General features: G+C 41.0%; 13 protein-coding genes across 18 annotated transcripts; 5 read left to right on the plus strand and 8 right to left on the minus strand.

The window, feature by feature from the left end:
- Positions 1-8,052: 8,052 nt before the first annotated feature.
- slc35g2a (solute carrier family 35 member G2a) lies at positions 8,053-9,675 on the plus strand. Its single transcript, XM_061063284.1, has one exon. The coding sequence runs from the start codon at positions 8,104-8,106 to the stop codon at positions 9,463-9,465; it is 1,362 nt and encodes a 453-aa protein (XP_060919267.1). The 5' UTR covers positions 8,053-8,103; the 3' UTR covers positions 9,466-9,675.
- A 1,369-nt stretch (positions 9,676-11,044) lies between these two features.
- On the minus strand, positions 11,045-14,099 carry LOC132992761 (pentraxin-related protein PTX3-like). The gene is made up of 2 exons (XM_061062250.1): positions 13,399-14,099; positions 11,045-11,945 (listed from the first exon to the last, which is right to left on the minus strand). The coding sequence occupies exons 1-2, from the start codon at positions 13,532-13,534 to the stop codon at positions 11,305-11,307; spliced, it is 777 nt and encodes a 258-aa protein (XP_060918233.1). The 5' UTR covers positions 13,535-14,099; the 3' UTR covers positions 11,045-11,304.
- A 2,976-nt stretch (positions 14,100-17,075) lies between these two features.
- On the minus strand, positions 17,076-25,153 carry LOC132992762 (endophilin-B1-like). The gene is made up of 10 exons (XM_061062251.1): positions 23,930-25,153; positions 22,716-22,857; positions 21,504-21,632; positions 21,280-21,413; positions 20,461-20,553; positions 20,221-20,304; positions 20,099-20,122; positions 19,743-19,832; positions 19,509-19,609; positions 17,076-18,853 (listed from the first exon to the last, which is right to left on the minus strand). Exons 1-10 carry the CDS (start codon positions 23,984-23,986, stop codon positions 18,217-18,219), a joined length of 1,491 nt encoding a protein of 496 aa, XP_060918234.1. The 5' UTR covers positions 23,987-25,153; the 3' UTR covers positions 17,076-18,216.
- A 119-nt stretch (positions 25,154-25,272) lies between these two features.
- Positions 25,273-49,848, minus strand: atr (ATR serine/threonine kinase). The gene is made up of 48 exons (XM_061062252.1): positions 49,669-49,848; positions 49,435-49,526; positions 47,270-47,422; positions 46,249-47,153; positions 46,033-46,163; positions 45,176-45,346; positions 44,849-45,012; positions 43,893-44,045; positions 43,321-43,516; positions 42,956-43,212; positions 42,621-42,817; positions 42,351-42,451; positions 41,160-41,331; positions 40,828-40,983; positions 40,494-40,688; positions 40,127-40,222; positions 39,575-39,664; positions 39,095-39,190; positions 38,786-38,916; positions 37,884-38,027; positions 37,556-37,649; positions 37,281-37,406; positions 36,742-36,948; positions 36,384-36,497; positions 36,150-36,265; positions 35,827-35,947; positions 34,850-34,987; positions 34,579-34,744; positions 34,233-34,399; positions 33,727-33,891; positions 33,241-33,332; positions 32,925-33,016; positions 32,126-32,303; positions 31,825-32,010; positions 31,510-31,669; positions 31,078-31,257; positions 30,662-30,804; positions 30,421-30,518; positions 29,643-29,872; positions 29,261-29,395; positions 28,279-28,479; positions 27,944-28,087; positions 27,182-27,332; positions 26,920-27,076; positions 26,521-26,674; positions 26,246-26,397; positions 25,908-26,013; positions 25,273-25,770 (listed from the first exon to the last, which is right to left on the minus strand). Exons 1-48 carry the CDS (start codon positions 49,719-49,721, stop codon positions 25,597-25,599), a joined length of 7,800 nt encoding a protein of 2,599 aa, XP_060918235.1. The 5' UTR covers positions 49,722-49,848; the 3' UTR covers positions 25,273-25,596.
- Positions 49,849-50,855: 1,007 nt separating this feature from the next.
- LOC132992799 (plastin-1-like) lies at positions 50,856-60,663 on the minus strand. Its single transcript, XM_061062299.1, has 16 exons — positions 60,494-60,663; positions 60,019-60,109; positions 57,806-57,966; positions 57,587-57,716; positions 56,905-57,037; positions 56,256-56,337; positions 55,054-55,219; positions 54,740-54,882; positions 54,543-54,638; positions 53,557-53,755; positions 53,137-53,215; positions 51,978-52,092; positions 51,747-51,880; positions 51,486-51,609; positions 51,274-51,407; positions 50,856-51,188 (listed from the first exon to the last, which is right to left on the minus strand). Exons 2-16 carry the CDS (start codon positions 60,086-60,088, stop codon positions 51,044-51,046), a joined length of 1,911 nt encoding a protein of 636 aa, XP_060918282.1. The 5' UTR covers positions 60,089-60,109; positions 60,494-60,663; the 3' UTR covers positions 50,856-51,043.
- Positions 60,664-64,794: 4,131 nt separating this feature from the next.
- LOC132993535 (glycogenin-1-like) lies at positions 64,795-77,037 on the plus strand. The gene is made up of 7 exons (XM_061063414.1): positions 64,795-64,936; positions 68,061-68,196; positions 68,288-68,462; positions 68,759-68,921; positions 70,172-70,298; positions 72,412-72,649; positions 74,153-77,037. The coding sequence occupies exons 1-7, from the start codon at positions 64,795-64,797 to the stop codon at positions 74,315-74,317; spliced, it is 1,146 nt and encodes a 381-aa protein (XP_060919397.1). The 3' UTR covers positions 74,318-77,037.
- A 1,481-nt stretch (positions 77,038-78,518) lies between these two features.
- On the minus strand, positions 78,519-90,935 carry hltf (helicase-like transcription factor). Its single transcript, XM_061063413.1, has 25 exons — positions 90,852-90,935; positions 89,623-89,825; positions 89,338-89,504; positions 89,017-89,159; positions 88,789-88,874; positions 88,425-88,496; positions 87,446-87,637; positions 87,043-87,117; positions 86,892-86,952; positions 86,707-86,773; positions 86,066-86,133; positions 85,896-85,943; positions 85,619-85,729; positions 85,407-85,498; positions 85,019-85,162; positions 84,646-84,778; positions 84,327-84,462; positions 83,598-83,777; positions 83,321-83,436; positions 83,022-83,203; positions 82,570-82,692; positions 81,986-82,098; positions 80,397-80,577; positions 79,942-80,022; positions 78,519-79,275 (listed from the first exon to the last, which is right to left on the minus strand). Exons 2-25 carry the CDS (start codon positions 89,818-89,820, stop codon positions 79,132-79,134), a joined length of 2,913 nt encoding a protein of 970 aa, XP_060919396.1. The 5' UTR covers positions 89,821-89,825; positions 90,852-90,935; the 3' UTR covers positions 78,519-79,131.
- A 1,038-nt stretch (positions 90,936-91,973) lies between these two features.
- LOC132992876 (serine/threonine-protein kinase PAK 2-like) lies at positions 91,974-109,654 on the plus strand. Of its 3 annotated transcripts, none has more exons than XM_061062431.1 (15): positions 91,974-92,226; positions 100,587-100,780; positions 100,890-100,996; positions 101,937-102,084; positions 102,390-102,406; positions 102,515-102,628; positions 102,878-103,001; positions 103,114-103,177; positions 103,367-103,415; positions 104,783-104,895; positions 105,000-105,117; positions 105,536-105,635; positions 105,752-105,948; positions 106,484-106,621; positions 107,410-109,654. In XM_061062431.1, the coding sequence occupies exons 2-15, from the start codon at positions 100,603-100,605 to the stop codon at positions 107,494-107,496; spliced, it is 1,554 nt and encodes a 517-aa protein (XP_060918414.1). In that variant the 5' UTR covers positions 91,974-92,226; positions 100,587-100,602; the 3' UTR covers positions 107,497-109,654. The 3 variants fall into 3 exon arrangements, with proteins under 3 accessions (XP_060918414.1, XP_060918415.1, XP_060918417.1); XM_061062432.1 differs by lacking the exon at positions 91,974-92,226 and adding an exon at positions 97,019-97,419; XM_061062434.1 differs by lacking the exon at positions 91,974-92,226 and adding an exon at positions 100,155-100,361.
- An 8,878-nt stretch (positions 109,655-118,532) lies between these two features.
- On the minus strand, positions 118,533-137,456 carry kcnk10b (potassium channel, subfamily K, member 10b). 2 transcript variants are annotated; one of them, XM_061062482.1, is made up of 7 exons: positions 137,342-137,456; positions 132,654-133,069; positions 122,948-123,065; positions 121,292-121,452; positions 120,924-121,116; positions 120,674-120,816; positions 118,533-119,989 (listed from the first exon to the last, which is right to left on the minus strand). In XM_061062482.1, coding segments are annotated over exons 1-7 (1,680 nt in total). In that variant the 5' UTR covers positions 137,343-137,456; the 3' UTR covers positions 118,533-119,341. The 2 variants fall into 2 exon arrangements, with proteins under 2 accessions (XP_060918465.1, XP_060918464.1); XM_061062481.1 differs by lacking the exon at positions 137,342-137,456 and adding an exon at positions 136,717-136,919.
- Positions 137,457-139,643: 2,187 nt separating this feature from the next.
- On the plus strand, positions 139,644-146,643 carry spata7 (spermatogenesis associated 7). The gene is made up of 12 exons (XM_061062245.1): positions 139,644-139,895; positions 142,302-142,364; positions 142,453-142,542; positions 142,695-142,742; positions 143,355-143,458; positions 143,628-144,094; positions 144,196-144,241; positions 144,715-144,836; positions 144,913-144,963; positions 145,078-145,155; positions 145,313-145,370; positions 145,480-146,643. The coding sequence occupies exons 1-12, from the start codon at positions 139,853-139,855 to the stop codon at positions 146,122-146,124; spliced, it is 1,815 nt and encodes a 604-aa protein (XP_060918228.1). The 5' UTR covers positions 139,644-139,852; the 3' UTR covers positions 146,125-146,643.
- Positions 146,644-147,624: 981 nt separating this feature from the next.
- On the plus strand, positions 147,625-164,911 carry ptpn21 (protein tyrosine phosphatase non-receptor type 21). Of its 2 annotated transcripts, XM_061062243.1 has the most exons (20): positions 147,625-147,828; positions 149,632-149,930; positions 151,140-151,309; positions 151,751-151,848; positions 153,492-153,559; positions 153,659-153,729; positions 154,176-154,263; positions 154,483-154,571; positions 155,067-155,154; positions 155,398-155,477; positions 155,596-155,703; positions 156,353-156,413; positions 156,561-156,642; positions 156,905-158,430; positions 159,662-159,802; positions 160,796-161,014; positions 161,671-161,799; positions 161,904-162,138; positions 162,551-162,711; positions 162,813-164,911. In XM_061062243.1, the coding sequence occupies exons 2-20, from the start codon at positions 149,751-149,753 to the stop codon at positions 162,939-162,941; spliced, it is 3,723 nt and encodes a 1,240-aa protein (XP_060918226.1). In that variant the 5' UTR covers positions 147,625-147,828; positions 149,632-149,750; the 3' UTR covers positions 162,942-164,911. The 2 variants fall into 2 exon arrangements, with proteins under 2 accessions (XP_060918226.1, XP_060918227.1); XM_061062244.1 differs by lacking the exon at positions 155,596-155,703 and having other exon boundaries at positions 147,626-147,828.
- Positions 164,912-165,830: 919 nt separating this feature from the next.
- Positions 165,831-169,184, minus strand: fam98b (family with sequence similarity 98 member B). Its single transcript, XM_061063259.1, has 8 exons — positions 169,047-169,184; positions 168,705-168,853; positions 168,486-168,614; positions 168,184-168,359; positions 167,315-167,395; positions 167,091-167,207; positions 166,792-166,959; positions 165,831-166,706 (listed from the first exon to the last, which is right to left on the minus strand). The coding sequence occupies exons 1-8, from the start codon at positions 169,082-169,084 to the stop codon at positions 166,437-166,439; spliced, it is 1,128 nt and encodes a 375-aa protein (XP_060919242.1). The 5' UTR covers positions 169,085-169,184; the 3' UTR covers positions 165,831-166,436.
- A 1,675-nt stretch (positions 169,185-170,859) lies between these two features.
- On the minus strand, positions 170,860-203,999 carry spred1 (sprouty related EVH1 domain containing 1). 2 transcript variants are annotated; one of them, XR_009676510.1, is made up of 7 exons: positions 203,134-203,999; positions 190,482-190,752; positions 185,948-186,116; positions 182,158-182,204; positions 176,207-176,362; positions 173,687-176,053; positions 170,860-173,606 (listed from the first exon to the last, which is right to left on the minus strand). XR_009676510.1 is itself a non-coding variant. In XM_061063718.1 (6 exons), exons 1-6 carry the CDS (start codon positions 203,163-203,165, stop codon positions 175,355-175,357), a joined length of 1,374 nt encoding a protein of 457 aa, XP_060919701.1. In that variant the 5' UTR covers positions 203,166-203,999; the 3' UTR covers positions 170,860-175,354. The 2 variants fall into 2 exon arrangements, 1 of the variants encoding a protein (XP_060919701.1); XM_061063718.1 differs by having other exon boundaries at positions 170,860-176,053.
- Positions 204,000-288,358: the final 84,359 nt, after the last annotated feature.

Consider the following 288,358-nt stretch of genomic DNA (forward strand, 5'->3'; position numbering starts at 1 on the left):
AGAATACAAGGAAACCATCATTTATAGCAATGCTCTATTTGTTCATTATGAACTCATTTAAGCAGACAATTTAGGCTTTTTTTCCAGACCAATTATGCAAAAGCACCACCCTGCTTGTGTTCAATAAGTAAATAGCACAAGTTGAAAGTATGGCACAACTCATTTTTTCACACAGCTGATGTTCATTTTAAGAACAGCAGACCGCCTGAGGGGAAATTCTGTCCCCGGAAAGAAATGAAAAAAGTTTGTTTTTGTGCTGTGTGCCTCAAAAGTCGTGAAAATAAAGGTCAATAACTAGAGTTATATGCCTGCCTGTTCACCAGAGTGTGAGGATTACATTATTTAGATGAGAGGTTTTGTATTTTGTATAAAGTTGCAGTACATTTGAACAAGTTTTAGAGCTGCTGTGCAACAAGACTTACATTTTGCAATCACATGAAACTAATTCATAGAAGACCCTTTACCACTTATTGCTAATTCTATATTTTTCATAGTTCAAGCTACAGTTTGTAACATGAAATAAGTCGATTTTAATGACTAACTTTGGATGGTTTTCACCAGATTTTGCGTTTGTCCTAAGCTCTATACAGAGAAATTTGGCATCTTTAACATCAGCTCATTGTTTGAGTTTTATGGCTGACTCCGTAGGTTCACTCTAAGCACTCTCGCCAAATTCTTTGTAAGTAGTATAGGGTGAAAAGGTTTTTATTTATTTAATACCTAACTCTGTTTAACACATGCTCAACACTGAACAGCACATGGATAAAGTTAATGTTAAGTGTATTGAAGCATTTAGCAGCAAGACGGTAACACACAGCTAGAGCTAAAAAGTGAACTGATATTTGACTTAAACTTGTTGCAAGCAGAGCGTTGGACTTACGGGAAGAGGGGACTGAACTCAGTATTTTTTATTTTTTAAAAGAGAAGATGACGTGTAATGATTGACAGCTGTTCTGACAAGTGCTGCTCCTGCAACGTTAATTAACAGACTAACAGAGTCAAGGATGAACGTTGAGAGAAAACATGACAAACAGTAACACAAATCTCATTAAACTTTCCACAATTGTTAGTGTCTTTTTCAAAACTGTACCAACCTGAGGCTTTTTGTTACATTTTGGCGGTATGTTACATGTCTGTTTTGCTTAGTGGAAGGCATCAATTCTGCAGATCCATCAGCCAGATCCCTTCTGTCAAAGACTCCAAATGACGTCACTAGAGCAAAATGTCAGCGCCCGTCACAAGGCTACTTTGGCAATGGAAAAAGATGAAGACACATTGTCCATATTTATATAATGTCTATGGTATGGATCCATCGCTTGTTTGCAGGGCCTGTAGTTTTGTAGATGGATTTAATTGGTGACCAGAAACACGACTCCAAATGAATTTTTATATCGCTCTGTCTGCTTAAAACTAGAATACACGACTTTCAGAGTACATGTCCAGATGTTGCACATCCCTTCCCCTCCTCCTCCAACACCCCTCCCTAAGTGTTTCGACTGAGTGTTCTATCGGTTTCTGAAGTCTTTTGGTTACCCTTGAATTGTACTCTTTCGACTAATCTCCACCATTACACCGCTACATGCAGCGGGGGCGGGGCTATCTTCCACCACGTGGTGGCACTCTTTATTAGAAAGGCATTACTCACCGATATATTCGGTTAGGATACATCTGATATGTGCTATATTAATGTTGTAAATGTCACGCATCATACCTTAAATTAATAAGTCTGAGCTCCTTCAGTTGCCTAATCAGAGATATAGTCTTAAGCAGACAATAGACTAAAGAAAATCTATCTACACTGACATCACAAAGTGAAGAGCTAATTAGTGGAATCTGCTGTAATTGGTTGGCAAGGAAACCTGCACACTATCCATTGCAGTCCTAAGCACCACATGTACAGAAGAAGCTAAACACTCCTTTCATCTTGTTCTGCTGATATGGCTTTTTTTCCTTCCAAATATCTGGGGCAATTAGTGACCATGGGGTGACATCTTCTTCTTCTTCTTCTCATCATTATGCTCGTGCACATATTGTGTTTGATCTTGATATTGACCGGTGTGCTTCTCCCTATGGGGCCACTTGAGAAACCGCTCTCCTGTTCTAAACAGCGTACCGTAGCAGCAGCAGCCCAAGGCTCCTTTTCAAACTGTAAGATGGTCAATTCTAACAACAGTGAGTCCAGCAGCAATTGGCAAAGGTTAATACAGCCTGAAAACCGAGCAGAGCACACCAGTGTTACAGTGGCAAAATGTCAAGGCAATTACTGTCAGGTTGCAGAAAGGTGAAAGAGTGAGAGATTGTGCAGCGTTTGAAAATCAGTGAAGAAGAAAAGAAACTGCAGCAAGCTCCTTCAAAGGCGGCTTTGTCTTTATTAAATCTCTTCTACTACATGTCAGAAGGCAAAAGGAGTGTGAACAGGCACCAAAACATCTATATTTTTCACATATAAATACAAAACCTAGGAATTTGCCTTTGTGAAAACCTCAAATCTCAAGAGAATTTGTGTTCATACAAGACTCTGAAACATGGCAGCATGGATTTTCTACAATTCAGAAACACAAACTTACAGTCGTAGTTCATGTTCATCCCCCAGGTGTTGGATTAGGTTGAGGTTGGGACTCAGGATAGGGCGGTGGAAATCTCTTTATAAGAGTCAAAATACAAAGATCTGTCTTCCCTCAAATTTATGCAAAGTATATGCAAGATTCAAACAAACTTTCTGTTACACAAAGAAGTGTAAAGAAGGGGCTCCACATCTTGGTTGCATAATCTCACCTCTTGATACCCAATTAATAGAAAACAGTCCATGCAGAACTAATGAGAGAGACCTGCCAGTATTATCAAACTATCCAGGGTCCTTCTCATGCACAGAAAGTTAAAACATAGATCAAGCAAATGATTATAGCTGTTAGGTCACGCCCTATGTATGGAGGCTGTCGTCCTCCAAACAGGGGGCCCGGGTTCAAGTCGGGTTTTCTACACTACCCACTGTCCTAAGGGAATAAGAGCCCGGAAATAAATCTAAAGAAATGGAAAGGAATTTGCACCACAATCACACACAAAATGAAGACAGTTAAATCAGTGTTTTTCACAGATCCTTAAAAAAAATAATAATCAGTGCCTCAAAAATGAATAATGCAGAACCTTCCTAAATGACCCAACATCATAATTTCTTCCTAACAATTTTGCAATCAATAAAATTAGCATATTGTCTACAAAATTAAAATTGGGACTTTGTAAGAGCTTTGAAGATATGGGCTGCAAGTCATGATGCAGGAAACAAGGAATCTGAATAAGGAGAGATAGACACTGCAAACACATTGATGCACACACAAGTCATTAAGTGCACACGCGCGCGCGCGCACACACACACACACATCCACAGTGTGATGACTGATAACATACTATGATCAGGGGGATAGAGTGCCAGTGTTCAGTGGATGTCACGCATGCTCAGATGTTATGATTAGTTTTTACCTCCCCCCCTCCTTCCCCCCTCTCTCTCTCCCTCTCTCCCTCTCGCCCTCTCTCCCTCTCTCTCTCTCTCTCTCTCGACAAACTGAGGAGGAGCGTCTGTGTCAGTGCTCAAAGGGAGATGGATGGTTCAGCAGGTCGCCATAAAACACACATCTCGTCCCCGTAAAAGAGAGCTGAGGTGAGGTGACTGCTGCAGGTGTCGGGAGTGTGGCCGGGCGGAGGCGCGCCGAGGTGTCCTTGAGGAGAGAAACTGTCGCAGGAGAAAGAGGAGGAGAGCTTAGCGGCACAAAAGGAGAAGAAGGAGGAGAAGAAGAAATGGCCAAAAAGGGGTGATGGAGCTTGGGAGATGCTCGGTTAAAAACTGAGGCTGAGAGAGAGAGAGAGAAGTTGAACCATCCACTCTCTTGAAGGAAAGCGCAGGTGAGTTCAGACGGAGAATCATTTTCACGTGTAGGAATATAAATAACACACCTGGTGGTTTATTGATTAGACCACGTGAAGTAATAACACAGGTAATTGCTAAACCGTCTGTGTTGGGATTCATTGATTGAGCTGCCGCGTGCTGATGTGCAAGCGCGTGTGGAGTGTAGGTCAGCGAGCGCGCGCTTGTCTACCATTCAAGGAAGTCGTCATGGGCTGTCAGTGTACATTACAACATCATAATACACATACGTATGCTGTTGTGGTGGATACTAGAGAGAGAGAGAGAGAGAGAGAGACAAAAAAAAACATCACAGGGTGTCAGGGGCGGGGATCGAACCTGCTTTCTGTGTAAAGGTGCAGCAGCCGTTCAGTGTCCGGACAGGCGGAGACGTAATGTAAAAAACGAGCATTTAATTGAATTTGAATGCAGCGCAGCCCTTCTGTTTCCCTCAGTGTGCGCGTGTGTGCGCGTGTGTGTGCGTGCATGTGTGTCATCATGCTGGCGTCACATGGTTCGCATCACCAACGAACCTAGATAACCTTGAGAATAACATCTTCCATCACAGACAGACACACACGCCCACTTCACCAAAACTCAAATACACGTGATTTTACACAGTAACATGTAAAACCTTTGAGCAGAGAACACACACCTACACGTGCAGACTAGCCTATTACACGTCCACCTTTACCTTTAAAACTATAATGTAATATATCAGCTGTTATCGCTCTACTCTGAACAAATCAGCTTTACAGGAGCATTACTCGCAGTGTCTGCCCTAGTCAAATATGCTGTTGGTTTTTAACAGCAATTAAGTCTTTAAAGGTTATTAATCAATCACAAAGGATGTATTCTAATACACCAGGTCAATAGAATCAATCATTTGTGCAAGATTTCACAAGAGAAGCATTCTGGGAATAATCCGATCTCTTTTCTGCCGCTGCTCTCCCTTTGTGCCGATTTGGGGTTGGCTAGTAGTAGCAGCTCACTTTAGGGTTGTGTAAGGTGTGAAAGAGCGTTTTCGAGCAGCAGCAGCAGCAGCAGCAGCAGCAGCATTGCAGATGTAGGCTGCATCACTCAGATCAGTAAATATTAACTGGCCTCAAGAAGAACAGAGAGGAGGCGGTCGTGAGGATCCCGATCTCTTTCTGCTCTCTGTGGTGTCACAAAATCAGCAGATCAAGTTTCGTCTAACCTTCTATAAGAGAGTAAATGACCAGTTCTTCTCAGATGTCATGTAGTGAGTTGTGAAGTTTTTAAATCAAGACAGAGGGCTGTTTAACTATAGGATGGATGCCTTATCATTAATAGACAAATGTTCAAATTGGGTTGCTTTGAGAAGGGGTTCATTGAGATTAAACAGCGAGAAGATTATCTTGAATTCACGGAGGTAGTAAAACATCCTGAAAACCCCATGCATGTCTTCTAAGAAGTATATGTATAGCCTATTTTAAATGAAATGACCTCGAAGCACTTTGCAATCACTGAGCTCCTGGCTGAAAAAGGCATTCACACCAAGAGCCTTCGAGGTGTTATGATTTGTAAAAGGGCGATTCAGGCTGATCCATTGGAATACTCCACAGCTTCAGGGAGGATAAAGGCCACGTATGCAGCCACAAATTCACCCCCCCCACCCTTTCTTCTTCCAAATCAAAACGACTGCACCACCAAAGATGAGCGAAACAGCACAGAGCTGAAAAAAGAGACCGACTTCTGAATGGTCAGGTGATTCATCCAGACCTTATTACTGATCAGGAAAACATAATGGAATTGAAATGTGCTGATTATCGAGTGTCTTGTCATGCATTAACATTGACTTGTCAGGCATTTAAGTGCAGGATCATTTAGAAACAGATCTTTCTTTGTAGTTATTCCAATGACTCTTTAGGCTTTTTGTTGATTTTTCCTGCTTGCCTCTTTGGAAAAGTCAGTGGAAAAGACTTGTGTAAATCAGTGTACTTCTTGTCATGAAACATACAACAGAAAACTCAAAGTACTTGGTCTTTTTCGATTCTCTGATTTTTTTTTAAATTTTCAAAATCCAAAACAAAAAACGGCAACCAGAATTTACATTTTTAGACACTTCAAATCCATTATTACAAGTCAGTGTCGGGTTTTCAATCCATTACTATGGGCCAGTCTAAAATCTCCCAAACATATTTACAAAAAAAAAATCACCTTAGAAACATTTATTGTAACTTAAAAAACGTATAATGATGTTGATCTTTTTTTTCCTAATACCACATAGAGGTTGACATTTGTGGTTTAGAGAAAAATGTCTCGACTGACTGGAGTCGCCATGTAGAATCTTTGATGATCCCTTTTTGTTTTCAGGTTACCATACCTGGTATATAACGTTTGTTCAACGCTACATTCTCAACCAAATATACCTGCAAAACAAATGCCACTATCTTGTTCCTCAGCTGTGAGTTGTGTGAAGTGATTTTTGGCTAATGTCAGCGTGCCAGAATATGAAAGTAAGACAGTGAACAAAGTAAATGTTAGCATTCACACATTAAAACTTCACACAAACCACCTCTGTGCCTAAGTTTAGCCTCGCATAGCATGTGGGTAGAGTGTTAGACGTGTTTCTGGTTTAAACTTTTGTGGGATTTTGTGACTAAAGTGTCAAATCCCTCTTAAGTGTGTAGCTAAGAAAGAAAGCCAAAAAACTTTAGGTCTACTTTTTGTTGTGCAACATTTAGTGTAAGGTTGACAGATTATTGTAAATCTCTGCATAACTTTGATATTTTTTATTTAAAAGATAAGTCTAATAAATATTCACCTTTCTTTATACTGCTCTCCTCATCCCAAAATAGTTTGTATTATTTAAAGTTCTACAGATTGCAAGGATTGTCAGTGTGTACTAGAGGTGGGAAACAAAACTCGATCTATGTATTCTTCTCTTCTAAGATTTAAAATCGATTCATAACTTCCAAAAATCAGTCACTCCCTGCTAACTTTTAACTCAGTAGAATGACAAATAGAGCAACAATAAATTCAGCCAGTTGCACAGATGACTGGAGTAGATCCTGAAGTATGTACTAATTCAAAAATAGATTTTGAATCCATGGATCAATGAATCCAGAATAGTTTTGAATCAAAAATCGTTTCTGAATAGAGTCGTGACCCCAAGAATCGAAATTGAATCAAATCGTGAGACACCCAAAGATGCCCAGCCCTAGTGTATACCGTATAGTGTGTGTTTATGCTCTTGCACATACTGTCTTTTAGGTTCTATTGCATACAACGAAGACATGATTCAGGGGACAAATCCAGTGGTAGGAAGCCAAATTACTGTTGAGTTTATACTTTGCAACACCTGGGAAATAGCTGAGCGCCATGCTCTTACTGCCTTTGCATGAATACACATTATGTCAGGTTTAAGTATTCCCATTGACCAGAGGAATCATCAACCGCTGAGTGTTTAACAACCTGAAATGCAGCAGTGGATATGTGCTGTCCATATGTATAAAGACCTGCAGGACCAGATTATTCTGCTGCAGAGTTGTTCGTCATCCGTGGAGCTGGACCTTGAAGGGAAAAGTTAAAGAGATGGAGTAATGAAAGGAGAAGCGGAGGGAGACGGTTGAGATGGATTTAAAGGAGACAACTGTTACCTATGTAAGAGCTGATTTATCCAACATCTGAACAATCTGCAACTCATTCAAACAATTCTTTTATAGCTTTTATTTTCCCTTGGTGAGGGATAGAGACACATGAAGAAAACATAGTTCCAGATATAGAGAGAGGGGCTCAAGGCAAATCAGGCAGGAAGCACTCACTTATGTAATTGTCATTGTGAGCTTTGAAGGTCGTGTTAGCTAAAGAGACTAAAAGCCGTGATGATTGCTAATCTACCAGCAGGTCTCCTGTAATTCTGCCAATATGAACTTAATGTGAACTCTTATCACTCAGAAAAATCAAACAATTAAACCCATGGTTGCTCAGATAGGAAGAGCTTACGTGGATTCCCTGCCAAAGACACGGGGCACATGGGAAGCTGTGAGTCACTGCTATTATTATCTGGGATATAAAAGATATATGAGATACCCGGCAGTACCCCGGAGAGCGAGGGAGAGGAAGAAGCAGGGAGGGGGATTTTGCTTGAATATGTGTGTGTTAAATATGCATTGAATGTCGATCCTAAAGTGTCCCGTCTTTTCCCTTCCAGGTGTTTGTGTGTCCGCTGAGGTTTTAAAATGGAGTCCACTCACCTCCTGAGCGGCTCCAAGAAGAGAGTCAAGATCCACCCTCACACTGTAACGGCCAAATATGCCACGCAAACCCCCTACTCCCCCCAGCCTGGAGTGCACACACACTTCCCCCAGCCGGGGGACGAAGGCTACGACGATGCGCCATCCTTCGAGGACTTTGGCTCCTTCCTAGAGGAGACATCGGACAGGAAAAACCTGACGGAGACCAAGAAGTGGCCTTTGACTCTGTTTGGCTCCAAAGACAAGGACAAGGACTCAACCAACAGACCTCAGGCTGCTGGGGGACTAGAAATGAGCGAAGGGGGAGTAAGAGGAGCAAAGGGGTCTGGGAAGGGAGTTGGGGAACAGCTCGCAAGTTTCGGGGAGGCGTCGGTGTCTGCGTCTCGGCTGACGTGGGTTGGCTTGCTCGGCGCGGCATTGGCCCATGGGTGCTTGATCGTTTTGACCCGCCTTGCCTCTGAACGCTTCAGCCTGGGCCCCCTGTTCCTGCTCATGGTTCGGTCCATCGTGCAGCTCGGCTCCTTGGCCGTGCCCCTGCACAGGGGGGAGAATCCTTTCGGACCAGATGGCTATCGTATACGTCTGCTCTGTTACGGCTTGGCCTACTCTCTCTCCCTCTGTTGTGCCTACTCATCTCTGAGCTTCGTCTCTTCCGGGGACGGCACAACGACCTGGCGCCTGGCAACCACGGCGCTGTCGGCCGTCTTGGCCTTCCTGCTCCTGGAGGAGAGGCTGGGATTGGCCGATGGGATCACCATCGCCGCAGGACTTTGCGGTTTGGGGCTGGTGCTGCTTCCCACAGCAGACGAAAGCAATTCAGATTCACTGACTGATCCCGTCGTGTTCTGGAGGGGCGCTTTCGGGTGGTCGCTCTCCGCTCTTGCAGGGCTGTGGATGGCTCTGGCACTAGTTGGGTATCGCTCCCTGAAGGAGAGGGTAGGAGTGGGCACAGCTTTATTCACGGTCAGTTGGACCGGCTGCCTGCTCGCCCCAGCCTCCTTGATTCTTCTTCAGGAGGGCTGGTCCTGGCCAGTGAGCGCACCAGCTTGGGGCCTTGTCCTGGGCCTGGTCGCCTGCTCGGTAGCAGCCTTTCTGGGGATGATGCACGCCCTCACCCGGCTCCACCCGGCTCTGGTCTCGGCCTCCCAGAGCTTGGAAATACCCGTCGCCTTGCTGCTGCATCTGGCCGTGCTGCCATTGGCTCCCACTGCACCCGAGGTCGTCGGGAACGTGATGGTCATACTGAGCGTGGGCTGGCTGGTGGCGATGAAGCTGCTTCCCTCTCGTGGGGCAGGACGCCGCCCAAGGGAGGAGTATGAGGAGATTTTGGACTCGCCGATCAAATAGACTTCTCTTCTCTTTACACCTCCCCCTGTCCTCCTCTTCTTTCCTTCACTCCCTCCTTCATGAGATTGTTTCCAGTGTACATAAGAGACTGCTAAATGTTTATCGAAGCCTGATCTATTTTGTATTGTCCTCTTTGCTTTTGGGAAAGTGCCAATAATGTGTTGTGTGTTATGTGATATTGTAATGTGACATTAAAATCTCTGTGACGAATGCTTGTGGCCACTTGTAATCAGTATATCACCGAGATTGTTTGCATATATAAGCTTCAATTTATACAAGTGTATTGTCAGACACTTGGCTGAGGATTAGCCAAGGACTGGTTCCCTCTACTTTGCCGCAGGCTGCTAATGAGGGAAAGGTAAAAAATAGAAGTTGGAAGGCGAGAGAGAGAGAGAGATCGGAGAAGTGGAAGATAAACTGGAGCAGCAAGAGAAGATGACTGGATTGGCACACGGATAAGAAGCCAGAGAGAAAGAAGAGTGATGGAAGACGAGGTAACAGATGAAAGAGAAGGAAGCCAGGGAAGAAAGCAAGGCTAATGTGGGTTATTATTTCTGATGCGTCTGGCCAGCTGGCTGATGAAAACACTGTTCAGTGTGCCGGGGGACAAGTCATTAAATCTAATAACTACCTGTCAGACACGTAACCACCGCTGCTTTATTTTTCTGGGTATCTCGTTCTAGATTTTTCTCATCAGTCGCTTCAAGCTTTTATTTTTCTCCGTCTCTTTAAAAAAAAAGAAGAATGAGCAGCCAACATGACATGAAAAGCTTCCATTCACTAAAATGTACACACACAAACTGCACAGATGGAGACTTTTCATGAAAACAGGTGCTGAACACATTGAACAGACCAGTGTGTGAATGTGCTCATGTATTTGTTACTACATGACGATGCTTCTCTGCACGTTGTTAGTTGTGACATTTAAAATAGGCAGGGGAAGAAAACCCCTGGGTTTCTGCTGATAACTCATAACAGAGTATTATTAAATTGAGGTATTGCTATAATAAGTATAAGTAAGAAGATCTGAATGGTTCTTTCATCCCTATTTCACCTTTCCATCTTCCTTATATTTGCTTCTTTTTTTTTATCTCTTTCAGTTTTCATTTTCCTCTCTTGTAACCTTTTCTGCTTTCTCACCAGCTTTATTTCCTCTATCTCTAATAAAACTGAACCAAACGAGAGCATAAGGGTACAAGACCAGCGTGGAAAAAAATATGAGGAAAGTACCTCCAGTAAACACCGTCCTCTGTGTGGTTCATAACAATGAAGGCGAGTGTGCGGCTGCAGGACTGACGGGCGGCAGTGTAATAGCTCTGGCAGGGTTTCATTAATCATAAACACCCTGAGCATCGTAAGTCCTAGCCTCTTAGCAGCTAATGAGAGGGTGGGGCCTGCCCACAATTAAACACGGTCATAAACCTCTGACACACGTTCTTGCGGTTGTGGTAATTTGCGGACATCTCCGCAACTACACGAACATTAAAGTTTAAACTCTGGCACATGCAGGAAAAGGAGAGAGGACACACTGAGTCAGACATATGAAAGTGTAGGCATGTGCACAGACTTATGTGTTGGTGTGTGGGTTTGTTTAGCTGTGAAAATTAGCTGATTGCTGTGTGGGAGGAGGGCGGAAACCTTTCCACGAGGCCGATTCCTTTTTTTTATTATGATTTTATTATTTATAGTAAAACCAGTACATGTATGGTACATCTACATTAATTGTCACCAGACATAAACAAGCTGAAATATAAAAAAAATCCCTTAAAACCAACATAAAAAAAAGTGCAAAGTCATTGTCACTAGAGTGTCCTCTGTCGATCTTTTGGTTTTTTTCCCTCATGTGTCTCCTCTGTTCTTCCTCAACGTTCCCGCCTGCTCTATCACTCTGCTCAGCTGCAGGTGAACTCTCTGCAGCTCTGTTGCTATGGAAACCAGGGCCTTTTCCATTGCGACCATGTCGAATGGTGAAGTCACTTCCTGCTCCTTGAGGCCAGATGGGAACGGCTTCACCCCCAAGCCAAACGCTGCACCAAATCCTCCTGGTCTCTGTGTAGGTTGGTGTCCCACCCTGCTGTCTGCTGCTCCTGACGGAACCGCTCTGAGGCCGCTCACTTCCTCCAGACGTTTCAATCTGGTGTTGCCCTCACTGCTACTGTGTAGGAGCTGCTGCAAAGTAGCATTTAGCCTTCTCTCCCTCTCTGCTTCCTCCTCTTGCAACTCCGCCAAGCCTCTTTGCAGCCTGAGACTCGACTGCTCCACCTGTGCCCTGCATGCTGACTCAAGGCTGAATAGATACTCCTGGGATGTCCCTTTAACCAGCTTGTCCACCTGGTTCCTGACTGTGTGCATTCCTCCACAGCATTGTCCAAGAGACTCCAGGAGCATGTTCTGCCTCATGTGAGAGTTCTCCAGAGCAATGAAAAGCTTATCCCAGCGGGAGAAATCTGCAGCCTGGCATGGTGGGGTTGTAGCTTCTCCTGTTGACAAAAAACAGGAATGCATACATTACAGCACCACAGTCAGGTCGGAAGTTATTAACATTAATTAAAATAACAATGTTTTATTCAACTTTGTAACAATTTACGCTAAAGTGCAACGTCATTTTCTTTTCTTTTTTTCCCAGTTCCTGCAGTTACCTAAATAAACTATAGAATTGTGGACATCAGAGTAACAAAAAATGAAAGAGAAATGGAGAAATACATTGCCATTGTTGTAAGTACTAAGTAACAGATTATAACTGGAAAACTAAAATAAATCATGGAAGATATGTTTTTGAAACACAATATTCTGCAGAGCCAATTGAGTAATAAAGGGGCCCATTTTTAGCTATGCTATGTAACCAAAACTTTTGTACCAAGACCTTAGGGTCAGGTGACAAATTAAAAAAAAGCTGTTTGCAAATCTGTGCGCAAAACTTAATTTCATTCTGGGGGCACAGTTCCTTAATCTTTGCTGATTTGTAAACCGTGCACGCTCAGTTCCAAAAACTGTCCAAATTTGTGCGCACAGTTATAGTTATTGTATAAATCTTACAAAGCAGAACCCTGACCAGCTTTTATTTCCTTTCACACTTTACAAACACAAATATGCATTGTCTTTTGCTCTTCTACTACAGTATATGGAAACTCCTTTGTCCTCTTCGAACTTGATGTCTCCCTTTATACCTACACTTACGTACCAGTTAAATATTTAACCAGTACATAAGTCATACAACAAAGTTACCCTAAAATTCCAAGAACTTTATACTTACATGTTTAGTTCTGCAAAAAAACAAAACTATGTTTTACTGTTAAAGCAAAAATGCAATTGCAAGACCTAAAACTATTACTGCTCCCATTTATTGTCCCATAAAACATCCCAACCTCTGTAGTCCACTTGTCAACAACTCCTTTTTTCAAACATTTAAAAGTATGTTTTATGTTGTGTAGGACAAATGTGAAAATCTCTAAAACCTCGTTTCAATAATTTAACCAACAGACCCCCAAAAAACCCTCAGTCACTTGAGACTGAAGTGTAAAATTGCAGACTTATTTATGTTTAAGGTTACATTTCTGCAGCATTATTTTCAATGTCGTCAGACAGATGAGCGATTAACAGTTTTGTTTGGGCTAAGAAGCATAAAACACATCTTCTGCCTGTGGTTTATTAAGATGGCATCTGCATAAAAAAGTACATCAGATTGATTGTTGACTGGTATTGGTGTTGTTCTATATGTATTTCCAGAACAGAAGTGGTCCAAGAATAGACCCTTGGGGAATACCTTTTTAACCCCCCAGAACTAAACATTCCATTTGTATTGATGACATTTAATCAAACTGTATAAGATGGTTAAGATGCACTTTATTGGACTTAATAATCAGGCATTACAAACAAACAAAAAAGTTTCTCAATGAGCCATCTGTTCACAATAGGGAACAAAACAAAACTCACCCTCCTGCCGGTCCTGAGAAATCTCATTGTCGTAGTTGTCTGCGTAGTTTCCTTCGTATTCAACTTCATTCACACACAGGGATGCACACACAAAGCCCAGCACACACAGCACACGCCAGATCCTGAGCGTATGCATGCTGTAGCTCTGAATGTTTTCCCTTAAAAATATCAGATTTGCTTGTAACTCAGTTTCCCAGTTGCTCCTTTCTCTTTCTGTACTGTTTGCAAAGCCCTTCACACTGAGCCAACTGTTGAGGGTGCTGAGTTTATAACGATGGAAGAAGGAGGGAAGTCAAGGAGGGTGGGATGGAGGTGGGGGTGCTGTGTGAGTAATGCTTCGGTGGAGGTAATGTGTCAAAAGTCAAACTGAGTCGGAAATTGGGGCATTAAGGGGAAAGAGAGTTATAGGGGTACAGGGGAAAGCTGAGGTGACAAGAAATGGATGGAGGGTGAAGAAAATAACTGGAGAGGAGTAAAACCTACACAAAAGTATGTGTGTTACTCAAAATAACTTTGAACAAAGCCATGTCATACTGGAGAAATAAAAGCCTTACAATGCCCATTCTATTTAAATGACTGTTTGCAAAAAGTAGCTAAATTTAGATACATATGTATTTGAGTTTAAGTTTAAAAATCATTCCACATTTGTGTTACTGTCACAGTAGGATTTTGCTCATAGCATTATCTGTAATTGTCTCTCTTGGCTGCTTTTCAGCAGATAATCTATGAAAACAATATTTGATCATTTTGCAGTCTGCATGAGCCCAAAAGTGTTTAAAATATAAACCAGAAAAAAGGCACATTAAAGCGTCACATACAAGTTGATATGATCCTGATGTTTGAGCTTTAAAATCAGTTAAAGGTCAGCTTTATTCACTGGAGGGCAGCAAATGAAATTCACATAGCCTCCATACATGGGGTGCACACGCTTACCACCGGGATATCAGCGCCCCCCATAAATACAGATTTGCACAATATTCATAGTACAAACTGATTTTGAATTTGCCTTCTGGCAGTGATTGTCCTTTGGAGCCCATGGTTAGCATGTCAATTGAACATTCTTAGGGAAAGAAAATAAGGAGTTATTGGACCCTTGGCGAGACCAAGTGACCTGATTCTTTAGGAAGAGTGTTCTGGTCAACAGGTGTTGGGGTTAAGCAGCAGAAGTAGGACATGTCAATGTCAAAGGAAAAGCCTTGACTTTTCTACTCTCTGTCGATCTCCAGCTTGAACCCCTCTCTGCAGATGTCAGCATGTCTGCTATCAAGGATGCTCTTCTCTGTTTGGCAAGCTATAATTATAGCACAGGGACTAATCGCTGTGGTAGCTGGCAGTTTTATATCAGGAAAAGAGAGAACCTGCAGAGGAAGATACAACCCAGGGGGAGGTGGAGACAGGAATGGACAGTTGGTGAGGAAAGATACAGTGGTACAGTTTTTCCTTTCCTCTAAGCAGAAAAAAATGACACAGTTTGGGAATAAGTGCAACATTTCTTTGGTCCATTTCCAAAATATATGAATTCGTAATTTTGTGCAGTAAAGCAATAAATGTATTAATCCCAACTACCAGGTGGGATATAAAATGTGGTGCTCTCATCCTGTCCTTATTAGTGTCCATACCATTTCCGCCTCTCCATAGATCATTTTTCTATTTATGTCATCATCTAAAAGGACCTACATTTATCAGCAAGCACCAGACGCTGTTCACCACCCCCACCTGCACACCACACCTACAGTTAATCTGTCACACAAAACACTCCCAGCTGGCAGTGAGGGGGCAGGAGTGACGAGAGATGACAGATTGGCAAAATAAATATCTGAGAAAGACAGAAAGCAAGAATGAAAGTTGGATTTAAGGAGAGTAGACAAGAGATCCTGTTGTCTAGTTTTTTTTTTGTTTTTTTTTACCATACCAGGGATAGGAGGGACAATGGGACAATGGGTGTTGTCAGCAGAATTTAAAAACAGACGGTTTAAAAACAGCAACAGGACTTTCCATATGAAGAAACCACGCAATAACACTAACACAGCAAAATCAGCCAACACAGGCCGGTTTTATGAGAACTGGGTGTATCCCTTTTTTATCCCCAAGATGGAAGTAAGGAAAGGGTGGATACTATGGATATATTATTGAATTATAGTACACTGTAAATAAAAAAAACCATTATAAGTACATATCAGCTGTATTTGAATGTCTAACGGTTTCAAAATTAGTTAAATAATTCAACATAATAGATATCTGAGCCAAGAAAAGCATACCACTTTGGAACATCGTTTTCTTAAGCAAATCTTGCTTCATACAGGGTTGTCTGATTGGGGGACAGCCAGGTAAGTTTAGTAATTGCACTTTCTCTCGGGTAGCCCTTGATGTGTCCAAGTCAATCATCATTGTTACAACTGGTTTAACTGTATTTAAAGAAGTACCTCAGGGCATGTGGTAGGCCCACTTTTCTTTTCTTTGCTTGGGGTAACACGTCAGAAATTCAAAATTAGAGAAACTGGCTTTCATCAACTTCAAAGCGCATTAAGATTTGTCCTTAAATCAATTTTCAACGTTTGATTCAAGCACATTTGAAATGGCCATCATAAGTATATCTCCAGGCCAGGATTCCCTTACAAAAGAGGTATCAAACCTTGTTGCAATTTACCATGAATAAATATTAAATTGAGCAATTAACAGTATCTATCCAAAGACATGTTGTCTATACATTTCAGGTATAAGAAAAGAAGCCAACTGTAATTAGAAGCACTTCCCTTTATCTGCTCTCATAATTCCCCCATGTCTGCCAGACCTGCAAAACATTATTTCAGCTTCTGCTTCCTTCCTGTATCACACAACCAGAACATCACATGAAGACCAGAGAGAACTACTATCTCTGTTGATGGACAGGATACAATGCCGGAAATTATAAAAAATAAGCATGAGACATTGCAGGGACTTGCTGTATCAGTGCAGCGGACAGGCACTCATGAGCAGCGAGGGACAGATTGAGGAGAGTCTATTCTTGTTTGACTGAGTCATAGGAAATCTACAGGAATGAAAACACTATTTAATCTTTCTTTGAGCACTGGCTGTGCATCCTGTGAGGCCCCTCTGAAATGTAGAGCTGAAATAGTGGTGTGATAGAAGTCTTTATGGTGTTATTGGCGTTAAGGGCCTCCTGACTGAACTAAGATCAATATCACATAACCAGCGCTTGATCAATCTAATCTGTTTGTAGAGCGCCAGGCTGGAAAGAGGTGGGTGCAAAATACAGGAGAACACACACACACACACACACACCCACACACACTAAACAACTGTAGTCAGTGTTTTTGTAGTAGTAACTGAGTGTGTGTGTGTGTGTGTATATGGTGAGCTATATGGTGTGATATATGGTAATGTCACACACTACCAGACCTCATTATCCTGCAAATAGAAGTAATACAGTGACGCAAGCCAAGCTTAACCACTAGCTTCAGTGTGTCAGGGCTGCTTTAATTTATACTAGACTTGGCCTGGGAAGACCGATCAAGACCTTAATGTCAAAGACTGTACATGTTAATGTAGTTTACATGTTAAACTGGGCCATTAGGTTTGGCTGGTAATAAAAAAGGATGCACAGCGAGCAGCCAATTTTAACGAGGAAATCAAATAAACAACTCTACAGGAAGTACAAAGTGAGAACGTACACTTAATTCAAAGTGACATGACATCAATGTTTGCATATTTATTTCCACATCTTCACATGAATAATAAAAAAAAAAGTCCAACCTCTGGCACCCACTCAGTGTACAATATTTGACTCAGTTATAACTGCTTTACAGTATAAACCTGGCAGCAGCTACAATTATGAAGTGTTTCTATCCATATACACACACACACACACACACATCTCTATGTGTGTAGCATAGAGCTGGTGGATGATTACATCAGTAGGGTTAGTGCTATATTAATGCTTGTTTCCATCAAGGGTCCCCAGAGTGGACCCACAGCACAGTAGAGCAGCGCTGCCCTAACACAGAAAATGAACAACATCTGGACGTGGAAACTTCTATCCATTTCACCTAACGGGGGCTTTAAGGGGGTAAAAGGGTAAAAGTGAGTTTGCGATTCGACTGTGTATAGGAAGAAACACCCAGAGCACGTATGAGGAAACTTTCTTTTTTTTTTTTTACCATGCTAAAGAAAAGAGATTCTGTTCAGGTTGGTGTTTTTGTCACCTCACAGGGCTCCCAAACACACGTAAGTGACACGTTTCATATGGAAAATGACCTCAACTTCAAGCAGGGGCAGAGTCACACACACACACACACACACACACTTCTTTTTCAAGGTGTGGACGAGCTGTAAACACAGGTAAGAGACAGTGACGCAAAGACATACACAGACGTGACTTTATATTCTCATAACAACAAACATACAGTACACTTGGCACATAGCTTCATTAGCTTGATTTAGCTAATTGAAAAAAATAAAAAAATGAAGAAGTCAGCCAGGCCTCATCTTCTTGTCAGAGGCTATGATATATTACAGTGTCACATTACATCCAGAGCAACAAGTAGGGACTAATACTGATAATAGTCAACATGACCACAAACTATTACTAACAGCTTAGGCTAAGATTCTTGTGGCACTATAGTCAATTTAGCACTTTCAAAACCACTTCACATACGGTATATATCCCTATGGCATTAAATTAAACTCTATTTCTGTATCACTTTATCCGTTCTCTTCTATTACAGTCTCTATTCTCAGATGTAAATGGCCAGATTTGACTTGTCTAAATCATCCAAAGCTCTGTTCCAGCCTTTACTAAACCACAGCCTGGCTGGATAATTACGTCTCTTGCACATCTTCTCCACTGGTGGGTAGCTGGCTTGCGGTTTCATTGGTTGTTTCAGGCTCTGCAGCAACGCCACTGGCTGCTAAGGTTTGGATAGCGTTGTCATGGGTTGTAATGGTTCCTAATGCGTTTGTTGTCCGAGACTCGTTTGAGACATCACAGATCTCTGAAGGTGTGGAAACATCAGTTTGGCGGACACCACCAGCACAATTTGTTGTTTCAAGCGTTGCTCCATTGGTCTTGTGAGTGGGGAGTTCTGGGATCTGATCTGCTGGTAGACTTTGTGGATTTGTTGTACAGACATGGTCAGATGCTTGGTTGGCAGCTGCACACTGGCTTGTCGCCTGGTCATTAGCAGAGAAGATTTTGTTGTTGTTATTGTTCTTGTTTGCGTGACCAGGTGGCTTGGTGGTCACAGAGGAGTCGGCCGTTCTTTCTTCCCTTCTTGGCTGTGAATTAACTGTCCATGAGTCCTGGTCAAAGTCTGGAATTTGGTGTAAGTCTACGGGAATCGGAGTGATGTGATTCGACCCGATGGGCTCATTAGCTACATGGTTGCTTGTCGATGGATGACTGCCTGCATTACTAATTTCTGACTGCCAGTTATTGGAGCAGAGGACTACTGGAATGCTGCAAAGAGAAGAAAAAAAAACCCTCATAACCAAGTCGTTTATATGAAAAATGAATTTACTTTGAAAACTATGCTCAGTAGTGTTGTGTTTTATGTGGGACCAGATGTCCTGGCAGCTACAGATATATCATTGTGGTAAAATGTTGTGTCTTTTGCCAGTGGGGAAACAGAAATTCATTTAAAACAGACTTTGTCCCATTTTGAAGTGCATACATTTTGGAGTGGTATTTGGCTTCTAAATATATTTTTTTCTTTGAAAGAGATTTAGGTAAATTTAAAAAAGTCTGTCCACTCCATAAAAGCTCTTCAACACTTAATTGTGTCATTAGAGTGTGAAAAACACAATACCTGCAATATGCTAACAACAACCTGATTTCAGTTTTTTATTTCAATGAAATAATTTCGTTGCATAACCTATGAGGACACATTTGATTAAATTGTTTTTTATAAAAGTGGTTTTCACAATTTTGTCAACAGAATGTTGTGTGATTTTTTTTTTTTGTGTAATGTTGTGTGAGAAAACTTTGAGTTAACTTCATTCTCAATTCATCATTAAGGCATGCAGTACACACATTTAAAGGGGGACTTGGATGCCTTTTGTTTATCTTTTTTTTTTTTTTAACAAATATAGATTTAATAAAAAAACCAACTGACCTGGCAAGTTGTTTGTGAAGCTCCTGAGCATGCTGGTTACACTGGTCAAAATAAGAGGCCTGAACCTCCACAAAGTCAGTCAGGCTCCGCATATGATTGGTCTGGAAACAAAAACATTTGTCACAAGAAAGTTGGAACAACAAAATGAGATTTAAATTCAAACAAAGTACAAACAAATTAAAAGAAAATCTCATTTGTATTTTTTATTTGTGTGTGTTTTTTGTCTACACATACGTGAGTGTTGTCGAGTCCTTCCACAACTCGTCTCGTCATTTCTGACTGTCGATCAAACAGACTCTGACAGATCCTCAGCTCCATCTCTGCCTTCACAGACACACACACACACAAAAATCATTTCTCATATTCTTTTTTAATTATGCTTAGCTTTTCTCGGAAAATGTCTCATTAGCAAAAAAACTAAATCCAGCTTAAGTCTTAATAAGCTTAACAGTGGAAAGAAAAAATATATTGCAACTAGCAGGACCATACACAATCCTATAACTGCTGGCTGTGTTAAAATAATGTCCTTCTTTTACAGCATGATGATGCAGAGTTTTAACAGCTCTGTATGCATGCAAAGATAAACTCACCTGAGCGATTTCCTGAGCCCACATCTGATTGGATAAGAGAGACAAAGAAGGACATGTGACTTACTCTATGACCAAACAGCTACTTTGTCTGTCAATGTTCATGTCCCCTCAGAGTCACTGACCTTGAGCCATTTAACACGCAGGAAGCTGAACATGTAGGAGACATGAGCCAAGTAGTCATCATCCAGTGGGTTTGCGTTCAGGTTCTGACAGAGAGAGGAGGGAGCAGGAGGTTGGTACCCTGTAGGTACTGTTTGATAGTAAAAAGGGATGTTGCTTTGTTTGATACAGGTATGATGAATGTATTAAGGAAAGTCGTATGTGTTTTAAAGTTATAATGTTTCTGAATCAGTGTTTCTTACTCTGGCCTCTCGATCAGCTTCATGGGCTTTCCTCAGTCTGGTGTTCGCTATGTCCAAGTCCAAACGTTTATTTACCAACATCCTGCGCTCCGCCTATGAACAATCACGCATTGCTTAGAAATCATGTTAAGAAAACACACTAGCCGTTTTCACATATGCACTCCTGAAAATGTCTAGAGAATTTCAGGCCGAATGCCCCGGAAATCTTTCCTGAGTTGGTTGTCCACATGTCTCTACCAGTGGGAGACTATTCCTGTTGGACAGTCCTTGAGGTCTCAGGAGGCAAAACATGACGTAAAAAGGAGTGGCAGAAGTTACAGAGCCCGCTATACGACGCTATAATGAGAATGTTTGCCTTTATATCAATGCTCCTTATAGTTCAACACAGTCACAATATCAACAAAAGAGTGAACAGATATCATAATGAAATACTTAAATTACATGCATAGAGATGTAGTTGTGCACACACATCCGGGCATGTCAGAGGATAGAAATGTCACCACCCCCCTACCCGTCGCTTGCTTTGAAATTTTCAGAATATTTCCTGCTGCGTTCTCACATCAGCCCCCCCCGACTTCAAAAGGAAAATTGACTAGGGGGCTGGCAGGACAAGTGTTAAAGTGAAAGACTCAGCTGTTTATGTTCACACAACTCAGAAGTTTAGGGCAAACGGGAAAGCACCAATTGAGTGATAACAACAGTAGGATGGAAGAGAGTGGAAAAGAAGATACTGGAAATTCAATATCCAAAAAAACACCCAATTACATGAAACAGTCATAATGATTTACATGTGTGTATTTGTGTGTATTTGTGTGGTACCTGTATGGATTTGTATTCCCCTTCAGAGAAACTCCTCAGAGGGGTAAGAAAGTGGATGTTGGCGCTTTGGACTAATTGTCGCTCCGCCTCGCCAAGTTGCTTCTGAGTCTCACCACACCTGAGCAGAGCTGTTCCTGAACACAAAAATGATGCGGCTGTCTAAAAAGTATACAGGCTTACTTACAATATATAGATCAACCGGATCCTCATTAATATATTCTCACCATAGGGAGTGTTGGACCCTAGCTCCAGCCCAGCCTGGATCATTTGGTCTCCTAGTACCTCATGTGCACGAGGCCGTGGCGGGACGCTCCAATCCAGATGCTCGTACAGCCGGTCCTCTAAGCGTGCTCCTGTTCATCAGGGATCACACAGCTCATCTCATTTTACAATCTACTACCAATTTATTATGACATTTTGTATTTGTTGAGGTGATACTTGTACAAAAAACACAATAACTTTCTGAGCTGAACACACAGACAAGCAGCTCACACAGCGCTCTTATATGGCTCTCAATATGGACGTAAAAAAAGACATAAGGACACTGCAGATTAAAAGGACATAACTTAATAGTTAAAGCATGTCACTAAGATGTTGCTGAACAGTATAATTACATTCTTATATTGCAACTAGCTGTGTATCCTTCCAAGACAAACACTGAAAACTAAAGTTTCAGAAGATAATGTGAACCCAAACATTAGGCAGCAGCTTGCACACAGCTGCTATTTGATAGGAGCCCTTGAGGTTAACCTAAAGTAAGCAATAATTATTCTTCAGAGAGACTAATAGCCCTTGCTCGTATATAAACAAGACAAGATCTGCAAATATACCCCCCTCGGCGTTGAATAAATGTATGAGGTTATTATTTCTGGCAGCAAAATGCTCCCTTTATTTTATAGGTACGGAGACCACTCATTATTCCATTAGCTGAGGTAATTGAATATAAACAGCCGAAGAAATAACCGTCTCTTTTCATCTGAACACGGCATTACAGTTAATACAAACAGAGCTGAGTAGGTCCCGGAGGAAAAGATGCACAGTCACTGACTGAGCAGTTTAAACAGACCATAATGGTCACGGCCCACCTGTTAGTGATGATGCATAATGCATGTCTGAAAAGTGTTTTGGTTTGGAGCAGGCTAGAGGATGGTGATGTTTTGTTTATCAGGAGAAATGTTTGGAATAACATACAAGCCTATATTTTGTTGTTTTATTTACAGTCTGCAGGGACTTGGGTAGGGAACCAGAGGGTCGCCGGTTAAAGTCCTGGTGCGGACAAAAGTATGGAAATGTTGTCTTGGTAGCTAGAGAGTTGCCAGTTCACTTCCTGAGCACTGATGCCCTTGAGCAAAGCACTGAATTCAAGACATCTTTTCAGCACCTGCACACACTACGTAGGCTATACTTGAATAAATAAACAACGTCCAGTCTCTCACCGGGGTTGGGCTGAAGTAAAACCTCAGTTTGGGATATTATCTGGTCGGTCCAGGTCTTTGTGGCGTCTGCCCTGGCCAGAAGCTCCTCCAGCCCGGAATCCAACTGAGTCTTGTCTGCCTGGCCAAGACTCTCCCCCGTGTACTGAAGCGAAACAACAAAGCAACATAAACTCAAGTTCAAGTTATCTTTATTAGTCAAATGCACAACATAACAGGCAAAGCAGTCATAGCTGGCAATGACATTTTTGTGTTCCAAGCTCTCCTTAACAATGCAAAAATAAAAAATAAAAATAAAAAATTGTATAGAAGACAGAGCAACAACGTACAGTGCAATTAGGAGCCAAAAGTTTAAATAAATAAATAAATAAATAATAATAATAAATAAAATACTATGAAGTCATTAAAGTGAAATATTTGTATTTAGGCTAACTAACCATTCCGCTCTATCTACAACCTTCAGTTTCTATTATTTAATTCATGTAGATTACATGACAGTTAGGTGAAATTAACGTTTTTAGGACTATTCTAGTTGGTAACAAAACCGCAACAACAAGCAGTATATGTCACAGTTAATGTTAAATGATCTAATGTAGATTAATGCTCTATTTTTTTTTTGTGATTAACAATTTTTATTGTTTTTCCTTTTTTTTTCAAAACATGACATGACAAAATAGGCATACAATGCCCACCAAACATACACTTAAAACAAACAGACAAGAAAACAAAACAAAGTGTCATCACCCTGCACCCATCTGTCCTTGGTTGGTAATGTACAATAACGGTCCTTGATCTTTAGTGGACATAGCCTTAATTACTGCAGTCATAACATCATTACCAGCGACAATAATAATAAGCCAACCACATTACTTATAAAACAGGTTTAGTCAGCATTAGTAAAAAAAATACAAAGATAAATAAAATAATATATATCTTTATATTATATATAAGTAACAAGTACAATAAAAAAGGAGAGAATAAACAAATAGATGAATAAAACTTAAATTAAATACTTGTTCCCATATACATAACAGATGTAGCCATCGCATGAACAGCTTAAGATATACATTAGCAAATATGCATAACCATAAAAAAGTAGAATCTGCAGGCAAACCTTTCAGAGAGAAGAAAATAAAAATAAAATAAAATAAACTGTACTGGTACGAGTGCTGTATATATATATATATATTTTTTTTTAATTCTGTGGGTTATTTTACCTGAACAGCTCGGTTGATGAACTGTCCAGCATCTACAGCCAGGCGAGTCAAATCCATGGCAACGTCCTCAAGGTCGCGCGCTGTCCTCGGTGGTCCAGAACAGGACGTCAACGGTCCAGGACAGCACGTCAACGGTCCAGGACAGGACGTCAACGGTCCAGGACAGGACGTTAGCGCTATAAAAAGCCCAGAGACCAGCAACGATTCCTAGCAACCGTAGCCATGACTGCCACCACTAACCACCACTCTGACTGTCGGTAAACACCGAGCAGCGGAGCACAGTCGTTACTGTGACGACGCAAGTGCGAGCACAAGCACCTGTCTTCATCAAAGTGACCCCCGGTTTGAAGCCTCGGTTTTGGGCGTGACTGTCACCACAACAACAACGGGTCTGGTCCTCGACAGTCGGACCACGAATGTCCCCTAGCTCTTTTATTTTTGCACCATTATGTGATCTTTTTAGGTCTTAACATTTGCTGCCCTAAGCTCTAGCTCGACCAGGACACACATTTATGTTCAATACAAGCAATAAAAATAAAATGTTTAAAATGTTATGTTTTTAGACTGGATGGATGGAAATGATGAGCTGACAAAACACATATAACAGTGATAGTGTCCCGCACTTCCGGTTCGGCTTTACGAAGTGAAAGTGTAATCTCTTCCAAATACGTCTACGCCACTAAATCATTTAACTGTAAAATGCCACTAACGAATTATTTTCTTTGAAAGCTACTATTCATCAAATGTATCTGTAGCTTCGTTGTCAGCCAAAATCCGACGGTCTGACAGTAGAAGACAAATTGTTACATCCACGTGGAAATCCATCAGTTCTGCAGATAATCCTTACATTCTGTCAAAAAATACACGAGTCCACCATTGTAGTCTTCCAACGCATCCTGTGGTGTGCAGGATTGGAAAGCTCCGTCTGATTGAATGAGCTACCTGTCGTTTAAGGATCATCCGAAAGAAAGCTGCAGCAGCAGCCACGCATTAACGACCAGGAGAAAAGTAATGACGAAAAACACAGTGACCTTCTGAGAGTCTGAACTCATGACTGCATTGCAAATAAAAAAAATCTCGCTCACGTTAAGAATTTCTGCGTCACTTATTTAAAACTACTATCGCTGCTTCAGTCTCCATTCGGCGTTCAGGCACAACACTTTGCTGTTACTGGTGCACTGTGAGCAAAAGGTGAGCTGATTGGACCACTGGGTGTGTGTGTGCAAGAGGAGGGAGAACACAGAGGGGATTAAAACAATCTTGCTGCTAAAGAGAGGCTAAGGAGGGTTAAGAGATTAGAAGACCCACTGATTCTGCCAGACACATTTACCTACAAAAGGAAATCTGCAAAACATCCTTTATTACAAGAGACTGTAGAGAAATTAAACAAATATAGTTTATTTCCACAAAACGAGAAACTGTAAACAAAGGAAAAAGTGCTACTGTAGAACAAAAAACAGGATTTTAAGGACCTTTTTCCCCTTCTCATTCATTGGTACGGTCTACCTTTTTGTGTTGCAATTACTTCTTTATGTACACATATTTATTTGCATTTGATACCCTGGTCCACATCAGGGCAACTGAGGTTTTTATTGTGAATGTATTATTTGGCAGAACAGGGTCTGAAATAAATTAAAGGCAAATTTTGTTCAACTGAGTTGTTGGTTTTACAGGTAGGGCCCCCAACCTAGATACATCTGACAGAGCAGTTTGTCGTCTGTGGCTTCCTGTATGAGGTAATGGACGTGTCCCTCTATAGATAGAGGTAGACCCAGCACTTTATTCCTGCTCTTGATGACTCCTTGCAGACGCTGTTCGATGTCACACACGTGGGTTTTAGCCTGGCAGTGAAGGAGAGGAGACAGACAGTAAATATTACAATATGTATACCAAAAAAATTAGATGATGTATTAGAAATGCACCATCTCTACAAGCATGTAAAAATACTTCCAATGACAGGTCCAAGAAATGCACACACCTTCTCGTTGACGATCTCTCCTGTCTCGTTGGCCTGAGTTTTGGATAGCCCTTTGGCTTGTTTGCTCCACTCCACCAGCGGGTCATGAAGGAAGGTTTTAAGAACGCTTAGAGAGAACATTAAAACAGATTATTTAAATCTAGATTTTAAAAAAAAGATATAGTGTGTAAGTTTGTGACAGAAAAATATACAATTTACAAGTTTTTCATCGAGTATTGTCATTAAAAACGTACACGAGTGTAAGGGGTATTGAAATCCACTGGGTTCAAATGTGAAGGCTCAAGTTTTGCAACAAACATTTAAGAAATATTTGAGTCGTTAAGTTAATATGTGTGCACCTGGTGAGTGGTTCCCTCTGGTCTCTCATTAGTCTCAGAGTGACCTCACAGGCCTGTCTGAAGAGACCCTCAGTGCCCATGGGTCCCATAGCGTGGACCATGTTTTGGGTCAGACGGAAAGGAACCACCTCTGGCACGTCAAACGTCTCCCCCTAGTGGAGAGATGCAAAAAGAGAAAAAATTAAGAAGGTGATGATTAAAAAAAAAAAAAAAAAGGTAGTACAGATTAATCCCAATCAAAAAATAGTTTCAGATAATTAGACACAAACACAAACCTTGTTGAAGAGGCAGTTGAAGTCAACGTGAACACACTCCCCAGTGAAAGAATCAAAGAGGATGTTTTCTCCGTGGCGATCCCCAAGACCCAGGATGTAGCCCACCATGGACATCACAGCAGTGGAGCGACAGTATGCAGAGCGACTGCTATACCTGTACACACATGAACAATAAGGAGTTTTACTTATTATCTATTCAACCTGATCCCAAATGTAAATTAAATCTGAACTGTTTTAAACCTTTCAGACCTAGAAAACATCCAAAAAGTGTTGAATTGAAACTTTTCTTCTTAAATGTAAAAAAAAAAAAAAAAAAAAAAAATGTCACACAACAAAATTAGATTTCATGTGAAAGTGTCTCTCAGAGATATAATCGATTGGAGTTGTATGTAGTTGTACCATGATGTTGGGTCGGAGAAGGTGCGGAGGAACCACTCGTGGAACATAGGGATGTGTCGAGCACACAGCACCTCCCTGTGAATTCTTAGCTTCTCCTCAAAGGGAGCCGTCTTTGGTAAAATAAGCTTCCTGAGCTCTTTACCTGTTATGTAAATACCTAAAAGAAACACACACATTTGACAAAATCAAACAACTTAAGACATATTTGTTAGCAGTTGTATCTCTCTACTTTTATTCATAGGCTCTCTATGTGTGACGATACCTCTCTCCTTGTACAGCTTGGTGAGAATGTGTCGAAGTCCGGCGGTGTTATTGACCCATTCTATGATGCCGCACTCCTCATTGAGAGGAATCACAGCGTAGGTACGGATATGCAGCTCCCTCCGTCTCGACTCAGCATCTTTACGTAGGCACTACACGCATAATAAAAACTTAATTTCAAGCAACTTTGAAATAGTCTAAAAAACATTATTTTTCGAAGTTATATTTTTGGGCCATTTATGCCTTTTATTGGATAGGACAGCTGAAGAGAGACAGGAAATGTTGGGAGGAGAGAGAGGGGGATGACATGCAGCAAAGGGCAGAGGTGTGAGATGAACCCACGGCCTCTGTGAAGAGGACCACAGCCTCTATCCAGGACCCCTTCTTTGATGATTTGAAAATGACAACTTTATGTTCAAACTGTGTAAAAGAAGTAAATAATACATCATCTTTGTCATCATTAGTAAAGATGAAACCAAACATAAAATCATGCAACCCAGGAAAAGCTGGGCTTATTACTGATGATGTATATATACATAAAGAGAGAAGTTACAAGCCAACTTTGTCTCCTTTTTCCTGTTATTGTGAAGTATGGACATCTCAGACTTAAAAAAATAAAATAAACATTCAATAATAATGATTTTCTATTATTTGTTTTGCAATATTTCTTTCTTGGCTATTTTTTTTGTTATAATCAGACAAATTGTGATCACTGATTTAGTAAACAGATGAATTAATGACATGTTATCTCACACACACACACCTTGTTAATCAGGCAGTTGAACTCCATGAGTCTGCAGTCCTTTCTCAGGTCATCTTTGGGTTTACACATCATGGTGTAGCTCCGCCCATCTGACCCCTTCAGACTTATCTTCTTAGGCTTCTGTAAGGAAGCCAAGATCTCCACCTATAAAGAGACACATAAAGACACACGGAAGGTATCATAGGCAGGCCAAGATGATTTTTATGAGCACACATTTGGATTTTACGATGAAACTGTATGACAGTGTCATTGTATTCTTGGTTTGTAAAAACAAACCACTTTCCTTCCAGGAGAGAAAAAGAAGAAGCTATAACACCCTCTTTGCCTTCTCTTACACTGTCTTCAAAGCCATCCAGGTATGCCCAGTGTCCAGGAAAGGCGTCGTGCTGTGTGTTTGCCCCGCCAGTAGAGGGCAGTGTAGGAATGAGGACCGACTGCAGCGGGATCAGGATCTGGCTGAAGGTCGGCTCCTCCACCAGACGTTTCAGCAGCTTGAAGTGAACGCTCATGCTGAGGGCGCTGCAGTTACCATCCACCTGAGAGACACATTCACACAGAAATGAATAAGCCGTCTTTATAGACGTATTTTCTTTTCATGTGTCCCTCTTCTACTGGCTGCTGTAAGCGATCCTGCTCCTGTGGAAGGTTCAGTAACTATTGATTTGATCTTATCTAATCATGTCTACAGATTGAATGAGCCGGTCCAGATTGACTTGGGAAGGATACTGGTCTTTTGTATCATGAGAACAACTAGATTTTTTTTTGGCTTAACAGTCAACTGAATTGGACACATGCATCCTTAATTTCTAAGAAAACAAGAATGATGTACAGTGATCTATGTGGACAGTTGTTACAGATTTGTCATCTTGAAATAAAACATGGATCTTTTACAGATTAAGAATCTAAAAACAATCGTTTAAAAAGACTTCATAAAGGTGAAATAGTGTGTAAAACTGAGGTCAGGGGAGAGTGACTTGTCAACCAAGTGTAGCATATTTTCCTGAATTTGTCTTCACAGATAGAGATCTTGCAGGGAATGGGGGCCGGGGGTACTGGGGTCAGGGAGGGATTATGACAATGTGCAGCAATACACAAATATACTCCCATGATGACTGATGTCAGACATTGTTTTGCCTATTAATGATGTGATTGAAGATTTCATAATGATGATGTATGACCTCAAAAATGTGTTATATAAATGTATACTGCCTAAACATGAAAAGACAAAAAAAAAAAAAAAAAAGATCACAAAAAACTTGTGGTGTGTGTTGGTGTGTGTGTGTGTGTGTGTGTGTGTGTGTGTGTGTGTGTGTGTACCGGCTTGTTGCAGAGCTCCAGCAGCTTGTCAGTCAGTCTGTTTGCGTCTCCGATGAATTTCTCCAGAGACTGCTTGAGACTGATGGCTTTCTTTAGGATCTGATTACAGCGATTCATACGCATGGGGTAGGAAGACTGAAATAATAATAAACAAAGTCACGATCGGTACGGTCATACATTTTTAGAAAAAGTTGAGTTCTGAGTTTATGTATGTCCTATGTATAGGAACTGATGTTTTATATGACACAACCTGACATAATTAACACTTATTTGTTAGTTGCTATTTATAGCAAACATGCTTCATTCATTTTTCACAAGCCTTAAATAGAAAAGGCACCTCTTGTTTTCCTGTTGAGATTTACACACACATACACACACCTACCTTGGAGACAGCTGTCATTAGCCACATAGCCTGTTGGGGATACGCTAGGAAGACTTTGGCCACGATGGTCATGAGGACGTTGAAGACCTCGTCGCTGGAGTGACACACTCTGGAGATGAGCTGGGAGAAGGCGGTGAGGAACTGGTACGGTGCCAAGTTATCACAGTTCTCGCTCACCTGCGCGTTGATTCTCCCCAGCTCCTGTCGCATCTGCCTGTCTGCCCGTCCAGCTGTTTTGGAGATGGTTTAAGGATGTGTTAACAATTTGTCTGCAGCTTACAAAGAGTTAATGAATAGGAAATAACACTCAGAGTGTGTCACTGCTCTGTCACTGCTCTGTGTAACTGTATCTCACACTTAGGGCACACTCTAACTAGGCAAGCCGTAAGGTGCCTAAGCACTCTTCACCCCCAAAGTCCAGTTTGTTAGACTTGTGTGAGTCCACCGATCTGTGGAATTGGCCCTGGCACGCTTGAAAGAGGTGTGCTTCGGCACGGTACAATTTATAAATGAGCACAGGCACGGGTACACAACGTGGACCGCCTTCTATTATCGAGAAAACCCGGGGTATTATGGCTGTATCTGACTAAAATGACTCAAAATAAGCCACAAAGTCAATAAAGTTGCTGTCTTGTTCTCTGTTTTTTTACATTTTATTTTCTAGTTAGTCCTGGAGCAGTGTGAGGGCAGGCCAGTGGGGGAATGGGGAGGGGACAATCGTTCTTAAGCACGGTATGGGACAACAGTGTGAGTGCACCCTTAGAGTCACTTCACCCACCTTTCTCACACTCACACACTTTGGCTCCAAAATCCAGCCAGAGAGACAGCATGCGAGGCATGGCTTGATAGATGTACTGGTTTCCGTACTGCAAAGCTCTGGAGGGAAAACAGCCAAAATGAGAGAGTAGATAAATGAATCAAACTGAGTCTACAGTGGAGTAAAGTAAGTGTTAACAGCTTTATCTTACCATTGATCTCAGACTGAAGGACAAGAATCTACAGTAAGAACAACGACTTACTTTCCAAAGTACATGACGATGTATCGGATGAGGTTCCCCTGTTTCTCCAGCTTGTTATCAGTCACCATCGGCATCACTTTGTCGTAGTACTTGGCCAGGTAGAAGTTTCCATCTTCCCACTCGGGGAGGAGGTTGGTCACATCCTACAACACACGACACACACACACTCAGGACAGGGCAGTAACAGACATTCTTTTCCTAGTATGTTGGGACTTTCGACATTTCTTATTACCCCCGGAAGAATCAATCAATCACTCAGTATCAGTTCAGTTTTTTTCCCCCACAAATGGAAAGTGAATCTCAAAACGGAGCTATGTATGAAGCTGATTATGTGTTTATCTTCTACTGCGAGGTCAATGTCAAGTTTTAATCACAGCCTTTCTTGACTTCCTGCACAGCGCTCCACTGCTTCTCACCTTGTACGCCTTCATGATGGCGTTGGACTCAAAGTTCGCCGTCTCCTCCATGAAGCGCCCCACCAGCAGCATGGCCTTGCCTTTGGTCTGCAGACCGCGAGGGTCCGTCAGCGGCTGATCGTCGGGGAAACACTGGGCCACGCCCTTCTGCAGGACGATCAGGGCCTGGTGCACATCGCCCTGACGACCAAAGAAAGCGGAAGGTGTTAAATTAAATAGTATGTGTGGACACTTTTTATTGTTTAATTTAGATTATTTATCAGTGCATTTCATATCAGTATGAACTTTGGATCTTACTCCCTTTACTGATATTTTATTATAGTGTTATAATGTTTTTCAATGTATAAACTGCTCTAAACCAGCTGCTCCTGGTGGGATAACTAAACCAGTTTGAATTGAATGTTTCTACAAAGATTAACAGCTTGGTTATACCTTAGACCAAAGCCACTTGGCCTTCTCGGTGACCAGCTCAGCCAGGTGTGTGTTCTCCGCGTTCAGCAGTGCATTAAAGGCAGTCTGATGGTGTCCCGCCTTTCTGGCCACACGAGCACTTTGCAGCCAGCACTCGCCTACCAGCTCGGTGCTCAAAGGCCTGCAGAGCAAACACACAGAATAAGTCCATTCACCGTGATGTATTTCAGTTTTGTATCTTAGTCAGAAGCTTTATAATATTTAGCGAGAACATCTGGAGAAACAGAGATATGATAAAGTGTTCATGTTTGTCTGCACATGTTGCTCCATCCTTACTGTGTTCCCAGGCTGAACAGGGCACGTCGGAGGGCAAGGATGGGCTCCTTGGCCCTGAAGGAATTCTGGGTCATCTCTAGTCGATCTGACCAATGAGGAGGCAGCTGACTGAGGCTGGGGGCGGAGCATTCTCTCTGTTTCTGCAGCTCAGTGAATGTGTGCTCCAACTCGCTGAGCATATGAAGCCTAACCAGAAAAAAATAAACCCCCACATATTTTGGATTTACAAAATATTTCTAACACAACAACCTGAAAATATGAGTTAAAAAAAAAAAGATAAAGATTGCCATAACACACACACCTGACGATGTACTCGTATCCTCTCTGGTAGGTTCCACACTCATAACTGGCTGCAGAGAGAGGGACGATCTGTTCCTTCCTCACTACCTTCAGCTTCTCGTAGAAAGTTTCAGCATCCTGTTTCTTCGCTGAAAGCAGCAGCTGGCCGAGCCGCACACCCCAGGTACTGGACTGACTGTCTGGAGACGCGATGATAGTGAAACACGTAAGTTTATCTTTTATTAAAGCTCCTGTGTTTTGTGTGTGTGGCCTTGTTACCATTAGATAGAGTGGCTAAAGAGAGACAGGAAAAGTTTGGAGGAGAGGGAGTGGGGCAAAGAGCCGAAGTCGGATTCGAACCCACGGCAGCTGCATGAGGACTAGAACCTCTATACATGATCTAGAGGGGGTCTCCAACATAAACACAATATGAATGTCCCTCATAAAAATAAGTGCTGTTAGCATTAACTAGTTCATCACGATATAATTAAGGTCTTAAATTAATGCATTCATTTTTTTAAAATTGGGATTAATTGCTTGCTATTTTGTCTCTTCAGGCGCACCATGGATAAGCATCTTCAGTGAATTCCTTTTTCGCGTGGTTAAGCTAATGTCGTAAACCTTCAATCTACCACAAGGTCCTCACTATATTTCAAAATAAAAGTAGGGTTGAATTCTAACAGCAAGTAAAGTACTCTCAGCTTAAGACAGTACAAACATTCAAAACAAAAGCCTCACTATTTTAGATTTTAGATGCGGAATAAAATTTCAAACATGCGTTTAAAAATGTAATCGTTGGACAGCCTTACTAAAAATATTACCTGATGTCAAATAATCATCCAGCAGGTCCCATTGCCCAAGCTTCCAGGCTGCCTCCACTCTGTACGTATTCAGCTCGGATTTCCACTGGAGCCTAAATGTTTAAGAATATAGATACAGTCACTTGACTTTTAAACTGACTTACATACTAAGTATAGAACACAAAAGTCTGTTACTTAAAGAAGCCATCAGAGGTCAAGGCACAAGAGAACATGAACATTGAGAAATGTATAACGATGTATAAAAGTTTAAGTGGGTGTAGATGAATCTTAAAAGCAGCTTCAGTGAGAATGAGCAGGGTTATAATGTGTGTCTCACTTGTTGGCCAGGACTCCATTGACCTGAGTGATGACTGTTGACAGCTGTCCCAGGCCCAGCATGGACGTCATGACACCATGATAGTGACCAATCTGTGGACAGAGGGAACAAGAAAGTCATTAATACCGGTACAACTTATAAATACTCGCAGTGTTAATGAGCGGAGAACTAAAATGCATTCAACTGTGGCAAGGATAAAGAAAGCACATTTGGAACTTTTCAAGAACTTTTCCCTGCCTGTGCAATCTTTGAACTCCATCGTCAGATTTATGCCTCTGAGAAAGATGTCACATTTTTTTTTGCATTCTGGTGTAGTCAGCTGTCAGCGATAAACAACTTTGTGTACTGCTGCATATTGATCTACACAAAGTAAAGTCTGCAGGTTACAGATGTATTTATGGAAGGCATTACAGAAATATATTTCAGAATGTTTTTAGAAGCCTGGTGTGCGTTTTTTTCTGTGTGTGTGTGTTAATTTGTGTGTACCTGGTCTGACTCCAGCTGTATGGCCCGGTCGTAGCAGGCGGTCGCGTCTCGGAGAAGGCCGATGCTCTCATGCTCCAGTATCTGTTCCCGTAGCGACGGCTCCTCTCTCCTCAGCGCGTTCACCCCCCTCACCCCATCAGGTTCGTGCATCGCAGCGTACAACGTCTGTAACATCGGAACAAAAAAGCTGAGAGAGCAGCCAATAGGCCAGAATTCACATCATACATTATTGTGTTCTCTCTTAAAACATCACTATGTAAGAGAGGTATCATTTTATGTTCTACAAATACCTGTTTTAGAGGTCCTGAGTGCATATTTGTGACACATGTGTAATTGCTTTAGACATCTATCTGGTTCTTCTCTTACTTTTTCACAAGTTGTAAAAATGATAAACATCCAAATCAACCTGTCTTCTACTGTCAAAACCTCTGATCACTGTTATTTCTCTATTCATCATTTAATTGGCTGTCACTACACTTGGTGAAGACAGAGGACTTTTCTCTGACCTGCAGGAATGTAAGATGGTCCTGGATGTTTTCTTTGTTTTCTAATATGTGTGCTTCAAAGTGCATGAGAGCACGGGTGTACGCTTTGGATCGCAGAGAGGCCTTGGCCAGAGCGTCCTGTGGGATACCCTTCAAGAAAGCCACCACACGCTGGTAATCCCCGCTCTCTGCAAAACACATCTCTACTTTTCAATATCAAATATGAGTTTATCATGCAAGTTGATGAATATAACAACTGTAAAACATTGCTGAGGTTATTTTAAAAGTCTCACATCTCTTGGAATAATGTGAAAGATTTGATGAAAATTATGTTTTTGTTAGATTGAAATGAAAACAGGTCACTCACCATGTTTGGGTTTGGAGTAGAGGATGTGGCGGCTCCACTGTGTGAGGTGAGACAACATGCTGAACACAGTCTGAATGCTGAGCTGTGATAGGCTGGAGGCTGTTCCCTGACAATGCGCCCCCTCCTGGTCCCCCTCTGTCAGCACAGCCAGCATCTCCTCCGTGACCTGGCAGGAGGCGGGGAGAGGGAGGGGGGGGTTTATGATTCACAACGTTACTATAAAAAATAAAAAAATCTTCTGGAAGCCGCACTGATGCAGATGTTTGTTCACCTCCTGTTGCTCTGCAGGCGTGCAGCCCAGCAGCATGTAGAGCAGAATGTGAGGCAGCAGGTAGATGGTCACCTTGTAGTCGTGTTTGATGATGAAACTACAGCAGCTGAACACTCTGCTGGCCAGCTCATGTCTCACCTAGAGCACAATAAGACTTCTTTCATACACAATGTTGACAACAAACACGTGAGGGGTTAAAAAGCTCCAGCGACTCTTGATGAATGAAGACAAACTTTAGATCGACGTGTTTCGGCTTGTGGCCTTCATCAGGGTCATCCAACAACAAACACATTGAAATGTTTGTATCATTTGCCTAAATGTTTGTCATTTTGGAGCACGTCTTCATCATCATATTGTCTCACTGTAAGTATTGTGCATGCGATAGGAATTGGCATATTGTCCAGTGTTTTCATCAGTACCTACCTCCATCCAAATTTGTGAATGTTTCTGGAGGCTGTATGAGTTGTGCAATAGCATCATAGTGATCTTATCTTTTTATCTTAATTATGTTGCATATTTTACGCAGATCTTGTACAGTATAGATAATGTAATGTGTGGTATGTGCTCACCTTTTTCATGCAGATTTTTGTTTGTGTCATTTGTTTTTATTTATTCATTCTACTGTAGAGGCAGCTCAATGTGAGCAGCACCAGAGTGTGAAACAAATTTCTCCAAGGGGGCAAAATAGTGTTAACGTATCGCAACGTATCGCAACGTATGGTATGGTATCATATCTGTTGACATGTAACCCTTATTCAAGAAAAGACTCAGAAAATATTTTGACAGAGTTTTTGACGCCCCATTGTCATCATGTTTCTATTTATGTGTAATTTTGAAAGTCCCTTTGAATGAAAGTGTTAAATCTAACATCTTACACACACAAGTTTAAAAAAAATCACAGACTGAAAGAAATGCACAGATGATCCAATAATGTCTCTATGTGTGGCTTCTGCAGTAAAAAAAATAAGAAAGCTTACCTTGCTGATAAGGTATCCAGCCCAGGTGGCTGACCAATCAGAGAATTTGCTGCCTCTCTTGCTTAAGTACACTGGCTTCTTCAGTTTAGACCAGTTTACCTCTTTCTGACTGCTCTTATACCTGCAGAGAGAGAGAGGGGGGGGGGGTAGAATGAGAAAAAGAGAGAGTCAAAGAGAGTGATGAATGATGTTTCGGAGGTCAATAATGAAGGAAAGAGAGTAAATAAAGGAGGTAAAAAGAGAACAAAGCTTAAACAAAACAGCGTAATAAATTCCACTTCAGTGGTTTGACCTCCTGTGTTAGAAGTCTGTGCGTGTGATACCTGCTGTTGAGGTGTGGTTCTAGTATTTCCTGAATCTGCTCGGGGAATCTCCTCCACAGACGCCGCCCTGATGAGTCTGTTCGACCCTCGCGACACTCAAAGATGGACAGCAGCTCCTGCAGTGTAAATAACAAAAGTGTAAACCAAAAAAGAGAGGCAGAAAGGCACCAATTTCAGATGCTGGACTTACAAAGATATTGCCTTTGCGAGTGTGACTTAAGTAAGTATGTGCACCTGAATTGCGTAAGCAGCAGAGTCCTGTGCTCTGACGTCATCAGCGTAAGCCAGAAACGTTCTGATCAGTTCGGTCAGCAGGTCGTAGGCAAAGTTTGGATCATCAACTCCACTCTGTTTAGAGGAACATTTAGCTTTGAGTATTCACTAAATGACTTTCTCTGACATATATATATAATATATTGTACGGTACTGTAAATATAAACGATCCAGTGTGGTCTGTTGCATCACTAGAATACTACATATACGTCTATAATAGAAATTTTCTGCTTAAACGAAGCAGTATATATATTCCTAAAACACTCTGTTTTTTTTGTTTTTTTTTGTTAATGCACAGGTTTTGTCTTTTTATTCTTACCACAAAGGTGTTTCGGTCCCCATGGGTGTGAGTGTGTGACAGGTCCAGACGTCCGGGGTCCACAGCACCCAGCTCCCCGAGACACTCCCCGCAGAGCAGCCTGGCCTCGGGGGACGAGTCCTGGCAGCCCTTCAGCAGGACGGACACCAGGTTGGAGATGACCGGCTCCACCGCCTCACTCGCACAAACCTGTCGCAGCAGCCACTCCTGCAGTCCACAACACAAATCAAAAATTGCTGATTTCTGGTTTGGAACATTTGGATTATAAGCAACAACCAATTATAAAAATGTCAATTCAGTAGCCATATCAGTAATCTTACAACCTGTGACATTTCTAAACAGCATGTTAAATACTGAAGCTGAAGAAATCAATAATCATGTTGCCATTGGGAAAAGAGCAGAGAACAAGTTTCCTTTATTGATTCTCTTCAGGAAATTGGATCTGAACTTGCACACAAGGCGGAAAGCAAGCCTGCTCCTAATAGAGGACATAGACTGACAATTTGTGTGTGTGTGTGTGTGTGTGTGTGTGTGTGTACCTGCTTGTTGTGCATCATGTCTCTAAGGCTCGTCAGTGCATGAATCCTGACATCCACGTTTTCATGTTGACCTGCTCTCATGGAGAGCTGCAGAGCTGCAGCCAGGTCACTGCTGCTGGCTGCCAACTGTAAGCCGTATCATTTTACCATTAATTATTTATTTTCTTATCTTAAACAGCATATTAAATACATCACCAGTTAACTGCCACCATGTTATTAACTGGATCCACCGTTTACTTCTTCATCACGGTCATTCTGTTGTCCTCCATACTGACCTTCTTGTAGTTCTGCAGCACGGTGTGGATGTCCTTCAGCTCAGGGTGGTCAGGCAGGAAGTAGATCTCATGGAGGTAGTCTTTGACCTCTTCCCTGAAGGGAAATTCAACACTTTTGATTGGAAATTGTTGATTTTTTTTCACATTTATTGTAGAAATACACAGGAAAATAGGAAGAGGAAAGGTTATGACATACAAAAAGGGTTCCACGGACGTAAAACAAAGAAATAGATTAAAAATGTTTTTTTTGGTTTTGCAGTTGACAGATCCTGACGTATAACCTCCTGCAGAGGTCCAAGTTGTTGATTTTTAAATGTGTTGTTCTTACCTGTTGTCCAGTATCAAGAAGCGGATGATAGCAGCAGTTTCTTTGGGCTGAAGTGGGATAAGTGGAAGCAGTGCAACAATAACATGACTCAGCAGAGGGCCCAAGTGTGCCGGCTCCACGCTCCTCACAAAACACTCCCACGTCCTGAAACAGCAGGAAGAAACAGTTAAAGGTCACATATTATACTCAATTTCTACACGTTTAAAATCAGTCTCAGAGCTTCACAAAACATGTCTGTGAAGTTTCTTGTTCTAAATTCACTCTGATCCTGTATTTGATCATGCCTATAAACCCCTCTATTTCAGCCCTGCTCAGAACAGGCTGTTTCTGTGTCTGTACCTTTAAATGTAAATGAGCTGTGTCTGACCACGCCCCCTCTCTGGAAGGACATGTGGCTCTGGCTTTCTCACTCCATGCCTGATTGTTTACGGTGAGAAGGCAGGTTCAGAGGGCAGAACAAAAAACTAGCTGTGGGAGTGTCACCCACCTGGGGGAGGAGTTACTGACCTTTGTGATGTCACAAAGGGGAAATATCCAAACAGCCTATCAGAGCACACATTTTCTGAAAAGTGAAGGCGGCAAAAGATAAAGAAGATGGACTTTTGTCATAATTGGGGGGTTTGTAGACAGACTAAAGGGTATTTTCTATAATATGTGACCTTTAAAACACAGAATTAGAAACAGATCGTGGCCAAGTTTGATCAAATAAGTCATCTACAGTTACAAACTGTCTAGAAACTAACATCTGCCGGCCACTGGGCTTTTTCTAACAACCGTTAAAAAAAGGTTTGTACACCTAACCAGTTAGGTGTCAATTCGACCATTACAGAGGCAACATTCACAATGTATGTAAATGCCATGTAGTCTCCCTGTGACCTTATTGTGTTAGTGTGTGTACTGACTGGCAGCAGAGCAGAGGGAAGTCCTCTCTGTATCGGAGACCCGTACGGAGTGTCGTCATCATCTTAACTCTCACAGAGCTGATGTGTTTGGGGCCCATCAGCCTCATTAGAGCCATCACACTTGTCAAAGCCTGCACAGAAAACAACAGGCAGACACTTTAATAAACCGGGCAGAGTGATTAAAAATGTTTTCAAAAGCATCGAGAAAACACACTGAACTCTACACTTCAAACAGAATCTCTCTCACAGAAAGAAAACATTCTCAAAGAACAGTTAATAATCATTCTGTCTTAGAGGTGGATCACTCACCAGCTTCTTGCGGTCCTTCTCTCCTGCGCTGGAGCTGAGCAGCTGCATGTTGAAGAAGGCAAGAATTCCCAGGAGCTTCGGCTGGAGGTAGTCGGCCTGTAAGAGAAAGATCAAAAGACGACATGGCAGGAAAAATGTGGATTCTTGTAAAAAAAAAAAGAAAAGAAAAAAAAAAGTCAATGTGAATGTATTTATCATTTGTGTTAAGATGAAATATGAATACAAATGACTTCTCTTAGCAGTATGCATTGATTTAATTAATTGATTTAACTATCTAAAAATCAGATTTTTCCCATTATTAAAAATTGACATTCTTCTTTCAGCTGTAATACTATTTACAAACATATGGAGTCAATGCACTGTGGTATTTAAAAGCCTTGTTGTGCCTAGTGTTCATTTTACAGTTCAACATAAAATACAACATTTAATAATTCACTAAAAATTCCAGTCAGTAACACCATCTTTAACTTCGACACACACCATGCGTTCTGGAGTGGTGATGTCTCTTGGACCTTGGTACGGGTCGTCGTTGGAAGCAAAGGACGCCAGGATTGCCAAACCGTTAAACACCTTCATAGAAATACAAAACACTGTGAACCAACACATATTGAAATAAAAACTGATGTGTTTGCATGCAAGCCGTGAAGAAATCTTTATGTAAAAGGGAATTTATTTTTATTTTTTATGTGCGAGCAATGTGAATTTTGAGCAGCTTTTTTGATTTAGTCTTTTTTTTTTTTAGAAGAAAATTCATTATTTTAGTTATTTTACCATTTATAGATTTAGTCCAGTTTTCGTTGACAAGAAGTCTTTTTTTTTTCAGAAGAGCTTAAAATATTAAACAATAATTTATCCCTCTTTATAACGCTCAGCTCATGCACACACTTTCCAACAGCGTGCTGTCAGAGAACGTCTAAAAGATCCATCATCAAAGATGCTCATCATGTGGTGTTTGTCATGGTACGAGAGTCGTCGTTAAACATTTGTGATCATGTTTTTGGTTCGTGAAATGAACACTGTGTTTGTGTCGACCTGTTCGTAGTGTTCTCCCAGGCGCAGCAGCAGCTCGTTGTGAAGACCCTGGAAGTCCTGCCTGAGCAGAGAGCCCAGTTCAATCTCTGTCTCGCTCTTGGAAAACATAAGGGAAAAAATAAATAAATACAAATGATTTAATTTGGAAGTTAAACTTTAAAGGATGTTGTTGTTTTTTATCCCCCTTTGTCAGACAAAGCCTTGCTTTATAGCTAAATCTGCCATATTTGATTAATTTGATTAAAACTCTTAACTTTAGGCCAATCATTTCATTCAGTTTCATTCAATGTTACTGAAGATATTGGGTAAATATGGCTAACAGACAAAAATTGCTTGTGACTCCTGGTTGTAATAATGTGATTTCTACCTGCAGGTAGTGGAAAGCCCTCTCTAGCTCCTCCTTTGTGCAGGAACAAACCAGGTGGCTGAAGATGTATTTGAAGTTGTTGATCAGGATCTCTCTCCGGTTTGCTTTCAGCTCATTGGCCAGGGTACGGATGAGGGCGGAGCCAGTGGAGCTGGCTTTGGCCGCCAGGTAGGGCAGAAGAACTTGGAGAGTCCTCTGCATAGACAAGTATGCATTACACATCAACACATATTTACAAAGACATCATACAATCTCAATAGATCCATTCAACCGTATTACCACTATGCATACAACATGCACCCATAGCTTGAATGTAATTTTGTGTTTGACGTACAGTGAGGAAGCGGTGGAGGTCGGGGAAATCAAAAGCGTGTGCGATCTGAGCCAGGATGTCCAGAGCCAGCTCTCTCTGATTGGCCGACTCGCTGCCCTGATCTGGGGTGCTCCGCAGGGCCGACGCATGACGTGAATGTAGTGACTCCACCAGGAACTAAATGCGAGGAAGAAAGAAGTGATGAAAGTAAGTTTGTCTTATTTCCTAAAATCTACAAACTAATTTATCTCAATGTGACGATCGTCCATGATATTTACAATCTCCTGTTCAGATTTTAAAAAACATTTACAAGCTGTATCTTATTCACTCACTGAGCTATAAAGATGGTATACCTGGCAAATAGGGTTCTTGTACTGGCTGAAGAGGGTCTGCAGTTTCAGACCTTTGGCAGTGGCCAGGGCTCTGATCTGAGTGTACGCAGCTACAGACACCTGGGACGACTTGGACAGCAGACAGTGAAGCAGCCGCAGCAGAGAGAACGACACCAAAGTGCCCTGAGACGCTCTGACGGAAGAGGACGGATAGAGATATGAATTCAACCAAACCACTGTTTCAATATAAACGCTTTCAAAGTTTAAATCTCTTTAACAACTATAACAAAATCAGAGACAGGCAAAAAAAAAGTCATGACAAGAAGAAGAAAACAGATTACACTAAAAAAAATAAATGACATGCTGTAGAAGAAGTTTACTAAACAACTGTAGAAGTCTCTAAGAGATGTCATTTTGAGATCCAAGATGCTGAAACTGTTTGGGTATTTTTTAGGAACAGTCCATCAGGTAATCACTACTTGCCTCTGTTATGTACTAACATGTGGCTTTAGCTAAAAGTTAAATCTTGTTTAAAGATAGAGTCAGTAGCTTTTTTCTAAAGAATAAAATACAGACTTATAGAAAAGTCATGCCACTTAATCATCATCCATGGGCCTCCATCCACCCTGTCCTCCAGCCAATGACAGCGCGCAAGGGAGTTTAGGAGTGGATAAATTTCAGTGATTGGACACAATTCAAACCGGCGAATATGACGGATGTGGACTTAGCGGAAAAGAAGAGAAAATATATGGTAATCATAGTGAGGCGAATAAAGCTTGTTCCAAAACGAGGGTGAACCTTGAGTTGATTTTTACCTGCAGGTGCAGACTTGGCCTGCTGACTGTTGGACAGGCAGGTGGCAAGCTAATAACGGTGGTTAGTTTGTGCTAGCGTGCGGTAGCTTGCAGTGTAGGTACAAGCAGTAAACATACACACTATGTCCTGCAGTGAGTGTGCACTTCTGGTTGGCAATGACCCAAGAAGAAGGGGACCAGTTTGACTAAATTTCTGATATTTTATATGTTAACTCATATTTTGGGGGTTAGGGTGTTTTTTGTCTGCTTTTATAACTTATCTTCTCGGTGTGGTTTTATCACTTACTAGTCATTTACGGGTTTCAACCACACTCCCACTCATGCTTTTGTGTTTTCTCTGTAGGCTATGTAATTCTTTACATAATAAAACGAACACACAAACATAGGTTTTCTGTACCTGCCGATTTCTCCAGTGGTGAGGATGAGCGTGTTGCGCAGGTCGTCGTCTCTGCTGAGTTTAGCGTTGTTGAATGCTTCTTTAAGACGAGCAACTAGGAGCTTGGATTACAAAAAATTAGAAGTTAATACGCATACATTTGGCTCAGTAAAAAGCTACATTAATACTGGATTTCATTTCGCTGTTGTGGTTGAACAAGCATATAACACAATAATAAAAATGACAACTTTGAGGGTATTTTTTTTTAGTCTTACTACTAGAATTGCTCACCTCATTTAGAGAGCTCTGTTCAGAGTTTCTAACGGTCTCTGTTAGAAGAAAACGCACTGATTGACTGAAGCGAATTCGTACTACTGGATCTGAGTCCTCCATTAGACCAATCAGAGCGCAGAGAACTGCTCTGGAGTCGGTGTCTCCACCAACCAGATTCACATGCTGGCAGAGATGAGGCAGAGCTTCAAGGAAGGCTGAAAGATGAAATGAATAGGTAAAGAAATAAACACTACAATGTATAGATAATATTAAATATATAAAATGCTGTGTCTTTAAGGCTTTAAGCATTTTTGTTAAAAGCTCATTATTGAGGTAAACGTCACATCAAGTACCTTGTTTGACACTACTGGGAGCTTGTTGTCTGAGCAGTGGCAGAAAGGCTCTCACAACGCTCGCCCTGAGAGATGGACAAGTGTTCCCAGCATGCTCTGTTGCCAGGGTGAGTCGGCTGCAGAGGATTTCAGTGAGATGAGCGGCGTCTGCGTGGGAAACACTGAGCTGGGAGAGCTCTGATTGGATACAGCTCAGCTGACCGATGGTCCTGGCTAACTCCTTCATCACCTGCTCTGAACTGTCCTCCAGCCTGGAACTGCAAGTGATTATATGTAAACCAAAAATTATTTAAAAAAAATAGAGCAATAAAGGAGAACATTAACATGGCTGCACACTGTTTATAGATACATAAATATGTGCTTACAGCAAAGTGCTGATGAGGTTGTGGTGTGTGTTTCCCAGGTGGTGAAGCAGGAAGGGAAAGGCCCTGACTGCCGCCGCTCTCACCACCTCCTCTGGACTCTGCAACAGCTTGGAAAACACACACACTCGCCAAGTCTCACACACACCACGCCGCAGAAGAGCCAGCAGCGACACACAGTTTGCTTGGAGCTCAGGTGCTGAAAAAAACCACACACACACACACACACACACACACACACACACACACACACACACACACACACACACACACACACACACACACACACACACACACACACACACACACACACACACACACACACACACACACACACACACACACACACACACACACACACACACACACACACACACACACACACACACACACACACACACACACACACACACACACACACACACACACACACACACACACACACACACAATATCTAAAATCAAACCAGAGTTTACACAATGCAGATTATTTACAGCAACATTGAGTGTGCATTCAAAATATTTAGGTACGGATTTTTACAAAAAAGATGGTAGCTTTAGGGGAGCAGTACTCACAGTAACAGAAGCCGAGTCTATCGGCTAAAGCAGGCAGCCAGGACGGGAAACCGGAGCTCCTATAGGCTGAGACAGACTTGTTCTCACACACCCAGGGAAGAGACAGAAGAGCACAAACCCTCCGCTGGAGCCCGTCCTCACTTTGGCTGCTCACTGCACATACACAAACACAGAAACACACAACGTGACGAGAACAGGTGGTTGTTATATATATGTTGAGGATGTTCAATTATATACGTCAAAGTAAATCTTGTTTTCGTACAGCAAATAGTGGAAAATGATGTAAAACCTATGACAACAGCTTATAGCTGAAAAACACAATTAGCAGTTATTAAAAAAAAAAAGAATGAAAATCAAATAATTGTAGGAAAAATGTATACATGGTATTAGGGCTGAACAATTTATAGCAAATCAGATGAACACATGCACAATAGTCACATCCCAGTACTTGAGTAACCTGAAACATACATATTTGATGCAAAATCAGAACTCTCCAGCTTCTCGTCTCTGATGTATTATAATCAATAAAAGTGGGACTGATATCACATTAGTGCAGCAAACAGAGATTGGACTGAACCATGTGCGTTCAGAGTCTGTGTGTTCCCTCCTGCCTGTAAGATGTAAACAAGAACACAATGCCGTTGCCCTAAATGGCAGGTGCTCAAATATGCAAGGGGGATTCTAACTGAGGATATTCGCGTTATCATCGACACCCCATTAACGCTGGGCTTGTGATATGATGACCCCCTCCCTGCTTGCTCCCATTCTGCCTGCCTGTTTGCATGTTTGCTTGTCTCTCAGTCCTGTCTCACTCTTTCAGGTTTCAACACACTGCATTTATCTTTCAGAAAGAATTGTATTTATTCAATCTAAATATTCATCGCAGAGAAAAAATATCCCAATGTCTATTCTTTCCAAATACCGTGAAGCCCTACATTGTGTGTTCTTGTGCTCACTTGTCAGGTAGAGGATCGAGTCCAGAACCCCAACAGTAGTTTGGACAGCAGACTTAAAGTAGTTCTGATTTGAGCTGGGTTGAGGGCCTCCTTCTAATACTGACTGACAGCTCTTCAGCACCCTGCCCAAAGTCTCAGTGGGCACCCAGAGGAGAGGAGAAGGACTGTAAAAAATAAAAACCAAGACAGTGAGAGAATGCAACAAATATTAGTGGAAGTAAGCAACAGAGATAATTCATATCAGTGGTTCTTATTAGTAAGTTATTAGTTAGTTTATGCAAAGAGAGCTAGGGTGGCATGGCAGCATGTGTGAGTCTTGAGTGTTACCTGGTGGGAGAGGAGCAGCAGGCGACCAGGTGTAAGATGAGGCCCAGACCCTCCAGAGCAGAGAGAGTCTGTGTGGATTCAGGTCCGACAGAGATCAACATGGTCAGCAGCTCCTCCAGCCGACTGTGCACCACCGCCCAAACTTCACTGCCAACACGCATGTCCACCTCCCTTAAGACACAAAGACACATGAATTCAAACAACTGGAAATCTGTTAACTGCATTCAATCCTGGAAAACACCCCCCCCCACCACCCTCTGCACAGCCAGTCACCAGGCAGAGGAACGTGTTCAGTGGCAGACTGCTGTCCCAGTCCTGCTCCACAAACAGACTGAGGTACACTTTTGTCCCCTGGTGATACAAATGTACATCACCTTTCAGTTAGGGCAGGGGGGGAGAGGGGCCCAAACAGACTGACGAGTAAATTGCTCTTGGAATAAAAGCATTTCAATTTTGATTGATTTTTGATGTTCTAACAGCTCTGTTTGTTGGACTCTTCAATGTTTACTTACCTGTTATTACATATGCTCAATAGCACCTTGACGTTTTTGCTTATTAGCTTATCATATTTAAATGTGCACTACCTCCATACAGAGAGTTATGTGGGTATCCAGAACAATGCTACTGTGCAGCTTTAGAGCATGAGTCCTGTTTGAATCACCAGGAGGCTAAAGACCTGCCTCATCTCCACCTCTTTTCCTGTTTCCTGACTGATTGAAAGTTTGGTTAAGATAGCATTTCCAATATGTCGACCACCATCAAAATTCCCGGGGCCTTCATAATGCCTCTTCAGATATCAATGGATGACATCACTGAGACTACGTCCATATTAATACAGATCTTTAAAATGAACTCACTCTGCTTTTGTTCTTTGTTTTTTGGTTGTAGACTTGCAGGATTTCTTGGCAGCAGTCTCTCCATCTTCTGACTTCTGCATCACCAAAGCAGTCTCAGCCTTGAGCGCTGCTTGGAGAAACCCCTTTGCACACTAGGAAACAAACGCACAACAGACAGCATGAAGGGGATGAAGATAAAATAACACTTGCTATAAAAGATAAAGAACAGGAGCATACTTCTGCTTGATTTTCTGTTCCCACGGTGTTTGCCAGCGTCCTGCAGACATCTGTGACCTTCTGCCTTCTTAACGACGCAGCACTTTCATAAACTACCGCAACCGATAGCATGAAGCTGAACAGAAAACAGAGGGATTCTGTAACCTCTGTCCCCAACTTGACCCCTGACCCTCCAAGAGCGCAGACACACTCAAACATCTGTGAGAGGTGGATGGGCTCAAAGTGTGAGCGAGAAGACTGAAACACACGGCGAGTCAGGAGAAGCAGCTCTCCATCGTAAGCAGCTGTCTCATCTGAGTTTGCGTTTGCCGAGTGTGTGACGGAGTGTGTTTCCAGCGAATGAAGGTAAGCTGCAAAGAACTCGTGGCCCTGGATTTCGGGAAACCCTGCCAGCTCCACCAGTCGCCTCAGCATCACCATGGAGAGCTTCCTCAGCCTGGCGTTTCCGTTTGCCAAGAAGGAGCAGGCCGTCTCCCATGCAGCGCTCAGATCGCGGCGGGAGACGACTCCTCTCAGGGAGTCAGTTAAGACGCTGATTGTTACTGCAGTTAGCGACTCAAGAGCGGCGGGTGAGGAGAGACTAAGAGGAGAGGGGGTGAGGTACGAGGGGCCACGTCCGGGGGGTACGCTGAAGCATCCGAGCGTAACAGGCCACTGGTTTTGTGTGTGAACTTGTGAAGTGTTTCCTGCGACCGACAGTGTTGCGATGTGATTGTACAGGGTGTCGCCGAGGTCCTGCGCCAAATGAATGAACTCCTGAGTGAGGCTGCTTGAGATGAACGGCACCCTGGCTCGCAAGGTGTGAAGTAAAGAGCCCAACACAGCAGAGGCCCGCCCGTGGATGACGTCACAGTCTGGAGCTGCTGCCACACGAAGCAAACGCACCGCCACCCACTTACCGAAGTCTGAATAAAGAGAGGAATAAGAGGACGTCAGAAAAGCGCAAAATACTAAAACACTTTTTTTTTCAATCTAAAAAAAGACACTTTTGATGATGCAGCTTTTAAAAAGCATCTCATACCAGTACAGCTCTGAGTAGTGTCCGGGTACTCGGCAGGCTGGCAGGAGGGATTGGCAAACATCAGAGAGGAGGATTTGATAATATGCTGCACAAAATCCAGAAGCATCACACAAGCTGGCTCTGAGCTGGACTTCTTATTCAGCCCTAGAGCAACTGGAGAAACACAAAAAAAGAAAATCGATTTTCAAAAGCCCTTCACAACCAGGGGATCCGAAAACTTCTCAAGCCTAAAAGTGATGTATTAGACATTTTAGAGAATAATTATTTGACATGACTGTAGTGGCGATATCTATAGTCTATAAATAACTAAAATTCCAAACAAATTATAAACTTAACACAAACTCATAATAAAGCCACTGAGGCACCTAGAGGGCGAATCTCACGCAGGATATATTAATAAGTCCATTGTCCAGGTCAGGGGTGGGCAACTGGCGGCCCAGGGGCCACATGCGGCCCCCATCAACCCTCAATGTGGCCCTCAGGTCAATTTTTACATATCAATGAATTGGAAACATGAAGAAAATGTGACAAAATCTGCCATGAAATCATGAAAACCAGAAATACGTCCATAATAATATTTGATCATATGTTGAGTTAAATTTGAGACATAATTTTTTTTTTTTATAATTGATTCATAATTGATCGTTTTTGTATACTACAATTTGGCCCTTTGGCAGGGAGAATTCATTGAATGTGGCCCTTGCCGTGACCAAAGTTGCCCATCCCTGGTCCAGATGATGCTTGAAGGTTTTAGGGTGGTTTATTTATTTTACCCAGAGACATCAAGCAGGCAACAAACAACAAAAAAACGCTGCTGTCTCTCTTGCCCTGTCATCCTGCCATTGCGTCCTGGCTTCCTGGTAAAAAATCCATTAACCCATTAGGTGCCTACCTGAGTCTCACCTGGCTACCTGGCTATATAGACACACCCATGTACGACAGACTCCACCCTTATGCCCCAAGTAGCAAAAATAAACGAATGGAAATAACTCGTAAACAATAATAATCAACATAATCTAATATTCAAATGTATCCCCAAAAATAAGAATATAGACTTTCACTTAATTTAGGAACAGTGAATAGCTGTAATAATGACAATATAATATTTTTTTAATGGTAAAATTAAAGCAATAAAGTAAACGTCAACCTTTTCACACACAGAATATAAATATATATGTATACACTGAACACTGAATAGATAAGAGGAGGAATGGATACAAAACAATATTATGACAAAATCATGTTTTCATTTATCTGATCTGACGATGAAAATAAACCCCACATGGATGTGACAGCAGCCACAAACTTTAACAAATGCAGTTTGAGTCATTGGCTGTATCCGAATTGCCAAGTACCGACTCAATCTGTCAGTAGTCAGTACCTACTATCCGTGCTGCATACTGTTTAGTACCTACTATTCAGTATGCACACACAGTAGGCAGATATTTGTCCCTACTTCATCTGATTCATTCAGTATGGAAGTGACGTCATTTACGTTTCCCGAACCGGCCGCATCCACCCGTTTTTCTTTCTTTCTTTTTTGTTTAGCTTTATTCAAGAGGAGTAATGCGCATATACAGTCAGGTAAAAAAATAAAAATAAAAAAATATCACAATGTAAATCAAGTAAAAGACAGATTAAATAACTAAATAACATACAGAACATAAAGAAAAGTACAAATGAAAGACAGTAATATACAGAATATAAAGTAAAATAAACAAATAAAGACGCATTTAAATAGTGAAATCATTATTTAAATAGAGGGGGAAAGGTTTTATAATAATGCAGATATTTGTTTTATTTTCTGTTGTTAATTAAAAGTAGTGATTTCAGTCGGGACTTTAACTCTAGATTAAAAATTGATTAAATTAACCCACGCTGGTTTGTTTTGATTTGGAGGCAGATGTGACGTGACGATTTACGTTTAATTGCACAGCATTGTAGGTGGTAAAACACAATTAATTTCCTGAAAGCACGCATCTGATCCATGCTGCATGAAACCAGGAAGTTAGTATCCATGCTGAAATGTTCTGAGGTGGACCCAAAAGATGACCACTGAATGACCACGAAAGTTCAGTATACTGAATAGTACGTACTGCCTACTGAACTGTGACTATTCGGAAAGGGTCCTCAGTGTCCACCTTGTGAATGTGTTCCTGACTTACCGACATCCACATCAGTCAGTATCCTGTCAATGAACTGACACAGGATCTGTCGAGGTTTCTGCACCGCCTGCTCGTACTCAGCAGCGCTGGCACTGCAAAAACCAACACAGTTTAATGTTATTTATGAACACATATATATCCATATAGCTAACCAAGTGGTTTGTGCATACAGAGAGAAAGTTAAGCAGTTTTTCTGAGTTATGCTTGCTGCTAAAAACATAGCATGTTACTCACCTCGCTAGCTCCTGGAGAGCTGGTATCATCGCAGACATTTCAAGTCCTTCCATTTTTTTTTTTTTTTTTGACTGCAGCTCCTTTGTGTCGATATGGGAATAACTTCTTCAACACACAAAATGAATGACAATTCTCGCTGTTTTAATTAGCACACTTCTACCGAGTCGTATCCCATCCTGGCTGTCAAGCGTTTCGAAAACTTTCGCTCCAAAATGACGTTTTTTGTTTTCATACGGCAACAACAGAGGGTCATAATACCTACAGGGAAACGCGAACTGCGAACTGCTCCCCCTGGCTGAGTATTAGCTAAATACTTAGTTAAAACAGTTAAACTGTGGCTCAGGAAGTTAAGTAAAAGTCTAAATACTATTATATATTATTCAATTCAAGTATTTGGAACAGTTTGTTTATCCAAATATGCTTATTTTCTCTGTAAGTACATGTCACAAGTGGAAGTGTAAATACCTTGTATTATTCTATTATTGTATTTTTTCACCCCTTATTTAACGGATGCAAATATGTTTGATTTTTAACTTCTTATTTTTAATAATTATATTCCTGCTTCCTGTTTTCTAGAGCTGTTGTAACACAAAAATTTCCCCCATGGGGAATCAATAAAGTTTATCTTTATCTTTATCTTTGTCCTCACCGTGCAGAAAAAAAGGTATTCTATTAGTCATAAGCCTATTAATGATAGAAAGTATAGCTTTCATGCTGTATTTGGTTGTGACAATTTAATGTAGGATTGATCATCTTAATCTAAAAATATAATAAAGTCACTAAAAATAAATATTTAAGATAAATGTCTTGGATTGAAAGTATAAAATTGTCCTCATTAATACACGAGGAGTGAAATAATACTCTCTATATGTGAGGGTTTCTAACTTCATTGATGCAGTCCCTTCAAAGAACAGATTTTTACAGTTTACTCTTTACATTAATGACACACTGTTTCACTTAAAGATGTTTTAATTAACACTTTCTCAAAGAGAGACAATATACACACAAGGCAATACTTTTAATGCATTCTTTTTTTAATAATCAAAAAGCAACATTCAATGCAAAACATTTACACTCATAAGGTATTTTGTTTTTTCTTCTGCTGTGTCGCCTTTTCTGGTCATACGGCACAACAAGTCAACATATCAATATATTTTATGCGTCAAAGTTGTTAGGCAGGCTAATTGTTTTCATGAAAAAAAAGAAAAGAAAATTAGAGTGAACAAAGGATTGTCCTGCTCTGCTCTGTGATCAAAGCAAGGTTTAAGGTCAAAGAAAAGAAAATACAGTGTTGAGAAAAAGAGGAGGGGAAACCGGGATTGGAAACAAGATGTTTATTGGTTGTTGGTTCCTGCTGGTTTGTTGATCTTTGTTTTTAGCGTTTAGCGTTGACCTTTTTCAAACCGTGGCCCATGAGAGCGGCGAACAGCGTCAGCACCATCTTGGGATTCACCTCCACCAAATCGTCTGGCTGGGCGTAGACACGAGCTCCAATCTTACGGGCCAATGAGATTGCATACCTGAGTGAGGAACGAGAGGGGGGAAGATTTAGAAAATAATGATCTAGTGACAAAATCCAAACACATGTGAAGTGTGGTTTCTTACTTGGCGTTCTCGAGTTTATCGGCTGGCTTCAGCATCCCTCGCTCTCCTCTGTTCACCATGTCCCACCTGACGTTGCCGGGGGCGATGACGTCGATCAGGTCAATCACTGGCAGACTGGTGCTGATCCGAAGGTCCTGCAGCAAACAGCGGAATAGGGTCAGATACAGATTCCGTCTTGTGTTTACTTAAATAAAACATGCTCTCACACACACCTTGAAGCTGCTGATCTGTGTGTCCTTGTGTTTCTGGCCCAAGGTGGTGTTGACCCAATTGATGATGATCTCATCTTTAACCTTCTCTCCGTCACCCAGATCTGATAAGACACGCACTGTGTACCTGCGGGAGAGCATCCAAGAAAGAAAGCTAAGACTGCTCAAGCTGAACTCAAGATCTAAAACATAACTATAGTAAATCAAAAGTAGACAGACTGTCTTTCAGAAACAATAAACAACATCAAGAGTCACATTATGTACCTCCTCATCAGCTGCCATAGCAGCGCCAGAGTGTGCATCGGACTCCCCTCATTCAGGTTTTGTCCTCCGATGCCGACCAGAGAGAAGTGAGCCACATCCCTCCCCAGATTCACAGCGTAGTTACAGTTCTCCAACTAAGATGTAAAAAAGAAAAACAGCGTTACAACTCTTTTATTTACCAACTCTTTTTTTTTTTCTGTGCTCACCAGCTGTGCACACATTCACACACACCTTCTTCATATTGGCCCCCAGGTAAGGATAGGGTGGCATGTTGACTTTCTTCCAGTTTACAGGCACATTAACCTTCTCATAGAGCTGCAGGATTATCAAACCATCAATCAGGTCACTGTTGAAGAGAAAATAGAGAGGAATAAGGGACATTCAACCCCTACTGCAAAAACCTTTTGTAAGAGGAGAACATAAAAAACATACAATTCAAATGATAAGTCTGTAAAAATAGGACATATTTACCAAGATGTCTCTCCGTAAGTTTAATTTAATTTGTTACAAATCAAAATGAAGAAAGAATGAACTAATTCTGTGAAACCTAAATATTCAGGCAGGTGCAACGAATAAAGATTTTTGTTATGGCTTCTTAATCCACTTTTTGACAGGGCTGATTCAACCGGAGCACCGAATAGCAATTATTTAGCCTTTCTATCTCCCCAACAAATCTACTTTAACTGCAAACATTGAAGTACCCAAAATATATGTTTTATACTTTTGAGTATATATTTTTTTAAATCTTTAAAAAAGTAACACTGCAGAGTATCAACTCTAAAAACACTTTTAAATCTTCCAAACTTCATTCTTAAAGGACTCAAAAAGCCAAAGTCAGAATTGACAATACTAAATGGAAACATGCAACATCAAAACACAAAGAAAGCTTCTAGCAGCCTGTTGCAACACAGCCAACACATTTATATGAACGTAAGTCCCACCTCTGACAGGGCAATTAGCCAATCACAGATCAGAAATTTGGGGCGGTGCCAATCAGAATACAAGGGGGGCCCAAACCACCCCCTGAATGTGCACAAGTAGAGTAGTGTGTAGCCTATTAGTTATTCCACTGATATGAAAGAAAAACTTAATATTTATTCCAGCTGTAGAAACATTTGAAAAAACACGAGCATAAAAATAAAAAACAAAGTGATTGTATGTGTTTTTACATCGCATACACAGTGTCATAAAATACATCATTAATAAAAGTTATGTTTTAGTAGAGAATTAAAAATCAGACACTTGTGTTGCTTTTCAAACAACACATGTCCTGTTTATATACGGGGCAGCCATAAGTATTGAAAAGGTAACTGACACTGTAGGAATATAAAGCATCTGTCCCCTCCCATGACAAGGCTCATTCACACTGATGTCTTAACTCATGGTTTACCTGTACAGGTAGTTGACGTATGGAGAAACGCCCAGAGAGTTCATCCAGTTCCTGAATGTTTTCTCTTCTTTGGTCTCAGCTGTAACGAAATGAAATGATGAACATAACAACAACACGTTGTCTGACAGCTGTTCCCACGGTTACGGCCACCTGATAGGAATGTTTTAAGTTAATCATACAGTAAAGATTTATGGCTACCATAATGTGTCCCACACTGAAACATTTATATCTTGCACTGTTTATTGGGCTACGACCTCTATCTTCACAATTCTACATAATGTGGATTGAGTGTTGTGCATACATGTCTGAATACTATTACTGAATTTTACTCTTGAGTTGATGCAGAAGCCATAAACAACCTTAAGACCCATGCGAGTATGCAAATGAAGCCTTATGCAATGTGTTGTGTTCAGGCCTCACCCTCTAAGTGTGCATTCTCCAGGCCGTTGTGCATATGAACCTTCTGCAGAGCCGGATGCATGTTGTACAGGTTGGCTACAAAAGCCATGTTGAGTTTGCTGTTTCCAGATGTGACGTCATGTGGGGAGACAAACTGTCTGCAGTCCAGCCGCGCCGCCTGCTGCAGCATCAGCTCCGCCCTTTTGTCCAAATCACGCACCTTCAAATACATATGAATGAGACTCAAATGTACATGCCCAGTGCAGTCACCACATGCTTGAAAATGTATTTACTCTTACACAATAGGTACATCAATTAGTATGATTATATATCTTTACAGAAGCCCTGAACAGTCATGCATCCGTGCATTTTATTTATTTCAGTTTTAGCTGAAAACCAGCTCATTTCAGTGGTTCGTCAAAAAGTCTCAGCTTATTTTTATCTAATTTTCTAGAAAATGAAACAATAGTCTGGCCACTGTGATAGACCCGATTCATGTCATGCTGCATTGCCCACACTAATGAGGTAAGTTAAGCGCATTTCTCTGTTTGTTTTCTTTTTCTTTTAAGTCTGTGGATACGAGATAAATATGTTGACATCTCCAGGATACAGCCTGACTTTACTCGTTATTACAGCAAAAGAGAGTAAATAAAATGTATGGATGCATGTCCACTTCCGTACACCGGAATGTAAAGTTTGAAAAGGAAAAAATTCACATCCTGTCACATTTCTCACTTTTCGTTTTTAAAACCTCTACTGTGAGTGTTTAGTCTTTATTTGATAGGAGAGTGGATTGAGTAGGAAAGTGGGGCGAGAGAGTGGTGAAGATATGCTAGAAAGGAGCCACAGGTCAGACTTGAACCCGGGCCGCCCGCTTAGAGGACTATATCCTCTGTAAATGAGGTGGGACCTAAGCGCTAGGCAATCTGCGCCCTGATACCTTCATAGATAGATTTTTTACAAATCTCACAGTGACTTAAAAAAAATACACAAAAAAACAAACTCACATTGAGGCCGCTCATATCAATTTTGACGCGCCTTTTCATTTCAAGCTCTTCATGTTTTGCAATCTGGTCCATCAGGTAGAAGTAGGCCCTGGAGTCCTACAGGGGTACAATTCAGGAGAAGGGGTTACACTCATTTAAACGTGTAGCTGTGTGGGCGATTGTGTGTGTGTGTGTGTGTGTGGTGTTCTGAAGAGGACCTTAATATCTTCGCTGAAGTTATTGATGGTTTTTGTTCCTGCATTGCGCAGGTGATAGTTGACCCAGCGAAGCAACAGCTCCTCGGGGGAAAGAGACATGAGACGTTCCAGCTGTTCCCCATCTGCCAGGAGGCTGATCAGACCTGAAGAACAAGTTAGTAATTAAACTGTTGTTTAGTACAAACACATTTTTACAGATTCAGGTCTAAACTTCTTCATTAGCTTCAGATAAATCTAACTAAATTAATGGAGTATCTCTGAAGTTACTGTGTGTGTTTGTGCATGCACGTGTATGTGTGTGTATGTGTCCTGACCTTCGTTCCTGCTGATTTCTATATCAGCAAAAAGACCAGCTTTGATAATCTGCCAGAAGAGTCCAAGGACCAGATGGGGTTTTCCAGCCATCAGACCAAGGGCGTCAATGCTCACCACGGTGCAGCCGATTGCAGAGGCAGAGTTTAAAGCCAGGACCAGATTCTCCTACAAATGCAGACAAAGTGCTTATCATAACATATTTTTTGTAACTCAAAGCCACAATTTATAAAGATAAACAACATCGATCAAATGCTCTGTTCTGTCGGTTATTAGCATCAAATGTCATGTCAAATATGAATGGCTGGATGGATAAAAAATGCTCCAAATCATAAGGATATGCTTTCAACAGAGGCAATTAAAAAATTCACATGTGATATGAAACTTCACAAAGAGGAAGTATGCACAAAGTTAATATATGACATGTTTTTCAAACATTATTTTACGACCTATCTTTTGTTTTACAGATATTTTTTTACATCACCTTTACACAGTATAATTCATTATGTGTAAGCATCTAGTGGGTTACTCCTCCCTTTTTTATTGTGACAAAAGTGTTTTTAGGACTAGGACTTCAGACGAGATTTATGCTTTTATGCTCTTACGTAGATTTGTTGAGATGAAAGCTGATACAACTTGCATTCCTTTAGCACAGCTTAGCGTAAAGAGTGGGAACAAAGGGAAACAGCTAGCCTAGCTACGTCCAAAGGGCAAAAAAATGTACCTATTTACCTAGCTACTTTATTTCTTAGGAGGACTCGCTAGAACTAAGTCTTGTCTTGTTATCAAACCAATGCAAGAAGTATTACAATGTCAATTTCTGGATGTAGCACTTGTTGCCAAGCAACCTCACAGTGACAACAAGACTGCAAAAGTCGCTCCCCATAAAACTATGATGTGTTTTCTGTGAGGTCGAGGGTGGGCTGTACGTCTCTGGACATAACAAGGCTAGCTGTTTCCATTTGTTAACAGCCCTTATGCTAAGCTACAACAACACAGCTTAATGGTTTAATGAGAGAGGTGGCGATCCATCGTCTCATCTTAAGAAAGAAACCAAACAAATTTCCAAAACTGATCTTCCACTTGCTGATACACTCTTAACAGGTGCTTATTTCCTTGAATCATAATGAACTGTCTGTGAGGGGTTAAAATGTCACAACAAATGTCTTATATATTTAGGGTTGAGAGAAACCATCCAACTCACTGTCATCTTGAAGGTAGTGAGCTTCTTAATGTTGATTACTCTTTCATCAATGGTGTCAGGCGTTGACAGGTTGATCATTTTGCTGAAAGACAACATTGTGAGTGTGAGCTTAAAGAAAACTGAGCGCTGAGTGTGTAATGTCATTTCAGTATGTGTATAATCTTAGATTAGTCAGTGCAACAGCCATTGTGAAATGTGCACTGTCACGTGGTGAAACCCTCAGTGAGATTAAAAGTGAGTAAGGAGGCGGAGTGAACTACTATAAAAACTACTATAAAAACTACAATAAAACAGGATCACGCCATTCCTGCTTTAACCTGTTGCAGCAGAAAAGAGATCTCGCTTATCATTGTCATTTCTTGTGTAAGCGCAGGCCAACATTGTGATTTAAAAAAAGAAGGAAACTCATTTACATTTGTGAGAGATGTAGGTTTGATTCTTCAAAGTTACAAAAAACAGTACTATGTGATGTTTAAGGTGCAGAAACTTGATCAGAAAAATTATTAATAAACATAAACACACTGTGGGTATACTGTATGAATGCTTGAATTAGTGTGTGTGTGCTTGTGTATGTGTGTGTGTGTGTGTGTGTGTGTGTGTGTGTGTGTGTGTGTGTGTGTGTGTGTGTGTGTGTGTGTGTGTGTGTTACCATAACAGGATGCCATCACGGACAGAGGCAAAGAGGCTCCCATCGTCAGGGTTCATGGGCAGTAGATGTTGGCAGTCTGGATCTTTTGCCAAAGCTTTGTTTATCCAGTTCACAAATGCCACTTTCTCCTCATCTACACAAACACACACATTTTGTGAAGAAGCAGATTAAGAGCCAAATAACAAGCAAAAAGGTTAATCTGTTAAGTCGAGAAATGATCAATGAATAGAAAGTAAACAATATATGAATAAAAAAACTGTAAGTTGTGCAAAATGCGTCTCCCAAAGTCCCTCAAACCTGTAATAAATAAGACACTGTAAGAATGGTTGGTTCAACTTTTTGGGTACATTTAGCTGTTTGCTTGTTTTTTTTGTTCGCTATAATAGCTTGCTAGTTGCCATTGCACATGAATGAATTAGACATGAAGAAAGAGGTACTTTCTTGATCAAACCTGTGCTAGCTGATAACTTATTTTCTAACCTGCACTTCCCTCCAGCTTCAAACATTTATCCAACTATTGTCACTTCTGACTCCAAGAAAACAAGATGTGGATGGACAAAATGCCAAACCCCAAATGGCAGTCCATAAACTAATGGGTGACACTGGTCACTGTTGCTATGTGGGCTTTTTATAAACAGTCAATGGACAGACCTTAACAAACACAGTGAATACTGTCCCTCACCAGCATAGGAGTGCTGCGTTCCCTCGCTGGAGATTCGTGAAGTTCCTCCAAAGGAGCGGATCCCATCCTTTCTAGAGACGGTTTTCCTGAACGACTCACTTAACTCCTTGCTCTTCAGCTCTTGATAGACCTGAGCATGGACAAGCTGTGTTACTTTGTGTCAACTGAAGAAGCACATCCAGCCCATAAAATTAACTGATATTTTTTAATAGGGCTCACAGAAACAAATTCCTCAAAGCTGATCTTCCCGTCCTTGTTGGTGTCTCCGGCAATGAAGGTCTCAATGAGCTCTCGCACCTTGTACCCCGGCAGGGAGAAGCTTGCCTCTCTGAACAGCTCCTGAAGCTCAAAGTCACTCACAAAGCCGCTGTTATCAATATCTGAACCCAAATAGACACACAAAGAAATGCACACAAAGATGTTAAGAGTCAATTTGCTTCACAAATATAATCTGAAACCAATGAGCCCAGTAAATATTGGTTAATAAAGAACAAAAGTGATAAAAGCATGCACAGAACAGAATCCTGGTAATGCTTTTTTAACCGTTTTGTTATCGTCTAATGATTTATTTTTTTATCTCCAGGAAGCAACTGAGTCATTTGGTCCAGATATATAGGGAATGTTGACCACGTTTATTAGAGTAGTGCTTTAATTACAGCAGAGTCCAGTTAATAAGTTATTGTATATCGGGTTTATTACGTTATGTTTCATTATATTATGTTACATTACGTTATGTTTCTTTACGTTCTTTACGTTTTGTTACGTTATGTTTCGTTACGTTATGTTACATGACATTATGTTTTGTTACGTTATGTTTAGTTACGTTATGTTTTGTTACGGTATGTTTTGTTACGTTATGTTTCGTTGTATTATGTTACATTACGTTATGTTTCGTTGTATTATGTTACATTACGTTATGTTTCGTTGCGTTATGTTTCGTTACGTTATGTTTAGTTACGTTATGTTTAGTTACGTTATGTTTTGTTACGTTATGTTTCGTTGTATTATGTTACATTACGTTATGTTTCGTTGTATTATGTTACATTACGTTATGTTTCGTTGTATTATGTTACATTACGTTATGTTTCGTTACGTTATGTTTAGTTACGTTATGTTTAGTTACGTTATGTTTAGTTACGTTATGTTTTGTTACGTTATGTTTTGTTACGTTATGTTTTGTTACGTTATGTTTCGTTGTATTATGTTACATTACGTTATGTTTCGTTACGTTACGTTTAGTTACGTTATGTTTAGTTACGTTATGTTTTGTTACGTTATGTTTTGTTACGTTATGTTTTGTTACGTTATGTTTCATTATATTATGTTACATTACGTTATGTTACATTACGTTATGTTACATTACGTTATGTTTCGTTACGTTATGTTTAGTTACGTTATGTTTAGTTACGTTATGTTTAGTTACGTTATGTTTTGTTACGTTATGTTTCATTATATTATGTTACATTACGTTATGTTTTGTTACGTTATGTTTAGTTACGTTATGTTTAGTTACGTTATGTTTAGTTACGTTATGTTTTGTTACATTATGTTTCATTATATTATGTTACATTACGTTATGTTTTGTTACGTTACGTTTAGTTACGTTATGTTACATTACGTTATGTTTCGTTACGTTATATTTTACGTTACAATACAACAATTCTGCAGTAATTGATATCTTGCAGTATAATCTTGTAATGATACACCATATCTGATTGACTAAAAAATATAAAATCCCCCTAAAAAGGTAAAGTGCAGGTTTAATGTATTTATTCAAAGCATTTTAGTGTCAGTTTCACCTCTCATCATCCTTTAACTTATTTTCACATCTCTCCTACATAATCCTGTCTTTTTCTCTCTTCTTTGGCCAATTAACTTCCATACATGTTACCCTCCTTCATGTCATGTGAAGATGTGACATGGTGAGTCAAATTGCCGAGAAAATCTGTTTAGAGTGCTGTATTTCTTTATCAAAATATTGATATTTGGCAGCAGTGATTTGATAATTGTATGAAACCAGTCCCGATAACGATATAAGCCTTTGTATCCAGTAAAATTCATGTTACAAGTAAAACCAGTAAAATTAAGTGTTAACATGTGACTTTCTTACATAACACAGTTACTCTCTCTCCTACTTTCCCTCTTTATCTTTGGTACCTGTTATCTCGATTTATTTGCTTTCAGCATCTTGTTATTATACCCTTATGATTATGAACTGATAAAATCGGGCAACGTCTTAGTGTATTTTTCCATTTGAAAACACCTCAGACACAAAGTACTCGACAACCCAAGTTATAAAAATACCTTACATAAGAGCCAAACTATATGGACAGATATAAAACTCATACTTATGTCAAAAGGTCCATCAATACAACTGCAGGGTCATGTTAGTGTGTGTGTGTGTGTGTGTGTGTGTGTGTATGAAAACTGACCTATTTTATTAAAGGCATCTCTGAGATCCTCCAGGTGCTCTCGGGAGATCTGTGTGATGTGGTTCTGCATAGCGGCTAGTGCTTAGTGTACCTGAAACGTCCACACAAATACAAGATGGTTTGGCAAGACTGAACAATAAAACAATACACATTAGCAACCACGGCATAGGTTTACCACGCAATGAGTAGAATAAATTACATCTTGCCTCAGGCACATAAATAATGAAAACAAGGTTTTGTAGATAGAGGTGCGATAAAAACAGAAGAACAATTAGGAAGTGTCAGGTTATTTGCTGGAATCAGTCCAGGGAAGCCTTGTGACTTGTCTTGTACCAGGTATTCACACACGTAAGCACTTTCACACACCTTAGGTTCCTCATTGGAAAAACAAAGTCTCTGCCCTTAACAAATAGAAATCCCTGTGTGTCTTTACTTGAGATGATGACAAAGAAGGGAACGAAACGGAGACAAGTACCTTCATAAGATCCTGTGTGTACCCCTGTAAGCCCTGTCTTGAGATAAAAGCCTCTTCGGTGTGGATCCCTCTGCACTGGCTGCCGAAGTCTAGTCTTCCAGGCTTGAGACCAGGGCTGTGCGGAGGCAGGATCCCGGAGAGTCGAGAGAGCTGGTTATCTCTTCAAGGAGGAGTCAGTCGAGAGTGGCACAGAGAGGACCTTTGGCCTGCCTGGACCCTGGGACAGGCGTAATCTGACAGTTAACATTTAACACCTCAGCTGTGTCATCATGTTATTGTCTGTAGTCATAGGTTTGTCTCTTCTGCACAACTGATTTAAATTTAAGCACATATCTGACTAACAATGCACCTGTAGTGGAAATAGCATAAAAAATGGATATAAAATATTTTTTGGCAAGCATCCCCTTTAATATCCACATTTTGGCAGCAGGTGATGCTCTAGTGTTATTTTTTGCCCTGGGTTAAACCTACCAGACGGAGAGGGCCTTTAAACTGTGGACATGACTTTTTTATGAGCACTGACCTCTTATCAAGCACAAAGCACTGTTGAACTTAGTCCTATCTATTTACAGTTAAAGGGACTATCTGCTTTCCTGTCAAGAGTTAAATGAGAAGACTGTAACCACTTTCAGATGTGTGTGTGCAAAATATTAAATAACAACCTGGAGATAGTTAGCTGAGCTTAGCACAAATATTCTAATATCACCATGGAAGGCCTAAGATTAAACCTTAGCCATGGGCTACTTTTTATTCTATTTGGATAAGTTTGAGTTCCAAATAACCTTTTGTGTAAGGTTAAGAAAATTATTGTGGTTTTGGCTGAACTGAAAGACAAACTTGTACTTCAAGTTACTCACACACAGTGCTATAGCCTATCTAGTGAAAAAACTATCTTCTTGCTGCCTGGCAAATTATCCTGCCAAGGACATAACCCTACCCACAGCTCCGTGAAAACCACAACCTGTCACTGGTTGGCAGATTTTGGAACACAGTGGCTATCTTTCCCAGTGGTTTCTTCATGCAAAGCCATGCTTACCATGTGAATGTATGCATATCAGATGTAGATGGGGTAACTTTTTTTTAGTTAACATTGCCTTGTTGCTAAAATGTGATGTATAAATAAACTTGCCTTTCCTTGTGATGCTAGTAACAATTGTAGTTGGCTTATTTATGGCAGCTTTGGCTTGAGCTGCTTCACACTCTTAATTCATTTGCTGCCTGGCAAGTGTTCCTGCCAAGGATCTAACTCTGCACAGCGCCCCTAAAACAACAACCTGTCATTTTTATTACATTAAATATAATGTGCAATAACTTTTGAGCTTTTTAAGGTTCTCTTTGGCAGATAACAGAGTGGCTTGCCACTGTCTTCTTCATGCTAAGCTAACCTCACCAAATATACAAATCTAGATGCATGATTGTGATGCTAGTAACAGTTGTTGTTAGCTTATTTCCAGCTGCTTTAGCTGGCTTACTTATTATTATTCACTCACTTAGAGTCAGGCAGGTGGTTCAACACTGTACTTATTGTTCCAGTTCTACAATTAGATAACTACAATCCCTTCTTTGACATAGCCTAGCTGTTAAGTGTAGGCTACCTATCAGGTAAAACTACAATAATATAGTCTTTGAGTAAATAATTGCTCACAAATGAGATTTTACATTCACCATTTGGATTTTAAAATATTCAATGAATTAATATGAAGCCTGCAACAAATAAAACAAGAGCATTGTCCCTTTCCCTTTCATATACTGACAGAAGTAAATGTTGCATTTAAAGTTCAGCTCAGGGGAAATATAGTTGGCTAATAATTAGACTAAATGTGTATATGGATATAAATGTTTTAACTAAATGTAAATGAAAAACTTAACCTACACTGTCTCATCCTGTTAAATATTGAAGAAACAATTTAGAGTAGTCGTGAAATAACTTTTTGTAGTGTCACATTGCCATTCCTCACGTTTAGTTTTTTTTTAAACTGGCCCTAATCGTACTTTGCATGTCTTTCAAACATGTTTAAAACATGAGGCTAGTGTTTGCCTGCATGGTGTGCCTCACTGCCACACAATGCCCTGTAACCTGAGGCACAAAGCCAACTGCATCACTTTAGAGTAAACTGCATTACTTCACAGCAACAACGACACTTTACCACTGCGTTCACTCATATTCCAACACATGATTCTGTTTTATTTGTCCTCCTGTGTGTTTGTGCCAGGCAACCTCGAGGTAACACTTTTCATAGCTACAGTTATATTGGAGATAGCAAGCTTTACATTTAGCAGGAAAGTTATTATGTAAGGAAACAACAGAAGTAAGGAGCTTACATTCAGTCCCAGGCAGGCTGAAGTGCTCAGAGTCCAGAGCTGGGCCAGTCCAAAGAAGAAAATCAGCTTGTTGCAGAGTAGTTTTGGGCCTCTTTCTTCCTTATTCACGTTTTCAGCCACTCCTTTTCACTTCTCTCATTTTATATTAACCCTTTTCCCTCTCTTCTAAACCCTTTCTTTTCCTCGCCGCTCCTTTCACTTCCAACTCTGCTCAAGAGGACAGGCCCATCTGACGAAAATCAGCCAAATCCAAAACACAGGACTTCTCAAATGTTTTTTTTCTCTTCACCTAGACAAATAAACTTGAGACATTTTGTTCCACCTGATCTTCATTTTGCCTCTGAATCAACACAAGTTCAGCCTCCATCGTCCTCTGTCCCCATCAGGTCTTCTTCCTCAGACACCTGATCAGCCCAGTTTCACTCAGGGACTCTGAGCGGCTCTCAGGTTACCCTCTCCTTTTCATAGCTGATCTCAGGCAAGCGCTCCACCTCCAACTATTGATGTCCACCAGCTACATGTTTTGATGATGGACCCTGAGCCTGGATCAGTTGTTGGTGTACTGTAAAACTGAAACAGCTGGCCAAAAGACTTTCTCATAAGCCTCCTGCATAATTCACTGGAAGCTTATGGGCACATGCGCAGGACAGAGAACTAAAAGAAAACCAGATAAACAGAAAAGCATTCTTGTTCTCTGTTCATCAGCAACAGGTAAAGGTTGCACAGCTCATTCATCCTTTCTACAGAACAGTAAACATAGTCTGTCTAGGGACAAAAGAAGAAGAAATTGTCAGCCTCTCCGCAGTGAATTTGAATCTGGCAGGAGATATAGATCCAAAAAGATGAAACATTATTTTAACACTTGTGTCATCACCCCACTAAATTTTAATAAGGACCCAGTATGAAGCATTTTCCTCTCCTCTATGTCTGACTTTTTTACTTTCACTTTTCCCTTAACATACTTCTGTATTTTAATGTTTTATGTGCCTATTACATTTTACAGTTTTACCTGACTGCAAAGCACATTTTCCTTTGGGGACAATAAAGTTGAAAGTTTTTTTTTACTTTCCTTTCAAACTTTATCAGAATCAGATTTATTGGGCAGGTATGCTTACACACACTTTATGTTAATCTCTACTTGTTTATATTGTGTGCAGCAACAGCTGGTTGAAGGCACATTCGTCCTTATAGCCCACACCAGTGAGCACGTCTGTGATTGGTGCGGCTTTAATGCTTCTTTCAGCTTGTGATGTGAAGCCATGACCACTCAGAGGCAGCATTGTGTCAAGCTGCTAAGGGCTGCAGGCGATCTTATTTTCTCTGGGAAAGCACACCAGTGTGACATGTTGCAATATGTTCCATAAACTAAAGCAAACAACACACACACAGATTATATTTAGCACTGTACCTTGGCTTAAGTTGTTGTAAAAACCGAGACCACGCTTGTCTCATTTTATCAAGTTAATCTTAGTTTATGATGCAATGTTACATGTTTCGCATTTCAGATTTAAAATGTTAAACACAGACATATTCATCACCTTGTATTCAATACTTGTAACTTGCATTTGGGCAAGTGCCACTTTTTACTGTACTCAAACTACCTGAAAGCCATGCTAATCATGAAAATATATAACATCAAGTATCTTTGTTCAATTTTTATAGATTTTTAGTTTAAATCTTTAAGCCCCATGCCAATAGGCCTACTTTAACTTAGCATGATTTAAGGTGCAACGTTAATGTGATGCTTGTTCATTAATCAGTATACTGCATCCACAATTTGACCACATCTCGAGACATTCAAGCCTTAAAGACCTATATACTTTCACTTTTGATTCCCAGTAAAGCTAATACTTAGTAAAGTAGAGTAGAGTAAGTTACAGTATTATGGTGAACATTTTTTATTTCACCCATCAAAAAATAATGACGTTAAATTTGAGCTACAACGCAGGGGGGGGGGCGTGTCAGTCATCACTGGTCACATGACCCGGAAAATGTGGGGCTTGATTCCTGTGTTGGACTGCTCCCAGCTGCTGAAGCTCTGCTCTACGCAGTGCAAGCTCTCCGTCTGCCCCATCACGACCCCCGCTTCCCGGGTGGACTCTACTCAGCGCGACATGTCGGGTAAGAAACACCGGGGCTTCTGTGACACTCACAGCCCGTCGCACTGACACCGGGACACGCCTGCTGCGGACCGGACCGGGGCTGCGCGAACCCGCCCCGTTCTCACGGAATATCGCGAATTCAGCTTTATGATTGTGAACGCTGCAGAACAGTTTTCTTCTAGAGAGATTTGAGTCAATGCGTTGTAATGTTTGTATATTTATGTACGCGCTGTGCTTATTTAAGGATTCTGATGGGGTTGATTTGATGGGTTGCTGCAGCGGTTTGGACCGTAAAGCTGTCTTAGAATAAAAGAGGACATCCGGTTAAAATTTTCAAAGTTGGACAAAGTTGTACCAAGAGTACACAAAAAAAATTCCAAGAGGTAAATTACTCAAAAAGTTACATTAAACCTGTAGGCCTACTCCACTCAAATAGCCTATAGGCCTTAATGTTTACACTGATCTTGGATTTAAATGCAAATAATTTGAGAAAAATCATTATCTGCCCATAAAAACATAATACTTTGGGTATTAAAAAAAACTATTTGTTTTGCTATGTAACACATCTGACTGGCAGAGGTGACGGTGAGAAATTGTGCCTGGTAAATCTCTGCTGCAATTTCTTGTAATTTGTTTGCCAACACCATGATGTTGGTAGATTGTGGTCCAGCCTGTTTCTTAAAGTTAAAGGTTTGTTAAGTGTGCACAATGCCAGAGTTACGTCAGAGTAAGATTGTAAGTTGCGTCACTGTGCAAGAGAAATTACTACTGTCTCTGCCTCCTCAACTTGTATCTACTTGTCCAGTAAGTTTATCAAAAAAAATAAAGTAATCTGAAGGTTGTAGTTTATTAATAATAGAGACATGCAGGTACAGAAGGGTATCAATATTCTTAACCAACTTTTGGTAAATAGTCTCTGAAATGTCAAACTAGTCCATGAAGGTCACATTTGTACTATTACATAATTGAGGGCCATGCTGAACAACACTTTTGATTAGTTGTTGTTTTTTAACTGGTAGGATATATTTGCTGTATTCTTATTCTTACTATGTAGGCTACAGGAAAGTGAGTATAAATAGATTTATTCAGGACATTATTTGGGTTGCATTATTTAGCTTTTAAAACTAGAGGAAGTTATAGCTCCAACGCAGTCAGTGCAGAAATACTGGTCATGTAGGATTTACCTGTTGAGGAAAACACAGCTGGATTTTCTCCACAATCTCAAACACTTTCCCCCCCCGGTTCTAATTCGACTTTACTTTACAACCAATAATCGGTTTTATTTTGTAAGGAAGATGCTTTTCACTTCCTGGGTTACTGAAGGGTCTGTGGTTAACTTGACGATTTTTATACAGTGCGGACGTGCGCCACAGTGTGTAGCCTACAAGTTTTTTATTTTTTTATTATTCCAGTACTGTCAAAGGCCTGTAGTGTTGCACCTTTTATAGTGTAATACCATCTGTTTAATGTGAAAGGAGGAAATGAAGAGAAATGTTACAGTTTAAAAATAATGTATTACATCAAATACCGGCCAATGACAAATAGCAGGGTTTAAAATCATCCAAAATATATGTACAAGAAACAATGATTACTCCTTTTAGAAGAGTTTTTACATTCATCTATGTGCATTTTATTTTACATTGAACACAGCTGACATTCAAATCCATAATAAGCGGATATGTTTCCAGATTGATCATGACTTATTAACTACATCATATTGTAAAATCTGTGATCTCTTTCTAAGCCATTACCACAATAAACTATTTATAAATTTAGATCGAGGTATTGTAATAACAAGCGTCAGACCTTGAGGTGTATAGCTCATATGACTAAATGTACTGTAGCCGCAGATAGCTGTGGGAACACAGCACATGCTTGCTGTAAGGCCTCGTAGGCCAAACAGGCCTCACACTCTTTTGATAGTCACTTTATAATTCCTCGACACAGACCCTAGCAACCGTATAACACTGCCTCTCTGATCAGCTTTCCCAGAAGCCCCTTCAACACAACACACACTAAAGCTTGAGGAATTCTGTCTGCTGGCTCTGGGCCTACTTTCACTCATGCAGAAACACAGTGTGTCCCCCCTGCTGTTGTTAATTTATGCATGATTGTGAGTGGGAGGATCACATGAGACACTAAACGTCTCGCAATAGAGCCTGTAGATGAATTTAACCAACTGCTTCTGGTTCATTGGGTTAAATTTGTATTCATGTGCTCCGTCGAGGCGACCAGTTTGTGATTGACGATGCTGTTGCGGCAATTCTTAATCCCTCTCTGTCAAAGGAGATCAGAATCTGTCCCTCGATTTCTCCCAACACGGTACTGAAGCTGAACATGGAAACCTTTAGACATTGGCTCCCCCCCCCCTCCCTCAGGTTGAGGTTGCTTATTTTAGCAAGCATCTTGCATACCTTTATTTGTAAGCGATAGAGCTTTTGTGACATCCGGTGAGCAACAAAACCTGATTTTAGTCATTTAGGCTAAGAGTCATAGAGTCACAAGACTTAACATGATCAGACAGAAAGGAATTAAGCATGACTACAGCACATTGTTGATTTAAAAAAATACTGTATTGATTTAACTTGAACTTACATGCAATGATGATATGCAAATGTGTTTCCTCTGTGCAGTATGAATTCGTAAGGATGCATTAATAAACATCGGTATTGGCCGATATTGTCCCCATTATCAAACATCGGTTTCTTGGTAAATAATGTGGCATGCACCGATGTCAGTTGTCGATATTTATCCGTGTTGTTGCGACAATTAAATGTTGGCAAGAAGTCACCAACTCTGATTTTGTTTTCCTGGTCAAACGTGAAAGAAAATGTCGGCAGTGTTGGAGTCCTCCACAGTCTCAGATCATTTGGATCGTGCAGTTTGTTCCAGTGACTTCTCAAAAGGAGGGAGGGACCACTCACAATAATTCAAATACATTCAATCACGTAGCTCATTTGAAAAACGCCAAAACAAAGAATTAAAATGAAGTGGCAAAAAAAAAAGAACACCACTGCTGTTATTGGTTTCAGAATCGGCCCTGAATTTCACAACCGCTGCTTCTTTAAAAAAAAAAAAAAAAAAAAAACTGTATACTAACATGCTTGTCACTTTGGTTGATGAATGTCTGTGTCTCCACTCAGACCAAGCTTTTGTGACGTTGGCCACAAACGACAGCTACGCCAAGGGAGCGATGGTTCTCGGCCAGTCGTTACGAAACCACAACACAACCAAGAAACTGGTTGCACTCATTGGACCTCACGTTGCGGAGCCTTGCAGGTAGCCCACATTGTAATAACTGATCACTAAGACGGTGATTATAACCAATAAGCAGTAAACGCTGACTTCGATTCGACCTCCCGTGTTGTAGAGAAGCACTAAGCTCCATTTATGACGAGGTGTGTGTGGTGGACGTCATGGACTCGGGCGACGCAGCTCACCTGTCCCTGATGAAGCGACCAGACCTGGGAGTGACATTCACCAAACTGCACTGCTGGACTCTCACGCAATACAGCAAGTGTGTGTTCATGGACGCTGACACACTGGTGAGAAAGAAAAAAAAAACCCCACCTGACAACGCTGCACAAAGTATGACACAGTGTCACAGAAAATCACCTTAATGGTTAAAAAGAAGAGCGTTAGATGATATTTTCTTTCTTTTCTTTCTTTCTCAAAATTCTCTTTTCATGTATTAACTTAAATGTTCTTAATAAATATTATTGATATTCAATACCAGAAACCATGTATAGGCCACACACTCGTGCCTTTTGTCATTACTACTGTTGAATAACTGATAAATGTCACAAAGTGTACCTTAATGTAATATTTAAAATGCATTCAGGTGCTATCGAATATCGACGAGCTCTTTGAGAGAGAGGAGCTATCTGCAGCGCCCGATCCTGGCTGGCCGGACTGTTTCAACTCGGGGGTTTTCGTCTTCAGGCCGTCCAATGAGACGCACGAGAAGCTGCTCGCGTTCTGCAGTGAAAACGGCAGCTTCGATGGTGAGTCGTGTCAGGAGTCAGATGGCTACGGCATACGCATCAGTTGTTCAGGCGCTGTAATCTACAACACAAAGGCAGAGTGAGAGTGATCATAGATTTTTTTAAATGTGTTTCAGAGGCATTGATGTTCAGTTTAACACTCTCACGCTAATTTTTTTTTAAAGCATTAAGAGTCAGAATTTCAATTACATTACAGTTAAGTTCAAGAGTTGATGCTTTAGTAGCTTATGCTGGCTGCCTCATCTCCAAACTACATACTAATACGCTTTGTAAACTGTAATGTAAAAAACCCTTGAAGGTAAGGTTAACTATATAAAGCGATGAGAAACATCCATGCTAGCGTCTCAAAAGCGACACTAAGACACTGTGTGAAGTTTTCGCATGTTCTGCCGTGCACCACAAGGTGAACCATCGGTTTCTGTTGGAGCTTTTCATCATTAAATCTCTAAGAACAGACCTGCCGACGAATTCACATGACAAGACTTTGTAGATGTGTCCTCTCAAAGCCAACTTCGCTCTCGTGTCTCACACTGCCAGCCAGATTGTAGACAATGACCATTGCACGGAAGGGGAAGGCTTTGGCCCCCGGATATCTGTTATCAGTTATCCGGATATCTTGCTGGATGCACTGGGGAGCAGCTGAAATTTTGGCCTCGGCCCCAAGAGCCTAATCGTCATCAGATGATACGATTGAAGATGAACAAATTCTAGAGTATACAACTCTATTCCATGTTTATCAGCTGTTGGGTTTATAATAACAATAATAATAATAATAATAATAATAATAATGATGATAATAAGCTCCACAAGTTCTTCACAATCTACGTTTCTCTCATTACACACACACTCATACTTGTGTCCTAACTTCAACCCTGACTGGGTCTAACCTTGTCCTCACACTGCCTGCTCACCCCTGCCCTTTATCTGCCATTTAACACTATGTCACTACATGTGCCATCTGTTTGTGGGTCTATGACTGGATGTGGCAGTCTGTGGCAATGTTTGGTATGTGTGTGCGTGAATGTGTGCGTGTGTGTGTGTGTACTGCAGTGTGACTGTATGAACTTGAGGGATTAGGTATCGGAGCTCGTGGCTATCACTAACTCTGCTCTTCTTAGACAGAGACTTTGTCTGAAAGTATTTTGGTTGATTGTTGTTACTGTTTAATGAAGCTCTTTTTGTTGTTTTGTTTGTTTGTTTGTTTGTTTGTGTGTGTGTGTGTGTGTGTGTGTGTCTCTCTGTTCCCGCAGGTGGAGATCAGGGGGTTCTCAACAGCTTCTTTAACACTTGGGCAACCGCAGATATTTCCAAACACCTTCCCTTCATCTACAACCTCAGCAGTATCGCCATCTACTCCTACCTGCCAGCTTTCAAACAGTCAGTACCTGCACACACACACACACACACACACACACACACACACAAGACGAATTACAAGACGCTGCTGAAACTTTACAGCAAGAGCAACACACATTCAGCCACAACCTGAACGAGAAGAATCTAGAGACACGCACTGTGGTGACACATGAACACTTTTGTTTTTAATGTAAATCTGGTGCATTGTGTGTGTGTTTTTTTTTTTTTTGTAAAGGAGCTTGGTCCAGTGCCTAATGAAGGAAACTACTTTGTTAACAGTTTGGAAAATGGCACGTTTTATGAGTGAGAATGGGAGTAGGCAGAGTAACACACAGGTTTTAAAGTAAACACAGTTAGGAAAACTTTTTTTAAAGGATTATTCTGGGGCTTTTTATGCTTTTTTTTATAGATATGATCTGGGATAGAGTCAGGAATCAGAGAGAGAGAGAGGGGGGGGGGGGTGACATGTGGGAAGGAGCCACAGGTCAGATTGAACTTGGGCTTGTATGGAGGAGTTCAGCGTCATAGAAAAACAGAGAAACTCGTTGAAATTAGCACCCAAACCTGAGTCGTTTTTAAACTTTCTGGTTGTGTTCTCCTGTGCATTGAAGGATCAAGACAGGCATTTGGATGCATACACACAGCATGATCAAATTGACGTTCAGTTGATAGTACGAGTAGGGACCGCAGGGTGACTCGACGGTAAAATGTGATATGTGGCCCTCAATAATAATATCCAGATACACCCATTTTGTCATTTTGACATTGCTGTGTTGCTGTGGCCCGTGTCACAAGAGCCACCCACAAGCACCGCTTAGGGGCAGATCGCAAAAGATGGCAGCAACCCATTTTCCAAACCATTGCCACCCGTCCTTGTTCAGGTTTTATTGAGAACGTTTTGTTCATGGTGTTGTAATAATCAATTTAAATGTCAAAAAGATAGATCCAAATTAGAAGAGTCAGCCTATACGGAACCAGGCTTGGCCAGTCATCTGGAACACACGTTTTCTTTGTTGATTTATTTGTAATTATTTTTTTACTTTTCTGTATCCTTTACATGTAGGAATCATTAATACCTTGTTGCTGTTTGCTAGGAGGCTAAAGGCCCGGGTGAAGACGCTGAAGTTGTTTGCTAGGAGGCTAAAGGCCCACTTTGCTAGGAGGCTAAAAGTCCGAGTGAAGACGTTGAAGTTGTTTGCTAGGAGGCTAAAGGCCCACTTTGCTAGGAGGCTAAAAGTCCGAGTGAAGACGTTGAAGTTGTTTGCTAGGAGGCTAAAGGCCCACTTTGCTAGGAGGCTAAAAGTCCGAATGAAGACGTTGAAGTTGTTTGTTAGGAGGCTAAAGGTGAAGACGTTGAAGTTGTTTGCTAGGAGGCTAAAGGCCCGGGTGAAGACGTTGAAGTTGTTTGCTAGGAGGCTAAAGGCCCACTTTGCTAGGAGGCTAAAAGTCCGAGTGAAGACGTTGAAGTTGTTTGCTAGGAGGCTAAAGGCCCACTTTGCTAGGAGGCTAAAAGTCCGAGTGAAGACGTTGAAGTTGTTTGTTAGGAGGCTAAAGGCCCAGGTGAAGACGTTGAAGTTGTTTGTTAGGAGGCTAAAGGCCCACTTTTCTAGGAGGCTAAAGGCCCGGGTGAAGACGTTGTAGCTGTTTGTTAGGAGGCTAAAGCCCACTTTGCTAGGAGGCTAAAGGCCCGGGTGAACACGTTGTAGCTGTTTGTTAGGAGGCTAAAGGTGAACACGTTGAAGTTGTTTGCTAGGAGGCTAAAGGCCCGCTTAAGATCCAGCTCTTTGCCTGTTTTTAGATTTATTCAAAAGCTAGGTGCAGAAAACATTTCCAACATGGTTACCACCATTGTTGGGCTTGAAGCGCCTCTTCAGAGACCAATGGGTGACATCACTGAGATGTTACGTCTTTTTTTTGACGCAAGAAAGAATGATTTTATACTTAATGTCAAATTGGGTACATTGAATTAATAAAACGCCCTCCAGAGAGCAATGTTGACTTCAACATCATTCAGCAATTAGTTTTGAAGTAGACAAATTAGTTGTTAGACCACCAGAGTGGATTTGCCTGTTTCAGCCTCTAACTCAGCCTGTTCTCTTTTTTTTTTTTTTTCTCTAATCTGGTGTCTTCACAGGTACGGACGTAATGCCAAGGTGGTGCACTTCCTGGGTAAGGTGAAGCCATGGAGCCACTCCTACGACGCTCAGAGGGGAGTTGTGAAAGGTCACTCCCAGTCCCCTGAACTGTGTCAACTGCACCCCGACTATCTGCTCATGTGGTGGCAGCTGTACGCCCAATCCGTAGTGCCTTTACTGCAGCAGGCGTACGGGGAGACTCCCTTCAACAGCGGCTTCTTCGATTCGAGCGAGGACGTACGTAATCATTCGTAGTGGTTGACTGAAAGTGGCAGAAAAGTGTTTGGCTCTAGGTGTGGTGGCGACGGTGGTGTGATGTTCAGCCCGTTGCGTAATCCTCATGTCCTGCCTGTGTTGAAACCTCTTGTGTACTTTCCTCTCTCTTGTCTTTCTTCTAAATGTTAAAATCTTTCATGGTGCGATATTACAAAATGCTGAAAATGCCTCTGAACCTGAGGATAAAAAAAAAAAAGCGTTTAGCTCACATGGTGACTCTGAAAAGTGGACGGTTCCACATTCCTCTCCACCAGTCGGTTGCCAAACGTTGTGTTGTTACTTGTTTCCAGTCCCCTCAGTGGTTTAATGATTGTTCAACGTGCTTTGCCTTGTTAATGACACAACCAGCGTGCCAGGCCTCCCGACAGTTTCACATTACAGACGGAAGTTATGTGTTGCAACAAGGCGTGAAATACTAACCTGTGGTCATGAAAAGGATGACTGGCAAAACCTGAAACTTCATCCAACTGCCTGAGACTGTGCCACCTTGTGTCACACTGACAAGTGGCTTCACGGTGATCGTTTTCCTGCACTGGCTCTGCCTTGTCTCACAGAACCACGTTAATTTGAAAATGTTGGTTCTTGCAAGTTATTCATTTTTGTTTTTAAATAACTCTAGTTATGGGATGCTGTAAAGCCCAGCTGTTATGTTGGGCGCCCCGTGTACAGAGGTTATCCGACCCTGGCCCTTTGCTGCATGTCATCCCAACATTTCCTGTCTCTCGTCGGCTGTCCTATCCATTAAAGGCAAAAGTGGCCCACATTAAGTTGTCCTTACTTTTCCAATGAGAGAGCATCAGCCTGTTACGTTAGGTTGATTATTAATTAAGCAACCTAATACAGAGTGAGTAAAAGACAAAGAACCTAACTCAGTAATGTTACAAGTTAAGTCTCACACCCTGCAGTGCTCTGGGTTTGGACTTTTCCTTTTCATCTTTTGTCTGTCAGTTCAACTTTAAAACTCCAAATTGAATGTTTTTTGGATCTGGATTTTTCAAAGGAAAAAGAGGTAGAAGTGGACATATTAATAAGGAGACCAATCCAGAGTATTCTGTCTTTAAATGAGATCTTTCCTCATTATTTAGTTCCTTTAAACCCTGTTGTTATTTCACGTCTTGGAATTGACCGAGTGTATGTTTGCTGTAGGGAGCCAAACTTTCTTTTTTTTTCTTCATGAGAGCTGGGCATGTTATCTTGTAAACATACATCGGCTCTTATCTGCTAAATGTGTGTTGCACAATGTCGCGTCTGTTCCTTGAGTCTTGTGAGGAAATGTCGGCAGGTACTCGCTGTGTCTTTTTTTTTAAGAATAGAGTTCAGCTCAGCATGGCTGAACTTGAGGGAAACCTGTCCTTATAAAGTATTGCTCTTGTCCCATGTGATGAATCATTCATCCTCTCTCTCTCTCTCCCTCTCTCTCTCTCTCTCTCTCTCTCTCTCTCTCTCTCTCTCTCTGTCACGCAGGGCAATCATGAGGACGCGAGCGAGCAGGCAGCTCCCTTTGCTTCCCCTCCCCAGAAAGTTTCATCAGAGGAAAGGAAGCAGCGCTGGGAGGCAGGCCAGATCGACTACATGGGAGACGACTCCTTCGCCAACATCGAGCGAAAGCTAGACTCCTTCTTAAAGTAGCATTCAGGAGAGGGCGTGTGTGACGGACATAGATACAACCAATTGAAGCTCCGTGTGGGCGGGGATTTTAGCACTGCTCAGCCAATCGCAGGGGCTTTATTAGCAGGTGACTGTGTGAAAGCATCTGTGCAACTTTCAACCTCACTCTCTGCGTCCTGTCGACGTGTGTGTATGAATGACAGAGAGCATACGTTTGACACAGTCCCCATGCACTCAGGCCTTTTGTGTTATTTCTTTTTAAGGAGTTTGACTTTTCAGTATATACACTTTCAATTTCTTTCAAGAGTCAGGACAGAGGCAGCAGCTGGCTAACTTAGCTTAGCATTGGAAATGGCACTACGGACATTACTCAGTGACTTGCTCACATAGCGTTCTGTACACAGACCCAGGGGGAAAAGTAAAATACTTTTTATAATCCCACAGATGTTAACTGTCTGAATGCTAAAATGTTTGCCTTGGGCAAATCTAATGTTTAAATCCAATCTTCCCTGTGAGTGCAGCGCTCCGCTGTTTTCCCCGCAGTGTTGGATGTAAACTTTGGTTTTGACCCGGACAAACCTTTCTGTTGTTCAGGAAATACCTTTGTAGATTCAATATGCTGCTGTAGTAAAAAAAAAAAAAAGAAATATGTACGATGAAATGTACGCCAATGTTTTGATTTTCCCTTCCAACATTTGCTTGTACTATGCTATATGACGAAACACAGAGTAATGTTCAAAGTGCTGAGAGGCTACCATCAGCTAGTCTTGCTTTGTCCAGAGGTAACAAAATCAGCTTGCTAGCCCTTTAGAGCTAACTAGTTACCCGGGTATACCATGTTAGAGGGGGTGCATGTATTATTAGCAGACTCTTTCTTGACCAAGACCAGGCACTTTTCTGAAAGAGCAGCTAGTTGCCTCGCATTTAGAAATGGTTTGGCACATAACCTCCCGAAAACATCAGTTTCTTAGACAAAACAATCAAATTTGCAAAAGACTTTCATTTTGTTTGAACCAGAGACTCTACATGATAATGAGTGAGATTAGAAAGTGCTGATGTGTGGATTGTTTTTTTGTGTTTGGCTGATGATAACCTGCACCCCCCCCCCCCCCCCTTTATGATAGGTTGTGCTCAGTGATAGTTTAACCACATATGAAGTCGTACTGCTGTACTTGTTATCAGTCTTTGTCTTGTTTTTTTTTTTAAAGCTCACCGTCGTATCTAATCTTTGACAAAGACTCTTGTGGATTTATTTTGAAGACCAGTCATGACCAGAGCTAAAGGGATTGCCCACACGTCCTTTGTTATGTAACGTAACTAGGACTGGTTGCAGAACATCATGCATTTGAAAAGTTTCCCACCTTTGACGACTGCAGTGGCAAGCTACTTAAAAGGATCTCGTGTTAAATCGAAGGTAGATTTTGGGTGCAGGGCATGTGGCGACAAGTTTTTGTTTCTTAATTATTTTGCGTGTGATGAACGATAATTTAACAGGCCGAGCAACATAGTTACCCAACCCTAAGCTAATGTCGTCTCTGGAATCATGGTTAAGTGACCTAAATCTCTCTTACTCCGGGTGAAGGCTGATGGAGAAATAAAAACGGAAGTGGAGAATGAGTAATGCCATTTGACTTCGGTGAAAATATTTTGCATTTCAATACACTTAAGCACATGGCATGGTACCGTTAGTGCTAATGAACCGGTCCCTGATGAGTGTAGGTAGTAAAACACAGCAAAGGAGAGTTGATTAAAAACGGTTAAACGGATTGAGGCAAGTTTTTGTATTTTTTTGCTCATTAGAAAACCAATGTATAATCCCCACTCCTAAATTTGACCACATTACCATTTAGATAATCATCATTTGGCTCACATGTTAACAAAGGACAACGACGCCTATATAGCAATGAAAGAGATGAATGTAGAGGGATTATAATTTGTATCTGGGGAGGAGTTTTTGGGAAAAAACCTCCGATTTTTTTAGATGAGTTGTCAGTGGTTTGTGTGGAAGCGTATTGTATTCACTTTTGAAAATACAACAAATTGGCTCTTTCTATTCCCAATTAAAGTGATATTTATCTTGTTATACAAGAAACAGCTTTTGTTTTTTTTTTAAATTACGAGTTAAGTCGTTAAGAAAACATTCAGTTTTTTCCAGCAATGAAACAATTTTATTATTTTATTAATCCCGAATGAAAGAGCTCATTTTTTATTTTCTTCAGTGAATGAAATATGCTTCTGTTGGTTTGCATGTTCTTAATGTCATTCCAAGTGTGCTTTGCCAACCTGGACCCATACTGGTCTAGTTTTAAAATCCACTCGATATGGGGCTTTCCTCGGTCCTGGTCTTGACGCAGTCTTAATCCATCAGAGTCTTGGTCTAGATACTCTCTGGTTTCGGTCATGTCTTTGTCTTTGTTCAGATGTTTTTTTTTTTTTTTTTACCAGGAGGCTGACGTGCAGAAGTTGTTTTTAAATTTCCCTTCCGTAGCTGGAAGGAAGAGAATAAGTGTACTTCCCAAAATGTCAGACTACTCCTTTAAGTGTTCTCCTGCATCTGATCGGGATGGGCTCAGTCTTCCAAACCTGTGGAAACTTTCAGCTACAACAATGACTTGCAAAAAATTACCAGAGGCATGCAAAGCCTTTTCCTGAACAGAAGTCAAGATTCTTGAATTTTTCCCACAACTCCTCTCCTGCAGTAAATCACTGCATCTAATCCACTTTGAAGTAGATGTTCCACAGCTGTCTTACGTCCCTCATTAATTCCCTTATTTCTTTTATCAGCCATTTACGAAGGTCCCGCTTTTATCAGACTGTGTTTATCTCACCAGAGTTCAAAAATAAACATCCCTAACTGGTGCCTCGGACACTCACCAGCTCCCTGTGACTTCAGCCTTCTAACGTCCGGCCAGTTGTGTTGCATTTGCATGGCACAGTTTAAAAAAAGAGAGTCAGTAATGAAGTGCTTCCAGCCACATCCTTAAGTGATGTTGATAGTCTTGTATGTATTTATGTGCTAACCAGACATATCTTTGTGTACGCGTGTGCCCTGCATGTCGAGTTCCTGGCAGACCCACATCAGTATATCTCCGTGTTTCAGCAGTTCCCGTCCGTAGTCTTACCAGCTGCCTTATAGCCGTTCACTGTTTACAAAACCTCAGTTACTGTAACTGCTGCAAGTAGCACAACAACTTCTCTGATTTCCCTCCTTTTCCTGTTGCCTATTCCTCCTTTACTTCACTCCAGCTGTGTGCCCTTAAACCGAACTTTAACCTCTAACTAACAGTGATAATGATATTCCCCTTACTTCATTAGACACACTCCTACTAGAAAAACTGGTTTAAGATAGATGAAAAGTCCATATGTCGTTCTTTTTAACCTGCTTAATCTGGAAAATACACAAGTGTGAAAGTATTTTATCATAATTTAATGTTTGGCCATCTTGTTCCCCCAGCTGTGAACTGTACATCTCTGTTGAAGCGCTAATAAAGAAGGAGTGAAAACACCCTCCATCCCTCTGATCCCTCGTGAGTGTCAGTGTCTATTTCCTCTATTCTGTAATGATTGGATAAAGTGCAGTAATTAATCATTTGAGTTATGTACTGTGACTTAATAAAAATAAAGAAAGAGACTCTCATTCTGGGAGCCCAAGGTGATGTCTTGGAAATTATTTCTTCCAGCCATGACTTGAAACCAAGCGGCAACCTCCAGGGTTAAAAAATGAAGTCAATGCCGAAGTGTTAAATTCTGCAGTTTGTCGAGTGTCGGCTTGAGGCTGGCTCCAAGAGCACCGGAAGTCACATACACACCACAACCAAACATGCTAATTTAACAGCAGAAATGAACATGTTTACAGCCTGGTACAAAAAACTAAATAGGTCTCATTAGTTATTGTCGTCATGGGTTTACATCGAAGGGGATAATTTATTTTTTATAACGCCTCCGTTGTGATTTTATGAACGATACTTGTTATCCATAGTTAGGCGCTGTTACCTGACACGATTGACAGGTGGACGCGATGCAGCGGTTTGTCATAAGGTGTAAAAACCCACCTAAACGACCAGCTCTGAGCCTGTCCTTAGGTTGACTGAAAGTTAGACCAAGACAGGATTTCCAGCATGGCGGCTGCTGCAGATGAGCCTCCAGAGGCCCCTGCAGGAACAGATTGCTGACATCACTGAGGCTTCATCCATTAATACTTGAAACAGAACAGAACAAGTCCTCACATTTGAAAACAATGTTTGTTTTAATTATCATCCAAATGGATTAATTGTAGCTGAAGCTCTAATTTCACGCACTCATTTAGTGACAAACTTTTCCTTTAATGCCATGTTTGTATTTAACATATCACTGATGTTCTGAATGCTGCTCTGTGATTGGTTAGAAACAACTCCAAACAAACATTTTTTTTAAATGCAGAGATTTCAGATGAAAAAAACAGAACGTTAGATCTTCACGGCTGTTTGTCTTCATAACTTAACAAACGCTGCCTCTTTGATTGATGTATGTAGATATAAACCAAGACCAACAGGTTAAACGCATTACAACTAAACAAGGATGAGAGTTGGACATGTGGTTGCATCCTGAACTGAACTGTATCATGACATTTATCCGGTAACCAGAAACTAAAGATCCTCTAGTCAACTTGAACTTGTCAAAAACACAAATTAAACAATGACAACATGTGCAGAAAATCTCAGCAGTCATTCTGATATGAGCTGATGGATGCCAGAAAAAGAAAACAGTTAACGTGTAAGCTCAGACACCGATCGAAGCCTTTGGGGTCGTCATCATGTAAATCGGTCAGTTCAGCTCCCTTTGGGGAAAAAAACACTTTACAGCTCCATCAGAGATTTAATGTCATCAATGCGAGATGTTTTTCTGTCAGTGTTTGTGGAGCCAAACGCCTTCTCCACCAGGTCCTGCTTCTGTCTCTGGATCGTCACCATTCTCTCCTCCACTGAATCTTTCACGATGAACTGCCGCAACACAAACAAAAACAACATATAAAGATTCAAGCTAAAACATGTGTCCTCTCTTTCTTTCTTTCTTTAGTAGGAAACTTCAGAATGAAAATTTTAAGCCATATAGAGAGGTGCTGCTTGTCAACAGGCAAGGCAGGCAACTGCTTGGGGCCCCAGGCTAGTAGGCGCCCCCCCCAAAGGACTGACACATTTAAACAGCAGCAGTGGCCCAAAATATGCAAATTTTGCAATGACAGTAGGACCCCTCCCTAAGGGGGGCCCCTTCTGACAGCGCTCACTCTCACTGCCCGGCTCAGCATCGCTTGCATTTTTTGCTGTGAAAACCAAAGTTTGTCAATGAATGTCTCTGAAGGAAAATGAAAATGAATTATCTGTCTGGGAGTTAAAAAGAAGAGGAAGAGTCCATCGGACACTGGGCGATATAATGGTGGTTGGAGGGGCTCCCAGTTCATTTTGGCCTCGGGGACCCAACAGACTTGAATCGCCCCTGGCCAGAAAAAATAAGAAAATCTTTGCCTTGAAAAAGTGATTTTTCTTGGTGACAAGACACTTGCACACATTTTTTCAGTCTCTCCAGTGTGGAATGGACTATATTGAGCCTGATGCCATGACACCAACAAAAAAAACCTTTCAGAGCAAACACATATCATGTTTACTGACCTTGGTCACAACCACTTTCCTCTCTTGTCCCAAACGGTGGCAGCGATCGATACACTGCTCCTCAGTCGCAGGATTCCAGGCCTTAAACACACAAAGTCAAATGTATCAAACATTGTATTTACTGTGGGAGCCCGTGCTTCTACCTATCTCTCTGATTCCATCGGCTCCCTCTTTATCCGTGAGAGTAGGTGAAACAAAGTTCTGTTAGGTGATTTTGTTTTCAGCCCTGTCGTCAACATATAGGTTTACAGTGCATGAAAGGAACTGACCTGACGGACAAAAATGGTTTTAATCCCTGCTAGGTTAAAAGGCAGAGGTGAACTTGAGCTTTCTTTTGTTCAAATCTAAAACACTGAACGACTATCCTATTGTAAGTGCATCAGCTATCATTTTGTGATGAACACAGAAGAGAGAGTAATGAAGGTGCGTCGTTCCTGATCAGATTCAGGACTCACCGGGTCCATGAGGAAAACACGGGAGGCGGCCGTCAAGTTAAGCCCCACCCCTCCGGCTTTGAGTGACAGAAGTATGATGGAAGGGCTGTCGGCGGCAGAGCTCTGAAACTCCCGGATGACCTGAGTCCTCTTCTTTTGGCTCATGGTGCCGTCCAGACGCACAAAACTGAAACCATGCTCTCTGGTGAAGGGGGGGTGAAGGGGGTGAGGGAGGACAATAACGCCAAGAGACAAGTCATAAATCATGGAGCTTTGAGGTTCATCGTTCATTTTAAAGCCCTCATTCATCCCTGTTTGTAGTGAGCACATGTTTGTTGACCTTTGTCTACAAGGTGAATTCTTATCCCTATTTTAGGACTGCTTCCTTCATACCTTCTTTAGTCCCCAGAGTTTTTCTTGCCATCTGTTCTAAATGTTTGAAATGAACTTGGGGAAAAGGTGTTTAAGTACGCTGCTCCCTGTGTTTAGAACAAAGTACAAAAAGACCTGAAACTTCATGAGCCAGACTCGTTGGATGCTTTGAAGGTGATTTTTTAAAGACTTGGAGTCAGGTGCATCAGGCTGTAGATGTTCTACTTAATATGTTTGGGTTTTTTTTGACAAATTTGTGCTGTATTGGTTTTTATTTCATGTCTTTTAAAGGAGCAATATGTAACTCTGACACCTAGTGTTTAAAATGACTACTGCAGTCCAAAGTCAAAACATTGGACAGAGCTGTCTCGCCCCCCGCCCCCCTCCTCCCTAGAGTCAAGGCGCACACAAGCTGCCATATCGTGGACACGGAAGCTTCAGTGTGTAGCCAGCTCTGTATCGTTTTTTTTCAAAAGCATCTCTAATATTTATCCTAGCTTCACCATGCTTCCGGATGTGGAGCTTATTAGAAAATGTAGAGGCCTTTAAGGTCGAGTAGAATTAGTTATATCTTGTCCGCTTCCATCACTGCAGCACCTGCTGGTTTGCCGTTTGAATAGCAAACTGAGGGGCATCCAAAACGGCCGTGTGGGGGTGCCTTAAAACCGCCTACTTCTATGGTCAAACAAATACAGATCAATCCGTACCATGTCTGATGATATAGTATGGTCATTTGATTAATTCAGTATATATCCTACATATTGCTCCTTTAACATATTCATGTATCTTGTGTTTTTTGTCAGACACTTTAGTAATTGTGCTGCAGCCTCTCTTGGCCAAGACACTCTTTGAAAGAGATTTTCAAATAAAAAAAGAAATCATAAGGAAACAGAAAATAATATACAATAAATATAGAACATGTAAACTCAAGACTAAGAGGTGTACTTCAAACTGAGCAAAGGGACAAAGCGGGAGAGAATTTTACAAACAAAATCAAAGCTAACAAACCAACAAGAACAAACTACTTAACAGAAAAGAGCTGTAGGGACCAGAACTCTTTCTGCATCAGGATGTAAACATGTGCTGTTTAAGATGCCTGCTGTTTATGGGACCCAGTGGAGATACCTGTTTTTGGAGCCAGCCTCAAGTGGACATTCAAAGAACTGATTTTTTTTTTTTTGTTGCAATACAGAATTAGTTTAATTCTTCAGCACGAGGTTGCTGCTGCTTGGTGTTACCTGAGTGGAGTCTCCAGTATGGTGAGGAAGCGTGTAAACTGGGAGACAACCAAACTCTTTATGCTGCTGTCTTCACATCGCAGCCTGAGCAGGTTTCCCATCAGTGCCTGCACCTGGTGGAACCAAACGCAGGATTGAAAAAGGTGGAACAGCGTGGCTTTTACAAGGAGGCACAGAGGCCCTTTGTGTATAAAGGTCACACTATCGCGCTGAAGTGGACTCTTTGAGTTAAGAATTATGCAAAAGAGTCACAAACAGCAGGATCGGACGAGCTCAAACAGGTGAGAGGTCAAAACTCCAAAAGTTATTCCACTACAACTAATGAATGAAGTATTCTGTTTGATGAAAATCTAATTTCTCATTAAGAAAAGTAAAATAAAATAGGAGTGTAAATGGTATAAATGGGAATTAAAAAAATGATTTAAGCCAGTGATAAATACTTCATAGCACCAGAACATCTTGAAAAACCAAACTAACCCGCATTTCCTCAAAAGGTCAAATGTCAAACAGTGATGTTTTGTTTTATTTAGATTTTTATCTTCCAGTGTAGTCAGCAGCCCCCCCCCCCCCCCCCTGCAGTTTACCTTCGAGCTTGTCCTCCACTTCTCTGAGTTTACATTTTTCTCTTCCTCCATTTCCTCTTGGGGAAATTCCACCAGTTCAGTGGCCTTGATCTCACTACGACAGAGAGGACAGCGCGCCGCTTCCTATAGCAGACACACACACACACACACACACACAGACAGAGTAAAGGATAAACATTTGAGTGATTATCTGCTGAATTAATGCTGAAATAGAGTGAAATCTTATCTCCCTTTTTAAAGATTTATTTCAGAGATAGGACAGTGGATAGAGTCGGTAATTGGGGAGCTAAAGAGAGAGAGGGGGAGTGACTAAGCAGCTAAGGGTCGGAATCGAACCCGAGCCCCCCGCTTGGACGACTACAGCCTCCATATATGGGCCACTGGCACAAACCACTAGACTACCCCTTGAAATCTAATCTTTCAGTTGACCGTCACCAGCCCAGCATACTAACCTGCTCGCTGCTGATAACCTGGGCGATGCAGGGCCGGCAGTAGACGTGGGCACAGTGCGTAATGACCGGCAGGCGGACCGAGTCCAGACACACAGAGCACTCCTCGTCAGAGCCGCTGGCCAACACCAACCGCAGCTTCTCGATGAGACGCTGCCGCATCTCTGCAGGCGTTGCTGAAGCACCTACAGAAACATATTTGATAGATTTGCTTGTGAGATGAGGAAGAGGAGGATCAAAAAATAAACTACAATTGGTGACAGGCATGTGTTTGACTTTTGATCAGACTCAATTTTTTTTACCCAGTTCTGAGGATATTTTTGCCAGCAGATCAGGGTGGCAGCAGTGCTGTCGGAGCCTCATCAGGATAGCCAACACGTCCGCATAGTTCCTCAAGACGGTCCCCTCAGCCACATATCTTCACAAACAAACACGGGTGAGACGACTTGAAGAGAATCCAGAATGCGATAATTTAAATAAAAAATACAGCGAGAACCTGGAACATCTTCAGTCCATCAGTCAACAGCGACAGGTTGAGTGAAATGAGATCATCTTTAAACTACATGCACGCACACGTACTTGCTGATGGTGCTCCTTCCCTCGTTGCGTGCCAGCTCGTACTCCTCTCTCTCAGACTGGCTCATCTCGACCTGCTCCACAGACACCGTCTTCTCAGGCAGAAACACCAGAGGGCGCCCATTCACTTCACTGCTTTTGGTCCGCCGCAGGGTGATGCACTTCACCAGAGTCTGAAGATTCCTGGATGAAGTATCAGTTGATCAATATTTGAGGCCTGATTGTTCTTGTTGGAATATGCCAAATAGCTTGTGAACACATGTACTCCTTGAAATTAAAAACTGGTCTTATCATCTGAAAAGTAACTGGTAGGAATGTCACAGATAGATGCTTTATGCATTATTAATATTAGTTTGAAACCAGACTAGAAAATAATTATTAGTATCTAATAAGATTATAAGAATCTTGAAATCAAGTACAATTCCAAGCTCAACACAAATTTGCCGTAAATGGCGCTGCAAGATATCACACCCTCGATCTGTAGAGCGGTGAGAAAAAGAGCATTTCTAGGAAGAGCAGCAGAGGAGAGATTCCTTCTTCAGGGTAAAAAATACAAACTATAAAAGATGTTAACAGAGTAAATTACAACCATATGAAGACTATAGTGTGAATTAAAATTGACTTCAGTCAGACTGAACCTGTGCCTTTACTGACAGTACCTTTAATCTCTTACAGTAAATAGCGCCCTCTGGTGTATGTTACTGCATACTGCAGTGTTATAAATGCACTCACTGCAGACCGGCTCTGTCTCCTTGAGTAACAGGCCTCTGTATCACTCTGTTCCACCACTCTCTCACATCGAAGGGCTTCAGACGCAGGAAGGCCAGCAGCATCCACAGGTCCTTCACACTGTTCTGGATGGGAGTACCTGGAGGGATGGGAGCGCAGCACACACACACACACACACACACACACACACACACACACACACAGAATTTAAGTCTGTTTAACAGTCACTCAAAATGAGCATTAATGGTTGATGCCAGAGGAAAATAACTTTTACGATATTATGTCATTATCTTGAAATTAATTACAATATATACATGTATACCTGACAAAATCCAGCGCCGTTGAGCTTTTAAGTCCAACACAGCCTTACTCATCTGTGCATTTGGGTTTCTTATGATGTGTCCTTCATCCAGTACAACCCTCAGCCAATTGATACCATGCAGGGGACTCTTATTCTGAAAGGGAAACAAACAAATCATACATACAAGGAGGAGAAACTGTCCCTGCAGACCGATAAAGAGCAACAAAACACACAGTCCAAAGAACAGCGATACATTTTGAGGCATAAGAGGATCGTGCTATTTTTAGAAAAAAGTCAGTCTGTCCCCATATTAAGATTAACGCAGACATGTTTTAATTTCTGTGTGAACACCTCGACTCAGCATCGGTTGTAAATGTGACCTCAGCGCGCTCACCCCAAAGTCAGCAGAGAGGACGTTGTAGGTGGTGATCACCACGTCCTGAGAGGACAGAAACTTCTTGCTCCTGTTGCGCTCCGAGCCGTAATACAGGTACACGTTTAGCTTCACGTTGGCACGCACATGCTGCTCAAACTGGTCCTGCACAAACACACACACACACACACACACACACACACACACACACAAACACATATATAAACACAAATAAAATAGGAAGAAACATGATGCATGCTAACAGCAGTGATGGAAAGGTTTTAATTAATGTAGAATTGTCATACCTTACTTTTCTCTTTTGCGAAAGTATCTTACATATGTATGTGTGTGTGTGTGTGTGTGTGTGTGTGTGTGTGTGTCTTGTTGTGTATTCCTGCTGTGTCCTTACCAGCCAGTTGCTGAGCACAGAGAGCGGGGCGATGATGAGAGTCGCTCTTGCTGATAAGTCATCTGCACTCTCGGGGATGGAGGATTCCACACCTGCATGTGCAAAAGGAACACTAGCACATCTCATATCCCTCATTTATGTTTGTTTTTTTTCACAAGTAAATTTAAATCCCTCTCATGAAGATTAAAACACCAGGTGAAGTTAGAACTGACTCATTGTAGGATTGGATTTCTTAGAAGGTCTCTTCTTCTTTGAGCCCGTGTCTGAAACTGAACCTCCCAGTGCTGCAGCAAAGTCCAGATCCTCCAGGAATACTGGGGCCTCTGAGTAGTTAGAGTACAGAATGATGATTAAAAGCCAAAATTCAACGACTATTTAGAAATAAAAACCAACAAACTAAATACTGAAAATATCTCTGAGTTTACTTCGAGTTCTATAACGCCTTAATAAGCACATATGATCAATACAAACAGTAAACTGGGCTTGTACCTCGACTTGGCTTCCGCTTGGTGGCTTGTATCTTCCCTTTGCTTGTAGCTGTGAATAAAACGTCTCGTAAAGAATTATGTAAGCAACAAAAAACACAGAAGAAGAAAAGACAAATGGCTTGATCAGACATTTGAAATTGAAAAAGGGATATACGGACAATTAGTTCTTACTTTTGTCTGACTCGAGCACTTCATCTGCAACGTCTGGTGATTTATCAGAGATCGACTCCACCTGAGGACTGACACACACAAACACAAACACAACACACACACACACACACACACACACACACACACACACACACACACACACACACACACACACACACACACACACACACACACACACACACACACACACACACACACACACACACAAACACACACACACACGCACAAACGCACACCAGGTGATGTGAGAAGAAACTTCATATTTGTGAGTAGAAATTTGAGCAAATTCAATTCAAATAACTTGCTTTATCCCTCTTGGGGCAATTGGTTTGGAGCAGCTTGTAAATAGAAAAATATAAATAAAGACACAGTGACGTACAGATAACAAAATATATACAAAAAAAACTCAAATGTAGAATAAGACCTCCGAGGAGATACCGATGTTAAGCAGACTAATTAGTAATCAACCAGACAGGATTAAAAAAATAAAAATAAAAGTATAATTTATCTGCAAAATAAATAATACCACGAAAGCTCTAGTGGTTTAGATTTAGTCTTTTACATTCCTCATTTCCATGTTTTTGTGACTAAAAAAAGTGTTGACAATATAATCTGTGCAGATTCAATAAAACCCCCCTTACAGATTTGAGCAGACAGAACCAGCTGCTGCTTCATCCACTCCTTCTCTGTCCCCAGCATGGCTTCTTCCTGAAAACAAACACACAGTAGCTCCTGTTAGTGCTCTCTCTCTCTCTCTCTCTCGCTCTCTCTGCTTCCAGTAAATCATCGGATCTTCTGCGTCTTATTCATAACAAGTTGAGAAAACCTTTGGGTTTGGAGGCCATCTGTGGTTTACTTTTGGCTTTAAAAGGTGACGATTGATCCTCCTGCAAACATGTAAACAAACACTTAATAGGTGTTGAACTCGCGTCAATCCGTATGCGTTGAAAAGAATGCATTACGATCACGACACTCACACATTTCTCCACGGGCAGAGGCTTCCCACCGTGGAAGTTTGTGAGGATCAGAGCGATGGTCGTCAGAGTTTTTCCCTGGAGCAAACACAAACAGAGGTTTAGTCTTTATTCATGTCTGCTAAGAACATCTCTGTCAGGTGTTTGAGAATAAATCCCTTTAAAATGCTAAAATCTAGAGAAGTTATTCAACTATACACAACAACCACTAGATTTAAAGACCTGATATTGCCCATGAAGATAATATTTAATTCACCAAAAGACATTTCTTTGAAACAGTTATGATGACGATATGGACATGTTTACAGTCCATATCGTCTGTTTACATGTGTGAAATATGCATGTGTGTCTTTGTGTGTGTGTGTGTGTGTGTGTGTGTGTCTTTGTGTGTGTGTGTGTGACTCACAAGTCCCATGTCATCTGCCAGGATTCCCCCACGAACTCTGTCTGGTATTTCTTTGGCAGAGAAACACGTCAGGCTGTTGTAGTACAGCTCCCCTCTCTTCTCCCAGAAGGGCGGAAGCACAGACTTGTTCTCCCGCGCGCACATCCAGGACAGCGCCTGCTTCTGGTGAAGCAGGAGAGGAGTGCCCACAGACTGCAGAGGAAAAAGAGGAGGAAGATCACAACGCTGAGACACGGACAGAAATACACAACAACTATTGTTAAAGGTCACATATTATCCTCCCTTTCAACAAGTTGAAAGAAGTCTCTGAGCTTCTCAAAACACGTGTGTGAAGTTTCTCGTCTCTGATCCTGTATTTGATCACGCCTACAAACCCCTCTTTTTAAACCCTGCTCAGAACAGGCTGTTTCTGTGTCTGTAGCTTTAAATGTAAATGAGCTGTGTCTGACCACGCCCCTCCGAAAGGGCTTGGGTGGCTTGGGCTTTCTTACACCATGTCCAATTGTTTAAGGTGAGAAGGCAGACTCAGAGGGCAGAACAAACAGCTAACTGTGGGAGTGTCCCCCATCTTGGGGAGGGGCTACCCCCCTTTGTGATGTCACAAGACGGAGAGGATGGACTTTTCTCATAATTTCATAATATGTGACCTTTAAGACAATTATTGTGGGATGCAATAAGGTGACCGCTCCGAGGTGGGAAGCAGATTGTCCAAAAACTGCAGCAAGAAACTCAAAGTAAAAAGATGCTGTTTTCTACAGTGACCTACAAAATGTACAGTATCAGAATAAACTTCACTTTTTCTAAATCAGTGGGATTACAAACAGCCAGAAGACTCTTAATGAAGACTTGTTAAAGACAAATAAAACAGACTGCATGCTAAAGAAACATGACGTCTACACTCATTTCCATACAAACAAAAACAATCAAATCATCACTTATTGCCAAAATGATGATAACCACAAACCCATCCAATAATCACCTTGGCTGCTTCTTTTTCTCCATCTTTACTCTCCATCAAGCCGTCGAACAGGTTGTCGAATGCATTCTTCAGCTAAAAGAAAAGAGAGCGTGTGTGTGTGTGAGACAAGACAACAACGTCACACCTGCTGCTTGATTTCATTTGATTACTTTTTTTTATAATGTTTACAGTTTGACACCTATGTTTACCCATTCAACTTAATTTAATCATTATAATTATGAGACAGCAGATTTGCCAGGTAAGTCAGATTGTACAGTCACTTGTTGACTTGAGAGGATTTCCCTCAGAAGACCAAAACTAAAATGTATTTATGCCAAATAGATGTCATATCAACAGCAGAGTCAACATCAACTAAGTGGATTACCTCCTCTGCCGTTAGAGCGATGGTCAAACCTTTTTTCGATGCCAATGCACGAGCAGCTTGACTATTATATGACTTCGGATTTGCACCTGAAATCAAACACATATGGAGATACACACACACACACTAAACCGTGACATTTCTGACAATGACAGATGACGCATCAATGTGGGCTATAGGGCAAAGAATCCAGATTAAAAAGGCTAAGTAAGCACGTTTCCCATTTTTTACCTGTCGATTTGCTCCCACTTGTGTTCAGTTTATATCCGCGACGTGCCATGCTTTCAACCACGGCATTTTTGCTCTCTTCTTTCCCCCAGAAGGAGAGCATCACTGGCATGGTGAATGAGTTTTTGGTCCCTGAATGCACCACCCTGGTGCATCGGAAACAATACATGTAATGTTTTAATCGCAACGCAATCACATTGGACTAAAAGCTCATTGTCTTAGAACAAGAAGAGAAAACCTGTAAAGGGAACATTTTCCTCTCTCACTTTCAACATGCCAGCAGGTAAATGAAACTCAAGAGGATATTATCACACTACTACTCACCCCTCTACTTTTGCCAAATTGTTGTCCATGACGTGGGCCATAGCCGCTGCCAGCTCTCGCTTCATGTGACCCACCTGGTTGCCATAAATGTTGGCGACCATCACTGCATTGCGGTCGTATTGATTCTGAGGCTCCCTCACTAAACCGACCATTTCCCCTTGATTCACCTGTGCAGAGAGGCGAACACAGATCATTTCAAGTGTATCAAAAAAAAGAGCTTCACTTTGTGGCATTCTTGTGTGTCACTGCGTTTGAGGAATAAAGGTGACCCCGATCGAGTCTCACCACTCCAGTGTAGTATCTGAGGCCGACCACAGTGCCCTGCAGGTTGCCAAACAGCACGCTGCCGTCTGCGTCCGGCTCCTCGGACGCTGCAGCTCTGATGGCCTGCGACAGGGTCTCCGCATTGGACTCATTTCGGTCCGCGAAGAGGTCCACGTCACTGTACCTGTCCCAGCCGAACCCCCACCTGCGGGAAAACATGACACCTGGAGCACACAAAGAAACACACACAGACAGACAAAAATAAGTAAAAAAAAAAAACCGGAGAGAGCAACTTTAAACTGATCACACAACACATGAAAAGCTGTCTCGAAGGTGCACATTGATTATGCAGCAGGTTGAAACTAGAGATGCACCAGATGGGAAAATCAGGGCTTGTGCCGATACCGATGTTTGAAGACTCCCACAACACAATCTTATCTTTCATGTTTGACAATGAAAAAGAGTCAAGAGTTTGTTCAACAGGTGACTTTATCTGCCCAATAAAAACCTCTTCTCAGTAGTTAGGTGTAATAGATGCCAGCATTTTATTGATTCGGCACAACAAATAAACGTCGGCTACTGACATCGGTGTATGCCACATTATTTGCAGATGTTTGTCAAAAGGGTCAATATCGACCGATATCAATGTTGAACAGATGCATCCATAGCTGAAACTAGAAAAAAAAAAGTGTGAAGTAGTCAGCTGTCCATTGAGTAGGTGATTTATAAAAACACAATGAGCATTTAATCCAATGTGATTTGCATTGTTACAAAAGCATTAAATGTATTTCTATGCTGCACCAGGGTGGTGCATTCAGGGACCAGAAAGTCATTCACCATGGAACTACAAAAAAAAAAGGTAAGGTAAAAAGGTACACATAGGTACAAATGTGTCACCTAAATGTACGACCCCCTCAAGAACAAGTGTATAACGATGCAGTTACATCAAGTCAACAGGTGATACAACAAATCTGCAGAAGTTCAGGTGGGCAAAAGACCCTTCACCAAATGAAAGTTCACCCACACCTGAAGCTGCAGGTAGAAGTTGAACTAGACTCTGAATGAACCCTATGATTTAGTTTATCATTTAGAGTAACCGGTCACTCGTCAATATGGAAACACAGATTAATGAGAGCACGCACATTTCGTAGATAACTAGCGCATCCTAAGAACAGCTTTCCGTGCACGATATTGTCAAGTATTCATATCTGACAAAGAGTTTGACGTAATAACAATCAAAGGTTTCGTACTTATTGTCCACCAAAAGGCGACTGTTGTTTGTCAGAGGAGCTTTTGTGTATCTGCTGCTGATGTTGTTGCTAGCTGCTGTTCGTTAAATCAGGATGAGTCAAGTTAGACGTAATTACTCTGCAACTCTTGGTACTCAACTTCAAAATAAAATGTTTGTTTTTCTGATTATTTTTTATTATAATGCCCCCAATTTCTTTTTTTAAGGAACTTTGTTAACTATAGCTACAATCATTATTTGTACCAATTGTTGTATTTGGTTTACGGAGATAAAATAATCAACAAAGGCTCTGGTAGATCATCAAATGTGTCGATGTGAGGAAGTTATGCCAACCTAAACCTAAATTTTGGAAGTGTAGATACCGTGTAATTTTCTATTATTGTATTTTTTTTAATTTAACTGACGTAAATATGTTTGATTTTTAACTTCTATTTTTATTTTTAATAATTATATTCCTGTTTCCTGTTTTCTTGAGCTGCTGTAATGCAAAAATTTGCCCCATGGGGGATCAATAAAGTTTATCTTTATATTTAAATCGTAGCCAGTATCAATCAATCAATCAAACTTTATTTATATAGCTCCTTTCAGAAAAATTAAATTGCAGTTCAAAGTGCTTAACAAGAGTGCAGAAAAGTTGTTGACAAAAAGTAGTTTATAAAATCATTGATAAAATCATTGAGAGACTAATGCACACCAATAAGAATTTAAAAAAAAAAGTATAAAAATGAAATAAAATAAAATACGGCACATAAAAGCAACAAGATATTAAAATAAATACATGAGAAAAAAAATATTTAAAATTGTCGTAGGATAAAAAAAGACAATACAGTAATGTTAAGATTTGAATTGATATAAAACACGATATAAAAGCCAGACTGAATAAATGAGTTTTATCATGTATCATGTATAACCACTATTTGGAAGCTCCACAGATTTTATTCTGAAATCCCATTCAGCTTGTTTCCGCTCACATGTCAGTGAACTCTACCGGAGGTAAAGTCCTGCACACAGACAAGCTACGGTTTACGCGCCCTTCACACTTTGTCCAATGAGCGCTACGGAAGCCGCGAGGTTCCGAGTCCAGAGGGTTTGGTTTCTACGACGTTCCGCTTCCTCCCATGAGAAGCAAGGCTCCACCTCCCCAGCCTCAGCTAAAGACCGGACAGAGAGAAGTTGTGAAAGGAAGCAGTCGGAATAAAGTACATGTGTTAAAATACAACATCGTATTTTTCCTTTTCATCCCCGGGGGGAAGTTTGTGACACCTCAGCGTTGAATCTTACCGAAGAGAAAAATCCGCAGAGACGGGGCGGAGTTTCGGAAGTTTGTCTGGAGTAGGCTACGGCTGATAGCCTACTTTTTGGGTTGACAACAACCGGTGAGTTTAATTTGCTCATTCAATTAGACTTAAATACAAATTACCTATTTTTTTTAAATAGTTAATAACTTCTTCTAGTTTCGCTTTTCGTATAGTAGCCGAAGATTAACTGCAGCATCTTCCTCCATAGTTTTTTTGAGGAGACACTTTCCCTGTCTCTTTCAGAGGATACAATTAAATCACAACAGGCAAACAGCTCCAGATTCTGGTGTTGGTGGGATTTGTGGCTTTCTTTCTTTCACTCAGCAGCAACCAGTGCTTGTCTACAGGGACTTTATGCCATTGTAATAACATGTGATCATCGACTGTGTAGCCTGCAGTCAAGGCATGACCCAAATTAGGCCTCAATTGTCCAGTGAACAGAAATATCTCCGTTATTATAATCCATCTAATGTTTCTGTCGTGTAGAAGTGTTTAGAAATGTAACCTTAATCTTAAAACTTTGATTATAATTATCTAATCCCTGCATGCAGAACCTTCTTGTACACTTAATTTGTAATCTTGGCACCCTGGATGAGATTCTCAAAACCTTTTAGGACCCTCATGTTAGGAAGGTAGAAGATGCAGTTCATCATTACAGTGTTGATTGAACCAAATACGCTTTTTTTTATTTTTTTTATTTGTCAATTTTATTTCATTCAAAAACAACAATAAAGTTAAGAAAAACAAACAAACAAACATAAAATCTCAAATTTTGAATGAAAAGGAGCAGAAAGAAGATTAATCTTATAACATCTGCCCCTCTTTTACAAAACATTAATTAAAACAAAACAGAACACTTAATTCAAAACAATTTAAATTAAATTAAATTGGCTGCAGGCAAACACAGCTACTGGCAGCCCCCCTGTAAGTCCTCCTTACCAATTCATTATGCACAAAGTATATCACAATACATTTTTATTACAGCATCACGATAAAAAAAAAAAAAACAGTATCTCACTGACATATTTCCACAACAAACTGGCTTTCATTTTTTTCTTTTAAATATCATATTTGATTTTGATTCTTTAGTTTCTCTGTTGAGATTGTTCCATAAACCGTATTCAGACTCTGAATAACACATAAGCGAAAACAATCTGAGATTTGTTGAATGCACAGTGCGTCAAAGCAATTGGTTGCACTTGATCTTTTAGTCAGGGGGTTTCAAAGCAAGGTTGTAGTAATCATTTATTTCGGTCGCAAGAAAAAAACATCTCGACCGAAAAAAGGTGTAGGCTGAAGCTTTATCTTATTACGCCTACCCTTATTACAAATCATATTATTTAAGACACTACTAGTTTGGTTACAAAAACAAAACATAAGAATTTCTTTCAAAACAAAACAAGGTTCTCAAAGCAATTTGAATACCATGTAAATCAACCACATACACTTCAATTATTAAGACTGTTTGCTGTTGGTCTATTACATACAACCCCCATCAAAGCTGCACCATTTGGAAAAAGTTCAAATGGGGTCCCGCAGGTATCACTGAACCGGTCATCCACGCTCCCAACATGGCAGACTGTGCCTCCAGACTTGTATTTTCCTACCAGGTCCGGGTGGCAACAGGGACGTTTTGACACCGAGGTTGGCGATTTGATTCATGAAAATGTTGACACAGAGGTGGAGGCAGCTGCTTGAATAACAGGATAAGGTGTTCAGTGTAGGCGTGCAGCTGGGCAGTGTGTTTACTCTTCAATCACTGCCAGACCTATAATCAGTGAGACGGTTGTGAGCGCAGACAGTGTAGTGTAGTTTTTACTGTGTGTGTGTGTGTGTGTGTGTGTGTGTGTGTGTGTGTGTATTTACGTGTTGGTCTCAGTGAATGAATGAAGGTAAAGGTGTGTGGAGAGAGAGTGTGCGCGTGCATGTTTGCGTGCGTTTTGGCTTCATCACTCCTTCCAGGAAGTCCTCCACTATATTTCCTTTTATAGAAGCTGAATACAAAAGGCCTTGCTGTCCACTTCCTGTAAACAGCTTCGCGGCTGTGTTTGCTGCGCTCTGATTGGGCAGCTCGGCCCTGTGACCCCTTCTGGAGCTTGGGGAGTTCCAGGATGAGGAAGTGGGCTTCCCTTGGTGGCCGCCAGCCACAGGGAATAGAAAGTACTCTGATGCAGCAAGAGAGCAAAGAATGAGGAATAGAAATTAGGAAGGACAGATGGATGGTAGAAGGGAGGCTTTGTGAATTGAGAACAGATGACAGATGCAGTTGGACGCCATCTGGATGTAAAATAGTCTGTGTGTGTGGTTACCAATATTAGAGCCAGGAAGGGGAAGGAAATGAGCAGTTTGTAGCTTGAAGTCATCCGCATCAGTGGAGCTGTAACAGTTCATAAATCAGTACGTAGATTGACAGAAAATCAACTTGCGGATTATCATTTTCAATAATTGATTTCTAAGATGAAAAGTTTGCTCATTCAAAGACACTGAAACCTGAGGATTTGCTTCCTTACTCTTAACTCTTACTCTTTTTTTCAGATGGGCTAAAACGTTCCATTTGAATGTCCCATTACTGTGTCTAAGTAAGCTACTGATACCAAAACATATCTATTTATTTCCTTATTTTGAACCATATCAAGTTTTCTGTACAACATCCTTCTTTTTTTAAAAAATCAATTTCACTAAATCAATGCCATGATTCAAACCCACTTATTAGATTTCAGACAGCTTGAGGGGGGGGGGGGGGGGGGGGGGGGGGGAGTGCAGTATGATCCAAAGAAACCTGACATGCTTCAGTATTTAAAATAGTTGTGTCGGGGAGATTGTCTTATTCTTACATCTAGCCGATTTAAAGCAACATTATGTGTCCAGCCGACAAATAAAAGTCCATCACTTCTTCTCTGGTTGGCTCTTGTTTGGTTCCAATCAACTCCTGGTGGTCCACTCCGGATTATAAATGAAGACCAGTCAAGACCACCACTGATGGGCTATTTTTTTCCACGTCATTACTGAGATTAGAAGGCACCCCTAAAAGAACAAATCATTTCAATTCATTCATAATTTGATTGTTACCCCCCCCCCCCCCACAGATTTTTCTGTGATATTTGTGGTCTTGGTCTTGCCTCGGTCTCTGAGCAGTACGGTCTCGGGTATGTCTTGGTCTCGGTCAGTGTGGTCATGACTACAACACTAAGAAGGTCACATCAACTAAGTGGATTACCTCCTCTGCCGTTAGCTAAAAGAAAAGAGAGTGTGTGTGTGTGTGTAAGACAAGACAACGACGTCACACCTGCTGCTTGATTTCATTTGATTACTTTTTTTTATAATGTTTACAGTTTGACACCTATGTTTACCCATTCAACTTAATTTAATCATTATAATTATGAGACAGCAGATTTGCCAGGTAAGTCAGATTGTACAGTCACTTGTTGACTTGAGAGGATTTCCCTCAGAAGACCAATGACAGATGACGCATCAATGTGGGCTATAGGGCAAAGAATCCAGATTAAAAAGGCTAAGTAAGCACGTTTCCCATTTTTTACCTGTCGATTTGCTCCCACTTGTGTTCAGTTTATATCCGCGACGTGCCATGCTTTCAACCACGGCGTTTTTGCTCTCTTCTTTCCCCCAGAAGGAGAGCATCGCTGGCATGGTGAATGAGTTTTTGGTCCCTGAATGCACCACGCTGGTGCAGCGGAAACAATACATGTAATGTTTTAATCGCAACGCAATCACATTGGACTAAAAGCTCATTGTCTTAGAACAAGAAGAGAAAACCTGTAAAGGGAACATTTTCCTCTCTCACTTTCAACATGCCAGCAGGTAAATGAAACTCAAGAGGATATTATCACACTACTACTCACCCCTCTACTTTTGCCAAATTGTTGTCTAAGAAGGTCACACTTTCAGATAATGCATGATGCAGTGGAAACAGTTACTGCAAGTTTTCCACTGAGTCAATCGATCAATATTTATTTGTGCAGCATTAATTCATGACAAGTGTTATCTCAAGACACCAAACAAAAAGAGCAGGGATAGTCTGTACTGTTTGTTTTTATTACTGACTCAGACCCAACATTAATCCACCGTGAGCAAAACACTTGGCAACATTTAGCAAGTAACGGTGGCTGAGGAAAAAACGTCCTGAAGCCTGAAACAGAACCAGAATCATGTTGACCAGCGCTCCCCAAAAAAATGGATCCACTGCAGGTCTCTGCCAAGTATCATCTAAGAATTGCATGACTAGTAAAACCTTTGGAGTCAATGAGTAACTTGCATGATCTAGATTTTCTGCTGATACGTTGGAAAATCAACGCAGCAGGATCAGGGAGTGTTTAGTTATGCAAACACACACATGCCTGTAGCCCGCGGTGCTGAAGTGTGCACCTGCCTGCTGCCCTCATTGTCTCTCCGCTGCACTCAGACGTCTTAGCTCTAAGCTACGCTAAAGATGTTCAACAAGTGCTCACAATGGAGCCCCTGTTGGCGAAGAGGTGTGTGTGTGTGTGTGTGTGTGTGTGTGTGTGTGTGTGTGTGTGTGTGTGTGTGTGTGTGTGTGTGTGTGTGTGTGTGTGTGTGTGTGTGTGTGTGTGTGTGTGTGTGTGTGTGTGTGTGTGTGTGTGTGTGTGTGTGTGTGTGTGTGTGTGTGTGTGTGTGTGTGTGTGTGTGTGTGTGTGTGTGTGTGTGTGTGTGTGTGTGTGTGTGTGTGTGTGTGTGTGTGTGTGTGTGTGTGTGTGTGTGTGTGTGTGTGTGTGTGTGTGTGTGTGTGTGTTAGGGCAGGGAATGTATGTATGAGACTTGGCCTGCTTGAGGAGGAGCTTTGTGTGTGTGTGTGTGTGTGTGTGTGTGTGTGTGTGTGTGTGTGTGTGTGATGAACAGGAGGACACGCCTGCAGCTATGGAATTCCTACTAAGAGACAACTTGTCTCAGCCTGGCCTGCCTGCACCCAACACTTAGTCCAACACACACACACACACACACACACACACACACACACACACACAGGCTTTGAAAATGCACATTAACGCCGGACCGGGTCTAATTTTATCCTGCCAGGGCAAGAATACACTTGTCCCATCCAACATCGCGGAGGAATGAGGCAGCCTGCTAAGACCTGCCCTGAGAAGGCAGAACAGAGAGAAGGAGACTTAAAGAATCAGTGAGAGCTACGTTTGATGAGCGCTCGAGAAACCACAGCTGGATTTACTGGCGTGGGATTTGAAGTCTTCATTGATTTCCTGGTCTTCTGTGAGACGCAGAAGAAGAAACAAACGGGTAGGTACTTTGCAGCTTGTATGAGAGCATCGAGGTTGACATTTTGAGACGTAAAGAGAGCTTGAGCAAACTCTCATTTTCTGTCGGTGGATTAGCTCATTGGGTTGTGTTTGTTTTGTTAAATCTGACTCATGCTAGACGCTAAAATGTTGAACTTTTGAAAAGTTAAGATGTTGAAAGCTAATGCAGCTAACCAACAGACGTCCAGTGATTACATCTTAGTGCATGATGGAGTTTTAGTATCCATCCTAAAGTGTTGAAAAACAAGTTAAATGAAAGTTTGATAAATGAAAAAAAACGATGCAGGGAGGAGGAGGAGGAATAACTTCCCCTTTGGTCAGGTTCGTGCTGATGTGTCTTCAGCTTGTGGCCTGGGGACGCTGCAACTACACGGGACGAGTTGTTTGCAGATGACTTTTGCGTTAACCTCACAAGCCTCAACGCGTGTGCTGGTAAACACATGACTCTATCTCAGAATATTCTCAGGTTCTGAGAGTCGTTCATCGGTTCTGTGTTGTGCTTGTTCTCTTCGAGGTGAGCAAGGTCAGCTGAGCTTCTGCAGGAGAGCAGGTTTCATGTGTGAATTAGAGGTCACAGGCATGCCTATGTACCTGAGCCACCACCGCTGTCATCTGGGTTTTATACGCGCTGTGTCATCGCAGACAGACACAGGAAGTGAGGAAACCTTTTGTTTGCTTCCTTTTTCCTGTCTGTGATGTCACACACAAAAATAAGTCTGCAGTTTAGAGTCAATGGCACTGCTCGCTCTGCAAGACTGAAAGCGGTGTTGTGGTTGAGGGTTTTTTAGCTCTTGTGCGTGTGTGTGTGTGTGCACGTGTGTGTGTCTGTATAAAAGTGTGTGCCTGTGTCTGTAATCTCTGTTTTTACCATATTAGGGTAATGGATGATGTGTGGCAGTGGTGAAGCCATTTTTCAAATCAAGAATAGTGCAGAAATGTTTGAATCCTTTTTGTGAGCAGAATCCCGGCATTTCAAAAAATCAAATGAAGTAAAAAGAAGAAGAAGAATTATTCAAATCAAGAAACAGCAAAAAAAAAAAAAAAAAAAAGCGTTCTTTCTTTCTTACCGTATGTTGCTATATCGTAACTAGAGCCCGACCGATAAATCGACCAGCTGACGATATCGGCCCGATATTGGCATATCCAGTGACTATCGTATCGGCTACTTTTATCACAGATAAACACCGATATTAATAGATTTATTCACCAGTTTGAGTATCTTTGTATTACACTGGCGCTTCTCTTCGACCAGCAGAGGGCGCTTTATGGATTACAACAAGCATCATCACTCTCCAGAGTGTCAAGCGGTGACGCCCGCACATGCACTGTTACTTTCCAGTTGAGTGACAGTCTTGTCTTCGTTGTTTATCTTTTCCAAAAGTGTTTGATAACTGCGTTTGAGGGATCAATGCAGTACATGTTTGTATCTATACCTATCTCTCTCTACAGATCAAAGATGGATCTCAGAAAGATATCGGCTGATATATGTGTATCAGATTTTTTTCTCTCCCTTACATCGTTATCGGAAATCCCATCTCGATCGGGCCCTAATCATAACATGTAATTATTTGGTATTTAACACTGATGCATCCATAACTTAGTCAAACAGCAGCGTTACATGTTAAATAGTTTTGTAATTTAGCGCATGGTTTCCAATTTCTGGGATAGTCTGCCTTAAACTTTATTCATTTTTTCTCTCTTTTTATTGAAATATTTGGTATTATTTAAAATCTTTGGGCTTTGGATGTTATTAATTTGGAATTCTTTGAGAAATTGAGATCTAAAATCTTTTTTTTTATCACTAATCAAACAATCAACGTATCACATATCTGAATAATATCTGCTGTGTTCACACATGCAGCTCGCCTGAACATTTTGACACGTTTCAGGTTTTGTGAAATGTGACTGTGAATTCTTAGCGCAGTAGGCGAGTACCAGACATTTGAACTGGATTCAGACAGTCTCCTGGTGCCAGTGCAGGAATCTGACGGGCTGTGTAGTTTAGCTTTCGTTGAAGTTTTCAGACAAATGTTAAGGTGCAAGAGATGCATCATTTAGTAGAAAAGTTGTGGAGGAGAATTATGAAGTATGAACTGAAGATGCTAAAGTCAAGCACGAGCACTTAAAAATTGCTCTTAGGTTCAGCTTTGACTGTCCACTATATAATGTTTCTAAGGTTTTACACTCACCAACTCAGTTCTTAATGAGCTTGCAGCTTTTTCACTCGTGGAAAATGTCCTGAAATTGTGGAACGCTGCATGCAGGCAGGCACACAACCCGATGAATTTTTAATCACAACTGTATCCAGACTTTTTCCGCCCCAACCCCCCTCCTGAAAATTCTGCAGGAACTCTGGCCGAGCCAATGTGTGAATGTAGCAGAAATGATCAGGAAAATTCACAGCAAGCGAGTGGACAAGGGGGCGCTCGGTCATGAAGCGCCCAATAACACTTTGCATTGATATGATGGGAAAAACTATCATAGTAGTGTCGGACTCAGTTTCTCCACCCGTCACCTTTAATAAACATAACACTGTGACTTCTGGGAAGTCCTTTTAAAGTCATGCCTTGTCTCCTGAGACACCCCACCCCCCCGCCTCCCGCCAAAAATGTCCTACAGAGAAAACCTCTGAATGTATCTGGAAGAGCAACATTAGGACGATTTTAGGGTCAAGCTGTTCATTTTTAGGGTGCATGTGTGAATAAGGCTGTACTGAGCCTTTACTCCTCCCTCTCTCTCTCTCGCTCTCTCTCTCTCTCTCCCCCTCTCTGCATCCTTTCCTTCCTCATTCATTGGTAACACTAAACGAGACTCAACACGTCACTTTTGCCCGTTCAGCGTTGCTTCCTGTTCACACTCTCTGTTCCCTTCTCTACAACACTCAGTGCTTCTCCACAGGGTCTGGCATGGATTTATTCTAAGGTCTGTGAGTTCTTTCTTGATTTGGCATTCACTGCTATCGCTCCCTGTGTAGTGTAGGCTAAGCTTTACTTTGTTTACAGCAACTTCTCTCTGGCTTCTCGGGCTAACTCAAAGCTTAAACGCGCATTGTGAAATGCACAAAAACAGGAAGAAGCTGTGAACAAGTATGGCAGCATTCATTTTACTTGTATGCATTTTATTTTGTGTGTGTGTGTGTGTGTTCAGGTGTAAGTGTGAGTAGATGTGTGACAGCGGAGTGTGTGAGGACAAGCCCCCCGCCCCCCCTGTTAGGATGAGCAGCCAAGGAGGAGGAACCAAAGACTCCCAATCAGCAAATCACAGCTCTCGGCCGCTGCCGTCTGTACCAGAGGAGAGGAAGTCCAGAAACAAGATCATATCCATGTTTGCATCTGAGAAAGGTGAGAGACTGAAAGAACTGCGCTCATGTTCGTGGCCGCGCATCAGGAGAGAAAGCACATTCGCTGCAGTGCATGACCAACAAACAGACCCTTGACCTTTTATTTCCAGGGGGCAGGAAGAAGGACCGGGACAAGGACAGACCTGAGATCTCGTCCCCGTCAGACTTTGAACACACCATCCATGTTGGTTTTGATGCTGTCACTGGAGAGTTCACTGTAAGTACTCATTTGAATCCCTGAGATTGTGTGTGTGTAAAGTCTTCAGATAGTAGTTCCTGCTTCTAAACGTTGCACCCAAGCGACAACCTCCAGCGATGGAAAGGGAAGCCAATGCAGAAGTGCAGCTGGTTAGCTAAGCTTTGCATAAAGACTGGAAATAGAAAACGACATCCATCATCAGATTTTGCCAAAGATTTCTGCATTTTTTCTCACCACTGGTAACTCTTGCTAAATGTTGCTAAAGTGCTACGCTCATGATGCAATAATGTTTGCAATAAAGCAAAGAGTAAGGTCTTTTACCTGCTTTTTAGATAACATTGTTATGAGTTGACGCTATACAAATAAAGATTGATTGATTGATTTATCGTATAGATAACAGAATCACATCAGTGTAATCATCTCATTCTTCTAAAGCGAGCAAAGCACATTCCCCAAACTGTTGGACCACTCTTTTACAGTGTGCCTTCTCGACTTCAATACGTGGGTAATGGTCTTGCATTAACATGCAATGTAAATCTCTATTTAGTGAACTCTTACATAATAACTCGCCTACCTTTTTAACTGTTGAATGACTAGAGGTAACTTCTTCCTCTGGAGATACTGATTTAAGTAAAAAGTGATTAAAGATTGTGAGTTTGAGCTCTCGTTGTGCCATAAGATTATTGCAGCTGTTGTTGTACTATTGAAGGGCAAAGGCATCTTGAGCACAGAGTATGTATGTGATTCAGAAGATTCTTTCATATAAGCGGCTTTTCTCAGAACACTTCCGACAGTCGCACAGAGAGACCTGAGGATTTTATTTAGTCTGTTATCTGTGCAATCATCATTGATGGACTATCAGTTATTTGAATTCAGTTTCCGCACATTGTTTTATGGACAGATGTTGCTCTAAAAGCTTTTCATTGACGTGTGTGTGTTGGTTTTTGTTTTTCTATAGGGTATGCCGGAGCAGTGGGCCCGCCTCCTTCAGACCTCTAACATCAGCAAATCAGAACAGAAGCAGAATCCCCAGGCCGTCCTCGACATCCTCAAGTTCTACGACTCCACCAGTGGAAAACAGAAATACCTCAGCTTTTCCGCTTCAGGTCAGTTTCTACAGATTCGGCTGTAAAGTCTCCCGTTACCTAGCACTTATTTTCAACCGTGCAATCTAAATCTAAACCGATCGACAACTTGTGCAACGACTCAGGTTTGCAGTACTGATAGTAAACTGGATAAAGATCGTTTCCATCGAGATTACTGTCTCTATTTTATTCCCGTTTGAATTTAGATATCTATATTTTTTACTGTTATATTGTCTTTAAGTAGTTTCTCATTCTGAGTCTAATTAAAAATAAGTCCATCTTTTAAAAAGCACAGACTCACACTTCTGTCGTTTCCATCGTCTCAGATAAAGACTCGCAGTCGGTGAGTTGCTCCTCTTTCATTCTGCATTCATAACAGTTATATGACTTCATTCAGCTTGACTCTGGCTGCCATGTTGTTTAATATGTGTAAATATTCCCGTTGTTGCAGCAAGGCAAGCAGGGTACAGGGACTTCTCCGTCAGGTGGCAAGGATGGAGACGATGATGATGATGAAGACGCACCACCTCCGATTGTCGCACCCCGGCCTGAACACACAAAATCAGTGGGTCAAGATAAAATGATGAATATATATTGTTGTTGATTTTTGTAAATGAGAGCGTACTGAAAACATTTCTCCTTAGAATGACTCTAAAACAGTTTTTCTGTGCTAAAGCCCATTCAGTTGTGACTTAGAGTCTTTATAGCTGAAAAGTCAGTTATTTTTCTACTTTCCAAATATTATAAGACTATAAATAAGAAGGGCAATATTCCTATTTTATTTTATTTTTTTGTCTTTCCTGTGTTGTGTCAGGTGTACACCAGGTCGGTGATCGACCCGATCCCAGCTCCAGAAGGAGACGCCGCCTCTAAGGCAGCTGACAAGAAGAAAAAGGGGGGAGGCAAGATGACCGACGAGGAGATTATGGAGAAACTAAGTATGTTATACAACACTGGAAATGATAACATCGCTGGTAGAGCTTTTTTTTTTTTAAATGTATTTTTGGCTGCAGCAGCACTGACTACACTCATTTCCTTTGTGACTCCTAGGAACTATTGTCAGTATTGGAGATCCGAAGAAGAAATACACTCGCTATGACAAGATCGGCCAGGGGTGAGTCAGAATTCAGGAGAATGCAAAGATTTAAAAAAAAAATCTGCAGGATTTCCGATGTGTGTGTTTGACCGGAAATCCAAACGTAACCAAGTATTTGTTGTGTAAGATTGACAATAGATTAAGAGTTCCAGTTACAGAAAATAGAAAAAGCCTGTTATTTGACCTCTTTCTGTTTTTCACATTCAGGGCCTCTGGTACAGTCTACACAGCCATTGATGTCGCCACAGGACAAGAGGTGAGGATAAGTCTCTGCCATTATAAAAACACATTCAAGTGTATGTTTAACTTGATGAGGACGTTTGACTGAACTGCTGATAAAAGTCAACAAACATCAACAAATAGAGGATTTCCTGGCATAAATGTAATGTTTGTCATTTATTATAAAATGATCATTATTCTGGCGATGTTTTTTTTTCTTTCAAACTCCTCGGCTCATGTTATTGATTTACAATTCCTGATAAAAGTATGTCATTAAAGAGAAGAAATAAATCCAGGCAGGATATAAATCATGTCAGTCTCTTTAAATCACCAGTTTAAAGCTCCTGTGAGGATTTTTTTCTGGTCATGAAACAGACTGATAAAAATACTGAAGCCTCTTAATGACCTACAAATGCAAACATGATCACCAGCATCAAGATTGCCGATTTCCATACAGTTACTTTTCAACTGCTGCCACGGTGTAGGTGTCAGACAAAGCAGTCAACAGCACGTTGCCATGACAACGATTCTCAATGAGTGATTCTTTTTGACTGTTTAAAATAAGCAGGATGAAATGAAATTTTTGTGAAAAAACACCGCTTATACATGTACATGGCAAAAATCAGCACAGCGATAAGAGGCACTGCTCTGTCCACAGGGGGGCGCTAAAGTGACATGATTTAATTAAATGTAGATATTTTTGGTATCTTGCTTCCAGGTTTTGCATAACAGGAGACAGACTTTGGGATTGACCAGCATCGATCTCCAAGCCTTGTTCTAACTTATCCTAATCAATGTTTAACCACAAAACAGATCCGTAACTCGACATTTTAGCACCACAAGTACCTTTATGAACTCGCTGCACTGCTGATCCTGATATATTACTGTCATCAGACATCTAAAACTCAGACTGTTGCACGACAGTTTTGTGGAAGCTTTGATTCAGTCTGTAAAAAGATGTCTTTGTTTTGTTTTTAAGTTATATTTTTGGACCTTTTTTGCCATTATTAGAAAGGACAGCTGAAGAGAGACAGGACATTTTGGGAGGAGAGAGAGGGGGGTGACATGCAGCAAAGGGACGTGGTCAGATTCAAACCCCCGGCCACTGAGCCCAGGACTATAGCCTCTATACATGGGGCGCATGGCATAACGGCTAGGCTATCCAGCGCCCCGATATCTTTGTTCTAAGACATTGTTTCCTCGGAAACTTAAGAAGAGATTTAGAAGACATGATGATCTGATGTGTTTTTGAACAGATTTATTCATTTTTATTTCTCTTCTACAGTGAGCCAACGCTACTATCATGCTGCCAGCAAGTTGATTAGTTGTACTTTGCATTACCCTGATAACTTGCTGGTGTTTGCTGGACCACATTTAAAAATGATTTGGTGTTCTGCATTACAGGTGGCCATCAAACAGATCAACTTGCAGAAGCAGCCAAAGAAAGAGCTCATAATCAACGAGATCCTGGTCATGAAGGAGATGAAGAACCCAAATATTGTCAACTTTGTAGACAGGTAACACAGAACCTCACATAAAACAATACGCAATCTAATGTCGCCAACTGTGAGCAGGGAGCGTCATGGACGTGTTTTTGTGTGTTTTTTTTTTTTTTTTTAAGTTTCCTCGTTGGAGACGAGCTTTTCGTGGTGATGGAGTATCTGGCTGGTGGATCTCTGACCGATGTTGTGACGGAGACGTGCATGGATGAGGCTCAGATCGCTGCAGTCTGCAGAGAGGTAAGAGTCTTTTCAGACAACTCGGATTTAAAAACTTTATATCACCTATCACAGCATCCTCATGTGTGCATTTAAGGACTCAGTGGATTCATCCTGTATCTATGAAGCAACTCAGACAAAGCAAAAATGACTTCTTAATTCAGATTACCCTACTGGAACTTAATTTGTACATCATTGAGGACTTCCAAAATTTGTTGTATGTCGTCTCCAAATTGTGTAAGATTTTTTCATTTTTTCTATGAGCAAAAGCAAAGCGAGTTTATTTACACGGTCACTGTCTTTGGGGACATGAATCTGTTATTTTTGCACAACACTGCTACCTACTGGTGTATGAAATAGTGTGAATGAGTGGGCATGAGTGTGTCGGATGCTTATATGCGTTTGGGATTCTTATCCTTCCCCCCCTCTCTGCGTCCAGGTGCTGCAGGCTCTGGAGTTTCTTCATGCTAACCAGGTCATCCACAGAGACATCAAGAGTGACAACGTCTTGCTTGGGATGGATGGATCAGTCAAGCTCAGTAAGTGTTGTGTTGCATATTTTTGACTGAGTAGCACATGTTTTTTTCAATGTGTATATTCACATTCAATCAGTTTGAAATCAATCTAAAAACATATTCCTTTTCTCTCTTTGCAGCTGATTTCGGCTTCTGTGCCCAGATCACCCCGGAGCAGAGCAAACGCAGCACAATGGTGGGGACGCCGTACTGGATGGCTCCAGAGGTCGTGACCAGGAAGGCTTATGGACCCAAAGTCGACATTTGGTCTCTGGGGATCATGGCCATAGAGATGGTGGAGGGGGAGCCGCCGTATCTCAATGAGAACCCTCTCAGAGTGAGTGTCAAAAACTTTACAATTCTACTACAATTCAACAATTCACTTAGCAGACGCTTTTATCCAAAGCGACGTACATCAGAGAGTAAGAACAACACAAGCAAGGATCTAGAAAAAAAAGGGAACAATGTCAGTAAGAGCAAACGATCAGCTTTGAGTCCGATTGGACACACAGGTGCTGACAGGAAGTGACCAGAGGCAAAACAAAACAGTTTCTCTTTGAATTCTTTGTGATATATTTTAGATTGCTTGTTTTTTTCTGAACAGTCTACATGATGTAAAAACAGATTAACAGATACACCCCATTTTTAATGGACACATTTCAGATTAGTATTTAATTTCTTATCAAACTCTTGGCCTGCAGCAAACAAATGTACGTCCCAAGTGTAGCTACTTTTTCTTTCCTTCCTGGAGGAATTACTTTGAAAACCAGCATTCAGGTCATATTAGTAAATGAGAGCATGATGATTTTAAACAATCCAGAGTCAATGCTGTCCATATTTTACTGACTCTGTCTTTGTGTGTTGATCTTTAGGCTTTATATTTAATCGCCACCAATGGGACTCCTGAGCTGCAGAGTCCAGAGAAGCTGTCTCCGGTCTTCAGGTCCTTCCTGTCACGCTGCCTGGAGATGGACGTGGAGAAACGAGGATCAGGCAGAGAACTGCTGCAGGTAGACGAGTCTCACACGCTGCCTGTAGAAACTGCCTATATATAAAAAAAAAAAAAAACTAAATCAGGGATGCAAGATAGCAAATAGCCCTATTCAGACTGCTGTTTCAAACTGCGATGTTTACGCCCCTTGTGACCTTTCACCTTCAATCTGAATGTCTCGGAGGCATAATTGGGGGACCAAGTGATCCCCCCTCTGTACTGTCTTCAGAGGTAGTAACAGAGGCATTACAGAGACGAGATGGTTCAACAGGGGGAGCACTGCGCTGTGTGTGTGTGTGTGTGTGTGTGTGTGTGTGTGTGTGTGTGTGTGTGTGTGTGTGTGTGTGTGTGTGTGTGTGTGTGTGTGTGTGTGTGTGTGTGTGTGTGTGTGTGTGTGTGTGTGTGTGTGTGTGTGTGTGTGTGTGTGTGTGTGTGTGTGTGTGTGTGTGTGTGTGTGTGTGTGTGTGTGTGTGTGTGTGTGTGTGTGTGTGTGTGTGTGTGTGTGTGTGTGTGTGTGTGTGTGTGTGTGTGTGTGTGTGTGTGTGTGTGTGTGGAGTTCCCTCTGTGCCGTCCTACCACAACGCTGAAAGGCAATGTGAAGGGACACAAATATTACACCGTCGCAGAATCAATATGAATGTACAAAGAGGTGATGACGGCTGAGCTTAGTTACGGCACTTTTGTGGGAGAAAAAAAAAGCTGTCTGAAAAGAGCTGATGACTGATGTGTAGGTAAGAACGTCAAACCTACTTTTTTTTTATCTTCATATTTCACATGTGCACATCTTGTCTGTCTCTCTGTCCGCAGCACCCCTTCCTGAAGCTAGCCAAGCCTCTTTCCAGCCTCACCCCGCTCATCCTGGCAGCCAAGGAGGCCATGAGGAGCAACCGCTAAAGCTCACTCTCATAGGACTATAAGAGCTGAAGCCAATGACAGCCGCATCCGCCAAACCAGCAAGACCGTCAGCAACCTGCAAGGGATGGGAATTTTTTCAAAAGCCACAAACTCTGTCTCCTCTTTTCTCTTTGATTCTTTTTTTTTTTTTACTGATGCCAGATTTATTTTGACCTTTGTGCCTTTTTCTCAACCTGCATACGACCATTCTGTGTTTTCTATTTGTCGCAGCCAGAGCACACCGGAACTGGTTACTGCAGTATGTCTATCAAGTACACAGGATCACCGTTTCAAAGATTCAAATCTATTTTTTAACACATTTAAAGCTGTAGAGAAGGGTTTAAATGAACGTACTGAATATCTCCACGGTGATTAGAAGTCAGAGAAGTAAAATATGAAACAGGAGAGCAAGGGACCAATAGAATTAGATTAAGGTTTGACATTATAAAGTAGATAGGGCGTTTATGTTAGGGCTATTTTAGATATTATGTGACTCAGATCTACAGGGTTGAGGTTATTTATCGCAGAGCATCAATCTCACTTGGTATTTCAAAGATGGCAGTTCAATCAGCGTGCAATTTCTCTTCCTGTATTGCAGTCAATGGTTATTTAAAGTAATAAAAAGATGAGAAAATGAGGGACTAATAGTGCAACCTGGCTTCAAAACTGGACATAAGTGCGTTAGATAATATAAAATAAATATTAGGTGTTTTCAGACCAAACAGATCTGGGGACTTTTTGAAGAGGAACTATCCACCAGGGAGTTCCCGAAGAACTACACAACGGGGGGTGATTTCTTTTTCGCTGGCATGAGTACCTACCAACTCTGAAGCAGGAGCCAAACAGGTTCCTCTGAATGCTTCATCGTTCCTGAGTTGCGAAATCCAACAGTTCCTAGAACTATGTAAAAGTTCCTGCGGTCCAATAACATCTATTGAAACGTTCTAAAGTTTGAACATCAGACATCTTGATCAAAAGAGGATAGTGAGGACTTTGAATTTTCTCGCGTGCAGAGACTGTCACCTTTGCGGCTGGATGCCATGAACACACACACATGCGCTCACACACACACATCAGGCAGGGTCCTGTGGTTTTAAAACATGAATCAAATAACTATGCTGTGCAAATACTGTGCTGTACTACGGCCTAGCATGGGGCAGTGCAGTCTTTGTGTGGTGGAAAAAAAAGCCATACCAGCGTCTTTGTTTGACACTGACTGAAGAATATATCTTCTGCAGTTAGTTGGATTATTTTGTTCTCATGTTAGATACCCTAGTCCAATCGATTTTCTGGTGGCAGCTTTGGGTTTTTACCAGGCGTCAAAATACACCATCATTGAGCTGACTCAGACTCTATAAACTTTAATCAAACTCTCTATGCAGGCACTTCTACAAAGCATGCAAAAAAAAAACCCACCTGAACACACAAAGCAACGTTTCTGTCACTTTGGTGTGTGTCCTCCAGATGTCGTGTTATCCAGCATTTTTCTTATTTGCATTGCACGCTTTACTGTATATGTGTTGGTGCAAGAACAATACAAATAATGTATGACAATGTCTCAATGTGCTAAACTGGAGGATGACTTTGCATTATTTTTGTATATTATGTATTGGTGATATCCTGTTTTTTTTTTTTTTTTTTTAATGGCTTTAAAAAGAAAGTATGTAAATCATTTTTTTTATGTGTAACTAACAACAGAAGAAAGATTATTTTTTTCCACTTTTGTATTGAACAATTAAATTCTCAGTGGAATTATGGACTCATATCCATAAAATGCCAAAATAAACCTTTAAAAAAAAAAAACAGAGCCATAACTGTTATACTCGAGCCACTCATGGAGTGTTTTGGATCGATCTTTAGTTAAGAGTACCAGATTGGATTGGTTTTTACCTCATTACCAGCGTGTTAGAGGAACATCACAAACTTTTTTTAATCTGACTCATGATGCAGTAAAACCCACCGGCATGGTACTCAACAGGTGTTTTTAAAATAGGAATATACTGTTCTCTGTTTTTTTTTTTACCACAACGGGCATCATTTCTTATCTGAGTGATCGAAGAGTTGAATGTGTTGTTGTTCATCATGGAACCAACAACTCTCCATGTTGAATAAAATCCAGAAGGGATGTAAATTATTAATAAAGGTGGACTTAAATTGGCTTGGTGTCTGGATCGCTCAATGGGACTTCTGGAGAGAAGAGGGGCCAAGGAGTCGCTGGGCTTCTCGGCTGGAGCTAATTCATTAATTAATTACATTTGTCTATGAGTCAATTCAGAATCTATAAAAAGATGCAAAAGGATAAAGAAAATTACCATAAAGAGAAAAAAGAACTGCAGTGAAAAAAAGGCCGCAAAGACTTTAATTATAGAGACATAAAATGTTTACGTTTTTAGGACTTTGTAAGGGGTCAAAAGTGACCCAAAAACATTTCTGTTCCCTTGTCTCTCTGACTTAATGTTCATGTCTCGCGTTGGTTTTTGTTTCCTAATCGTTAACATTCAATAAGCGTTCCTTTAAAATATATATGTATTCATGATGGGTCTTTAGTTCATATCTGACCCGCTGTATCCAAAATGTGAGAGAGAGAGAGAGAGAAATGAGTCATATTGTAGTGACTATAGTTAACGATGTTGCCTGGTTGCCATCTTGGGTTTTTATCACTCTTCACTCTCAATTTTTATTTGTATAAAGCGAATTCATAACAAATGTTGTCTCATGACACTTTCTAAACGTGCAGGTAAAAGACCTTATTCTTTGTTATAGTATCACCGCTTGTGTCTGTTGTACGACAGTGCCACCTAGTGGTTTGAAGTAGCATTCATCAATGACTGAACACAACACATAAAAACCTGATAAAAACACAAGTGAGGAGGTAAAACGAAGACAGGACATTTCACCGTGTGGCCTGTTGTTGAGTTGTATAACTCTCAGATTGAAGTTAAATCTACTGCAGTGTGGAGTATCTGTTTACTCATCCTATGTCTTAAGAAACATCCCTCCACTGGTTGAACATGATTTCTGAGATCCATACTGTAGTAGCTTGATATTGGAGAGGAAATGCCCCTAATATCACTACACAACTCTTCGCACTTGAATTACATTACCTCAATTTGATGAGAACTGTAATGCTGAAGAAGACAGAAATAAAGGGAGAGAGACGAGGGATGTATGCAGGCCAAAACACCATGCCACCAGCACCCCTCAAAAATGGACATGTTTATTTGTTTAATTTTCTCGTCAAAAATATCAATTTACACTTAATATATGCAACGTTGGCGTGGCAAATCCAGAAAAACATCTCGTTTTGAGATATTACAGGAAAAAAAGAGGCCTGAATTGCTCGTCTTTTTGTAGAAAATAAAATAAAAATAGCAGCCAGTGAAGCAAGCGAACAAAAACACAGACAAGGAAAACTCGACTTGCTGCAATTGAAGCTTTTATACACTAATTACAACACAAGGCTTATGATTTGCTTGTGATATCTTGAAACAGGATGTCTATCTGGACTTGTCAGGAGGATGTGATTTATATTAAGCTTAATGAAATAGAGATAAAGAATAGAATGAGACAAATACACTTGATAACATTTGAATGTGTGCAGAGCATGAAGCACTTTACTTTCAGCTTCTCTTGACTGGTTTCGGATGACATCACATTACACCTATTTTCACTGCAGTATCTCAGCTGCCAGATTTGATGCCGAACACGCTGCGCTCCTCGGGGTGACTGTCTGACACTCCCTCCACCTTTTCCTTTTCATTAGCCCGCTTGTCGCTCTTAGCGCTTTCACACTTCTCTCTTCCTCACAGCAACTCCCTCGTTCTGGAAACCTCTCAAATCTACAGTGTGGGTAATTTATAACCACAACACCGTGTAGGGAACCGTCTCTCTGCACGCTTGCACAGGGTTGTTTCTTTTAAATTAAAACAGCAAATTATGTCACTTCTTTCCATTTTTTTTACAAACATGCTTCCAGGAGGCCTTTTTGAACTGTCCTTTGGAGCTGCATTGTCACAATTTAGAATATTTAAATAAAGGAAAAGAACCTATTTGCAGGACTCACAAAAAAATGATTTAATTAAACAAAATGATCAACAAAGCTCACTAGTTCAGGAGTCCAAAGATTCATGAATGTCAAACCAAAAGCACAAGGGGGAAAAACACAAGGAGAAGCTAAAGGAAATATCCAATTAAAAAAGCGAAACAGGGACACGGGGACGTTGACATACGACGACCTGACACAGAAGGGACAGAACGCAGAGAATAAATAAGGGGAAATCAATGCCAGTTGTGACAGACAAGACAAGCGAAACTAATGGGCAATCAAAGTGGAGGGAAAACACACACAGAGAGGAAGTAAAAACAAGCCAATCCACGCTTGTTTTTATCCCGGCTGAAGAGATTATTTATTTATTTGTGTTTTTAAATTGATCAAATTCGGTGAGTCTTCTACCTCCTTTATGCCCCCGACTGGTGGAAAATGTATTATTTTACTTTTTTTCCCTCAGTGTTTTAGTAGTTTTACATAGTTGTGGTGTCCCTTGTTTAATCTGTTTTGTAATCTTTGTGTCATGATGGATGGTAGTCTAGCTGGCTGAAAACAAATCTACCTACCTAATAAAGTAACCTGAACCTGAACTGGAGACAAGAACTACAAAATAAAACAGGAAACACTAAAGACCACCACTAAACTCAAGAATATTACATTACAGTCTTTCCCCATTGTATACACACACAAAAAGGAACTATGCACACATTTCTGTAAACACGACTCCAAACTGCTAAACCCTGAGCACAATCCTATTGGTCTCACTTGAAAATAATTCTGGTAAATGGTAAATGGACTTGAGCGAATATAGCGCTTTTCTAGTTTTCTGAATACCCATAGCCCTTTTACATCGTAGGTCACACCTACACATTCACACACTGATGGTAGAGACTGCTATGTACAGTGACCATCAAGAGTAACTTATTCCATTCATACACATTCATATGCTGCTGACGAAGCAGCGGGAGCAACCTGGGGTTCAAATTTGGATTAAGAATGGGGCGGCTGTGAGTCTTGCCCAAGGACACACTGGGGATCGAACTCCCGACCTTCCGGTTGAGAGACGACCGACTCCAACTGAGCCGCAGCCGCCCCATTCTAAATCCAAATTTGGCAAATCTCTGAACACAATTTTCATCTTATAGCAGACTTTTTTTTGCACCCAGTAACACTGGCCTTCAAAATGCAACACCCTGATTACCAATAAGTCTCAATCATGTTGCTCCTGTGCAAAGTCAATTAGAAGAATACTTCAATCAATGGAAACCCTTAAAAAAAATGTATTGGAGTTTACAGAAAAGCACATAGAAGACTTAAAGAGAAAGAAACTCTCTGGTGTGATGAGACAGTACTTTTTAGACTCATTTCTAACATCAAGTGTAGGGGAGCCAGATTCATATTTTCTGTTTGGAGATTAACCATCTTTTCTCTGACTCCCTTAATCTATTCATCCATTTCTGAGATCCATCCTGGAGCTACAGGTATCACACGCTACACTACACATTGTATTGCATGTGATTGTCTATACATGAAACTTTGACACCAAGGTGGAAGAACACCTGGGACATGCAGATCAACTTCCTCTTGTTGAGTTTGTTATTCACAGTGTGTCAGTGAGGTGTTGATTGAGATCCGAGGCTTTATTTATATTGTGGTGTCAAAGAACATGGATGTTTTTAAAATAAGTTTTTATTCGACTACTTTTGGTAACACAGACTTCTGCTTGTGATGGGGACAAAATCAAATCAGACAAATTCTTTCTAAGGCACAAAAATGCTTATTTTCCTGACAGGAATAACCTTACAGTTGTTTGTATATTTATGTTGTGTTATTCATGTATATATAATTACGTATGTGGATTCCGAATCACACATTTATAAGTATTTATTTCCTATAAATGTCTAACATGTTTGTTTTCACTGATCTGCATTGAAATCCTCTTCCATAAAAAAATGTCTCCCTCCTGAATTTCTCGTTTCATCAGTAAAAAGAATAGTGAACAACACAGTAATGAGAAATACTGAACGCAAACAAAAGATAATGAAATCCCCGGCCCCTCTGTCAAGTGGAGGACAGAGAGATAGTGAGACAGACAAAAGACAGATAGAGGAGATGGGTGGAGGACGATTCCACCTTGAAGGAAAACAAATTCACACAGACAGACACACAAAAACACACATGGACAAAAACACACTCACATAAGGCCTGGCACACACACACACACACACACACACACACACATACGCACGTAAACACGCCTTTTCTATTACAGTGCACACAATTTATAGCTGTGCCTTTACTGACCTGCCCCCCCCCCCTGATTAATTACTTTTGTGATGCCGTCAGCTGTATTTTTTTTTTTCTTGGGTGTCATGCACACTTTGCCGCACGTGACTGCTGCTCCGAGCTACACACGCACCCACGGACATCTTGGACTCCAGCATCCTGGGAGTCACTTACATAATAAATTCTGTCACTTAATTACCTCAAAGCTGCAGAAGCAGTTTCACAAAGGTACTACATGTAAACATTTGGCTAAAGGTTTGATGAGTGATAGGAGGATGAATATAATCTACGTGTGCAGAGAAACAATGCTTTGATGACATCTAGGTTTGAAAAGATTGAGTTAGTAGAAAAGCATATTTTGCAGTGTCCTTGTTTGACTTTTGTTCGTCCTTATAATACACTCAGTGGACTCACAACTGGAAATCAAGATATTGCATATAGCTTATTAAATAGTCATTTTCAAAAAGATTTCTTCAAACGGCTGAGATGTTGAGATCATAAATTAAACTACTGAAGAATATTTTCCCAATTTTTCATTAAGGCTGCAATAAGAGTTTTTAATGCTGCAGCTACCAGAATGAACGACATCTACAAGAGATTTAATTTCAAAGTCTGGATACACAAGGAAGGCAATTATATTAAGCCAGAAAATAATGAAAAAAGAGGCCTGCAGCAAATGTATTCCCAAACACACACAAAAAAACATAACAACAATAAGTGACCTTTTTTCTATAAGAGGTGCTTTGTAATCAAGTAATTGGTTAAAGGTCTAGAGCTAAATATTATCGGCGTATCATTGCCTGTTCTCATATGCAATTAAATATAAATAAATACAAAAAAAATCCTTAAAAAAAAGTATACATTATGTCATTATCGGGTTGTTAAATCTGTTGCTAGAAAAAAAAAAAGGTTGTTTTTGATGTTTAACTATTGGATTTTAAAAAAAAGGAAACCATAAACAGGCTTCTTATTGACTTGTTGATTAGGATTTTCCTACGCCTTGTGTTCACCACAACCTCAAAAAACACAGATAAACATGAGTTAAGAGTTCATTTCCGGGGCGCTGGAAGGCCAGGTGGTTGTGTCACGGAGGAGGCTGTAGTCCTCAGGGTGGCCGTCCAGGTTTTGACCCGGACCTGCAGCTCGTCATTCCCCGCTCTCTCAGCCCTGTTTCTGACTCTATCAACTGTGCTATCAACAGAAGAACAAAAGCCCCAATACAAATATGAAAAATTAATGAATTTTCCGAAATATAGGCCTATTGGATGTCTAAAAAATAATTTTCCAATTCCAAAGATGGTGGTGTTAGTTTGTAGAATTAATTGCTATAGATTTGGTCTGAATTTGGTTACTAATAAGAAAAGTTATCTTTATTTAGCGCAACCGAAACCTATGAAAGTACGTCTTGCTATACGGGTCCTTATGAATGCTCTGAAGAAATAAACAAAATGTCCTTTTTTTCAAGGTAGGAAATCTTGACCTGTCACACTGCAAAAGCACAATCCTTTCTTTCAAATGACGACAGAATCCCATTAAGCTTCTTCAGATTTAGGGTCACGCTTTCATGGCTCGTCATCTTTAATGTTATTACTGCTGTGACACATGTATATGATGGCTTTAATTTTCTCACGTCATTTATAGCAATGACTTTGAAATGTATAGTCCTTCTAATGTACACCACAGATATGGAGAAAAAATTAACATAGTATGCTAATGCAGTCATTCGTATGACAATTACAACCTTTTACATTTCTCATGTCATGTTTATTATCTGATAAAAAGGCACTCACTACATTTAATGTGATCGGTTCATAAAATAAACTGTACACAACACATCGTCACAGGTCATGGTCAAGGTCATGGTAATGGTTCATACTCTTTATGTCAGGTACAACAAATGTTTGTGTGTGGATCTGCTTTAGAAATGCATGCAAAGCACGCTCGGGATACAGTAAATGATTCTGTAAAAGTAGTTGTTACAGTAGGTAGTATAACGCCATTGATGCTTTCACACTTGCACAAAACTCCTGAACACCTCCTGAAGATTTCAGGGTGAGCTTCATGTTTGAACACAAACGGACACATTTTTCGATCCGACTTCACCCAGAATTAGTGTAATCTCCATACATGTAATAAAACTGCTTTATTACGTTTTCTGGTTGCCAATTGGTTCTTCTCTGCTAATTTTTTGGCATTGTATATGTGTCAAACTGCACATAGCATTGATATAAAGGGTAAAATTGTCATTGTAGCGTCAGGCTGTTGCTTTTTGCCACTTCAACGTAATTCTTTTAACTTGTATTTTGCATCCTGAGACCCTCCCCCCCTCCTGTTCAACAGGGAGGGGGGGGGGGGGGGGGGGGGGGGTCTCCTGTTGGGAGGTGCATGTGTGAACAACTAACTCAGGAAGATTTCAGGGGCAGTCCACTTGACATTTTCTAGTAAACAGGAGTACAGTACAGATGTGAAAACGGTAAATGACTGTAAATTGTCACTGGATTGAAAACAGAAATGTCGGTGAGTACAACCGTAGGAACAAAAGCCTATTTCAGTGTGAAAGATGATTCATGATAGAAAATGTTTAAAAAAAGAAGTTATAGAAAAGTAAACATGACATAATATCACTTAATATTCATATTTTACAGTTCAGTTGGAAGTTCAACTCAAGTGCTTGGCTTTTATAAAAAAAAGGAGTAAACATAGATGCGAACATGCTCGGTGAGTACAAAAATCAACAGCATCACATTCATTAATTCAAAAAAATATTTAGGATGTGTCATTACATTTGTGATAAAGTTTTGTATAAAAGTGTTTTAATTTCGCTGACAATCGCATGGCCAAAGGTGATTAAACGTGTGTCTGTCAGGTGTATTCCACGTCACTGTTCTTCAAAAAGAAAAATAAGAAAAAGGTGGCGATCATTTCAGAAATATATATATATATATTTTTTATACCCAAATCAACAAAAAAAAAAAGCTTCAAATCAAGCTTTAAAGTATTTTTTATGTCAATGAAATGCTTTGGTTGTATTTTATAACCATGCACAATCCAGGTGAATAGTCTGTTTTCACAAGCTCTAACTGTAGTGTGTAGTATATATACCCGAAGGCTATATTTTCAAAGTCATACGCCATATAGGGTTAATTGTACATGTCTTCTTAGCAAATGCTTGTACTGCTATTGATCCGGCATAAACTCAACCTTCGATCCTCAATTCATTAGAAAGTCCTTTTGAACCAGCCCACTGAGCTAAAAATAGCCACCAAAGTACGAGATGACAAAGCGGAGATCAATGATGTTTCTGAAGATGGATGACATGGACTTAGCTTTCTGGATGTCCTGCCCACATTAAAAAAAAAACAAGCTTCAACGTTAACAGGCAGCCGTTGGTCGTGTGTCTCAGGGGAGTCCTCAGGGCTAAAAGACAATGAAGCTGGAAAGATGGCTTCAGTAGAAATGAAAGTTCTTAAGATGCCTATTCACCACATTTGAACGGTGACCGTCGTCTTTTTGACATCTGGCTGAGGCTGGGAAGCTTAAATGCTGTTATATAGCTGTGCTGCTCTGCTTAAGGTTGAAGGTCATATACAGTGAGAATCAATACAGAATGTCAACAAAATCCAAATTCCTAGGGTAAACAATCATGGTGGTCGACAGGCAGGAAGACTAGGTGGTCATAGTTTTTGGATTACATTTTTTCAGAAAATTAACAAAGAAAGAATAAAACCCATGAATGAAGTCATGGAGACTGACTGAACATTTGGCTTTACATGTTACAGTGTGGACGTGTGTAAACATCGATTTGCTGTGGTTGATCTGCTTCCCAATTGGTTATTTTTCGTTTTCTTTCAACTTGACAATCTGCGGGTATCAGCTGTATTTACGAGTGGATTGGATCACTCTTTACATACCTCACACCAAAGAAAACATATGTAGAGAGAATCTTGGAGGACTCGCTTGTCAGCAGGGAGAAAACCAACATTGTGTAAGCTCGGAAAGTACCAAGGCCTTAACTGTTGTAATTTGAAACCAAACTCTACAATACATTTCAACCACCTAGCTAACGGTAATATAAACTGGGAGGTTGCTGAATGATAACTTTAGCTTTTCTTACTGCAGCTTATTTGATCAATTATGGACTGAATCCCCTGTTTTTTTTTTTGTTCTTTGTCTTTCTAGTTGCTGATGAATCTAGGGGTGACAGATAAGCAGATGGCTTACAATGTGTGATTTAAGGCCGATTTTAGGCATTCTAGCGTCATACTCATTTTGAAGTCAGGCTGAATTTCAGCCCGATCGCATGTCGTAAATCACGCAATCTACACCAAGGCACGACGCAGGTCACGGCCTCTTTAGCTGCTCCTGACCGGTCGGATGACTTTCTCACATTTTTGATATTTCGGTCGTACGACTGCACACAATCGCACAGCGTGAGCACAGCAACGAGCCCTGACTCTAGGATTATGCCCCCCCCCCCCCCCCCCCCGATTTTACCTGCACTAACTCACAGACAACTTGAACTGAAATCCCCATGGCAACAGTAGACATGCCTGTTGAATCTGTTGCTCCCCTCTGATCACGAAAGAAACTCTGGCAGAAAATGTCCGGGGACCTCCAGCTGACAGGGCGTCCTTGTTTTGATTTATCTTCTTAAAGCCTGTGATTATTGATGAGGCAGATCGTATGTATGAGAGAGTGTGAGCGTGTTGAGCTGATTTAATTGGTACAGCGTGAGCGCTCAGGTCGTGCCTGACAATCAGGTCGTACAGTGTGAGCACATAAATCCTGAGTTTTGGTCGGGCGTCGTAAACAATTCGGTCGTACGGTGTGAGCTGATATTCCACCAGTGTATGCCAGGGTTTATGATTTGTAAGCAACCTAAATTCTACTTCCTAGCTAAAATTGTGTAAGCTAGGAATGTAGGCCTTACAGTATCTTTTGTATTTTGTGCCAAAACTCTACAGCACATTTCAGCCACCGCTAACGGCAATATTAGCTACTGTAGTAAGTTGCTGAATGCTAACAATAGTTGTTCACTGAGTGTAGCTTATTTTGTTTTTTCATCGTTTCTCGTCTTTGTAAGTGATCAATCTGGAAGTGGTGAAAGGTAAATCATTTGGCAGATACCCTAAAATCTACATGACTCAAAACTTGGAGCACAGCGGACATTATAACAGCATTTTAGCTTCCCACGCAGAGCACGATCTAAGAGGAAAAATGGCTGCTGTATGAATTCGGTCAATTAAAAAGTTGCAGCTGACATGAGGTATTTTCACTACAGCCTCTTCTGTCTCTTTAGCTCATTCATTTTTGGCAGCACATTTTCTTCCCATGGCTATGGCACGATAACTGAATTTCCTGGGAGCAGTTCCAATCTGCGCATAGGAAACAGAAAGGCACATTTCTTTAACATCTCAAAGGACCATGCACTCTGGTATTGCGTCTCTTGTCACTGTATCTTTCAGTCTGTTTTTTTTTCTTTCTGTCTCTGAGTGCTCTTCCATTCAGTACCTAGTCACTCTCGCCGTCTTTGGCCTGTATTGAAATAAACCCATTCAGTTTGGAGCGCTCATTTGCATACTGCGACAGGTTCGTCAGACTGGTGTTTCCCTCTTTTCTTTCCCCACTTTCCTCATCTGGCTCCCCGTTCTCTTCTTCTTCCATCCTCTCCTCACCCAGCATGGCACTGCCGTTGTTTATGCAAACACTCGCCCGTCGCGCGTCGTCTGGGATGTTCCTCCGCAGCTCGCGGTTCTTGTTACGTCTTGCCAGCTTGGTGAGGGATCCGAAGCGCAGGTTGAAGAGATTCTCCTCAGAGGAAGACGCCGTCTGCGGTGTTTGCTCGCTCCCCTGATGGTCGTACTGCTCGCAGGCCCCCTTCAGTCTCAGGTTGTTGAGCTTGGTATCGATGCTCTCCTGGGAGGAAGTCTTGAAGCGGCCTGCATCCAGGCTGGCGAACAACGCCCGCTTCTCTGGAGACAGCATGTCCAGGGAGTGAGCTCGCTGTTCCAGGCCGAGCTGACGGCGCTCCATGCTGCGGATGGTGGCGGCTCGTTGGAGCTTGTCATGAATCTCAACACTGAGGCGACGCCGTGTTTCGCGAAACTCTGCTCGAACGTTTGCCTTCCATTCAGCCGCATGAGCTTTAATCTCCCCAACCTGTGACAGAAGGACAAAGAATTAAGAAAGAATTTTGTGCACAAGCTGCACCATCAGTTAAACATTTTGTTTTTTAAAGGTCCTGAAACCAACTTTTTATTTGGATTCTGAGAACTATTGATGCACTCTTAAAAGATAACGTAATCTTTTGCAATGTCTGGAACAATTTTTTGCTAATTTCACATAAAACGTTTGTGTTTCTTCCACTGGCTTGAAGTTGCCGGTCTAATGTGATTGCTGTGCACCAATCAGGACTAAGCAATGTTTGAATGAAAATGTTGGGCTCTGTACTTATGTGTGCAGCTAGCTTGACAATCAATAAGATAAAACAGTAGTCAAAAAGTCTTGAAGAAGGAAATGTTTTAATCTCATTGTTTTTAGTCATGAGTATTTAATGGTATGAAGAAATCATGATTCCACCCAAGTCTTAAAGGACTTCTAAATTTGAAAAAATGTCATTACAGATTGTCAATCCATTGGTCCCTAAATCTGTTTTTAGCACCTTCATTTTTTTAAATATATTTTATAGATAATAAATAATTGTATGTCTTCTCTGTCTGGACTTTAACAAGGTCTAATCAGTAATTTATCGTCCAAATTGGCCCAAGAGGCAGCAACTGAATGACCTTTAAATTTCTACCTCTCTAGCGTAATACTAAGCTGTGCTAATTGAATGATCCCCACCTCCTCTTTGGTCTTTTTGGACAGTACTCGAAGCCAGTCTCCAATCATGCTCAGGACCGCAGCAAAGTAGGCCAAGCCCACCAAGATCCAGAACCACACGAGAGGCTTGTACCACTTCATATACTCCAACCCTCGGTTTCCACCTGGAGGCGAAAGAAGAAGGCAGGTATGGCTTGAATAATAGGTAATAGAAGTCAGACAAAACGGTCATGTAGGGTTAGGGTTAGGGTTACAACAACCATAGATCTACCTGCCACATAGTCTCCTATTCCCACTGTGGTGAGAGTGATCACAACAAAGTAGATGGAGTCCAGCGTGGTCCACTTCTCAATGTGTTGGAAGATCACAGCAGGGATGGTTACAAATACAATGCAGCCTGCCAGGATGAACAGGATGGTGGATGTTACTCTGATCTTAGTCCGGCTGATCTGTCTGTGTTTTTGCTGGAGAAATCAAAAAGGGGATGCTATTAGACACAGACAAGCAATTCAAAAAAGATCATGTAACACTGTGATGATGCGATGATAGTTGAGAAGCAAATGCTAATCAAAAAGAACAAAAATCTGAAACCAGACAAGCACAACAACACTTAAACACTTGCAAACTCTCGCAGCTCACCCTGAATATCTTCTCAACTCTCAAGATGCTTTTCACAAAGATGGTCCCCAGCTGGTCTCCAATCCCAGCCAACAAGAAGCCAAAGAGAGGGATGCCAAATATGGCATAAAGGATGCAAAAGATCTTTCCGCCTTCCGTGCTCGGAGCTATGTTTCCATAACCTGTCAAAACAAGGACAACACGGGAGGGGGGGGGAGGGGTGGGGTAAAAAGATCAAGATCCAAGCCATTAAGGGGAGCGAGAAATGCAAAGAAAGACGGAGATGCCGAGGAAGATGCAAAGGAGTATTACGAGTAAGCTGAGAAGGAAAACAATTAGGATGGTCTTATGCAACATGATCAATACAGTCTTTATGGTTAAGACCCATAGGGGTCTCTGGAAAGCAAGATCCTAGAGAGCCAACAATTAAATTCTGCCTCGAGAAAATTGCATTATTGTTGCCTTAAAGTGACAGAGATACAATGAAGAGTCCAGGGAAAACAAGGACAAAACCTATTAACCCAGTTCTTTCAGATAACAATCGTGACGACAATATGAGCATGCATCCTGTTTGGATTTACTTCCACTTTCTTTTTGAAGCACTATTGGTATTTGTTATATTTGTGCAATCACATTGAGGGCAGTTCAATTATAAAGATTTTACACAGGATTAAATAAAAATGTATTTGGGCATTTCTGGAGAATAAATGTGTTTTGTATAAGTAACAAATGTGTTATTTGTAGCTCAACTGCAGAATGTCTTTCTTTTTTTTTAAAAAAAGGTTTATTTCTTGGCCTGTTATGCCCATATTTTTTAGAGCTAGGACAGTGGACAGAGTCAGAAACCAAGGAGCGAGAGAGAGGGGAATGACGGAGAATGGGACAGCCGCCCAGAGGACCTCGGCCTCCCCACATGGGGCACGCCCACTAACGCCCCCATGTCTTCCACTTTTTATGCTCTGTTTTTTTACATCAGAGGCTTCATTAAACTTAATGAAGCCACATGCTCAGATGCATATCAGCAAATGTCATGGTCAATTAAGTATCTAGCGGGAGTACACCACAACAGCAAGTCAGGGACATTGAGCTCTTCTTTTCGCTTGACGAATAATAGAGAGAGCATAAAAACTCAAGTGTATCAGCTTTCATGTTGGAGTAGTACCTCTTAAATGTCTGTTTATTGAAATTTGATCAAAGATTTCAGGCATCCAAAGGCTTTTAAGTTAAATTTTTTTTTTAAATAAAAGATAATTAAAATCTTATGTTGGAAAGCAGGAAAGCAAGAAGAGAGCCCTTAACAAAGAGTTCAACCAAGTGGTCTAAATTAGCAAGGTCGGTAATGTTGATCTTCAAAGGTCTTTTTTATTCCACCATACTTTGCATCTTTTGGCACCAGTCCATGAGGGCACAGGGGTTTCTTTTTTAAACTCGCAGACACTGAGCAGCAGTTATGGGGAAGACTTCACAGGGAAACACCACCGACAAACATGAAGGGGGCAAATCCCATCCGAAGTCGCTCTGTGATTTGTCTTGGGACAATACAGTAACGCACTTTTATATTAAGATTTAAGGATTTACAAAAGTGGCAACATGACATTTTTTTTTTCTAAACATACATAGTGTTTGCAGGTATTGACTGTCAAAGAACAGTTCTACAAGGTGGATTTTTTCATTTACCGATGGTTGTGATGACAGTTCCAGCGAAGAAGAAGGCACTGCCCAGGTCCCAGTGACTGGAATTATAGGATGTGGCTCCTCTAGGACTCACTCCTGCACTCACTGCATCTACAGAATGCTGGAAAGAGACAACATATATCAGTAACTTTGATCATGCTCCAACAAAAAAACTACACTTGAACTTGGTATAATGGAAAATGTTCTTGCACAGTCAGATACGTATTACATCTCTCCCATTGAATTCTCATTCAAAGAGGAGAGGCAAGCTTGCGTGCAAATAAACTCTTCTGCTTTGATTTCACTACATAGGGCCACATGGCTTGAAAAGAGTGAACACATTAACCCCCCTCCTGCAATGCTTGTGTGATGAATGTTAAATGTGTGTCCGTGGGTGACCCCTGCCACGGATTGTGTAACACTCCTGAGGTAACTAAGGATACAGAGTGTGCCTTTTATCTCCAGATCGACCTGGAGGGTCTCACTGAGGAGATGAGAGGAGAGGAGAGGAGAGGAGAGGAGAGGAGAGGAGATGAGCGGAGAGGAGAGGAGAGCAGAGGAGAGGAGAGCAGAGGAGAGGAGAGGAGAGGAGCGGAGATGAGGAGAGGAGAGGAGAGGAGAGGAGAGGAGAGCAGAGGAGAGAAGAGGAGAGGAGAGCAGAGGAGAGGAGAGGAGAGGAGAGCAGAGGAGAGGAGAGAAGAGGAGAGGAGAGCAGAGGAGAGGAGAGCAGAGGAGAGGAGAGGAGAGGAGAGGAGAGCAGAGGAGAGGAGAGCAGAGGAGAGGAGAGGAGAGCAGAGGAGAGGAGAGGAGAGGAGAGGAGAGGAGAGGAGCGGAGATGATGAGAGGAGAGGAGCGGAGATGATGAGAGGAGAGGAGAGGAGAGGAGGAAATGTGGGAGGTAAATGTTGGATGGAGAGCCTTCAATTAACCTTGAACTCCTAAAGCTCTAGTAATAGGGGAGGTAGAGGTAAGTGGATGACGTTTATTCAATCAGTTCGTTTTTGTTGTATGATGTTAGTATAGTAACTTCATTTTGTTTTTAACACAAAATAGCGTCTACATGTTTCTACATGTTATAAGACATAATTTAATTGGACAAAATAATCACTGAATAAGAATTTTCATTCATTTTATATTTTATTTATTCCTTCGATTTGATTGCAATGCTCTCACATGAGACCCCGATATTATGAACAGACGTTCTTTTTTTATGGTCTTCTGGTTATGTCTAAGAATATAACCCTTATGCACCCCTAATTTATCAACATCAGCATTCAGCAGTAAATCTGTTCAAATGATTCAGTGTTTTTTCTCCATTTTACAGAAGCCCTAAGGGGACATGCAACCAATTACATTTTCTCAAAATAAATAATAATAATGGTTTTTCCCTTGATAACAACTTTATTTCAGTTGTTTCCTCGAGCTCGTGACTTATTTTTCTCGTCACGCTCGGATAATGTTGCAGGTTCTTTGATAAAGGGATAATATTGTGGTGATCTACTGGTCACTGTGATAGGCCAGACCATGACACACCATGCTGCCATTGCCCTCACTAATGAGCTACGTTAAGCCTATTTTCTATGTTTGTTATGTGCTTTTGCGACTCTGGAGGTATGAGATAATTAAGATGGGAACTGGAGAAAACAACCGGATATATTATCCAAATAAAATGTATGGATGTTTTTACAGTCCTACAGCTGGCTGAGAATCATCTTTTCTCTCTTTTCCCCGATGTTAGCCTTATTCTGTTGTGTCAGGGGAAACATTAAGAAGTCACAAAGCTCTACATTTACTGCATCATTGATCTCCTTCTATGCCTCATTATGTAGCTATTAGAAGTTAATCTATAAGTGTTTTAGTCTCAACTCTCTGTTTATTGGCATTTTATCGAGAAAAGCTTTAACGCTGCCTCAAGGCTCACATAAATATTGGCTCTGCGGGGCATTAAAGTCAACACTAGAGCTGCCTTTTTGGTCAGAAAGAGCCTCAGTGCATTCACCGACATTCCTGTCTGGATAAAAACTTGCAGCTTTTCATTCAGAGCGACCCCCAGACTATTCATGCAAGCTGTTAGCGAGATGCAAGTCCATATTATAAAATATGAATCAGCTCTCGTGACATACATTTCAAAGCAGACAGCGTGGAGGACCACTTTCGCGTCGCTGCACATGCCTACTCTTAATCCTGCATGTGATTACCTCAACTCCGTCGGTGCAACTCCCCCAGTATGAAATGAGCTTGATACTTCATAGGCTTTCACAGACAAGGCTATTTTCAAGGCAAAAAATTCAAAGAATAAACCCCAAATAATCTAATCCTGGAGTCAAGGGAGGAGTATAAATAGCCTCACATGGAATCTGAATACTTCATGAGAAGTTCTATTTTTGTCTCGCCTTTTTCACAGCCAAGTTCACGCTGCATTATAGATTTGGAAAAATCCTCCCTCTACACATGCACTTTTGAGGCACGTGGCTGGTGACTTACATTTGTGTTGCGGTGTTAATTAGGACAACAAAGTGCTTTTGTTTCTTCTTCATTTTGAGAGCACGGAAGAATCAGACCCTTCCGCAGCCTCCTTGCGAATGTTTGTTATTATTTTTTTTTTAAGCTGCGGCTTCATTAGCAAGCAAGCGAACTCCCTGCAGAATTTGATCCACTCAGCATGTCTCTCCGCCCCACAGCAGGTGACGGCAGAGTGCCAGCCAGCATGATGCTTCACTCTCACCTTCAACCACCCTAACTGTGAGGGAGCTGGCGCCAAGCAGTACCCACTGCTGCATCTCTGCAGCCACCACTTACATCCAACGCTCTGCTCTGACCAGCCTGAAGCGTCAAAGCTGCACAGGTGACTACCAATGGGAAAACACAGATAAGGCTGGTCAAATTTAAAAGTTTTTCTGAGCACTGCTTGTGTTTGGTTGTATTTGTAATTTAAGGGCATAGAAATTTAGAGACTTTTTTAACTAAAATGATGAACACGCTTGGTTCCCATACATCAAGGAGAGTAAAACTATACCACTGTCCTATCTCTCCAATAAAGGCACAAAATGCCCCCCAAAAAAACAAAAAAAAAAACAAGCTACATACCGAGAACAAGTCTGAGGGCTGTAAACACAGAGCTGAGAACAACAAACCCAGAGGGAGTTTGACTTCACTCTCTTAAGAAATTCATTAGTCCACAACATATTTACATATTTTAAACGTGTGCTATAGGAACTCAGATAGCAGCATATTTATCCTTTAACTTCATACTTAAGTGAAGTAAATACACTCAGATACAATCCACTCGTGTTTGAACATATGAAGACAAATAACTTTACATTGTTGTCAATATTTAAAGTATTGATATCAGTTGGTTTATATCAACATCTTCACTAAAGCAGCCTTAGTTCTCACAAACAGCTATAAAACATTTCACATACAACAACTGAAAGTCTCATTATTCATGTTTTAAATTATGATGAGAGTGGTGTTTGCGCGTCCTGACGTAGTTTCACTGCAGGTAGCTCAGTGTTTATAAAAGTTTTATTTGCAGATAAGTGAGTCATCAATAAGCCAGGCTTGACTAGTGTCAATAACGGCGCGGCTTCACGTCGTGCCACAGTGTGAGTCATCCCAGCGGCGCGGGGGAAAAAGCCAATCAAGTCTGCTTTCTCTGTGGGCCCACAGTGGGTAGGTGGACGGCACAGACTCTTAAGCTGACACGAGGGGGTCAACAGACGTACACGGACTCGCACTCACACACATTAAGTCGACACATGCCGCGGAGCAAACCCTTTCAAGTTCTTCATCTCGACGACGTGAGCTTTTTTTTTTCCGTCGCTCACACACACACAGGATGTACATATATGCACACAGGCTTTCTATGGTTGTCATTTTTGTCTCAACTCCTCCACCAAACAGTTTGATAACAGTGAGTCACCACTGCTGTGTGTCGCCACAGAGGAGCTTTGTCTGAGTGACGGCTTTGACACAGCATGAACAGACTGATAAAGTAACCTGTTAAAAGACCAGACTGAGTGATGGAGGAACTAGTCCTGGAGGCTGTTTCTTAAGACAGCGGGGGGAAAAGTGTTATTCTTTAGTGTGAGCTTCCCACATGACAGGATAAAACATTTTCAGCAAATATAAATGTTGGAGTATCATCGCAACTAAACAGAATGATGAATTAAAGTGAGTTATTCTGATTTTAAAAAGTCGAAATTCACTGAAATGACATATTCATACCACTCTTGAATTCGTATGGCTAATATAACATCACAGTTATTAGCGTTGCTTAGCATGAAGACTGGAGGTGTCAAAGCTATCAAAATCTAATTTTACTGTTAAATGAGTTTGTTTTATCTGTACGGAATTGTAAATACGACAAACTTTGTTTAAACCGGCACAGACACTTAAGCTGACAACCTCCCGTTTAGCTTTTGCCATCCTGGTCTTTAAAACAAGAAATGACCATATTTGGGCAAAAGGAAGAAACATTTTGTTACGTCTATATCCTGGTTGAAAGATCGCTGTGGTACCGACCCTAAAGAGTACCCTTCTTTAATGTGGATTTTGCTCTCAATAGGACCAAAATGTACTGAATGAATATCCATCTGTGTTAAATAAAACTTGAAACTAGTGACTAAGACTTTAAACTAAATGTCACTGAAATAAAAAAATCAACTGAGAAGTGAAGTCGTTTGCTTTTTTTTTCTTCTTGCAATTCAACGATGTCTGGCTTCGCCCAATTCTGCCCATTAGAAAGAATGCAGGTTTATGACAATTCCTTATACAGCACACAGGGAAATACTACAATTACCTAAGTGGCATCCATAGACTGTAAATATTAAAGGCCGCAGCCTGAGTGATGTGACCCATCTGTTACGGCAGGGGGCTCCGGAGACTCATCGGCAGCAGCTGCCATGCTGGAAATCCAGACTCAGCGTAACTTTCAGACAGACTGAGAGCTGCAGCTGAGGCGGGTTTTAAGCCTCCTGACAAACTGTTACACCGGACCCCCCCGTCAATCAGTTCAGCTATGTGCCTAACTATGGATAAAATGTATTTCATAAAATCAAAAAGGAGCCGTTTAAAAAAATTCACCCCCCGTACAGAGTGTGCCTGTGAGGACAATAACTAATCAGAGATTTAATTTTTTGTAGCTGACTTTAAACATGTTCATTTCTACTGTAAAAACTGGCTTTTTTGGCTGTGGTTGTGTATGTGACAAACGTAGCTCTTGGAGTCAGCCTCAAGTGGACCCTTGAGGAGCTGCAGGATTTTGCACTTCTGCATTGGCTTCATTTTTCAACACCGCTTGGTTGCAAATGAGGCTGATAACTTCTCCCTAGCATGCAGAAATGGAAGCATTTCTTGCACCGCCTTTTGGGTCTGTGTGTGTGTGTGTGTGTGTGTGATGCCACGTTAAAGCCACGACTTAGCTTTAGCCAAGATGCTGTTTCTCTCAGAGTATGGTTTAAACAGAGGTCCAAGCCAGATAGATGTAAATAATTCAAAGAAACATTAAACATGTAGCACACAAACCATTTACCACCGCCTACTAGACATGGTTGTACTCATGAAACGAAAAGGAAAAATGTAAGACAATTTGTCAATTCTAGAGGCGTCAGTGGGTGGATTTTATTATCCTTGGAGGGAGTTTGTTTCACTGCTTTTCCATGATTTTTGGTCTTTGTGTTAAATTACCCTGACTAACTGCTGGTGGTAATTCTATGACTTATTGCTTAGTGAGTGGTTTTTGTCCTTCTTATGTAACTCTCTGAAGAAAAGCAACTAATCTTTTAATACATTACCTCATCAGATGCAATATTGAAATTAGTTTCATTGGTTGATACAGGCAAATTACTCTTAAGCCTTCAGTTTCTGGTGATACAATCTGTCCAGGAGATAGTCCTGTCTGTGATTCAGCTGCTGCTACAAGTGCTGCAGCGGGGAGTCCGTGACTGCTGCCCTGTGAGATGAATAATTGATTCCCTGTGGACCACAGGCACACCATGCTAAAGGTTTTTATTTCCCACTCTTCTCCATAGAAAAAAATGTCATTGATTTTTTTTTTTTACAAACTCATGATAGCTCTTCTGTGGCTCAAAGGTTGAACACCGCAAGATAAGAGGAAGAAAGGATGCTTCTCTGAGACGGAGTGAAAGAACAGAGTGGGTGTGGAAGAGAAGGGAAAAGACAATAAGAAGTCCAGTGTCTACCAGAGCTTTGTAGAAAAAGCAAACATCAAATGGAGCCGTTCGAGCGGAAAGTGGAGCACACCAAATACCATGTGGTTGGTTCACTGGGGATTTTTTCATGCTTAAGAGAATCAGAAGAACCAAGCGGTGCTATCATAAACCTCGCACCTACTATTCCTACACTGAAATTTTTTTATTTCTGTTCCCTTACATCCAAATCGCATGCTATGATTTAGCTTTACATATTAAAACCAGCTGATTCTCAATCCAAGGATGTCAAAAATCCCCATTTGTTGGCTGATAAAGATACACAAGGGACTTTTCCAATAATGATATTATATATTCCTTCCATATTCCCCAAACAAAATAACCAACATTGTTACATGTGGCTTCCTTTTCTGTGTAAACATCTGCAACGGACATGACTGATTTCAATCTTGCTTTTCAATCACCACATTCCATCGCAAATCAAACTTCCCATTCAGCCAACCGCACGCCGACACACCTCAAATCATTTTCCAATCCTGCTCTCGCTGTGCGTGTCAGCGTGATGGAGTGACCTTAAATCTGGACCTATAATTCTGGGTGTGACATAAGAGAGAGGGATGTGATATGAAGCAGCTGACACCGTAAAAAGAGATGTTGTAAAAAGAAGTGAAGCGTGACGTGATGAACGATTTGCTGGCTTGTTATCTGGTCCAGTTCACACAGGTAGTGGTTGGAGGATTAAAGCTTCGGAAGCCATATTGGTAAAATGTGAACGGTGGCAGGAGCGGCATGCTTCAGAGCAGCTTCATCCAACCTTTGAAGTGTAAGCGTTGTCAGTCATGTTGCTGGCATGTATTTAGTATTATGTTGATTATTAAAGCTCCTGTGAGGAACTTTTAGTTTGTGTCGATTTTGTCGCAGCTTGTGGACAAAGCAGTACAGCTTACCTCTCTGCTGATTTTTTCCTGTACTTGTGTAAGTTGTTTTCTTTCCACTGCAAAATGAGTGTGTAAAATTTGGCTGTTTTTGCAGCGTGTTGTCAGTCACAATCTGACACCTACCCTGCGGCAGCGGATTCAGGCATTAAAAATAACCACATAGAAATAATCAATCATGTCTGTTATGATCTTGTTTGCTTTTGTTAGTCATTCACAGGCGCCAGTATTAATGTCAGTCTGTTTCATAATCAAGCTAAAACCTTCTCATAGGAGCTTTAAGCAGCAGTGGGTCACCCTCTTCATGAAATCATCAAAGATCCTACAGCTCCTTGTTTAAACATGTTCGATAGAAAACATCGGGAGAAAAAAATGGAATGGAAATTTGGAAACTACTCTTAGGGTAAAAATAACATTGCCCTTCTGGCCGTGAGCTGCTTTCCTTTTTTAAAACGTGTGGGTGTTGTAAAGCCTTACTCTAGAATTTCATACTGTACAGATGCATTTATTACAGAGAGAATACGTTATTTAAATGCAAAATGGTTATGAAAATCATTCCTCAAAAGAACCCAAAATGCATGCAAAAAAAAAAATGTAGGCAATGCTTACTAGTTATACTATTTAAATACAGTAATTTGTTTAACTATGAACTGAAAACAGAATAAAGGGAGAACAGTTATGCTCTCTAAGAAACTCGATGCAGCACATCGGGTCACACTGACTGATCTCATGAGATAAGATAAAGACAGCGATTTGCTCTTTTCTCTGAGATTAACGTTACGTATCATTATGTAACACAAACCCGCATGTGGAAGTGTGCTCTGTTCTCAGCAGATGTCAGGCTCAGTGAATTATGGGTTACCTCGGCGGTGACCCTGAAGGTATTAATGGTGCTTCCTGCCTCTAAGTCTGCTCATGGCATTTATGACAATTACCCATCAATATCAGCAACGGGGGGGGGGGGGGGCGGAGAGAGAAGCAGGTGCTTCTACTGATGCAGCTTTAGTCACTGTTTTATTGATTAGTTGTCTAATGAAAACAGTAGGCACCAAACGAAATGCCAGCAAAGAGCGAGCAATGACAGTGTCCTTAGAATATGTCAAATCTCAACGATTGCTTTTGATTAAAAGTTTTTTGATTAAAATCCAGCCCAACCATTTTCATCGTACTTTTCTATGTACACGTACATTAAGTTCTATAAATGTTTCTCTTTTTAAAAAAGCAATCTGTAGTATAAAGTTAGAACCGGAGTGTTTCACAGAGTGAGTAATGGCAGGACTGAGCTGGAGGTGATAACTACATGTGAAAAAAGAAAATCACTCTCAAGTGTCTGTCTCTACAGCAACAACATCAACTAAACCGCTCTGATGCCATAAATAGCTTTCAACTGCATGTCCTCTTTTTCATCAGCAGAAGGAACTAGCAGAGGCGTCCTCATCATAAAAGTACCCACCTATGACCACTCATCCTGACAGGCTGGACGCGTTACACTTCAGTTACGTGAGCAACTAAGGGCTTCTTCTTTTGCTGCTAAGGGAAAGTGGCGAACGGAAACTAGCAACTTTAGCACGCACACATTTAGGGAGCAACTTTTTAACACATTTGAAGTTGTTAAAAGTGAATGTAAGTTCTTTCAAAACTCTATTTTTAGTCTCTAAGAACTCTAGAGGAACAAATCTGGCTCTATAGCTGTTAAATGGTCCACTTTGTTCCCTTGCTAGTCGCTAACTGTGTCCGTCTGTTGTTTGTCGCTGAGCAGGTGTGCAGTGTGGATGTTTTTTTGTTGTTGTTGTTGCTTAAAACATCTGCTTGCTTGAACCCAAAAGTGACTCCATGAGAGCAGTGAGAGGCACGCAATACCATACAGTTACAGACAGATAAATGAGACAAAAACAGGCTCAAAGGAGAGCTGCCGAATCAGATGATAGATCTCTTTTGGTTTAAACAACCAACCCCTCTCACATTTCACATATCAATGTTATTTCATTATTTCATGTAGGATAATCCATTTTCATGCCATAATCAATAATTATTGCCGCTGTTTGTTAAGCTAGTCTGTTCTCGCTATCAATACGGTTGACAACTATAGCTCACTTAAAAGTCTTTCAGTAAAAGAGATGATTTGTTCATTTACAAAAACACATCTTGTGACATAACAGGTTGACGCATTTGTTCTTTGTTGAAGGACACTTTGATTAAAAAGGCTTCATTCTCGGAAGGACATGCAGGACACAAGGTATTGTATTAGCCACAAGCTTTTCAAGGCATGTGACAACCTAATGAAAACAGAATTAATTAATCCAAGAACCCCTAATTACCCCTGATAGCAATCACCATCTATAAAACGGCAGCTACAAAGGTCAGTCCTCTGACTTTTATCTACCAATGAAATCGGTATTATTTAACGGATCATTTTCATTTAGTTTATTCTCTTCTTATCCTCTAACAAGCTAATCTGGTAGATATAAATAGATGTAATAAACTATTTTTGGCAGTCTGCGTAGCTTGAAGGATAAAACACAACAATAAGTCGTTTTATTTTCTTTTAAAATGTCTCACTTCATCTGAAACTCCAAGAGCTTAGTTGGATTTTTCCTCACTCACCTTGATGAGATCCTCCAGTTCACCCGGTGTAACACAGGGATGTTTCGCCAGGAACCTGGCCTTCTCCATAGTGATACTGGTCTTCTGGTTGCTCTCAAACGGCTGCTCCAGAGCCCTGAACGCCAGACCTCCACAGACCAGGTAGAGAACGACCACGATGAACACCGCAAGCACCGTCTTCCACTTCATCACTGAGTGGAGAGCCGCTACCGCGCCATCGCAGCTGGCGTCCATGCTGGCCACAATGCTGGCCGAGCGGGAGGAGATGGACAGGCGTGGCAGAGGACAGTGACCGTTGGCCTTTGGGTCGACGCCCATCGGGTTCTGCATGGTGGCCACGCTGGCCTGGACCAGACTGGACTTCGCCATGCCAGGCTGGGCCTTCTTTGGGGGGGCCAGGTTGGTCTGGACCGCCACTGAAAGAGAGGATGTGTTTTGTTTAGCTTTGTTGGACAAAAAGGCAGAACGGCCGTCGAGTGTCTTCTGGATGTGACAGTGATGATTAGAGATGCACCGATCCACATTTTTTCATTTCTGATCCGATTCCGATACATATGTACAGATACCGATACTGAAACCGATATTATTTTAACCATATTTAATAGTGTTGGTATGTATAAGGCTACACAAAGATGTAGTAAACTCAGCATTGAATTTCTTTCTTTCAAAGAACAAAAAATAAATAAAAATGCTTAGAAAGTAAAAGTATTCCAAGGAATTGTGTTTGACTTTTGTGGTGGCTTCGCATACAAACCGGAAGCAGCAACACCTGTAAGGTTTTCGAATGAAATCTTTTAAACTGAAGTGTAAGAATTGTACTTTTGATCATATAGAAGGAGCTGCTCCATCTCGTCTGAACGTCGTCATGGAGACGATTTGTGAACACCTCTCACAGTTCAGTCTGAATGTCTTCAAAGTGACACTGTGCGAGCTGAGAATGTTTCAAGTGCCAAATGGTCTTTCTTGATTATTGACGTGGATCAGCGCCATCAGTCCGATACGCGCAAAACGTCAATATCGGAACCGAAACTGATATCAGATTGGATTCATCCCATAGTGATGATCTTGGAAAAATAGAAAAAAAACCAGACTGTTCTAATAGCTGGCTGAAGGCCTTGAATCTGAAACAGACTGGAGATATAAATAGATCATTTTTTACATCAACTCTGGTGCAATAACAAGACTGAATGCACGTTATTTCTCTATATGTCCCACATCAAATTCAGACAGCAAATTGCCGTTGTATCTTCTTCTATATGCCTGTTTTCATACATTTAGAAAGAAAAAAAATCAACCAATCAAAATGAACACACAGCATATTGTACAGTGTTGGGAGTCCTTTAAAAGCAGTGTTCACTTCACAAGGCTTAGACAACACACTGAACGATGCAAACACAAGCTTATTACGACCATTAAAAACCTACAGCCTCCTGCATGAAGCATTAGAAAATGATTCCCTTTTATTACCCTCAGCTAATAAAGGGATTTCACAAAGCCCTCACTCCAAGCTATCGGCAAAGATGCCTGTTATAAGGCCAACAGCTGAGTCAAAGCTGCAGAGAGACTATGTCATGCCAGTGTATTGATATGCTGAAAATGTGTTCCGGGGCTCTCCGCATTAAAGCCATTAGTGCTGTTAAATGGAGCCTCAAAACACTGCGGCAAACAGCTCTACCTCTAACGCAGAAATCATGGCAATTGAATTCAAAAATAATGCATGAGAAAAACCTCACGAGCATCCAGAGTAATAGCACGCGTAACAAAAACCTGACAGTGTTGCTAGGGTTGAGGTGTAATAGAGCTACCCTTTCTGGGAAGTAAGTTTCAATTTTTCTAATAGAATGGAAGGGAAGGATAAGTGCCACTTTCAGTCATTGGCTTGGGGATGGGTTTTAAACTAAATGCGTGCGTGCTTGTGCAGGTCAACAAAGTGGCAAGCACCAAAGATGCAGCCAAATTTAGATCCCTTTTAAAGAGTATAAAGCACTGAATAAGCTATTCGGAGCTTCGGCCTTCACCCCTGACGCCCCCAGCTCGCTTAGATCGAGAGCTTGGCGTGCCTCTGAGCCATGGGCGGAGCCTGATGTCAACAATGATGCACCTCTGGAAGGTAGGAAAATAAAATGGATTTGTTTGAGAGGAGGTGCTCTTCGGTGTAATGGGATAGCATCACTTATTGGATATGCTAAGTAAAATGTCCACACACACACACACACACATATACACCCCACCCTGGTGAGTCAAGGGCATCCAGGAAGTGTCTCTCTCCCTCTCTCTCTCTCTCTCTCTCTGATCCAGAAGCTATGAATCTTGTTAGTTAATCCCTGTATCATGAGCAAATCAATAACAGCAAAGTGGTGTCACAAGCTTGGGAAGGTGCAAAACTTTGTCACTTTCAATTCACAGCGTAGGCTTTTAAAGGGCCGTGACTGCGCCTGACAATTTTTGTAACAAGGGATGAATTAGAAAAAACGAAGACTGAGAAGTGAAGCAGAAAAAAAAAAGACGATGACCCTCCATCAGTATCTGGTGATGTCATTTGGACTGACGCAATAGAACATCTTCCGGTAAACGAATTGCAAATTGGGACAAGTCAGTGTAACTAATGTAACTGAGACATTAATTGCTTTTCATCTCATCCCCATAAGAGAGATTGAATAAATCAGCTCAATGCAGCCAGGCAGAGGCAGTGGGGCAGTGAAGAAAAACCGGCGATATACATTACAAGCAAAATAATTCATGATTTGGTCCAAATTTTGACGCCATAGATGAAAAACCCTAACTGGGATGATCATAATGTGGTTTGCGATTCAAATTTCTGGGGCTGTGAGGCATTAATCTGAAATCATTTTTCCACCACTGAGTCTACTTCATATTGATTTTGCAAATTAAATAAGGCCTGAGTGGAAAGCAGTGCCTTTTATCCGATTCTATCTCTCTCCTAGTCTTCACTCTTGTCTCCGGCATGTCCGGGCAAGCAAATATTCAACTTATGTAAGAGGTGTACCTCAATTAAGCCTCAAAAATAAACCAATTATGAGTGGATATTGATGCAGATATTGTTTCCATTACTACAGTCAGTGAGGCACAGTTATGATGGGTGTCATCATGACGCATGAAGTTTGCAGCATGCAGCATGACAATAAGCGTAATTTGACATTTTACTGGAAAAATTACAAAATAATCTTCAGTAAATGTAAGGTTGAGTGGAAAGATTTTGGGTTGGCTCAGATAGGCTCTTGGCTCAGTTGGTCCCCTATATAGAGCTAGACAGATTGTAGGCGTGAATCTCACCAGCTGAGCCTAAAAAAAAAAAAAAAAAAAAAAATCAAGCTTGAAATCACCATGAGTCACACATTGAGAACTTCTGGTCAATAAATTGAAAAAATAAAACATCGACAGAGGAATTCGCAAAAGGTAAATTGTGAACCCTGGTGTTTATATAAATATGAATTAGATTTTTGATCAAGCTGAAATACTAAGCAAAACAAATAATGTGAAAACGATATTTTAAACAATATCCCCATTAGATGGTAAGTAATGCTTTGACTGAAAGATGACTCATTTGAATCTACTGAAACTAACGCATGTCTACAAGTTGATATTGGTCATTATTTAGCCTCATCCAGAATATTTCGGGAGACAATCCCTTACAATAAACAATATGCTTCTCTTTAAAACAGCTTTTCCGGTTTCATCTATATTATTTCCGCCAGCTTGACGCGGCTGATGCTGAAGCAGCGCTGCCCACAGCTGAGCACACGGAGGGATGAATGGAGAATAAAGAAATCCCCACAGCTGCTTTGTCTTGTGTTCACGGGGCTCTTTTTGAGGTCACAATCATACAAATAAGAGAAGAAGAACAATAACCAGAGGAAATAAACAAAACAATGAATGAGATCGTCAGAGCGTGGAGGTTTGAGGCATTGCATAAGGCTGGTGTGGTGTCATTTGTTGTGTCTCAGGTATCTCCTGGAGATGCAGCTGGAATTCATAGTAGCCTATATGACATGATATAACCAGGCTTAAGTTATCAGACAATAAGAATGCAGTATTTACCAACCTTGCTCAGGGTCCCAGTTAACTTGTTTCCTTGGGTTTTCTATTGGAAATTTCATCTCTATTTTTGTTGTTGTTTTCAATCAAAACCTGAAAGAATTTATCTCTGTGGCGAGATTCACACAGAGAAAATAGCCGAATTGCGTGCACAATTCTTCACCGGCATCTTCGGTACATCATCTTTGCGTGGATGCGAGTGGAACTGAGGAGTAAACGCATCGCAAAACCGCATTGTCTGCCTCGGCTGAACCCCCCCCCCCCCCCCCCCCTCCTCTTTTTCTTCTCCACCTCGTTTGGACGAGTGCTGCTCGCATGACGGACTGAGACACTTGTGAGACATTTCAACTGGGCTGTCGCACCCCAACCACATCCATCTGCCTCACACTCAAAACATAAACACACACACACATTAGGGGTGGTCCGGTCCAGATCCGATGCCTGAGTGTGTCCACGAGAGCAACTTTACCCACGCGCTGCACCGGCAGAAAGAACAAGGGATCAGGGATGCTATGCGTCCTTTCCTTCCCAAACGCGCACAACTACACCTGTTTTTTTTTTTACTCCAATTAGCTGGAGGAAACATTCTTACATGCATCGGCGAAATTTATATTACGATTCTTAATACTCACTCCTCTGTTTTCGGCAGTGTTCCCCGAAATCAGGATTATCCTCTCATCGTTTGGCAACCGGCGACTGAGCACATGGAGCTGGGCGGCAAGTCAGAGATGAACGCCAAATCAGCAGCAGACTTTAACCATTACATCATTCGCATATATGGGAAACAATGCATTATTTATGAACTTCTGGACGAGTCAAATCCACTATCCTGTTAGATCCACTAAACAGTTAAATATTCTGCTGGTCATATTAAGGTGCATTTTTTTAAAACATCTGGATAGATTGTTACACTGTAAAAACTGAGTATTTACAAAGAAATGGACCTACTGGCCACTAGTTGTATTATTTTGGCTTAAGGCATAAATGTCAGGAAAGTATCAGGCTACTGGGTCCAGTATTGCCACCATCGATATCAGGCACGTCAGGCACAAGTCAATAAGTGAGGGGCTTGTTGATCATGGGGGACCTTGAGGTTATGAGTCTCAGACGATCATTTCCAAGCTCTGGTGAAACGATTATGTCTGGTTATTGTATTCATCAATTTTCAAAGCTGTACTCTCAAGTCTCAACATGAATGCAAAGGAGATAAGAGAAAATAATAGTTCTGCGCAGTTGCACAAATAACATTGAGGATTAAAAATGTGAAAGATTTTGCCAAACGTATCTAAATGATCACATCAGCAGCTGCAGATATTATAACATGAATGCCAATCTTACCTTCAGTCCTGTTGTTCTTAGGCAAATAAATGCCCACCAATGTCATGTTGTTAGTTTTAAAATACAGAAAAATGAACTTTTTCGGTGAATACATTTGAGTGGCTAAATTTGTATTTTTCTCTTTAGACATTCAAACTGAAACTACGTTGTAATGCACTCATTACAGCTTTTCTTTGCAAGAAATAATGAAGTCATTATCAATATAATTGGTTCCGTCTCTGCTTTTTCTGCTGGGAAAATGTGTTTTGAGTCTGATTCATTTACAAAAAAAGAAAAAACAAGATAAAGACTCAAGCATGCAATATCTATTTAGACTGCAAAAAAAAGGAGATGACATTGATTTGTAGCACTAGTGGTGGTTTAAACTTGGATTAGTAATTCTGTGTCCGCATTCATTTGACAAAGTAAACGCTTATAATGAATTGTTTACAGCTAGTCAATGGCGAGTGGGTTATTTAAAGACATTTCTTTTTTTACGACAGTGTTCCCCCTTATTCCAGTTATAAAATCAAACTCGTTAGCCTTAGGAGAAAAAAACAAAGAGGCACATAGCTCAGTTTTTGTTAAGGCTTACCATATTCATCAAAAAGTCTGCTCTAAATTGTATCTGCCTCACTACCAAGTCATTTACAATCTTTTGTTGTTAGATGACGTGAGGGGTTAAAAGGTCTATCAAACAATAGAAGGAACATGGGAGAAAAACAAACGCTGACAGAGTGTTCTCGTGACCGGTGTGTTTAGTTGAATCAGAATTTATATTTGTTGCACTCTGGGTTTGCCTCTGCCAGAATAGAGTATACCACCAGTAAACCAGGATGTGATATGCAACATCTAACAACATCATCTATTGTAGCCTTCTGCCTCTCTCACTTTTGATGTGAATACCCTGAGTCAGTGGATGCTAGTGGAACTGGACAGGGTCCCTTGAATGTGTCAAAGGGTTAATAGATAGATTTTTACTGTTCCGGGACCGAGAGAGCTACAATAATTTCCAAGGACCCTGAAATTATAGCTGCTGTTTTATTACCTTTTAAATAACACCATTAGAAATGCACTTGTATGAAACCTAAGTGCATATGCAAGGACATTCTGTGTAATCTTGCTAGTCATTGGGAGTCTCAGGGTGCTCCGGTATGCAACTGTGTTTAATGACCGATGACAATACAGGCTGGCTTTTCAGGCAGTTTATGGGCTTCACACTTGCTCTATGTGCCCTTTCATTCTAATGTAGCTTCACAAATATCACGCCCAGATCCAAACATCCCTGAAAAATAAAACACAAAAAATCATGTGGATCTTGTCTATTTGGGTTTACTTTTTTGCTGCTGTCTTTAGCTTTATGCCAAAATGAATGATTGATAGCAGAAAGAATTTGGACTTTATAATAGCCTTTATCTCACAATTATATCAGAATATATAAATCAAGGTAATAACAATAATAAGTCTGTTTTTTGTTGTGTTTTTAAATTGTGGTTTAAATGCCTCTTTCATGTTTTATATTAGTTCAACTTGTTGTGATTGGTGCGTGGGTGTTTGCTTGGGAGTGATGAGGCAGGGCAGCAGGGCGTTTGTTACGTGTTCCTCTTTACGCACGTACGTGATGACGACACCACTCATAGCAACCAGCATGGCGACGGAGAAGCGTTACTTAGCCTCTCATCTGAGAATACGCTAGCCAGTGTTAAGTCGTTACCTTGACGCTGCTGGATTGCTTTAAAGCTCGGAAATGTTAACATCTAGATACACTGTGTTATCATGTGCTGTTCAAACTCTGTCGCTGCTGCCTCGGCACATTTCTGAGGAAAATGGGATACGCTGATTGTGACTCTATCATGGAATCGAGAACAGGTATGCGATCACTGTTAGCATTAGCTAGAACATTCGGCTACTTAATCTGCAGAGGGAAGCAAAACAATTTAAGTATAAACTAATGCTGACTGTGTGACTGTGTCTGCTCTTAGAAATGTGGCTTCAAGTTCATCTAGCTAGATAATGGCAAGTCTTAAACTTTTATAATGGTAAACATTCAAACGATCTTGTTGCTTTAATTACTGTGGCTGGATATAGAAAGAAAATACAAGCATATAAACTCTAATTAAAGTAACATTTACAATATTCTTTATTTAAATTTAGAAAACAGTAGGTCAATTATCACTAATTGTACTTCTTTCTTTCCAAGGTCTTTTTTATTGAAAGATAATAACAGAAAATAGCTTTTACTGTACAGGGAAATATTTTTCTTTTCTCCCCCCCCCCACCCTGAACAAAAACACTCATACAGGTCACAAAACATCGAAACATGAGACAAGCCTAATCCAGACCTGGAGCTGCACCTAGAAGTCACTTTCTGAATAATAAAAGGTCAAGGTCAACAATAAACACATCTGTACAGATAAGGGCAGTCCTTCCTGCCGAACTCTAAAGGAAGCCGAGTTGCATTTAAGAACTATGTTGGTATATAGCAGGGGTTCCCAAACTTTTCAGCCCATGACCCCCAAAAATAAGGTGCTAGAGACTGGGGACCCACTCTGTCCATGGAGGTGGTTAAAACATTTACCGTTGTGCACAGCCGGGTACACGATCCAAACACTGGAATTAGAACGACACAAAAGAACAGCCTGAACACTGTATTATTATTTTCATAATGGTAGCAGAATTAATCTCTTGATCTTTTTTTTTTCCACATGTTTTGACAATAATGGGTAAAATAGGCAATTTTAAGTGATTTTTAATTTTGATGTGTTTCGAAGAATTCTCACGACCCCCTTCTCAGTGTCTTGCGACCCCCCAGTGGGTCCCGACCCCAACTTTGGGAACCACTGGTATATAGGATGCAGTAACACACCCCAAACTAACCCCCCCCCCCCACCCACCCATCAAAATACTTGGAAGAAAAAATAAAGAAAGAAAGAAAATAAAGAACATTACAAAATAAATAAATCATATCAAGAAAAATAAGGAAATAAAATAAAATAACTAAAACACAGTAATAGGCTACTCAGATATGACAGTAGTGGGTCTACTAATTGTACTTCTCAACTATCCTTGAGAATTAACAAGCAAACACATACCACAAAATGTCTAACACCAGGCAGATAGGTTGAAGTTTTTATTTTTATTATTGTATCATACATATATTTATATGCCCTGCCTGAGTGCATAGTCGGTCTTTTCATGATCATGGAACAGCGGATGATAATGAAAACAAAAAGCATTAATGAAACAGACTATCTTGTCTTCTTTTACAGGCTTTTGAGGCTAAATTAGCACATCAAACTTAAACAGCAATTCCAGTTTTTGCTCAACTGGCCTACACAATATTTCAGGTTTATGACAAGCTACTTCACAGCACCTCTCTTAGGTCAAAATATTTTTTTACAGTTCAAAAGAAAAAGGGACTAAGTTTCCACTTTATCCAAATCACTAAGTTATTATTCTTTCTTTATTTCGAACGATTAAAAAAATAGATGAACATGAATAAACAAATGGAAAAAAAAAATCTGTATAAAATAAAAAAGCCAATTTCAATATAATACACATTTGACTCGTTCGAAAAGGGATAGGATAGGCTTGTCAAGTCCTACCCCCATTCTTCACCATTAACAAATGCAAAATCCAATAAAATAAAATAAACGGACAATACAAAAAAAAATACTCCAATCGAGCTATTAAGAAAAACAGAACAAAACAAAACAAAAAAAAGAACAAAATGAACAGGCGCCATTAACATCTGTGAGATTTACATTCTCCTTCCTCATTTCTGTACTTTTCAAAGATATATCTTTTGTACATTTTTTAAAATTCCATTATATTCATACTTCTGTCTGTTTTCTCCTGGAATATTTTTGAGTCGACCGACCCCAAGAAAAAATACCAGATTTTATATGTGCGACCAAAAATCTTTGGCTTCTACATAAATGAGATGTTATATATTTCAGGCATAAAATTCAGTTTGATCTGCACGTATTTCATTTCAATACCAATGTTGCGATAGCTTAATCAGTAAATGTTATAAATAAAGACCATTTTCATCACAAGTTCTCACAGCTTAAAGGGATGTCATAAAATTGTTGATGTATCTGAGCAACATGCAAAAACGCCAAACGTATTAGTTTACAAAAATATTCAAAGTCAAATATAGTTAATCTTCCAAATTTAAGAAGCCGCCGATACAAAATGTTTCAGTAGCTTACACAATTCTTTTAAGTTTATTAATGAAGTTAAAATGTCCAGATCGATCTGTGTTCTTCTTAGGGAGTGCATCATCTAGAGCGGGGTCCAGCCCTGTTGTGAGAGGACAGACTTTGAAAAGTAGCCGTAAGTATATACACTCACATATTGCACTGGCAGATAAGGGCACATATTTACATTGTACTGTACTGTAAATTGTGTCTTGTGTTTTTAGCTTTCTGCCCGCACTCCTCCAGCAAGTTGACACAGTCCATCATTAAAGACCACATGCTATCTCATTACAAAAAGGTCTACTCAGCAAAAGGTGAGCTTCATGGGAAGGTTAAATTATGTTGACATTGATTATATCAGACTTATCCAGCTCCTGCATACACACAGAGCTTGAATGTGGATGTGATTCAAATCTCTGTAGGATAATATTTTGATCAATAATTTGGACCTGGCTTTGTTCCACAGCTGCCGTTGATGCGTCAGTACCCAAAAGCTTGACACACAGTGTGAAGTGTAAGTAACTACATTTCAAATGGGAAAGTATTGATTCAACTCTCAAACATTCTTTGTTGGAACAGGGGAGTATTTTTGGTTCCATTTTTTGTTGGTAAAACATTTCTTATTCTAGCACACCCACAATATTTTTTCTCTGTACACAATACTTTGTACCAACGTTTAGTATTTCTGAAAGACATGAATCATAGTACAGGCAGAGGCCAAATGCTGCACTGACATAAGCCTCAATAATCAATAGTACCTTGCTGTTACTTATTGCATTTGAGTGCAGGATTCAACACCTCGTGTTCCTCATCTTTACTGGTAAAAGGTGTCATGCTCTGTTTCAATGATGTGCTACAACAATGGTTCTCTTGACACAGTACCTCATAATTAAGTTTAATGAGGCTTTGCCTTTTCTCTTGGGCTATCCAAAGTCATCGGAGGACACATTTTTCATAGAATAAGCTATGGGATGTATTGAGAATCACTGTTAAAATTGATTTTGATTATCTAAGGTTGGCTTTTATTTCTTTTGTGTGAGAAACTGCTCTGCCAAAAGTGATAGTTGCACAGAGCAGAGTAGACTTTTTCCTTCTATCTGTTCATGTTTTCATTGCCTGTTTACAGACAATGACCAGATCAGACAGGAGCGGTTGAGGAAAGGGAGTCGTCCTCAATCAGCCCACTCCTTCTTACAGGGGAATAGCAGAGCCTCCTGTTCCTCAGCCCAGGTAAGAAATCAACAATGTGTTTCTCAATGTGTCACATACGTTATGCAGCAGCCATGATACTACGTGATTAAGATGACAGTAAAAAATATTTGAAGTAAAAGCCTACTTGTTTGTCATTCAGAGTTTTTCAAATGTACAATCTCTGATTCAATTCATGTGCGTCTTTTAGAGTAGATTATCTGCACACTATGATGACAGTCCCTACCTCTGCTCAAGAAGTTCCATGGTCTCCAGCCCAAGGTTCAACACTTCCTTTAATGCCAAGGACGTAGTTTATCCATCAAATAAACTCGGTCCGCAGCACCGGCATCACCACACTCGCCCAGCTTCAGAGATGAAGTACCGCAGCCCAGAGGCCACTTTACACAGAAGACAGTCTGCGTGTTCACTGGAAGTTTCAGGAGATCAGAGCTTCTACAAGACATTTCAGGATCCAGTTCAGAAGACGTACAGTGGGGACTTGCTCCAGAAACATTCACAGCACTTTACCGGAGACAAACCTTTCACCCCTAAGACGCTAAAATCAGATAAGAGCTCATACTTGTCAAAATATCGCTACTACAGAGCGCCACGGAGGAAACCCGCTGAAGACTGCAATAAGTCTAGGTTTATGCGACAGGAGACGTATCATGGAAGGTACTTACAAAAACATGTGTCTCTTTGAATTGTTCCAACAGCAGATACAGCATGTTTTTTTAAAGTGTCGAATATGAATTCTATTCTTTTTTTTCTTTTAGCACAAAAAACAAGGAATACACACAGGAGCTCTATGGGTCATCTCAGGTAATTTTCTGGAAAAATTGTCTAATAAAAACGTTTCTATTTTAAGTTATGAAATACGCCAAAAACATTTTAAATGTTTGTGTTGATGTGTGATGTAGTAACGACAGTTTATATTGCGAAGCTGTTATCAGCAAATATATTTCATTTACCTTTTTACATTGTGGGCAGACGGGGTTTCGATTCAGACCTTCTGCCCTGTTCCTGCATGTCATTCCCCACTCTCTCCCCCATTTCACACTCTGTCCACTGTCCAGAAATAAATCTTTAAAAAAAAGTTAGTGTATAATTATTTCTGTTAGGATACCTGCAGCAAGGTTAGCATTAACCAGCCTTCCTCTGACCTATATTGTTCATGAAAACCATCAAACACTTTGAAACCACAACGTTAACAGCCACTTTAAACCTACAAGTATTATACTGCTGTGACAAAACCGAATATTCCTTCTCATTGTACAGCCCTTTTTGTTTTACAGGGATTAAATGCGGAGCATGAGTGGTCTGAGGATGACTTCAGTAGTACATACTTCTCAGCATCCAGAGAACAGAGCCGAGCACACAAGAGCAGGGACCGTGAATCATTCCACTCCTCATCCAGGTAAAATCCATAACTTGAAATTCTTGATGCTGTAAATATTTCCATTGTATTGATCTTACATAGTTTCATCTTTTAGGGTCTCACCAGTGGGCGGGAAGTCTCCAGCTGTGAAGAGTATATCTACAGAGTAAGTTGACTTTTATCATTTGTAATGCTTATACAGTTTATTGATTGATATAGTAGAAAATCATACAGGTATGTATGGATTTGTTAACATAGTTCTGATATATTTGTTCAACAGGGAAGAAGAACTAATGTATCTAGAGTTCATTTCGGCTGTCACAGAGGATATCTTGTCCAGGGCGCACATTTCTGACAGGTTTGTGTCTTAAAGGTGTTCAAATATCTGTGTTTTATGTTTTATCTATTACATTACTCTTCTACAGTAGCTATAACATGTGCATTTTTTTTTTTTTAAATGAATCGTTAAAAACAGTGGCTCAGGCCTGTAACTGTGTGTCTTTATGCCCTGCAAGGATTCTAGATAGGGTGATGAAGCGGCATATTGACATGAATCGACATTATCTTGATGAAGTGAGTATATTACTGCAGAATTCTTAATAGCTCTTTTTAATTGCTGGGTTATAGTTAAATTAAATTAAAGGGCTTTTTTTTCCGATCTGATTGTATTGTTTGTTTTCAGGGTAAAATGCGCCACCTTCTGGAAGTGCTGCGTAATGAATTTGAAGAGCCAACCGACATATCCACCCTCAGTACAGAGATTGAAAAAAAGGAAAATGGTTTGCTTGATACTCTCCTACCTCATCTGGAATCAGGGACAGAAGAGGGGAAGACCAAAGACAACAAAAACCTCTTTTCTTACACATCATTAATTAGAGACAGTGATTTGCCACATCATGCGGCTCCCTTATTGGTGTCTACCCCCTTATGCTCCCCAGAAAGGACTGCTTCACCTTCTAAAACAAATAAAATGGATGACGAGAAGGAGGATTCTGAAGAGAACTTTAGCTCTCTTTGGCTCGGTGAGCATGTTCCCAATAATACAGGACTCAGTGAAGAGGACGTCTATCAAAATCAAATGGACACAACTGCGGCAAACAAAGAAATCAGCAATGACAGCCAAGTATGCACCACTGTGAGCAGTGACGAAGCATTTCATGAGGACGTAGCTGAGGTCAGTTCCAGCAGAGAATCGGAAGAGCTTGAGGATCTGGGGAGAAGCTTGTCACAGTCGCTTCATGTGTCCAGCAATACACAACACAACTATGTGGAGGCTACTGAGCAACATACAAATACAGTTGCTTCTGTCAGTGATGATGAGTTCTGAATTCTGCTGTTTTCATGTATTGACACGTTTACTGTATTTGTTAGAAAGCAGTGTTGTTTTACAGAGAGAAAATATTTGAATCTTTTAAAAGTTATAGGATTTTACACCACTGGTGTTTTTACAATTTACCACGTGTGCTGTAGTATTAGTTCTAATCTTTCTTTTTTTTTTTTTTAAAGTCTTTACAAAAGCACAAATTTCACACAAGCAAAAAGGTTCATTGTCTTATCAGAAATGCCGTAAACATAGTGAAAATATTCCAAATGGTAATTTTATGTTTAGCAAATTGACAAGGAACTCATAGTACTGCACTTATCATCAGATTAGATGAATTAGTGGTATCATTGGTTTGATTAAATTTCAGGGATTGTGTCCAGTGTGTAGCTGCAGTTTACATTTTTCAGATTTCTGACAAATTCCTCAGATTGTTTGACTTGACATATGCCTGGCATGTAGCTACAAGTTGTTTACTGTCACCAGAAAGTGTCTTTACAATTGCAATAAATGTTCTATTCTTCAGCTGTATGTATATATGCACTGCTTATTACGACTGTATTAGGTCTACAAGCTCACAAGTAATAACCCTGCAAACAGCATCAAAACTAGTGCGGGGATTATTTCCACATTTAAGGATTCAATTCAATTCAAAAAACTTTATTTGTCCCCGGGGGGCAATTCAAAGGCACACAGAGCAGTAAATTAACAACAGTGCAAGTAAACGAAACGTTTTAACCTAAATATAAAGTGTCAATTTAAATACAACTTAAAGCTTAAACTTAACTTAAAAATACAAAATATAAAGGAGTAGATATAAGTGGACAGTGATCGGACTAACAGATGTAAACAGATGTAACCATAACTATGTGCAGTAAACGAGAAATATATATATATATATATATATATATACAGAGCTATGTGCAAGTAGGCTAAATACTAATACAATATAACTGTAAAGGTACAAATGAGATAAATAAAGTGACAGTAGTGCAATGATGGATAAGAGACAACAGGAATAAAGTAACCAGAACTGTATGAATACTGAAATAGAAAGGATAGAATAAAGTGATGTAGTGCATGAGACCAGAAAATCGTGACTTAAACCATCTTGCAGAAAATCTTCCTCGATTGCACAACATTCTGTTCGCGATTACAGCTGTCAGTCGATAAAAAAAGGTAAACAGGCAGGTCAGCGGCCTGCAGCTCTGGGCAGCTGTTCCATTTCTGGCATTTTCACCGCTCGGCATTCCAGCTGTCTGATGTCATAGACCCCGAAACCCTCCATGTATTCCTCCGCCGCAGGGGCACTACAATGCATTTCAAAGTATGCACAAGAGAGTATGGCAAACTAGTTATAATTTATTGAAATAAAGTGAACCGACGGGGTAAAATGTGACACAATTCTGTGATTATTACTTGTATTTAAGTTGCCGAAGCACAGTTTGTAAAGTTAAAGAGTCGCGGATGTAGACACTTGTTGCTCCTCCAATCCCAGGAAGCGAAACACGCTTGGTACTTGAGTGAACTATCGGACCAAGAGGCATGGGGTGCTACGTTAGTGTGGATCCAAAAACAAACCACAAACAAGCTGACCGTCTTCATTCCCGATAGATATCTTAAAAAGTGGAAATACCGTCGACCTTCATGGCGGATTCCCTCGGGAGCGAAACGTAGCTGGACCACTGTATTGCATCTCGGTGGCTAACGGTAACGTTTACAATTTTGCCCAAAAATATTTACCGGCGACGTCAGCTTCCCAAGGGTGTCGTCTATTTGCTGGAGCATATGTTAGCAGTGAAGCTAATTTTTTAAACAAGTTGTAGTAAGCGAAAAATATCAACATAGATATTAAAATGAACTTTAAATTGCGTTTAGTTGGTTAACTGGATGTCAGACATTTTGGCCCAACTTCAGTCCGTTGTAGTAGCTTTACATTTTTTTAATAAAATGAGTGCACGGTTGACGTGGATACCAGCAGGGATTTAGTTGTGTTGTGTCCGACAGTGGCAGCTTGACTGGGTCGCACTTGTCATTCTTGGGATCAGACTATTAACCGGGAGAGGATTAACTCAACCACAAGCTTGAAAAAAATGGCTACAGCTGGCAAAACCTAATTTTCAAAACGTTTGTTCAACAGATCAGGTAGTTTTTTTGTTTTTTTTCAAGAAGTTAAAAAACAAAACAAAATGCATTTCAAACGATTACTTTGTGACAAATCTTAGTTAATTTATTTATTTTAACTTTCTTTATTGCTTTTACATATTAACAACATTTCCACTTAGTAATGTCCATACAGAATGTGTTTTTTTTTTTAACTTTCTTTATTGCTTTTACATATTAACAACATTATTGTTAACATATTAACCCCCCCCCCCCCCCCCCCCCAATAAGAACAAGATAAACAAACAAACAAATACATACAAACAAACAATTATACCCCTCACCCCCACCCGTACCCCTCCCCTGGCACATATCCCCTAAAGAAAAAAAAAGAGAAAAGAAACAGGGTTGACAATAACAAAAAGTAAGGGTTCTCAGTCTAGATTAAAGTGACATTCTGTGCTTTTGACATATGACAAAAAAAGGGGTTCCAAGTTTTTCCAAAGGACCTCTCAGATCCAGACAGGGTTAACGTGATTTTTTTTCCAGTTTAAGAAAATGAAGCACCTCTTTAATCCAGTTCACATATGTAGGTGGGGCAGAGGATTGAGAATGCTACCAGGTCTTTTTTTATTTGAGGGAAGACAAAGTGCAGAAGGCAACGCACCAAACAGAGCAGTTAAAGCATTTGGAACAATAGTTTTCCCTGTGACCTTGGATAACACAACAAAAATTTCAGACCAATATGTATTTAATGAAGAGCAGTGCCAGAACGTATGTATATAGTCAGCAAATCTTAGTTAATCTGGAGTGGCATTATTTTAAATCGACGAACAATTTGTAATTCACAAGATATTAAATCAAGCACATTAGAATCCTTTAATAAAACGCTTTACTAACACTCAGGTTGCTCATTCACATGTTTTTAAGGTGCACTATGGAGTTTTGATAGAGAAATGTAAAAGTTGGAAAAATGTACAGATTCTGTAGTATGTTCATAACTTTATACACAAACTGTCCTCAAAGGAAAATTTGGTCCTTGTAACACTGAAGATAAAATCCTTCTCGAGATATTATGGTGGTGGGTTCAAGTCTCCTGGTAGTTTAATAGCTCCAAAAAGTGTTCAATGACCATTTTTTTCTTTGAGTAAAGTTTGTGTATTCATTTCAGAAAATACAGCATAGAATTATTTCACTTCTCCAACTTTCAAATTTTACCACCAAATCTAAGTAGTGCACCTTTAATGCGACGAACAATTTGTAATTCACAAGATATTCAATAAAGCATATTAGAATCCTTTTAAGAAAAAGCATTACTAACACTCAGGTTTAACATCCACTTCCAGCTTTGGTTGTTTTTTGTAATAGGCTACTTTGGATATGTTTTGAAATATCTTGTCTCTTTTTCAGGTTTGCCTTTTGATGATGAACCTCGTAATTATGAACATTCGCACTATTTTCGAGGGGTCAGCCAGGAGGATAATTTCTCTTGAGTGAGGGAAGACCTCCCTCCTGAAGAGGTGTGAAACATGCCCCTGCCATTTGGCTTTAAACTCAAAAGAACTCGAAGGTATACTGTTTCAAGCAAAAGCTGTCTTGTCACTCGGATACAGCTGCTCAATGGAGAGTTTGTGGAGTTTACGCTTTCAGTGGAGAGCACAGGACAGGAATGTCTCGAGGCAGTTGCTCAGAGACTTGAGTTAAGAGAGGTATGTATATGTTCTTCATTCAATAGAAGTGCTGATTGTTCTCTCCTGTATGTTTATGTGTCTGATGTGCACCAAGCATATCAGACGCATAAACATATTGTGTGTCATTTGCTCTCCATTCAAACTCAAGTATCAGCACTTAAAGCATGAACAGTGTGGTCAAGAAAAGAATCTGTGAGTCAGAAGTGAACGAAGCACTGTAGTGTCTACATTTGGTCAGTATAGTCAGTCACATGCCGACAGTAACTGTTAATCATCAACAGACAGAGATGTAGGCTGGTATGCTGTCACCCAAATGCACCTCAAAACAACAGTATAGACTGCTGAATGTGCTGGCAATCTGGCAGAGGAACTTTTTCTTTTATGACAGCATTTGTTATTCAGCTGCATGACGCACTAAAGCTTTGGTTCGGTCTGGCTAGCAGTCCAAACAGGTGGTGAAAGGCCTCCTCCCTGAATTAAAGTTTTTATAGTCTGCAGAGGGTAATTTTATAATTTAGTTTTATGTCACCAGGCTTGTTTGCACAATCAATTTTGTGTCCTGAACTTCTGAAAGGTTATGCAGCCAAAATCATTGTCTCAATAATGAATGTCCGCATGGGCTATCAAGTCCTGTGTTTGGAAAATCTATATTAATTCAGCTTCAGACAAATGTTGATGACATTTAATAGAGAGCACTATTAAAATTTCATTCAACTGTTTGTAATTTAGCCTTAAACAAACACGTTTCCTATGTCATAATATAATATGTTCTGTGCTACAGGTCATTTTTATGTCACATTATTATAAAAGAAAATGTTAGAAAAAGACAGAAACATAATTGACTCACTACTATCGCGTGTAAATAGTGATGTTTACATAGAATTTAGTGGTTTCAGAGAGGCTGCAAACCACAATAGGGCTCTTTCAGCTAACGTACACTTGTTGTGAGATGTTCAGACAGTCAGTCACAAGACTGAACAGTAAGTTCCCACGGCATTAGGGAAGATTGCAGTTGTCGAAATGTCAGCTCTACATGTGTTTTGAATATCATGTAGATGGTTCAGAGAAGGCTCACAGCTTTTTCTTGTCTTGTTAAGAGTGATTTCCTTTGAGAGAGCTACTACAGATAGTTAAGTCCAAATTCATGTGCCTAATGTATAGATGTTCTATAATGTACTTAATCACAAATTAAATATCAATTACTTGCTTGTCTACTTGGCTTTTTAGATAACATTCTTCAGCCTGTGGTACTTCAACAAGCAGAATCAGCAGAGATGGATCGACTTGGAGAAGCCGCTGAAAAAGCAGCTCGACAAGTACGGGCTGGAGCCCACCGTTTACTTTGGAGTCGTGTTTTACATACCCAGTGTCAACCAACTGCAACAGGAGATCACAAGGTGATGTTCCAACAGCATCATGAAGTGTGGCGTCTCAGCCCTCAACCTTTTTATCTTCACACAACTTCACCTTCAACAATCGCAGTGACATATTAAATGATTGCTAAGCAAAGTGTAGTGCAACCACTTTAAGTATGTTTGTGTGTGTCTGTCAGAAATCTAAAGACTAAATAAAGGTGCCAAATGTTGATCCTTAGACTCAAATGCCACCTCAACTAAGTGATGGATTCTAGTCTTTGTATATTTCCCCATCCATCTCTGTTAATACTTGGACCCAGAAAGAGGTTTCAAGTGGTTTAAACATGTCACAAATCATTTCAATACGTTTTAGCCTGTAATGAGAAGTCAGCTATTTCTGCAGACTTGAACAAAGTTGTTGTATTTGTTTGTTGGCTGCTTGTCTATTCTCCACTCTTATGTAATCTTTTCTTTTCTCCACAGATATCAGTATTACCTGCAGCTTAAGAAGGATGTTCTGGAAGGAAGGATCTCATGCTCACTTGAACAAGCTGTTCGTTTAGCTAGTCTGGCAGTGCAAGGTAATGTGAACATATAAACCCTGCAGGGTAAACAGATGCCCTCTTCACAAATGCACTCCTCAATTTTTTTTTTTAGATAATTTCAGGACATTGAGGCCCTGATATTTTCGACGGACACACTCTCAACACTAGGAATACTCTGTTGGGTTTGGGGAAGGGGCAGCAGGGTAGGGTGTGCAAAATGAGGAGGGGGAGGAGTCTGTTTCTGGATATCAATACACCACATATACGGACACTTCTGCAGGGCAAATACAACAGTGGAAAGCAATATCAAGATAATCGAGTTGAGGCGTAAAGAGTACAAAGCAGCAACATTTTGTTGAACCTGAACAACGTCATCACCCCGCCGGCTAGCTTGCAGTGAATTTTCTCTGTATGCGTTCAGACATCAGCTCAACACAACCCTTGCTGGTGTATCACTAGGGCGCTGGTAGAAAGAGTGGACAAAGTCAGTGAAAAACTGGACTGTTAGCATTCACACATCATATCGAGGTGTTGTTGGGATGTTTTCAGGAGAACTGTGCATGTGTGAAAGGGACTAGAAACCTCAGTTGACACGTCTGAAGTTTATTGTTGTAAACCTTTTTTGATCCCAGGCAGAGTTGGACAGCAGTTAGTCATTATATCAGGCAACAACTGCTGAAACACTAGTTACTCTGCATGCACTGGTCAACATTTACTTTCTGTGATATTTGTGGACAGGGGTTTGCACAAGTTCAATATGGTTGTTTGCAAGTTTGAAAGGGTACAGGTGTTGGTAATTGTTTATAAGCCTATTGATGATCAAACGGTTGCGAAGACTGGTGTCTTCTGAAAGCAGAGCACAAAGAATTTGACTTTAGGTTGAAGTTTTACGACTTATTGCAAACAAAATCTGTTTTTTATCTGCCTTGTTTTAAGTGTTGGTGATCTCTGCGCTTTGCCATTTTTACTTTGCAATAAACAGCTCTTATAAATCCCATTTAACCCCAACAGCATATTAATATGGTCTGGGGTGTTTGTTGTAAATGTGAACTTCCCCCTGTATGAACATGTCCTCCAACTGTTGCCCAGCCAGAAAAATCTCAAACACTGCTGGCAAAGTTATATCAGGCACCGCAACTCTCTGGCCTGGGTGTTAGCATTGCAAAGCTGCTGAGATCACTTACTGCTGCAGCCATGTTCAAATGACTGACCAGCATGCAGCATTCGGCCGACAGAAACATTCTTAAGAAAAGTCTTCCTCTAAGTTGTGGTCGGTGTACAAGTTGTCATGCAGACTTGACATATGTGCTGTAAATAAAGCTGCTTGATTCCTATTTTTTGTCCTTGGTGCGATATTTTGGAATGAAGGGCAGTTTCAGCTACTGAACAGTGCTGATGCCTGGGATGCCCAACATTGTTGCGAGTGCTGCCAGCAGGAAGGCTGGAGCTGGTACCAGTTTTGGATGTCTACGTTGTCAGTCTCTGAAGCAATTCCCTTAAATAAAAAACAAGCCCCATCTCTCCAAAAGCCATTACACCACAACGCAATTCTTGGATGTCTCTTTGGCCTTGTACTAAATACAGTGCATGGGCATGCAATAGGTTTTATTCAGAGAGCAGTGTCATGCAGAGTATGCCCTGCTCTATTTCTCATTTATTGTGTCTCTTTTTGTCTGCAGCTGACTTTGGAGACTTCAATCGATATGATTCTCAGGAGTTCCTACAGAAGTTTGTCTTGTTTCCGATTGTAAGCATATTATAATCAAATGGAGTTTGTTCATTTCTCTAACTAGGCAGCATTGTACTCATTCTGATTCTTTTTTTATAATTCTTATTCTTTTTGAAGGACTGGATCCAGGATGAGCGAGTTCTGGAGGAGGCCACTCAGAAAGTGGCTCTTCTTTATCAGTCGTTTAGGTGAGCAGTTGTTTATATTCAGCCTGCCTGTTCTTTGTGTTGATCAGCAAACAGTGTTACAGGAAGTGCAGTCCTTTTGCATCTATTTCCTTAAACCACCTTTTTTTTATCAGTGTAATCTGGATTTACTTCAGATCTGGGGGAGGCCAAATTTAAGCCACCTTTGTTATTTATACTTGAATGGGCTAATAGAGCTGGACTTAACAGCTTACCAGACCCAGTTTTTTCCCACGCTGATCAAAATGTTGTCTTTTATCAAAAGATTCACCATTTCCCACTTTATTAAAGTAAACTCAGCAGAATTATTTTGACTTATTTCAACTTTTTTGACAAGTTTAAATGTTGCTTTTTGTTGTTGTTGTTGTTGTTGTCTCTTGTGGGTTTTTGTTTTTCAGGAGGCTTTGACATTTCTGTTTGTGTTTTGTTTCTTTGTATGTCTTATTCAGGGGTTTATCAGCCCCAGAGGCAGAGATGTTGTACATGCAAGAGGTGGAGAAAATGGAAGGCTATGGTCAGGAAAGCTATCAAGCTAAGGTAGGTTTACCTGGTCCAACCTTGAACCTTGAACTGGACAAATGATGACAATGTTGACGTTCTGAATGTGAGCTAACGAGAAATATATATATATATATATATATATCATCTCTAAAACCGCCCAGTTTCATCCAACTACTGTTTGTTTTAAATAGGTCTCGATTCCTTTATCAGAAACACTGTTGCTTATGTCTATTCTATTTTTTTTTGTCTCAACAGGACAGCACAGGCACAGATGTTACACTGGGTTCTTGCCTAGAGGGCATCTTTGTCAAACATAAAAATGGCAGGCCACTTCTTCTATTCAGGTAAGTCTGGAAACAAATTTAGAAAAATATTTGTTTGACTGTTGAAACAAAAGGCTTAAAGTGCTGAAACATGATCTACTTCCTGAATTAAAGCGTTGTCTGCTCACTTGTGACTCTGGGCAGCAATTAAATTGAATCCGATGCCTCTGATTGAGTTTCGTGTCACAGCTCACAGCTATTCTTGAGCGAGGTTTTCCCCTGTAGTGCTCCACGATGCTCTCTCAACTTAAATCATGAATGTTGCACTGGAAGAAATGAGTCAGGCTGACTGCGATAGCTGAAAAGAACTGTGGGAGCATTATCTTCTGCTCTTACATTCTCGATCACAGCTGAACTCTGCCTTCGTCCCATAACGAGTGCCCACAAGTGTATGGCTTTTATTAAGCGCTGTTAACGCAGTCTCTTAAAAGGGATTTGTGACCGCCATGACATCATGTGTTGTTTTTTCTTTCTCCCCTCTCTCTTTATGTCACTGCGTTCAAATTGGCTGTGTAGGTGGAATGAAATTAACAACATGAGTCACAACAGGTCCTTCTTTGCCCTGGAGCTCACCAACAGAGAGGAGAGTGTTCAGTTCCAGACCGTAAGTCTCTGCTGCCTCTGCACCTTCTTTTCTGTAGACTCTCCCCTGGGACATTTCACGCTCTTATTGGATTTGGGAAAATTGGAAATAGCCTTCATTGTGTTTTGTACCATCAGCTAGTCTTTACAATGCACCTATGTTTGTGTGGGAGTGGGCCATAAAGTTGCATACCATTAGCTGAAACCACCTCTGTATTAAATGTCTTGGCACATAATGATTTTGTTTTCTTACTTCTTTGTGTAGGAAGACATGGAAACCTCCAAATATGTGTGCCGGATGTGTCTGGCCAGACTCAAGTTTTATAAGATAAACAAGAGTAGTCTGTAAGTTGTTTTTTTGTTTTAACAAGTCTAGCCTGGTTCCTGTCTCTTTGTTCTTTGTCGTCTCATGCATGTGTCTCCTCTTCGGAGTAGCCTCACTTCCATCCTCCTCTCTCTTCAGAGAGGAGTGTGACCCCCTGCCTTCTGAGGGCTCCCAGAAGTCCCTTCTCACTCTATCCTTTCCTCGCTTTCCAATGCTCTCTCGTCCCTCTCTGCCTTCTAATAAGGGGTGAGCCACCACCTACATTATGCCCATCAAGCAGATGCAGACACCAGTCGCTTCCTACCACAACAAAACAGGCTCTCTGTTTAAAATGGGTCTGGGGTGCTGTAATGTGTGGGGAATTTTCCTCCCCAAGTGTTATGTGTTTGTTGTTTAATTAATGGGGTATTAATTAACCAGGGATAGAATTGCCATAGATTTTGTTGAAGCTAATGGTGATACTTATCAGTAAAAAAAAAAAAAAGCCACTCAATTTTGGCATTGTAAAGCCAAGACCTTCTTTTTACAATTCTAAATTTAAGGCACTTCTAAACATTTTAATTACAACCTATGATTCTATATCTGTGATTACAGCCGTGTGATTACTTTGAGAACCCGACCGATAAATTGGCCAGCCAATAATATCGGCCGATATTAGCAAATCCCATGACAGCTTGTTTGATCTCTAAAATATAACTATGATTATTCAATTTAAGTTTCTTATTTATTTTGATATAGTTTTTATTTATATTGTTTTGATGCACTTGAAATTATCTGTACCTTTGCTGTGTGTGTGAGTTAAATAACAAAAAGACAAATGAATGTGATAGGGTTTAAAGGTAGCTGTGTTTCCCGTCAGGTCTTTTTGTTAACCATTTATTTGTTTTCCCTCCAGCCAAAGCCAGGCCACAGTTGTCAACCCAGTCAGACGGAGATCCTCTACTCGACTATCTCTGGTAATATCTGTCCTCACTTGAAAGCCATTTCTGTTTATAATGATGTATGTTGAAATGTAGCCTCATAGTTATTTTTTTAGTCTTAGCTATGGGGCAGCATTTAGATCATATGAGCTGTAACTAAGTCTCACTTTTGTTGATTTACAGCCAAAGCCTCAGGGCTACATGATGCCCCCTCCACAAATGCACTACAATGGCCATTTCACAGAGCCGTACACATCATCACAAGGTATGTACTCTGTAAAACAGTGGTTCTCAGTTTAACTTTTTGATAATGAACTCCCCTTTAAATGTTTTTTTTTAAGCAAACAACCCACTGTTATGGAAAAAGCCTTAATGAGCCTGTAACAAATCAAAGGCATTGAATGTGAAGTTATTACATGATGCTAATACTTTCCATTATTTTGTGTAGTTATGTAATTATAACAACAACAGTCTTAACAACCTTACACACTCTAAGACAGGTAATAATTAATTTTCTCTTTTTGCAGACAACCTGTACATGAACAATCAGAACGGCTATTACTACCACTCCCAGACCAGCCTGGACTGCCCTCCTCTGGAATACAGCAGCGGAGGGCGTTTACGTAATGGCAGCGTCTACAGTGCCCACAGCACCAGCTCTTTAACCAATCCACAGCACTACCTTCAGCCCTCACCCATGTCCTCCAATCCCTCCATCACTAGTGACATCACCAGGCCTGACTATATCCCCTCGCACCGCCACAGCGCTCTGATCCCGCCATCCTACCGTGCCACACCTGATTATGAGACAGTGATGCGTCAGAAGACCAGAGGACCGGGCGGAGGGATGGTGTTGTCTCAGGAGCACCGGCAGAGCCACTCAATGAGGAACCTGAACATTGGTAACTCCTACGCCTACAGCAGGCCAGATCCTCTGGTTTACAGCCAGCCAGAGATCAGAGGGGAGCATGGCGGAGCGGCCCAACACCTCCACTATCCCTTCCATCTTGGCTCCAGCTTCCACAGCCCCTCTCCGTACCCATACCCCACAGAAAGAAGGCCTGTGGTGGGGGCGGTGAGCGTCCCAGAGCTCACTAATGTCCAGTTACAGCAGGCACAGGATTATCCAGCCCCAAACATAATGAGAACACAAGTGTACCGACCACCGCCACCCTACCCATACGCCCATCCTCGGCCTGCTAACAGCACCCCTGACCTGTCGCGTCACCTGTACGTCAGCAGCAGCAACCCTGACCTGATCATCACAAGACGTGTGCATCACTCGGTCCAGACTTTCCAGGAGGACAGCCTTCCTGTTGCACACTCTTTACAAGAAGTGTCAGAGCCCCTTTTCAGTGGACCCCCACAGAGACACCCATACCACGCTCAGAAGCGTAACTCCATTGAGATTGCTGGATTAGCTCAAAGTCTGGAGGGGATGAGGGTCAAAGAGCGGACTTTGTCTTCGTCTGCAGCTGAATCTGCTACGCCTCCTCCTGTCCTGCACAGCCGTCAATCTCAGGGCTCTCAACTTGACGTGTTTCTTGAACGTACAAAGAAGGAGGACAGGGGGGGTATTAAGGAAGGCGTACAGTACGGACACAAAAAGTCCCTTTCAGATGCCACCATGCTGGTTCACAGTAGTGGTGAAGAAGAGGAGTTTGAGGAGGACAGCGGACGTCACACTCCACTGTCTCAGGATGCAGCAGTAACTCTTCCTGAGCAGCCGACGCAACCGCATCACAGCTTAACGTCTCTCTCTTCACTGAAAAATCAGCAACAGACTCCCATCGAGCCGCCTCCTGCATATCCCATAGGCTCCTCCCTTGACCCCGCCATAACCAGCTCCCTAGCCTACAAGGTTCACCCCTTGATCCAGGAGAACGAGCCCCTGTACCTGCTGTCAGATTTAAGACAGCCCAGGATTATGCCCTCAGTCTCTGAGGGAGACCTGAGTGGGCAGGCCAAGCAGAAGACCAAGAAGGACTTCAAGAAGAGGCCTGTGTCAGACGTGCCTGCTGGGAAGAAAACCGTGGAAGGTTTGCCCCCTCCGGTGAGTTTTGTAACTGATCTCTCCTAAAGCTTGGAGCTATACTAATATTTATTTTAGGAGATAATGTCTCATGTTTGAAGACGTTATTAAAATGTTCAATTATTTCTGCTTAAGCTGTTCAATTAAGAAAAGTCTAAATTTATATTATTTAAAAAAAGTATTCTTATGTAAATAAGTTATGCTTTCTCAATCAGCAAGCATTTATTTTTCCTATTGGATGGATGACTGGGTATAATGGCCATGCATGCTCCTACTCCATTTTGAAGCACCTACTCAGGCTAGCTATCAGCTACCCTGAGATTAATTGGTGCCGATTTAGTGAAGAAACATGTATTTCAATTTAGTGAAGATTTTCGATAAACATGTGGCAAACACAGGTATTGTGGAAACCATGAAGTACAGCAGATAATCCTAAAACCTTTGAGTTGGAGCTAGTATGCACTCTTCAGTTTTTGTGTGTTCATCACACTTTATGTAATTATTGCAAACTTAAACAATTGTATTGCATATCACATATTTTCCTCATACCATGCAGACCTACTTTCAAAATATCTGTTGGCTTTTTTTTTTTTAAAGATTAGAGGGCTGGTTGATTTTGTCAAAGGGCCTGAATTGTCCCATGGCACCAGTTGAATAGGTCTGGCAAACATGAAGTAAGGTTGAGAATTTAAGGGGAAAAGGACAAACAAACTCAAATGTCTTCATGCCATTCCTCAGAGATGTATTTTTAAATTTTAAAATGATTTTGCCTTGACAGGTTGCATGAAATCTACAAGTTTAATTATGTATCTGCCATGTGGTTGTTTTGAGTAAGGTGAATTGTGTTACTGTAGTTTATTGTTTTACAAATGTAAACATTTTATAACACTAGTTTTATTTTTCTCTGTAGGTGAACTGTTTCTGCTTAGAACACTCAGTTCTTAAGGCAAAGAACTTGAAGTGTCTTGCCTGGTTTAAAAATGTGGGCTGTAGGCTCTATTGTCTGACATAAACACCACATGTTTGGCTTCATATCAAGATCATAGGAGTATGACGAGAAACCCAGACAGCCTCACTTTGACACATATCGAAAGCATGTAGTTGGACGTCCTACAGAAAACCGGATGGGTGACATTTTTTTCAGGAAGCACAGAGCAGGTTTCACTGCCCCTCCCCTCCGTCATACCTGTTCCCTCTCTGTGGGGCTCGTACACTATCGTCCTCACTTCTTGTTACTCTTTTATCACACCAGGGCATGAGGAAAGGAGCGAGGTCAGAGGTGAAGAAGATGGGCCCTCTGAAGGTGGCCCACCTGAACGGCCTGTCAGTGTCCAGGCAGCCGATGCACGACGAGATCAAGGATGAGCCTGAGCGAGCCTCTAACGACGAGAGGGTAGGGCTCTTCACAGCTTTCAATTTTGTCAGCAGTTTGTTCCTTGATAATGGGTTTATAGAGCTTAAAGGAAGTTTAATCAAGGCAGTGTGTGATTTAAATGTTTATTGTGTTTTTTACATGATTTGCCTTTTAAAGAGCTTGAAGAAAAGCGTATAACCAGCAGCTGCTGGTTGTGTTTATTTAAGTTGAGAGCTTGTTATGAACGATATTTGAAGAGAAAGTCTGAGCCAGGACGTTTACTTTTAGATGAACCTGTCTGCCTTGTTAATGTTGATGCTCACAGCGTTGACATCGAAGGTAAATTCAAGACACTTTGTTTATTAGCACTATAGCTCATCAGTTTGTGACATGCACACAGGAATTGTCAACAAAGCTGTACTGTATGTTCTCAAACTTCATATTGATATGAAAAACTTTAGAAGTTGAAGTTATGACAGCAAATACAGACGCATGCAAATGTGTAGAACCATTAAATCACTTAAATCAAATATAATTAAAATTTTGGACAGTAATACAGAGATCGGTGCTTCATATTTGTAGTTTTCTCAAGGAGGCTATCATTTTTACAGAGGTTTTATGTCTTTCAGAACGGGGTGTATGGTAATGCAACAGCCTCCATTCACCACAGTTTACAGTAAACTTTGTTCTGGTGTTGAAAGCACCACTCAGAATGTTTCTACAGGAACAGAAAGTTAAACACAAATTAGCTTGATTGCATCAGTCCCTCATTAAGATCAAAGACAGAAACGGATGCATTTAAAATTAATTTTTTAAGGGGATATGTAAACATTTTCTTTACTCAAACTTCAGCCTGTTTATTTACCATCAGGGGTATTTTCAGTCATTTAGTTTTCATTTAAGATCAAGAAGTGATCCTTGACATTTCTCCACATAATTTACAAGTGTACAAAATTAAACTTGCCCATAAGTCAGTGCTGCTGTTACAATGACACTGATGTACTTACTGTTCCCCTGTGTTTGTGTTTTTAGTGTAAAGCGCTAGAGCAGCACATGGAGAGGGGAGAGCTGCTGAAAGAGTACGAGAGTATCCCAAAGCGACGTCCGTCAGGAGAATGCAACATCGCACTGCAGCCAGAGAGCGGAGACAAAAACCGCTTCCAAGACGTCATGCCTTACGACGACACCCGAGTGGAGCTGGTGCCCACGAAAGAGAACAACACAGGATACATCAATGCGTCACACGTCAGAGTAAGTCAGGAAGACGGTTATTAAAACACTTATCTAAAGTGCACCAGTGCTTAATTGGTCTGTACAGCAGGTTTATATGCTGGTGCAAACAAATCCATTCGCTCCCTGAAAATGTTCATAATGCCATTACACACATGATTTCAGAGTAAGGAATCTTTGACTAAATTGCTGCCATGACAACATCACAAATTTACAGAAATACAGTTTTATTCTGTGTGGATAGAACAGGTGTTAACATCTGGTGATTTTTGACCATTTTAGAAAATTCAAAACTCTCATGATCTTAATAAAAGATAATGTTCTGTCCATCTACAAAACAAAACAAATGGCTGCTCACTGCGACTAACCAGACTATGCGACGTTTCATTCTCTTGCCCCCACTAATGAGGTTACGTTCAGCCTAATTCTTTGTTTATTTTGTTCTTTTGCAACTCTGGGGAATCGAGATAAACGAGTCAGGGTTTCGAGAAATCAGCTGTTTTTCTGTGATACCGAGTAATTTACAGAGTAAATAAATAAAAAAAAAAACATGGATGCATGTCTGCTTTGGTTGGATTGTTTGGTTACATTCTAGAAATAATTTATGGCCATAATGCAGTTGAAGCTGTGCATTATGGGAAGCAGTGTTTTTCTAAAGGCGTTCCTTGTCTTTTTAGATAACAGTGAGTGGACAAGAGTGGAGCTACATTGCTACGCAGGGTCCCATGTCGAACACCTGTCAGGACTTCTGGCAGATGGTGTGGGAACAGGGTGTCTCTATCATTGCCATGGTAACTGCTGAGGAGGTGCGTAGTTTTTTTTTTTTTTAAATATACATTTCTAACTCTCTTTTTATTACTACTCATCACTGTCAGTACTGACCTGTTTGAATGTCCTCTGCGTCCTCCAGGAGAGTGGCCGAGAGAAGAGCTTCAGGTATTGGCCCCGGCTCGGCTCACGACACAACACGGTGACATACGGCCGCTTTAAGATCACCACGCGGTTCCGCACAGAGTCGGGCTGCTACGCCACCACGGGGCTGAAGATCAAACACCTCCTGACGGGCCAAGAGAGGACCGTGTGGCACCTGCAGTACACAGACTGGCCTGACCACGGCTGCCCCGAGGACTTCAAAGGCTTCCTCAGTGAGTGGGATCAGAATCTGTGTGTCCTTTCATGGTCATCACACTTTAACAATCAGACATGTTCAAAACTGGTTCAAAGATTTTTTTTCACTGACTATCATATCAGTTCCTATCTGTCTTTCTGGCTTATGATAAGAGGCACCCAGCCTAAATACCTGCACATGCACAATCGTATTTCTTCTTGTGTGGGCGATATTTGAAACTGCTCTCTTTGCATCGCACAGAGAATATGATTCATGATTTTTGTATGAAGAATACAACGTGTTGAAATGATCTCTTTACAAAGACAGGATTCCACCCACCACTGCAAAAAGTTGCTGCTACAATTATTTCTGTCCGTCTTTTAAAACAGCTGAATGAATGTATCCTGTTTGTACTTAATTCTGAAGTGAGTGTTGTAATGTTTCTCCAGCCTACCTGGAGGAGATCCAGTCTGTGAGGAGACACACAAACAGCATCAGTGACCCAAAGAACACAAACCTGCCTGTGCTGGTCCACTGCAGTGCTGGAGTGGGACGGACGGGGGTGGTCATTCTGTCTGAGATCATGATCGCCTGCCTAGAGCACAACGAGGTAAAAAACGTCCTTCTTGAAAAAAAAATCAAACCTGGAGCAGTAGACAAGCTGTTTCCTGGATTCAGTTTTCCCCCTCATACTGTGACATTCTTTTTCAGGCGCTGGATGTCCCAAAATTCCTGTCGAGGCTGCGCGCTCAGAGGATGATGATGGTGCAGACCTTGTCTCAGTACACCTTCATCTACAAGGTCATCATAGAATACCTCCGCAACTCCAGGCTCATATGAGGCCACGTTTTTGTTACAGCCAACATGGCAGTACAGTTATTACACATGATCGTAGCATGGAGTTTGCTGCAGGTTTATACCAAACTGCTGTATGACCCTCGAGTTTCAGTTTGTGGAGGTGTTAAGATCAGACGAGGCTGAAGGAGTGATGTGTGGATATTTAAGAATGAAGGAGCATAAAGACTTATCTCTAAACAGTATTATATATTATTATTTTTTACATACATTATCGCTTGATGAAACCCCGCACTTTTACAATACTTTGCTGTACATACTGAACCAATGTTAAGCTGCGTAAGAAAAAAAAATCTTTATCATAGATTTGTATCAAAACTAGTTGTATTTTTCAATTGACAAAAGGACACTTTTTAAATAAATATTTTGGGAATGCTGTTGGGTAGATTTGTTCTCAGAATTAAGGAATGTTTTTTTATTTCAAAGAAATGACGACGGGGTGGATCAGGTTGTGAAAATATCCGTTTGTCTCATGAAGGTTTGAGGGCAGAGTAGAGAGGGATGTTAAAGATGTGTTGGATCCTGCATTTAAGTTCAGGAATATCAAATATTTATATGAAGCAGATGATGCTGTTTGTATTCCCCTTGATTCAACTGTGCTACGTGGTATGGACAATCCTCATGTTGAAGAATCCTCCATACAGCAAAACTCAAAAATATTGAAATAGAATAATCCTGATGTGTTTTTGAGAGCTGACAGCTGCTTCACACGTCGTGTCAAACACTGGATTGATTGATGGGGTAGCACAGGTTGCAGAGATTTATGTTTGATGAGAGAAGAATAGGAATGACTGAGAAGGAGAACGAGTTGGGATTCAAACTGGAAACGTTTAATATCTACGCCTTTACAAATGAGGTTTTTTTTATATTAACTAAAACTGAGGGCTGTATTTGATAAGTCGATTTAATTTAAAAAAATGTATCACGACAAAGTGCCTGAGTATCTGCATTGTACATTTGAAAAAGGCTGTGTATTTTTGTGTTATGTGAAGGACATGTTTCTCATCCAGTCATTCATGACTTGATTGATTGCAGTGATTTGTTTTTCTTTAAGCCAATCAAATTGAGTCCAATCCCTGCATCAAGTGTAAGGCCGGCAAACGACTGATCATAACTCTTAGATTTAGATTGAAGAAGTTGTGACAGTTTTTACTTTGTACATAAAGGACGGGGGGGGGGAGGGCGTTTGACAGTATTCATACAGAGCTGGCTGTGGTGCTCAGTGTTCGTGTGGCCCAGAGGAAGTGAGGGACAGACAGTCTCCTGTTACAGCATTCTGCCTGCCACTCTTGTTTTCACTTTCTGATGTAACGAACAGCCTGCTGATTAGAACTGAACGCCTCCACCATAAACGTTCGCCTGGAGCTTTGTCACAGTGTGCGTCAGTTTCCTGCTGCAGCTTGAGGTGGTTGTTTGGGCTTGTGACGTTTCCCTTTTGCAGAAATAATGCTTACAGGCATTGCAGAGTTTACATGAAGTAAAATCTTCCTTTTTTCCCCATCAAATCGCCAACTTAATTTATAATACAGCCAAAGTGAAGTGATCATGAATCCCTTGTTATGTCATGTTTTTGTTGTTTGACACACGGGCAGTGATCTTAACTGGAAAGTAAAAAAAAAAAAAACATGTCTTGACTGAAGTGAAGATGTGCTGTTACTGGATCATTTTATCGGCCCGTATGAATTTGCTTCAGCGTTTTTTTGTTTAAAGATACTGAATGAGTCTTATTTCGGAGAATGAAGAGAGGCGTTTTTGTAGCCAAGGTGCAAATGTGTTGTCCATGTACAGGTATGTTGTCCATAATGTACACAATGTAAAATTCTGCTTTTATGAATATTGGTTATTGTACAAACGATGTATAAACTGTATCTATTGAAAACAAACAAAAAAAAAAGGTTTGCCTTTTGAAAAGAAGTGTAGAAAATCTGAGACGAGAATAAATCATTGGAAATAAATGGTTCCTTTTTTTATCCAGAACACCTGTTATTATTTCAGTCCAACGCGCCACCTAGTGGTTAGAATAATCCATTTACATCTCTGACTGTGACATCAGTATTAATAATTAAACTTGTATAGTGCTCAGATGCTTAACAAGGAATAACAAAAACAATGATTTTTGGAGGAAATGTTTATTAAATAAATTCAGAGTTACAGCAGCTGGTACAGAACCTTTCAGCAGATAATGCTGAGCTGGTATTTTCAAATGTAAAGTAAAAATGTGTTGAAGTCTTAAACAGGAGGCATACATAATGGAATAGAGGGACTTTAAAGTTTTACTTAAGATACATTTCCACAGCTTGTTCTATACATGCAGAAGAGGTTTCAGTCAGTTTGCACCTTTAAGTCAGGTAAGCTCACTCGTCTTTTCATAATAAACTCAAACAGTGAATAGTGAGAGCTGTTAGGAAAAGCTGTTTAATGTATTTGTCCCTTGTTCAAGAATCAGCTCAGGGTGTCTACAGTTTGTCCAAATATACAATCTGTGTTCTAGTTTCATACTACACACACACAGGACAGGGCTGCACAATTAAATCAAAACACTGATATTTAATGTCTAAACAGAGGCTGCAACCTTTGATGAAGATTTGTATTTCAAAACAGCATTTAAATAAAGAGAGGAGGTGCTAAAGGAACATGTTGGTTTGAATCACATGTTCCTGTTGTGATATTTTTTGCATCGCAGTGTGGAAGCTTGAAAATGTAATTTTTTTAAATACATGTATACCAACCTGTTTAAACGTTCGAGTAACGAGTGGTGTCAACATTTTCGATACTGTGTATTTTTGGACAACAATCTCTTTAAATTTTTAAAGCGAAGGAAAGTGAGAAAGCAGCAGTGATGCATTCAACTTTACATGTAGGCAAATACTGCGCGTAAGTGACATTTCTCAAATAGTTTGGGCGTCTCACGACGATGCAAAACTAACACTGATGATTCTGACAAACAGAAAGAGAGCAGAGGAAATGGCAACGTCATTGTACTGAAAGGTTGCCAGGATGTGTGTGTATCTGTGCAGGAGTGTCCCTGTAACATTTGATCATTAAAAACGAGAAATGACCCAAAATTGGGTGCCAAGGACTTCTAATGTCACTGCTGTCAGTATCGGTATCAAAACAGATATCAATCGCGTCTGATTTTTATTAGTATCGTATATCAGAGTTTAGAATTCTGCTATCATGACTACTCTAGTGTTAACTCCTCATTGTATAGTTTGGATTTGAGTTTCTGAGCTGTCCCAGTGCACATGTTCAATGATTTAGTACAAAAACGCACTCACTTTTTTTAAATCACTAATGAGAATATTAATAATGAAAAACTACTAAAAGTTGAAACACAAAGAGAAGGATTGTTCTCCATCATTACATCAAACTGTGTTTTCTTCTTTCTTAGAGAAACACACAAACAGAATCGAGTTCATGTGAAGCGATCGCGATCACTTTAAAAAAAAATGTCCAGACATCGAAGCACATCAACAGAAATTAATACTGGTACCGTCCTCTCTTTCCTCCATGTCCACCATGTCCTCCATAGCTTCCTTGTCCACTGTGTCCTCCTTGGTTCCATCCACCTCCTCCTCCTCCTCCTCCTCCTCCTCTCCAACCACCTCCTCCTCCTCTTCCTCTTCCACCACCTCGGCCTCCCCAGCCACCTCCTCCCTCTTGTCTTTTTTGCCATGGAGGCATCTCTGGAGCTGGGGCTGAGATCTCTGACGGGCGCCCTCCTCGGTCCGGGACTCTCCCCATCAGGATCTATGGATAACAAAGAATGGTTGTGTCAGAAAAGCCTAAAAATTTGAGATTCTCTTTTTTTGGGGAAAAGGTGGAAATCTTTTACCTTGTTGACGGCACAAGTCGTGTTCTCCCTGCTGGAGCCGCTGCTGGTCTTCACCACGTTGCAGATGTCCTCTCTGGCAGCCAGCAGCTCGGCCATGTCCACGCCGGGCTGCGGCCTCAGAGAGTGTCTCTTCGGCTGGTAGGCCCTCGCCATGCTGTCCACCTTTACCTGACAAGACAAACACACACAGTATAAGACCAGGCTCCACTGCACAGATCTAAAACAGGTTTGTTTTGCACCATCATCAAAAAATCCATTCAAAAAAACAGTTTGTGGTACACTTTCTTATGAAGACTTACCTTCGCTCTGTCTGACCACCCAAAAGACTGAACCGTGACATCCAGACGTTTAATCAACATCCTGCGCCGACACTCGTACTCTGAACACAGAACAGAGTTTATACTCTGCAACTTCTCCTGCACAGACACAAAAAAATATGATCTGTTAAATTCAAAATACACAACGAACATGTGATATGGATTTAGGCTTCAATCAAAAAAAGGTATTTATTAAAGATGTTTACCCAATGTTCACTGGACAGAGTTTTCCTCAGTACCGGATTTCCAACGGTGCCATCAGGAAGATCTCTGACTAGTTTGTCAACCTAAACAAACACACAGAATGGATTTCCAGATAACAAACAGAAAAAAGTTGTTTTGTCAAAAGGGTGTAAAAAAACCCCCCCAAAAAACAAGGTTCTTACATTTAAGCATGACATTATATCAGCGAGAAATGTTGTGGTGCAGGGGCATCAGGAAGCCGAGTGGTTATGACACGCGCACCCCCTACTGAGGCCGGAGTCTGCATCGCAAAAAACCTCGAGTTTGAATCCGACTTCTGCCGTTTAATGCACGTCACCCCCGCCCTCTCTCCTCCCAACACTTCCTGTCTCTCTTCAGCTGTGCTATCCAATAATGGCAACAAATAATAACAATAATAATAACCCCCTTCCAACAAAAAAAACTTTAAAAAGAAAGAAGTGTAGGGGCGCAGTGGTTAGTGCGCACGCCCCATGTACGGAGGCTGTCGTCTCAAGCGGGCGGCCCGGGTTCGCTTCCCGCCTGTGGCCTCGTTCCCACATGTCATTCCCCACTCTCTCTCTCTCCCTGATTTCCGACTCTATCCACTGTCCTCTCTATCCATTAAAAAAGCCCCAAAAATAAATCTTCAAAAAAAAAGAAAGAAGTGTAAAACAAGAAAAAGAAAATATATATTTTGGTGCAGAGCAATGGAAAACTGTTGTTTAATTCTCTATGTATACTGCATCCTTGCCAAATAATCAAAAAAATGGATTACATGACAATAAGGAATTTCACAAACTAGGATACTACTTACAACCACCTCACATTAAACCACAGTAAATACAGTTCAACATTTATCAGTCGTCCCCACCTTCTCCTGGACTTGAGCTAAAACTTCTGCCGCGTCTTGTCCTCCGGGCTCCGGTAGGTTCAGGTTCTCACAGATCGACCGGAGCTCCCGACACACCGGACTCTCTCCTCGATGTTTATCAGAGACTCCTCTGCCGCTCACGATCCGAGCCGCCTGGAGCTCAGAGCTCAGAAACACTACAAAAAAAAAAAGGAAGAAATGAAATCATAACTCTGAAGTCACCTAACTGATCAACCTGAGGAAGTGCAGCATCATGATCACAGTTAGCAGCATGACGATGATGATGACGACGGATGACATACAGACACACTTGAGGTGATCTTTTGCAACTGGCACACTGCCTTTGAGAATCCCTGAGACGACATCTTCATGAGGACAGTGTAGCTCCTTCAGCAAACCACTCATCTCCAACTGGAGGCTGTCCAAGTCGTCTGGAGGGAGGACAGAGGATGTGAAGTAAGGAGACACAACGGGATGTTTTTTTTTTTAAATCAGGTTTGTGGATGGATCATGTGGCTCACCTGGGTCGGAAGTAATGCTCTCCTCCAGACCACACAGAGGCTTTAACTTGGAGGCCAGCCACCTGCACAGGTCCACAAACTCAGCAGAGGACAGACCTCCCTCCGCAGCCGTGAGCAGAGCTTTCTCCTCCAGCAGAGGGCCGGCATAGCTGAGGACACAAAAACGATGCAGAGTTTCATTAAATCAGCCGGAAGTACCGACACTTAAGCTGTCACATCCCCCCTTTTTTCCCCCTTCTGATAAACACAAAGTCCGACAGCGTAACGATGTTTGTGAAACCCTCCACATGCCCTCCTCAGCTAAACAAACAACGTCACCATGCCAACAGTGCGTCATCTTACCCGAGCTGCTCTAACGAGTCCAAAATGTCGCACTCCATCGTTCAAACTACTTCAAATACGAGACCACAACCCGGTACATCATCATTTTCAGCAGCTTCCATTCATTTTTTTTTTTTTTTTGCGGCTCAATCACGCAGCACGCCTTCATGTCGGTCCGGCTCTTACGTGTAGCCGGAGTGAAACGTACGGGGTTTCATTTAAATGGTTCCGCTTTGATGGTTCCGCTCTTTTAAAAAAAAAAAAAAAAAAACCGTCACAAACACGCCTGCAAAATGTCACAATCATTACAGTGTGCTTTTTTCCCCTTCTAATTAATTTGAGCTAGAAATATATGAGGAAATGATGTTACTCTTTTTACTCTTATCTTCTATGCTATTTAAAAACATTTTTTTTGCATTGTTAAGGAGAGCTTGGAATACAAAAAATGTCATTGCCAGCTGTGACTGCTTTGCCTGTTATGTTGTGCATTTGACTAATAAAGAGAACTTGAACTTGATGAGTGTGTGTCAGTATTTGGGAGTTAAATGCGTTCAGGCGGTTTAATACTCTCACATAGTTTGAGAAACATCCTCCAAAAAGTCTTTCCTCCAACACATCTTGAACACTTTCCTCCTCCTGACACAGATTATAGTTTATGTGTTCATCTTATTCTGAATGTACTAAATTAATCAGCCTAGTATTTAGTTAAATTAGCAAGCGACTGTTCACATATATTTTAATATATTTTTTAATCTTATTTTTATCTCAGATTGCTGCTGGGCTGTTTGTCACCAACCAAATTTTGTTGTATCGCATACAATGACAATAAAGTGTCTTATCTTCACTTATATAATCATTTACTGTTCAACAACTGTTTATTCATTCATTCACTTTAATTATTCATTCCCTCCTTTACTGTGAAATAGTTATTGAAAATATATTCACCTGTTCATTCTCAATTCATTTCAACAAATATCTGTTTCTCATCTCACCTCGTCTTTATGTTCAAATCGAGCACAACTTTTTCATATGCACATTTTTTTCAAAAAAATCAATATATAAATGTTTATACCTATTTTGACCATATTTGTCATGATGTGGTACAGAACTGCTGCCAAACGAAGTATCCTATCTATCCATCTATATAGCTATGTATCTAGTATGTTTCTATGGATCTATATATCTATCTATCTAAAATTGGTGACTTAATTTTGTGGTGTAAGCATGAAATTGGGGGAATTTGGAAATTCATTGAACCATCAGAATATAAGTACATGATTATTTTTTATTCAGCGTCTGAAGTCACTTTTATTTGGTTGTAAATGAATCCTAACAATAAAATGACTTTATCTGGGTCAAAAATGTTAACTGAAGGATTTGTGTCGTTTTTCAGGAAATAGGACATTTTCTATTTCTCTCATGTAATTTACTCTAATCTACATCACCATCAACTTTGACTCAATGATCCATATTATACAGTGCTATGACACATTAGAGTCTTTGAAGTAGGGCTCCAAATACAGATTCATTTTTTTGATACAGACAAAATGTCCATCACAACTGTCCTGGAGCTCAAAGTGACCCAAATAAAAGTCAGATTTATATGACTTACAGCTATTACAATGTTTGAGAAACTTTTTTTTTAATTGGTCAATCTTCTCAGGTCTTCTTTTAAGAACAGCGACACCTACTGGCAAATAATTTAAAAAAGAATCAGGTTGTTTGAGTTTTCTTCTGATGTTTTGTGTCTGAATACCTGAGAGATCCCGTTTTGCAGCCTTGTTGTCACCTGGACGGATCGAAAGAAGCCCATTGAAAGCAGCACAGCAAGAGATTAAAACTCACCATTTTATTATGATAATGTTATTTGATATGTCAAATTACAAGTGTATGATGTAACATAAAAACAGTTACAAACATATGTATGCATATTTACATTATATATTTATGAAAAGTAACGAGCTACATCTGTATAAAGAAAATACAACTATGACATGAGTTATTGGGACTATAAATTTTACATCATATACTCGGTATTCTCACACCATGAGAGGAAATACCTAGACGTGTAGAAACCAATAGAACCAGAACGAGAAACGTTAAATTATAAAACGGAAACAAGGATGGACGTGAGGCACTTTTTTGAGGTTGTCAGGATGTGAAAGCCGATGGCACTAAGGAGGAAAAAAAAAAAGAAGATGCACAGGAAAGGAAAATGCACAAAGAGAAAGTGAAAGAAAGAAAGAAAAGAAAACAGGCAGTGTTTACAGAATAGTTAAGAGTAGTACCATTTATACTGCAAGTTTCAAAACACAAATGTCTTCCACTATTTAGAACTAATCACATAAATGTTACATCAAGCGCTGTAAGATGAAAAAAAGCTTACATATAGTATCATCAGTGCACCAAAGCATTGGAGAATTGAAACATAACCACTCAACTGCTGTGAAAAGTAACCTTTTTTTTAAAACAATACACTGAAGAGAAACAGATTTATATAGCTTTTTTTCTTTTTTTTTAATCTACACAATGTCAAGAATGTACACTGGTATGCATTCCCAAAGATATGCACAATTTTCCAAGATTGAAAGAGGATAAAAGACTAGCAGCAAAGTGGTTAAAACTGAAGTCTTATATAATGCAGGTCAAAAAAATATATATATTAAAGCAGACAGACACATGTTGCATATATAATACAGTACATGACAGGAAGTTGCACTGTGCTGGTTAATGCAGAATGAGAAGTGTTATTTCAGCATTCTCTACACTTTGTATAAATGCACGTCCTACATTTTTTTTGCTTCTCAGCCAGCAAGTTTTTATCAGGTTCATCAAACCTTGGTTCAGCTTGCAATAATGCAGAATTATCCAATTACAGTGGGAGAATATGAGAAGCAACCAAACATTTGGTTACACACCAACCCCGCACACACGCACGCACAAAAACAAAAACGCACACACACACAGAATCTCTCTCGCACACACTCGTCATCACACAGAGCAATCAAACTTTGAAAAACACGCCGTCATGTTTAGATGCTGTTGGAGAATTAGGGTTTAACAGTCGTTCATAGCTGATTTTCTCTGTCAACACAATAAAATTAGTGATTGTATCTAGCAGCTTTATATGTATGTATTTATATATATATATATATATTTATATATATCAAACTTTTGAAACAAGTGGACTGCCACTGACGTACCGTGTTAGCACTATCCTTCCGTCTACCGTACAAAACTAGAGAGAAACTCTATTAGAAGCTCAATAGTCATTTCCGTCGCAAACGCCCTCTACTTTTCAATGTGAAATAATACTAAAAGGTGACCTATGTACATAATGCTGTCAATTGAAGCTACAGTATATGCTGACAGCAACGATAAATACAGCTCTATCTTTAACATTTCAAAGACAACAAAAAAAAAAAATAAGCTGGGATTATTACCAGAACTTAAATATAGTGTTAAGTATTTACAGGTGTTTTGGAGTTTGGTACCAGGGGTTCTGTCGTCTAAGTGTCCCGTCCCGTCACTGACTCAGTCTGCAGAGAGGTCGATGTGTTTCCCATGGTAGAAAATTTGCATAGAAAGTAAAGGGAGCGTTGGTGAGAGCGGAGTTAGGAAAATAAATGTTTCTTTTGTCTTCCAGTCGAGTCACTTTATTGTTTTTTTTTGTTTTTTTTCCCCCACCCAGGAGATAAGAAGAGATTCATATCTGTTAGCAGATGGTACCAAATCTGCTGTTAAAAACTGAGGTGAATCACAATTAGCCCTAGAGTCTAAACATGCTAACACTTCAGCAAGGGGAGAATTTCAGTTCTGCAGGCAAACTGAACTGTTTCACTGTTGGGAGTTTGTTCTCTTAAGTGTTTTGTTCCGACTTGTCATCGGTTTATTTGACATTTTTGACTCTTTTAAGTGGGACAGGGGGTTCAAACAGAGCTAGGCTCGGGCATACACACTGCCTTGTTTCCTAAAAGATCTTAAAGGAGAAGTTTGACATGTTGGTAAAAAAGAGATATTGAGGCCACACTTCTACCTGTCTGTTAAGCAGCAGCTGGTTAGCTTAGCTGAGTGTCAGCACCAGAGGGAAACAGCTAGCCTGGCACTTTGCAAAGGTAACAAAGTTGAGTTATCAATGCTGCTAAAGAAAATGTAAAAGTGAGGAGCTGCGGTTTAATGACGTGTGATGTCCTGGAGAAGTTTTTTACATTGTGATCCCGCAGGAGGAAGTCACGGTGCGCAAACCGGAAATAGTACCACACATAACCATCTGTTAAAGTTATTGTCATTATTTGAACTGAGGTGTTTCTATAAATAAAACACACACATTATAATCTGTTAATGAGTGTGCTGTGAAAGTGTAGGGAGATTATTTTTTTTACATTTGGACAAAGCTAGGCTAGCTGTTTCCCTCGGCTACTGTTTTTAATGCTACGCTGAGACAAGCCGCTGCCGCCACGTTGACTGGACAGATGTGGAAGAGGAATCGATCTCCTCACAAAACGCCAACCAAGAAAGTAAAAGAGTGAATTTCCCACAATGTCAAACTCCTCCTTTACAGATGGATCACGTCTTGGTTTACTACGGAGGGCGATAACGCACGTTTTAGGAAAACGAGTCGAAGCCTTGATCACAGTCAGTGACGTCACACGACATCATACCAACAGTGCATAGTAAGACTTATGCACACACATACACACACACACACACACGCACACACGCACACACGCACACACACACGTATAACATCTGTATGTTTATAAAAAGCTAAGATACTCAGCTTTCTTGCAACAATGCATTCATCCATTCATTCAGGGCCTAGACAAAAGGAAGGAGTGGACTTTAAAGGTAACAAAAGAAAAAACAACATTTACACACGATATGACGAGATAATAAAACGTAAAAAAAAAAAAAAAGAAAGAAGAAGAACTGATTCATGGGACGAACACAGAAATTTGGAGAGGGTGCTGCAACCAAAGCTTGGAGAGCAGTGCTATAAAGAGGGCGTTTTCCCCCGCCGTGCCTAATTGGATGTTAAATTAAGTCAAACGTATGTTCAGACTGACTTTGAATCTGAGGGCTTCTCCATCAAAATAAAGCCTAATTTAAGTGCCTCATCATATAACCAAGGAGCACAGTATCCCCTTCACTCACCACAAACAAAACTTGCTGGTTGAGCAACATTTCAGCCATTGTTTCGAAAATAATTATAACAGAAGTGAGCAGGAAAATAACAATGATCAAACAAAAAAAACACCAATTTCACTACAGCAGTGAAGAACTTGAACTTAAACTGAAATTCACCGGGGTAAATGTAATCGTATTGGTTCTTATGCATTTTTTTTTTTCTTCATGATGTGGGAAAACTATTTTAGCGTAACTCGGTGTGTTAAAAGTTTTAATTGTTTCCCTTCTAATCGTGGAATTGATCCCTTTGCTTTGGAATGCAATCAAATGGTCAAAATCACCTCAGGAAAGCAAGGTAATGATTTTTAAATGTTCAAAAAAATAATGTCTATAGTTATACCAAGATGTACCTTCAAAAACCAACCTGTTCATTTGTGACTTCTTTCAACATTTGATTGAAAAGAAAACAAAGAATTGGCCATACAACATCTCTCGAATGTTAGAATAACTCCAAATGTGGTGGTTAATGTTCCACAAGTATTTCAGAGGGTGACCTTACTCCAGGGGGGGGGAAATACCATTTCTAGTGCACTTTTTCTCTGTCTAGTAATTACATAGTCAGCAAACGCTAAAGCCATGAAGGAAAGGCCACTGTTACCCAACTGCAAATTCACAAAAAAAGCAAGAACAAATCCCTTTTAGCATACTCAAACAGCAAGTATTTCTCTGAACGCAGAATAGTTGTATGTTCTTTTTTTGTCATTAAGTTGTCGCTCTCTGTACAAAAGACAATTTTCCTTCATAAAGTTACACGTGACTTGGAGTAGAGTTCTGACATTTGTGGCCTGGCTTTGTCAATGCATGAGTGTGAATGTGAAAGAGGTGTGTGTATGCGTGAATAGGTGTGTTTAGTAACATCTCCAAGTCTATTAATCTCGACTCCTCTTCTTCCCCTCAGATTAAGCTCCTAAACTTTTAGCTTGTTGCTCAGAGCCCCCACAAAGCATATGGTTTGTCCTCCACCGCTGCTTGTCGGCGACAAACGCAAACTGAAATCTCCAAAATCCCTCAGAGCTGGGGGTCAACAACATATCACCCCGTCTGAGAGGGAATGAAAAAAGGATGCCGGCTTTTTAATTTTCCGCTTGTATCCACTTTCCGTGTTAGCTAGCTTTGAGGGTGTCCCAGAGCCCAGCGTTGGGTCACCCCGCTGCCTTGTGCTTGCCCCCGCAGCAGCGGCAGGCCTCGCCACAATGGTGGCAGGCGCGCAGAGGCAGGTAGCAGCACATGCAGGGGGCGATGAAGGAGAGCGCCACCAAGGCCAGCCAGCGCAGGCAGAACTGCTCGTCAGATGTGTCACATGAGCACGGGTCCGAAAAGTCACCCTCCGAGTCGGACATGCAGTGGTACAGCATGCTCTCGGCGCACAGCATGCAGCTGACTTTGTAGATGCACTGCTTGATGGGGTCAGGGGCGTCTTGGCACTGCCCCCGCCAGTTGTCTTCGTGGTTAAACATCTCCCGACAGTAGATGCAGCGCGAACGCTCACCGTCCTCTCGCCTCCGTCTGCCTTTCTTTGACTTGAGCACAGGCGACGGCTGAGTCTTGATGGCTGTGTCCTTGCCCAGACCGAGCCCCATTCCTGTTCCAATGCCCATTCCAGGGCCAGAGTGGGAGTCCCCACCGGGTCCGTCGGGGAAGAGGTACTCACACTTCTTACTGTCCAGTTTGTGGAAGGTGGAGGGAAAGTCCAGGTCCTCGCGGTCAGCCTCCTGTTTCCACATGACAGGGTGGCGGTAGTCCTCATAGCCCCGGATGAGCACGTCTTTGCGCGGGTTGATGCGAACGATCTCCTCTTCGTCCATGTGAAAGCTGACATGACGAGACGATTTAAAGGAGACCTTCAAAAAAGGAGAAAGCCAGAGTTAGTATGATTTATGATACAATGAGAACACTTCATTCACAGCTATAATCTTGTACACCAAAACAATCACACGTAATTTCTCGGTAAATGTTCGATTCAACGTGATTGGCTGTATGTAGGAGTGGCAGACCTGAGGAGGCAGGTAGCGGCGGTTGCTCGAGGGGAACTCGTCGAAGGGTTGCGCGCGGACATAGCAGCCCCTGAATGGCTCGGTGGAGACGACGTTGTTCAGGGGAGAGAAGGGCTCTTTCACTGGCGTACAGATTGAGGGGGGCTCATCACACACCTTGAGAAACACAGAAACAAATCAAGTAAGTGAAGGACACACGTTTGAAGTCAAACCTTTAACTTGTTCTTATCTCTATGAAACATATGTGCTGAAAGAACTCGTAGATTAACAAGCATCTATACCGACTAAAGACAAAGCATTTGTTGTGAAATGTATTGTCTTTACATCTACATAGATGGTAGTTTAAGGCCAACACATTGATCATTCTGATGTTCTATGACACCATTACGTTTACTAAAAGCACTGACAGTTGTGTTCAATTCAGTTTTCTGACCACAGATGTTGTGACTCATGGTGTGTAGGCTGTGTGTGTGTGTTCCTCTTGCATCCACCAGGGGGCAACCTGCGCCCAAGCTCGGTATAAAAGCTGTGTGGTGATGACTCAAGGCCCTTCTGTTGAGAACTCAGAGTACCTATTAGCCTTGTTAGTGTTCCCACAAAAATTTAAACCGATGTAAAAAAAAAAATCTGCAAACATGGCCCGCCTGAATAAAGAGGAACATAAAACGTGCAAAAATGGCAGCATGACTATTTATCTCACTTCATCATTTCAAAGGGGAAGCTTACTGTTGGCATCAATCAGAATCCAATGTCTATAAATAACATCCTGTGAATGCAGCAGTCTACATCTAACGGCTTTAAAAATATGAAGCAAAAAAAAAAAAAGTCTATCGATTGGCATCTGCTGAAAAAAGTAGAAGAAGAGAAACACTTTGATACTCCTGGAAACTCAAATCAAAAGTGATGGCTATTCATGATTCATGCGTGCAGAGGTGATGAGTGATGGGGGAGGATACTCAGTCGTTGCATCAAGAGTTGTGTGATTTTTTTTTTTGTCCAGCTTTATCTGAGCACCACCAGCTGTTCTATCACATGTGTCAATTATACAGAAAAAGGCTGAATAAATGTTGATAAAGTTTGATTTATCACAAGTTGAACCTTCCTCATAGGTTACAGACAACGATGAGTCTGACAGCCATTTAAATAAAGAGTAAAAAAAGTCTTCCATGTAAAATCTCTGTTAAGGTCCCACTCAGAAATACACAACAACCACGGACACACTGGAGGTTTCTTTACACGTACAAGTTACATCCAAACGTATGGAAAGCTTGTACACACTGGCTAGCGGTCACACTTTTCCCACACACACCCCGACCTCATCAAGGCAGGGTTAGTCCTCCTCTCTTCTCCTTCTTCCTCCCTCTCTCTCTTTCTCTCTCTCTCTCCCTTCCTCCCTCTCGCTGCTCTGCATGTGGAGGAGGCTGCTGGCTCTGGTTAGTCAGTGCCGTGTGTAAAGTAGCCCACGCTAGTCCTTTAACGCACAGCGGAAATCTGGTTTGCTCCCAGCTGCTGCTACAGTAATTACTGTCCTGTGGTTGCTAAGAGATGCTTCCTTTGACTTCTTTTTTTCCCTCTCTTTCTCTTCATTTCCCCCCCCCTCTCTCTTTCCTTCGCTTGCCCCAAACCCCCCCCCCCCCCCCTAACCTGAGACTGCGAACACATGGTGTGTGTGAATGCGCGTGTCAGTTTTCTCCATCTTTTCCTCCAAACATACCAAGTGGTGTAACACACATCTAGAGCGTATGCAGGGGGAATGTGAGGAACAAGAGACAGTGGAGGGAGAGAAGAGAAAGAACAGAACAAGAAAAAAAAGACTTGTAGTCATGTGTGTGTGTGTGTGATAGAGAAGGAGAGCGAGAGAAAGAGAGAGAGCGAGAGGCCAAAGAGTCTGCCGAGGGAATGTCATAAACCAGCTCCAGCTGGAGAAATGCAGCACAGAACTTAAAAAGCCAGATGACAGCTGTGTGTGTATGTGAGAGAAAGAAAGAAAGGAGCGAGGGGTGGGGTGGGGGGGGGGTGGGGGGGGGGGGGTTGAAATGGGAAACAGACTCTGGCTTCCTTTTAAAGCGCTCTCCTAAGCCCCACCATTCAAAGGCATGCGTGGGGGCCAATGTGGAGCTGAGCTGACCCTGGAGATGTGGCTGGGTGAGAGAGGAGACGAGGGGAGGGGAGAACAGAGGATGGAGGTGTTGGGAGCCAGGGGCAACCTGGAACCTCACCAACATCAGGGATCCATGCACTCCCGCCCTCAAAGGCCAGGGGGCTCAGGACAGGGAGAACTGGGGTCGACCTAATACTGAAAACATGACAGGCCGCGCTGGATCTCTGCATCCCACATAGGAGAAGGGAATGATATGCAGGCGTTTGATGGTTTACATCTGTCTACATGTGCTTCTCACAATTTAGGAATCAGGCTCCACTTAAATGAGGCAAATCCTGAGTCGTGTTCTTCATCATCTTTGTCTCATTAACATGAAAAGGAAAGAAAGATAGCCAAGTTTGAGGCTAGTCCTCATGTGTCCCTGTTACCAATGAGCTAAGGTTTTGGAAATACATTTATTGGCTTTGCTGCCGCCACTCTCATGTCTGAAGGCTAAGTATGAAGCTAAAGCTCGCAATTGGTTAGCTTAGCTTAGCATAAAGTCTGGAAAGAAGGGGAAATAGATGGCTTGGCTCCCTATGTCTCAAAAGAGTTCCAAAAAATATTGTTTTTCAGGAAGAATGAATAGTTTGATCATATGTCTACTAACTTTGTTTGAGATTTTCTTTAAAAAAAATAGAAAGTACTCTTTTTTGTTTACACTGAATGCATTGCTACAACCTGCTGCTGATTAGCAAAGCTTGGCAAAAAGACTGAAAACAAGACAAAACAGCTAGCTTGGCTCTGACCTAAAGTAACTTAACCAACCTAACAGCACCTCTGAACCTGACAATTTCATCTCATCTTGATTCAGTTAAAAGGACATAAAAAACAATGTGTTATAAGCAACACGTTTGCTGCTTCTCCTGGCAAACAAAATATTAAACCTGATTCAAATGTGTCAATTTACACTAAGATCATAGTATTAAAGTAATATAACTTGTTAAAAAGTACGCTGTTCAAGTACAGATTTGTAGAATTTGTTACCTTTGGACAGTTTCACCTCGTTTCCAGACGTTATGCTAAGTTATGCTAACCCAGTAGCACGATGTAGTTTTCACACTAATGGAGATATAAGAGTGTGAACTAACTTTGTGTACAGCAAAGCTATTAAACACACTTCATCAGAAATCCAAACGCAGTGTTATGAACTTCATCTTTCTTTGTCTGAGGCCTACAGTATATGGAGCGCTACTGAGACACACCAAACCAGTCCGAGTGTTTACTGGTCTATGAGGCTGTAAAAGTCAACTGGCCAACAAAACCTCGGTTTACTGAACTGATAAGAGAAAACTTCCTGCTATGATAACTTAAATGCGGGTGTTTTCCTTCTGGAATTGGGAGGGGAAATTAAAAAACACTTCACTTTGACATGAATTGTGCCGAACCACCACAGTCCTTCCGGATGTACAATGGGGTCATCACAGCTGAGAGGGGAGTCTGTGCAGCCACTTTTCTTGGGTGGAATAAGTGGCATGTGCGTTTAATGTGTGTGCTGTGTGTGTGTGTTTGTGTGTGTGTTTCTGAGTGAGAGGTGGAATGTGGTAAGCTTGTGAAGGGCATGAAAGAGGGTGCCGAGCCTCAGTGGGCCGGATGTGGGTGGAGAAGTCCATCTTGAACACATCCACATTAACACACACGCACACGCGCACACACGCACACACGCGCACACACACACGTACACAAGGGCCTGCCAGATCAAACACACACCTATGTTTGTTAGCAATGCAAGGTTGTAGTCAGATTCTGTAGATATCTGAATCCTTCTAAGCTTGGATGGTGACCTCACATAATGATGAGACACAAGAATCCCAGCGAGGTCAAGGTTCTTCTAAAAGGGAGCTGCGGTGGAGACTTGATGATGGAGTGTAAAGGCAGACAGCTAATATCGCACCTTGTTGTGCGGTGGTATTTGCTAGTTCTCTGGCTGCAGCTTCACTTCTCTTTCTATGTAGCCCAGGTCTCCGACCGCAACATTCAGATGCCAAATCACCATGGTGACACCCTCGGTGGCTCACTCACTGAACCTTGTGAACACCCCCTTCTACCCCCCCTCCAGTTGCAACCCCCCCCCGCTGCCTAGCAACAGTGGTGCTATTGGATTTCCTGTATGTTCAGACTGCTTCCTTAAAGAGGAACTTCACTACAGGAAGAGGAAGACGGCTCTCCCTCCTTCGCTCTCCTTCCACTCCATCAACACGCAGGATTTAAGATGCGAGACGAGGCAGAGTGATGAGGAACCTTTGGCGATTTGGTTAAACTTGTATGATCTAAAGTTGCGGCTGTGTGTGAACACCAAAAACTTGTAGGGGTGAGAATCGCACAAGTGACTCACGATACATGACATGACCGACTATAACGATGATATCACAATACGATACTGCACTAACTGATCTGCAAGACAACCATACAATGTAACATCATGATATCCGATCACCTGGAGAATACTAGATTCCCCAGAAAAGGTTAAGTGCAGGAGGCATACATGTACTCACTGCACCTTGTTGCATTCTTCTACTGTCCAACATCATTTCGCCCGTCATCTGCGCCATTCATACAAGTGTCAACTTTTTCTTTGGCCAATTAACTACCATTCACGTTATGTCATGTCACAAGCATGTGAAGTAGGGATGCAATGAGTTAAATAGGCAGTGGAAGTTTTTCAGAGCTTAGTGATTCAACAACCGCATTACACGAGGAGTCATACAATATATTGTCGATTCGATATTTTGTCCCACTCCTCCGAACCACAGAGTAAAACATGACTAAAGGTGAATAAACACCTCTCTGACAGTGTCAACAGTAATTCATCTAATCTTTCACAATAGCAGCACCTCTTGCAGGATTGTTGTATGCACTATAGTTCACTGCAAGGTGCAGAGGTCCCTTTTTTTTTTCTCTCCTTCTAACTCAATACAAAATGTGCTTTTACAAGAAGTGCCCGTCCTCCCTGCAGGTGTCTTTTCACCTACTTCACAATCAGAAGTAGAACAGGTGAGTGTTTCTGTAACAGGCCTGATATCTTGCACAAATAAACATGGGTGTGTAGACTTGAACTATATACCTGCTGCTGTCCCTGCTAACGAGAGCCAGGCCCTCCTAACCACACACAGTAATAGTCAATAGCTGCAGGGTAAATATAGATTATCTGTAAGATAGAACAGTTTTAAACTGTCAAACTGAAAGAGGCTCAGCTCGTAACGAGACACGCTCAGTTTGGAGAACGTCAAAATCATAAAAACATTCTCACCAAGCTGCCTTTATGAAACAAGCAACTCCCGAGGCCATAGTTACAACATCGGGCACTGATTGTAAGAAGAGTGACAGCTACCAGGTTAGATCGATAGAGACAGCTAAGCCTGCTCGAGCATATTCGCTGGCCAACACCCAGCTTCACCTCAGGGTCTGGCTGGCACTGGTTTAAACACCTGTAAATCTCCAAGAACAACTGTTGGAAAACAAAGGCAGGTGTCAGCGCCTGGGTGGGACACATCAGACATATGGCTCAGGTTCTAGTTATGACCTGCCTCCTATTTAATAGGGCGGGAGAGCCTGGTGATGAATCTCTCCTTTAAAAATCCACTAGTTGCACTTTGGAATCACAACGATCAATTTCCCACTCGGCAACACAAAGATGATTTGTGAAAAACTAATTATTTCTCTTATAATCCGTTAAAACTAACTAACAATAGTCAAACTAAGGAAAAGAGACTCTTCTTCTGTCTGAAGAATAAACACGTGCTTGTTTGAAAGCTGACAACACGCAGACTTGAACTCCCAGCCGGAACCTCAACACTTGTTTCTCACTCACCGGTAGTCCGTCCTCGGGTGTATCGCCTTCTCCAAATGACCGACAACCTGGAAGACAGAAGGAAGAACAGAGAGGGGAAAGATTAGAGGTCTGACCTGATTATTTGTTTGAGTGAAAAGATTGGTTTGTGGAAAATTCAGCACACGGGGAAAAACTTTATTGGAACTAAGGTAATCAAATGTTTAATACTACGATAAGTTTTTGATACCACTTGTTTTAAAAAACATTACAATCTCAGAGTTTTTAACAATCAGTAGCATCAAAAAGTATCCAAGCTTAAAAAAAACAAACTACATTTCATTGGTCATATTGTCAACTGTGTTCCCGCGAGCAAGTGAAAGAGCTCAAATTCAATACTGAAAAATTGAAATTTCCAACTCCAAGACGACCAAGACCTTTTGATGTTCTGAGAAATAACAGGGAGGGCAGTAGCCGAGAGAATCACTTCCATGAAAATGGGGATTAAGGAGATACTGTTGATGTACCAGGGCATTAACAGGTATGTTTGAAAACTCAGTGCTTCATACAAGGCATACGTGATTACCCTAAGACAACATTCAGTTTGTCAGAGTTCAGGGAGAGGACACAGCAATGCATGACGGTGCTGTGTTGGCCTGCATGATATTAGAAAAATATGCGATGTGCGGTAATATTGTTGAATATTGCAACAAAGTTATAAAGTGTGATAAATAAACAAAAGTTAAAGAGTACACATTAGCTACAAGTCATAGGTCCTGTGTCTGACTGTTGTTCTTAGTGTTTACACAACATCTGTGTTTGCATAATGTCCCTCCTGAATCCAAAATAGATCCAATAACTATTCTTTCACCAATTAATTGGCAGCATTTCATGTGAGGGTAGCTAACAGGTAGCTTGAGCTTCATCTGCCTGCATCAGAATGGTGTGAAAGCACAGCTGTTATACCTAGCCCTCTCCGTCCATAAAGTTCAAAATGCATAGCTGAAAAGAAACGCTGTGCTTGTCCACATGACATTTTCTAATTCATTAAAATTCAGACTATTGGAATGTGTTTCTCTTGTCAAAATAATGATGAAGTTGTGATTATAGGCGTGCGGCCCTAGTGCCATCTCAACCAGACACTACATTGTGTCAAACTCATTCAGCCCGTTAGGTTAGCCTGTCTGTGTGTTCATGCCACATGGAGAAAGGTGTGTGTATGTGTGTGTGTGTGTGTGTGTGTGTGTGTTTGCATTTCTCCACTACAGAGAGGAAGATGCTTCCTGCAGCACGACTTTGGCAGTGTTGGGCTGCAAAGCTGCCTGAGCCATGTGCCTGGCGTTGCCATAGCAACAGAGGACTGCAAGACTGATACACACACGTGCGTTCTCTCTCTCTCTCTCTCCCCCCCATCCTCCAACCTTCACACGCGCACACACACACACACACACTCACTCACTCACGCAGCAGTCCAGCAGCAGAACGATGCAACAGGAATACAGAAGAACCTGCCAGCCTGAGCTGAAGAGAGGCATTACACAACAACACCGGCAGAATACACAAGATACCAAGAGAGAGAAGGAGGCAGGAGAGGACAACAGGAAGGAAAAAAGAGAGAGGTACAAGCACTAGGGAGATGTAACTATCCAATCACTTGCTGCAGCCGACACTCACAGGAAAGAGTTGAAGCAATTACTGGCACACTGACACTGTCCCTCCTCTAGATGAGGAAAGGGAATGTGTTTAGTGATGGTGACCAGCTATCACACATGTTTATTTCTATTCTGATTATATTTTCTCTTATAATCATTTCTTCCACAGAAGGTCAGGGAATAGTGAAAGATGCACAGAGCCAAATGAGCTCCAACATCCCAAAATACTCACTTTGATGTATTAGAGAAGTGATTCTCAAACTTGGGGTCCTGACCCCTGTAGGAGTATTGATACAATTTCTGGGGGCTGCTAGATAGTTGTGAATAAGTAAAGATTACATAGTCTAGTGTGTGACGTCATGTTTTTTTTATTATTGAATCGATGCAGCTACTTAAAGCCAACATGTAAAAGTTTTTTTTATACCTTTTTGAGCCCGAGATGCTGTTGGATAATATGCAATCTTAGGTTGGGTGCTTAATTTACACAGAGCGGGTGTAGAGAGACAGACAGAATGAGAAACATCACCTGTGACCTGATAAAAGTCTAGCTGAGACTCAAACAAAGAGCTTTGCGAGTGACTTCATTCACCAGATAACTAGTCTGGGTAACAAAAGTCACAGAGAGCTTAAAAATATATTTCTGCACCATTCTGAGGTGCTAGCTAACTAACAAAACTTTGTGAACTATCATCACAAATAAAACATATTTCACTGCTTATTTAAATGTATTAAGCAAAGCATTCGCAAAATCCACTTCAAATCAGGAAGAGGCACTTCCAAAACTGCTGCAGCGCTGTCTCTCTTTCTCTCTATTAGGGCGCATTCACACTAGGCAATCCGTACCTAAGCACGCTTCATACTTAGAAGAGGTGTGTTTTGGCACGGTACAGCTCATGCACAAGCACAAGCGCGGGAACAGGACGTGGACAGCCTTCTTTTATGGAGAAAAACCCGGAGTGTTAAGGCTGTTCGCCTGTTTCTGACTAAAATGACTCAAAATAAGCCACAAAGTCAGTAAAGTAGTCGTCACGTTCTCTGTGTTGTTCTCCGATGTGCAGACACACATGGACTGTGCGTCCCTTTATTTTTTTCCCCCTTTAAATTAGCCAACTAACTTTGCACCACCAAAGTAGCGCTTACCTGTGATATAACACCGTCATCCTCCACTTATTACATTGTTGTGTTTACTGTGGTCCATTATTCTTTGCTCTCCATCTTCAATTGAAATGTTCAGGCTGAGCTATTTGCAAAGCCAGCTGTGATTACCTTTTGCCTCGACTATGTGTGGACTTGTGTCCAGGAAGTTCAAATCTCAGATAAACGCTTGTGGGGAAGGAGTGACTGATGCCCAGCAGTGATAAAGCTTTTACAATATGTTCTGCGGTGCCTCCTTTGTGCTCCCCTGGGTTCCCAGGTCCAGAGCGTAAAAAGAGATTATAGCTCCCGAGCCAGCCAGCCATCCTCTTGTGTAACACAGTGCTGGGTGGCAGATTGCTGAGCTGGCGATTCTCCTGCTAATTGGATGACTTTGCAACCTCTGGCACTGTACTGAAAAATAATGCTTATCAGGACCCAAAGCCGCTAACTAAACTGTCAGACTGAACTCCAACCATCCAAAAAACGGGACAGACCAAACCAAACAGTTGTTGGACTAGACTAGCCAGTCTTCAAACGGATTTAGTATGAGCAACACAAAAGCCCAACCTGGTTGAGTTTAAGCTCAGGTTTCCAACCCTTCCTCGTGTCCCAACTCCCACCCCCGTCATTTTTACAACCCTCCCTTTCCCTGTCCTGTATCACCCACTGTCTGGGCATAGCATTACCCTGATAGTCCCCCTCAGGAAGTGAAGAGTTTATCTGGGCAGCTGGGTGCTGATAAGATAACACAGGAGGGGTCATGCTTGGGTGAGTGAGCAGGTAGCAGTAGGGGGAAGTCATTGACGCTAATCAACGCTATGCATCTGTCCTAGAACACATGCTAGGTCAGCCATTACATGTCAATAACAAAAAGGCAGCAACACAGGCGGTAGACACGTGCTTACAGAATGCATGCCTTGTTCATTCACCCGTATTTATGTACTGGATGGCTGATGACACGCATAGTAATGCACAACCACTTTGAGGGAATTCCAAAACCATCCACAAACAGCCACCGGGAACTAATTCTGATGCACACATACTCTGGTTGATGTCCTCGATGGCTCGACGAATTCCCCGGTCAAATGCTCGGGCGTCAGCCGGGCTCTGAAACGTCAGTCCAAACTTCTTGTCGTTGATCCGCCAGTGGTGGAAGATGGGGTTGACCTTGTTGTATATGAGGTTTTTCTGCAGGACACACTCCAGCACCACCTGGCAACACACAAGAGTTTAAGAGTGAGACATCATACTCAACAAAATAGCAGTTCCTCTGGTCAAGTAAAAGAAGTCAATATGCAGGCAGATAATTGGAGGCGTTTTAAGAGTGGATGATGAAACTCACTGAGGGCCGCACATGTAAATCCTCAAATGCACTTCTCATTCTTATCTGTTTTTTTGTGTCACAATTCAAGCATTAAACAACTTAAACATGGAAAGATTACGAGTAGAGACCTGCATCTAGGACTACATACAAACCCAGGGTTTCAAAAATAGAAAACTATTTAGAAAAAAAACCTCCTGAGCCCAGCAATTTGAATTACCCGTTTGGATAATTTGTAAAACACATTCCAAATAGCGGGGTTTTCATAACAGATGATGATAAAGTTGGACAGGAGTGGTGGTGGTGGCAGAAGAGGGGGGGGGGGGGGGGAGAGAGTAGGGGGTTGTGTATGTTTTGGAGCCAAGCAGCCCAAGTGTGTGTCAGAGAGAGAGGCAGTGTTTCCAAAGCCTATTATTAATCAGGGCTACTGGGCCGCCTCCCGGCTTTCCTCTAGGCAGATTAAATGAAATGAGAGACGGCCATTACAGTCTTTGAGGTTTTTTAACCGACGTGCACGAGAGGTGGCTTAATGGGGTGTGAATGTGTGAGCGTGCGCGGAGAAAGAACTCCGGAGCGCTGGAGCTGGTGTGATGAAAAGCTCAATGACCCAAGTGCTACAACACTGTGCATCTTTACGATCGCAAACCAATACTGGGTGTGAAAAAAAGCAGATGGCACCCTTCCCCGTCGATCTGGACAAGAGTCAAGAGTCACGCTCGCTTTGAGGGGCTGATACGTGGCAGCTGTATATGAGCTGGATGATATGTGATATGTGTGTCAGAGAGGGTTGCACACAGGTATACATTTCCTCTAAAGCATCCGAGAGAAAGCTGCTTTCACCCTTGTTGGCAAGAGTAACAAGTGTACTAAATTTTCTGTATGAAGATATGTCTACCAGGATCTGTCCTTATATCACTTTTCCCACCGCCCCCCCCCCCGAAGTTAAATGTTTAGCCTTTGAGTTTACCTAGAGCCAGAGGGATGGGGGGTAGAGAGGGAGGGGAGAGGACTGGATGTGAGAAGGATAGGGCGGCAAGGGGAAAAGGGAGGGGAGATGGGGAGTGGGTGTTCTGCTGATTGTGGAGGCGAGACTGAATGGAGCCGGAGCAGGTAAGGTGAGCGCACAGCGGGGCCGACAGAGAAGGAAGTATCACGGTTGCATGGAAAGGACGACATTTAACACCACATTCCACACTGTGCTCAGAGAAAAGACAGGAGGAGGAGCCACGCAGACAGAAAAAGAGATAGAAAAATGTAACTGAGACATGGAAGGGGGGGGGGGGGGGGGAGATAGACAGGGTAGAGGTGAGACGCTATGGAGAGAAGTGAGGAGAGAGCGTGAGAGCTGAAACGGGGAAATAACCTGAGTTTACATGCATAGAAATTGGAAATTGAGCTACATAACAAATGCCATCAGAAATGACATTTTTAGAACTTTTTGGACATATTTCAATGCCAAAGGATTTTTTATAATCATATCTGTCTTGGATTAAAGTATTGATGTTTAAGCACTTAAAAATCAGACAAAAATAGAGAAATAGAGAAACAGAGAAAATAGAGACATGAAGATGTTATGCAATAACTGAAGCACTGAGTTTTCAAGGCTTAGTAGGAGGCATTGAGTGCAACGGATACCAATTCTTGCCCTTACACCAGACTTACAGTAAATAAACCATATCTCGCGAGCAAACATAATTCAAAACAATCAATCAATCAAATGGAGTGTCAGAGGGAGTCTCAGATTAAAAATGACAGGAACCGTAGAGAGCTATACCAGATAGTGTCATAATCAGAGAGCCTGTGTGATTTAGACATCATCAACCAATTAGATCTGTAGTTTTTTAGAGAGTAAGTGAATCAGATTGAAGGAGAAAAAAAAGAGAGAGGAGAGGAGAGGGAGGGGGGCGGGCGAGGAGGAGAGTGATTGGTAGCTATATGGAGAGCCAGCTGAGTCATCACCAGCACACTCTGTGCCGCATCACTGCGCTTATAGACAGATCCTCTCCACCTCTTCCGTCTCTCTGGCTCCACCTCTGTTTCCTGCTCTTTGACTACATGCATCTCATCTCTTTTCCCGATTCATCTTATCCTACGCGCCCAAAACATCTCATTTCTACCAACCGCAACTGTATCTTAGTGATTTCAACTAAGTCAATCTCTTACTTATATTTCTCTGTCTTGCTCTGGTTCCTATCAGGGATCAAGAGATAGAAGGTCGTCTATGTGTTTGCCAATTTCTGTCTGAATTAAAACATTGACATCCTCTCCCTTAGACACCTTCCCTTTCTGCGTTTTAGACATAACAAATCATAGCAAGCAATCCTTCAAACATTCAGAAGCTAGTCCTCTTTTTCACTCATACAACATAATTATGGTTCTTCATTTACCCCTGAAATCAAAACACCGTCGTTACCGTTTTAGACAACACTGTGGTAACAAGTAGATATTGCCCTGTGTTTTCTTCCGCCTCTTGCTAACATGTTCTTATGTGGTTTTGTCTGTTTTTGTTGCATTCATGGATTCATCCTCTCCTCCTTCCAATGCCCTCAGACTGTTGGTAGCACTGTGGTCGACGCCAACACCATGGCATTGGGTGGCATCCCGACAGACCTACATATGGCAGGGTGTTTGTTGTGGTGGCTGAGGGGTAGACTCTGGCGGTGATAGGGGTGTTTTACCACATCCCAGAAGAGATGCCGGGGTCTCTGAGCCATGTCTTTACTCTGTCTGAAAAACAGCATTCCCGTCACACCCTTTTCCTGTGCCACACACATGCTTGGATAGCAACGCAGAAAACACAAACACGCCGTAAACACTAAACACACATAAAATGTGATCAGTCAAAGAAGTTGGGGTTTTTTTTTTTAAAGAGGAGATTTAGACGCCCTGCTGGAACAAGCCTCTAATGTTGGGATCATGGTGGCCCCCTTGCTCTCCTGATATCTAACAAACAGTTGTCTCTCTGACAAACACAGATTTACACTCTCATTATCACCAGACCAGGATTATCCCTGTGCATCTACTGGATCTTTTTTTACATCTCCAACACAGAATGAGTCTGTGACATGAAGGTCATAATCTTGACAGCAACGACAGCAAAAGCCGCGAGGATTAGGACTACAGAAACAGATCGACTGTGTACAGTTTTGTGCGTGTATGTTCATGCTGTACATGATGCAATCAAAATGTGTAAAAACTCTAAATCAAAAAACACTATCTGTTAGTAACTAGCAAAAAAGTGTAAGTGATATGTGGATGATTGCACTGAAAAGTGCTTGAGCGCCACAAGCTGGACTACATGCTGAATTCAAAATCCTGCAGTTTACACCAATGTTAAGCCTGTAAGCATGCCTTAAATAAGCAACGTGCAGCGCAGCAGAGGACTTGCATGGAAACTGTCAAAATAAAAATCAATTGACCCTATATTCAACCCATTATTGATCCACTATCATGCTGTGTAGCTACAGACCTAGCTGCAAAATATCAAATTCAACTAACTGTGGAGTGTTTAAAGAGGAACCCTGCAATTGTCCAAAATCAACAATTTCTCCAACTGTTTCTACACTGATGAGTTGATCAGGTGGAGTAAGCATATCGAAAATGGCAAACACCATTGTTCAACTTCTAAACGCCTCTTCAGAAACCAATAGATGGCATCACTGAGATTACGTCCATGTTCATACAGTCTATGCTCTACAGATGGGGTTATTAGTCTTAGTTATATAATTACCAGAAGATGATTTTCCTTGCTTTTTTTCCTGAAACATGCCATTTTTAGGTCACAAAAGCGGAAATGCTTAAAAAAAAAAAAAAAAAAAAAAAAAAAGGTGGACTAATACTTGCGTACACATGGAAAAACCGAGTCAGTGCTAACTTCCAGCCCCTATTCCATCGTTTAGGTCCTTTCTAAGCTTTTAGTGCATTTCCCACATCCCTCATCCCACATTCTTTGCTCCTGAGTAATCCGTCCTTCTCTTTAATGATATCATCATGCATCACAACATCACGCAGTTCGCTCCTATTTTCAGATACCTGCACCATGGAGGAAAGCCAAACAACCACTTCCTGTGTGAGTGAGTGTGTCAGTGGATGAGACAGAGAGAGGGGGAGTCTTGGAAAGAGGTGGGGGTCAGGGTGACCTCATAGGAGAGGATGCAGCATCTCTTGTTTATGCATGAAAGAATCGACGCAGCGTAGCGTAACCTGAAACAGTATTTTTTTTTAAAAAGCAAATAGGAGCTGAACGTTTCCCTTACCAGTTTGTCTTTGAGCCTCTCGCCCTTGATGTGGAACTCCACAGAGGTGGGACTTGGACTGGGACTAGGGCTCGGACTAGGACTCGAGCTACAGGGGCTGAGGTTAGTGCTGCTTCCTCCGCTGCCTCCGCTGTGGGTGCTGCCGCTGTCCTCTCCCCGGCTGACCTTATAGACGGTGACACAGCTAAGGCCTCCGCCCCCCAGGGGAAGCCACCCACCGCTGGAGTCATCCCGAGTCATGACCACTGCTCTCACGCGCGCATAACTGTCACTGTGGAGGAGGGAGAGAGGAGAGCAAGGTGAGGAGGGTGGAAGGAAAATAAGAAGTGTGCTTTTAGTAGACATAATCAGTAGTGATCAACATCTAAAAATGTCTACCTTGATATTTTCCTTAAGGGTCTTTTAACTTGGATTACAAAACATCAAAAGCGAACAGCCTACATGAAATATCAGCCCACATACAGCTGAGCTGTAGTACAGTACATGGAGCGTAGCCTACAAAAACAATGGTCAGTGAATTTGTAGTAAGGAACAATATACAGGTGGACAGATGTGATAAAGCCAGTAGAGGATCTAAGTGTCTCTAGAATCACATTTGCTCAACAGTGTGAGCATTCAAACACAATCCACAACACCATATAACAATAGAAGCTGATGCTTGGATAACATAAAACAGATGAAACCACGAAGGACATCTGGCTGGTCCAACAAACTATTAGCAACAAGCTAAGTCTAAAATCTACATCAATATGAGGGAGCAAAGTCAAGGGTTAAACTGTAGTTCAAATGTATATTTAGCACATGATACAACAGACTAGTGGCTACGATTTCTGAAGTCTGATGCTGTCAGTGTATGTTTAACCACGGACTGAGGGTGACTGACCATGTGGCCAAGTTCAGCCTCTGGACACAGACGGATTTCAACCTTTTCCCTATAAAGCGGCTGGTTTCAAAGTGGACCAAACTTTTCAGAGGCTTCTACTAAGATCAGCTCCTTTCCAATGATTCAACAACTCCTGTCTCACTCCTGTCTTTCCATGTCGACTGGGACTTTGAATAGTGTGGAATGTGATGCAATAAATTCAAATATAAATTCAATTTAAGGGAAACGTACAAACAGACAGTGTTTTTTTACAAAGCAGATAGGGAACGTGAAGGGCATTATTGAATAAGGCTTTAGGTTTCAGTGATTCATTTACAGCTGACGTGTACATGTGAACAGAAATGTATAAAGACGAACAGAAACAAACAAGTGTCATCATTGAAATGTCAATCAGCTAATAAAATTGAAAATGTTATTTTTTCTAGAGATTGGAGTGATCTGATCTAATATCAGTATTGGGTGTCGCTTTGAAGACGTTCAGACTGAACTCCAAGTGCCCACGAATCGTCTACATCAAATCATTCAGACAAGATGGAACAGCTCAAGTACAATTCTTGCACTTCAGTTTAAAATATTGAATTTGACAACCTGTTAATTGTTGCTGCTACCCGTTTATATGTGAAGCCAGCACAACGTTCAAATAAATTTTTTTGGAATTACTTCAATTTTTACAGATTTTTCTTTTTTTTTCTCATGGAATATGAAATGCAATGTGAAGTTCACTACATCTTTGTGTAACCTTACACCAACAACAATTCCAATACTTATTATAATAAAAAAAAATATCGGTATCGGCACATATGTATCTGAATCAGAATGAAAAGAAGTGGATGGAACATCTTATTTTTTTTCAATATTCATTCTAATATTCTACATTTAAAAGTCCCAAAGAATTAAAGCAAAAAAGGTCCTACTGGAGTCCCATGAACTGAACGAATGGCCACATTTTCCCAGTGATTAGTACTCTGTATCACACCATGATTTCCGTCAACTTATTTTTTGACCGAACTTCATAACTTCAACTCTATTAACTGACTTCACTTGAAGTCAGATATTCACCTCATTAGATAACACAGACTGCAGCAGGCCACCGGAAATGACAAAGGTCAGGGTGTGCTGAGGGCAGCATTTTGCACAGTCTCTGGGTAAAACATTAAATACTGGAGAAGATCCGAGAGCTGACAGAAATGGGCAAAGGAGTTAAAGAGTTTGGCTGCCGGATGTTGCCTGTGACACTTTGCTCTCTGGAAACCAAGATGACATCACATGTTCTGAAACACCTCAAAATAATTCCTTTAATGAAATTGGGATTAAGGGAGAAATATTTCGCCTACTTTAAATACATTTTCACAGTCACATTAAATAAATGAAAAAGTGAACCAGGGGTTCCTGCTCTTTCCTCCCACTCACTGCCACTCCTCTCTTTGTCTTGTCCTACCCTATAAAACTAACCTTTGGCCTCCTGTCTTCCACACCCTGTGCAAACGTCAGTGTCCAGGTTATTGGTTAGTAATTAATCTAACAGCCAGAGAGCATGAAATCTGGAGCTAGTTTTTTTTTTATCATGTGAATGCTTTGATATCCTGGAACCTGCAAATAGTTTACCAGTTCCAAGAAACCACAGATGAGCAGAATAAACAAATCTTAATAAACCAACTGACAAAACACTGCTTTTCGGAAAACCAGACTCTTTAAGTAATAATTATCTCCCAGAAGACAATATGAAAGAGGTCACTGAAGGCTATGAACTAACAAATAACTATCCCCCAGATATGCATCTTACAGTTTTCTTACAGCTTAACTGTTTTTGTTTACTCTCGCAGCTGTGGCATGAGTCTCTGAAAACCTGTTGTAGAATACCTGCTCAACACCAAACAAACATTACACCAACTGGTAATGACTATCAGGTAAACAACGTTGACAACCTAAAATATTGTAAGGGATTTCGGTCAGCTGTTGGAGGAGACCAAAAATAGGGCTAAAAGAGTGAGTATTAGACACAAAGCCAAATGCTTTAATGCTGAACATGCATAGTTCTGGCCTTATTTAAGTAAAAGTGATGATAGGTCAATGATGTGTTGACAACATGTTACTAAGGTTGATTGTAAAAATACATTTTAAAGAAAGGTTTAGTCAAAGAAAATCTGTCAAAAAAATACATTTCTTGTAAATTTCCATAATTAAAAGTGCATGTCCAACATCTTTACACTTTTCATGAGCATAAACCTGTATGCAGTTACCTAATGATAGAAAAAAAAGTGATAGGAGAGGATTGGGAAAAGAGGTGTGTTTGGGAAACAACCAAAGCTTGGCTGGCTCTCTTGTACATGAAAAGTACATAAACTCGATCTGTGCGTTCTTCTTCTTTTAATTAAAAGTCTCTAGTTGATGGTCAGCTTTATGCAAGAATCTGAACCAACAATTAAACAAAGAGTGGTTTGAAATTTGTTCTTTGTGATATTTGAGTTGATTTAGAAATGTTGACTGCAAACTAGCTAGTAGTTAGTCACGGTTTTAACATTCTTTTATTCAGCACAATTGGCTGCTCTAATGCAGCCGTTTAATTGTGTGCACGGAGATCATAGTGGTCGCATGGATACAGTCTATGCACCGTGCAGCAGTCACAGGATATAGGCGTCACTCTCCCTTCCATTGGCTCGAGGTGAATTCTCCGGGTAATATCCTGCTGCGTTCTCACATTAGCTCACTCGGATAAAATACTAAGAGGGCTGGCAGGAGAAACTCCGGGTGAAGTCCTAATGAAAAATGTGGCTGTTCACACATACAGCTCCTCCGGCAAATATCCAAAGTTTTTCAGGAGTTTTCTGCAAGTGTTAAAGCCCTATCTGATAAGTATTTCTATTCTTTATTTTTCATGGAAACATAAAAATATGGAGGATCTAGACACACCCTGACAGCTGTTAAATGGAAACTTAAATAGCATAGGATGAGGTGAAGGGAGATCTTTTATCAATAACATCTCTAAATGTAATTAACAGTTTAGAGAGTGTAAAACAAAGACCTGCCTGTTAAATTATTCAATTAAAACACGTATCTATACATCCTGTTCTGCTTCTAAATCAATACTTGCAAACAATCATTGGTTCGGACTGAATAGCTATAAAAAGCTTCAGAAATGTTAAATTTGCTATAGCTGCGTGTAACACTGCCTGTTCAGGGTTTACGGTTTGCCAATGTGTCTATATTTCCAGCAAGCTTTTTAAGTCATGGTGCAAACAAAATTGGACAACACTGAAAGTCTGTTGCTTGTTATTATAGCCATGCAATCCAGGGACGTTTTTAAACATTTGCTTTGATTATTCTGCCACCAAATTTGCAAAATGATCCAAAAATAAGCAACTGCTCTGCCAATCAAAAATATGCTCAAATAATAATGGATGGCAGGGCTGGAGCATTACAGATAGAGAGTTTATCAAGCTACCAACATTCAGAATCTAACCAAGTGACCTCATATCACAGTTCTCAGCACTCTTTCTCACATGCTTGCCCCAAACTAAAACAGACTGGTCATGAGAGACTTGCAGAAAAACACAACCACAGCTAACTTCCCTCTTGCATCCTTTCTGGTTGCCCTTATTTACAGCGCCGCGGACATGGTGCTTAACCTATCATGAGAACCTCTGCCATGGCAGGAAAGTGCATTTTTGAGCAGAATAACAGGCAGTAAAAGAAGGAAATACTGCTGCTGTTACAACCCTTGATGGCCCCTAATAAAAGGATGCGGGTGATGGGTGCAGGAGGGGCTGTCAATCAGGCGGGGGTCCCTGGGGTGAACAGAAGGCAGGCGGTGGTGTCGCTCAGCCATGACCAGGGCACAATGACCAGGACCTGACCCTTCAGACCTACCATCACACACATGCCAGCAACCATGACACTCACAGGGAGGGGGGGGGGGGCGGGCCCAGAGAGGAAGTGAAGTGGGTTGTGTATGTGTGAATCAAGTTCGAAACAACTAATTCAATAAAGATAGTTACTGTCGTAGTTAAGTAGTTAATAATGCAAATATATTCTTAAACTTGGAAAACAACAAGTCAACCAAAATCTACAACAAACAAACAACCTAGTTTAATTTTTAAAAAATGTCTTTATAACAGGAGAATAAAGGCTTATTCCATCCCTCTTCCAATCACGCATATACATATTTCCCCATTCTTATTTTTTTTTTTAAAATAAAGATTGTGAGATCCAATGGGGTATTTGACTGCAACCTGCTTCAACACGAACACACACACACAGGGTTCAGAGTGGGAAAGCGGAGACAAAGGCCTCCCTCCACGCCCCTTTCTGGGAGCGCACAGTCGGCTGGACACACAATTGAGAGCGGAAGCAGATCAGCTGGCCTGGGACTGTGGGCAAGGGGGAGGGAGGGAGGGGAAGGGGGAGGGAGAAGGATAGAGAGAAAAGGAGCCCCCCCATTCCAAATTATTCCAAGTTATTCTGCTGGATGACTGACTTCATTTCCGACCGAAAGCAGGAGAGACACACAGGGGGAGGGGGTGAGAGTGTAATGGAGGATTCAGTGTGAGTGTGTGTGTGTGTGTGTGTGTGTGTGTGTGTGTGTGGGGGTTCGGGGGGGGAGGCAAGGTGACAGTCACCAGATCCTGCTTGTATTTTACGAAGGCCTTTTTCATTCACAAAATAGTAGCATCTAAACAAGCTCTTTAAACTTCATTTCACCAATCTGATTTAAATGAAAGATAGAGTTTAGCTTCTACTTGAAATGAACTGTAATAAAAGAAGAAAGAGAAGAGAAGAGAGGAGAGGAGAAGGCGTGATGGGGGAGCACGTGCAGAGCAGGCAGGCCTGGGCCTCGAGGCAGGCTGCTGCAGTGTACGGTGGAGAAGGGGGATCCTGGGACAACCATTTCCTAAGTTGACAAAGTGGCTGTTTGTCTGCTGCTCCGGCCCATGGCTCGCTGGGCTCCAGCGTGCCATCATGCTTTGCTCCTGTCTCAGCCTTGGGCTTCCCACCCCAGATGGAGAGTAAGGGGATGAGGGGGGTATTGAAAGCAACACAGAAGGGGGGGAATGAGGGAAGGAGGAGAAGGAAGAAGAGGAGTGCAGGAGGAGAGGAGAGACGAGAGAGAAAGGATGTGGCCTGAGCCCTGGGTGCTCGCCAAGTCACCCTCCCTTTCCTCCGTTCCTTCTCCCCCTTCTACCCAACCCCTCCCCGGCTGCCTCTCTCCACACAATGGCCGCTTCTCTGCTGAAATTTCACGTTATTGGATCCAGGGCCTGGAGTTTTGTCCTCCCACAATGTCCAGGCAGCGGAGCATGCTGCAGAGGAGACACACTCTGCAAGCTAAAAGCTGGAAAACCATTCCTCCTTTCATTAGCATCAGAAAAGGGGAGAAAAGCTCCCCCCCGCCTGCCCCCCCCCCTTTTTTTTTTTTCCATCTACCCCTTTTCCTCCCCATCTCTCCCCTGTATCAAAACCGGAGGAAGGCTGTCAAGCTCGGTCAAGCTCCACTGGACCACTTTGGTTCGTAGGACTTTTGGGGGGGGGGGGGGGGAGAAAAATCATTAAAATATCATTGGGGGAATAAACACAAGCTACTTATCCCAATCCGATTCCATAGATTATCTGCGGAAAGGAAAGCAATAACGAGGAACGTAGAGGGGGGGGGGGGGGGAATGGGAGACGTCTTGAAAAGCTAGTCTGCGTGTGACTCATCTCTATGCTTACTAAAATGTGAGACTGTCTTCAACAGCTTTTATCAAAGAAAATTACACTAATCTTACATTCCTTATCGGCTTTAGCGTTACCTTGAATGCACTCTTGATTATATTTAATGCAGATCGACATGCTTAAGGATCAACAAAAGTCCAGCCTTGTCGACATCACATAAATATTGGAATGCAGCTGAGAATTGATATAAAGTAGAATTCAGAAGATTTCCCTCCAAAACAAACGCTTAGAGAAGGCAAGGTTGGAGCTAAAGCCGTAAGGGGGTAAAGTGCTGCAGTTTCCTTCAATGTGATCACGCCTCATTGAAGAAATGAATTACATGCAATCTGGGACTCGACCGTCGATTCCTGCAGTGCATCTAATCTGAATGGTGCAAACTAGCTGGCCAATTAGCCACGGTTCAAATCCCTTAAATAACCAGTGGCAAACTCAAGGGCACAGACATACCCACAACAAACAGCAACATGACCCAACATGGATGCCGAGCAAATTATGACATAAGACCCGAACAAGACACTTATAAAAGGGACCGTCTGTTAGCCATTAATAAAACGGAACTAATAATGGGACAATGGCGACAGGGACACAAACAGGCGGCCGGCATCACAAGCCTGCTTATTTAGCTTCAGTGAAAACTAATACGTTGGCTATAGAAAGAGAAGTGAAAGAGAAATTTGCCCTATCTCCTCTCAACACCTCAGGCTGCTGGTGAGTCATCTCCCTCACAAGAACATTCAGCTTAGCTACCAACTGACTCAGGAAAAAAAAAAAAAAAAAAAGAGAACAACCCTTCTGTTGCTGTACCACACTTCAAATTAACCACCATCCTTTCACAGAAACGCCATCTAATATGACGACAAATTCACCGATCATAGCCACTTCGGGTAGCATCCGTCACAGACAGCAGTGAGTGTAGCCCAAATCAAAGATAGACCCAAACCAGCAAATGAATGTCAAAACTGCTCAGCCTGACAGCGTTTCAAACATCGATTTTCTAACCAACCCCTCTATTACTGGAATGGGCCTGCAACCCCAACAACAATGTTTTAGGTGCCGCCGCGCTGTGGCTCTATAAATCAAAGGAGTCCCACATGTGTATCAAATGCCAAAAAATTATTCCCAAACATCAATCACAGCCACATATTGAGATGATCTTAATTTGAACCACAAGTATTTGGAAAATTAAAACCTTGCGCTTGCCATTACCAAAAAAAAAAAAAAAAGGGGGGGGGGGGGGGGGGGGGGGGGTCGGACCACAAATTTCGCCTGCTGCGGCGTCTCTGGTCTTCTTTGATGTGAAAAGTAGTCCCCAGGGACTGAACGTCAGTCACTCTGAAACTGACGGGGGACTGAGGGAAGAACACAACCCCTCTAGCTGTGGGAGAAACCATCAATGCATCGCAGAAGCAACTTGAGAAAGACAACCACCAAACCAACATGACAGCCAATGGCTGTGAAGTGAAAATGCTGTGACAAGTCGTTGGAAAGAACATTATCATCATTATCATCAGAAACCAACCTGTAAACCTTAAAGATCTATAAGACTCACGTTAAATAAAGTATCTGCCAGTCTGGAACGTATGTTAGAATCAAGAAGCACTAAAAACCAAAAAAGTCTGTTCAAAATCCTAAATATAGCTACTCTCACAGCACTACCATTTAATCTCATTTCAAAACTTGTCTCATTAATCCATTTATTTGATTACATAAGGCTATTTTTTGCTTTAATTCACTCATCTAGGAACTACGCCTATCTCTACTAAGAACACATACACATGCCAAATGTTCCCACAGAGTGTGTGTATGTGCACAGACGCACACACAGAAACCCCTTCCTGTTTTCAAAGTGTTTGGAAACTCAATCAAAGACACAAGGTTTAGGATTTACATCTGTGTCCTTTTATGTCTGTGGCCTCGCAGGAAAGAACCATCTCGGCCCAGCTGCAGCAAAGAGCCGACAACAAGGCCCGGCCTTTATGCTCCCGCATGCTGCACAACTGCAAACAATATCCACAACTCAGACACTTAGTGTTAAAAGCACTTCTTAGAAGCACTGAGATATGGTCCTTGAACATCAGAGGCTCTTCTTGACAAAGAAATGAAGACATGCCCCGCTATCTGGATGGTGTGATGAAGACACAAACGTTTGTACGTGTAAACAGGCTTTGTATGTCCACATTCGTTTTTACAAATGATCAATCATTTATTTGAAATTCTCCGTGAAAACACTGCTGACATTTATGCCAGTTGATGCCCGCTCCTAAAATACTTGAAGAGGAAATGAAAATTATAAAGAGGGAAGTGGCTCGGGTTTAAAATACCCAAAATCCAGGCATAAATCTGACCATGGGAATGGAACAGTGCACCACTATACACAAGGCCTGCTCAGTGTGTTGGCTTGTGGTGGTTACAGACAGTCCCTATGGCCTCTGGTAGCACAGAGAATCATTGTCATACATCACACAAAAATAAGATAACTTCTCATTTCTGTATGCAACTTTAAGGATTACACAACTATACACCTTAAGTTAATAAAGTGAAACGTGGAGGGATTTAATGTAAGGGAGCTTCAATTTTAATTACTTTTAAATCTAATATATTGGGTGACAATTCCAAGCAACTATTACTGAGACGCTGTAACAGTTGTCTCTTAAAGATATCTTTTTTAAAAAAAGCACATTTCATTAGTCTGTGAACCGCTGTAGTCACAAGCAACACTTCCCTATAAGAATACAGAAGCAAAACTAAACGTGCGTTCAGCTGAGCAGTCCAGCCAAAAGGTGAGATGTTATGGCTTAGACTAGTTCAGCTAGCAAAGCTGAGTGTTCATGGAGGTCCTGCCCAACAAAACTGGCAATAACCCCAAATAATACCGTCTATAAAAAAAAAAAAGAAAGGTCCAGGAAATGATTTAGCTTAACATAAGGGCCACAGGATATAGCCAATTACCAAGGCCGTAAAGCACTCTGCCCAACAGCTGAAGAAGCTGTCTCCTTTTGTCGTTTCAGAACATGATGGGGGTTGTTTGGGAGGAATGTGTTTGGAAAAGCTCTGCAACCGGACTAAGAGTGCAAACCAGCCCTCAGGTGATAAGATCATGACACCCACATAGGCAGATAAAACGCTGAGCTGTCAAATCAATCACGCAGATAGGAAGGGGACACAGAGAGAGGAGTCACCTGACTGGCAAAAGACAATAAGCACAGAACTGAAGGACTGTAAAACAATAAGGATGCACCCTCGAAGTTGAAGGGAACACAGGGGCAACTGAACTTCAATGAACATGGGGGTGAGGGATTTTTTTTTTCTGTAGGCCAATACAACTTCAACTCAACATTCTCCACCACTTAATCTTCTAATGTTAGAGATATACTATACACAAATAAGGAAGTACCTGTACAATGGACTGAAAAAGACTACAGCCTAATTGTGATAAATATTGTAGCAACATTCAATACAAGCTACTTCAACAATCATGACCATTATCTTTGTCTAAAATTCCCATAAGCCTTACATCACACCACACCAAGAGAAGACGCAAACCAAAATATGACAAGGCTGTAGTATTTGCCTTCTTTTCCTTTCAGCCTTGTGAACATAGTTGCACCAAGGCCAAGTAGCATGTTCTCAGCAAAGGGTGTGCTGTGTGTGTACAACAGCTTGGCTTACCACCCATCAATCAGACTAAACCACTTCAGGACGCTCCTTTCACACATTTTGGGGATAGATTTTAGATAGTGATTACACTGCAAGTTACAGAAGAACAGACACTTCATTACTTCTTGAAAAAAAGTCTCACACGAAGACTGGTATTGGTTTCAATCTAGTGAAGATAATAAAGACAAGGCAGGTTTCTTATACTGTTTTGCAAGAGACTCATGAAAGATCAGCATTTATTTTATCAATGGAATAGAGCACATTATCAAATGTTAAGAAAAATGTGAATGATTCCATTGTCTATGTGTTTCCTCTTGTTCTATATATGTTTCTTCCCATGCTACGTTATGTATACCTTTGTACCACACGTGCAAAGCTGTGACAACACAAAGTACTGTATGGAATAACGTTTTTGGTCTCTGTAAAAATTGATCAAATCAAAAAGTATCTTATTGTTGATACCTGTCATTGGAAAGACCATTTCTTAAGCGAAAATGAATAGCACCTGTATTCTGTCCACCCAATTACTATGAATCACACAAGAGTCAGAAAGATGGTGGAATCATAGCAACAATGTTAAGATCACTTCGCCATCTTAGCTGCTGCCATCATGCTGCGAGAAAAAAAAAAAAAAATATATATATATATATATATATATACTGTAGCCTGCACAGCTACAGCTCTGATGATCTATACAGCCTCTATGGCAGCAGTTCCCAAAGTGGTGCCTGAGGGCCTCGAGATGTCCCTTAGGTCAGTGCAAGAAGTCCCACAAAAATTCAGGTATGCTTCACTGCATTTTCTGACACTAGAGGTTTAAACTTCATTGAAATAGCCGCTTATACAACTAGAACAAAAAAACACTAAGTTATGTTGCATTTTAGTTATGGTACATTGTGAATGATTGCACACAAAAAAAAACAGTTTATAGATTTCCTTAAAATAATATGTGATGCATTGTGGATGAGTGGTTTCAAATACATTTTGTTGAGGCTTTATATGAAGAAAAGGCACTGCATGACATGTGTTACGTAAAAAAAAACAGAAGTGTAGTTCAAGGACAAGGCCTCTATGCATTATATCAAACAACCTCTTAGAGGCTAGATAGATGGAATGGGGGAAAACCATGGGTGTGTTTCGAGTATTAAACCATGACACTGTAAATGAATGAAAGGGGCATATGACTTCCTCTGTGACAAACACATTATCAAAGAGATAGTGGGGGAGAAAAACGTCGCTTATATCGAACATACGCGGCGCTTTTGTTAAATAAGCGACTATTTATAGACAAGACGTTGCGTTTAAGTGCGATGCATTGTGCAGTAAAAAAAAAGGCAGGAAATGTGATCATTGTGTGATCGTCGGTGCAATGCGAAACAGTGTACAGTGCTGTGAATGGGCAGGCAGGTACTTTATGAATGGAGGGGATCATGTGACCGCAGCACCTCCCGAAGCAGATATTTCTCACTGACTGTCAACAAGCGCACACAAGGGATCAGCCCATTAAAACAATAGCAAAATGCGACTGGAAATGGGCGCGACGCGTACAAAAACACCTCACGTTCACATTACAAATATAGACCGTGGGGTTGCGGGGGTTTTGGGCGTGCGTGTGACGCCTTTTTTAAAGCGTTTTTTTATGAATGGAGATTGTGGTATGTAAATGAGTGCGATTGAGAAAAAAAAAAATGGCATCTACAGCTCCTCAACGTTGACATTGCCGCAATCGACTCGGCCAGTTTTTCATGAAAGAAAGGCTTTACTTATAAAACACAAAACGATGTTCTCCATTATAACGCTTGATTATGATCGGAAATAATGGCGGACAACAGTAACATACGGATACAGATTCGTCAAATCAAGGCATTCTGATAGCGATTGCACTTAACAGACAGGCTTTGTATTTCATATTTTACACAGAATTAATACTGTGTGCATGACAATGACGACTCATAACTGTCAGTCTTTAAAGCAATAATGCATTTCCTCACCATGCTTGTGTTGTAAAAGCAATTAAATGTTGGACACTAGAAATAAAACGTTCCTATATTGCACATTATAAGTATATTGTGGCCTTTATGTTAGCTATTTGAATCAGAAATCATGTTTTTTTTTTACTAAGGGCCTTACGTTATGCCATTACTAGTCAGACTATTTTCATCATAAACTAATAATATAATCCATATATGACATGCAAAGCAAACAAAAAAAAGGATAATTCGTCTTGTGTCTGTTAATATTAGAAAAGTCACATGATGAAATACTACTTGGTTATATGTCATTGTGAATTGGAAGTTCATAACTTAAAAAGCATGGGTGTAATATCTTAACATGTGCATTTCACACAGCTTAATGTTACATGTGTGATTAATGTAGAAAACTGGTTGTTTTGTGTGTACTTACTCGTTGTTTGGATTTGTTGAATCTTCACTCATTTTTTTCCTCACGGGGATCCAAATCCTAGCAATAGCATCGACGACGCAGTGACGGCGGGATAAAATACCACAAATATCACCATTTTTCCCCCTTCACATATAGGAATTACCCCCCCGCCACTATTTCGGATAAGCATGTAAACACTGTTACAACGGGGGCATGCCTAACTTAACTAAGCGTCCCTGTGGTGGCCAAGTGAAGCTAGCTTCACGTTAGCTTTTGCTGCCTGGAACTAAAACGTTAAATCGCGAGGAGGAATGACAACCGTTGATTCATTTTATCCTCCCTGGACGTAAATTCCGACCACAACAAATGGGCCATCAGCATCATCCTCCTCATCAAAACGCGAACCTCTTTTGCAAAAAAAAAAAAAAATAGATCCTCAAAAAACGTAGAAAACGTTGTGAACTGTAACGTCTGGCAGATTATTTATGTCTGGCTGTCGAGCATCCATTCGCCAACTTCAGGTCCTGAACAACACTTGGAAAAAAAAAAAAAAAAAAAAAAAAAAAAAAGCGCTGTGGAGCCGTTTGCTCCGTCAACGTGTCCGAGTAATCTGCAGTAAAGGCATCCGAAAAAAAACCGAGAAAAAAAAAGGGGGTCCAAATGTTTTCAATACGAGCACAGGCGTGTAAAAGTAAAAGCACACAGCGATGAAATTCCCCCTCAGAAGTTGGTGGACATCTGCTTTAATCGAACTCCATTTTCAACTCGGGGGGAATGAAACATCGGAAAACTGGGCGGATGTGTCGACCCTCGCTTGAGAAAATTAGATCCTTCCGCGACGTAGTAAAAACACAATACCCTTGCGATCTAAAATCCTCAACCAACACATCGTTACGTGTCTGTTATTTATCAGCAGCGTGTGGTCTACTAAATTACACTCTGTTGTAGCCGTGGGCAGTCTATTCGGAGTGTTTCCTTCCAAAGTTGACCTAAAGTAGTCCCCGCACTTCCCAAAAGAAGTTTCCCTTCAATCACGCATTGATACAAGAGGGAAGCGTCTGTGTGATAGCACGCAAAGTAGAAAATAATCTGGAGGAAGGACTTGTGCTGACACTCACAGGCTCGGCCATTAACAATTTCTGTTGTTTTCTTTCATTAAGCAGCTTCACTGTGATCCACCGCCCACGAACCACTATCTTAAACCTTCAATGTAAGATTGTGGGAAACTACTTTAAACGTGTACAGATACGAGTGCTCCTGCGCGTAGAATTTAATAAGACCCCCTTCTGGATTGTGTGAATGAACGAATGTAGTTCTAGTGTTTTATTCAGGTTGTTCCTATTTTATTTTTAATTTCATGTCTTGTCCTAATGTTACAGTTATAACGTATAGGTTTGAATCAAAAGGTAACATGCAAGGGCTAAGACACGCTGTTAAATGAAAGGATGATGTTTTCTGAAACATAGCTCTTGTATTTTAGAGGCATAGTCAAAATGACGTTATTTGCGAAATAGGTAATTTTTGTAAAGTAAAGCATTGCATAAAACTCCAGAAGCCAGAAGCAGGGGTCTTGGGCTAACACTATATAAGGGGAGGGAGGGGGGGCTATCAAAAGTCCAGGCATAGAGTTAAAGCTACCTCAACCTTTAATGCCCAAACTCTTGCACATCCAACCAATTAAAATAACAGACATGATCATGTATGCACCTATATGAATCTTATTTGCATTTTTTTTTTTAAATGTTAAAGCCTTGCAGAGTGAATCAGTGGCCTGGTTGCGTAAGACTTAAATGCTATTGGATTTCTGTGCTGTGTGGAATGGCAAGAGATCAGGCTAAATGATTCTGCCTGGTTGTCATAGTGACAGCATGTTGTGTGAGAAGTTTCTTTGTATTGCTCTGGCTTTCATACAGCTTGTGCCACAGCCCTATGTTGAAGCCATAAAAAACATCCCTCTGTGTCACTGTATATAGATAGCCCATGAACACCGGACAATCACACATGTAGCCCTGACATATATTACTCATGTGGGTGTTCGATTAGATTTTCTGTCTGAGGTGCACTTCTATCCGCGGAGCAAAAGGTTACAGTCTCCTTTGATCTTCTCCCACCAAAAAAAAATCTGATGTAAGCATGCCATAATTGTTACGCTAGCTTATTCACACAAACAGTCTGCGTCTTTAATGAGTCTAACGTTGGGTAATGAAGTTACAGAAGGTTCTCTGTCTGCATTTTACTAAATGTGACGACTTGTCTTCCCTTTTTGAACTGGGTAACCATTGTCACAATCAAGCCCAAATAAAGTGTCCCTTGTTTCAAATAGAGTAGGGGAAAAAAACAGTGACCACAAATTTTTCCCACTAGCATGCCTGTATTCTTTAGAGTATTCAGAGTTCAGGAAGTCAGCCATCTTTCTCATCTCACAAATGTTGATAGCCCAAGTGCATTTCCTGTGTTTTTCACACACTGAGCACAACACACTGTTGTGTACTTAAACAAGGCAACAGGATGTTTAACTAACACAGGCATCCTTTGGCCCCCCTTGCTAAGTGCAATCAGGGTCATTTCAATTCTCTTCAAGACGGTAAACAAGCTGACATTCCTATATTGCCAACAAGAAACCGCAGGATAAAGGATGTTTGCAGCTCAACACAATCATCATTCAGCAGAGTCCAACACAACAGAACCTGACGTGACTTTCAGGAAGATGGCTGAAATTCTAGAAATCAAACTTTGGAGAGATTTGGGTTATATTGTGTTTTTCATTCTGCAGAGGAAATGACACTCATTGCATGAAACAAGTTTTCTATTTGACTTTTTATGCAATTATCAAATAGCGCTTTCATTTCTAGAGACGTCACTTGATCTACTAATTAATTAAACCCTCTTTGTGACTCTTTGTAGCTGATATGAATGTATGAAGTGTGTGTCGATCTGTAGGTCTGTAGTTTGGGTTTGAGTATGTTTTCAGGGGCTTTAAACAAATGGGACAAAAAAATAAAACTCAAAGGCATTCTTATTGAAATTGAATAGTCATAATGGATGGGTAAAGGGAAAAAACAATATAGGTTATATACAAAAAAAAAAACGTTTTAAGTCAAAAGTAGCATGGGAGATTTGTTCTCAATATTGCACCATAAAAACTTGAATCAGATGACGTCCATAGAACACAGGTGATGTGATCACCAGCTATCAGCAACCTCTGGTCACAAGAGAGGAGAAGTGAAGGCCTCTCTTTGTACATCAGCTACGGAGAGGAAATTCAGTGTCTTTGTAGTTGCCGCCATACAGTCTGTTGAGACCTGAGGGCAGTTAGTGAGAAAGACCGGAGATGGTTAATAACAGTTCTAATCCCAGGGTCCTCTGCCTTAGTTTTATATTACATGCCTCATTTTTCTACAGTATTTTCTGGTTAAGGTTATAAGGTTATAAGGTTATTGCACTTTTTTTTTTTTTTTTCTGTCAATGTTTGCTTTCCATTCTTAAAAAATGTGCACCTGTAAAGTTTCAGTTTGTCTGTGGGACATCTAGCAGAACTGCTCTGCATTCATGGAAACCCTGGCCAAGAGGTGTGGCTTAAACAAGAGGTGCTGATTTTTAAAGACCTGGCAGCTGAACAAAACAATGCATACCTATGATTAGTGTGGGCCTGGCCTCGGAAGCCTGCAACTTTTAGGCACGCTAATTGCAGGGTGGTGAGCAGAAAAGGTGTAGCGGCTAGAGGGGAAGGAAGTGTGAGGGCCTTCAGGCATGTTTGACTATGTGCTGTGTACTCTCCTTCTCACCCTGTCTATCTTTCTGACTCTGTGTGTGTGTATGCACATGAGCCGTGTAGAACTGAGGAACATTTATTTTATTGCTTAATCATACTCAGATACTAGAAATCTTTGTTGTTGATTGAGCAGTATGAGGGGATTTTCTTTTCCAAGATTTTGTTCCAAGAATGTCTTAGAAGAGAGATGGATGTGGATAACTAGATGAGTAATGTGTGTCAAGCTGAAAGAGTCAGTCTTGTGACCGTGTACAAAGATGTTGGTTCAGATGGAAGGTCATTAAGGCTGCTGAGCCCTTGACAGAAACACATCCCTGAGATTGTCTAAGTTCTGTAAATGGTTAGAATCTGAAGTATGTGAGCATCTGAAACTGACAGTGGAGAGTTTTTACGGGGGGAATACTTTGTCTGCTGTGCTAATGTTTAGAAACAACTGAAATGACTGGTAGAGAACTGTGATGCAGATATAGTTGTATGCTTTATTTGACAGCTTAGATAAATTACACTTTGTAATGTAAAACAAGGGTAAGGTAGTCGGTCACTCTTTACATTTCCTGTTTGAAACTAGGATTGATTCCACTCAAGCCCTCTTTATAGTACATTTGCACCGGTCGCTAATGTCTTCACTGCAAAAATGGAGAACTAAATTAGTTTCAGCCGCAGCGAGGTTTTGCACTGCTCAAGACTCTGTTACTTCCTATTGTTTGCATGTTGTGCGTGGGCTTGATTGAAACCTGATCTAGCTGGGGAAGCTGTGTTTAGGGTGAGGTGGACAGGCCTTTGTTGCTGCCTGAGGGGTGTTTATTTGGGCGGCTTCAGTTGGCTTCCCTGTAATCATCATCCAGCCCCACAGGATAGAAGGGATTAATGAATATGTTGGAGGGGAAGTTACAGATGACTATTTACTATTCTCATGGGGATGAGAGGGAACAGCAGGCGAGACGCAGGCGAAGAAGAAGACGTTTGTGTGTGTGTGTTTGGGTGGGCACGTGCATGCATGTTTGTGTGCATTTAAGAATGAGACTCGGGCAAAGAGCGCCGGAAGGACATAATTGCTGTATTATAATGAGCTTGTATTGGTTTTTTCTAAATTGGTGGTTTTGACTTAAGAGAGTTGACATTCGATTAAAACACTAATTGCTTTCATTCACAGATTCGGACAAGGGGATTGATTACATTTGTGATTACACTTGTGTCCCACCATGTTAGCTAGCTTAGCGTCAAGGCTGGAAACGGCTAGCTTAACACGTTGTTTACGGTTTCATTTTGTTAAACAATCACATCATGACGTATTTGAGAGAGATTTAGAGGTTCTGACAGGTTTTTGTTAACTTTTCAACAGAGTCAGGCTGTTTACCTCAGTTTCATAGGGTGGTATTTTCATTTTGACTGTCTGAATTACGAAAGATGTGTTTTCATGCCAGAGATTTATTGAAAAGATTGATGCCTTTTCCATGTTAGCAGACTGTTAGCTTAGCACAAACACTTGAAATTGGGCAGAACAGCTAGCTAAAGCTGTTGTTTTAATAGTTTGGTCTTTGCCACAAAAACCACATCATAATGTATTTGAGTGCGAATGCGAATAGAAGGTGCGGCCATTCTCGTGTTAACAGCTCTTTAGCTAACTTAGGACAAAGACTTAAAGGGGTGAAATAGCTTGCCAAACTTGTTAAATTTACAATTGAGTTTTTGTTAAATAAACACATCATAATGTATTTGAGTGATGGAGCACAATTCTACCTCCAAACTAAACCCTACTGCCTCTGCGGCCGTTCCATCTCCCATACTCACCACTTGCCTGGAGGAGATAAAAGTGTGGATGAATCACAACTTCCAACAACTTAGCAGCTCAAAAGCTGAAGCCATTTTAGTCAGAACTCCACCCAGAGTCCAGTCATCCAACAAAACCAGTATATCCTTCTGGCCAGAGCTTTCCACTTTTATCATCGATCACAAGCACGGTGTAAAAATTGACCCTCCATTGACCTTTGAGGCCCACATCAAACAACTGCGCAAGACCTCCTTCTACCGCCTCTGAAACATAGCCAAACTCTGCCCATCACTCACTCTCCCAGATGCAGAGAAGCTTGTCCATGTATTTGTCTCTTCCAGGCTGGATTAATGCAATCAATGCATTCTCACTCATCAGTGCATCCACGTTACTGCCCTGCCTACATCAAGGATCTCCTCATTAGGGATGGGTCATGATTTTCGAATAATCCAATAGTCATTTACATGAAAAAGTTAAGCTTTTGTGCAACCTCATCTCATCTTTGAAATATAGATATTTTTTCTGTTCTTTTTTTTACCAGAGCCTGTTGTAACACATGCGTCCTGACTGTGTCTGTAGCACCTTTCAGAGTTGTTTGCTGACTGCCATTAGATGACATAAGAAGAATAAAGCTCAGGTGATTTAACTGTAGTGTTACAGACTGATGCTAAGAAACCAACTTAGACAGACTGTTGATTCTTAAAAAAAAAAAAAAAAAAAACTCAGCGGCATATGGGACTACTTCAGGAGCATGTGCCCTTAGTTTGGTGGCATGCTCTATGTGCCTTTGATTTCCCCCCCTGGGGACAAATAAAGTTTTTTGAATTTGAATGTGCCTTTGCCAATGCCATGCCACGAAGGGACCAAAAGCGTGTGCCAGTTGCTAGACTGTTTATGCCCATCAGAGGTCACACCATGTACATTTACTGCTGCAAATCTTGTCTCACCCTCTGCAACAGAGCAAACAATCCCAAAGTATTCCTTGCACGAAATGAGTTTGTAAATAATTTATTGTAACTATTTAGTGGCATTTATTTTCCAATACTGCAAATATGAATGTAACATTAATATTTTTCTTTTGCAAAAGGATTGAAAAGAAAACTATAATTTTTTTCTACTGGGCGGTTTTCACTGCAATGGATCCATCTGCATCAGATGAGAAGGAATCAATGACTCTTAAACCTCTGAGTCAGACATGACTCCTCTTATAACTCTCTGGAAGGGTGTTCGGATGTCATCCCAGCTTTCATAAACGTCCTACTGTACCCACACACATACACACATTTTGCTATGTAAATGTAGTAACAATAGCTGTATAACCCCCCTCCGCTGTGTAGCCCCCATCCCTGCTTTTCTCTCCCCAAAGGCCTCCTCCACTTAATCCTCCCGCTCATCTGGGAACCACCAGCACCCCTCCATGAAGAGACGCATTGTGCCCAGATTATTTGATTGTTTTCAGATGTCGAAGCTTTCCTACACAAAAAGGGAAGGACAGGGTTTGTCCAGAAGCCCTGGGCTACATGGCCAAATGGATGGACACACAGGGAGGAGGAGAGGTGGGGAGTAAGAAGGGATCGGCACAGGGCTCAGGGAGCGGACACACGAGTCAGGAAGTGACCCCTGCAATGCCAGATTATAAACAATGTGCTCTCTCAACTTCTGCGGTCCTAGCTGTGGAACATACCACTTCTGCTACAGCCAAAGGGGTGGCGTTTGTAGGAGGAAGGAAGGATGGTTTCAGTCCTCTCTCTCTCCCTCCCTCTCTCTCTCTCTCTCTCTCTCTTTAATGCTGCATCCATTCAGCATGTGGCGGAGGAGGAGGGAGTAGGTGGGTTGGGGGTAGTCGGGCCAGGAAGGCACTTCACTGATGAAAAGTCGCCACATGGAAATGGATGAGAAGTGGGCTGAGGAGGGGGTGGAAGGGTTGAGTGGGAGAAGGGCGGGAATTGGCTTGCGCTGCCAACAGACATGAACGGGGGATGTGAAGGGGAAGAAAGGGAGAGAGGTTAAAGGATGAGAGAGGAGGAAAGGAAGGAGGAAAAAAAAAAGGGGGATGAGGATAGTGATGGGAAATGCAAGAATAGGGGAAGTAAGCGGAACGGTAAGGGAGGAATGCCAAAGAGTAATGGTCTGATTCACGGCTTGTCAAGCATGGAGTCCCGTGCCTGTCAAATAGCATGTAACCAACAACCCTTTTCTCTGTCTGATGCTGGAAGAGTGTGGAAGGGAAGCAGCGCGTTAACTCTGAATGGAGCTTTTGTTCTGGGGTTGTTTTGCCCTCACATTTGCCCAAGCTTGCAGATGAAACTGACTTTGCATGCAGGCATCAATGTGAGGTTGTACTTTCTCTCTCACCAATCCATCCATCTCTACATCCAATTTTTTTTCAGCACTTGTCTTTAAGTTACCTCTTTTGGGACCTCATCTTACCCTTAAAGAGATTGAATTATTTCTATCTGTGCTGGTTTGTTCATATAACGACAACCGAGGATATTCTTAATCATATTCTTGTCAAGGAAAGAGAAAAGAACCACAGCAAATCTCCTGATAACTGAAAGAAAACCACCCGGATGGACACACACACACACACACACACACACACACACACACACACACACACACACACACACACACACACACACACACACACACACACACACACACACACACACACACTCTCCACCCACGTCTGCACTGTCATGTGTGACTCACAGTGCATCGCAGCAGCACTGTATGAACTTCAAAAAGAGGCTGGCTGTACATTCACAGTGTATTCAACCCCTGCTCTTTAAATAGCTCAGCCTCTTCCAAGCAGAAAAAAAAAAGTCCATGCATTAGAAATGACTGAATCATACAAGAATTAAAGAGGCAGAGAACATCTATGAGCGCAGAACAGCAGGACTGCTCAGACAATGCAAGAATGTCTCCATTCAAACCTGAGTATTAATGTGAGGTAGAACATGTGCACAAACAGAAAATATTATACAGCTTATACTATATATGAGCATTACGCAGATTACTGTTGGGGATTGTGTGATTAAAATGTTTATGAGGTAAAAGTTTTATTGTACTTTGATTATTATGCTGTATTTTTGACAAACATTATCATGTACAAATGTAAGTGCTCTATGATCACCCTGTACATATGGCTACAAACTTACATGCCTACAGCAAGCAGCAACCTCAGGTGATGAAAAATGAAGTCAATGAGGAAGTGCAAAGAACTGCAGTTCCCGGAGTGTCCACTTGAGGTCGGCTCAATGACAGAGAAATCCCCATTAGAGCCTATATATTAAAATGTCTATTTTTAAATTAGGATAAAAATGTTTTCAGCCTGGTACAAACAAATAATTTTGCTCTATGTGGCTCATTTCTGTACACATCTGTTTTGACTGAATTAAGGCTATAGGAGCTTAAGGATAGGCATAAAAAGGCATGGCTAGTTTGACTGACAGGCTGGCCCAATTTAGTCGTTTCCCAAGAGGATGGGCTTCACTCTCGCAAAATCAAGCCCGTAAACATTTTGTTCATGTAGTTTGAATGGTATAGAATATGCTAACTGTATAGTAGATGATGAGCTAGATGAGTGTGTATCAGCAACCTAGATATCAGTCAACCCTCCTCAACTCCAACCCTTTAACTGCTTCTCCATTAGCCGGAAGTTAGTTTGAGTCAATGTTTCAAATATCGCGACTGCCATATTTGGGATTCTTAAACGCTTTCAGAAACCAAAGGGTGAGAGGAAGGTGGAACAGCATTAAACATGGAAATCAACATAAGGAACAAAAGAAAAGTAACAACACGGACAGACGGAACCTCCGTGTAACGTTCCCCCGACCAAACTTTAAGCTGTTGTGGGACTTACTCACCATAAATTAGTTTATCTCGCATTAAACGTTTATTGAGCTGTAATACTGGTTAATATTTAATTGGAAATTTAAATTAATCAATGCATCTAAAGAACGCAAAAGACAAAAAAAAAAAATAAAATAAACAGAAAAATACACAAAAGAACTGCAGGGACGGATTATGATAATGAATTGTCCAAAAAACTGCCCTCTACCAAAGGAAAATCTCACTAAATGGGAGAGCGGAAGGGACTAAATGTATAGGCCTACATAAAAGCAACCACAGAAGAAGAAGACAAGAGTGGATAGTGGGGCTGTGAACTATAATAAAAGTACATTATGGTGTTTTGATCTTGTGGTCACACATAGAAAATGGATTATGTGTAATCATAACAAAAAGACGGTGAAAGATTCAGGTGCAAATATGTTCCTGTTACATAAAAGTAAGAGCAGAAATGCATTGCAGAACTTTTTTGGTGTTCAAATGTGTGTGTGTGTGTGTGTGTGTGTATTGTGTGTACTGGAATGCACCTGGCCTGATAGGCAGGAATGCTGAATACTGTCTCTCGCCCAGGGAGGCAGGGCTGGAATGTGGCCGAGGCCCTATTCTTCTCTTCACTGCACAGTACTGGGGGATCTGCAGGTTCACACACACACACACACACACACACACACAGTTGCACATCCAGTCCTAAGGCCCTGGTTGTTCTTGCAGCCAAGGTTCCACGTGCACCTGTGTCTGTGTGCAATATGTGAGCGTGTGGGTTGGGGGTGTAAAAGTGTTTCCTGCTCACTCATGAATGCATGTGTATGTCTGTGTGTGTGTGTCTGTCTCTGTGTGTGTGTGTGCACCCTTGTGCTTCAATGACCAAACATTCTAGAGTGCAACCTGAGAGCAATTAATTTTTCCTTTCTAGCAGGCACTGTGTAATTTTCATTGCTTCACGCATTGTTATTAAGTCGTTCCATGGTGCTGCAAATTCCAACCAACAAAGTGAGCTTACTGCGCCTTTTAAAACTTGCCAGATCCACTGCCCCCTTCACTCCAACCCCTTAACATCCCAACACACCTCACTGACAGTCAGGACCTCAACAGACAGCGTTTGAGTAAACCAGTCAGTGTCTTAGTTCAAATCTTAGCACATAAGTTTAGCTTTTAGATGCAAACATAATGCTGATTTTCCCTAAGAAACAAAAATCCAATCTATAATATATTGTCATGCATAGCACTGTTCTAGCATGGTAGCACCCAATTCACACCCCTTAAAATTGTTTTTTATTTACTATGTACAAAAATAGAATGAAAGTTAGATTTCCTTTAGATCCAAACAGGAGTATGCATTGTCCTCTCTTCTTGCTTTAGTGTGCTGTGGCTTCAGCACACCATGTAGCACTCACATCAAAGAGTTAATTAAAGAGCCTGGGAAGTATGGGGGAAGTTGGCCTCTATGGTTTATATGTCTGTCACCCGCCAGCACACACGCAGGCCGGAAAACTAGGTCTCTTAATTGATTGGGAGTAATTAGTCTGTTTCCTAGAGTGAGTTTAGCTTGCTAGGGTCCTGCCAAGTATGGCTATTTTGATGAAGTTCTGTATTCCAAGGTAAAGATGGTATGAAAAGATTTTTGGATGTATTTGTGATGAAAATCAAGTGAATTAAACATAACTGTTATTCTTTCCCACCTAATCTGGCAATTCGAGCATTATAAGAAAACCACAAAGCTTGGTTTCTGTAAGTTTAGCCTCATGGGAATGACACCACCACATAACCAATCACATGCTCCGAGTCAAAAGTCCCTCGACTTGATTTTGGATAAAGTCAGCCAACAGTTGTGCACTCCAAATTCACCAAAGTTTGTTTTCATTTTAAAAAAAAAAGAGGAACTATGAAAAAAAAAAAAAAGACGGTCCACATAGTGCCGTCATTCAGAGCCAATTTCCTGCATGGCGGTCTTGAGACTTGCAGAGCCAATTGATTTTTGCATTGCCTTTTTGATCTCTTGCATAGTACCAGGCTCTCCAGACTGCTTTGCTAAAAAATGAGATAAATAAACAGGATATGTGTGTTTATTTGAAACGAGAAAGGGGGGAAGGAGACTTTGGGGAAACGGGAGAGAATGCAGGTGACCGTGAATGGAGGAACCCGGGAGACAAAGGCGCCAAGGAGGTGGGAGCAATTCCACTATTAGAGCTTGTTGCTAGACTTTGACTGGGGCCTGAAAGCCAAGTAAAACTATTTCCATTCACACGGACAGTGGCTTTATGTGGGCGGACAGTGGCACTTCACTGTATGACAGAGCCCTGGTGTCCCATAACACATCTTTTCCTTGGCATTGCAGCCTGCTCTATCTGTCAATAATACTACTCACTCATTCGAATTCCATTGTTTATTGTTCATGTATGCAGAGGGACACTGTTTATCTGTGTTTACATGTTAGTACTTTCACAAGCTCATGGTTATTTGTAGTTATGATCAGCCTATACGAAACAGAACCTCAGCTGGGTTGCTTGTATGTACTTGCGATGAATTGTTTGTACATGTGAAAGTGGAAGGGCATCACGTGTAACCATGTAGGTGTGTGAATGAACAAGCAGCAGCACTGTTGCTAGGTGAAACTTGACGTATTGTTGTCCGTGCTTTCTTTTGGTCTACACTGCCATCAAGTGGTTGTACATGGTACTGCAAACACTGGTCATCGTGCAACAACCTGCAATGCTTCAGCCATGTCTGTGATCTAGACTATTTATGTCTTTTCTAGATGGAGTCCAAGAAAAAACACAGAGAGAAACAGCCAAGATGTAGACCTAGATCTTGCAATTTATTGTAGGACTGTAATGCTACTTGTCACTAGAATATTTGCTCATCAGATTTTTTTTTTTTTTACTGTGTGTTCAAATGCGAAATTGTACAAAAATATGATTAATGCAGTCATAATCAAGACAAAAACATGGCCTAAGCAGAGGACAGTGGTCAGATGAGCTGTTTAAATAAAGGTTATTTGAAGTCCAAACAGCACACACATCACAGTCTATTGAACAGTTGTGTTTAGCACTCCCTGTGGCTGCTGATGTATACTTCAAGGATCGGATCTCTATATGAAGCATGAGTGGTGTCTCTTTTTTTTACATTCTGCCCTGACTAACGGAAGGAAAAAAAAATCGTTAATCATATTTTCACTGAGCAGGATTGATGAAAATGTTGAATAAATATACTTTTTTTTTGTTTTAAAAATGTTTCAGGGCAACCGCATAATGCATGACACTTATTTACGTTGAAAATGGAGTTCACCCCCACCAAAAAAACAAAAAAGAAATGACAAAAAATGTTTAAAAAACTACAGAAGAAAGGCACATATCAGAAAATGTCTTGCTTAGTAGATTCCCCTCACAGTTTCCAACATATTCAGAAAAAAGCAAAATCAACTTTATACAGATACATCTAATACTCTGTATTGTAATTGTTACCATTATACCATTACACTTAAGCATAACCAATAAACAACAACATATTTTCTCATGTTTATGTAGGACATGTGACCTGTGATCTCCAGTGTGATGTACACAGTATAAGTTAGAAGAATGTATTGAAGTAAAGCACTGAAGGCAAAGTTTTAATCAACATTTATGGTGCAAGTTGTAACCTACAGCCCATTGGTTCCCAGCCTGGGGTCAGGGATCTCACCTGAGATCTCAAAGGGGGCACCGAGCGCTGTCTGCTCTGACGTTTTCAAAATTAGATTTGCACATATTAAATAGAATCATGATATATAGAGGCTTCTGAACTATGAAATATGTCTGTTTGTCTTTCCTCTGCTGCCTTCTACCTCTGAAAAAAAAGGTGTAGTGATAAAAGTAAAATGTAAGGAGGTCATAGTGAACGTCAAATAATTTTACTATTCAATTATAATAAAATAATAGTAATATGTTTCAGTCAAATATATTGGCTCATTGAGGGACTAGATGTATAAGCTATAATGCACTGAAGGATCTGATCCATTTAGGTGTGCTTTGGCACCACTGCAGTAAGCCTACATAAACAATAACAGAGACATTATCTGGTACACCTTAACAGAATGTAGGCTACAATTTACAGTATCTACAATTTATTTACACCAATGTGTACATTACTTACAAGCAGGATTTTTTCCCCCATTTTTCTAGCTGTGGCAAGAAATTTGTTTTTAGAAGCATAGGCTTCATCTCACTTTAAGTATCCTTCCATAACAACTTGATTAAATGTGTTTACCAAACGGGAATTAGCTGAGTTATCAGAAAACAGCCGTCTTACTTCCGCGTCACATGGGCACAGTTGTACACTGGTTGCGGCGTCCACATGACCTTTGTCAATAAATAGTTCAATGCACCGCCCCGCGACCACGTAAAGTAGCGCAAATCAAACGCGCCCACAGGGGTCACCGCCACCGCGAAACTCGGCGAAAGATGGAAAAGGGCTTCATGTGTCCAAATTGGGGACGCTTTTTTTTTTTTTAGCATTACAGTCGGGTTCAAACAATGTTACAAAGACACATTTCGGAGAATTAAGTTGACAAACTAAAGAAATTGCATGAAATGTCGTGTGTTGTCCAGCGAGGGCGGTAAGTCAACATTTATTGCGCTGTACATGCTGTCTGTTTTTTTTCCCGGTATTAAATAGTTGTCGGCCTTTGTTTACTTTGTTTTTGTTTATAAATGAAGTGTGCGCCCGCTGTGGCTTGCACTAATTTGGCTTTATGAATCGTTTTAATGTCGGTTCATGTTTGAGGCTAACTTAAGTCAGACTTTTCCCTGTAAGCCAGGCTTTCCCGGGCTGTATGTTTGCTTGTTTTTGCTCAACATCTGTAAAGTGTGTGTTGTTGTTGATGTTGATGCTTATAATTCATCACATTATACGTTGTCAACATAGCTCCAACTCTTTCAACCTGTCTTAGTCTTATCAACCACAGTACTCAAAAACACCTCTGTGGGTGTATAGAGGATTTAAAGCTTGGGTAGGCCATCATCCATTTGTTTTCCTATCATAACATTATGTCCACACAGGCTGACTAATGCACTACAACAGGCCCAAACTCTCCATTACGAGAAACCTTCTGCAAGTTTGGGCAATGATACCACTTTAAAACACATAAACACATCTTAAACAAAAATAAGAAAATTAGTTTGAAAGACTAAAACTTGCAGAACAAAGATAAAGCACTTATGTCTTGCAAATACATTACCAATGCAAATTCTAAAACACACTTCTTCATAAACAAATTTAACTTGAATAAGCTTCACATCCAACACCAAAATAAAAATGCTCCAGGCCTGTAATATTCGTAATTAACTCATTTAACAACAATATCATTATTTTAAGTGGATAACATGCTATGCAAATTTACTTTATATAGATTATTTTATATATTTTTCAAGCAAATATAACTATATTACTTGTCATATTTAATCACTACGAGCCAGACATCTGTTACATATTTCACATTGCTGTAAAATTGAACAAGCTGTGTCTCATGTTGTCCGTACATTACTTAATGCACAGAACCTTAAAAGAAATGTTTTGGCCTTTTTTCCCTACGTCCTCTCTTATGTAGGTTGCTTAGACTGCTTTCGATGTAACTGCTTTAATATTTGATCATGGGTGAGGTTTAAGATTTCTTATACTGTTTCGCACAGCTCAATCAGCAAACAGTTTAGTTGTACGACATTGTGTGAGTAAGCGCTCTCTGCGTACAAACACAAATTAGAGAGTGAAAGAAAGATGACCTTATCAGAGAAAAACACATGTTTATGTTCGAGAAACTTTGTTTGAATTGTCTCACGAGTACCAAACCCCCCCACCCTAACACGTAAAGCACACGTCTGTCTCCTCAAGGCGTGTCACCAGCGCTTTGATCACTGTGATGTGTTCACGCTGTCACCACGAAGGGATGAGTGTCACTGTCATTTAACACACCTCCTTGCAAAGACACGCTGCAGTGTGTATCTCAGATATCCTTCGGTATACACACTTGTGTTTGCACAGTGCACACACAAGATCTACCAATCCAGCATCAACTCTGTCGGTTTGTGGCATCTTGGCAAAACATTTACATCATCTCATCAATATCTGGCATCAAAACTATGCCAAACAAGTATTTGTTAAGAACATCCAAACTTACCCTCATAGTGTCACGCATAAGTTTACTTGATCAGCTTGATGAGTGAAATTGTCTTGAAGTTGTAAACTTTGTACGAGGAGCAGCATGCCGGGTGCAGAGTAACCTATCATTGCTGTTCAGGCAAGATGTAGAGAAAAAATGTAACCAGGTGAGTTATTTAAAGAGGAGGTGCAGAGAGGATTTAAAATGCTTCCTGTGAATCGTTGATGCTTGAGTCATCCAACATTAACATCATTCTTTTTTTTATTCTCAAGTTTCCTTTTAATCTCTGTTTGAACTAGAGGTAGCAGAGGTAAGGTTATACACCTGCAGGGTGCTGCTGGGTTTTATTTTAGGAGTAACATTATGTAACCCTTGTTGATTATGGAAATTAGGATTTTATTACGAGTTGTTGTTTTTAAAGGTAATTTTGACTAATAACTCAATTTTATTGTACGGCAGCAAAAGCTACATTCTTCACCTCTTATATATGTAGGGCAGCATCAGTAAAAAGTGAGTTAGCATTTAAACGGCAAAGGACATTATATGAAATATAAAGAGGTAAAACTGTAACTGGTATTTTGTCATGCATACAAAAGGGAAATAAGTTGTGGTTTTAAACATTTTTTGTATTGTGACAGCAATAGTAGAGGAAACTGAAGAGCATTTCAGTACCACATTTAAATACCCTAAAGAGTAGACCTGATTTATCCTGGAGGGTTAAATAAATGGATATTGGTGAGTGACTGTGGTAAGAAACAGTTTGATGGAAACACTTATTTCATCAGTTATTACATCGTTTGTCCACCAGGGAGCATTGACTGCTGTATTTTTCATGTGTAAATTCTTCCGTCGATTAGAGTACCGCCCTTCTATTTCAGAATCTGCGTCACAAATCCTGTATTGCTCAGGATGTCTTCAGACTCTAGTGAACTATGTTAGTGAACTGGTACTTAAACTTTGTCGTAATTTGCAGTGTTGAACCTTGTTACTGTACGCAAGCATCCCAAGTAAAAACCGCTCAAACAACATCAGGCAGCAGCCATGTTGGAGAGACTGTAATGGTTTCTACACAACTATAATTCACCCACCCAGTTGTTTTCACTTAGTTTAATATATTTTTTAACTTGTTTATGATGGATAGTGGGTACTTTTTTAGTTGGTTAGCAGATCAATCTTTAGATCATATTCTCAGTAAAAAGTTTGGTCTGTAAAAGGTCCTTGGTAAGATCATTTACTGACTTGTTTTGTCCAATAATGTAGAAACAAGTAAACCCTCATATATGCAACAAAGGAGGGCCTTTTAAAATGAAGTGAGAGTGAGAAACTGGTCAACTTGAGGCGTGTGTGTGGAATCACCAGTGGGCTGTAGTACATTAGCCTGCAGTGGACAGGTTGAATTTGTTTATTTTATCACTTGACTTATTATGACGGCTTTCAGCAAAGCGAGCCGCTGACCATGCAAAACCATTTGTGACTGACACAAAGCAAACGAGATGTCAGTTTATTCACAACAATATAAACTTAATTGTGAGTAGGAGGGATTAAAGCAAACGTCTTCCAACTTCTGTAGTTGGAGGGGTTTGTGATTTCAGTTAAATTATGGTGAATCATTTGGTTGCCAAAAAAAAAAAAATGCAAATATACACATGGCATGGCAGCAGTGTGGCTTCATTGTTATGACAGCTTCTCTTTATGGGCAAGTATTTGTGTACTGAAAGGGGGACTTAGATCTTTAAGAGGCCTAAATCTTGTTTTGTTTACCCCTGGGGCATCAAGGCTCAAAAGCAGTCAAACCATAATAGATTTATGATTTGGCTCTTCTCAGCAATACTTTTTATTCAAATTTTCAAGCTATTTAATGGTGCTGGGAAAGTTGTTTTGTAATTTCCGCCTCTTTGTTTTAAACTTTATTTATTGAAATCATGTTACCCTTCATCAAATATCAACGGTTGCACGCTTGTTCATTCAAATGTTTCTGATTTTTGCTGTTTATCTTTCGGTTATATTTACACTGAACACAAATATAAATGCAACACTTTAGTTATTACAAAAGCTTTTTGTGTTTTTTCAACTTTTACTGAGTTCTTGACAGAACTAAGATTCTGAAGTTCTGTCAACTTGGATTTTCTTGTTCACCTATTTATGATATTCTTGTCAGGCCAATAGTAGAATTCTTGCTCAAATACCATGTATTTTTTTTAACCTTCAGTAGATGCAGATATTCTTTTTGAATAAACACACAATTCCTTCATCGGTGGGATTAAACTTTGTATTTGTACTACTTGATATTTTTGTGGAGCCACAATGAAAACCTGTGTCAATGCCCTTAATTTCCACTTTCAATAAACGATATGAAAAGATATTCTTCAATAAATTTTTGATTAAGTCAGCCAAAATCTTGACTTTATGGAATCACTGAACAAATTATGAAATACATAAAAAAAAAAAGCTAATTTTAAATTTAGCGGCGTCTTTGTTTTATTCCTCATGTGAACTTTTAACTGTCAATGTAAAATAAAAAGTGCTGTTACATCACAATACTCTTGACAGTGAGAACATTTTTCCAACAAATAATGTTTTTGTTTAACTTTGTTGTTCGTCTCAGGGGGGCGGGGGGGGGGGGGGGGGGGGCTTCCTCTTTAAAATTCATTAGTTAGCTTTGTTTTGAGAAACATTGTGGTCTAAAGATGGTCTAAACTGCTTCAAATGTGTTTGCCATCTGTTTTGGATAATCATTGTTCATGGTGGACAAAGGTCAAAGAGATATGCAAAGACTGTATAAAGTTTTGATATGTCATGCAGCACGATGGCCCCTTCCAACCCAACAACCAAATCCACCACATTTGCTGCATCATCATCCTCAATGATGGTGAGGATGGCAACAGACTCACTCTTTCTTCAGGTTCAGATGCCTTACTGAGGGCTACTGAGAACTAAATGACAAGACATACTGAGTCAAACTGTAACTTTAGTAACATGCTTGTCATTCATCTTTTGGTGCTAATTATTATTTTAAGACAAAAATATCACTAAATATTATGCCATGGTGTATTTACAGAAAATGCTAAATCCTTTAAAGTAATGAGGAGGCTAGAGCACGGATCAGAAAATGCTTGCAGGGATGCAAATACATTGTTTTTCTTTGTTACTGGGCTGTAGCTGAATTGCATTCTAAAAAGTGTGTGTCTTTTTCCTATTTAAAAAATGAAGTGTATTTAAATATATCTGTGTGCTTACAGCTGTGCACAGAGATACGTAGTGCAGATGACGGTGCAGAGATACACAGATGGTTTGACTGTATTGGTTATGGGGGCTTTGAGTTGTTGGACGCTCTTACTTATGAAGTGCTGCAGTGTTTGCACAGTGATGTACCTCACCCAGCAGGTACGTCAGGTATTATTTTGCTCATTGTTCATTTCGTGATGAGTGGGAAGTAAGTGTCTTCAATGTCCTGGTACAGTGGACAGGTATTTAAAAAGTGCAGTGATGTTTCCACCTCCCCGTCGGGTGCAGAGTCTGTCCTCTTGTGAGGCAAGTCTATCTGAGCTGTCCTCTCTCGATGGCGTGGCTGTGCTCACATCGTCAGTCTGTCTCTCTCTCTTTTTGTGTCTGTCTGTCTCTCCCTCTCTGAAAATTACTTAAAAAAACAAGGACAGTCTTACCTCCTCAAAAAGTGAAGACTGCATGAGGTGTTGGTTATGGAGATATCTGAAAAAAAGACTCTTTGAAGTGTTTCTTCTTCTAAATATATATCTAGCACCTTTGACCCAGAAGCTACTGTAACCATGTCTGACGCACCAGTCCATCTCGCTTAACCTTCCTTGTAACAATTTTGAAGACTCAGAGTGGGATTTTCTGGCACAGCTTCAACAACTACCAAGGTTCATGAAGAGTGAAAGGCACGTCAGCCTAACTGACACGTCAGTCGAATTTGTTAATAAAGTTGTTCTTCATACTGAAAGTGTTGCTGGAGCTTGACGACCTCTTCAGACAACTTTGAAGACTAAAATCTCCATACTGGCTGATCACCACTGGTCACAGAGATCTGGGCATGTATAGGTTGCACGAGGGGAAAAAGGGCAGGTGTCCTTGAACAGTCGGCAGAGGCTTTCACACCGCTCGCCAAGTACTTTGCATTTCAAGCTTTCATACCATGGCCAACAAAATACACAAACAGAGCCCTGTGGTTTTGCAGCAATGAAGACCATTTGTCAGTGCCATAGTTGTGTTTTCTGGTTTAAGCTGCAAGGTTTCTACGCTGGTAATATGGTAGAAGGTTTGTATGTTGAAACTGAAAATATGGTTGCCAACGGCCTTTAGCATGTCTGAATCACACTCATGCCATATTCAGTACAACAACACTTCCTGCTCTGTGTTATTACTTAAGTAGTTCAGTTGTTATCAGGTTAATCAAAAACCTTGTGATCACTGCAAAAACATTTTTTTATCAGGACATATTTATGATTCCTGAATTTCCGATCTATCTGGATTGGATATTGTTGAATATTGAAGACATTAAGCCCATCATCAAGTTTCAGTGCTTTATAATGATAACAGTTAGCATGTGTGTCTTTAAATGCAGTTTGATATAAAAAAACAAAAAACAAATGCACCAAAGGAAGAACTTGGATTTATTGATGAGCGGGGTACCAAAGGGTCAATGATGCAAAACGTCCACTAGAGGGTGCAATTGATAATGGATTCAAATGCAAGAATAAGACTTATTGTTTAGTCTTACCCTCTCAAGATGACATTTGTAGTCACTTTTGACATTATTATATAATCTTCTGTTCTGTGGTTATTCATTTGATCTGTTGATGGAGCTTTTTCACTTATGGTTCATTGAGTAAGGAAAGTCCAGAAGCAATAACTTTGCATAAGATAGATAGATAGATAGATAGATAGATAGATAGATAGATACTTACTTTATTGATCCAGAGAGAAATAAAAAAAACAAACTATTATTATTAATAACTATTGATAATAATAACTTTGAATGAGTTGGGAATAACATTAAGGTTTAAAAGATGTGTAAAACACACTTGCACTTTATTTTACAATGTTTATAAAATCATACTCTTTCTTTTATCTGTGGAAAAGGTTAAATGATTGGGATGTGTTGGTGTACATCTGCACACAATTGACATTTTATAGTAAAGTTGGAGGCAGATTACCCTTCATTACTCATTATCTGTGGGAAAATGATAACCAAAAATGGGTGATTTTGAGGTTACAATAAGATATTCTGTCGTAACTTGCAATACAGATGCAAAGTAGGCCACTAGCTTATAAACCATACATTCAAGCATTGTATTATCTCATGACTCTAAGTGTGCCACGACGTCTACACGGGGACAAAAACCCTGTGCTCCCAAAGAGCAGAGCTCTGTGTGACTGAGGCGGTGGCTGCTCCTCTTGCTCTCTGAACTCGGCTGTTTCACCTTCAACTACAGTCTGAGAGGAGACGGAGGGAGGGCGGCGGGGGGGGAGAGGGGAGAGGAAGGATGTAGGAAAGGAGCGAGGATAGAACAGGGAAAACGTGCCAGATTATAAGAGGAAGTTCATCCTCTGATAAACACATAGCTACACATCCCACTGGACCCACTGTCTGAGATGGCAGCCAATGCTAAATGTGAGCTTGTCTGAGATGCAGCACTACAAGGGGAGAAACCGCATGGAATTCATGTTTTGTCCCTAGGTTGTTCGTTTGAAAGCTTTAGAGGATTTTAATGTGCCTCTCTGTACCCTCACAGTTTCCATTCAAGGGGCTCTCCAGACGCGGTGCAGCTCTTCACAGAAGACATGCATAATCACGGCAGAGGGGAGGGGATGAAACAAAGGAGAGACGTGTAAAGCATCATATACATATGGCACTTTATATTGTACCCCTTTCAGGTATTCTTATGGGTGTTTTGGTTTTAGGTTTGATTTTTTGCGTTGTTACACACAAAGGAAACAGCCATATCTCGCTACTTCAAAGGGGCCCTGGCAATTCCACATAGACAGACCACATTTCAGCAGAGCATGCTGTGCTGAGCTGCACTCTGCTGCAGACAGACAGGAGCTGTTATGAAGAAGAGGAGACCACGGCTTCTCATTAAAAACACTACTGTTTCCTCCACAGATTACACTACACAGGGAAGACACCCCCTTGCCACATCTGCGGCTGAAAGATGCAGTGTTACATGATTGGAACTGTCAAATAAAGCATACAGTTGGAGGAGTCTCAAAACAAGTGTTCACAAAGAAATGACAAAACATTTTTAATGGAAATGATTGACAAGCTGTTTACAGAGAAATCTCATCTCTTCTTGATGTTCAAAAATGTCTGGGCTTTTGTTAGGGTTGTCTGCTTGTTTGTAGGTTGACCGGTTTACATGTCCTACTGGTTAAAAGGCCAGAAAAGTCCACAGTTTTGTATCCACTTAGTACTACATATACACAAATGCTGCATGAGAAAAAAGACGTGTACGTACTGTGTTGTGTCTGGGAACCCAATTTAGATTCATGTTTTTTGTAAGCCTGCTGATGATTTTCAAATTCATGTCTAAATGTGATTTCTAGATCACACATGGATAATTTCTGACCTTAAAATTAGCACGCTCTGTTGCGATTAACACTCTTCTTGTTTTAAGGCAAAACTTCTGATTTATACATATCCAGTCTTTAAGCCACAGTCATACAGTTGCATGCTTTGTCTACTTGTTTGCACATAAGCTTTCACCAAACCTTTTTTTTGGCGTATCACTTGAGAGGGGAACATCAGATGAAAGAAGTCTACGGTGTATATTTGACCTCTAGCCGGGGAAGGCTTTGGAAAGTGCAGAGACATTTATTAGTGAAGCCTGGGGTGGTGCGCTTTCATTTCCTGGTTTTAAGGGATAGTGTGTCTTGGTCAGCACACAGGCTGAAGTGAGACTTTATTTAATGTCTTTGTGAGCTTTTGAGGACAGTGCAAACAGAATATGGACTGAAATTCCTGCTCATTTAGAGCTACTGTGGATTTACTTTAAAGCTTTATGTTGTTGTCACGAGTGGTAAATAAGTGCAATCATGTAGTTGGGGCTTAACAAATGTGGAAAAGCTCACTGGGTCTTACATTTTACTTTGTTGAAATAGGGTTTGACTTAGACAAAAAGTTTAAATTGCAACTGAGCCTCTGGGCCAGTGCCTTTTTTAAAACCCAACACTGCAGCCACTGGCTCAGGAACATTAGATTTGATTTGGAAAATATCAGTCATGAATTTACTCTAGAAATTAAGAAAATTAACCAATTTGATGCAAATGTAGTTCATTTCAAAACTTGTTCTAATTCATGGAGTTCTTGCTACATGGCTTGTTGTTGGCTGGTTTTGACATCCTTCTGATGCCCTGTCTGTACATCTTGGCTTCTGGTTCTTGACTCTCAACCTTTCAAGTCATTTTCTTTTCTTTAAATGTTGATTTTTTTTTTCCTCCTGGCCTAATCCTTTGGTGCAGGTCCTCTGTATGTGAGCAGGTTACTGATGGAGGTTTTCTCTTCTACTTAGACAAATATGCATGTAAGGGTTGTCTTCTGCAACTCAGGGCTGAGTCGTGTGCATAAATAAAATCTTGTACCATACCGTGACATTATCTAGGGCAGCACTACTCTACAGCCAGTGTCCTCTTTCAGTTACCGTGGTGCCTATGCCTTGCTGTCAGACAGTGACCTGAATTGGAGGACTGCGTGTAACAGTGAGGTTCACACTTTGGCATAAACTCACAGTTACGATTAAGGCATAAAACACACCTGAGAGCTCACACGCACAATGCTGTGTGTGTGTGTGTGTGTGTGTCCCTCTGGACTTTAGAATAAAAGACATCAGATGGTAATAATGTTTTTTTTTTTTTGTGCCAATGCTTGGCTTAAGTGCAGGTTTTGTGAGAAAGTGCAAGCAGTGCAATTGAGCACACTGGCAAAGAATCATGGATGCCTAACAACTGCAAACATGTTAATTGAGCGCCAAACCAAAGATGCGTTACCCGAGGTAGCCTCTGGATGGCAGTGTCAGGCTGTGCTACCTGCCATCAGCCTCAGCCCTCTCATTAGTGAGGTCTAGCAGGCCCCCTCCGACACGTCTCATAAATGTCAACACCAATACAGCAGGGGACAGTGGGCCCGGATGTAACAAACACAGACGCCGTGAAAGTCCACTCTGTCTGTCAAATCAATCACAGAGCCAAGCCACAAGCTGCATGTTCACACCTCAAACACATGGAAACTCGGAAACTACCTGCAAGTTGGCATTTGCTTAGTTTAAAGGCACAACGAAGAAATCCCTGTGGGGCTAGTTGGAATGATTTTGAATTTTTAAATACAAGATGGCATTTGTAGCATGCAGCTTACACACTTTGGCAACATTCCTTGTAATTTTCTTTCTGTGTATGCACGTGTATACCTGCAGTGTGTCCCCTGAAGTTATTGTCACCTAGCTGTGGTCAGTAAGTCCCCTTCACAATGCCCTCCATCCCACCCTTTCCCCTCCCAACCTCTTCTTTCTCCTTTCTATTCTCTTTTCCATTATCAAGCCATGTGCTGCCCGTTCTCTTCTCCATTCTCTTCCAATCGGGCCACAGGAGCAGGTGGATTGGAGATAACTTGCGCTGTGCTTTGTTTTCGCCCTGACACTGTCATTAATCATTGCCCAAGCCACACTTCAACATATAATAATAAGGACTGGCTGCTGTGTGGGGGCTGCCGCCCAATTGCCTTTCATTGTGCGGATGCCAAATTGGAGGTGAACAGCCATAGCCAGACACTACTCCCTTGTCCCCAGACTGTCTCATCATTTAGGTATTTATCCATCTCAGCCTTGTCTGTGGAGCTTCTCTCTGCCCTCCCAAGAGGCCCGAGATTGTTAGGGGGAGGATCAGATTTGTTGCTCAGGCTTTTTGGCTTTGATTCTGTGCCTATAAGTTAGGGATTAGAAGCAAATTTCCCACAGGGCAGTGCTGGATTTGCTGGTGTTTAACTATTTAACCTGTCTTAGACCTGTGTGGCAAAGGGGCGAGGGCAGTAGTTGGAAGGAGAGGAAGCAGGGTTTAGGAGAGAGACTGGTCAACAGGCCAACAGAGACCAGTTGGGTTAAGCCAGAGCCAGGCCAGCATTGATAAGAGAGGTTTCCCTATCCCCCACATCTCCAGTTGAGTTGTTAGAGTACTAGAGTATGTGTATTGGTGTGAGGGAGAGACTGAAAATGCTTCAGAGGTTGTGTGTATTTGTGAATGGCCTCCCTTGGGTACCCCACACTAATAAATCAGATCCATATTGGTCCTCTTTTGTTTACAATCCTCATGTAGTGTATGTCATCCACAACACATGAGAATCAGATAGCTACATTGTATTTTAAAAGTATAAAAGAAAATATTCATTAAACATATAACACATATTAACACATATGTTCTTATTTATTGTACTGGGTGTTGATTGGCCCACGCTGTATAAAATTTGAAGGCTCTTTAAATTTTGTCTTGAAAGGTTGAATTAAAAAAAACATTGAAGTTTATTTTAAACCAATGAATGCAATAATAAATGGTGGCAATTTAGCAATAGTGCCCTAATTGTAGACAACTCCTTCAACCTCAATTAAACAGGTATGCTAAACCACCTATGGTTGTTGCTTGTTTTGGGTTTAGGGGAATGGGTTTTTGCTGTAGCCACCCTTTGAGGGCTGTACTCTAGAACAGCCAGGGACGTAGACCAGCAGGAAGATCCCTGTCCTGTCAAACATAATCCATACGGATTATGATGATCTGAGGGGAACTTTGGAGCCTTGAGCACTAAGGTGTGCTCTAAGGGCCCTGCCATCTTTACTTTTGCAAACAAGGACTCAATCCTGAGGTGGCTGTAGAGAGAATGGTCTTTCCTTTGATCACATCTATCAGCATCGCTGCTGACCCCCTTTGCACACTGCACAGGTGTGTCAGTAAGGGATGTCAGACAGTCACATGTCAACAAAGACTGTACGATTGGTTGGACATTGCTACAGCACTGACTAGCTCCCTTCTTAATGGGTTTGTGTTTTGGGGATTTTGCTAGCACCTGCAGAAAGGTGAACTTGCTTTACTGCTAAAAAAACCATACATCTATCCATAAATAAAGTATTAGCATGTCTTTCCCCATCACTTCAACTGTTTGACATATATCAGTTTTATACTTGTAAATGGACTCATTTTACTCTTTGAATCTCTGTCTATATCTTGTGAACTTGTATATCATTCTGACTCGTAGACAGTAAAGAGCTCCATGTCTCCTCTGGTGCTGTAGAAATATACTGCAAACCGTATTGATCTTTAATTAAAGAAGCTCTTAACCTTGGCTGGGCAGAAGACCCCCAGGCCAGCGAGTTAATTAATGTACTAATAGTCATAATATTTGTGCTGTGCACGGGAGGTACATAAAAGATTATCTATTGTGTGAGCAGTTTATCAGCCCAATGATGCTGGAGCCCCGTGCTGTGCGTATATCAATATTATGGGCAAAAATCTGCTATACAGACAGAAGAAGAGGGAGTGTCGGTCTTTTAATATTTCCCCCCCGGTTCATCAGCAGTTTAGCAAGGCCCCGTTTTACCTCCTGGGATTCTCCTCTGATCGTAACCAGGCGGCATCGATGGGCCTTTACAGGCACTAATGCTTTGCTGCCTTGACAACACATAGCAGCTGTAAGCCCCTTAAAAGATTCCCTTCTTCTTCTTCAGATGAGTCAGGGGTCCCACTCCACTGTTTACCGCACACTCCCAAGGAGGGCGTCTCATCCCTGGATCAAAACCTCATAGAACTGACCTTTCAGTTGCTCACACCAAGCACCAGACCCCTCATAAACGGGTCCCACTCAATGGGGGAGGGAAGAAGGGAGGTAAAGGAGGAGAATCATGTGTGCGTGGTGGCCCAGACACACTGTGATATCACCCTTTATGGCTTTATTGATTTCCTCTCAGGATGCAACTATTAACATTGAGCTGCACCGGTGGCTGATGCTGTGTTGTTCTCTGCAGGTAAGATTGCAGGCTCACACCCCCGGCCTCGAGAATTGTATATAGAGGGAGAGGGGGGGGGGGGGGGGGGGGGGGGGGGGTGCACAGGGGAGGCACATGCTTTTATAATTAAGGTCAGCTGGGATGCATTACAGCATTTGGAGGTGTTAAAACGGGCCCTCCTCAGAGAGTATGTTGGCATTGCCCACGCTCGTAAATTAGCCACGCTCCCTGCTGATGTTAGGAGCAGGAGACTGGGAGTGGAAGGAGGGAGGAGGGAGGGGAGGGGGGGGGGGGGGATTTAGGTAGATGACTGGATGGATACATGAGGCTGGATATGATGTTGTATTTTTGTCCTCCCCCGCCCAAGAGCACTGCTTTTACATCGTATAAAACATAGCCATGAACAAAATATTGCAGTTTAAACAAGTGAAGTCAAATGAGGCCTTCTTTTTAAATTATTTATATATTTAATCTGCAAATTAACATAGATTACGTGTATGAAGTGCCTAAAATCTGTAACCGATTCTTGAGGAACTTGAATAATTGTATTACTAATGAATGGGATTTTATTGTATTGCGAGATGCTTAATGTTGGCTCCCCAAGTTGGGGTTTAAAACATCGCTTACACACGGCTTTGTGGTGTCCTCGGGGGTTACCCTGACCGTCGGCGATGTAAGCGATACAATGTCATATTTCTGTCTTTCTGTGCGTCTGCTGTTGGACGTACGTCAAGACTAGCATCGTCATCATAGCAGCCATGGCTCCAGTTCTGCGTATCACCATGAAAGTAAACAAAATGCTTGGCACGCCCCCACAATGCCTGGTGGGAGGGACTGCAGAGCTCTGAACAGCACACACGCTTGCACACGCTCATCGCCTGCAGGGCGTGAAAGCAAAGCGCTCAAAACACGGCTCTAAAAACGCTGTCATTCATAAAGCATCGGTATTAATAAAAGGTGGAATTGCATCGTTTGAACGGCTGAGTACCGCTGTTCATTTCTAGTATCGGTATACCGTCAAACACTAGCTACAGGTCTAGATGAGTATTGAGTAAATGCTACTAAAACCTGTATAAGTATCTATGTCTACTCGTTACTTCCATTATATTTTGCTGTATTATTAATATTCGTTTAAAATAAACAACTCCCAAATAAATCACATATCAGTATTAGCAGCAAAATAGAATATGAAGTTCCCTTTAGAGCCCACATAACCTTCCAGAAAAGTTCATTAACAGACAGAAAAAAAGTTGAATCATGGCCAGGTAAGTCAACAGATGCTCCCACGGAGCGAGCAAAGGTGTGTATGCGCTTCCCTCTCTGCACCAACACTGGCTCCAATGAGGCGGGCGAGACAAAGCAAGGCCCTTCACATTCACAATGGGGACACTGTCAGCGAGGACAAGGGAGGGGAGAGGGAACAAACAGAACACAAGAGTTTCACAAACAACCTGTCATAAGGCATTCAGCAGGACAGGTCCGACTGGGACACCCTGCCTCACACCCTGCGCCGGGGGTGAGGCAGGGGTCACCTCGCTGATGCATAGTGGGAGAAGTATGACACGCAGCAGGGGTTGGAGAGATAGAGACAAGAAGGAAATATCAGGCCAAGTTACGTGGCATCTTAATATTGCTGACATGTGAGCTCTGAGGTCTAAGGTCGGGTTTATGTAAGATACTATTATAGTTGTGATGGAAACATTCAGACAACATGTTTCGTAACAGCTCATGAACTGATTTTCTATGGAGACAGTGTGTTCAAGGTTTTAGAGGTGTGACTTTGGGCTTCATTATTATTTAATAAAAACACGAGAAAAGCTTAATACATTACACTTAACACTTGTTATCAAGGACTTGTGACTGGATGGGAAAAGGTGAACATTTTAGGACCTGCTATTTATTTTTCCCAGAAAAAACCCCCACATAACATGTTCATATTTTTCGTAATGTTTCAGCAAATCTTCACAATTCAAAAGCTGGAAAATGATTGAAACATTTTGATTATATTAAGGCGAATGCTTTTGAATAGTTAGCGGTTTGGCGGAGTGGACTGACCGGCTGGTGCAGAGTTGCTGTTTGCTAGGAGACTAGACCCTTTGGCCTGTATATAGGTTGACCAAGAGTTCATTTGAGACAGCATTTTGAATATGGTAACCGTCTTCTTGAGCGTCAAATTCCGCTTCAGAAACCACCATGGGTGACATCGCTGAGACTACGTCCATGTTAAAGAGTCTGGATACTGCATATAAAAAACTTTATTTTACGGTTCTCAAATAGAAATATTGTGGGAAAAACAAATTGGTGGATTGCTTCTCTTTAAAACCCTTTTATAGATCATGTAGTTATGATTGTTATAAGTAGAACATGAAATGGAAAACTGGTTTCCTTTAATGACACAGTCATTATTGCTCTTTTGATTTTTGTGGTATTGATTTGAGTTTTCTGTTGATACTTCTTTCCTGATTTGACAGCCTGTAGATACCAGTCATCACTCTGACCCTCCTGAGACTAAACTGAGTGCCAAAAACCTGACAGAGGGCGAGTAATCAGAGCATGTGCCACTGACCGTTGTTTACGTGCGCTAAACAGAATGGACCTATCCGTCAATGTGATGCTTCTTTGTTCATCGACTTACATCTCTTTGCTGATGTCAATAGAAGAAATAGAAAAACACAATTTTTCAACCTAGAAAGAGTTACCACAAACCAATTTTAGACATTTATTCTAAAATGCAAGATTTGAAGTGTTGATCAGTTCTTTCTGTATGAGAAGGATCTAAGGATCAATCCACAGTTACCACAATTCACCATGTGAGCATACAATCCTTGTAATCTTTGACTTTTTTGTTGTCGTTGTGGTGACTGTGATGTTACCGAACGGGGTTTGACGTCAACTTTTGAACCAACCGATGCACTGTAGCAAGCATGATCTAGCATGGTTAGCTTCTTCTTATTATTTTTCTGTTATCACATTCATTTTAAATAAAGAACACTGAAGTGTCTCGGGCTGATTATTTGATTGATTGATCAAATTAACAAGACCACTGAGATAAAACCGTTCTCGGCTGGTTTCCGTTTATGATGGCAATAGGCCTATTTAGACATTCACATAGATTTACTCAGATGGTTGATGGCAGCCTGACAATACGTTTTATACGGCACAGGGGAAAACAACTCGTCCCATATCCTGCCGTCAAATACCTGCCAGAGCAATCTAGTTAAATAGAAGATATAAAAATAAAATCTACGTCATGATTTTTGCCATAATGAAGCAGCCCGAGTGCTGTATTGTTCTTTCTTAGTTGGTTCTTAAATTGGAACTTTCCGTGGATATCATCAAGTGTTAATAGATACTCCTCCAGAGAGTAATGACTATGAGAATAATTAGAGAGTATAATGAGGAACGAAGACTAGACTGTCTAATTATTTCCCCGATTATCGCATTTCCCGTTGCATCCTTACCTTCACTGAGCTGTAGGTCGCACTGTATTTTTCCAGGCAGCGTATAAAACCTCCTACTTTTGCAAAATGGGATGAAATCTGTTGTACACCACTGAACTGTCACACAAAAAATATAGTAATGGGCTGCAGCCTGCCACCACTGTTCACAGGTGTTTTTTTACAACAGTATTTATTTGACCATTATGTTAAATTGTCCTCATAAAGCTGCACTTGGCAGCACCATCCTCTGAATCTCTTTGTGAGCCACTTAAGTGTACCGCTGGGGGTTAGTGTGTAACATGGACCCAATATGGTCGCTTTAAACTGAATAAATAAAGCCAGTTAAGTTAGACTGTGCCCCATGTTTGGTGAAGCCGTGTTGAGGAAACAGCTCTCAAATTTAGTGTTTTCAGTGGGGTTTAAAGTTTAAAGTTTAAAGTTGTGATGTGCATCCAAGCCATGGCCTCAAATGTTTTATATTGTATTTACTTATGAACATTATGAAAGTATAATCTTTACATCCAGGACAGGTTTTGACCTCCTTAGGATTAAGGATATAAAGCAGATTAGGTATTATATTTAGAATTTACATGTAGCCACTCTTAAGATGTACTTTCTGGTATGCTGACAGTATATACCTCATAACATGAGCATACGTCCTCTATTGTTTCTGATAAGTTGTCTAACTGGAGTTCTCTCCTTTTTGGTACCGTGTTGACGCAGAGGTCTGTAGTCCTTAAAAAAAACTAGGGGTCCTCCTGACTCAGTTGAGACCACCTCTATTCACAGCCCCTGGAGCCTATGGATGCTAAGTGGCAGCCGGAAAATCACAGCTGTGGGATAAAGCATGCCACATTAGTAAAGCGAGTCCGGCCTCAAAGAAGAGTACAGTACTGCACTAATATAATACCAAGGCAAGGTGATCATCTATACTGTATGATGTTAAGTATGTGTGCTGCTCTCAAGGCTCTGGAACAGCCTTAACAGGTTAACAGTGGGCTTGGAGACACTTGGAGCAGTAGTCTGATATTTCTTTGTAGAATTAATAAGACAGGAACTCGTATATATTTAATACTTACTTGATTTAAATCTGCTTTGTTTACATTAAAACCATGCGAAATAAGTTTACAAGATTTACTTTTCTGCTTACACAAAGAGACACTTGGTCCTTCATTATACACTTCAGACAGAGCCTCAGCATGCGTTTTTTTTTTGCTGAAATTTAGAGACAGGGCATTTTTTCTTCAGCAATTTACACTCCTACAATTAAAGCGTTTGGGTGCAGATATGGTGTCGGCCCCTCCTCCTTGACCTCTGCCCTTTTGCGAAGCAGGCGAAAGTGTGTTTCCTGATTAACGGCTGGCTGAGGTACACGGCTCCGGCTCCAGCACCTCGTCCTCCCAAACTGAGGTGACAGTCTCCGAGGCTTTTTATGGAAATTAACTGCGAAACACAGCCAATTAGACCTGCGTTATTTAGAACGACTCAGCTTTTCACCCCGAATAAAAGCGGGCCCAGATAAGACCTGTACACTGCAGCAAATTAATGTGAAGTTGGTGCGCTGCCAGTAGGCCAGTCCATCTAAAAATGTGGACAGTAAAAGCATGCGTGAGAGTTTTTGCATAAGCTGTAAATTATTGCTCAACAGACAACAGGGTGATTAAAGCATGGAGGTTTGGGATTTACTACAAAGGCAATTACAAATCAAACAAATTATAAGTTGAAAAATGGTGATTTTAGATTTTTTATTTGGGCATATAAGCAAAATATTCTTATTAGATGCTTTGCAATGATTGGTATGTTTTTAGCTTTAGTTTACAGCCAAAGTCCTGGACTGAATTTTCCCAGGTTCTGCACTTTTTATTCCTAAAGTGTAACTGGGAATTAAGCATCTGTATAACGTCCTTTCACTCCACCAACTAAAGCCAGGGCTCTTAGCCTGATACGCTGTCTTAATTTTCTCTTTTCTCCGGTCACTGCAGAGAGCGACGGCATTAGAGTGAGGAGGAGGGTCCTTACTCTATGTGCAAGAATACACTGTGGAAGTTGCAAAGGGCAGAGTCTCTAGGAAATCTACTCTTTCTTTGAAAAAATGTCACGGGAGAGATAGGAGATTGGCACCACAAAGAGCCCAAAATAGCAAGGGCTGCTACGCGTTGTCAGACGAGATTTGGGCTGAGACATTGACTTTTGTTCTGCAAAGTATTGGCCCCTGAAAGGGAGATGGGAGGTGTAAAAATTGTGATTTCTCCTCTTCCCCTGGTTATGTGCAATACACTGCCCTCCTGATAATGAATGCTGCTGGGACTGAGGTTTGTAACGTCACAATTATTTCTTGTCTGCAACAAAAGGGGTGGATCCAAGAGTGGGATAGAGGTGGGAATATGGGCACTACTTTTTCCTTTTAGATAAGTCCAATCATTGGTAACATAGGCACTCATTTATCAAAGGGCCTTATCTAAAAGATTAGGACAGATCCTTCACCCTTCTGCTTTCCCATAACTCCACTGCACCCACATTCAAACTTCTTCCTTCTTTCTTTCCCTTGATAACAAAGGCCTCATATTTTTTTATGCAGGTTTGCCTCTTGGTCACATAATAGGATTATGAATAATTTCTACAAATTTACAAAAACAAATCACATGGCACGGCTTAGAGTTTGCTAATAATTTCTCCATAGCTGATAGATCAAAGCAAGGAGCAGGGACTGCAGAGCCAGGCAGTAGATTGACCCCGGTCAGGCATTTTTAATGAAAGGGTTAATCTCCTCAGAGGTGACTATTCAGGAGCAAGCAGTGTGACCAAATGAAGAATTCAGGTCTGGGATAAGAAGGGGAACAGTGGTCTTGAGGGTGCTGTTGGGTGACAGCGAGGAAGCCCTGAGGTAAAAATGTGTTTGAGACCTCCTCCCCAGTCTAAAGCTTAAAGAAAGGGAAAGGTGGGAACAGTTTCTGGCTGTTTGAAGAACCTATGGCATTTAGGTTCAAGGCTTTTTTATGGAAAACTGCAAACAAACCAGCTTTATTGGCTCTGAACAGAAGAAATCTTTTTAATATGCACAAAAACACAGGATTTATGGCAGTTGTAGTCATACTTGGAGATGAATACACACACTCACTGAATGGACACACACCGTTAGGGCAACTACTTCTTTCAAAAAGTACCTGAACCCACTCAAGAGTCCTGGCTGTTGGAGATCAACTTTGTTGTCAAGCACTGCTTGCGCTACAATAAGCACACATGCCCTCATGTGAGTAATTAGACTTGAAAACCTTCCAAAAGTGGAGAGAGTAAAAAATGCTTTTACATATGTGTAAGCCTTGGCTGGGTAAGGAGGTTTAGAAATCTCATCATGACAGTGGCAAAATGGGCCTCTTAGTAATTAAGAACAAATGAAATTCCTTATCACTTCTGGAGTCAGTGTGCCAGCCGTTCGCCTGTGTTCAGAGGGATTAATCAGAAGGCTGTTGACATTACATTGTTCCACAATTATCATTCATACGTTTTATGTTAATTGAGCATTTTTTTCACTGAGGAATTAAGGTGTCTGTGTAATTCCAGACAAAATGAACATGCGCGAATACAAACATTAATCAAGTCCACGGAGTAAGGCTACAACATTTCAGCTGCTGATGATCATGCAACAATGTACTGACATGAAATGTTTAAAATGAGGATATCAATCTTGTCTTTAAAATAATTATATTAAATTATACAGTTAAATGAGTAAGTCATTAAATGAAGCTGTTGATAAATTTGTGCCCAAGCTATATGTTTTACAATGAATGACAACATTTCTGTTTTGAAAGAATTGGAAATATCAGACTGAATCTATGAAATAACAATTTAAAGTTCTTCATAAGCTTTGGGGCAAAGTTGCACTAAGCTTTCTCATTAGGGCAAACAAACCCCTACTTGACACCAACCTAATAAAACCAATAAAAGCACTAAGTTCTGAATGCAATAAAAATGTAGACATACTCCTCCCCTGTGCCCTTTTTCCAATACCTTCCCAACATCACCTACATGTGAACATTACATGTCATTGGCCTAATGGCCTGAGGGGGAGGCTTGATAAAGGAAGACTTTGCCTAATGCTTCCATAAACGTGTTAGGCAAAGTCCAGCAGGATGTAATTGCATCTAATATATTTACAGAGGATTGATTTCCCTCCTACGTCTCCACCCACCAGGCAGCAACAAGCTGCGGTCAGTTCACCCAGGTCGCTGAGGATGAGTCCTGTGTCCAACCTGTCCTCCTCACACCTCAGCAACAAGGCTGAGCCTCAGTGACCGCATGGAAAGTATTGGACTGCAGCTTAATGAGGTAATTAGTCAAAGGCCATGACGATCCTAGGAGGCTAATACCTGTGACCTCTTGATCCTGGATTCCTGACACTTTCCCTGGAGACTGTACAGGAAAGGCTGCCGCAAAATCCAAACAGTGACGCCTAAGCTAGACACTCCAGCCATTCTTTTTTTTTTTTTTTTAAGAACGTGTGATATTACACTTCAAGAAATGAGCCTTTGGATTCAAGCTGAGCGACTCCTAATTTCACTTCTTTTTTGGTATTTAATTACTCCCACAATACAGTAATGGGCCCTCCCCCCCCTTTCCTTCCCTGAAGAAAAATAAACCTTGGCTAACTTAAAACTACTTCACCTGTTTACTACTAGAAAGAAACTTGTAGAGAATTGAGAAAGACAGAGAAAAAGCACAAGAAAGGAAAAAGGATGAAGAACACAAAGCAGGTTGATATTTTTCCCCTCTCCCAGCCTTTTCTTTTCTTTTTTATCAGGTTACGTGACTGGAGGCTTCATTAATCATCACCTCGACAGCCTCTGCCAGGGGGAACTAACTGCATTTGGCCCAATTAGGCGCTGTAGAGACAATAGGAACAGCACAAGTTGTGCCTTGATGCCAGGAGCCAAGCGTTGCCTCCCTGTCATTACCTACAGAAAGGGAAAAATTAACCCCTACCAGCTTCCCTGCTTTCCTCCATTGATCCGAGGCTTTTGTGGTGTCCCTGGAGCGTGGCAGACAATTACAGATATTATTACATCTGCATTGATTTTTTTTTTTTAAAGAGAGCAGAGTGTCTCCAAGCAATTAAAAAAAATTACAGTTCGGAAGTGGGCCAATTAAAATGCCCCCAGCCAAGGAGGGTGGCAGTGGTGTTGGTAGGAATGGAGAGATGGACTTCACTGTCAGAATGTTGCCATTTTTTTTAGAAGCATTAATTAGCCAACTCACAAAATAATTAAGTGTGAAATACGGATAGGAGTAACACACAAGTCTTCAAACAGAAACTCATTGGCCAGCACTGTCCAGTTCGATTAGACATATAAAAGATGTATCATCGGCATATATATATATATTTTATTTTTTCCAATTTAAGTCTCCAATTTGTTTGTTTTGATCCCAGTTTTACATTTTCAGACAAACTTTGCAAAACAACAAACATGACTTTGAATAAAAGATACTTCTAACTTCTTTCAAATTTAACCAAAATGTAACTGCCTAATATAAGTTGCTCATTCAGAATCTTATCTTATTCAGAATCTGCATGCTGTAACCCTTCATCTGACACCTACCTGGCGGCAGTGGTTACAGGCATTACCATTACCGATAACAATAAAGAAATAATCAGTCTTGTTGCTGATGGTCCTGTTTGCTTTGGTAGGTCACAGAGAAGCATCAGTATAAGTGTCAGTCTGTTTCCTAATCTGCTAAAAACATCTCACAGGAGCTTTAAGTAAATAATACAAACGTCGGCCCTAAGGTTGGAATAGTGGCTGTATTTCCTCTCCACCAAAACTGACTATCTCTTCTTGTGTGAGTGTCTCTTCACATAGCTGCCTCATAAATATTCACCTGCAGTTTTTTTTTCTGATTTATTCTGTTAAAGCATTATACCTTTGTAAATCAGCTCCTCTTTCTTCTTTTATCCGTCCTAACCAAACCCCCTGAAACTCTTGTTAACTTTCTCACGCTTCCAATCTCCGTTTCTCTCCATCTGTCTCTCCCTCTTTGTTTCTTTATACGTCCTCTCTCCCTCATTCAAATACACACTTCCTCCTTTCTATTTTACACTTTGCGTTTACGTTCCCCTGTGGAACAAAGTTGGCCTTAAACACTGCCTTCTGATCACACTTCCTAAAACCACAAAATAGGCAAGCTTGTAATTGGAATTAAGGAAGACGGGCGTTGTACAGATAAGTGATCAATCTGATGCAAATAAAGACTGCATCCAGCTGCTGCAGAGGGCCTATTGTTCTCCTGCTCTGCAATTAGAGCTGTGCTATGTTTGGTAGTTCACAAAAGCACACATTCTTGCACACGCTTGCAACCACCTATCATGCCTTTTTTGGAGAGGTTTGTATTGTGCAGGTGGGCTCTGGGATTATTCAAACCAGCTTTTGACTAAGGAGGTAAACAATACCTCTAAATAGAAAAAAAAGGACATTTATACTGAGACACAGAGACAGTTAGAAACCAAAAAAAGAGAGGCTGCTGTTTAAATAAACAGCATTTGGTGCAGGAGGAAAAAGGACAATGTAGCTGCAGTCGTTTTATCACCCAACACTCTGCATGTGTTTGAAGTGGAAAATCACAGTTTCTTTAATCCATAGAGAATTCTAGTAAATGTATTTCTCGGATTAAAAACAGTAACAATAGCAGGCAGTTAAAAAACAAACAGTTCCAAACAAATGGCGGCAAGGCTGAGGCGCTAGGCACGGGTAAGCTCTGCATACACTGTGGTCTGTTTTATTAGCTGAATTGTATTATTATTGTTTATCTATTGAGCTTCCTGATTAAAAAAAAAAAAAAAAAAAAACGAGCCATGCTTCCTCTTTGGATTACAGAGTTAGAAAGGTTCAGGGTCTGCTTGAAAGTGTAATCCACAGAATTATTTTCCAACAACAACAACCTCCGGAAGATAGGAGAAAAAAAGCAGTTTTCAACACATGAACACTGGTGCATTTGATTAAAGCGGGCTAATTTCAGAATATCATCAAAGGGGAAATGAGCTTGTCCTGTGTGTGTGTGTGTGTGTGTGTGTGTGTGTGTGTGTATGTTAGCATGTGAGTGTTTTGGTAAGGAGCCTTTTCATTGTGAATTCTTTGGAGTTAAAATAAATAAATTCCTTGAAATTTGGGACGTGAAAAGACTTGGGATCATGCAGTAGCTTTTTTCCACATATGCACAACTGAAAAAATCGCCTTTATTGTAGAGATAGGACAGTGGATAGAGTCTGAAATCAGGGAAAGAGAGTGGGGAATGACGTGCGGGAAAGGAGCCACAGGTCAGATTGAACCCGGGCCGCCCGCTTCGAGGACCACAGCCTCCATACAAGGGCCGCGCGCACTAACCAGAGTGCCACCACGACCCCACAAAGAACATTTTCAGAGGCTATTTCTGATTCATAATTTGGTATGGTAGGTGTAGTAAATCATAGCCTGTCGTAAATTTTCCACACAAATGTTCGATTATGTTTTCCAACCTTTTTAAAGTTTCCAGTTCCCGATCGTTTGTAAATGAAAATACACGTCTGAGAGACAGAAGAATATCAGATGATAACCAGATGAGTCCAAGCAGATCCCGCAGGTCTGACATTTTTTGGGAGCGGTGTTAGTGGTGCAGTGATTTTGGCAGAGTGAATCTTCTGAGATATAAATGAGACAGTTGGCTTGTTTCATAATAAAATATGAAAAATTCACCTGGAATAGTTGCAGTGGGTCCTTTTTACGTGGCCAACTATGAAGGCTATTGGTTACAACTCAGCAGTTATACATTTTTTCCATTAAGGAAGTGATTTTAAGAGCGCCTAACGAAAAACTGTGCAGAATATTCCTTTGGGTTTTATTCCGACTGTAAGCTGTTATCAGACGGCCATGATTCAAATTTACACTTGGATCCCACAATCGTTCACAACAGTCACCGCTGAGAAAGCCCCCCACTGAACTGAAACGCCCCCGAAAAAAACATGAACATTTTAAATGAAATTACGGGACCTGCTTCTCCTGACAGTCACTGTGATGACACGCTTTCAGATCCTATTTGGGAAGGTTTGAATGTGCTGAAATGTAAATGGCTGGACGCATGGAGGCCCAAATGGGAAGCCAGATTCTACATGGGTCGAAGACAGGAAGACTATAGAGGAGAGATAAGCGGAGGGAAGAAAGAGGGAGAGATTCTCAGGGGAATAGTCTAACAGCGGACACACGGTGCCACTTGCATTATGGTGACTGTTGCATCAAGGGGTAACGCATAGGGGCCCCTTTTTCTTGCAAAGCACCCTGGGGTTTTTAGTCTTCTTTAAAAGAAGAAACCAACCAGATTCAATAGAGAGCTGCTACCTCTTGTTATGGAATCAAATATCAAATTGCCATGCATAAATGTACCTCTAGTTTTTGCATATTGGTAGAAGCTCAATTTGGGACATTTTTTAAAAATGTATTTGTAACAAAAAAATATTGAAATATGATAGTATATGAAGCATTAGTGTTAAAGTTCTGTGCTATACAAAACACCTGATTATCGCCAGAAGCTGATGTTTATGTCATGCACTTCACCATTTTACTGCCTGTCAATGTCATTATATCTCCATGCGCAGTTCATTCATGTTGTCTGGCATGACTGACTCTTTCACTCTGGTGAAACACACACTCTTTGCTCCCTGGAAGCTCAAAGCCGCCTTTTTATAGTAACGATGCCTTCTTGTTAGCCAGAAAAAAAAAGGTCACCAAATTGGATTTCCGAGCTCTTGAAATCCCAGGATATTTACCTCAAACATGGTGTGCGCCTTTGCCCTCTCAGCTCACCTTTCATCCCCTATAACTGCTCTCAAGCTGATTTGTCAACCATAGATAGGATCAATTAATCTATTGAGTCTGAACAGCATGGAAGATTTAAATTGTCCATACACACACCCATGTGGCCGGCAAGCCCATTTTGTCTATTTATAGCCCTCATCAGTTCGCGCTACGAGTGCTATAGACAAAAGCCTGTCAATTAAAAAAAAAAATCCCCCTGTCGTATTTTGACAAATGTGTAGCATTTACCATGAATCTCAAAGTCTTTGGTACAAAGCAATACCTTGATGAATGTTTTACATGTCGGAGAAACAGAGATGTGCCTTAATCTTACAAAGAAGCTTATTTAGTCAGGCATATGTTTCAAGATATTTCACATCACCAATAAACAAGTCGCCATGTACATCTCGGCTGCTGTGAATGTTCAGTAGTTTTTCTTCGGTTTAAAAAAAAAAAAGAAAGACGGAAAGTAAGGATGTGTTGTTTCCTTCGAGCTTTGAAAGATGAAAAAGGAAATCAGTTCTCACTCACTCTTTCGTTCACCCTAGAAACAGGCAGGTACTGCAGCAAGACATTCATGTAGAAGTTTCCCCTGCAGCCACTAAGTGCCAAGCCGTGTCAGAAATGACATGCATCTCCTGTTTCCATGTCATGCCATGCATTAGATGTGATGGGCGACTGAAGGCAGCTCCTACAAAGAATAGTAGGAGGTCATTATTAAGCCTCTTAAATTAACGCCCCTCTCACAGTGCCTATGCAATTTTCCAAGACTCACATCTAAACACACACACACACACACACACACACACACACACACACACACACACACACACACACACACACACACACACACACACACACACACACACACACACACACACACACTGAACCGTACATTTGACTTGACAAAGAAAATCATTTCTAAAGTTTACTTGCAGCAAACTCATTTCATATGTGATTGAATTGTACCTGTATGGTATGACCCATTTAGACTCAAAGTCACACATGGGTGCTTTGAGAACCCATTTAAGCAGAACCATGCTGTTGCTGTAGTTGGCTATAGAATGTGCCAGTTGCACGTCCTATGCAGTGCAATTTACATGTCTCTCCATCATACTCACTTGTATGGTTCAACTCACAAGGGCTACCGTTTAGATCGTTTTTTTTTGGGGGGGGGGGGGGGGGGGGGGGAGGGGGAGGGAGAGGGAGCGGGCTATGACCACAGCACTAGTGTAATACCATTTGTAATGTACTGCAGTGGTTTAGGGTGGGTGGCAACAGCAGCAAAAAAGCTTAACCTCTGCTGCCCCCAAACTTCATCCGCGCTGAAAAAAAAAAACAAATGACACTGTTGCGCAGAGTCTGCTCGTGCACCAGCTGAGAAAATGGACTGCTTCTGGTGCATCTCCGCCCATTTTGATAGGAAGGTCCCACCACTCTGGCGTCTGCCTGGTCCATCTCAAGGCTCTTAATATCCCTAGATTAAAGAGACCCCAGCCCCAAGGTCAGCCTCCAAGAGAATGACAGCGTCTCCTCCAGAGTGAACACCTTTTTTTTTTTTTTTTAACCGCACTCTTTGTTTCACTTTTATTCCACTCTCTTTCACTAAGTTCCTCTCTCTTCCATCTCTGTCTTTCGATCTATGCATCACAGTCTTTTCCTCTCTCTCTCTCTCTCTCTCGCTCGCTCTTCTGCCGTTGTGTGTATGTATATTTACAAGAGCGCACATAACTGGTGTCTGGGGAAGAGTAAGGAGCAGTGGGGAAGGGAAGCCATTAGGGGAATAAAGAGAGGTGCTGCCTCACAGCCGAGCTTCACAGGCCAGTGGAGCAAATCAAATTGGGTCTTGTTCTGCAGCAGGACACACACACACACACACACACACACACACCCTCACACACACACATAGTCAGTGACAGTGGTGGAGGCACACAGCTGACAGGAGGGCCTTTGGGACAAAGCAGGGCTGGGCATGTCTGGGGCTGGCCCACTAAGGGTTGCATTCATGACCCCAACTCTCCTGGGCAAACCCATTTTTACCATGAATTTGTAATTAGTTTAAATGCTTGCTAATTAGTTACAACAATGTTTTTTGATCAGTTGTAATTACAAGTGTTTGATTTTGAATTGTACAAAACCTCATGTGAAAAACATTTTAACACTGATGGCTTATGTCTTGGTAGAGCTGCAATAAATGTATCATTCAAAAATAAATAATTGAGAAATATTTCCAATTGATCTCTGTTTTTTTTTTTTTACAAGGCAAAAGTTTGGTGGTGTCAGCTTAAGAGTGTGTGTTTTTATGGCCTCAGGCTGATCAAAGTCTGAAACTGTTGATTTGACAAAGCTCTTCGAAGGCCTCACTTTGCCCTCTGGGAAACCTGCGTGTGCATTCTCAAAACTTTTCTTACATATTATACACTAAACGGTTTATCAGATATTTGTTAAATAAAAACAAAACGACAGATTTGATAAAAAAATGATTGTTGGTTGTTGCTCCCTTTTCTCTGAACTTTTGACCTTTTTGTAGACTTAAAAAACACTGCGAGCTGCATCCTTGCACTAATTGACTTATTCCTTTGTCTGAACTTAAACTTCTTTTGAGTTTTTGAGTCTATCACATTTACACTTTCCCCACACCTGCAATAAATAGTAAATGGACTTGAGCTTGTATAGCGCTTTTTTAGTCTTCTGACTACTCAAAGTGCTTTTATACCGCAGGTCATTCCTACCCATTCACACCCTGTTGGTAGAGGTTGCTCTGCAAAGTGACCATTCATACACACTCAAACGCCACCAACGAAGCAGCTTACTCCGTAGAGCCTGTTAGCGTGGCTTCCAAGCAATATGGCGGACGTTAAGTTTCGATTCTGGGAGTGAGTTCCCACCCGCTGATCTGTGATTGGTCTGTAGCTTCGGTGGTCGAAAATATGAGGAACTAGCGTTGTAGTTTCACCCTGTCAACTGCAACAGCTTCCGATGACGCAAAATGGCGATTTTTGCGTCATCGGAAGCTCCTTTTCAGACTTAGAAATACAAAGATTTCCCGTCTCAGGGGAAAATGAGGGCGGCATGCACGACCATTCAAAAATACTACCAGGTTTCGAGTGATACAAATACCAAGATACAAATGGGAAATGGGTGAAGTATCCCTTTAAGTGTCTTGCCCAAGGACACATCGGATATGTTGCTGCAGGAGCTGGGGATCGAACCCCCGACCTTCTGGTTGAGAGACGACCAATTCCACCAACTGAGCCACAGCTGCCCCATGTGTGGTAGTCAAATAATAACCTTGTTAGATCAATTTGAGTAATAATACATTTAGAGATTATCATAGTCACTTGGAATGGATATGTTGGGGATTCAAGGCTTAGTTACAAAGCAGAATATCTCAAACCTTTCTCTGTAAGTCCAGTTAAAAAGGTAAACAAAGCTTCTTCTGAGAAACATATGGTAGAATATCATTAAAACACTGTCAAATATTGTTAATGGCACCCCCCCTGTGACACTGTTAATGGCAAGTAGCGATATCCATCCAGCCCTTCTGCACTAATACCCCATTCATAACCGCTCAAATCCTCCATTTCCATAATGTTCTGAATGAAGTTATTAGCAGGCTCATAGAAAAGCTGAAGTATTGGACGAGGACTCCAGGTAAAGGGCGCTAAAGCTAATGAAAAATGAGACATAGTCATTCTTGAGGCTTTAGTTTTATTAGAAATACATGGTAATCACACCAAAACCTTAGTCAACATAATGTTCACTGCCATCTATAGCAGTCCAATGCCTTCGGGGTACTATTCATCCACAGAGAAATAAAGAGAGATGGGTAAAAAAAATACATGCAATACTTACACTTCATTCAGCTTCTCTAAAGGATCACCACCACAAATCACTTTAGCACAATTCATTACGTGCCTGCAGAGAGGGGGCAGATGTATGATGGATGGTTGTCTGTAAATGGACTTGCCGGTAACAGAAAGAAATGCACACGTTTTAATTAAAGAGGGCTGGACAAGGGGATCCACAGTGGATTTGGTGGTCTCTCTCCACTTACACAGACTGGGTCATGTATAAGCTGGCTCTCAGGGCTTATGGCAGTATGCACAAGTTGTAAAGGCTTATTCTGAGGAGTTAATATCAAAAGAAAATACTAATTTCACTATAGTTCTGTCATCACAATGGCAAGAATGTTTCACCAGAATGATGCAGTATTTGAAGATCTTAATAGAACATATTAGACTTAATAGATTAATGATTGGACGATAACAGCTTGTTTATTTTTTTGGTTGCAAATTTTATTTTTGTTTCCTCTGACACTCTCCAGTAATAATAATAATAATAATAATAATAATATATTTTATTTATAAGCGCCTTTCAAGACACACAAGGACACTGTACAACAATCAACATTTTAAAAACAGCGATGGATAAAAAAAACAGCATACAATAAAGAAATGAAATGTAAGGACAGTGTAATTGCAGTTTAAAATGTTAGAGTGAGTAAGCGATCTTGAACAGATGGGTTTTGAGTCTGGATTTGAAGATGGGGAGTAATTGTTTCATATTGGAGGTTTGCTGAGCACAGTTATTGTTCTGTTTTTTAACCTTTAAGAACCTTTTTCTATTAAATTGGAGTATTGAAGAAATGCTCAGCGTTGATCAGGTGTGAAGTCTTACTTTATTTTTTTGGTTTTTACAAGTGAAGCTTAAGTTCTTCTGTAAAGTAAAATGATTTTTCATGTCTCATATTGATATCAGTTGTTTGTTTCCTTTTTAATATATGCAGAAACTAAATATATTACATAATCACAAATTATTGGTATAGATCTAGTAGATTGACTTTCAAGCCTGCCTTTTTATGCTATTCAATTCCTGTTGCTTATCAGCTGACAAACAGATATCTGTAAAGCACTATTATACATTAGAGTTACTGCTTAGCTCATTGGTTTTTAAGTAGTGAATGATACACTTTTGTAGATGTGCAACTTACAACAGCAGAGCACCAGCGATGGGCAGAGAAAACTACTAGTGTTAACATGGAGCTTAATAAAATATTTAGTTGTTTAAAGTATTTGAATGAACTTTACGGGGGAAGAAGTGCATTCAACACATCTGTATGGGTGGAAGGTGAATAAGCAGCACTGAATGTATGGCAGAAATCACAGGATGCCTTCAACTTTGGTTGTTTGTATGTGAACTTCTTGAAATTTGCAACAGTGATGCGTATGTCAAAGTTTACACAAATACAGCAAGTTCAAGAAGTTTGTAGTTGATGTAGCAAAAGCATGGCTGCTGGATGGTATGGAGTTAAAACTACGACTAAATACTCCCTTTATGTTCATACTTTGCCCGTTATTCTCTATCATTCACTATGGCCCTTTGCATTTCACTCCAATGACACAAATCCTTTGCAGCTACTTTTGTTTAAAGCAGGCCATTAATGAAGAGCTCTTCAGCTAAATACATCTTTATTCTGCGATTAACGATGGTGCTTGAAGTAAGCACTGGTGTGAAAGGAGGCTGAGGCCCTTCAGCAGCCAAGTCTTTACAGCCACTCTGCCATCAATCAGGCCTTGTGTCCAGTAAGTGCTGCCAACATTTATGAAATATTCATCAGCCATTCACTTCTGCTTTCCACTCACAGTAATCATTGCGTTTAGGCTGCATTGTGTCACCTCTCCTCTTAAAAAAAAAGGGCTACAATCATCTCGCTGAGGGGAGGTGAATTAGGAATGTGTTCTTTCTTTTTAGCCAGACATGCTAGTATGGACATTTTCGTAAAGTGGTATAAAAATGTCAGTCAAAGATCTCACTCTCCTTCCCTCCTGTGGTTTCCCTCATGTATATACGTACAAATGTAGCTATGTTTTAATGGCCTTAAATCTACTATTTTAGGATTTGAGTCTATAGACCTACCAGAATTGGCCTCCAATACTGCCTGAAACATGTAAGATGTAAAGACAAATCTATCTGTGGTGCTAGGAGGGAATGTAATGTTTGTCAAAAATGTCCAACAACATTATGTTTATTTTCTTTCTTTAGAAATTGGAAGGGTTAATAGATATCAGCCGATACTCAAGTCTAGGATCAATGGAATCATTATACCTTGGATCATTTCTTCATAAAAATATTGTTTATCGTTTGACAGCCCTAATAGAAATATAACTTGTGCCTTGGTTTGAAAGAATAACTACATTTGAATTAAGGCATGTTGAAGTCTGCAGATATCTTTTGGTCAACTGTAGAACTCATTTGTGTAGTTCATGAAACGTGAGCGCGCAACAAACTGCGTCACACTTGAAGTATGACATAAAAAGTTGAAGCTGCGTTTCCCACTCCCACTCTGTTTCTTGAATCATTTTTAATTGGACCCACTAACACAAACTGATTTCGGATTTCTCTGTTAACCTCTTGTCTCTTTGTCTTTCTCGCTCTGTGGCTCACTTCCCCCGGACTCTGATTAATGTCATTATAATACAATGAGCATGATATTTCCATCACTCATGTTCAACCGATCCAAGACCCAGCCGATGAAAGGTTGTGATATTCATCACCGTCTGCAGTCAAACTCGCATCGCAGATTACAATAGCAAAAGGGAAATTCCACCTTACTCTTCTCCCATTTGCAATTCTTATTACAGTGAGAAAGTTAATCTATCCCCAGCAATAACTCATTGGATGTTACAGCTTAAGCGAAGATGTCCTCAATTGCCCATCTTGCATGTTAAACAGGGGGCAAAGAGCCTTGGTACAATTTTTCCAAACACAACTGAGCTAACACTGATTTATAGCTCCAGTTTATATAACTCATATTAGGAATTCATGGACCTGGCAAAAGGGATTAGAGCGTTTATTTCAGGCAGGGAGATGATCCTGTCATTAATGGTCGATACTTTCATCATCGTTTAAACCAGAGGAATTTGCCCGGTGACGAATCGCGGCGGACACAGCTATCAGAGTTGTGCAGCTGTACTCGTTATCTGCCGACGACCCGCTCTGCTCGGGGAACGTGGACCCGCGCCCATCAAACTTGGATTAGGCTGTCAATCAAGCGTCGGCCGCGTATATTGTGTTACAGTTTCTCCCCAAATGTCACCAAGATCAGAGTAATTTCTTGGCTAATTGCATTCCGTCTCCCTTTAATGCTGCACATTTAATGGTTTTGTTACATTGCGTGACAAGATGGTGTTTCTCTCACTCTGGCACGGTGATGAGCATAAAGAGGGCCGTGCTTTTGTTTAGAGAAGGAAATGAAAGAATAAATGACTGTTAAAGTTCAGAGGGCGTATTTCTGAAATGGCAGCAAATAAAGAGAGGAAACTGAGAAGTGATCCCAATCTTCTCATAGCGTGACATCAATTACACCAAATTCTCATTAGAAAGGGCTTCTCCATAAGTCTGCTAGCTTTGCCTGGGTTCTTTTATTCTGGAAGAGTCGGCATGTTATGCTGAAGATCTGTGTCAGGCAGCTCAGAGCCACACTGAGGATTTTTCTCTCTCCTCTGACATCAACGTCCTCACATGTCGCTGACTTTGTTTAAACACCACATGTACCATTTTTACTACAGCCATGTGCTGAGCCACGGCTAACAATAGAAGCCACAATACACCCATTAAGTCTTTCCTTTTGGAAATCTCTGCTACGGTGAAATTAATCATGTTAAACAAAATACTGAAATACTAATTGCACTGCACGTCATTGAAGGATTACATTTACAAAACCTGTCAAGGTATACTGGAGGGAGCAGCACAAATAATTCCTTCAACCCACATTTTTCAAAGTCTCGACATGCATAGAAAGGTGTGTTGGTTTCTACAATTATTACAAGGTGACTATTTTTTTTTTTTTACCTTCTTATTGAACAAATATCAGGGGTGGGACAAAATAGTGACATGGCAATATATCGTCATCCTGATTTAAGTAATCCAATTATCGATACACTATTTGAAATTCAAAAGCCGGACTAGGTCTTTCCCCTGTTGTAGTTGTATTTTAAACATGGATGAGGATAACCCGAGCAGAAGTTCATTGGCTGAAAAAGAAGTTGACAGCGAGATCAGAGTAGAAGTCTAACAGCGGTTGAAAAGAGTTAGGAGATGCAAATGCAAAACAAGCTGAACGAAAAAGCTGTTCCTTCTCTTTATGCTGCAATGTGAGGAAAAGGGGGAAAGGTGCACTCTGGTCTGCACTCACCTGTGATCGCTGGAACTCACAATTAACAGAGTCTTACCTTTCAATCACTGCCTATGTTAATGACAACAAGTGGAAAATACATTGCTATGTACTATATATAAACTCGGCTGAGACATGAGACGCACGCTGGTGCTCTTATGGCAGAAGTTTTAATGCTACAGATGAATAGAAGCTTTCTGAAAAAGACCTGGTGTTTTGCCGGGATGTGCCGCCTTGTCAAAAAAAAAACTACTGTAGCCCGGATTGATAGCAATAGCTATCCATATTCCTGTCCAAATTGACTTTATATTCATCTCAATTTTCTTCAAATTCTGTGAAACTGATCACAAATTGCAACTGAATCCTGCACTTTTCTATTCATTCCACATATCGGGATGTATCACTTTAAGATATTAACTGCAGAATCACTGTATCAGGATATTATCGTTAGCTCGGGCCATGTATAGAATATATGTATATCCGTATTAAAACAGATATTTTTATGAGATATTTTTATGTTTTTCTTGTACTATGTTTTTCTTGTACTGAATACCTGTGTCATTTTAATCCTGACTTAAAGCTGCTATGAGGAGTTTATGGCTGGTTAAAAACACTGAAATGAACTGAAGCCTCTACATGAACCAGTTAAGGAAACAAGACCTTTAACAAGAAATATAGACTTCTTTATTTTCTACGTTTGTTACTGCTGACACTGGGTCAGTATTAGACCAGGAATAAACCGCTTGCTGCAGAAATATTGTATTTTTTCACATATTCCACACTGAAGATTCACAGTAAATGATACTTTTGATGTTTTTTTTTAAACAAACACTTTATATTGTGCCCTTATGAAAGGGATAGGCACTCAGTGAAGAAACTCCTCATCCCAATTATGCCCTTACGCCCTGCTGATAAGTTACATAACCAAACAAGCATAGCCATTAGTGGCCACTGCAAACCAAAAAGCAGTAAAGCGAAATCAGGGTGAGCTTTTTGTTCAGAAAACTTCATTCACCCATGACAAGAAGAGCAAAGAGTTAAGACACTCTGCTTTGTCCACAGGGGTCGACCTTGCATAATAGAAAAAAAATCAAAGCAATGCAAGGTCGACACAATCAAACACTTAACACCAGCACTCCAGCGCCATTCATTACTGGATAGATGAATTTAAGAATTTTCCATTAAAACATTCAGAGAAATTTACATCTCCCAATACAAACTATAAATACAGAAGAGAAAAGGAGTCACGAAGCAACAATAACAAACACTTAACTGCTTTCCATTAGTGCACTTAACCTCCTCTTCATGGTGAGCAATCCCACTTTACATTTCCTGTGGCTAAATGCGTGTCTCTAATTCACAAATGAGGGGACGTTTTGAGTGTCCTTCTGTCTCCCCAATGAGAAAATGCTGCAATTAACTTTTCCTCCTCTTTTTTAAGAGGAGAAAGTGTTTTTAAAGACATCGGCTTATTTAGCTACTGAAAAATTAAGCAGACTTTTATTTCTCTACACTATTCTGTGCTTCATAATACTAAAGTTTAAGACAAAAAAAAGCCCAATTTATGCTGTGTTATTCAAGGATGATTTAATAGAAAAGTCTCAAGGAAGATAGTCTTCAAACAGAACCATTGTCATCATTTGGTACTATTTGCAACTTAACCGAAATGTTTTATCTTAACACATTTGTATGCCTTTATATGGACCATCTTACTTTTTCGACTTGCAGCTACATTTATACAGAATAGTGAGTATTAATGTGAATGGTGAAGTTAGTCTCAGGTGTACTGTACAGTTCAGAACCTCTGGAGGGATTATTGGCCAAAATAGCAATAATAAGCAACAACATATCGTCATGGTGTTACTGCTGACATGACACTCTGCTTAAAAAAAAAATAAATAAGCATATGACAGGATTAAACCTGATTTAGTCCTGTAATGATCTCATTGTATCCACATGTGCATCATGTGTTTGGGAGTCTGTGCACACCCATGCTTGTGTATGTGTGTGTCATTACACCAAGAGCTGGTTGCATCCATGAGCAAAATGGCTGCATAATTGGTGATATCCATGACACTGTGCTCTCTGTAGGTGTTTTTTTTTTCTTTTTTTTTTCTGCATGTTGCCCAGACTCTAATTACTGGGGTTTCAGCGGGGAGGTAAGGCAGGCGATGAGGAGATTCTGTCAACTGACGGGTTGTTCTGTCTGCGGCACAGCCAGCCAGCCCAGAATCCCTGGAGTGCGTTTGGGAGAGACCCAGGGACTGGTCATATCAACAAACCCTAATCAAAAGGCTGAAATTGTCAGCTGTCATACACTTTTTGTGATCTTTGATTCCTTGCTCCTCCTCTGACCCAGACGGCTGAATAATACCTACCTACACACAAGCGTGGATGCAGACAACACGTGCACAGGAGAGCACATACACAGCATATATTCACACTGGGCTTACACATGCATTCTCTTATAGGTACACTGATGGCACATATGCAGGGTTTTGCACAGACAGAAAAGTATCATGCAGACAGGCAGGCAGGTTCAACTTATAAATATTTGATTTCTTATAGGACATATGGCTATGTATAATAGGGCATATGGCCCTTATTCATTTTATGTAATGTTGTAATCATGGTATAAAATACACAATATTCTTCTGTTTAGTGAAATAATTCAGACATTCAACATACACATAACATAAATTATAAATAAGAGCCATGATATGGAATGAGAATTAAAATAAATACTGGTAATAAAGTGGACTGATAAAGAAACAAACTCAATTAGAAACATTTGAATGATGGTCTAAGTATAATAATGAAAAGTCTTAAAATGGCCTGTTCTAATTGTACTGTGATTAAGGTGGCACTGTAACACCAGTCAAACTGCACCGTGTTCTCCCAATCCAAAGCAACACAGTTCTGCTGCAGGATTTTGGATGGAGTCCAACACTTTGAAAAACCAAAAACCTTTTAGTATAATGAACAAAACCGACACTTCTAAGTTCCAACGTGATGGGCTTCAGTTTAACTAAAGCACAGTTTGGTCAGTGGCAAACAATGCCATTTTTATTTAGCCCCAAGTCCCCTTTCAGACAATCTTAAACTTGTGCTTCAGTTCAGGAGAGGACGGAAAGGCTCTGGTGGCTTTGATCGACCGACTGTTACTAAGAAGCTTTGAGGGGGTTTAAAGGACCTAAAATGTATAAAATGGACGGATCAGGAGCAAGCAGAAATTTGACGGTTCAGGGGCAGGTTAAAAAAGTACGAGCGTTCCCATACAATATATATCCAGTTAGTGCATATTAGGGGACGGCAGATGACAAAGGTGGAATCTAAGAGCCGATTAGTACCGTAGTTAAACCTTCACATGAGCAGGGGGTGAATACAGCTCCATACCCAGTACTTCCTTAGCCTTTGAAGGTCAAGATGGAGGCTTTTTTTTATGTTATAAGTGAAGTCAAAATACAAGTTAAAATAATGATATTATCAAGATTGCCAGTTTGAAAAGGAGTGATTTGAATAAAGGCTTAACTTTGACCTAGATCCTTCACTAAACCACCGAACCGTGTGCAATGTTGGAAGAAGAGAAGTGTGAAATGGAATGAAGGAGTGAAAAGTGCAACACAGAGCAAACCAAAGTGAACACGGCTTCTCGGGCCAAAATTGTCCAAAACACTGCAAAATCGTGACATAACATTAAAATGTAAGGAAATGAATCAAGGCCAGTGATTTAAAACAGAGAACATTTTGAATAAAAGGGATTTGAATGCTCACAGATTGGACAGCTAAAGTCAAATTATTAGACCTGGAGGGCTTTCAACTTCTGGCATTTCTCATTTTGTACAGTTTTAATTTAGTGTTCTACATCCTTCATTGAAAATAATGTATGTCTCTTCATGTCTCTTCAACTCTTATACAGTTGACCTCAACCTAAAGTAGACCTTTTTTGAGTCTGGCACTCACTAATAGATTTTTTAATAACTTAAACAATTTTGAAAATGTGAGAGACCCCACACATGACGACAAGTAATGAAATATTTAACAGTTTTGTTCTTCTAGTGTTTGATGTTCAACTAGATGACCAACTCAAGCACACCACACACTTACAGATTCATTCACCAACAACCAGAGTCTCGACTTTCAAAACTCAAAATCTCATGAAGAGTAAACAAACATGGCGGACGACAAGCAGGAAGAATTGACGATGGTGGTTTTAGGACTCATGGGCCCTTTTTCAAACCGGCCACTACACCCTACCCCTACCCACTACCCCTCCGTTTGCGCGTCCCCGCTTCAGGGTCCGCCATATTAAGTCCGTCCCAAACCAACTAGCGGGGAGTGGTAGTGGGTTATAAAACCCTCCACCAGCGAGTCTGCACCGATGCCGACTTTCGGATCACGTGCAACGCCTATTGTGCCCGGTCGTCATGGATGAAGCAACATGTGAGTTCAAACACTGCTCCAACTAAGATAGACATTTAATATCATCACACAGACGTTAACAACTTCAAATGTGTACTGAGGATCAAATATATGTTTATTTATTGTAAAGTGTTTTATATTTACGGGGACTGTTGCTAAAACAAAATAATATTAAATCATGTTGCAGACAACTTTTCGCTGTTAATATTTATTTCTTATTTTTCTACTTTTGATGTCTTTGTGAAATCTCAATTCAACAATAAAAAAGACACTTTTTGCTGCTCTGATGTTCAACAATAGTCTGCTTGTCTTTGCATTAATTTAGGACACCCTGTTCTATGAAATTACAATAACTTAGCTGAAATTATAAATGACAATAAACAATGTAGGCTCAGTCTAATAGTTTTGTTATAAGTCTACACTAATATAACGAAAGAAGAAGAAGAAGAAGAATCTAGGCTACATAAATATTTTTACAGAATGCATTAGCTACAAAAAAAAAGCCGTTCCCGCAAGATACCGCTGAGTAACCATGGTAACACACAGTTCCTGTTTCCACCTGAGAGAGGGAAGTTTGTCCTCAAAGCCTGCCGCTGTATTTCTACCCTACACCTTGATGAAGGAGACTTCATTCAGCTGAGAGTGTGACTTCTAACGGAGGGGGAGGGTGTAGGGTTTGGTTTGAAAAAGGGCCCTGCTGTTGTATAAACACTTATCAACAAGTATCAACAAGTCGGTCCTCCATTTCTGTCGTCCGTCTACCTTTACGCTTTACATTTGCTGTCGTCGCCATGGCTGTGATTGTTGTACTTCCTCGCTCCGGTCAGCTTGCTTCCTGATTGCCTATTGTTCCGTTCCATGTGACAATCCACGCTTGGCTGTCCTAGATGTTCTCTCCACACAGACAGGATATCTCATCGTAAATACTAAACATATTTAATATTTAGGATATCCGGCCCTGGTCGTCTTCCGCGCAGATCGAGGAGGGTAAAATCACTGTTAACACACCTCACGCCACAAGATAATCTTTGGAACCATCAGATAATCGGTTCTTTGCTGACTTTGGTCGAAAGAAGGGAATCGGGCCCACAATCAGCTCGATTAGCTTGAAGTGTGTACCCTGCTTAAATCTACATTACACTTAGTTATACTAATAATTTAAAAGGAAACAAATTCCAGGCTAATAGTCAGTAATTACACTTCAGTTTACCGGCTTCACTAGCTTTATAATTTACCATTTTTCAAATTGTTGTGGAAAATTCTACGCTTATGTTACACTGCTAACGACAAATATGATTAATTTCTTGATTAGCATGCATGATGAAGTTATTGTTAGATTAAAAGGAACAGAATGTTATAAGTGTTGTGAAACATACTATCATCATATCTTTTTCAATACATTTATAAAACCAGACAGACAAACATTTCTCTTTGGTTAATAAGGCTACATCAGCAGAGGGCCTACCCTCCTTAATGAAACAGGCTTGGGCTGCTAATGATAACTGTTATTTATTCCAGGTTTATTTGGGCCAATGTGACTCCGTGAACCCCTCTCACTTTGGTAATTAACTGTGTTGATGCTGCAGGATGCTTACCTGCAATTATGCCATTTTAATGAGCAGCAGCGGATGGAATAAGGGCAAGGCGAGGTCAGACAGAGGCAGCAAAGCATTGGTGTTTTAATAGATACTTAAATGCTGTTAATTTAGCTGTGGGTAATGGAGAAGCTCGCTTGTTGAAAAATATCTGGAGTCTACGGTTCTACAGGAGGCGTAAGTTAGAGTCGAGAAGCTTGGGTTATTTTTTTTTTTTTTTTTTTGGGGTTGGATGGAAATTCTCCAACTACTCAAAGACTTCTGCTTGTGCCCAGAGGAGGATCTCCACATCCTTTGCTTGTTATCTGAGGCAGTGTTGGCATGTTTTCAGCTCTCAGGACTGCAGATTGGTTTCAGACAAAGGTTTGGCAGCCCCCTCACCTGTTCTCAGCTGCGAAATGTGTCAGTGTCAGGCTGAGTGCTGGAATTTTGTAGAGCAGATCCAAAATTGAAGACAAGAATAGAAAAAAAAAAAAAAAAAAAACGAGGTTAGGAGAGTAAAATACTGTAAAGTATTTATATAAGAGAGGAAGATACAGTATATGTCTCGTTTCAGGTGACAGTGTCTAGTTTGTCTGAATCAGATATTTTCATGGCTTCTTTCTTCAGTCAGATCGGCTGCTTTGCCCTCGACCCCTCGCATGGGTCATGAATCACCTGTGCGTCTTTGTAAGCGCGCACACACACACACACACACACACACACACACACACACACACACACACAGCAGCGCTACAGTACGCAGGTTATTATAACTCCCCGTGCGACTTTCTGCGAAGGTGGTGTGATAACAGTCATTAGGGTAGCCGTGGGAGGAAACTGAGTCTTATTAGAGGAGCATGGAGATTCATTGGAAAAACAAGCGCTTTCATTAACAGGTGTGAAGCTATGCAAATACATAAACACACCCCGATAGCCCACCGTCCTCGCACCTGCATGTGAGAAACGGCTGCTTATTAACACAACAACCCTGCAATTAGTTTAGAATAGTCAGATTCAATTAAACTGGACCTGGATGACTGTGTAAATGTCCAGATGCATATGAGTCCAATGGAATATTAAGATGCCATGTTCTAAAATAAAAGTTGAATTATATATAGAGAGTTTGACTAGAGGTGGAGTTTTTTTTTCTGTTTATATTTCTCATCATAAAAGTGTGAGCGCTACCTTCACTAAAATGTTAGGAGCAGTAGAACTTTGTGTCCCACTTGGTAACTCTTTACTGAGCACATTGTATTAGTTTTGTTGTGATGATGACTGAAGCCGGAGTCTGAAAAGATTTTTTTTCAAAATAGGAGGAGGGGATTGCCCCATTAAAAGCTTAGTGCTTTCACATCCTGAATTTTTCTGAGTAGTTCATGTGTGAAAACGGCTATGGGGGGATTTTAAAGCTTTTGGTTGGTTGTAGTAGTGGTGGTGGTGGGGGGGAATTTCAATTCATTTCTGATAACATTGATACATGTTTGGATACCGTGGATACAAGTAAACAAGTCGTAGGCATCCAATGGTGGATCACTTTTTGTTTTTAATTCCCAAAAATTCCAGACTCTCTCTCTTTTGCTCGTGGCAGCTTTTTGGTTAAACATATGACTGAAGGTCTGAAGTGTTTTTAAAGCTTCTGTACTTTTTGATACTATTTATCATGAAATGAACAGAGACTGTGTTGTTTTGAAATATGTATCAAAAATTATAGAAGTATCATGAATTCTGCTTGCCTTAGACAATGGAAATTATATTATGCTATGACAGTTTTGTAAAATTATGAGAAACTCCTCAACCTGCATTATCCTTACAATTAACACAAAAGGCAGATTCATTTAATCACATTTCTATTCAAGCTCTTTGTTTTGAAGGTGCCATTTCCCAGTCTTTGTTTGTGCTTTTGTTTCTTCTATTCCTCCCCCCCCCATGAAACCAGCACAAGTAAACAGCAGCAGCAGAAGCAGTGCTGTTTGGACTCAGATTGATCAGAGGACACTTTCCACAGTGACAAATGTAATGCATAACATGCTTCCAGTGAGAGCTGTTGAATGGATGGATTTTTTGAAATGTGCCAGAGTGGCTCCCCACTGAGCAGTAAGCTAGGTCTTTGATGTATCGCGCTGTAATGTGGTTGTTATCCATAATCGGCTTGAATTCAGGAGGGCCACAGCTGAAAGAGAGGTACAACGGTAACATGTTCTCGTGGTACATTAAAACGGGACCGTCTTCCCATTAAAAATCCTCAACCAGTGACCAGAACTAAACACCCTGAAAACCCCCATTACCCGCATGAACACAAAAACACAAAACATCTATGCTTTCATAGTTTTCCAAAAGGATAAAGTATAATATTACCACCAGAACGGTGTACATCATTTAAATCCTATGAACCCGTGAGATGATGCATAAATGGAGTTTCTTGATGCTTATGCAAATTCCTCGTTTCTGCACGTTTGTGATACCATAAGTTTAAACAAGAAATAATCCTGACCCTATCGCATTAAGCTGCCGCGTGAAAGGTGGCAGGCAGACTTTGTGATATGCATCAGTGTAGAGCTCGCGAGGAATATGGAGACGATATTTTGCATTGCATGAATAACAGTCAACAGTTAAGGGAACAAAGAAGTGTTTGTGAAACATGAGACCCATTACACACTGAAACGAGACCCTTAGTAATGGAGTTTTAATGTTGCATCACAGAGAAGGGGATTTTCAGGAAAACAAACATGAAAGGTCTGGACTAAAGATTCCTTAACATGTTATTATCCTGGAAAACAAAGTCCTACACAAAAAAATATTTAAGCTCTCCAAAATAGGCGGTCGTTAACACTGCTCCATATTTGTGCTCATCCATTCACTTTAATAGATCATTATCTACATTACCTGTGTGAGGGCTGTAATGAAACACTTTGATGATGCCCATATAGAGCTCCTGAAACAAGTCTGCCTGCCTAGTCAAAATAAACAAGTTGAGCACACAGGTTGAGATTGTCGCTCTAGAGATCTATAATGTTGTTATTACCATCCAGCCTGTGCTGAGGGTTTTAATTTAGCCGTGATGTTTGCTTATGCCGGCCTCAGCGGATTAGAGTTCTTTGTTGCACCAACTGATTTTTAATATCGTGTTAATTACCCACTGTGCCTCTTTATACTAGACGAGCAGGACTGGAGATCTCGAGGTGTAGTGTTTAAAATTAAAGATGGTAGAGAAACCAGAGCGACCGACTAGAGCCCGACTGACAGTTGCACAAAACCCTTTCAAATTGGCCGAAATCTTCTGGGTGAGCTGCATCTGTGAACACAAACGGGTCAATTTTAAACTCCCACTTAATCTGGAGTTTTTCCTGCTATCGCCTGGTAAATTTCTGAGAGTAGTCTAGATGAGCCAGTGTGTAAATTAGGGATGCAGCAATTCGGCATCCACGGTTCATTGCGCACTTGTGAATCGCGTTATTTTCGTTTTTTTTGCGTTAAACAAGCTTCCATTGAATTGTAGCTCTCTCAGAAGTGGCCCACGTCTTTCAAATCATGTAACATGACGCTACTGACTTTTACATTCTGGGACTAGCATGCGAGTGGTGCTATCCTGGACTTAATGAAGCTACGTCATTATGTTTTCTACAGTCTTTTGTTTACACTTTGAATACATCCCATTACATGTCGCACTGATATAAAGGCAAAAGCTGTCATCATTGTCGGACTCTGTTTCTCGTCCACTGTCTTTGCGCATCCTTTTTAAGTCATGGCTTGCCTTCTGAGACCCCCCATCAACCTAGAAAGATTTCAGGGGCCAGTTGTCTGAAATTGTCTCCAGAAATTTTCAGGAGTGCATGTGTAAAAAAAAAAACATCATAAAAAAAAAAAAAAAGAGGTCTGATGGGCTGCCAGTGGGAAATGGATGAGATTGTGGGCGTGGTTGGTGGCGGTTGAGTGTTTGTAAAGTAGAGTAATCAACTTGCAAAACAGACCAAAATATAATATTGAACGCGGCTGACTCTCTGACATTAGCTGGGCTGTAATAGTTAGGTTTGGCGGCCGTCCTCATTGAGGCACGCAGGAGTGAATGGAGGTGTCCTAGTTATGCGTCATTACAGGGGGGAGGAGCTGTCCACTTCATGCTGGGAAGAGATGCCCTCTGCTTTCACACTAAGCGGAGTGGTTCACAAAATAACAGCATACCAAGTGTTCGTCCGTCCCCCCCCCCCCTCTCTCTCTTTGACAGAGGGCTCATATGAAGAGCCTGCAGGAAAAGGATACGCCTCCATTTCAACTTAAAAGCAGGCGCCTAATTTACAGCTTACAAGAGAGGAGTCATAATAGTGCACAGTTAAAAGACGGCAGAGGAGGAAAAGGTGTCTGCATAAAAAGACACAATTACAACAGTAAAACATGCAATTTGATGATGTTCAGCTGCACAATGGCATGTATGTAAGATTTGAAATTCAATTGTGAGACACAAACAGGTAGTAAAAAAAGGATTTGAGTGTGTGTGTGTGTGTGTGTGTGTGTATGTGTGCTGGCAGACACAAGGTTAGCCTACGCATCATCAATCTGTATTGTGAAGAGCTCCTGAGGTTTTTTTCATCAAGGTCTTATCCACTTCAGAGGTTCAACAGATTAGCGATCCGCTGGGGTGCGATGGCTTTTCAGCGCCGTGCTTTACGTCCAATTTGAAGTGTCTAAGAGCATTCTTGTCATTAGTGTTTACTCGAGACTGTTTTTTAGAGAGCCCAGACTGAGTGTGACATTAAAGACAAATAAAACCACATCAGCCGTGTTGATCTTCTTCGAAGGCTCCGGAGAAACAGGGCCCAACATTTTATCTTGGCAGACAGCAGTTTCAGAGGTTATAGATAGGCCAGCTTGCCGACGCTATTATTTACCAATGGAGCAGAATGTCAGCGCTCCTATATACCTCTTTGCTTTTCTCTCTGTTTTGTTTGCTCCCTGCCTTTGTGAAAGGGGGCACTTTATGGAGGTGAGCGGGGAGAGAAAATATTTCTATCTTGCCATCAATGGATCAATGGAGATGTGTTTACCTGTCTCGGGGCACGGTGCTCACTCCATAATAATGGATATTAAACAGCTTGTTGACTGAGTGCTTTTGTCCTGGTCACTTGTCAATCCCTTAAACACTGCTGGCCAGTTGAGGGACTCAATGCCGTCTGGGTAACCACTTCTGTACTGATGCCCCTCCTTCCCCTTGTCGGACAAAAAAAAGGACATATCGGGTCAATGAGATTCTCAGTAATTAAACTGAAAGGGGTCAATTTTAGGGCAAACTGTGGAGCCCTTTAGGTTTCAATGGTAGGTTGGAAGGTGCTGGCCTCTGCACACACTCAGCCTGAGTGGACACATTTGCTCAAGTTTTTGAAAAGAGAGATTGATCCGCGCAGAATGTATATTTAAAACAATATATAATCCTCTCCACACGACACAGCTCCTCTCTTTGGATTACAACTTTTGAAAAATGGTGCCAAAGTGGTGATGGAACCATTAAGATTTCAGTAGCCACCAATTATACCTCATGTAAACTCAACTTTATGAATGTTAAGCTGTAGGCAAAGTATTAATATGTTGCCAGAATCATGATCAATGACGGATACCTGCTGAATATTAGCGCGGCGAGCTAAATCCTCGACCCCCCTCCAGTTAGACGGAGAGCTCAGAATAAAAGATCGCTTAGGGTTTAATCTTTCTGTGTAAACCAAACTGTTCTTCCTTGTGTGATAACTGTCTCTCATGTGGTGCAGATTTTTTAGCTCATGCCTCAATAAAACAGAAACCCATGGTCATTTTGTGGCTACTTTGGGGAATGCAGAGTCTGGATTTTTTTTTTCAAGCCGCTGCAAAGTGGTGCGATGGAAGCGGCAGAAAAGAAAAGGCCGGGGTTTGTTTTACATAAAGGCTGCAGCCATCAAGACTCAGCAGGACAGGCGGAGAGTGGCTCTTTGGGCCCGATAAATCATGACCTGCATTCATTCATTCAGCACATTCAGACCCAGACGCACATTTCTCTCCCAGCCAGCTCTGCTGACTCCACATTTCTGCTCCTGTTTAATATGTGACCTTATGCTAGGATTTTACTTTCAGCGTTCGTGGGGAGAAAAAGTGAGATAGCTGACAGCACGGCATTGAGATGCTATCTTTGAATTTGAAATACTTGTCAGAAAGAAAACGTTAGCTAACTATTTATTTTATTTAAAAAAAAAAAAGAGACCAACTTCACATTTCAAGTTATTTGAATCACAAATGCTCTCAGACTAGTGGTGTATATTTTTCCTTTCTTTCAGGTGAATGCACAGCGTCCTTTATGTTTAATGGAATTCATGATAGTGAGTGACAGGGTTTGAATAGGCTGTAGAAAATAGGGAGGTAAAAGGGGCATTAGGTGTAGTAAGAGGTGGGGGTCGGCTAAAGACTGACACCATCTTCTGCCTGTGACACGAGCACACAAACACAGACACACACAGATATTCAATTAAGGGTCAAGGTAGAATAATCTGAACATGTTTCGGCCGTGTGTGTGTGTGTGTGTGTGTGTGTGTGTGTGTGTGTGTGTGTGTGCCGATGTAGCTGAAGCATTTACTGTGTGGAAAAACCACTTTCCCTCTTTGTTTCAATGTCTGTCAAGAGAACCAGAGATTACATTTTTTTTTGCTCCTCACAAAACCTCCAATCAGCAGAATTAGGTTTTTCTACCAAACAAAGGGTAAAATAAAAGTTAAAAACACCGCACTTAGAACACGTTAACAGCTAAACCTGACTGACCCCTGTTGAACCAGTCCATGCACACCATTACATTTTTTACATTTTGTTTTTAGAATTATTTTAGCCTTCTGTCTTTTATTTGAATTTATAACGTTTCCTACTTTTTGCATATGGGAATCTATTTCAGTAGGGATGTAAACATCATTATCGGCCCTGTTGACGGACATCATCTGTCATTAGCTGATGTTTTCCTGTTGTGTTGTATCAGTATAAGTCTGGCATCCAGTTCATCTAACTACTGATTCAGAGAAGAGGTTTTATATTGAACAGAGAACGTCAGCTGGTGGACAAAGTCTGACTTGTTCACAGTCAAACATGAGATAAAATTTACACCAGAAGAAGTAATGAAACAGACATCGGTATCAATCAGCAATTGGGTAATTTGTTATTTCAACATCCGTATTGCTATCAGCCCTGATTTGCATCGCTGTCTTTGATTGTATTTTATGCGTTACTTGATGGGTTTTTATGTTTGACCCGTCTTTTGTCATGTTTGTTTTATTGTTAGTTGCACAGAGCTGTGTTTTTTCTCCCCCACCCTAGTACATCTAACATCTCACTTAAAAGCTCAGTGTGAGTTGTTCACGTCATCATTTTAGAGCTCACAGCTTTTCCCTCCTCCGCATCGATGAAACATGGGGAGAGGGGTCAGGGCAGAGGTTGGTGTTCGTAATTGTTTGTTGGTTTAATGATCAGCGAGCTATATTTACTTCCCACACAACATTGGTTAATTATGTCCTCCAACTGAAGGCACAGCTGATTACCACATGACAACCAGACTTATACTTCCTCCCTGGTCATTAGCATGACGTAATGGCAGAGAACATGTGAATGCCTTTGTCTCACTTTGGCCGGAGGTAATTGTGCAACCGAAATTACCTCAGCTGCAAATTAAGAAGCCAATGAGACAAATAGAGGGAGAAATAAGAAAAAGAAGCTGCAGTCCATCGTTTGGCAGATGCTAACTTTAAAAAAAAAAAAAAAATGCTCAGAAGGAATAAACATTTCCCTGGATGGAGCTCGTAACCATGGTTGTGTCTTGAATAAACACGTTACATGTAGACGTCTGGATTCCTCACACATTAAACAGACAGCAGCTTGTGATAAGCAAAGGCTTCCATTGTTATTAATTTGTTATTTCTTCTCTGTTTGGTTCCTGGCTGGATTATCGTGTTGAACACACAGTCCCAATTCCACTGTAAACATTACCAATTAATCTTCTCACCGGCTGTCTCCCCTCAAATGACTGTTTTACATAAAGCTGATCAAATTAAGTTGTTTGCAGTGGCCAAATTCTGTTGTCACTTTGTCTGGAAAGGCTACAATATTCACATGAAGAGAGACGCTGGTGCTTTTCTTTGTTACAGTAACTAACCATCATCATCCCCTTGCATGTCTCATGTAGTTGACATTCTCAGTTGGAGCTCTGAACCCGAATGGGTGTGCACAACAGAAAACAGCCAGTGCGATTTATATTCGAGTAATCCTTTAATTGCTTCATGGCAAAATGTCTATACCATATTAAGTAATTCAATACAGCCAGTTAATGGAAAGGCAGGCAGAGGCATCATGTTTTGCATAAAACCTTTAAAGCCACCGCTTTCCAACGTGGTCTGCCTCTCTCATTTTGATCACATTGACATATTCACATCCGAGGTAATCCCTAATCTATTTCAGGGCTGAATTGAAGATGATCTGAGTCTTTGAGAAGGCTAGTGCATGTTAATGCTGCACAAAACCCAACGCTGCAGTCACATCATGTTTACACAAAATACCACTATTGTTGGACTGGGTTGATCAACATAAAGAATATGATCATTACTTTAAAAAATAGCACGAAAAGGTCGACCACCCCTCCTGACATATTTGTCTGTTCATTGCTTCTTAGTAACATCTGATACATTTTTCAACGATTGTGTTGATATTTTCACAATACATGTCCTGACTTATGATAAAGCAGCTTTGATATGGGTCAGGTTTACATCTAGGAATTGATGCAATTACAAAGGAGTTCTTGATTTGCTTGATTTTTGGAATATTACAATAAGTGGTCATAGATATAAAGATATTTCCCCCATGTTCTTATATGTTTTTAATATTCTTACACTGTAATTTCAAGATCCCTTGTGATGGCCCAAGAGACGTTTTAAATGCATGAAGACATCAGGAACCCTATCGACTAATGCCTGGAGTAGTAGCTCTACCCAGCCGCCGTTCTCCGAGGATGACTGACAAAAACAAAGAATCTGTGGGCACAGCATCCTTTAAAAGCATCTGACCCGCATCTGCATCGCAAACCCTGTCATGTCATAATGAAAGTTTTGACAATATTCAAAGCAGACATGATGGAAAGCAGTAAACCATGAATGCTGTTTGAAGACGCGTAATGCTCCCCTGGGAGTAAGCTGTCTTAGTGGTGGACCTTTTTTTTTTTTTTTTTTTTTTGCAAACATCATTCAGAGGCACTGGGTGTTTTGGAACCATCAGCTTTTCAATTGTATGCATGCCTGGTGCATAATGAGCTCCAATTAAATAGTTCTTTCTTCACTTTAACATACACATCTCAGTTTCTCTCATATTGTGGGAGTACTGATAAAGTGTTATGGAGCAGACTTTCATTCTACCTAGAGAGTATATTTATACAAGTGTACATTTATAGAACACAAATTCTAACAGAATATGCCGGTATTAGCTTAATTTAGAAGCGATCATTCAAACAAAGGACAATGGGTTGTTTGATCACGACCTATAAAAAGAAATGAACAAAAAAAGCTGACAATGGCTTGTCGACACCATTTGACTGTTGGCGTTTCAAATTCCCATTGTCAAGGCCAACATGGGACCATTGGCTGCACTGATTACCATGAGAAACAAGCTTAGAATCAAGGTCCAGCTAAGCTTTCTCATCAATGGAACTCCACCAGCCCCGGCAGGACCTCTTAAGGGTCTCAGGGGTCACAGCTTTGGGCACCCGGGTCAAAAGCAAAAGGTCAGAAGGGCCAAATCGAGTTTATACTCCCAACAAAAGGGTGCAGACGCGGCGATCAACACTTGTGGTTTTGGATGGATTACTGAAGAGAGCTCGGTTTGTTTTTTTTATTTGTGTCCGAGCCACTGGAAAGAGAAATTGTCAGTGTTGCTCTTTCTATACAGAAAAGGAACAAGTCAGAAGTGATCTTAAAGACAAATAAAACCAGTCAAATTGGACTCACAATATTGAAATTTTTAAATTTCCAAATGTTTTCAACTTTTAATGTAGTAATGCTAAACGAGTAGCATTATCAAGCAAATTATCGATACCAATGGCGTACCAACATTTAATTTTGCAGTACATGACTACAGGTCAGTAAGATTTAAGATATTTAGCGCTGGGAGACATAACAAATGTGAAGCTATTTCCATGCTGTCATTGCACTGTTTTCTCTTCTTAAATGTATGGCAAACAAAAGACTTGCAGTGGGGATGGCTTTGCTAATTCAACCTGTTTTTAACTAGCATAAAGATGGTCTTCAATGTCTACAATTTTCACCAGCATCAAAAACGTGTTTGGGGGAAAAAGAAGCCCCAACAAACTGATCAAAGTTTTTGTGGTCAACATGTGATGTCCAGGTGGCTACGTTAGCCTCGATGTCTATACTTCTGGCTTAGATTAAAAGTTTACCCTTTAACACACATTTCTACAGGACAATTTCTCTCCATAGTAACAGTACTCAATGCTTACTCAACAGTTCTTGATGTGCAGATTTTTCTGTCTTGCACATTCTTTTGTAGCTTAAAGGTAAAGATCTCAATCTGCAGGGGATGAGTGAGGACAGGGAAGGCCAAGAAGACAATGGATACAGGCCAGGGGACAGGGATCTCATATTTAGCTCGTGATTGCACTCAGGGTAGACAATAAGTAAGATTCATTAGGTCATTTTTTACTTGCGTCTGCCAAGATCTGGAATGAAATGTTAAATGTTTCATGGGCTAAGAAAAGGGCAGAATTTGTCTTTGTGTTTGCCATCGGAGAGAGAGAGAGAGAGAGAGAGAGGGAGCGAGGAGGGAAAAGCAGAGGGAGGGAATGTGATAGACAAAAAAAGATATAAAGCAGTGAAAATAAGGAGCGATCGGAAAGAAACAGAACATGAGGGTGAAACAGCAAACAGAAAAGAATGGGAAAGAGGACAGAAAAGGGAAAGGAAGTAGTGAAGAGGGAGGGTAAGGGAGTCAGGGGGAGCAAGGAAAGGAGGGTGCGCGGCTGGGTGTTTTGGGCTGTCTGATGGATGAGGGTGTAGCGGGGTTGGTGGGGGCGGTGTCTCCTGAATGATGATGGCCTAATATCATCATCCCCCTGTCAGGCCTAATAGGCTTTCCTTGGTAGAAATCACTCACACAGAGCCGCCATAATGCCCAGGCCCCTGACAGCATCATCCATCCACTCAAGCCAAGCGAACGTCTCCAAACTAATAAGGAAATATATGGTTCAAGGAGATCTGAAAAATTAAACAGGTAGCTTATGAACAATTTGTTTCACAGGGATGTTTATTATATTTATCGAATGTTGTAGGGGTAGAGGGTGTCTCTCTCTCTCTCTCTCGCTTCGCGTTCGAGACGTTGGCTCCGAGCGTGATTTGCTGACAAGGCAGGGTCTGCAAAGTATGAAATAAACACCGTCTCCTACACCTCCTCTACCTCAGGGCTGGCCTTGTACTCCACAAATGCCTGGCCTTACCTTTGTCATTCCTAAGCACAGAACAGAACAGCTTCTTCATCCTGGTGAAGCTATATTTTTTCACCGCTGTTGAATTAACAATATGCACAAGCCAGGGAGGGTCATTATCGGTTGGAATAAAAATACTTTTTTGAATCCTTAATCCCCTGATCTAACAGTCCATTGTTCTCATCTTCTAAAATATTCTAAATTTAGAGGCAGTGCTTTGGAGGAGTCACCCATTTCTTGTTTTCCTCGCAGCAAGCCTGTCTGCAGTACACCTGTCATTGCTTTCCCTCATGCAATGGCTGATCACAGCACACTTTAAACATGCTTACTCTCCTCTTATCTCTTCCCATACCCTACCGATCCTGCTATCTCCAATCACAGCTTTAATCATGTGACACCTTCTCAGCAACAACAACCCCTCCTCCTCCTCCGCCTCCTCCTCCTCCTCCTCCTCCTCCTCCTCCACCAGCATCCACAAGAGAAAACTGCCGCCATCAATAACGAAGAGAACTTTTTCAAAGTCTGCTCTTAAAAGCCCCCCGTCCCATCAGAATGGTCAGATTTCATTATCGATTGCGCGCTATGAAGAAGAGACTCTCTCGCACATTAGGCAATCATTGCTTTGGCGTCACTTTGAGAAGCTATACATACATCCATAACATACATTTACATCACAAGTCCTGCACGGTTTTCCTTATGCTTATAAACTAATAATTTGAATACTCCTCACTCTTCCTGACAGTCAATATTTGAAGTTGGATGGGGGATGGAGGGGAGCTCATGCACATTCACAAACACACCTTTTCTTACTTTGCATATAAGGATACTCTGCAGTTCTACCACTAAATCAAAGAACAAGAAACCATATGTTTGTGACATTATTTGTTGCTGTTTAATACTCTTTAAATCTCCCATTTTTGGGGAATTTGGTAATGTATAGTGTTTTGGGCTGAATCAACAATTATTCTAATTATCGATTAGAAAGCTATTTTCATGATTTATCAAACTTTGGTGTTGAGGAAATTTCATTAAGCTTGACAATAAAGAATGACTCGGGATGGCTTAAGTTGAACTATAAATATAACTCGTGAGGAGAAACAACATTAAGAGTACGCTTGTAGTGCAAACCTTGAAGTAATTCATTAATCAGAATTGGAACAATCTCATTTGGTTCTTGTTTGTTTAGACGTCCAAGTTCAGATAGCTTGTCAGAAATCACATGTGATTATTAGCATGAGCACTGAAAACATTAAGACCTCACATCAAGAACTCTACAGCACATGACCTGAGTTCAAGGCTTGAAGACGAACAGGGGCCTCAGGGAGAGAAAACTCTCAAATAAATCAAGATCCTTTCTAACACCAGAAGTGTTTAAGGACCTATGGCGGTGGTCACAGGGGATTAAACCCCCCACTTTAGTTACCTTTTGACTTTTTATTATTATTGACCAATTGACGTTTATTCAATATTGACTTATTGACTTTCCTGATTTCAAATGGAACAAAAAGAAACCTTGCGCTAATTACTCAACCTAGACAGAGCAATGGGGAAAGCCCACAATGTTCTATTTCCACAGGAACATTCACATATTCGACATTTTATTCAAAAAAAAGTTGCATTGATTATTCAAGTATTTGGAAATCCATTTTCTTTCCATCAACTAATCCGTTAATTGTTGCAGCTTTAGTAGTTTTTGTTGTCTCACACATTAACTGCTGCGCTCTATGAGACCTGGCCATAGATTCATGAACAGCCAGGCCCCTGGTTTTGCTTAACTTTTTTTTTTTTTTTTTTTTTTTTTAAATGAACCTTTGTATATTCAGCTGCATCTCAATTGTGGTCAGCTTTAATGCTGACATACACTCATCCACAGCCCTGTCATCATTGTGCACGTGGCAAACAGTTCAGCCTCCGTACGCCCCCTCTCCAGTTGTTGGTTGAACCTGTAGCACGAAGGGTGTGTGTTAATAAGAGAGGGCTTTGGTGAGGTGCGCGGTGAGGCCATTGTGGTCTCCACGCTCGCTGGTTTTCTTTGTGCTATGAAAGCCTGGTGATACAGTAACAGCCAGAGGCAGAAAGGAGCTGTCTGTCGTCGCGGCGGCTGGTAACACTTGTTTCACCCACCCGTCCAGGGGGCTGGAGAGAATAGAGGAGAGGCAGCTGGTAGGCTTAACAGGAAATGCAGTGGTAACAGTGTCAACAGCTGCCCTCATGGCCACGCAGGCCAAACGGTCGGCAACAACAGGCCGTATGAAAAGCTACATGTTTGTATAGCTGGGGGGATTTGGATCATACATCTCTGTGTGATGCTGCATTGCCAAATTGAGGGCCTTTTGTGTGTTTTCTCATTAGAGCTTTATACTCTGAGCTTAGTCATTTCACAGGTGATGACAACATCAACCCCAGTGAATGTTGAGTAAACAAGACAAAAACAACAGCTGAAGCGGGGCAGACTTGAGCTGAAGCGAGAGGGGCTGCTGCTGTTTAACCTTATAAAGCAACTGGAAACACAAATCAGCTATACACATTTTGTAATTATCTGATGAAGGGTCTTGTGCACATGGTAGGAAGTGTCCAAAATGGTAATTTACACTTAAACATTTGAGTTTATCGTATAATCCTGGTTCTCTGTTGGAAGTGGGCTTCTTAGCTTACCTTGTATTCTAACTGCTAATGCTGATACAGCTTGTTACCCATCATCCAGTAGCAGATAGCGCTCGTATTTCCAGTTTGCAGAACCTCTACTTCCTCCTCTGATTCTGAGTTAAACAGCATCCTAAAGGGGGATCTGCTCATTGGCACATGCTTTGTTCAAGGCCAGGGAGATGTCAACCAAAATTTGCATTAGTTTTGAGGGATAATCTTTAAAACTAATACAAATGTATTGCGAATGCATTATGTTATATGCATTTATGATAATAAAAAGCCAGATTTGTAGAGGCTTTAAACACAAGATGATCAGTTAATGTCATTGTTTATTTAGGCAAGCATGTAACCTAATCCTTTTTTTATTCTTTTTCTACTCAAAAAAATTCAAATAACTCAATTTTAAATGATATGTTATGATTTGAACTCACAGATACTTGCGTTCTGCAGTTTGTGTAAAGTGGTGATAAAGGCAGGAAAATTCCCCATTACCCGTGGCTGTACAGTGACCCCAAACTGGGGTCAAGATGACCCCCCCGAGGAGTCAATAAATCACAATGTCACCTCTGCTGCCCAATCCCCTCTTGCTATCACTAACTTTGAGTGTCCTTAGCATTCTTTCGCTTCCCCTGCTCCTTGCTTGACCCCCTCCGTCCAAACAAACCGCCTGTCAGCACCGCAGCGACAGGTACGACAGCTCCGGCTCGACGTGAGGAGTGATCTCCCCCCAAAAAGTAACACTCTCCCTTACCCTCGACTTTCTGTCTCCAGAGCTCTTCTGTCTCTCCTCTCTCCGCTTCCCTCTATCTCTTAGGAACAACACAAAACCCCACATTTGACGTCTTTCCTTTTCACTAAGTCACAGTTGAGCTGTGAAAATATGTAATTACCACAAGTACACTGTGCTATTTGAAGACGGAATTTGTTTTTAGTCCATATCCAAATTCCATGTGAGAGTTCTCAAACAAGGAACAGGGAGGAATAGCTGTTTAAATTTCTGTCTACAATATCAGAGTCTTTATTTAAGTCTTAGTTACATCCAATTTGCCGGAAGCTTTAATTCACCCTCACAGGATCATTGTTGGACATACATCTGTGAATCTTGTGGTATTATCTACCATTTGCTAACTTTAATACCTTGCTGGGATTGCTCTGCAGCAGAGCTTATTCTACGTCTGACTATAAGATTTGGAGCTCCCTTTATGTACTATTCATTACTTTAATATGGAAGACTCATTGGGGTCATCTTGGAATGAATGTAGCCATCGGTTTACATTCTTAGTCGTCATTAGATGAATAAATATCAATGAGATTACCTCATAAGCCCTTAGAAGTTCCCCCTGCGACCCCTCAGCTACTGAGTCTTTTCAGACGTGGAGGAAGTATTAAAGGGCTATTTCAGTTAGTGTGTAAAATCTTAGCTTCCATTTTTGAGCCTGGGTGAATTATCCCACATCGTTTTCATGTTGTAAGAGAGACCGAGGCGCTTTTCCTGTCCACAGCGAAACATGGTTTTGATAATAGGAAATATGAAGACCAACAGACGACGGAGTCTGCTTTCAATGACCTTAAATACCTTATCTGCACCTTTGAAGCCAGGGTGAGGTGATTGGCAGGTCAATTTGTGATAGTATCGGTCGATGTACTTGGCACTCTTAATGCTCTTTGCAGCAGATAAGTCTGCTTAATATGAAAACTGTCATAATTCATCCGCCTTTTCTGCAATATACATTTACTCCTGGAATCATCAATCCGGTCACCTGTCAGAAAAGACGTGTCAGGATTCCCATTCTACCACCCGCCCCTGTGTGATTTCACTTTGTGGAGCTTATCCCATACTACCGAGCAGTTGGGATTATTCCTCTGGTATGTTAGAATCAAAGTTAGTTTCCCCCCCCCCCCCCCCTCCCCGAACACTGCATGGAGCAGAGATAGGGCGAGCGCAGTGTGGATGTTTTCACTGTGTCCGCTCTTTGTCCAGTTCCCCTGTCAAACCCATCACAGCCGCATCCCCTCTCAGTCGGTAGTATCCTGTGCAAATTAACAGACTCAGTGGTGAAGTAGATTCCAATTTTGAAGCAAAGTAGAGTGTGCAAATTAGCCATGTTTTTTAATTAAGCCCAGTGCACGGTGCACGGGGCCGTTGCTCCGGATGGGCCAGGTGCAAATTTATTCTCTGGGGAAGCGCTGCGCTGTCCGTCCTCCAGCCGAGTCCCATCCTCGGCCTAATCAGTCCCCAGCTTGAAAAATGTCCACGTTTTGGCACCCTCTCGCTGTGAGACACCGCTGAGAGTGGTCAGAAATTATTCATTATTCAAGGGCCTCATTTGTAACATTTCCATTAAAAGTTGCCACCGTGCAGACAGGCTCAACATTTGATTTTTTTGGTAATTATAGTTGCTGAACAAATGTATCATTCAGTCTCTTTAAGTCAATTTCCTTCCTGTGTGTCTCTCTGTGTAGCCTCTCTAGGTGTGGCATGTTTGCAGGAGTCCTCTGTCCCGCCAGTTTCTGTCAGGTCCCTCAGGTTTGCTGTCCTAAGGTGCTGTCACAGACTCTGAATGTGGCAAAATCCTGAATAACACTTTTCTGTCCTTTTTTTAAGTTGATATGAAAATATTAACATCAGAGCTGGAAAGATCGGTTGATTCATCTTTTTGTCAATCAAATAAAAGCAGTGGCCAACTATTTTGATGTTAAATTTATAGTTTCAGTCACATCTTTGAAGAAAAAAAAAGTCTGGATCAAACTTTTTAGTTCATCAATTGTACGTATTTATATGTCTGGTGTTTCGTCGAACAAAGAATGACATTTAAAAGCATCATCCTAAGCTCTGGTAAATTGTTAGGGTATATTTAGCTTGTACATTTCTTAGACTAAATAGTAAAAAAAAGAAATGCAAGTTGCTGCCCTCGTTGTGAAGTAAAACCTACATGCTGTGGACTACCTTTAGAAAGAAAATATTTTACAATGAGTATTACTGATAAAAGGCAATAATGTAGCTCAACATCTGATCCTGGAGTGGGTTGGATCTGAATTATGAAAAGGCAGATCCTCCTTTGGGTGACAATCGTGTTTCTCTTTTGGTTGTACACGTTACTCTGTGGGGGCCTAAATCAGACGGAGAATAGCCACAGATGATGAGCTGTCTTTAATCATAGGAGACAGTACTTTGAGATGCTTTGCATGAAGGGGGGGGGGGGGGGGTCTAATTACTGTTACTGCAGAAAAATCACACAGCTTTCTGTCCATCCGAAGCTGAAGCTTAGTCCTAACCAACCTTGACAGGAAGTGACAACAAAGACCGTCTGTGTTCTGAACATCCCGAAACAAAGACAACGTAAAAAGCAACAAAACTGAAGACATTCATGATTGGAGGATGGATTAATGAATTCTTTTCTGTTTCAGAGTGGAGGCCCAGTGATCATAATTTGAGATTCCTTTGGAAATCCAGAAACGTCTCTACGCCGATGAGATACAATATAGTGCTTACAGTTGACAGCGTATACCATTTACTTCATTGATGTTTTAAAAATGCAATTCTTGACAGCTTGCGCGGACATTTCCAATGCATACCAGCGGTACGCCCCTTTCTGCTGACAGACTCGAGATGAAACAGTGTACATCAAAATAGAAAAGCGTCAGAGTGGGAGCTGAAGTTGACTTTGACTCAAACCAGGTTCTGACTGAAAGTGGCAGGAGAGGATTCTTGTCAAAACTGCTCAGACGCGGTGAATACATTTCTGGATGGGGTGACACGAAAACAAAGCACACGTCCTGTACTCACTCAGTGTCTCCAACGCTAATTGCGAACGACACCTTAAGATGTTTTTTTGAAAAATGAAACATGACTCATATCATTCCTGTGAGGTCCCTTAAAGTGAAATCCAAATTTTCATCAGGCCACACCGATTCACACATTTGAAGAATGAAAAATAAAAATGGTCAAATCCAGCTTTCTTCTGCACCACCATCTACATTCCATTAAACCAAAATAGCCTGTGAAGATAAGTCCTCCAATCCCTCCACTATTTCATCCTTGTCCATATCCATAAGCGGCAAAAAAGATTTGTCCCATAACCCTGTGTGATCATTTGCATCTAAAACGATATTCGACATTTGTTATTCCATCAATCAATACCATCTCTCCCATTCTCTGTGTGCATAATCTCAGAGGCTGCATGCAAAACGCTTAACAATAACATGTATGTTATACAAGAAGCCATATATCATCCGTGGACGCATTTACATCCTGTTAACAATTTCTCAGGGCAGATTAGGCGGGCGCTGAGACAGCAGCCCAGATCCCATGAGAGCCGGGCTTTGGGAGCTGATAAGGCCAGCCAAAGGAAAGGCAGGATTAATACGTATGACCAGGACACATGGAGACCCTCTGATTATTCCGGCAGAAAAACGGCCCCTATCCCATCGGCCCCCCTCGCGTGATTAGATGCAGCCCCCGAGTGTGGACAGGGAGGCAAAAGGGATGGGGAGATAACCGATTTTATTTATGCAAGCCGGTTAGCCTGGCAGATCACGTCTGAGGATTGTTCACGCTACAGGGGTGAGGGATCGCACCGGGGGAGCTCACCCCTGATCACACACAGGGCTGCTTTAGCTGTCACTTTTCCACCTCGCCTTCTTCCCTCTGAAGAATACAGATCAAGCACTCCCAAAATATTTCATGGCGAGGAAGTGGAAATGTGTAATGCCATAGACCTTTGATTTGCTTTTTTTTCTTCTTCCAAATTTGAGAAGATTTTCTAATAAATCCTCATTTAATTGAAGATTTAACATTAGAACTTCATGATAACACTAGAGATGTTCCAATAACACATTTCATTCTGATTCTTAGGCTCGAGTATTGGCCTCTATCAAGGTCACCTCTAATACTAGTACGATTACATTTACTAAAAATATATTGATGACATGCTTGTAATTTCTTGTTGTCACAAAGGATTAACCTGAAACCAGCTCATTTTTGGGGGCTAATTGGTTATAGGATTGTACTCGCAAATGCCTGGTATCAGGAAGTGGCAGGTATTAGGCTGATGCTGATAGAGGTATTGGTATCAGCATGTGAACGACCCTGAATCAAACTTCTTTTTTTTCTCTCAAAGCTGGCCAAAATAAAGTCTCCTTCCTCTAAGAAACTTCCTCTACTTTGGCGGAAAAAAAATCTAAAGAAACTTGAAGACAAAACCTGCTTTGTAATGTTTTGGAGAAGCTGAATATGAGTAGAAAAACTCTTCTCCAAACCCAATTTAAGCTCACAATGTACCAGATACAAACACTTTCTTTCCCCGCATTAACGAGTCAGACCATTCAGGCTTCATCCTTGACGAGAACTTCTGCAAGTTCTAGCAGTAATTGTAGTTCACATTAGATTCTGTACACAAGACTTTAAGGAAGCGGGGATTACCTAATTAACTTCTTCAAAAACATGTACTCATTATAAATTGAATTCCTTTTGGAAGTTAGAGGGTGCTTAATTAATTAATTGTGTTAATGACCCATTAATGGCAGTGCACCAGAATTCTAATGAGCCACCTTAATTAAATATTATCTCACTGTTTAATCAATGCCTTTAATTATTCACATGATATTTTCTGTGGAATCAATTTGGTGCCGGCTCGCAGGAGGAAAATGCTGATTGTGTGCTCCGCTTCCTCACTGATTCATCACTGAATTGGTCGTTCAGTTCAAAATGCCGTTTTAATCACAGAGAATATGAGCCATTTGGCTCAGATCCATACATTCTTTTGTGTAAGAGAGTCGTTCTGATCATTCTGATATCAATTTTAATCTGCCCCAGGTCACTTTTTACATCTGTTTGAGAGACGTGTTATAATTAGAGATATGAGATGTTGCAATTACATCGTCATGGTCGCAATGTGTTAAAAGCCATTGAGGAAGATACATGGTTGGGTTCTGTATATTTTCGCAAAGTAATGGGCAATCTACCTGTAATTTTCCTCATTGTACAGTCTGCAATGTCATGTTAATGACAGCCTCATGCATGCCTTTCTGTTATTCTTTTAGCCCTTATTGTGAGTTGAGGATGTTGAAGAGAAATTCATGTTTTCTCCCTGACTCACTTCCTTGCACAATAACAAAATAGTCATTTTCAGTTGGAAAGACATTCGTGTAAGACAATGCATGCTTTCTAAATTGGGATTCATTGCCATGTCATCACCAAGGCTTCCCTCCATGTCGAGTCTCCCTGAACCTCTGCTCTTCCTCCCCCCTTCGTGCTTTTCCAGAGCAAACTGGAAGACCTCAGTCATCATCCTCGTTTTAGCTCAAATTTGGTGGGATCAAAGGTGGCCAGCTGGGTGTGGGCGGGGAGCAGATGGTTGCATGCTCAGGGGGGACCAAGCAAAGGCCCTTCAGGTTTTAACACCTCCTCTCCCCTGGGTGCCCCGGGTGGGGGGGATCCGGCTCGGGGAGCCTACCTGAGCTCGGTGGCATGACTAGCAGGCTTCCACTGCACCACCCCCTGCTTGGCTCACATATGGCGCCGGCCATGGGGGCCTTGAGCTGGGGTTCTGACCTGAGGAATATAAACGGTGGAAGGGCAGGGGAAGGTAAGCCTCACTCATTAGGATGAGTGCAGGAAACTGAAGCCAATGAATCGAAACCAGCAAGAAAGGGGGATTAGGGAAATGTGGATAAGACTTGGACAAGTCGGCAAACAAAACATTATCGGCCTACATTTACACATCCTGGTATTTCATAGAGTAAAACTTTTGATCATACTCAAGATCATATCTTGGCATGATCTTGCAAATTCCTGTACAAACTTGCCAGCTGTTTTTACACGCCAAATAGACATATACATAGTACATTATTGAGTTAATAAGTTAATCAAAGTTTCATAACAGCAGGCTTCCTTTCCTTTTCTTCTAGGTTAACTGTTAAACACCGGGACGAATTCCTTCTTCAAGACCAAACACTTCTTGGCAACAAATCCTCATTACTGAACCATAATTGTTATTATTTGTTAAAGTGTGTGAAACTGTGACAACTTCTTTTTCAGACTTCAGTAGTTTTACCTCGGGTAACCCACTGTTGTTTGGTCTCAAAGAGCCAGGCGATGGCTGGTTGCAGAGACTGCAGGTGCTCGGGCAGATTAATCCCTCTGCAAATCAGCTCCGCCTCAGCAATCTCAAAGTTCCAGGAAAGGAGCCTGCTGGGAACGTGAAGTGGTACTTGTGGTCTGGGATTATGACTTTCAGACTTGTTGGCCTTGAGAACACAAATGTAGCCTCTTGAATCGAATTTGCAGAGGGAATAAGTTCTGTAGTGGGGGGTGGGTTCGGGGGGGGTGGGCTAGTTTTGGATTCATCCACCGACCAATGTTTTTTTGGGGATAACTATTTTTCCATAAATCCATCTTAAGTAGTCACATTCTCCATGTGGCTAATAGGATCATGATGGGAATAATCTGAACAAATCTGACAGAAAAAAAGAATGTCCTGGCCTTCAACTTCTTCCTCTCGGTAAATGAACAATTTCAAGAGTCTTTCCTGTGGGACTCGGGGGAGGCAGGGGGACTTACAGTATATTGGCAATGAGACAAAGAAGTAAGAGGAAAAACAAGATAATTTTCTCAGGAGGTTTGGCAACTATTACTAGAAGCTTTAATGTGGACAGTCAGTATCCAGCAATAATATCATTTAAAAAAATAGAAATGAAAGGATCCACTGTTGACGCATACTTCCACAGTAGAGACGTATTATCTGTTTCTGACTGCTCGTGGAAACTATGAAAACAGAAGGTTTTTTTTTTAATTTGGTAGTTTGATAGAAAGTAAGGCATAAGAAAAATACTATTGGATTCAGGTGAAGGCCATTTTCTAAATAGAACTGCACCCTGTTCATATTGGATTGAAATTGGAAACGGTGCCCAATCAGACATTTGCTCCTTATTCTCACCCTGTCACTCACACCAGGCACAACAACGCCCCAAAACAGCCTTGGTTGCAGACAATATGACCAAGCAAACCTCTTATTGTCATATCAAACTCTGACAGTGCCGCGATGCACATCTGCTCTCTATTCATCTTCCTGCCGCAACACACAAACATATCATTTGCATTTTTCACGATTTCAAACAACAACAAAAATGACACAAGAGAAATCTGTTCTCTATTCCTAATCTTTCTATCACAAACATACCTGACCTGTAAAAACCACACAAAACTTTATAATACACATCTATTTTTATTTTCTATGTTAATGCAATGTTGAGGAAACCAGATCTTACAAGAGCTCCAGTAATTAGTCAGTCTCTCTTTGTTTTATGCAAAAAATTGAAATCCTCTTGCTGGTTTCCTCAAAACACTTCAAACTTGAGTATTTGCTGTCATTTAAATAACTGTGGGACACTAACGAAACATCGCTTTTTAATCAAGTAAATTGATTTGTCTATGAAATGGCAAATGACTGTAAGAGATATGATTATCTCACTTTCTCCCAATTTGACCTCTTTAATGGTCCAACTAGAAACTGAAAATCCAAAGATGTACAAAAAGAAGGATACACAAAGAAGAGAATTAGTAAAATGGGTAATTTGAGAAGCTGAAGTTAAGGAATTTCTGGCATTTTTTATATAAAAAAAGAAAGAAAAATTCATAGATTATTAACATATTTGCACATTTATTTTCTCTGTACTAACAAATAGACAAGACTAGTGTTGTAAATACTGGAAGTCTCCAAGTTTTTAGACTTTTAGGTTGGACAAAACAAGCAACTTCATACCTTGCCTGTTGGAAGTTACATGAGTTATATTATCTGTAGTTCACACAATTATATATTTAATACAGTATGTTTAATAATAACAAGTAAAGAAACCATTTTTTTAAATGTATCTGTCTGGTGTTCATGATGTTGACAGTGAAGGTGTTGGCTGTGTTGTTGTGACTTAGATCCACAACTTAACAAAGAGCTTCATGCTGCAAAGCTCCTATTGCATTATGGGACAAAGGTGCCATCCAGGACCCATCTATCTAACAGGATCTCAATGAAAGCTTGGAGTTGATTTAGCTGGCATGTGTGTTTTCTTCCTCTGTCTTTGAGTGTGTGTGTGTGTGTGTGTGTGTGTGTGTGTGTGTATATCTGAGTGACCCATTGTGTCCAGACACCTGCCCACAGGCTGCTTGTCTGACTGATGAATCAGTGTCTTCAAGGTGTCTTTGAAGAAGTCTATTGTATGCCTTTGTTCTACCGTCTGAAGCATCCTGTTCAGCGTCTCCCTCCGCACACTGAAGAGAAAATAAATCCACTGCTGACATCGCCACAATAAATGGCCCGGGCCACCGTCCCATCAGCCATCTCTTCCAGCTCCAGAACAGAGGGAGAAAAGGATAACGGAACAGAGAAAAGAAGAATAAAACAACAAAGACAGAATGCTGAATCTGACAATAGACCTCCATTCTATGAAAGAGTAAATTTAAAAAAAAAAGTCCCCAAAAACTTTTCCTCATTTCTATTCAGTTTTCTCTTTCATTCCCTTCGTTTGAGTCCTCTCTTATTTGTGATGTCACACCTGCTATCATTCATGTGCTGCGTGGTCTGTCAGGGCAGATTAGAAGCGAGGGGCTGGTGCCTCGACAGCCATCGTACAGTATCAATATTGTGACGGCTGAGGAGCCGCCCGTCCTCACATCTCCTCGCAGTGCAAAGACAATTGAAAAGAGGAAGCGTCACAAACCTGACACCCGAGTCACTTCAAGGAATCCCTTTCAAGAAGAAATAAAAACCTCACCTGACAAAGCAAAGCTAGCCCAGGACAGGAGTAAATAGCATCAAACAGAGAGGGTGTTTCCACTTTTAACAAAAGGAAACACACCCGCTGGAATCAATTAAGATTCAGGCAAGTAAATCGATCATGTTCTGAAAAGTTTTAATTTGATAAATTAATTTTGATTTAGTTGCATGTGGTGCGTTGCGTGTGTGCTTTGTTTAATACAGAAAAGTAGACGACAGAAATTCTGCTGGGCTTGAAACAGATGCAGAAAAGTTGTAGGTGAATTCAATGGCAAACACATTATTGAAATAAAAGCGTTTTCTATACCGGCTAATGCGTGTAGGTACATTCATCAAGACTTGTAACATTAGGCAGAGTTTTTTTCCTGTAATGTCCGCCACTGAAATTCTTCATCGTTTCGACCAAATGTAATAATTTCCTCTAATACAGCACCACTCATTAACCCCAATTACTCTTCCAGGAGGATATCAGAATTACTCTTTTCTGCAGTGTTCTCATAACTCCAGCTGCTCCACTCATCAACCAGTTTAATCTGTGCAAGTTGGACCGGGATGTAAGCCAAATGAAAAAATGTAACACGAGGTTAATCACCCTGAATACATTTTCCAACAAGTATAATTTGTCAATTTTCTGCCTTTTTCTCTAGTTTATTCTCAGTCCAGCCGCCGCTGAATGTGTCATTACATGTTGGCCAATGCTTGCTTTGAAGTAGATTAGTGGAATCGGTGACCCAGTGACATCTGAGAGTTACATTTAAAGTGACAATTACACAGAGGAAAGAAGAACTGTCATTGATTTTGTGTTTTTTTTTTAAGGGAGTAGCATTTTAAAAGCTTGTTTTTTTTACCAAATTCCTTACTTTTTATGAAGATGTTTTATTTACATACTGTAATGAAAGCACCTTCAGGTTACTCCTGTAACACTCACTGAAGGACTGCAGAGCAACGTGCACTTACAATCTCTGCAGAAAGAAACAAAGGCCAAGAACTACATTAAACAAGATAGAAACAGATAGAGATAGAACTTAGAGGAGAAAATGTAAAAAAAAAAAAAAAAGAATCCCAAGCTTTAAAAAAAAAAAAAAAAAAAAAATCCCAGGGTGATTACAAGATCAGCATGCCACGGTACAATTACCATCACTTTGAATTTGAAATGGCCATTTAAAGGGCAGTAGAGCATCCTGGAAAATTAAAGCGGAGCCTAATTAGCACACTCCAACCTGACAACGGAGCAGCTTTCAGCCTGGCTGAGCAGAGCAGTCAAGCACGAGGAAGTGACTGAGTGAAGGACTGAAGGACCATGGAGGTCCTGCCGCTCCTGCTCTGAACCCATCACACACCCAACTGTGAGACACACTTATACAGATGCTCACACACACACACACACTACTCTAGCATACACGGGTCTTTACAGTCTTACAAAAATAATCAACTTTACTCGTTTATAGGGAGGGGTACAAGAGGGTTAGTCAGGATAGGATACGTCATGAGTGCCCACGACAATATGACAACACAGCGATGCGGCAGTAGTCGATATAAATCTTATAATGATACATTGCGATACCTGATAAACTGAAGAATTTAAAATTCTTCTTCTTCTTTGTCTTCTTCTATAGTACAGCAATCTTACTCGGACAGATACGATAGAGACAGGCAAACTGCTAAATGAGTGGAATTGACAAAACTGGTTTGTTTAAAATGTTCATTACACCCTCTAAGTTAATACTTAATTTTTTCAAGGCTCAAGAAAAAAACATCAAATCCTTTCGCCAGGCGGACCGAAGTGGTTGGTGGGAGATTTCCAGGCCATAAGTACCTGCCGTCAAATCCTTCTTGGACCAATTAAGTTAAGTTCATGTCACCCTCATTCATATCATAAGTGGTACAGTGAGGAGTCGTGAAGCAGTGAGGCATTGTGTTAAAATTCTAGGGAAACAATCTGGAGTCTTGTATTTTTTAAAATTCAAATATTGCACCATCAATATGATTAATGCATCCCGTGAGTCAGGACAACAATGATTTCCCAACTCTTTTTTTTTTTTTGTTTTTGCACAACTGAAAGTTTTCTTGAATCATTTCCTCACATTTGTTTGTTAGTGTACTTCACTTTTCTCACAGAGCGGTGGCACTCAAGCATGTCTTCTTTCCCCTCCCAGCCTGCCAGCATTGGTTGGGTCAGGCCCATGACCCCCTGACCCCTCACGGTTAAATTAACTCTGCCCCCAGTCGGGTGTTGTGCCAAATGTCAGAAGCGGCCTCTAATCCTGTCTCGCTGTCTCGTTGGCCACTCAGCACCAGACTACCTTTCCTGTCCAGACCAATCTACCTACAAGCTAACCTCGGTTAAACCCTGCTGAGGACTCTCCTGCACAGGGAGGGGTACACTCACTTACTCCACCTCAATAATCCTCCTTCAACCGAGAGTTTTCTTTTTCCTTTCAACAAAATGATGCAGCAGTAGCGTTGTAGGTTTGAGCCTGAAACTTTTTTTTTTTTTTTTTTTTTTACCGTCAAAGTCGGGGAAAAGTGGAATTGCAAAATCCTGCCCCAGGGATGGAAAAGTGCTGAGAGGAGGTGAAACCAGACACTGTCAAGACAGCTCCATCTGTGTATGTGTGAGTGTGAGTGTTTCACCTCTGTCTTTCCTGAGCCCTGGGGTCTTTACTGAGGTCTGGTCAAAGAGAAGGAGAGCCCCATGGCTATAACTGTCACAGAGCACAACAGGTCGACTTCAACTTCCAACTGAAAACTTTACTGGGTACAACTGAGTTTGAAAGAAAAAGTTAAAAAGACAATATGTAGTGATTTAAAGTTTTATAGAATATGAATCACAAGGTAACATCAGAAGAGTGTCACGTCCATTGCTGTTAGGATGTTCCGTCTTCCTTATTGATTGTGGCTGGAGCAGGACATAATCTCATCCGGTTCAGATCAATCCAAACCTGCTCCGGAGACCTACGCGACCCCTCCGTACCACGCAGTCATGGAACAGCGCCATTGTCTAAAAGGCACTGCTAATTTGATTTGAGTCAAATGTAGGGCTCAATCACTGCCTATTAGCTTAGATTTAATTAACCCAAATCGTGTTATTGTGTTTGATGACAAAGAGGTTTCTGTGTGGGGACCTCATTGTCAGATCATTGTTCTGTTGTCTCATTGAGCTCAGTCAAAGGTTGACAAAGAAAGACCAGCTGCCAATGAAGGGGACAAAAAGGTCTTATATGATTGTTAATGGAGGCTGTGTACTTTATATCTGGACACTGGAACTAAAGGTACAAACTATAGGCTCTTAATGAGGAGCTTTGGTTTTCTTTAGAGTCGTTTTTTTAAGCAATTAATCCGTCATATTAGGAATGAAATCATGAATTTGTTTACTTTTATTTGATTTAATGATGCTGTACTAAGAAGCAGAAATAAATGTACAGTATATATTTGTGTACACTAAAGACGGGAATCACTAGAGGGCAGAAAATATATTTAAATTCTTCACTAAGCTATATTGTTATTGCCATATTGCGTTTTTTTCTCAAACAATGCTGATTATTGTTATAAGTATTGATTTATAACCTTGTTACAAAATATGACCCCCCCCCAAAAAAAAAAATCAATGTTGCTATAATCTTATTAAAGCTCCTGTGAGGAACTTCCGATTCGTATTGATTTTGGCGACCCCTGTGGACAAAGTGGTACCTGCCCTGTACATGTGTAAGTAATGTTTTAACAAAAACTCTCATCCTGCTGTCCGTTAAAGAGCCAAACATATATCGCTCACCGCAAATCTTTGGTGTGCAAAATGTAAACAAAGGCTGTTTCGCTGTCACTCACTTCATCTGACACCTACCCTGCGGCAGCGATTGCAGACTATATTTATATATTTTAAGATAATCAGTCTTTTCAGTTATGATCTGCTTGGCTGTTGATGGTCACATAGAGGCATTTGTAGTTCTTTAAAACATAAAAAAAAAAAATCCACACAGGAGCTTTAAGTACAAATATCAGTCAAACTGAAGTTAATGAAAAAGCAACTGTTTTATTACTTATAGCACAATAAAGTTTAATTTGTGTTATAACCGTTCTATCATAATAATGGAACATCCTTACTTTTATCTCCCACACCCCCACCCCGCACACATAGACCACACAGTTTAAACTGGCCCAGCTTTCTTGTCAATGGTGCTGCGTTAATTAGTTTCTGTTGGTAGTGAAATTCAAGAAAAGAAAAAAAAAAGATCCTGATATCAAAGAATGGAAAGTGCAAATCAATCACCTTCAAACAACATGACATAAATACCATTAAATTCCATAAGATCTTATTTTATCTCTTCCTTCTCTTAATGCCTTCCCCTCATCTGGAGTGACATGATATTTTTTCCCAGTGACACACGCTATAATTGACAAAGCCTGGCTGCACTTTGCCAAAGCGTATTGAGCTGCTATCTGGCTGAAGAATACAAATTCATCCCGAGTCTGAGGTGCTCAACAAAACTGCTGCCAATTATCTGAAGCCCTGTAAATGATAACTCTGTGGCCACTCAGGCGTAAAACAAGGAGATGAAGATGAATCTTACTCTTCCCCATCATTTCATCCCATTTAATTGACAAGTTCTCACTTGCTGTTAAATTTAGAAGATTACAAATATGAGCTGAATCTCGAGCACCCAATCCAGCCGCTCTAATCACATGCAGTACCGGTCGCAAATTAATCTACATATTTTAATAAGGTGCCAGTAGCAGAGAAGGTGTGTGCAGACATTTAACGGATTATCATCCACCGTCCCCCGAGTTTAGAAATTGAATAAATATCTTTCATATAAATACATGAGAACTTGGGCTGATAGAGAGGAGCTTGTCTCTCTCACTTGCTCATATTCTCGTCTCTTCTTCCTCTCTCTCACAGGAACGTGTGGACGAGGCTTTCAGAGGCTTTGGCTTCACTTGTGGTCCATAGTCTTAGACTCAGGCCGATTAACAGTCCAAGCACTTATGGAACAAAGAAGATGTAATTTCCCAGGCCCGCTAATACCAACAGCTCCTGGGTTTCTTACTTCCAGTGTAATCTTTGTGAGCACAGGGGAGAAATATGATGGCTTTTTCAGGAATTAAACCTGCTGTGGAGAGGAGGAAGCCTTTGAGTATGAAAATGTGTAAAACACTGCTTTAACTTGCAGTTTAAAGAAGTTAATAGGCAAAACCAAAAGCTTCTTGGGATTGACTCATAGCAGAAGAAAAAGCCTTCTTAAACGGAAGGCACCGTTTCCCTCCAAACCTCCATTTTCATCAAATATATTTTATTATTTCTAGTGAAATTGCAAATCATACCAAAATAAAGCATCTCTTTAAAGATTAAAGCAGATAATATTAATAGACGCTGTAAAAAAATACAAGAACAGACCAAGACCAAGAGGCAATACTACATTTTCCTACCTTTAACCAAGCCTCTGAATCCATCTGAACACACAACAACAGATCAAAATATGTACTTTAATTGTAAAGAAGGCTTAATTATTTCCTACCACAGCTTGACAAAGCATTTTTTTTAAAGCATGACATGCAGATTAAAACCCATTTGGACATCTCCTTGGTTGCCGTGGTAGCAGAACAGTGTTTGTCAGTGTGGCTGTAATTTGTTTCAGTATTTTTTTTTGCAAAACAAAACATGTAGGTTGGGGGGTTTTGCTGACAATAAAATGCAGAATGTTGCCGTTGACAACACAGCTACGTTGCCCTTTGTAGGTCACACTCGTCCATGTTGTCATTACATGTTTTCATTGTGCAAAACAAACAGACAAACACCACACCTGAACTTGCGGCTTAACCTGCTATTCCCCTTCCGAAAACATGCCCATTTTCCCCTCTGAAAACAGTGAAATTACGAGCTTCCTCATTCACCGCAAATAAACCGGTGATGGGAGTCCTTAAGTGGCAGTACAAAGCCTTATAAATTGTTTTTTTTTCACCTTTTCACAATGCCAGCAGGAATATAGCCCCATTACACTCCTGAGGGTCACTTTTAGTGTCTGAAGGTAGTGCTTACACAGACTTTACAACGTGTATCATTATAGCTCGCCATATAAGGAGGCGGCGGGGATGAGAAAGGCAAAGGAAGGAGGGACGGAAGAAAGAGGGAGGTCACCTGAGGCTGTCAGAATCAGAGGGAAGAGAGGAGCAAAGATCAGCACTCAATTATCACCACTTAACTGAAGGGAATCTTCCGTCTTATTCGTGCCACCTGTTTGTTAATTAAGCTTACTGAACCATTAGCACATCATACGCTAGCCTAGCATGTTTTCTTTCAGCTTCCTTTTAAAGTTCCCTCTTGTGGTGAGATTTTCATCCCAACCATCACACACATATCACTCCAAAACAAGCTCATATTTATCCTCAATCGGTGATAGACATTTCTGCGCACCAAGACCAAACAGTGATAAACCTCCAACACGACACTGATTTGTCATTTAGAAGTGATTCGTCTGGTGCTGTCCCGTCTCTAGGCTGAGTAAGACGTCGCATGTCAGCAGTGATTGACAGTTCCCAGTTCTGTCAGTGAGCTGCGGGGGAGCTGCGGGGAAAGATAAGGACACCTCCCTGTGTAGGCGCTAATGGCGAGCTCGGGGTCACGTAGAGGTCCCCTCAAACCACCATGAGATCAGCATCTGGTAGGACTGGCTTTACTCCAGCTGTAACACCTGTCCTCTGCTGACCTTCTAACCCTTCCCAAACCCTATCATTTTCCTGGATCAATCTGTTTCATCCAATACGTATCTATAAATATAGTTAAAAGCTGGTAGTCTGAAAAACTGAAATTCACATTGATGCCTCTATCTGAGCTACAAAAGCAAACAAGACCATCAGCATGAATACTACCTGTTTCTATGTTATTTTTAATACCTAATACGGCCGTATCAGAGTGGGTGTTAGGGATGTTATTTGTCTGTAACAGACTGTTGTTGCATTCCCCATGGCAACCATTCTTGATAAGTGATAGATCTGACTGTTTGAAGTAAAAAACACTTCTTACTGGTGTACTGGACAAAATCAGCAAAGACAGCTTTGAATCGGCACTAACTAAAAATTCCTTACAGCACCTTCAAGAATATAGTAGAAATCTTAAAATGCAGAATATCTGTAGATGAAGATTAAAGAAGAAGAATAAGCAGTTACTTCATGGAATTGTTCATTTTTTGACATTTTTTTTAAGGGAATTAAAAAAGGATTTCCTTATTGAGTTCATGACTAAGTAGCAATTCCTTTTCTTTAGTTTTCTTTGTTTGTGTCCTCAACAAAACCTCACTCTCTTCACCTTTTTGCCTCCACTTGGTCCTGCATCTTATGTGTCTGATCCAGTCAAAGCCCTCCAATCGTCATTTCTGTCCTTGTAAATATCGACGTTTTAAAGGAAAACGCCTGATTTAACACATGAGGTTCGGTTTACTCTGACACTTAATTTGTTGGAGTGCTCCTTTTTTTTAAAATGTTGAGATAATCCAAGTTCAGGCGAGGTGATGTCAAGCAGGACCTACCTTAAAAGAAAAAAGAAAAAAAAAACAGCTTCAAAGATGGATGTGTAGGAGAGCTGGTTTTACTCAGGCGCCCCATGTACTGAGGCTACAGTCCTCGTTGCTCTGGTCAAAGGTTCGACTCCTGATCCTGACCTTGTTTGGTGCATGTCATCCCCCGCTGTCTCTCCCCACAGTTCCTGTCTCTCTATAGCTGTCCTAGCCAAATACAGGCAAAAGACCCCCCAAAAGTTAATACATATTTAGAAAACGTGAGTGATGTCTACCATTATAAAACTGTTATAATTTCACAGGTGAAGAAATGAAATATGTATGTGAATCCTCTCATCCACTTTTTTAATTTAACAATGGGAGTACTAATAAGGAAATGGAAATAAATTAATCCTTGTAAATCCATGAACCTATACAATTTTACTATGCTTAATGTAGCTTAGCATAGGAATCGTCCCTTTGGTAATTTGTAATAGCAATATCTAGTTAAGTAGGATAAAGCCTTTGATGCACCGCACTCTTCCAGACTGCACAATACCATAAGTGTGTTTGCAGATTTAAGTGCCCTTTACTTTTATCTCCTCAAATCTCCTTATTTGGATTTATACAAAAGCAAATGCAGAATCAGGCATCACAGGGGGTACCCGAGCGGGGGAGGGGCGATCCCTGCACCACTTAATCTCAAAGTACCTTGTTTCCAAATCCCTCAACATATGTAGTCTGGTTTTAAGATCTGTGTCAGAGTTTGTTTAAGTGTGTTTAAGCGAGTAGCTGTTTGGGAATGTCATTAGCGTAGCTCCACTATGTCGTTACGACAAAGAGGTTTGGGCCTCGGGTGCTATACAGTACACGATGTGCAGATTCAGAGCCATCTCAGGTCGGACGAGTTTAGC

Source organism: Labrus mixtus, chromosome 18 (genome assembly GCF_963584025.1).
Source record: "Labrus mixtus chromosome 18, fLabMix1.1, whole genome shotgun sequence".
Lineage (NCBI taxonomy): Eukaryota > Metazoa > Chordata > Actinopteri > Labriformes > Labridae > Labrus > Labrus mixtus.

Excerpts from the sequence above, each read along its gene's own strand:
- slc35g2a (XM_061063284.1), top strand. The coding sequence starts at position 8,104 with ATGGAGTCCACTCACCTCCTGAGCGGCTCCAAGAAGAGAGTCAAGATC.
- LOC132992761 (XM_061062250.1), bottom strand. The coding sequence starts at position 13,534 with ATGCATACGCTCAGGATCTGGCGTGTGCTGTGTGTGCTGGGCTTTGTG. Across the intron at positions 11,946-13,398 it reads TTCTCAGGACCGGCAGGAGG|GAGAAGCTACAACCCCACCA; the intron begins GTGAGTTTTGTT and ends TTTTGTCAACAG.
- LOC132992762 (XM_061062251.1), bottom strand. The coding sequence starts at position 23,986 with ATGGATTTGACTCGCCTGGCTGTAGATGCTGGACAGTTCATCAACCGA. Across the intron at positions 21,633-22,715 it reads TTTACTTCAGCCCAACCCCG|GAGCACGCTTAGAGGACCGG; the intron begins GTGAGAGACTGG and ends CCTGATGAACAG. Across the intron at positions 20,305-20,460 it reads AAGCTGATCGAGAGGCCAGA|AACCTGAACGCAAACCCACT; the intron begins GTAAGAAACACT and ends TCTCTCTGTCAG.
- atr (XM_061062252.1), bottom strand. The coding sequence starts at position 49,721 with ATGGAAGGACTTGAAATGTCTGCGATGATACCAGCTCTCCAGGAGCTA. Across the intron at positions 45,347-46,032 it reads AAACAAAGAACAAAAGCAGA|GGAGGTGGACATGCGTGTTG; the intron begins GTGAGTTCATTT and ends TTGTGTCTTAAG. Across the intron at positions 39,191-39,574 it reads TCACCACTCCAGAACGCATG|GCCGACTACCTCCAGCCGAA; the intron begins GTGTGTGTCGAA and ends TTTCTCTTACAG.
- LOC132992799 (XM_061062299.1), bottom strand. The coding sequence starts at position 60,088 with ATGCAGAACCACATCACACAGATCTCCCGAGAGCACCTGGAGGATCTC. Across the intron at positions 57,967-60,018 it reads AGATGCCTTTAATAAAATAG|ATATTGATAACAGCGGCTTT; the intron begins GTCAGTTTTCAT and ends ATTTGGGTTCAG. Across the intron at positions 55,220-56,255 it reads TCACTACCTTCAAGATGACA|GAGAATCTGGTCCTGGCTTT; the intron begins GTGAGTTGGATG and ends CTGCATTTGTAG.
- LOC132993535 (XM_061063414.1), top strand. The coding sequence starts at position 64,795 with ATGACCCGGAAAATGTGGGGCTTGATTCCTGTGTTGGACTGCTCCCAG. Across the intron at positions 64,937-68,060 it reads TACTCAGCGCGACATGTCGG|ACCAAGCTTTTGTGACGTTG; the intron begins GTAAGAAACACC and ends GTCTCCACTCAG. Across the intron at positions 68,197-68,287 it reads CACGTTGCGGAGCCTTGCAG|AGAAGCACTAAGCTCCATTT; the intron begins GTAGCCCACATT and ends CCCGTGTTGTAG.
- hltf (XM_061063413.1), bottom strand. The coding sequence starts at position 89,820 with ATGTTTTCCCGCAGGTGGGGGTTCGGCTGGGACAGGTACAGTGACGTG. Across the intron at positions 88,497-88,788 it reads TCGCTCTAACGGCAGAGGAG|CTGAAGAATGCATTCGACAA; the intron begins GTAATCCACTTA and ends CTTTTCTTTTAG. Across the intron at positions 86,953-87,042 it reads CTCTGCCCGTGGAGAAATGT|GAGGATCAATCGTCACCTTT; the intron begins GTGAGTGTCGTG and ends ACATGTTTGCAG.
- LOC132992876 (XM_061062431.1), top strand. The coding sequence starts at position 100,603 with ATGTGTGACAGCGGAGTGTGTGAGGACAAGCCCCCCGCCCCCCCTGTT. Across the intron at positions 103,002-103,113 it reads GGAGATTATGGAGAAACTAA|GAACTATTGTCAGTATTGGA; the intron begins GTATGTTATACA and ends TGTGACTCCTAG. Across the intron at positions 103,178-103,366 it reads TATGACAAGATCGGCCAGGG|GGCCTCTGGTACAGTCTACA; the intron begins GTGAGTCAGAAT and ends TTTCACATTCAG.
- kcnk10b (XM_061062481.1), bottom strand. The coding sequence starts at position 136,771 with ATGAAATTTCCAATAGAAAACCCAAGGAAACAAGTTAACTGGGACCCT. Across the intron at positions 120,817-120,923 it reads AATAGGAGACTATGTGGCAG|GTGGAAACCGAGGGTTGGAG; the intron begins GTAGATCTATGG and ends TTTCGCCTCCAG. Across the intron at positions 119,990-120,673 it reads CCAAAAAGACCAAAGAGGAG|GTTGGGGAGATTAAAGCTCA; the intron begins GTGGGGATCATT and ends CTTCTGTCACAG.
- spata7 (XM_061062245.1), top strand. The coding sequence starts at position 139,853 with ATGGGATACGCTGATTGTGACTCTATCATGGAATCGAGAACAG. Across the intron at positions 144,837-144,912 it reads TCATTCCACTCCTCATCCAG|GGTCTCACCAGTGGGCGGGA; the intron begins GTAAAATCCATA and ends TTCATCTTTTAG. Across the intron at positions 145,371-145,479 it reads ATCGACATTATCTTGATGAA|GGTAAAATGCGCCACCTTCT; the intron begins GTGAGTATATTA and ends GTTTGTTTTCAG.
- ptpn21 (XM_061062243.1), top strand. The coding sequence starts at position 149,751 with ATGCCCCTGCCATTTGGCTTTAAACTCAAAAGAACTCGAAGGTATACT. Across the intron at positions 153,560-153,658 it reads AGTTTGTCTTGTTTCCGATT|GACTGGATCCAGGATGAGCG; the intron begins GTAAGCATATTA and ends TTCTTTTTGAAG. Across the intron at positions 153,730-154,175 it reads CTTCTTTATCAGTCGTTTAG|GGGTTTATCAGCCCCAGAGG; the intron begins GTGAGCAGTTGT and ends TGTCTTATTCAG.
- fam98b (XM_061063259.1), bottom strand. The coding sequence starts at position 169,084 with ATGGAGTGCGACATTTTGGACTCGTTAGAGCAGCTCGG. Across the intron at positions 167,396-168,183 it reads TAGCTCAAGTCCAGGAGAAG|GTTGACAAACTAGTCAGAGA; the intron begins GTGGGGACGACT and ends GTGTTTGTTTAG. Across the intron at positions 166,960-167,090 it reads GGTGGTCAGACAGAGCGAAG|GTAAAGGTGGACAGCATGGC; the intron begins GTAAGTCTTCAT and ends TTGTCTTGTCAG.
- spred1 (XM_061063718.1), bottom strand. The coding sequence starts at position 203,165 with ATGAGTGAAGATTCAACAAATCCAAACAACGA. Across the intron at positions 190,753-203,133 it reads TCAACAAATCCAAACAACGA|TGACAGTTATGCGCGCGTGA; the intron begins GTAAGTACACAC and ends CCTCCTCCACAG. Across the intron at positions 186,117-190,481 it reads AGAGGCTCAAAGACAAACTG|GTGGTGCTGGAGTGTGTCCT; the intron begins GTAAGGGAAACG and ends GTGTGTTGCCAG.